General features: G+C 49.2%; 8 protein-coding genes across 45 annotated transcripts; 7 read left to right on the forward strand and 1 right to left on the reverse strand.

Moving 5' to 3' along the window:
* Nucleotides 1-5,774: 5,774 nt before the first annotated feature.
* Nucleotides 5,775-30,536, forward strand: LOC122103353 (MYCBP associated protein). The gene is made up of 19 exons (XM_042673922.1): nt 5,775-6,022; nt 15,106-15,233; nt 16,771-16,930; nt 17,057-17,160; nt 17,880-18,063; nt 18,799-18,914; nt 19,244-19,394; nt 21,099-21,214; nt 21,297-21,409; nt 21,823-21,934; nt 22,713-22,902; nt 23,361-23,548; nt 24,649-24,795; nt 25,211-25,627; nt 26,289-26,410; nt 27,095-27,210; nt 27,809-27,954; nt 28,100-28,273; nt 30,429-30,536. The coding sequence occupies exons 1-19, from the start codon at nt 5,947-5,949 to the stop codon at nt 30,510-30,512; spliced, it is 2,844 nt and encodes a 947-aa protein (XP_042529856.1). The 5' UTR covers nt 5,775-5,946; the 3' UTR covers nt 30,513-30,536.
* A 1,914-nt stretch (nt 30,537-32,450) lies between these two features.
* On the forward strand, nt 32,451-42,489 carry Epn3 (epsin 3). 3 transcript variants are annotated; one of them, XM_042673920.1, is made up of 11 exons: nt 32,451-32,715; nt 33,506-33,607; nt 35,865-36,568; nt 37,753-37,871; nt 38,500-38,580; nt 38,773-38,901; nt 40,091-40,178; nt 40,606-40,877; nt 41,050-41,167; nt 41,270-41,494; nt 41,630-42,489. In XM_042673920.1, the coding sequence occupies exons 3-11, from the start codon at nt 36,010-36,012 to the stop codon at nt 41,947-41,949; spliced, it is 1,911 nt and encodes a 636-aa protein (XP_042529854.1). In that variant the 5' UTR covers nt 32,451-32,715; nt 33,506-33,607; nt 35,865-36,009; the 3' UTR covers nt 41,950-42,489. The 3 variants fall into 3 exon arrangements, with proteins under 3 accessions (XP_042529854.1, XP_042529855.1, XP_042529853.1); XM_042673921.1 differs by lacking the exon at nt 33,506-33,607 and having other exon boundaries at nt 40,606-40,875; nt 41,051-41,167; XM_042673919.1 differs by lacking the exons at nt 32,451-32,715; nt 33,506-33,607 and adding an exon at nt 34,105-34,206.
* A 6,843-nt stretch (nt 42,490-49,332) lies between these two features.
* Nucleotides 49,333-58,356, forward strand: Spata20 (spermatogenesis associated 20). The gene is made up of 16 exons (XM_042673918.1): nt 49,333-49,392; nt 50,186-50,365; nt 50,452-50,516; nt 50,736-50,890; nt 50,971-51,114; nt 51,219-51,420; nt 52,168-52,298; nt 52,399-52,503; nt 52,714-52,788; nt 52,885-53,094; nt 53,181-53,373; nt 53,974-54,142; nt 54,720-54,931; nt 56,672-56,871; nt 57,747-57,827; nt 57,997-58,356. Exons 1-16 carry the CDS (start codon nt 49,382-49,384, stop codon nt 58,165-58,167), a joined length of 2,304 nt encoding a protein of 767 aa, XP_042529852.1. The 5' UTR covers nt 49,333-49,381; the 3' UTR covers nt 58,168-58,356.
* Nucleotides 58,357-63,630: 5,274 nt separating this feature from the next.
* Nucleotides 63,631-130,840, forward strand: Cacna1g (calcium voltage-gated channel subunit alpha1 G). 30 transcript variants are annotated; one of them, XM_042671640.1, is made up of 38 exons: nt 64,212-64,453; nt 71,357-71,468; nt 72,426-72,559; nt 72,944-73,041; nt 75,015-75,174; nt 75,600-75,900; nt 76,054-76,146; nt 78,579-79,362; nt 81,468-81,844; nt 93,743-93,894; nt 94,705-94,890; nt 95,028-95,142; nt 95,220-95,375; nt 98,214-98,282; nt 99,807-99,891; nt 99,976-100,169; nt 103,087-103,518; nt 104,411-104,511; nt 104,630-104,753; nt 106,435-106,503; nt 106,636-106,820; nt 107,687-107,813; nt 109,312-109,437; nt 111,030-111,119; nt 112,102-112,294; nt 114,090-114,143; nt 119,769-119,920; nt 120,729-120,838; nt 121,779-121,912; nt 122,143-122,213; nt 122,347-122,425; nt 122,523-122,644; nt 123,010-123,363; nt 124,056-124,199; nt 125,847-125,981; nt 127,610-127,787; nt 128,027-128,196; nt 129,382-130,423. In XM_042671640.1, the coding sequence occupies exons 1-38, from the start codon at nt 64,212-64,214 to the stop codon at nt 130,111-130,113; spliced, it is 7,140 nt and encodes a 2,379-aa protein (XP_042527574.1). In that variant the 3' UTR covers nt 130,114-130,423. The 30 variants fall into 30 exon arrangements, with proteins under 30 accessions (XP_042527633.1, XP_042527655.1, XP_042527669.1 ...); XM_042671645.1 differs by lacking the exon at nt 114,090-114,143 and having other exon boundaries at nt 112,102-112,315; XM_042671653.1 differs by lacking the exon at nt 125,847-125,981.
* An 8,850-nt stretch (nt 130,841-139,690) lies between these two features.
* Nucleotides 139,691-181,948, forward strand: Abcc3 (ATP binding cassette subfamily C member 3). 4 transcript variants are annotated; one of them, XM_042673699.1, is made up of 31 exons: nt 139,691-139,778; nt 152,890-153,066; nt 153,832-153,957; nt 154,165-154,302; nt 154,716-154,841; nt 155,022-155,083; nt 155,754-155,885; nt 156,878-157,069; nt 159,725-159,902; nt 159,993-160,154; nt 160,602-160,694; nt 162,276-162,479; nt 162,592-162,738; nt 163,037-163,124; nt 163,456-163,522; nt 163,744-163,870; nt 163,951-164,127; nt 164,616-164,783; nt 165,022-165,199; nt 166,699-166,801; nt 166,935-167,076; nt 167,175-167,382; nt 167,821-168,131; nt 169,642-169,841; nt 169,965-170,091; nt 172,023-172,124; nt 174,661-174,807; nt 174,972-175,130; nt 176,440-176,606; nt 178,234-178,428; nt 181,431-181,948. In XM_042673699.1, exons 1-31 carry the CDS (start codon nt 139,734-139,736, stop codon nt 181,537-181,539), a joined length of 4,557 nt encoding a protein of 1,518 aa, XP_042529633.1. In that variant the 5' UTR covers nt 139,691-139,733; the 3' UTR covers nt 181,540-181,948. The 4 variants fall into 4 exon arrangements, 3 of the variants coding, with proteins under 3 accessions (XP_042529633.1, XP_042529635.1, XP_042529634.1); XM_042673700.1 differs by lacking the exons at nt 139,691-139,778; nt 152,890-153,066; nt 153,832-153,957; nt 154,165-154,302 and adding an exon at nt 154,356-154,490; XM_042673701.1 differs by lacking the exons at nt 169,965-170,091; nt 172,023-172,124; nt 174,661-174,807; ... (2 more) ...; nt 178,234-178,428; nt 181,431-181,948 and having other exon boundaries at nt 169,387-169,735.
* Nucleotides 181,949-183,318: 1,370 nt separating this feature from the next.
* On the reverse strand, nt 183,319-200,283 carry Ankrd40 (ankyrin repeat domain 40). The gene is made up of 5 exons (XM_042673807.1): nt 199,984-200,283; nt 191,062-191,210; nt 190,210-190,689; nt 186,285-186,466; nt 183,319-185,686 (listed from the first exon to the last, which is right to left on the reverse strand). The coding sequence occupies exons 1-5, from the start codon at nt 200,115-200,117 to the stop codon at nt 185,540-185,542; spliced, it is 1,092 nt and encodes a 363-aa protein (XP_042529741.1). The 5' UTR covers nt 200,118-200,283; the 3' UTR covers nt 183,319-185,539.
* Nucleotides 200,284-207,586: 7,303 nt separating this feature from the next.
* Luc7l3 (LUC7 like 3 pre-mRNA splicing factor) lies at nt 207,587-237,370 on the forward strand. 4 transcript variants are annotated; one of them, XM_042671135.1, is made up of 12 exons: nt 207,587-207,846; nt 215,549-215,615; nt 218,026-218,065; nt 218,229-218,373; nt 220,544-220,618; nt 223,022-223,126; nt 226,414-226,575; nt 228,020-228,303; nt 230,144-230,304; nt 235,246-235,386; nt 235,492-235,597; nt 236,936-237,370. In XM_042671135.1, exons 1-12 carry the CDS (start codon nt 207,748-207,750, stop codon nt 236,967-236,969), a joined length of 1,419 nt encoding a protein of 472 aa, XP_042527069.1. In that variant the 5' UTR covers nt 207,587-207,747; the 3' UTR covers nt 236,970-237,370. The 4 variants fall into 4 exon arrangements, with proteins under 4 accessions (XP_042527069.1, XP_042527076.1, XP_042527059.1 ...); XM_042671142.1 differs by lacking the exon at nt 235,492-235,597 and having other exon boundaries at nt 235,246-235,439; XM_042671125.1 differs by having other exon boundaries at nt 235,492-237,370.
* A 27,683-nt stretch (nt 237,371-265,053) lies between these two features.
* Nucleotides 265,054-269,142, forward strand: Wfikkn2 (WAP, follistatin/kazal, immunoglobulin, kunitz and netrin domain containing 2). Its single transcript, XM_042674037.1, has 2 exons — nt 265,054-265,257; nt 267,622-269,142. Exons 1-2 carry the CDS (start codon nt 265,054-265,056, stop codon nt 269,140-269,142), a joined length of 1,725 nt encoding a protein of 574 aa, XP_042529971.1.
* The last annotated feature ends 11,625 nt before the right edge of the window (nt 269,143-280,767 follow it).

Raw genomic sequence — 280,767 nt, forward strand, 5'->3', positions numbered from 1 at the left:
ACACACACACACACACACACACACACACACACACACACACACACACAGGAAAGCTGTGTGATGGATTAATAGTTTCATGCCAGCCTGGGATATATTAGATAGCAGGGGGTTGGGCACCATCTGTGTGTCATTCCTCAGGCTACACTCTGTCCACCATGAGGACAGATTCCAGCTGTGGCGTGTGTTCAGTGCTGAGAGGACTGGAAGTTTCCTGTTGAGTGTCAGCCAAGCAAGATAGTAGGAAGGACAGGGAGAGATTTGTCCTTAAAGGGGGATCAGGGGTGACAACCAGATGTTCAGGATGCAAGGCCAGCTGTTGAGAGTGAGCTGCTGTGGGGATGGCCAGATGTGGGGGAGGAGAGAGACGCTAGGGGAAGGCACCAGGTGTCTGTGGTTATGAGACAGAAGAGTAAGCCAGATGCAAGAAGCTTGAGAACAGGTTACCCCCAAGTAGGCTCTGGGAGCTGACTGTGTTCAGGAAATGTTTCGCCTGTATTCAAGGAGGCTGTTGCCTCTGGAACCCAACACCTGGCTGCGTGGAAATAAACAGAGCCATGAAGCAATCATTTACGTACGCCATGCCCTCTGTCAACCCAGCCACCTCCTCCTCCCTGGGCTTGAGGAAATTGCTCAGAGTTGTCACCTGGGAGGAAATGGTTGAAGCTATTCAGGTTGAATTATAAACATAGGCTTCCTGCCTCTGGGCCTTCATCCCTGCTCTGTACTCCCCCCCCCCCCTAAACTTCATCTTAGTGGCCCAATTCAAGAGTTACCTCCTCCCCCACCCCCAAAAAGAGAGTTTCCTCTTCCTAGGTGTCATTTGTTCTTTGTTGTTGCCTTTTGTCTTTTGAGGAGGAACGGGGCGGGGGTGGGGGGAGCACAGAAATGGAGGAAAGAAGGGGAACAAATACAGTTATGGTACTCAGTAGGTAATATGTGGAAAATCAACTATGCAACTTGTGAGCAGGGATGGGAGGGGGAAACTGGGGGAAAGGAAGGAAGGGCTGACATTGTCCAAAAGAAATGTACTCATTATCTGACTTATGAAATGGTAGCCCCTCTGTATACAGCATCTTAATCATAACCAAAAAAAAAGTTACTTTCTGCTGTACTTCCTGAGCGCCACATACATTAGGGCTGGAAATCTTCTATGAGATCCAATTCTGGGTCTAAAGTACATTGACTTCATCCCTCTCCCCCCCCCCCCACACACACAACTTGTTCAGAGAATACCTGGGATTAAGTAGAAAATCATGCGCAAAATTAAATGTACAAATGAGTAGATAAACAAAATGTGATAGCCAGCAGAATATTGTTTAGCCATTGGGAAAAATAAAGGACATGTTAAACTAAAAGACCAAATATGGTATGATTTCACTTACATGAAATATTCAAAATAGGCAAATCAACAAAGACATAAAACAGTTTATTGGCTACCAGGGATTGGGAGAGGAGAAATTAAACTGTGGTATGTTTACAAGATTTCCTTTTGAGTTGATAAAAGCATTTTGGAAGTGGATGGTAGTGGTAGTTGTATAACACCTTGAGAGTACAAGATGTTACAAAATTATACAGGTTAAAATGGTGAATTCAAGCCAGGAGTAGGTACCTCATACCTGTAATCCTAGCTACGCAGGTGGTTGAAATTTGAGGATCACGCCTCGAAGCCAGCCTGGGCAGGGGACTCATCTTAATTAACCACCAAAAAACCAGAGGTGTAACTGTGGCTCAAATGGTAGAATGCTAGCCTTAGTGTAAAAGCTAAGAGACAGGGCTCAGGCCCTGAGTTCAAGCCCTAGTACTGGCAAAATAAATAAATAAATGCATGCATAAGTAAGAAAAAAATAAAACCGTGAATTCATGTTACCTGCATTTAACATGAAAGAAAATGGAAAGCACATTTCTGGCGAGAAGATGGCAAACTTTGATGAGACTCTCAAAAGGCTGAGTAGCTCTGATGTCGTCTGACACTTTCATGAGGCACAGGAGGAATGAGATCTGTACGAGGTCACTCAGGGGCTGGTAGCAGAGCCCAGTCAGGTTGCATAGCTGCCTGACCCTCCATCCCTCTCACCTGCTCTTCCCTGGTCCTTTGGTCTCCTTGAAACCTTCTAGACAGGCTACCCCCAAACTGTGACACTCTCCCAAATTAAAAGGCCTTTGGAGAAAGGCGTTTCAAGAGTGTTGGTCTTTTTGTATTTTTTCTCAGTGGACTCTGATCTCCAAGAGGGGAAGAGAAGACATTTCTCACTTTTCCCATGTTTCTCAGAGTTCCGGTGGCAGCCACAGAGGTCAACGTGCCCGTTTCCCTTCTAGAAAGAACTTGCTCCTCACCTGCAAGGAGGGCACTTTGCTGGCAGTCTCTGATGAACATTCTTTGTCCTTGGACGCTGGGTTAGCTTAGGCTGTCAGATCTGTAACAGTCATGACTCTCCTGGCCCAGGCTTGCTTTCTTCCCCTTTAACTTTTTATTTTTCTTGTGCTGGTACTGGGGATCGAACTCAGGGCCTGGGCACTGTCCCTTAGCTTTTTTTTTTTTTTTTTGGATGGTTCTGGGCCTTGAACTCTGGGCCTGCTGACGCTAACCTCCTTTTGCTCAAGGCTAGCACTCTACCATTTTGAACAATAGCACCACTTCTGGCTTATTTTGTGATTAAATGGAGATGTCTCATGGACTTTCCTGCCTGGGCTGGCTTTGAACCATGATCTTCAGCTCTCAGCTTTCTAAGTAGCTAGTATTAGGGCAGGAGCCACTAGTGCCCAGAGTCCCTTAGCTTTTTTGCTCGAGGTTGGTACTCAACACTTGAGCCACAGCTCTGCTCCCAGCTTTTTTGGTTGTTAATTGTAGATGAGTCACAGACATTCCTTCTGGGGTTGGCTTTCAATCTTGATTCTCAGATCTCAACCTCCTGAGTAGTTAGGATTACAAGCATGAGCCACCGGGGTCTGGCTATGTTTTATTTTTAACTGGCAAATAAGTGTATATATTTGTGGGGTACGGTGTGGTTTTGATGCCCACTTTCTCCATCTTCCATAGGCCTTACTGAAAGTACACATAAGCTCTCCAAATCTCAGAAGTTTCCCTTCAATCTGGCCTGCCCTATGTCTGACAGATTAACTGCACAGTAAAGTTAGCTAGGTACACACAAACCCTTTCTGCCCAAGCACTTCCTGTAACACCCAAGTTACAGGAGAAGGCTACACCTTCAAGGGTGCTGACCAGCGCCTCTGACCACAACAAACACCAGACCCGTCACTTTCATCAACACAGAAGTTGATTATTCACTGTCTTCATTTCTTTCTCCTCATCTTCCCCACCTTCTTCTTTTTAAAAAAAATTTACATATTTTAGGCAGAGTCTCTCCTTCTGTTTTGGCCTTCTGAGTGCTGGAACTACAGACATAAAAAGACTTTTTTTTTTCTTTTTTTGTCAGTTGTGAGGCCTGGGCACTGTCCCTCAGCTCTTCAGCTCAAGGTGACCACTCTACCATTTGAGCCACAGCACCACTTCTGGTTTTCTGGTGGTTAATTGGAGATAAGAGTCTCATGGACTTTCCTGCCTGGGCTGGCTTTGAACTGTGATCTTCAGATCTCACTTTCCTGAGTAGCTAGGATTATAGGCTCTTTAGAGCAAGTTGTAAGATGGCTGTGGAAGATGAGAGCCTGCCATCTTCTCACAAAGCTTGTTCTCATTCATTCTCCATTCATCGGTTCCATTGGTTGGCAGCAGACCCAAACCCGGTGCAGACATCTCATCATAGCCTGTCCCACCCTGCCATAAACCTCCGTCCCTCCCTGCCATAAACTTCATGCCCTCCCATCTCCACCTCAGCATTTTGTCTGTTCCCAGGAGAACCCAAGGGACACAGCATCACATGGTGTACCCTATAAAGGTAGCCAGTGCATGCTCATGGAATGGATGAACTGGAGACTGAGGGTATACCTCAGCTGGAGGGGAGGGGCTGCCCTTGGAGGGTATCTCAGTGTAGGGGAGCCTGGAGAGGGGCATGCCGCTGGAGAGGGGTCCAGCACTGGGGAGCACACAGGCATACGGGCAGTTAACCAGCTCCACCATCTTCCCCAGTGCCTCCTCTGGAGAAAACTGCTGCCATGCTCAGAAATAGTCCCAGGGCCTTAGATTTGAGAAAACCAGCTTCAACTTGTGGTTTTTGTTAACCAGGTAATTGTATTCCCTCTCCTGTCAAGAGCCCAATTTCTCCATCTAAAAATGGATACATAAACCACTAAAGATACTAGTTTAAACTGTATACTTGATTCTTACAGTGGGGAAGGGAAGCATTGTAACTTTTTTGTTGTTTTGTGTGCAGGTCCTAAGGCTTGAACTCAGGGCCTGGGCACTGTCTCTGAGATTTTGTGCTCTAGGCTTATGCTCTACCTCTTGAGCCACAGCAACATTTCTGGTGTGTGTGTATGTGTGTGTGTGTGTGTGTGTGTGTGTGTGTGTGTGTGTGTGTGTGTGTGTGTGTGTGTGTGTGTGTGGTGAATTGGAGATGAATCTCATGGACTTTCCTGCTCAGGCTGACTTTGAACCTTGCTCTTCAGATCTTAACTTCCAGGGTAGCTAGGATTAGTGGAAATTTTAACTTCTGTGAGAAACCTTGTGCTCAGACTGATTAAGAAACTGCAGAATGCACAGTCAGCAAGCAAGGAGAGTTTGGAAGCACAGCTAGTTCTGTCTGGCTCTGAGTCTCCATTATTGGACACACAATCACTGAACAATAGTCCTAGACTAAAAACTCTGGGATAGGGTGGAGCAAAGAGACTGGCTGTCCCTGCTCTTGTGGGGCTTACATTATGACACTGACTTGACAATGGGTGTCCTCATAAACAAGCAGAATAAATTCCAGAATGCATTAGAGAGAGCTCTAAAGAAAGAAAAGGGGAAAGTGGCATTGTGAGTCAAAGTGGTAGAGCGCTAGCACTGAGTGAAAAAAGCTCATGGACAGCGTTCAGGCTCTGAGTTCAAGCCCCACAACTGACCAGAAAGGTAGGAAGGGAGGGAGGGAAAGAGAGAAGGGAAGAGGAGGGAAAGAGAGAAGAAGGAGATTGAGGGATAAGGAAGGAAGAGAGAGAAGGAGGGGAGAGAAGGGAAAGAAAGGGAATGAAGAAAAATGGGAAAAAGTGGAAAGAACGGAAGGAAGAAGAAAAGGGGGAAAGGGAGGGAGAGAGGAAAGAGGCAGGAAAGACAGGAAAAGCAGGTGTCCTTATAAACTTGACATCACAGAGAAGAGCTATTTTATTGGGTCAGCATCTCTAAGGACTGAGAGGAGCAGAGGGAGAAGACCCCTACATCTGGACACAGCCTGGGCAGGCTGGGAAGTGATAGAAGGGCCGGTCCCGGGATGGGGGCGCTCAGCGCGGGGGTGGGGACAGGTATGGGGGTGTGTGCCTCAACTCCAGAAAGCCAGCCGCCCGGGGGTCCACATCACCTCCGGGGAGGAGCAATCCTGGGTCACTCTGTTTGCAGAAATGGCAGTCAAAAAGCCCAGGGCTGATCTGCAGGCCGTGCTGGGGGTCAGAGAAGGAGGGAGGAGGCCGGGGGTCGACAATCGCGGTCGCCTGCTGCGGGGGTGCGGAGGGGGGGCTCGTCTGGTCCCCCGCCCCGGCCGCTCCCGCTGCGCCCCCACTGCCTGCGGCCCCCCCCCCCCGGGGTCTGGGCCGGTGACCTCACGGCGCGTGCGCCACGTCGGCGGTGACGTCACGAGCCCCGCTCGGGTGTTCTGCCGGGGGCGCGCACGCTCCGTGAGAAAGATGGCAAGCAAGCCGTCGCCGTGCACGCTGCTCGGTGGGGGCGCGCCCCCGCGCGGGGCGCTGGTTGCTATGGACGCCGCGGCAGTCGCTGGGCCGGGCCTCGGGGGGTGCGGCGCAGCGCCGGCGTCTCGGGACCCAGCTGCCTAGGACAAGCTTGCAACTGGGGGCGGCACCATGAAGGCCATCAAGAAGGAATCCCGGATCAAAATGCCCACTAGCAGGCTGGTGGATTCCACAGACACCGTCAAAGGTGGGCGCTGGCTGCCCCGGGCGCTCAGGAGGCCCCATGGGGTCCTCGGGGACGGGGGTCCGCAGAGGGGGTCCGGAGGATGGGAGTGACACCAAGGATGGCAGTGAGCCCTGGGGCACGGGCTTCAGGACTTAAGGATAGTAGACCAAGGCAGAACCTCCGAAGGGCGGAGATACACCACACGGGGCCTTAAGGATGGAGTCGTAGACGGTGGTCTCTCAGAGGGCCCTCGGGGGCAGTGGCTGCGGAGAGCAGCAAGGGTAAGAGATCTCCACCTAAACCACAGCTCCAGACAGGATACTTGGGCTGGAAGCCCTGTCCAGGAACCGGGAAATGGTGCCCCCCCCCCCAAAAAAGGAGCCAGTCTCTGGTGGCTCACGCCTATCATTCTAGCTACTCAGAAGGCTGAGATCTGAGGATCACAGTTCAAGTCAGCCGGGTTAGGAAAGTCTGTGAGACTCTTATCTCCAGTTAACCCCTAGAAAACAGGAAGAAAACAGGAAGTGGCACTGTGGTTCCAAATAGTCGAATACTAGCCTTGAGCAAAAAGAGTTCAGGGCTCCCAGGCCTGGAGTTCATGCCTCACGACCAACAAGAAAAAAGGGGGGCGGGCAGTTTGAGAAGTACGTTAAGATGAAGAAACTCATCTAACAGTTCCACTGGAAAAATCTAAAATGTCAAGTTGACTAGTTCTTTCAGACCACCTTTTCCTGTCCACGCTAGTCAGCCATATGACACTGTGTTCAACCAGGGGTCACTAGACTTGACTGCTCCACAGTTCCCATTTGCAGCCCCATTCCCTGGGGATGGAACTCAGAGCCTTGAACATGTTTCACTTCTGTGCTACCTACCTCCCCTCAAGACCTGTTTTCACTGCTATGTGTGGATGCTACGTTGGGCATCAACAGTGGGCATTTGGCAGTATTGGTGTTATATATAAGAGATTCTAGCCTCAAGAAGTTCAGAATCAAGCCAATGCTGGTTCTTCACCTCGTGATCCTAGTTAGGAGGCTGAGATCTGAGGATTGTGGTTTGAAGCCAGCCAGGGTAGGCAACATCCATGAGACACTTAATCTCCAATTATTCAGCAGAAAGCTGGAAGTGGAGGTGTGACTCAAGTGGTAGAGCACCAGCCTTGAGGGGAAAAGCCAAGCACAACACCATGAATCCAAGCCCAGTCCTGGCACATGTGCACACTGGCACACAGGTACGTGTGCGTGCACGCGCGTGTGCACGCGCGCGCACACACACACACACCAATTCATTCTAGAAATGCTGGAGGGGTCCCCTCATGCTGTGATGCAGATGCCCCTGTGGGTGAAGAACTCACCCTTGGGGGTGAGGAACCTGACACAGGCCTTGCATAGTAGGTTTAGGGGAAAGAAGGTGAAGAAGAAGGGGAGATCTATGACAGATCTAAAGAATAAAAGTGTTGGGGATACGATTCATTAAAATGCTGTGGGTATAGTTCATTAAAAGAGCACTTGCCAGGTATATGCCAGGCTTGGAAACATTTTTTTAAAAATTGAAAGAAAAAGTGTGTGTGTGAGGAGTTTTCTCCAGGGTTAGGGAGCAGCTTAAGTTCATGAACCTATGAACATGAGATCCAGAGAGTGGCGTGCCAGTGAACAGGGACCAGATGATGAAAAGGCTTTGCATACAAGGTTAGAAAGACAGGTTGTGCTTTTGCAGGCCCTGGGAGGAGCAGGCCCTCAGTCAGCAGGGTCCCCTGGGAGGCCTGGAAAACTAACAGAAGCCTTGTTGCTTTTCAGCCTAGCTTTCTTTTATGCTTCTTCATAGTATAAAAAGCTGATGCTGGTTCGTGACATACTTTTTAATAGCTAAGAGAGAGACAGGAAGAACATACAGATCTGGTTCCCTTTCCCAAGGGCAAGTCAAGGACTTTCCTAGCCACTGCCTCCTGCTCACCCACCTTTCTGCCCAGTCTTAATCAAATTGACCTTTCAGCTGTCAACAAATCAAAGGAAGATTTCTTTTCACTGTATATTGATTTTTAATAAGGGGAAATTCAGTATGTTAAGTAGTCCTTGGGTTAAGAACATGCACCTGGGAAAGGAAGAAAACAAGGAAGTATTTATAACATGCAAGGTCCCTTTTTCCTGAACTTTCTCAGGGAAGCCTCTAATAGGGGAGCATTTACTCCCTGCTCCCCAATGTAAAATAGCCAACCTGCCTATGGACTGTGGTACTCTTGGGCTGCATTTCTTCACAGTCTCTGAGTTCTGGACACAAAGGCAAGCCAAAATGGTGACTGGAAACCTATTTAGGGACTCAACAGGAAAGACTTTTAGCAGCACCAGATCCCCCTGTCCCACTTGCTAAAGCTCTGCACTGGTAATCCCTACCTTAGTTTCTAGTGCAAGCCTAGGTCATTTGCTTGCAGATTTTCATTAACATTAGAAAGAATAACATTTGGATGAATGGAGAAGCAGAAAAATCAAATCCAGGTTTCTTTTCCTTCAGTAGTGTCCCCCCCTCCCACCACCTCCACTCCAGCCTGAGCACCTGGCTTCCAGCTTCTTGGTGTAGCTGTAGCGGAGCAGTCACCTGACTGCCCCATGCAAGGGAGCTGGTCTACCTGACCCTCAGCTGCTAGGATGCATGGAGAAGTGCCAACTGTGAGGCTCAAGAGCAGCTCTACTCAGCTCGAATTTTTAGAACAAAGAACAGGAAAGAAGCTGAGTACCAGCAGCTCACACCTGTAATCCTAGACTGAGATCTGAGGATCAAGGTTTGAAGCTAGCCCAGGCAGGAAAGTATGTGTGACTCACCTCAAGTTAAACCCCTGGAAAGCTGGAAGTGGATCCATGGCTCAAGTGGTGTAGAGTGCTTTCCTGGAGCAAAAAAGCTAAGGGGCAGTGCCCAGGCCCTGGGTTCAATCCCCCCTCCCCCTCCCCCCTACACAAACAAAAAGGAAAGAGCTGGCTGGACCTTTACAGGCTCAGGAGTGATATATCTCCACCCTGTGAATTCTCTGGCAAATCTAGAGGTGCTCTTGGAGAGCACATCTAAAGAGAAGGAGCCATTCTGTTCCCTTCATAGCATCTATTTGGTTTATAGCACATACAAGGCGCTTGGTGAATATTCTTTTTTTTTGAGGTGGGGGGGTCCAGTCGTGGGGCCTGAACTCTGGGCCTGGGCGCTGTCCCTCAGCTCTTCAGCTCAAGGCTAGCACTCTACCACTTGAGCCACAGCACCACTTCCAGCTTTTTTCTTTTTGCTTATGTGGTGCTGGGGAATCGAACCCAGGGCTTCATGCATGCAAGGCAAGCGCTCTACCACTGAGCCACCTTCCCAGCCCTAGGTGAATATTCTTAAGAGTGAATTTAACTTTAAAATGTGCAGATTTTTTTCCGCCGGGCCTTGAGGCGTAACCTCTGGGCTTAGGCCTTGTCTCTGAGCCCCTTTTGCTCACAGCTAACACTCTACTACTTGTGTCACCACAATGTCACTTCTGGCTTTTTCTGTGATTTAATTGTAGATGAGAGTCTTACAGACTTTCTTGTCCGAGCTGGTTTTGAACCATGATCCTCAGATCTGAGTTGCTAGGATTACAGGCATGAGCCACTGGCACCTGGCTTGCAGATCATTTGAACTAGTGTTTGTATCATACCCTGGTTGTATGCAGCATTAGAATATTTATTGTACTAATCTCATAGGCCAAGCATATACATGGTGCATGGCTATAATCCCAACTACTTGAGTCAGGCGCTGGTGGCTCTCACCTGTAATCCTAGTTACTCAGGAGTCTGAGATCTGAGGATCTCAGTTCAAAGCCAGTCTGAGTAGGAAAGTCTGTGAGATTCGTATCTCTAATTAACCACCAGAAAACCGAAGTGGTGCTGTCTCTCAAGTGGTAGAGCACTAGCCTTGAGCTGAAGAGCTGGGGGTCAGTGCCCAGGCCCAGAGTTCAAGCCCCAGCTATTTGGGAGGCTGAGATATGAGGATTAGGGTTTGAGACCAGCTTGAGCAAAAAGTAAATAATACCTATTTCAATCAACAAGCCAGGCATGGAGTTTTTTTTGTTTTTTGTTTTTTGTAACCCCATCTATGTGGGAGACATAGGTAGGACCATGCTTCAAGCTGGCCCCAGGGAAAAACAAGACCTTATTTGACAACTACAAATAGGAAAAAGGAGGAAGGGGGGATAGGTGGTATGACTCAAGTGGTAGAGCATCTGTCTAGCAAGTGCAAGGCCCTGAGTTCAAACCCCCGTACCACCAAGGGGAGGAGAAATAGCTCAGAAAAAACCCTGATCAAAGTTTCTCTGGCTGCGTCAATTCAACCAACATGATAAATCAGCTTCTGTAAACAGGGTGGAAGTTTTTTTTTTTTTTGTCGGTCGTGAGGCTTGAACTCTGGGCCTGGGCGCTGTCCCTCAGCTCTTCAGCTCAAGGTGAGCGCTCTACCACTTGAGCTACAGCGCCACTTCCGGTTTTCTGGTGGTTTATTGGAGATAGGAGTCTCACGGTCTCTCCTGCCCGGGCTGGCTTTGAACCGCGATCCTCAGATCTCAGCCTCCTGAGTAGTTAAGATTACAGGCGTGAGCCACCAGCGCCCGGCCAGGGTGGAAGTTTTAGTGTCCAATCCTCTTCAGCAGTGTTGAAGGTTTCTACTTAGAAGTGACCATTTCCCCCTTACCAGGGAAAAACCCATCTAGAGACGTTTTAGGGAGGATGTAGACCAATCAAGGTGATAGACAGAAGAAAAGTTGTCCTGGAAAATATGTCAAAGCATTTATAAAATTCCAAGTAACTGGAATTACAGGCCTGCATCACCACGATTGGCCTCTGAGATAACCATGTACAATACAGTGCAGTAAATGTCCTGTAACAGCATACAGTCAGAGGGTAGTATATTCTGGTCAATAAAATATTCATTAAAATGTGTACATTTTAAATGCCTTCAACTAGTACCAGTTTGCTTGTGTGTGCCCACCTGAAAGGTGGGCAGGAAGAGAGAAATAGAAATGAATCCAAGTGGGGCATAGTAGTGCTTGCCTGTAATTCTAGCCCTTTGGAGGCAGAGGTGGGAAGATGGAGAGCCAGCTTGGGTTACATACTGAGACTCTGTTTTACAAACAAACAAAAATTATTCATGCAAACAAACAAAAATTAAAATCCAAAGCTGCAGCTCATGCCAGGATGGGTCAGTCTACTGGGCTGGGACTTAGGGGATAGGCAACGTCTGAGCTTCTGTGGTTCCCACTTGTGGCCAAAGGCTGGGCTTGGAGTTATGTTCAGAATGACGTTTGAATGATTCTGGTTTTTTTTTCTTCCCCACTCTGTGGACCTTAAAAAGTTTAATTTTGTCCAGGTGGTGTTGGTGGCTCACGCCTGTAATCCTAGTTATTCAGGAGGCTGAGATCTGAGAATCTGCAGTTCAAAGCCAGTCTGGGCAGGAAAGTTGGTGAGAGTCTTATCTCCAATAGCCACCTGAAAACTAGAAGTGATGCTGTGGTTCAAGTGGTAGAGCGCTTGCCTTGAGCTGAAGAGCTCAGGAACAGAGCCCAGACCCAGAATTCAAGTCCCAGGACTAAAAAAAAAAAATTAATTTTGTTGACCAAAATCTCTGTCTTGATAATGTCTCTTATTAAAGATTGATGTGGTGTCTTAAAGATTAGAGTACTTTTGTATGAAAATTTCATATAAAAACTTATTTTCTGAAATTAATATTTGCTAATGAAATCTTTTTTGGGTAATACTGGTGTTTGAACTCAGTACTTCGTTCTTGCTAAAAAGGTATTGTATTGCTAAACCAGACTTCCAGCCACATTTTTCCTTTATTTTTTTTTGAATAAGATTTTATGTGCTTGGGGCTGCACTGGATGCCCTTTTGCATTGCTGGGATCACAGACCTCAGCCACTAAAAATGTTCTTAAAAAATACAAAAAGCAGAGTTCTTTGACCAGCAGTAGATAAAACACCCTAACACAGGGCTTCGGTTTTTCTTCTGATTGTTTTGCATAGAGCCTTACCTTAAAGTGTTCTGAACCAGAGGGAAAAAGACAAACAAGATGTACCTTTGAACGGGTGAAGCCACCTGTAGGAAGGAAGGGAGTGTGTGTCCTCTTCTGCCCCATGTGATGTCAGTATCCTCCATTCTGGCTGCTACTTGAGAGAAGTTTAGATCTCACTTTTCCCCAGGCCTATGAGCCACTGTCATCATCCATCAGTTCATTATCTCCTGCAGACTCTTGAGTAATCTGGTCCTCACTCTCACAGTCCCTAGGCTACCTGTTGGCCTGCCACTGCCCCCAAGTAAACACAGAAGTCCTTGGCATGGCTCACTAAGCTCTTGGTGCTTTGGCTTCTACTTCCTGCTTCCTTTCTGCTTCCTACTTTCACCTCACTACACCCCAGCTATTTTTCCATGCGTGCTTTGAGTTCCAGGATGATAACCCCCTCTCCCGTGTCTCTGGGCCTCCCTGTGCAGCTCCCATTGGAACCTTTGGGCCAAAATGCCATTTCACATCTCTGGCTTTCCATTTAAACATCTCTACCTTAGGAAAGTTCCCTGACCGTTCTATAAGGTGGGCTGGGTTCCATGGGTCTCCCCTAGTGCCCCAAGATCTGACAATCTTGTTTCCTAGGGGAAACCTAGCCACCCTAGTCTGCAAAGATGGAGAGTCTTGTCTCCTCAGAACCCAGCCCAGTGCCTGGTGTGTGGAAGCTGCTTACACCACCATTAGGAAATGGAATACTATGAAATAGATGGTCAGTGGTGAAGCATATGCATTTTCACCAGTGTCTTAAGATTCATGATTCCTTTACCCAGAATAAATGGTGCCAGAACCGGAGGAGGCTCAATACATGTCTGGTCTGGTTGTCCCAAATCACTGAATCACCAGGATTGCATTTTTAAGTCCTGGGCTCTATATAGTAATCAGGAAACTGCATTTGTAAAATTCAGAGGCTAATATTTATAAGCCATTGCTTTAGTTTACTTTCTCCTCTTTTCACAAATAGAAGATGAGGCCCAGAGAGGTTAAGGTGGTCCAACCTATAAGTAACACAGCCTGAAACAGGATCTGTCTCTGTCTGTCTGTCTATCTATCTATCTATCTATCTATCTACATTAGCATTTGTACTCAGAGCCTCATGCTTGCTAGGTAGATGCTCTTTTTACTGCTGAGCTATGCCTCCAGTCCTTTGTTGTGTGCTGGTTTTTCTTCTCTTTTTCCCTTTCCTTTCCTTCCCTTCCCTTCCCTTTCCTTTCCTTTCTTCTCTCCTCTCCTCCTTCCTTCCTTCCTTCTTTCCTTCCTTCCTTCCTTCTTTCCTTCCTTCCTTCCTTCCTGGTGCTGGTACTGGGGCTTGCACTCAGAGCCTGAGCATTGTCCTTGAACTTTTTTGCTCAATGCTAGTAATGCTCTACCACTTGAACCACAGCACTACCTGACATTTTACTGGTTAATTGGAGAAAGAGCCTCACCAGATACCAGTAGCTCACACCAATAATAGCTACTCAGGAGGCTGAGATCTGAGAATTGCAGTTTAAAGCAACCAGAAAACCAGAAGTGGCTCTGTGGCTCAAAGTGGGAGAGTGCTATCCTTGAGCAAAAGAGCTTGAGGACAGCACCCAGGCCCTGAGTTTAAGCCCCAGGATTGACAAAAAATCTCATAGACTTTCCTGCTTGAGCTAGCTTTGAACTGCTGGTCCTGGGGCTTGAACTCAGGGCCTGGGTGCTGTTCCTAAGTTTCTTTTGCTCATGGCTAGCACTCTACCACTTGAGCCACAATACCACTTCTCACTTTTTGTGAGTAGTTTAGTGGAGATAAGAGTCTCACAGGGTTAGGAAGCTCAGTGGTAGAATGCTTGCCATGCATGCATGAGGCCCTGGGTTCGATTCCTCATCACCACATAAGCAGAAAAAAAAACTCGGAAGTGGTGCTATGTCTCAAGTGGTAATGTGCTAGCCTTGAGCTGAAGAGCTGAGGGACAGCGCCCAGGCCCAGAGTTCAGGCCCCACGACGGGACCAAAAAAAAAAAAAAGAGTCTCACAGACTTTCCTGCCTGGGCTGGCTTTGAACTGTGATCCTCAAATCTCAGCCTTCTGAGTAGCTAGGATTACAGATGTAAGCCATCAGCACACGGTGTACTGCTTATTTTTTGAGACAGAGTCTGGCTTCCTGCCCAAGTGCACACCAAACACCATCTACTATGTCATATTTCCCATCAGAGCTAGGATCACAAGTGCATGCCACCATGTCCAGTCCCTTAACTTTTCTGCCCAGGCAGACCTTGAACTGTTATTCTCCCAATTGCCATTTTCCAAGTAGTTTACAGATGTAAATCACCAGGATCTAGCTGGAAACAGCATGTTTTGTGTGTACATGTATGTCATTCCTGGGGTTTGAACTCAAAACCTGTGCACTGTCCCTCAGCTTTTTCTTGCAAGGCTATCATTCTACCACTTGAGCCTCAGCTCTACTTCCAGCTTTTTTGGTGGTCAGTTGGAGATAAGAGGCTCACAGGACTTTCCTGCCCAGGCTGGCTTCGAACTGGGATCCTCAGAGTTTATCCTGAGTAACTAAGATTATAGGTAGGAGCCACTGGCATCCAGCAAGACAGCATCTTTTGATCTCAAGTTTCATGCAGAAATCTCAGACTCTGTTGAAGTCCAAGAGGGAATGGGCAGGGGGCCCTAAAGACAGATTCCCATCACCCCACTAAAGTGCCTCCCATACCATCATAGCAACCTCTGCTGTCCAGCTGGCTGGCCTGGTCACCACCCTGCAGTCTAATATGGATTTGTTTATTGTTTGAGATGAGATCTCCCTATGTAATCCAGGATGGTTGAACTTACCATCCTTTAGCCTCCTGACACCTGGGATTATATTTGCCACTACATTCTGCTATTTCTTTGCTTTTCTCATGGTAGTAGGGATTGAGTCCAGGACTTAACTGTCTCACACATTGCTAGGCAAGTGCTCTACCTCTGTGCTGCAGCTTCAGTCCTAGACTGACTATTTTGATTATATATATATATATAATATTTATATGTTATATATAATATATATATAGAAAACTCTCTGAATGTGGCTTAATTTTCTGCTCTTCAGACAGGAAGCGAGCAAAGGCCCCTGAACAGCCAACACCCCCCATTCAGGAAGAGCCGGAGCCTGTTAGCAATGTCCTACAAGGAGATGATATTCTTGCTTTAGGTATCAAGAAGGAAGACTTGGAGAAGGTAAGGGTGAATGAAATTCAGGGTTCCCTCACTGTGGACCCCTTTTCCTGCCAGCCTGTGTGGGCTGAAATATCAGCCGTGCTCACTGTGTTTCCACTGGTTCCCTGCTCAGAAGGAGTGTCTGATTCCACGGAAAAGAAGCCATTGACCACAAGTTCTTTTCACTTTAGCATCCGAAGGAATGCTTGTGCTGTTTTGTTTTTTTTTTTTTTTTCTGAGATTTTGTAGAACCACAGAGGACATGAGCAAATGAGATATCATACTTCTCAGAGGGGCATGTGCCATCAGGTTCACTTCCCAGGTAGGAGATGAGTGTATACATCCAAGGCAAAGACATGGATAAGGCTGTTTACCCCCTGCCTTTTTTTTTTAAACCTGAACTCTGTGGAAGTAATCAGCTATGATTTTTTTCTTCTCCAGGTGGTTCCAGTGTTTCATATCTGTTACATAGGCATTTCTTTATTATTATTATTTTTTTTTATTGTGAAAATACTGTACAGAGGGGTTACAATTACATGGGCAAGATAGTGAGTACATTTTTTATCCAGCATTGTAGCCTCTTCCTTTGTTTACCCTTCCCATCCCTTCCCATCCTTCCTCCCCCCCCCACCCAATCCTCTCCCCCCCCAAGTTGTAAAGTTCATTTTCGACATGACAACTTGTACTTCTCATTGTTGCAACAGGTCCACCTGTATCCTTATTTAAACGACTTGTTTTTCCCCTTCCCCTCCACAAATTATACCGACATCAAATACAGTGAAAGCAGGGGTTATACTGTGGGGGAGGGATATTATTTATTTTTTTGACATGAGTGGGGCTTGAACTCTGGGCCTGGGCGCTGTCCCTCATCTCTTCAGTTCAAGGCAAGTGCTCTACCACTTGATCCACAGTGCTACTTCCATTTTATTCTGGCAATTAATTGGAGATTAGAGTCTCATGGACTTTCCTGCCCAGGCTGGCTTTGAACTGGCATCCTCAGATCTCAGCCTCCTGAGTAGCTAGGATTACAGGCGCAAGCCACCAACACCTGGCTAGTATTATTAAAGTAGTTGCACGAAGAAGTTTCAATTCAATAAATAAATTTAGAGGTACAAAGCATCTTGATCAGTGTCACCTCTTCCATCTTTCCCCATCCCTGCCAACCCAAGCTATATTCTCAAGTTACCTGGCTGCATCTTCCAGCATATACAGTGACTGTGTTCTGCCCTTCCTCTCTCCATTCTTCTGCCTTCCTCCCTTTGACCCTCCCACCACTGACAAAACATGGCTTAGCTTCCTGACGTCCATTTTGCCAAACTAGCTAGTGTTCAGAGGAGTTACACCACTGGGATCCTACCACGAGTATGCCATACTTTAGTCCATTTACTTGTGCATATATGCATATGACCCTACGTTGATATTTCTTCTCTGGGACATCTGGATGGAGCTGGGAAGGCGTAAACCTTGGGGAAATCTCACCCTGAGAGACTGAGGCAGAAGGGCTGGGTGGTGCTCTTTCCCCTCATCTCAGATGACATGCTCTGTTGTTTCTCTTTAGCAACACATTCCTCAACTTATTAGTCCAGAAGGCAAGCCTGCTATTACCCAGAAATTTATCATCCGTAAGCTCAAACCCAAGGATTTGAGGAAGAAGGTTTCCCACTTGGTAGCACACTCTACTAATCCGGACATGACCGCCAAGCCCCTGGATTATTCTGGTATGGCTTGTTTTGGCTCTGGCACCACTAGGCTTTGAAGAAAAGTCTAATCTCTGAGCAAGTCATCCCCTGGGTAGTTTATATCTGCTATCCACAGCCCATCTTTAATCCCTCTTTTCCTTTCAGGTCTAGGTGACAAATTAGATGATGGTGACCAGATCCTACCTCATCATATCTTGGGGAGTCTCCAGGATTTCAAGAGAATTGCACTTGCTCGAGGGAACATCAAGGTAGGTTTGCTCAGAAAGGCCTGGCCTAGAGAAGTCACCATTTTAATGTGCCACCTGCAGGACCAAAGCAGGTGTGAGCTACAGAGACTCCAGTCTCTGGGCCTGAAGTCTGAGATGAAGATGACAAGTGACACCAACTCCCATGAAGCGATTTGCTTTCATTGTAAGCCACAAGATTTCCTATAGGGATGTAGAGCTAGCCTCGTGGAACCTAGAACTGAGAAGGCCAAACCCAGAAAGGTATCAGGACTCCAGGCCTAGATCCTTCCTCGGTTCTTTTGGCTGCACTGTGCTGATGTCATTGTTCCTTCTCTAGAGACGGGGCTGCTGTCCTCAGCATGGTGGAGAGTGGTGGTGTCTCACAGACCATGGGACCACCTTCCCATCATGCAGCACTTCTCTGTCTCTCAAATCCTTCACATCTGTTGGGTACCTGGAGAAAGGTGCAGTTCAGGAGTTGTGTGGGACAGAGCCATAGTCTTAAAAGAAAGTTCCCTTTCCGGTGGAGGAGCTGACAACCACTTTCAAGCCCCCCCCCCCCCCCCCGCCCCGGTTCTGCCATTAAATTTCTGTTACTTGTCTCCTTACAGTCCTGAAGAAGAGGGATTCTCGGCAGAGTAGAACAGCAGCAGAGGTCTAAGTTTCAGGAAATCTCTGCTGGGCCCCAGATCAGAGCTTCCCCCTCACCCCACTTTGCATGCCCGTGTTGTACTTTTCAGCTGGCTGAGATGATACACATAGAGCCCTATCAGAAGACTGTCATCTCAGCTAAAGAAGAGCCAGAACCAAAGGCCCCAAAGGAAGAGAAGAGACCTCCCTGGGCCCCACCTCCTCAACACAACTCTCTGAAAAACTGGCAGAGGCATGTCACCCTGTGGAAGAAGCAGCAGGAAGTCCTCAGCGGTGAGCAGCACAGACTGGGCCCCTGCCTGGCCTCCATCTGGCTTGGGGATTCTACTGTATGCTTTTTCTTTCCCCTACCTGTCCAGAGCCTGGGATCAAGCTGACCACATTTGTGCTGATCACTTCCAAGAGCTTCTTCCTCTCAAGGCTAAGTAGGTCCCAAATCAGGCCTGGGAGTAGGCTGCTAGCTGCATTTTTTTTCCTTTTTCTTCTTAATGCTGATATTAGGGCATGAAGTCATAGCATTGTACCTCATTTGGCTTGCTTTTTTTTTTTTTTTGGCCAGTCCTGGGGCTTGAACTCCAGGCCTGGATGCTGCCTCTGGCTACCTTTTGCTCAAGGCTAGCACTCAACCACTTGAGCCACAATACCACTTCCGACATTTTCTGTGATTAATTGGAGATAAGAGTCTCACAGCCTTTCTTTCCTGGGCTGGCTCTGAACTGCTATCCTCAGATCCCCAGCCTCCTGGTAGCTAGAATGAAAGGCATACACCACCAGCACCCAGCATCATTTGGCTTTTTATTGTTCAAGGCTATTGCTCTACCATTTGAGCCATAACTACACTTTGCCTTTTTGGTGGTTTACTTGGAGATAAGAGTCTCAACAGACTTTTCTGCCTAGTCTGGGTTTGAGCCTTGATCCTCAGGTCTCAGCCTCCTGAGTAGTTAGGATTATGGGAGTGAGTCACTGGTACCAGCTTTACAGCTGCATTTTTATCTCTCATTGTTCTAGAGCATCTGAACAAGCCAGTGAATGATCTGCTGATGCATAGTGGGGAGACCTACAGACGGATCCAGGAAGAGCGGGAACTCATTAGCAGAGTACTTCCAATGCAATATAATGAGAAAGTGAGGACTCGACCCCTAAGTGCCCTGGCATGGGTGCCCTGGCGCAGGGATGGCTTGCCTCAGGTTGCCTAGTTCGGGAATCTATCCATTGCAAAAAGACATTGTTAAGCCCTCCACTCAGTTCTGTTATGGACATGTTTGGGGGCTGGAAAAGCTATAGTGGGGTATCCTGAACACGGGGGTAAGTGGGTGCTTCGCTTCTACCACCAGGGTGGGAATGGCTCCTCAAAGGACGTGTCTGTGGTCAGTGGTACTCTTGTCTTCCCAGACCCCTCCCAGCCTCTAGCCAAGGTGTCAAGATGACCTAGTGCTTTGTCCTTCCTTGCCAGTGCTGCAAGACCACCGCTGGGTTCTGGAGCCCACTGGAATGCTTGGGCGATGAGATGACAGGTGTAATCATGACCAAGACAAAGACACAGTATGGCCTCGTGGAGCCCATCACTCACATCAGGAAGCCCTGCTCCATCCAGATGGAGATAGGTGAGGAACAGGGCTTTCAGCCCACTAGCTTCTTGTGCCCTGTGCAGGATGCACATCTGTGTGGCAGCATAGCTCTGCTGGGAGACAAACTTGGGACCCAAGCCAGATTTGTTGAGGCCTTGGGTGAATGACCTTCCAGAGGTCCAGTCCTGGCTTCTGTAAAGCAGCAACAGAAGTGGTAAGAAAGGCAGGGTAGGAGACTGGGCCATTGAGGAATTCTGAGCCACATTCAGGCGTTGACATCTGTAGTGTGACCAGTGGCCAGTTAGTATAAACCTGAGACTTCAAAGACTAGTTTTTTTGTTTTATAAAGAAAGTTTAGACTGGTGCTGGTGGCTCATGCCTGTAGTACAAGGTACTCAGGAAGCTAAGATTGGAGGCTCATGGTTCAAAGCCAGTCTAGGCAAGAAAGTCCATGAGACACTTCTTTTGTTGGTCATGGGGCTTGAACTCAGAGCCAGAGCTCTGTCGCTGAGCTCTTTTTGCTCAAGGCTAGTAGTGCTCTACTACTTTGAGCTACAGATCCACTTTTTTCTGGTTGTTAATTGGAGATGAACAACCTTTCCTGCCTGGGCTGGCTTTAAACCATGATCCTCAGATCTCAGCCTCCTGAGTAGCTAGGGTTACAGGCATGAGCCACCAGTGCCTAGCTTCCATGAGACTTTTATCTCCTTACCTGCATAAAGGCAGAAGTGGAGTTGGGACTGAAGTGGTAGAATATAAGCCTGTGGAAAAGCTAAGGGATAGTGTCCAGGCTCTGATTTCAAGCACCAAAAAAGTAGATATATCTATATAGAGATATCTATTTGGATATAGATAGATACATAGATATCTTTCTGGCTGCTGGTGGCTTATACCTGTAATACTAGCTACTCTGGAGGCTGAGATCTGAGGATCAAGAGGTTGAGATCTGAAGATCAAAGTTCAAAGCCAGCCTGGGCAAGAAAATATGTAAGACTATCATCAAATAAAACTATTCAAAAAAGCCAGAAATGGCACTGTGGCTCAAGTGGTAGAGCGCTAGCCTTGAGCACAAGAAGTTCAGGGACAGCACCCATGCTCTGAGTTCAAGTTAGATAGATGCAGCTATCTATATATATCACATGTATGATATAGTCTATCAATCCATTTTATACTGATTCATGTGAGATGATAATTTTGATGTACTGACTTAGACAAATATTAAAATGACTCTCACCTCTTCTGACTATTTCAACATGGCATCTAGAGAATTTGAACTGGCACTCATGGTTGGCATTGTATTTTGGCTTTGGAGTCCACCGGTCTATCTGGGTTCAGGTCCTGGCTAAGGTGACTTTCTGAATTCCAGTGAGATATTTGATCTTTCTGGTCTTTGGTTCCCCAGGTGAGGACTACTCAGGGTTATGAGTGGGGGTTAAAAGAGACACGCTATATGTTAAAATATTCTGATCTATTGTTAATCAACCACCAATAGGCAGCTGCTATTGTTATTTTGATGATACTGCAAAGATTTGGCTGTTTGGGAGGTAATTTTCCAGGAGTCCAGTGTGGAGCTGCTGAGGAGTTATGAGGAGCAGCCAGCTGCCCCAGGGAAAAGGCTAGATTCACCATCATTCTCAGAAACTCTATTAGGAAGGCTGTTCTTAGGGCTCCTGGATAGTAGGTGCGGAGGGGTGGAATAGCAGCCTGTGCTGAGGGTCTTCTGACTCCTTCCCACTTTAGGATTACTAGATAAGAAGGATGCTTGGTACCGCTACACCTGGGACCGGAGTCTGTTTCTGATCTACCGACGCAAGGAGCTGAAGGACCTCATGGCTGAGCTGGATTTTAGCCAGCAGGTTAGTAACACTCTTCTCATGCCTGGGGTGGGAAATCTTCAGCTTCCAGTCAACTAATCTTTGCTATCCCTATCCCTCCGAGGATATTGATGGCCTGGAAGTGGTAGGCCAAGGGCAGTCCTTCTCATCCCAAACAGTGGACGATTACTCAGTGTTTGAAAGGAACGCAGAAAGCTCCTCCTCGGAAGATACTATGTGAGTGGAGCCTGTGCTCCAGAGAGAGCTCCTAGAGGGTATAGCCTGGGCAGGCTTCCCTCCCTGAATGTCTGGGCTCCATCCCAGCCTTTAGTGCTAGCTCATTCCAGCACCATGCTAGCTTTCCTATCACTGTCTGCCTTTTTCCAACAACCAGTACCTAATGGGCTTCCTCCACATGTTGCTTTATGAGTTAAATGGACTCTCCCGTGACTCCTGCTGTGTTCCTAACAGCTCAGAGGTCTCATCTCAAGGAATAGATGGGGAGAAGCTGAGCGGGAGCAGGTGGGTCACACACCACTGCTGGGCAGAGCTGATGATGGCTCTAAACCATCATGACAGTTTCCATGGGTTCCATGTGGCCTTGATGATGCAGCCCATGGGGAAGTTAAGTCATTGTTTTTTTCTTACAGAGATTTACTTAGCTGTTACCCTGATTCAGGCCCCATGCCTATTCTTGGCCCTTCTCTGATGTTCTGTGGGAAGCCTGCTGTCTGGATCAGAAACAGTAACCCAAAGGGCAAGGTAAACAACCTCACTTACTTGCAGCTCCAAGCTCACGTGAGCAGCTCCAAGAGGTGTAGCAGTCATAAGGAGTCTGCATGGTCTCCTATTTGTGTTTTTATCTGGTCACACATTGAGCATGTCTGAAAATGGTAACAAGCAACACTGACTTGAGCAAGAATAAAATCATAAGACTGCAAAGAGAATGTCACAAGCTACTTCGTATCTAGGATCCCTCCTCCCCACAAGAAGGCAAATAGCAAAACTCTTGCATGCAGTTAGGGTCTTAGGATGATGCTGAAATATATTCTGCAGATGCTGAGAAGCAGAAATGTTCATTGGGTCTGGGAACTGGTGGCTCACACCTGTAATCCTAACTACTCAGGAAGCTGAACTCTGAGGATTAAGGTTCAAAGCCAGCCCAGGCAGGAAAGTCTGGAGTCTCTCATCTCCAATTAATGACCAAAAAGCCTGAAGTGAAGCTGTGACTCAAGTGGTAGAGCACCAGCCTTGAGCAATAAAGCTAAGGAACAGTGCCCAGACCCTGAGTTCAAGACCTAGGACTTGTTAAGAAAAAAGAAAAAGAAATGTTTATTGTGTATGTATAACATATATTTCTCACTATTGATGGTAACCTCAGAGGCACACACTATTGAAGTTCTAAAGCACTTGGAAGGTGGCCAGGACCTGGAGACTTCTAGTACAAAACCCAAAGAAGTTCCAGGCAAACTAAGATGAGTTGGTTTACCTTAGGGCAGGACCTCCAGCCTAGATGGTTCTCATACCTGCCCTTTCCCAGAGGAATGTTGGAATTGCTGTTCGCTTGACTTTCGAAAATCTTGAAGGGGAGAAAACATCTTCAGAACTGACCGTGGTCAACAATGGCACTGTGGCCATTTGGTATGACTGGCGACGACAGCCACAGATGGACTGTTTCCAAGACCTGAAGAGAAATAGGATGCAGAGATTTTACTTCAACAACCGGGAAGGTACTGGAAGCTGCCCTCTTCTTGATCCAGCTCCTGTTTTTTTTGTCTTTCTGTGTCTGGGAGATGAGATCTGCTAATTAACGGCAGCTCTTGCAAGTTTTAAGCCCTTTATCTCCTGGTCCTGACCCTCCCCCCACATTTCTGCTGAAATATGTGTTCTATGTATTGGGAGAATGATAAACTCTTGAGAACACAGGTGAAGAGCCTCCCCCCTTTCCCCCCTCCACTCCCTGACCAGATTGTAGAAATGTTCTATGTGCACAGACCCAGGGCCTAGACTGACCAACCACCCTTGTTGGCATTCAAAGTCACACATTCCAAACTAGGTAAACTAGGATGGCTGGTCACCAGACCTAGGCCATAATGAAACTTAGTGAACTAACTCTGGGGCTCAGTGAACTTTGCAGGGCTCAGCTAGCTCCTACCGATTGAAAACCTCTGCCTTTTGTCCCTCACAGGTGTAATTCTGCCTGGAGAAATGAAAAAGTTTACCTTCTTCTTCAAGTCAGTGAATGCTGGGGTCTTTAGGGAATCCTGGGAGTTTGGAACCCACCCCACCCTTCTGGGAGGTTCTATCCTGCAGGTCAACCTCCTCGCAGTGTCCCTGGCCCAGGACATTTTTAGGGAGGAGAGGTTGTTGCTGGAGGTAAGGGACCCAGAACCTAATTCGCTGAGGACACAAGATATGTTATCCTGGTGTTCTTTCTGGAAGTGCCTGCCGGTGGGGATCTTATTTCTTCTAGCCCAAGTGTGTACATGCGTGCGCACGCACATGCGCGCACACACACACACACACACACAGTGAATATTTCACCAACAGGTGACTACTATTACTCAACAAACACCTTTCTGGGCTTTGTGATGTAGGCAGGTGGGGCGGGGCTAGTGCAGGACAGCATGCCAGCCCACTGTGTTTAATGCCCATTAAGTTAGAAAGAAATGAGCCCCAGAGCCCCAGGGTACAGAGTCTGTGGAAGTACTTAGAGTCCAATTGGATCATGTGACTCTTTTATGGTGCCCTTGGTTTGTTCACTGTTATCTGATACTGTACAAGTGGAACAGTATTAGACTGACAAGGTTTTCAAACCAGATACGATTTCCAATAGCATATTTCCCCAGCCCACTTGGTAAGCCAATGCCCTGGAGTGAGTGTGAGGTGGGACCTGGGAATCTACTGCCCACATCCCCCAATTAGTCTTGGTATGGTCATTTCTTGCTGTGGTTCTTGAGATTCTATGGAAAGCTGTGCTTTTATGGTCCCTGTGGCCCTGCAGACCCAGCTACCTATTTCAGTGGGCAAAGTGGTGACATGTCAGGTTTGCTTTATTTACTGACTAACGGAGAGACGCATAAAAAAATGTTCTTCTACTGGGTTTCTGGGATCCCGACTGCATGGTGCCCAAGTGTGTTCCCTGGCCCCTGCCCTGTCTTCCTCATCTAGGGGAAATGCAAACCCAGTGCACAAACACTGTCCCATCAGACTGATGTCTCGATCTTCTCATTCCTCTTTTAGGGAACTAAGATATTTTGACAGACCCAGAGGTTTTTTGAGTCTTAGAATAGCTGTGTGTGGATAAGTAATATATATATATATATAGAGAGAGAGACAGACAGACAGACAGACAGACAGACAGAGAGACAGACAGAGACAGACAGACAGATGAGGACAGGAAAGCCTCATCTGGAAGGGACTACATGGGAGCTGAGAGATTGGGCTGCCATCTGGTATCACCTTCCCTTCTCCAGAGCGAGCTGAATGCCCAAGAGGCAATCACCGTTGCAAAGAGTATGCTGGAGGAGATTCTGAGGGGGGTCTTGTCCCCAGAGCGCACACCATCCCCCGTGGATGCCTGTCTCACAGAGGAGCAATTATTTCAGCACAAGCATCCCCAGGTACAGGCCAGGCACTCCATGTTGTTCTCGGTGACTGTAGTAGCAGACCATCCTATGTGCCAGGACTTTTATGAGTAACTTACTTTCTCTTCAGAGCAGTCCAGTGACACATCCTTTCTGTTTGTGTCCACATTAACAGCAGCCATTATTGTGCCCAAGTTGCTGTTTAGCAAGCTGATACTGAATGGGAATAGTCAAAATGTCATAACTCCTCCACTCCAACCCATCTTTTCTGGAGGCCCAGTTTTAAATGGGATATGCTTAGGTTGAAGGGGAAATGGGTGAGTCCCTCTGGCCATTGGCTTCCTTTCTGCCTCCTACTCAAGGCAGTGGGAGAAACCCCAGCTGACTGGCATGGGCCCAGGGTGCCTGGCCAGCCTCTCCCTTACTTGTTGCCTCTTAACCTCTGCTGCAGTTGTATTACAAGCATCAAGTGATACAAAATTTGCACCAGTTGTGGCATGAGTATATAATCCTGCCCTTCAAAGCCCAAGATCTCTGGCTAAACCAGGATGAGCGCCTGAGCCCCAAGGCCCGTGGCACCACAGCTCCAACAGCCTATAAGGGAAAGAAGAGCCCAGCTGAGCACCTGGCCCACATTAGGAGCCTTCTCATGGAGCCATCTCAGCAGGAGCGTGATGGCTACAGGGACTCCCGAGATTCTTCCCTGCCCCAGAGGCATGGAGGAGACCTCAGGTTCTCTCAACGGAGGAGCATCATGGAGGAGGTCCTGGTGGAGGAGAGCCCAGACCTGGAGGGCACCAGGAACCCTTGGGAGTCAGACAGCCTGCCCCTGCCTGAGTGGAACCTCAGTCTGGTGGACTTCAGAAAGGTACTCCCCCTCCTTTTCCTTCTCCTCCCCCTCCTCCCCCTCTTCTCCCTCCTCCTGCTGCTTTTCCTCCTCCTCTTTTTCCTTCTTCCTTCCTCTCCTCCTCCTCCCTCTTCTTCCTCTTCATTTTCTTCTTCCTCTTCCTCTTCCCCTTCTCCAACTTTTCCTTTTTTTTTTTTTTGTACCATTACTGGGGCTTGATCTCGGAGTCTCGCGCTCTTAGCTCATGGCTGGTGCTCTATCACTTGAAACACGCTTCCAGTTCCCAGAAAGATGCTTCCAAGACTCAGAAGGGGTTGGTGGAAAGTAGCACTGAACAGCAAGATGTGGTGAACTGGTCCTGAACCCACAGGGAAGGAAGGGCCCAGAAGCTCCCCTTGACCAAAGGATAAAGAGATCAAATCTTCTAAGAGAACAAAGAAAACGATCTTTGGGGCCAGTTTTTTCATAGGTTGTAGGAAGGATTCCCTCCGTGAGTCTGGAAAACCTTGCAGAAGGGGGTTGATAGGTGGGGAGCTCCCAGGCCACCACAGAGTGTACCCCAGCCTCTTGGTTTCTGCTTCATCTACCTGTCCCCTTGTCACTATGCCTGACACTGGAGGACACTCTTGGAGCCCTGGGGTAGAACAGTTAGTGATCCATGATGCCCATGACTGTTAACTAGGCAGTGATGACACTCCCTGAGGAGCACCAGAGAGAAAGTGCCCTAGCCCGGCTCAACAAGGCAGCACTGGAGCTGTGCCAGGATCAGATGCCATTGCAGTCCAACCTCCTGCACCAGCTGTGGTAGGTGCCCCCCCCCCACACCCCAGTTGAGTTGTATCTGGGCAGAGATCCTGGACTAGCAGTCCAAGACTCAAGGGGCTGAGCTCCACTTGAGCTCAATTTGCCATACTCTGGAATCTGCTTCTTCTCCTCTCCCCTCCCCCCACCATTTGGCTGTAACCTCAAGGCAACAGTCACAGCAGGGAGGTTTCCCCCTTTCTCTTCTCACTGAGATGAAGAATGAGGACCAAAAGAGAAGGTAAAGAGCACCAAGTGGCAGGTTCAGTAAATGTGTTGCGTCTCTCTTGTCAACATTGTCTGTTTAGCGCTTGCCTGGATAGGCGTGGGGACCCATCAAACATGGCCCCTCCCTGGAGCCTCATGCTGGAAAGCTCATGCAAGGCTCATGCCTTCCAGTGGCACTGGAGCCATGGCTCCAAGCTGGAGTTTAGACTGCTGAAGTAGGACTGAGTTTATGCAGGCCTCTGAACCCTCATCCTAGACCATCTTTTCTTGGTTATTGCTGCAGGGCAGCCAGACTCCCATCTGAGCACTTAACATGGTGCTGGGGAGGGTGCTGGCTGCTTGGTGACCTAACAGCAATCTGGGAGTTCTTGGCACTGGGGTCTTTGAGACACCTGAGTGTCTGCATGTTCAGGGACAAATGAAGAATGATGGCCTTTTTCAATGTGTCTTGCTCTCTAGTTTGCAACTGTGGCGTGATATGATTGACAGCATGGTGGGCCATTCTCTATGGCTAAGGGTTGTGCTGGGCCTGCCTGAGAAGGAGACCATCTATGTGGAGGTTCCAGAAGAGACAGGTCAGGCACACTTCTGTGTGATCTTCCCCAGCTCTCTGCCCTGATGCCTCTGGTACCTTTGCCATTTGTCCTCCTGTGGTGGACACTGCCAGGTTGAGTCCATGGAGTGGGTCCTTGTCACCATTCTATCAGAATTTGAGACCTAGAAGCTGCCTCAGTGACCATTGTAGAGAAGTCCCTTGTCTTGCAAAAGTAGAGTCCCAGAGACTATATGTGGAACTGGGTCAACAACCTAGGTCTCTTGATCCAGATGCTTAAATGGGGTTCTTGAGGTAAGCATGTGGTGCTGAAGACTCTCCTCTGCTGTCAACGTGTGGGAATTCTCCCAAGTCGGCTGAGAACAGGGTTCAAAACCATTGCCCTTGTGTGTGTGTGTGTGTGTGTGTGCGCGCGCGTGCACACACACATGCACCCGTGTGTGCCCATACTGGGTCTTTGAACTGCAAATCCTCAGATCTCAGCCTCCTGAGTAGGTAGATTTGCAGGTATTGAGCCAGTGCCAGGTTAAGGCCATTCCCTTTTATTATCCCATGTTGTCTCAGCCTTGTCATAAAGTCACAGGAGCCTGCTACATGTGTCTTCCACTCATCATCTTTAGGTCGAAAATTATCTCCTACTTCAGAAGCCAAAACACCAACCGTGAAAGTTGGGAAAGAAGAACGAAAAGTGGCAGCCCAAGAAAAGAAGCAATTGGGAGTCAGAGAGAAAGATGACAAAAAAGGAGTCAAGACACCAGGGAAAGAGGCATGCTGGGACATGGTTGGGTTCCTAGCCCTGGGTTGGGCTGGGAAAGGTGGGCAGCTCAAAGGCCAGCTCTCCCAGAGAGCTACTGGGGAGAGAAACTGCCCTGGAACCACTGAAGGCTATGTCTGTCCATCTCTCCAAGCAGGACCGGCTCAATAGTAAGAAGCAGAAGGCCAAAGACGAAAAGAAAGTAATCAAAACTTCAAGTCGAGACAGGCTTGCCTCAGAAGATCCTGCAGCAATGGACACAACCACATCTTCCCAGGAGCCAACGGATCCCCAGGTCATGGAGAAGTACACCCGACGGCTGTACACAGAGGTGACCCCTTGCCCCATTCATTCCACTAATCCCACCAGTGTGTGCCCTGTTTCGTCAGTGGACCATCATTCAGAAACTTGAGGAGAGATGGAGGGTGGCCAGGGAGAGAGCCTGAGGCTGGGGGAGCAATATACAGAGGAGAAAGGAAGCTCACTTAGTGGGAAGAAAGAGCAGCTGCAGACAAGGCATGTGGGTGGCCATGTGAGGTTTTCTCTGTGAGCTGAAAAATCACGCAGATTTGGCATGGAGGAGTGACATGGGTCTACTTAAGTTCTTAAGAATTACTCTGGCTGCCGTGCGGAAAACAGAATCTCAGGGAACGGAGAGGAAGAAGTCCTTTCCTTTCTGCTGTTTCCACCTCTCCTTGTGATGTTCACTCTGGGGATGTGTTTCTTGGGAGAAGAACACATAGAGTTGTCTTAGCTTTCTGTCGCTGTAACAAAATGCCACAGATGGGGTGATTTATAAAGCAAGAAGTTTATTTTGAGACTAGGAAGTCCAAAGGCCTGGCACTGGGAAAGGCTTTGTGCTGCTTCAACTCATGGTGGAAAGCAGAAGAGCAAGTAGGCATGTGCAGAAGGGGCGAAAGATAAGAGCCTTACTTCCTAACCAGTTAGAATCTCTTTGTAAGCATGGAACCAATCCTTGGAGATCCCGCCATGTCTCAACTGTGAGCATTTCAGTGGGAGCATCAGAAGGGACCAATAGCTTCAAAGGATAGCCAGTTTGCATCCACTGAAAAGACTTCTTTTTTTTTTTTGACTGGTTCTGGGGCTCAAACTCTGGACCTGGGCACTGTCCCTGAGTTCCTTTTTGCTCAAGGCTAGCGTCTTACTACTTGAGCCACAGCATCACTTCAGACTTTCTCTGTGATTAGAGATAAGAGTCTCATAGATCTTCAGATCTCAGCCTCCTGAGTAGCTAAGGTTATAGGTGCAAGCCACCGGTGCCTGGCTGGAAAGACTTTATCATGCTCTGTTCTTAAGCACCAGTCCTTAGAGATTCACACGGGGTTTTTGTTTTTATCTTCTGATACTGTGGCTTTGGGAGAGGGAGAAGGGAGGTCTACGAAGCCACACTCGATGTGTCAGAGTATCTAATGGTGAGGATTTGTCTCCCTTGGATGTGGGCAGTTGGGGAGCTGGATTATATCATGGTGCATATGGTAACACTCCGGATTTTGCTTGATCAGTAGTTCCATTTGCTGCTGGTGACATCACTAAACTTTCTGATGCTTGATGGGGTCTAGAGAGTAAATAAAGGGCTCAGAGGACTCAGAGTATAAGCTGTTCCTTGGCTGTAGGATACTCTGAATCAATTTGCTCAGGCTTGTGTGGTCTAGCCCCATTGGAGGGCTCTGTCTTGGAGACCTTCCAGTATATGGATCTATGATCTTACAGGAAGGGCAGATGGCTGGTAAGCCAAGAGTAGAATTGGGACTGAGCCCAGTCTCACCCCAGGTCTGAAAAATATAACTATTTACAAAACCACAAGTACAACTTTGGTTCCCTCATCTCCTGTTTTTTGTTTTTTTTTTTTGTTTGTTTTTTTTCTTTCTCCTTTTGTGGTGCTTGAGATTTTGAAATAAGGGCATCACACTTACAAAGGCTTTCTTTTCTTTCCTTTTTTTCTGGTCCTGGGGCTTGAACTTGGGACCTGGGCACTGTCCCTGAGTTTCTTTGTGCTCAAGGCTAGCACTCTACTTCTGGGTGAAATCAGAGACTCACGTGGGACTAGGAATGTAGCTTAGAGGTACAGTGCTTGCCTGGAATGCATGAAGCCCTGAGTTCAATTCCTTGGTCCCACATAAACAAACAAACAGAACAGAACAAAAAGAGTCTCGCAGACTTTCCTGCTCCTGGGCTAGCTTCAATCCTCAGATTTCAGCCTCTTGAGTAGCCAGGATTACAGGTGTGAGCCACCAACACCCAACCTCCATCCCTTTTTTGCTTTAGTTATTTTTCAGGAAAGTCTTGCATTTTTACCCATTGTGGTCCTTGGATAGCAATTCTCCTACTCATGGGCTCCTATGTACCTGGGATCACAGGTACTCACCACCACATCAGCCCTCTGTTTACTTTCTTGTAGCCAGACGACATGTAGGTACCTGCGGTGTAACAAATTTTTGTGTGTGGTGTCTGTTCCATTCTTCTAGGTCTATGGGCTGCTAGAGTCCCTGCTGTCCGACATGATGGTCCTGGCTGACGAGATCAGCTCTATGACTGTCTACAACTCTTGAACCCAAGCAACCTCACAGGAAACATGTTAACAAGTCAATAAAGGACCTTTTGGTTTCTACCACTTGGGTTGTGCCTCTGAGTCTTGGATGTTGGATTGCAATGAGGTCAATTTGTGACCTCCCATGTCCTTCCTGCCCTTAGATTCTCCTTCTCCTAGTTCCTGGAGCTGTTCCCATCTAGGGAAGTGATGTGGGGGTGACAAGTAGAAGAGCAAGTTGGTAGCAGGACAAGGAATAAAGTCAGGTGACAGGATGCTTAGTCCCTTCCCTTAGACCTGCCTTGGCCCACACTTTTAAGATCATGCCTCCTGGAGCTAGTCAGGTGTCCTCACTGAATATGACAACATCTGTGACTACAAGTAGAACTCATAGGACTCCCTCGGATCCTCCACTTCGCTTGGGCTCCCAAGTCTCCAACATGACACTCGCTATGACTCTTAAACCCTAAAAGTTCACCCCCATTGGCCTCAGCCAGAAATCATTATTTTGGGTTCTGTTTGTTCCTTGTGGATATCTATGAAGCCCTGAGCCATTTTTCTGCCATGATTGCACACTCCTTTAATCCTAGCACTTAAGTAGCTGAGGCAGGGAGATCTTCAGTTTGAGGCTAGCCCAGACTGAATTGCAAGGCATTACTATAAAGAAAAAAATAAAAAAGCTGGGCTCTGGTGGCTCATGCCTGTAATCCTAGCTACTCAGGAGGCTGAGATCTGAGGATCAGAGTTCAAAGCCACCCTGGGCAAGAAAGTCTATGAGACTCTTATCTCCAATTAACCACCAGAAAACCGGAATTGATGCTGTGGCTCCAGTAGTAGAGCATTCGCCTTGAGCTGAAGAGCTGAGGGACAGTGCCTAGGCCCAGAGTTCAAGCCCTATGACCAAAAAAAGAAAAAAGAAAAAGAAAAAAGAAAAAAAAAAAGAAAAGAAAAAGAAAGAGGTGGGGGGAGGGGAAAATGGGAGCAAAACAGGGAGGGGGTAAAATGTTGGACAAGAAATGTATTCATTACCTTATTTATGTAACTGTAACCCCTTTGTATATCACCTTTACAATTAAAGTAAATTTAAAAGAAAAAAGAGCTTTAAGAATTCCTACTTCCTAGCTAGGCACCAGTACTTCATGCCTATAATCCCAGTGAGATCAGAGGATCATGGTTCAAAGCCTGCCAGCCAGGAAAATCTGTGAGACTCTCATCTCCAAGCCAGAAATGGAGCTGTGGTTCAAGTGGCAGACTGCTAGCCTTGAGCATAGGGACGAGCACCCAGACACTGAGTTCAAGCCCAGGACCTGCACCAAACAGCAACAAATTCCCACTTCCTTATGGAACTGAGGAATGTGGGCTTGGAAGGGTGGCGGCTTGGGAGGAAAGGTGCCACCTGCTCAGACCAGTGCCACATAGCTTTCTGTCATAACTCTGCACAGCAAATGGCAATGGGCTGATGGAGCAGGAATGGTGCTTAGGGGATGGGGGGTGGGGGGAGGCTTGGCTTGAAGTCTCCAGGACTGATAAGGAACTCTCTGGCCTGCAGCAGCCTTCAAGAGAGACAGGAGAGGAAAAGGTTTGGAGAGAGAGGACAAGGCACTCCTTGAGTTGGAGGGGCAGAGCTCAGTGTCCCCTCAAGGAGGCTGGAGAGTCCAGCAGGGGACCCCAGCAGGCGCCAGTCACTAGGCTCCTGTCACTAAAAGAGGAAGGGGTGGGCTTGGCAGAGGCGTTGCAGCTCCCTCCCTTTTCCTGCTGAAGAGGCAGGCGAAGGGTTAATTCATTTCAGAATGGGAGTGGGTCAGGTCCAGATCTGCACCTCTGGGGCCACTCCTCCCCGCTTCCCCCAGCAGGCAGGTGGGTGGCCACCTCTGAAAGCACCGCCTGCAGGCCACAGGAAGGGGTTAATGCACCGCCCTGCCCTGCGTCCTCCTGTGTCCTGTTACTGCTGAGACAGACCTGCCCTGCCAGCTGAGCAACTTTCCTCCGGAGTGTGTGTGTGTGTGTGCCGGCTGGCTGGCCGCAAGAGTCCAGCCCTGCTGCAGGCCCCCACACTGCCATTGTGAAGGGTCCCTCCCTCCCCGTAGAGGGTGGGTTTCCAGAACTGGGGGCCACGGTTCATGGCTCTGGACCTGCTCTTGAGGCTGTGCTGTGCCCCTGCCACGCGGGTCAGAGGGTCACTGCAGAGACTGCTTGGGCCGGGGCTAAGGGAGCCCACACAGGAGGTAAGCACTCTTCCAGGGCATCTTGAGGGTGGTGGCACCTTGCATGGGAGGTCAGGAGACAAAAGAGCGGGCTGGGGGCAGATGAAATGGTGGGCTGGGCTGTGGAGAACCTAAAGGCTTCTTACTTGAGTCCTTTCCTGCCTCCCTGACATCTTCAGGAAGGGTGGCACTTAGCATCTTTTAGGACAGTCCTCACTCCGCTGCCCCCTCTTCCTCAACCCCCCTAAGTCCCCCTCCCCCCCTGCACATGAAGCTCAAATTAGCCGGCAGAAGCTTAGGGGCTAGCAAGATGATTCCCTGCCCCCGCCCCCCAGCCCATCCCCAGCAGCAGGAAGGGCACTGCCACTCCCCTCCCCCTCCCCCTGCTGTGTGCATTGGACCTGGTGGAGGGCAGAGGACAGGGTGGGGGATGCTGGGTGGTGGGGGCACACACAAGACTTTGGCAAACTCGTGCACATGACTGGACAGATCTGGGTTCTTTTCGTCTCTCTGAACCCTGACTCTGGGGATGCCATCTGCTTCCTCCAACCTGACTTTTGGGGGAACTCTCTAGCTCCTCGCCTCTTTTCTTCCTACTGTCTGTCCAATCTGTGAGCTCTGAGAAGGGAACCCCCCACCCCAAGTTCTTATTGAGACCACCTTGTGTACAGGAGACATAGTGTTTATACTCAGCTCCCCCTCCCCCTACATACGCCCCTTCGCAGCTGGGTCCTCTGCCTCCAGCCTCTCCCCATCTCTGAAGTGGCCTCTCCAAGCCTGTTTTCTCAGTGTCCTTCCCTCCACCTGACAGGGTCTGGCTCAAGGTCACTGCAGTAATTCCATACCGACTGCCCGGGGCTGCCTCTGCTGCTGCTGCCACCGCCGCCGCCACCACCGCCTTATCGGCAGCTGGGTTTGTGTTTCACTCCCTTTTATTCCTGAGCATATTGTGTTCGATAAAACCCTTTTGCTTGTAACTCGCCTGGCAGGGCTCCCGGCGCCCGCTCCCGCCTTCCTTCCTTTCCTCCCCCCCTCTTCCTTCCTACCTTGGCTCCTCAAACTCCATGGCTCCTCCCTGTTTCTGATGCTTCCCTTCTCCTAGCTTGAGCAGAGATGGGCTGAAAATGCCCACCTCCTTTTGACAAGCGAAGTCCAGGAAGAGACCCTAGCCCCACACAGAGGGCCCCCTCCCACTAAAGCCAGTGTCCCCACCCAGGAAGGCCTGCCCATGCCCAGGCAGCTAGGCCCTGCCAGGGCTCTGGTGGAGTCAGGATTACCGACTGGTTCTGCTAGTTCCAGGGGCCAGAGGGAGGGGCATAGGATGGGGCGGGCTTCCAGCACAACTATTCCCGAATTGACTGTGCCACTACTAGCCTCCCTCCCACCCAGGGGGTGAAGACAGGTCTGAGTCACATCCAGGGGGAAGGGCGGGAGTTAAACAAGTTGTGGCTGTGGCATCTTCCACAAAAGGTCTGCCACGGGCTGGACGGAAAGACAGACAGCAAACAGAAGGTAGGCAGCTCTTGGGGCCAGGTGCATTCCTAACTCCCAGGGATCCCAGGCTCCTGGGCCCTGGGATGGGGGTGGGGGGAACCTGCCAAGGCTTGTGAGTGGTGGCTTTGAACTGAGCCTGGCTGGCGATCATTTGATCCATCATTGGTTTGCTTCACTGTGCTGGGCTGGAAGGAGAGTAGTGGAGGTTGGGGGGGCGGGCAGAGGCTGTGAAGCAGGACAAGCCTTCTGGTTACTGTTCCCAGCCTCCTGGGTGCTAGCGGAGGCACAGTTTCAGCAGGGACAGGAGGGTGCTGCAGGCAAGCGAGCTCTTCACCTGTGTGGAGTTTCCTGGGGGAAAGCACCTGGACACACGCACACACACACACACACACACACACACACACACACACACACACACACACACACACACACACACACGGCTTTGCTTTCTGGTAGGGCCTTGGGAGAGCTCTTCTTTAGGGCCTAGTCCCGAGGCCAGGGGAAGGAGATGAGCAGGCCCTGATTTTCCTCTTGGACTGTCAGAGGTCTGCCATGTGCTTGAGCCTTGGAGATCTGTCCTTCCCTTTGTGAACTTCTCATTCTGCCTGAAACCCAAACTAGGTGACACTAACAAGAAGTATTTGTTAGTCTGGTGGAGCTTTAGGTGTCAGTCCCAGCCCAGCCACCTACATTCCACGTGACATGGTCAGATTGCTGGCCTTACTGCTCCTGTGTTTGCCTGTGGGTGGTTGGGTGGTAGAGTCTGGGTCTCTGCCAGGCAGGCTTCCCTACAGGTTCCTTCTTTTAGCCTTCTGGCCTTGATGGTTTTTCCACTTCCTCACCTTTCCTTAGAGTCTTTCATCTCCCCTCAGCCATCACCTCCTCCAGGAGGTCTTCCCCTGGCTTTCTTCCCTTGCGTCTTCTGTATCTCCTGACATACTCACTCTGGGCTGTGTTTATCTGTACATGGTCACTGGATGTGCGTGGGTCAAGCATGTGGGCTGAGACTGGCTTAGTGCCTGGCTCAGAAAAGGCCCCCAGGAAAGAAGAGTGAATGGAGAAGTCAGAAAGGTCAGACAGGAACAAGGTGGATGCTCCTAGCAGTCCCATGAGGGTCCTTGATGAGCCAAGAGTTCATGTGGGTGGCCTGGGGCTATCCCAATCCCCACTCAACAGCTTTGTGATCTTGAGCCCATCATGGAATCCATCCATGATTCTTATTATCCCCCCCCATCTGTGAGTGGAGGGGGATGACTACAGTATCTTGGGGCGAGCCCAGAGCATGGGACCTAGCCCTGCCTGAGTAACAGAAGAAAAATAAGAGCTAGGAACCAGGGCTCACCCCTCCAATTCTAGCTATTCAGGAGGCTGAGATCTGAGGATCATGGCTAGAAGCCAGTTGGGGCAGGAAAATCCATGAGACTCTTATGTCCAAGAAACTACCAAAAAATAAAAAAAGCTGGAAGTGGAGATGTGACTCAAGTGGTAGAGCGCTAGCCTTGAGCTGAAGAGCTGAGGGGCCCAGAGTTCAGGCCCCACAACTGACAAAATAAAAGTGTCCATGGAAAGCTGCTTCTGGCAGCAGAGACCCTTTGGGCCAGGCTTTAGTGAGTTGGTGGCTGAGTGCCTAGCAAGGTGGGCCACTGTCCCTGAGTCCCAGACTTTCTCTTCCTCAGCCCCATGTGGAAGCCAAGGACAGAGCCGCCCTGCTGAGAGCACGGCGGCCCATCCTTCGAGATCGTGACCTCAAGACGTCGGTGGCGCTCGGCCCTCCACCTCCGCCACCGGGGGCGGGGGCCACCTACCTCCAAGTCCCCAGCCATGACCACCTCCGCCCTTAGACGCCAGGTGAAGAATATTGTGCACAACTACTCCGAGGCCGAGATCAAAGTGCGGGAGGCCACCAGCAATGACCCCTGGGGACCCCCGAGCTCCCTCATGTCGGAGATCGCTGACCTGACCTTCAACACCGTGGCCTTTGCTGAGGTCATGGGCATGCTGTGGCGACGCCTCAATGACAGTGGCAAGAACTGGCGGCATGTGTACAAGGCGCTGACACTGCTGGATTATCTGCTCAAGACAGGCTCTGAGCGTGTGGCCCACCAGTGCCGGGAGAACCTCTACACCATCCAGACGCTCAAGGACTTCCAGCACATTGACCGGGACGGCAAGGACCAGGGCGTCAACGTGCGCGAGAAGGTCAAGCAGGTGATGGCCCTGCTCAAGGACGAGGAGCGCCTGCGCCAGGAGCGCACGCATGCCCTCAAGACCAAGGAGCGCATGGCCCTGGAGGGCATGGGCATTGGCAGTGGGCAGATGGGCTTCAGCCGCCGCTATGGAGATGACAGCCGTTCTCGGGGTTCCCCGTCTTCCTATACCTGTGAGTGAACCTGGGTGTGACCGGGGAAGGGAGGTCACTCTGAGATCCCACCCCCCCCAAGTCATGATCAGATACCAACCTGATAATATTCTGAGGATTCAGTGAGACAAGGAAAGTAATGGAGCCTGGTATATAGTCGGTGCTCGGCAAATCAGCTGAGACCATACTCTTAGAGTCTTGGTCATCCTTATTGCCAGTGTGCTATCGATAGGGTGGTGTGGTGGTAGGAAGCGAAGGCTCTGTACACAGAGACCATTCTTTCTGCTTCTTTTAAGCTGTATGACCTGGGCAACCAACTTCCTGGACCTCAGTTCCCTCCTCTGTAAAATGGGGTTAATTGCACCTGTTGAGACCAGGCCCAAGTCTTCAATCCTTTGTCCAGGCACAGGGCACTTAGTGTTAATATCCCCACTCCAGGGCACCATCACTGGGAAGTTCCTGATTAGGCTTTTGCCCATGATGGTGGCCTCTGGCCCCTAGTGGTAGCCTTCCACCCATAGTGGTTGCCTCCCTAGCCTAAGAACCCCAGAATGGCCCTCCTTCCTTAAAGCCCGTGAAAGCTTGCCCAGGGCTCTGAAGCAGAAAACTTGTTTAATTTCTTTTTAATTTTTATTTTTTTAGTGCCAGTCTTGGGGCTTGAACTCAGGGCCTAAGGCGGTTATCCCTGAGCTTTATGTTTAAGGCTAGAGCTCTACCACTTTGAGCCACAGCGCCACTTCCAAGTTTTTGGTAGTTGAGTGGAGATAAGAGTCTTATGGACTTTTCTACCTGGGCTGGCTTCAAACTACAATCCTCAGATCTCAGCCTCCTGAGTAGCTAGGATTACAGGCTTGAGCCACTGGCACCCAACGACCTTGTTTGGTTTAAAGATCATCCTTTAGTGTCCCCCCTGACCCCAAACGGGATGGAATTCAGCTAGAAGAGTCCAAGAGCTAGAGTCAGGAGGCCTGGATTAAATCCTGTCCAGGCATTCCCCTGAACTCTCTGCTACCTACCAAGGGAGCCATTGTCTCTGTACCACTGGGTAGAACAGGAAATCTATATGAGGTCTCTAGCACACTGCCTGGCTTGCTGGTGTCCTTGATGGCCCACAGTTTCCCTCTGTGAGCCCCGAGTTTCCTGGCAGGCTGACGGGAGGGCCAGTGGGTACTTGGTGTGGTCAGAGGGTACCATGCTTGTTGCAGCTGCTTCCTCATCCCCCCGCTACGCCTCGGACCTGGAACACGCACGACCTCAGACATCAGGAGAAGAAGAGCTGCAGCTGCAGCTGGCGCTGGCCATGAGCCGAGAAGAGGCAGAGAAGGTAAGGCCTGCGGCTGCACCTGATAGGCCGCAGAGGAAAGAGTGAGGCCAGGTTGCTCCACAGCCTTGAGTTGGGCTGCCCAGATAACAGAGGATCTGCGTCCTGTGGGCTTGACCCAGGCAGGGACTGCCTCTCACCCCCAGGGGTCTCTGGCATTGGGTGTTGGTTGGGGTACACAGTGTGTCTTTAGGATGAGTCCTGCTACCTCTTCCTGGTGGGAGGGAGGGGTGTGATGGTTACATTCTTAGGGAAATTGAGGATTAGTGCTCTTCCATCAGCTGTACTTTGGTGGTGGGGGGGTGTGGAGGGGGACAGGGATATAACCTCTGATACCCTTTCCTTTTATATTACTTCTGGGAATCTGGTCAGACTGGGTAGGAAGAAGCTCAGGCTCACCTGGCAGGCCTAGGGGAGCTCTCAGCACCTGGAAGAAAAGACCCAGCTTCCTGCTTCTTAAACTGTACCATAGACTCCATGCAGGGACCCACCCCCCTCCTCACCCCCAGTGGGGTATTTCTAGAAGTCTTTCCACCCCTGTTCCCTGCGCAGGGCTGCCCTGCCTCTCAGCTGCAGGATGCAGGGGTGGGAGCTCTGGGCCAAATTCATCCCCTCTTTTCCTCCCTCACAGCCAGTCCCCCCAGCCTCCCATAGGGACGAGGACCTACAGCTGCAGCTGGCTCTGCGTCTGAGCCAGCAGGAGCACGAGAAGGTAGTGAGTGGGTCAAGCTGTCTGGGCTGCAGATGCTGCTGCTGGTGTCCATGCTGGTGAAGGCGCTGGGGTGCACTAACCAGCTTCTCTACTGCTCTAACCTCGGTGCCTCCCACACTGCTCTCTTCTGGACCCCAGCTTGGGGATCAGGTCCCTCTCTCAAGGCCTCTTTGTCCTCTGGGTCTTCTGCAGGAGGTGAAATCCTGGAGAGGAAATGACTCCCCAGTGGCCAACGGTGCAGAGGCCGCCTTCCGCCACCATCGGGACAAAGAACCTGGGAGGGAAGAGAGGAAGGAAGAAGAGAAACTAAAAGACAGCCAGGTAGGAAACATGCCGAGATGCGTGGGCTAGACAGGTCTAGGAGGTAATTGTGTTGGCATTTGTGAAGCGTGTACAACAGTGCTTGGTGTAGAGCAAGCACTACTTAAGGGTTTATTGAAAGGAAATGGGGGTGGAGGCTGATAGCAGCCCCTGGTCCCCTGGAATAAGATGGAGTCAGGCTGAAAGCTGGGATATCAGAGACCTGATTGAGCCCTTGGCCTTGCTGCCACTTACTTTATGATTTGGGCATGTCTCTGGTTTCTGTGTTCCTCTTTTGCACAGTGTGCTTCCCTGACAATTCCAGCTCTGGCATCCTACACTCTGGTGAGAGTGTAGATCAGCACTATGGGCTGGCTGAGTGTCAGTGGCTCACATTTGTAATTCTAGCTACTCAAGTGGCTGAGATCGGGAGGATTGCAGTGTGAAACCAGCCTGTACAGGAAGGAAAAAAAAATGTTTACTAGATTCTATATCTTTCAGAATAATTAGCAAAAAGCAGGCCTGGAGGCTCAAGTGGTTGAGAGCCGGCTAAGAGAATGTAAGGCTGAGTTCAAGAGCACTTGCTTAGCAAGCTTAAGGTCCTAAGTTCAAACCCCAGTACTTGCCCCCTCCCCCAAACTCTCTAAAAATAGACTAGCGGCTGACACACACACAAGGTGCTGAAAACATCTTGGGCTCCCTGGGAGAGGGAGAAGATGGCCACTGGGAATGAGACTGTTTTCTAAAGCTGATCATGCTTCCCTGGGTGCTTTTGTACCCTTCCTGCCCATGTTCACTGTGGCCAGTTTCTCTTTAAGATTGACCTAGGGAGGTAGGCTTGTTGTACAAACTCCATCTTGGTCCATATTCCCCCTTTCTCCTGGCCTGGGGTCTATTCTAGTTCTACCTCTCCCCACTTGTGTGACTTCAGGCCAAGTCTTTCCCCATTCTGGGCCTCAACTGTCTCGCCTGTAAACTAAGTAAATCATCTGCCCTACCTGCCTCACGGGGTTGTTACAAAAAGCAGGGACTAAATGGATGAGGAAGCGTTTTATACACTGGAAGCACTGTCTGTAGGTGAGGGATCATTATGAGATGTTTGTGAAATGAATAAAGGAAGGAATGAGCTGGAGTTAGGCTGCAGGTCAGGACCTGCCCTCCCTCTGGGCCCAGCCCACTTCTGAGCCACTACTGCCTCTCCCCTCCACAGTCCTCCATCCTGGACTTGGCTGACATCTTCGTACCTGCCCCAGCCCTGCCCTCCACACACTGCTCTGCGGACCCATGGGACATCCCAGGTGGGCATGCAGGGCTGGCTGCAAGGGGCTCCCAGGCCACCCCCCAAGAGCCCCTTCCTTCCATCACTTGCCTGCAGACCATCTCCCCTAAATAAGTGAGGATCACTGGACAAGTGCTTGCCTCCAAAGCCTCAGCTGCCTCTGGGACATGGCTGTGGTACTAAGGTCTAGGATGTGGTCTCTGGTGCCTTGCTCGGCCCAGCCCTGCTGCCTGGGCCCGGGTGTGTGTGTGTGTGTGTGTGTGTGTGTGTGTCCAGGCTCCTAAGATAACTGCTGAGTTTCGGCTCCAGCTTGCTGTGTGGTCCTGAGTTTGCATCCTACCTATGAAGTATACTCCTATACCTCCTAACCTGGGCTGGGTCCCTGGGAAAGTTCTAGACAGGGATCTGGTGAGTCTGGGGTCATAGTTTTATTGTTTCCCTTCCAGGTCTCAGGCCGAACACAGAGCCCAGTGGCTCCTCCTGGGGACCCTCTGCAGACCCCTGGTCTCCAGTCCCCTCAGGAAATGCCCTTTCCCGAAGCCAGCCTTGGGACCTGCTTCCTACACTCTCTTCCTCTGAGCCCTGGGGCAGGACCCCAGTGCTGTCTGCCGGACCCCCTCCCACAGATCCCTGGGCAGCGAACTCCCCCCACCACAAACTCCCCAGCGCTGGGGCTGACCCTTGGGGGCCCTCCGTGGAGACATCCAACACACCTGGTAAGTGGAAAGCAGAGGGGGTGTGTAGGAGACTAGGGGCATCTGAGTTCTCCGCCTTTCCTCCCTGCCAAGAGTAGCAGGTGCTGCTAGGTTTAGAGGGCCTCTTCCTGGGTCAGAGGTCACCCTCAGCCGGCCATTTCTGCCAGTTCATCTCATCTCCTTCCTCCTTGGCCAGCTCTAGGTGGTACTCCAACCTTCCACCCTCTTGCCAAACCTCCGGATTCTACAGACACCAAGCAGGAGCTGGAGTGTGCCCAGGCTCTGCCCCTGGGGAAGCCCAGAAGCCCTGTGGGTGAGTGGGAGGCTGTAGGAGCGAAGGTTCCTAGAATGGGCCTCTGTCCACCTGGATGGCCTGTCCGTGCCCACCACCGATGAGCATGCCTATCTCTTCCAGAGCTGGATCTGTTTGGAGACCCCAGTCCCAAGCAAAACGGCACCAAGGAGCCAGACACTTTTGACCTAGGCACGCTGGGGGAGACGCTAACCCAGCCCAGCAAGGAGACGCGCCCTTGCCGGACCCCAGAATCCTTCCTGGGTCCCTCGGCCTCGTCCTTGGTCAACCTTGACTCGCTGATCAAGGCGCCCCAGGCTGCGAAGACCCGGAACCCCTTCCTGACAGGTAAGGTCCCCCTCTCCCCATCCCTCTGCACTGGGGGACCCTTGCTGTCACTGCCCTCCCATCAGACCCTGCCCCGTCCTACAATCTGGGCTGATTCTCAGGACCTCTCCTCCCTGTCCTCTCTCGGGTCCGCAGGTCTCAGCGCTCCATCCCCCACCAACCCGTTCGGCGCCGCCGGAGAACTGGGCAGGCCGACCCTGAACCAGATGCGAGCCGGGTCACCCGCGCTGGGCCTGGCTGCGGTCCCCGGCTCCATGACCTACAGCGCCTCTCTGCCCCTGCCGCTCAGCAGCGTGCCGGCCGGCATGGGCCTCCCCGCCTCGGTCAGCGTCTTCCCGCAGGCCGGGGCCTTCGCCCCGCCGCCCCCCAGCCTGCCGCAGCCGCTGTTGCCCACGTCCGGCTCGGCGGGGCCGCTGCTCCCCACCCCGCAGGCCGGCACCAACCCCTTTCTCTGAGCCTCTGAGCCGTCCTGTGGGCGGTCGGTGCGCCAGGCCCACACCCGCGGGTCTGCTGGCCCACGGCGCCCGCCCGTCCCGTCGGTCGTGCAGGTTGAGCACCGATCCAGGCCCCCACCAAGCTTTGACAGCTCCCGAAGCTTAGAGACTGAAAACCTCCGGGGGTCCGAGACCACACAATGAAGACTGGGACTCATGTCCTCAGATCTTACCAAGTGGACTGTTTGCGAGCTGTGGCAGCTGGGCCTGGATCGCCAGCTGCGGAGAAATGTACTATTGAACAGTCTGGGAGTGCAGAAATACCTCTATTTCCATCACAGCTTTTCAACCCCCAACCCTTACCTCCTGTTCTAGAAAGCGCCTTCCAGATGCTTCCAAGCTGTCACTCATTCCACTCATTTATCACACATAGGCCCTGGAATGATCCAACAGGCCCCAGCCTCCAACAGAACCAGTTGGCTCCTATTTATTGTACTTTTTTTTTTTGTATGTCAGTACTGGGGCTTGAACTCAGGGCCTGGGCATTGTCATTTAGCCTTCTCTCTCTCTCTCTCTCTCTCTCTCTCTCTCTCTCTCTCTCTCTCTCTCTCTCTTCTTTTTGTGCTCGAGGCTTGCATTCTGCCACTTGAGCCATAGCTCCACTTCTGGCTTTTAGGTAGTTAATTGGAGATAAGAGTCTCATGGACTTTTCTTCCTTAACTTTTCTGTAGGCCTCAGATCTCAGCCTCCTGTCTAGCTAGCATTACAGGTATGAGCCACTGGTGGCCAGGCTGTTGTGCACTTTTTAATGTGCTGGGCACTTTAGGCAGATAATTTAACTCTATCATTGCAACAACAGGCCTCTAAGGCAGACAATATTGTTAACCCCCACTCAGGACTGGCTACACATTTTGTATGGCCAAGCGGCTTTTTGTCCACTGCTGGGGGTAAGATCTCAAAACAGGGACACATAACGTCAAACCAAGCACATAGCCATCCTAGGTACAATGGCACAGATATTTCTCTCTGTCTCTGTCTCTCTCTGTCTTCTGTCTCTGTCTCTCTGTCTCTGTCTCTCTGTCTTTCTGTCTGCCTCTCTCTTTCTCTTTCTCCTCTCTTTCTGTAGCTCCAGCTTTGTAGTTGAAGTCAAGTGGCATGCTCAGAGCGTGGGTGGCTTGGGGCTGGGATTCAGATTAGACAGTCTGGCTCCATAGCCCAGAGCTCTCAGGCGAGGGCCTAGATTTAATCCAGCAAATATTGACTGACTGCTACAAAGTGCTGGGCTGGCCTGGGAGGGATCCAAACTGCTGAGCTCACAGCCTCCAGGAGTTCAGAGCACAGGGGGGTGAGGAAGTGGGCAGGCAAGGCAGGGGCATGTAGCACAGGAAGAAGTAGGAGGCAGCCTGGCTAGGTACAGGAGCCCCCATGCTTCTTCCTTCTACAGACTCACTTCCCTTCTCTGCAGGCCACATGGCCCAACTCACTTCCAGTCAATGCCCCCAATCTATTGTCCTCTGTGCTCAGGGTCTGGCCCTGTAGGGGGCCTGCTGCTGCCCCTCCCCCTTTGGGGGCATGGAGGGCAAAGGCCTTCCATAGGCCAGAAGCACTAAAGTTGTCAGTGTGGAAGGGTGGGTACGCTGTCATGTACTGGGCAGGGTCGGGGAGGAGCTGCTATTACAGACCAGATGGGCTAGATTTCCTACATAGGAGTCAGGCCAATGTGGCAAACTGTTGCTCCAAGGTTTGAACTTAATGACAATCGCTTCCTAATAGGTGGTTATGCTTTTTGACCTTGAGTAAATGACTCCACCTGGCTATGTTGTGTGCCTCTGTTTCCTTGTTAAATGGGATCAGGAATGCCTTCCTTATGGGGTGCCATACAGGTGCTCCTTGGCTAGTGTCCATTTGCCTGGCAGTCTTCTGTCAGGCTCCATCTTGCTTGTTCAGGATCCTTCTTTGTGCTTACCTCACGCTCCCCAGGGGTTCCCTAGGGGGCTGTTTCTCCTCTGTTTCAGTCTCTGAGATATTGGCAGCCTGGCTTCTAGGCTGCTTGGACCACTACCTTTCTCCTGGGAGACCTAGAGGCTGGCGCTCTGCCCGGCCTACGCTGCCACTCCTCATTCTTGGGATGCTTTCCTCCTGGCTCAGTGTTCTTCCCCACCCAGCTCCTACCTCATTCCAGTTCCACCTGACTTCCTGATCCCTGAGCTTGACTTCTCAGCTGCTTGACCTCCCAGCTGCCCTGGTGCATGGCCACCTGCAGAGTCTGTCATCACCCCAAATACTCCATGCTCAAGGCTGGCTTCCTGCTCTGGAGCTGGGAGTACCCCCGGGGGGAAGAGGGACCCAATCTTCCCACCAAGTGCCCTCACATCAAGCGCCCATCCACTCTTCCCTACCCCTAATCCTCTCTAAGCAGTATCTACTCACAGCCAGACATTGCTAGGGGCATCACTGGGCCAAGCCCATACAGGGCTTGGAGTTGCTGAAGCCAAGGGTCTATCCTGGCCATCCTATTTGGCATATATGTATGCCTTGCACTTTTGTTGTTGTTGTTGTTGTTGTTGTTTTTTGCTAGTACTGGGTCGTGAATTCAGGGCCTTCTTATTAGCCCAATAAGCTCCCTTCCCATGGCTTAGCATGTTCCTTTCCTAGATAACACTAGGCCCATTTAGTTAAGGCAGTGAACAATAAGCCTCCAACCCCTTTTTACCTTTTTTTTTGGGGGGGGGTCACTCATGGGACTTGAAGTCTGGGCCTGGGCGCTGTCCCTCAGCTCTTCAGCTCAAGGTGATCGCTCTACCACTTGAGCCACAGCACCACTTCTGGTTTTCTGGTGGTTTATTGGAGATAAGAGTCTCACAGACTTTCCTACCTGGGCTGGCTTTGAACTGTGATCCTCAGATCGCAGCCTCCTGAATAGGAGGCTAGGATTATAGGCATGAACTATGGGCTCCCAGCCTCCTTTCACCTTGAGATGGTACTCCCCTGAGGCAGCTACCACCTTGTAAGGCAGCAAGATCCCCTTACAGTTACCTTCACATCTGGACAGCCACAAGACCCCTTCCTTATCTACTACTCGGGCAGCAGCCATAAATCCTAGAGAGCCATGATAAAGCCCCTGGTCCACACATCCAGAGTCTCTGCCTCCTAGCCCATCATAAACCTTATAGGTTAGGTCAACTCAGACAATAGCCAGGACTTCTCTCCTGTGAGAAGGGGTCTTGCTGGTCCCTTTATTGGCAATAAACCTTCTCTTTGTTCTTTGTACCTGGATGTCTGTGTGGTTTTTCTGGTAAAGTCTAATATACTCTAACACTTCTGTTTTCTCAGCTTTTGAGTTCACAACTGATACTCTACCACTTGAGCCTGGCTCTATTCTTGGTTTATTGAGGATGAAGTTTTGAGGACTTTCCTGCTTAGCCTGGCTTTCAACCATGGTCCTCCAGGCCTTGGCCTCCTGAGTAGCTAGGATTACAGGCATGAGCCATTGGTACTCCTCACTTTTCGCAGGCCCAGGAACTTCTCTGGTCTTATGCTCTGTCTAGTACCTGGTTTAGTTTTTACATGTCCACAAGCCTGGATATGAGTCCTGGTCTCCATTTTAGCTTCCCTGCATTGTCTCCTTGATCGACTCCTCACACCTGAAACCCTCATTTGTCTCCCTGACAGTCTCCTCTTCATGCCCCCAAGCCTTACCATCACCATATCTCAAAAGTAATGCCCTCCCAAAATATACAAGGAACTAAAAAATTAACACCCTCCAAAACGAGTAAACCAATCAATAAATGGTCAAAGGAGCTTAAGAGAGACTTCTCAAAAGCATGAATACCAAATAGACACAGGAGGAAATGCTCAACATTGCTGGCCATAAAGGAAATGTAAATCAAAACAACTATGAGATTCCAGTTAGATTGGCTAACATTAAGAATACAAACAACAACAAATGCTAGTGAGGATGTTGCAGGAGTAGGGGAGGGTGTAGGGGGGGAAGAAACTAGAGTTCCTTTTTATTACACCACCCTGGAGGCAATTTGGAAAGTCCTAAAAAAAAACTAAACATAGAACTTCCCCATAGGGAAGTCATACCACTCTTGGGCATCTGCCAGAGCAGGGCATCTACAAGCCAGGATATGGTAAAGACACTTGAGCATCCATGTTCATTGCTGCACTATTCACAATAGCTAAATTATGGAAACAGTCCAAGTGCCCTACAACAGATGAGTAGCTTGATAAAATATGGTACTTATACACAATGGAATTTTATTCATGCATTAGAAAAAATAAGATTATGTTATTTGTAGGGAAATGGATAGCCCTAGACCAAATCATGCTAAGTGAGGTAAGCCAAGCTCAGAGAGAGAAATGGTACATGTTTTCTTTTATATATGAAAGCTAGGTCTAAAATATAATTATGATGACCTATACAGGACTTTAGGTATTTACATATGAACAGTCAGACTAAAGGAGGATACTCTAAGGGAGAAACCCAAAGGTATAACTTCTCTTAACACTTAAAATACTATTGATTAGCCCAGCACTGGTGGCTCACACCTGTAATCCTAGCTACTCAGGAGGCTGAGATCTGAGGATCACAGTTCAAAGCCAGCCTGGCCAAGAAAGTCCATGAAACTCTGATCTCCAATAAACTACCAGAAAATTGGAAGTGGCACTGTGGCTCAAGTAGTAGAACGCTCTCTTTGAGCTGAAGTGCTGAGGGACAGCGCCCAGGCGCAGAGTTCAAGCCCAAGACCACCACCAACAACAAAATACTACTGATTGAAATAAATTCCAGGAAATGGAAACATGAGTTTTTGGTCAGTGGTGATGGTGTTTGTTTTTGCTTATTATTATTATTTTTTAAGGGACAGTGCAGAAAAGGAGGGAGGAAGGATGAACAAATGCAACCATGCTATTCAATATACAGTATTGAATATTGGAGAGGGGAACAGGGAAAGCAAAAGAAGGGGTAATTTGTCCAAAGAAAGTAATGTACTCATTACCTGATTTATGAAATAATAATCCTTCTGTATATCACCTTAATAACAATAAAATTGTATATTAAAAAAACATATGTTTAAAAAGCCTCATGACCCTCCCCCCTGGCCTTTTCAAAGAATAAGCCCATCTGCCATCATCCTTGACACCTCCCTCTCCTCCCAGGAGTTTCTTTCTTTACTGTCCTCCATGCTAGCTTTTTCTATAGCTTCCCTGGTCCACATACTAGTGTGTCCTCACAACCCCTTTATCCTCTCTTTCCTCTCTCTAGTCCATTCCCCCTGGAAGTTGGCAGGCTCTTTCCAAAGTACAGACCCCTCTGCGTCTTTTACTTCACTAAAGTCAACCAATGGCTTCTTTCTATTCTCATCAAGCATCCCCTTGTCTAAGCTGGGCATAGTGATACCTGCCTGTAGTCCCAGCACTTTGGAAGCTGAGACAGGAAAATCATGAGCTTTAGGCTAGTCTGGACTCCACAGTAAGACCCTGTCTCAAAATAAACAAGAAGGGGTAATATTGATCAAGATGCTTTGCATGTATAAACTGATTTGTTGAACTCGGTAATACCTTTGCATAACTATTGAAAGATAATGAAAATATAATTAAAGGAATATATAAACAAACAAAAATGTCCCTGTTAGACTGAAAAAGGCAGAGAGAGATAGACAGGGGGCAGCTCCACATCCACACATGAAGGAAAAGAAGGAGACCGTCTCCCAATGCTATGGACTGGGGGCTTTATGATTGACCAGTGGAAAAGTACTGAGAGTGCTGTCCAGGCAGGGGACATTTTTGTGGTTTGGATACATGACAAGTTGCTAGTGGGCATTAAGGATGTATCTCTCCAACAGGCCAGGTGGCATAAGCTGATGAAGTTGTCCAAGCTAGAGGAGGAAGAGTTATGGTGGTGAAATATTCTAAGTGAGTGTCTAGACCGGCAGCCAAGCAATTCTAACAATCGCCTTCTTATCATTTGCATGTCCTCCCAGGATCTGCCCCCCCCCCCGCCCCCGCCAGGTCTTCTTGACCTTCTAGCCTCATTTATTACCTGTCTCCCTTTGTTCTCTGTCATCTAGCCATTTTGGTCTTCTGCAGTTCATTTCTAACTTGCTGATGTGTCATAGGACCCTTGCACATACAGTTCCTGCTACTTACTTATTAATTTAATGTATTTATTGGTTGACGGGTAGTATTGGAAGTTGAACTCAGAGCCTTACTTCTACAAGGCAAATATTACCACTTGAGCCATACATCCAACCCTCCTCTTGTCTATTTCTTTTTGTTGTTGTTGATTGTAGGGCTTGGAACTCAGGGCTTGGGAGCTATCCCTGAGCCTCTGTGCTCAAGGCTAGAGTTGAGCCACAGTGCCACTTCCAGCTTTTGAATGGTTAATTAGAGATAAGAGTCTCACAGGGACTTTTCTCCCTGGGCTGCCTTCAAACTGTGATCCTCAGATCTCAGCCTTCTGAGTAGCTAGGATTACAGATGCCTGACTGTGTCTACTTCCTTTTTTTTTTTTTTTTTTGCCAATCCGGGGGCTTGAACTGAGGGCCTGGGCACTGTCCTTGAGCTCCCCCCCCCACACCCTTAAGCTAGCACTTTTCTACTAGAGCCACTGCGCCATTTTCTGTTTATGTGGTACTAAGGAATCTAACCCAGAGCTCCATACATGCTAGGCAAGTACTCTGCCACTAGGCTACCTTCCCAGACTCCGTTTCATTTTATTATTTGGTGCCAGTACTGGGGCTTGAACTCAGAGCATATGCCTTGTTCTTTAGCTTTTTCATTCAAGGCTAGTGCTCTATCACTTTAAGACACTTCTGCCTTTTTTTGGTGGTTAATTGGAGATGAGTTACATGGACTTTCCTGTCGGGTCTGGCTTTGAACCACCATCCTCATATCTCTGAGTAACTAGGATTACAGGTGTGAGCCACTGGTGCCCAGTTAGTCTCTATCTTTCTCAACAGTTTGTGAACAAAATCATCTGAGGGGAGGAGCCTTGTCTCTGTGTTCTCAACATCAGTAGCCGGTAGAGCAAACTGGATAGAGCACTCTGCAGGACTGATACTGGCAATGGTAGGATTGAGCTGGGGAGGCCAGACCTGAAGTGTGGCTTGAGCCACACTTGATGAAATGAACCAAAGCTCTGAAATCCCACGACCCCATGTCCCTTTCTGTGGTGAAGGTCATTCATTCAATTACAGGGTCTCCTTAAGCCCAGCCCAATTTTAGGCATCCACCTAGCCCTCCTGAGCCATCAGCTTGAATTTCCACACTTGGCCGCCGGACGGCGCTGGGAGACCAGCCAGTAGGCTGGAGTCTCAATAAGGATTAGCCCTTCCAAGCCTTTCACCCAGCCTGCCCGCTGCACTGCCTGATCAGATCAACCATGCTGGGCACGCGGGCCTGGTGAGCATGAAGCTTCCTGCTGGCCAGAGCTGGCCTGGACATTGCCATGAGCCCCAGGTAAACCTGGCACTGGTCTACAGAGTCTGCTTGGACACCCTTGTGTGCCTGGTCCTGCCTTCACCCTGCCTGACTCCTCCACCTGGTCTCCAATTCTTCCCTCCCTTCTTGTCCCCCTTTAGAGCTAACTCCCATGACTGCTCTGACACCATCTCCAGGAAGCCTTTCTTGAAGACTGTGCTGGGCCCAGAGCCCTTTTCCAATAGTGCCCAGTGTCTAGTTACAGTTCTGTAGGGCTGTTGGGGCATGTTATTATTTTGTTTATTTTGGTTAGCTCCCAGGCTGAAGTCCTTGAGATGTGCCTGACCAGTCCCCTGGATTGTCCTGTATGTGTGACCCAACAGAGTGCCCTGTGAGTATGGGCTGACCCTAGATCCAACTCTTCCCCACTGGCAGTGGTCACACTTCAGGCATGCCAGAGACACCCACAGTGACACCACTGTGGGGGAGGGGCCTGGCCAGGGGGGCAGAATGAAGCTGGAAGGCCCATTCTGCCCATTGTGACCCGCCTTGACCTCACAGTCAATCTTCCCACCGCCAGGCCGTAGAGGTTGGGGGAGACTAACCTGGCAGGGAGCTCCCAATGAGCCACCTCGCTTCACCCCCCCCAAAACATAAGGGGGAGCACAAAGGCCACGGTCTCCCCCGTGGTTCAGAAAGGTGGGCTGGTCTGGGAGCAAGGATTTCTGGGGGAGGGAATTCCTGAAGGTGGGGGTGGGGTAGGGAGTAGGGCAGGCTCTTGAGTGGGCAGGGGGAAGAGGCCCTTACCTGTATGATCACTTCACCGAACCAGGGGAAGCTCCTCCCGGGACAAGGACCGAAGTGCTACGGTCAATAGTTCAGTGCCCATGCCTGCCGGAGGGAAAGGAAGCCGGCCTAGTGCCCCCACACCTTCACCCCAGAAGACCCCTAACCGCCTGATCAATGAGAAGTCACCATACCTCCTCCAACATGCCTATAATCCTGTGGATTGGTGAGTCCCTCTCTGGTGGCCTCCAGGTGGTGGGGGTCTCAGGATCTTCTGGGCTGCTGAGTGATGTCCCCTTGTTCTGGATCCAGGTATCCCTGGGGACAGGAGGCCTTCGACAAGGCCAGGAAAGAAAACAAGCCAATCTTCCTCTCAGGTAAGGCACCCGTTTTCCCTGGAAGGGGAGGGGGGGAACTCGGGGAAGGGAAGTGGGTGGGGAAGTCAGGGAGAGACAATGGATAGGGGGACTCTCTCTTGGCTTTCTGGGGCTCCCCTGACATTAGGAGTTAGAAGTTTAAGCTTTGTTCAGTCTGGCTATGAGGCCACTTTGGCTGTTTCCTCGGCTCACCCCCCCCCCCCCCCAACTCCATTCCAGTGGGATATTCCACCTGCCACTGGTGCCACATGATGGAGGAAGAGTCCTTCCAGAATGAGGAGATTGGTCGCCTGCTCAGTGAGGACTTTGTCAGTGTGAAGGTGGACCGGGAGGAGAGGCCTGACGTGGACAAGGTGTACATGACATTTGTGCAGGTGAGCCGGCCTCCCTGCGGGAGCTCTTCAGCCCACCTGTTGGAGCAGCTCCCCTGATCCTCATCCCCTCTCTCCACCAGGCCACCAGTAGTGGTGGGGGCTGGCCCATGAACGTGTGGCTGACTCCCAACCTCCAGCCCTTTGTGGGGGGCACCTATTTCCCCCCTGAAGATGGCTTGACCCGAGTGGGCTTCCGCACGGTGTTGCTGAGAATCCGGGATCAGGTGGGTGCCTGTCCCAAGGGAAGCACTGGAACTAGGCTGAGGAAAACAGGGCACCGCACCCCCACTCCATGCTGACCCCCAAGTATGCCCCTCTCCTCCCTCAGTGGAAACAAAACAAGAATACTTTGCTGGAAAACAGCCAACGCGTCACCACAGCGCTGCTGGCCCGGTCAGAGATCAGCATGGGTGACCGCCAACTGCCACCCTCTGCCTCCACCATGAACAGCCGTTGTTTCCAGCAGCTGGATGAGGGCTATGATGAGGAATATGGTGGCTTTGCCGAGGCCCCCAAGTTTCCAACACCAGGTCAGTGCCCACCCTCATGCCTTACCCCCAGATCCAGTCTTCTGAACCCTATCTTGGCCATTTTTTTTAATGCCAGTACTGGGCATTACTGCCATTACGTAGATTTTTCCATTCAAGTCTGGAGCCTCTACCATTTGAGCCACAGCTCCACTTCTGGCTTTTTGCTGCTTATTGGAGATGAGAATCTCTCAGATTTGTCTGCCCAGGCTGGCTTTGAACCTCAGTCATCAGATCTCAGCCTCCTGAATAGCTAGGATTACAGGAGTGAGCTACCAGCACCCATCTTTCTTTGTTTTTTTGTTTTGTTTTGTTGTTTTGAGACAAGGTCTCACTATGTAGCTTAAACTGACCTTGAACTTGAATTTACTAGTCCATTTCTCTTTCCTCAGCCTCCCTAGTGCTGAGATTACAGATGTGTTCCACTACGTCCGATGGTCTTCTGACCTCTGGTTTAGTTAACCATCCTGTCCTGCTGACAACCCCTAGCTTGTCAATAAGAATCTAGTAAAGTCATGACCTGTGCTCTTAGCAGTGATCCTTTGACTCTGACCTACATGATGACCTTCTAACCTGGTCAGTGACCTAGTAAGCCTGACCTGCTTATATTACTGATGTGGTTAGTAACTTTCTGATCTCCAGTGGACCAGTCAATCCTAGTCTGACCTCTGGTGTGTGGCCAGAGGCTTCCTGACCACCACCTCCCCATATCTGTCTTCCTCTCACCTTCATGTTCTTGGTGTCCCACAGTGATCCTGACTTTCCTGTTTTCCTACTGGCTCGGCCACCGGCTTAGCCAGGATGGCGCTCGGGCCCAGCAGATGGCCTTGCACTCTTTGAAAATGATGGCTAATGGAGGCATTCGGGACCATGTAGGGCAGGTGAGGGCAGACTGAGTATTTCTCAGAGGAGCAGTGGAGGCTTATGGGCTAGGGACAAAAGCTGGGACCAGTCACTAGACTTGCTTCCTGCCTGGCACAGGGCTTTCACCGCTACTCCACGGACCGCCAGTGGCACGTTCCACACTTTGAGAAGATGCTTTATGACCAGGGACAGCTGGCAGTGGCCTATTCACAGGCCTTCCAGGTGACCTTTGTGTGCAGCCCGAACCCTGCCATGCATGAGACCTTCACTAGACACTGTAGCTCCCTCTTAATGTCAACCCTTAATTTCCCTCCCATAATGCCTTGCCCAGGCTTCCCTAGTCCACCTTCCTGGGAAAATGTCTTCCTTATATACTGGGTCAACCCCACTTACCTCTACTTACAGCCTCCCTCCTCCCCCCATTCTTCCCAGATCTCTGGTGATGAATTCTACTCTGATGTGGCCAAAGGTATCCTACATTATGTAGCTCGGAGTCTGATCCACCGGGTATGTGTCCAGAGGGGCAGGTGGGCCTGGCTGCGTTGGGGCTGGAACCTCCACTGCTCTCTGCACAGAGACTAGCCAACTCCCCCCTCCCCATAGTCTGGAGGCTTCTACAGTGCTGAGGACGCAGATTCACCCCCAGAGCGGAACATGCGGCCCAAAGAAGGTGCCTTCTATGTGTGGACAGTCAAAGAGGTCCAGCAGCTCCTCCCAGACAGTGTGTCCGGAGCCACCGAGCCGTTGACCTCGGGCCAGCTTCTCATGAAGCACTACGGACTCACAGAGGCTGGCAATATCAGCCCCACTCAGGTGAGAATTTCTGGGGACACAGGAGGAGGTGTCCTAGACCTGCTACAGTGCTTGGGTTCCCTCAGACAGACTGTTGTTTCCCTCAGGACCCCAAGGGGGAGCTGCAGGGCCAGAATGTGCTGACTGTCCGTTACTCGCTGGAGCTGACGGCTGCCCGCTTTGGCTTGGACGTGGACGCTGTTCGAACTCTGCTCAACTCAGGGCTGGAGAAGCTCCTGCAGGCCCGGAAACATAGGCCAAGGCCACACCTGGATAGCAAGATGCTGGCTGCCTGGAATGGTGGGCCAGCCCTGTTGGAAGTCCTATCCTGTTTGTAGAGCTCCCCTCTTCCCAAGCTCCTTCTATCTCCCAAGTGTTCTCCCTTCATTAGCTTCCTTCATTGTAATTTACAAATGAACAAACTGAGCCATGCCAAGTGGCTCACACCTATAATCCTACAGCCACTCAGGAGGCTGAGATGATGAGGATCAAGGTGTAAAGCCAGCCTGGACAGAAACAGCCAAGAGACTAAAAAAAATCTCCAATTAACCAGCAAAGAGCAGGAAGTAGAAGGGTTTGTGGTTCGTGGTAGAGCACCAGCCTTGATCAAAAAAGCCAAGCAAGCAAGGCCTTGAGTTCAAGTTCTTGTACTAGCTCTCCCCCTCTACACACACACACACACACACACACACACACACACACACACACACACGGCATACATATACACCACAAACACAACAACTTCCCCAAATAAACCAACCTCAGAGGAGCCTATTCAATGGTCATGCACCCAGGCCAGGAGTGTAGCCCTGCCTAGCTCTGGAGCCCTTGGTTTGGGGTGGAGGGTCCTGGAAGGCTTTTCACCACCCTGGACCTGCCTCCCTCCTTCTCGCTCTCTAGGCTTAATGGTATCTGGCTTTGCTGTGACTGGAGCTGTACTGGGTGTAGACAAGCTGATCAACTATGCCACCAACTGTGCCAAGTTCCTCAAGCGTCACATGTTCGATGTGGCCAGTGGTCGCCTGAAGCGGATGTGCTATGCGGGCAGTGGGGGGACTTTGGAGCACAGGTGAGGGGCTGGCCGGGCATTTCCCAGCCTACCTGTGCTGCTCCAGGTGGAACTGTCAGTTCCTCACTCTGCCACATGCTTGTTGGAACTCTTAGCGCCCCTGGGCCCCACTCACTCAGCTGGGAAATGGGCAAAAGGGTAGCCACAGGAGAAGGAAATTATATTTATTTCTTTGGTAGTCGAGGTTGAACTCACGATCTCACACTTGCCTGGCAGTCTATCATTGGAGTCACTCTACCACCCCAGTTTGTGTGAGTTTATTTTGAGATAGAGTCTTTATATCCACACCAGCTTGGTTCTCAATCCTCCTATTTATGCTTCCCCGAGACACACTGGCAGGTATGTGCCACTGCACCCAGCCATTGGTTGAAAATGGAGTCTCGTGACTTTTTTTTGTTTTTCGTTTTTTAGACTTAGGCTTTCCTGGAACCATGGACCGCTAACACCCTCTCCCCAAGTGGATAGGATTTCAGGCTAGAGAGGTGCATTTTGAGGATTAACTAAGATTAACATGGAGGATTAACATGGACATTCCTAGGCATGTCCCCCAGCCTCTCTTTCTCTCCTATGTCCCCAGCACCCCCCCCTGCTGGGGCTTCCTGGAGGACTACGCCTTCGTGGTGCGAGGCCTGCTGGACCTATATGAGGCCTCACAGGAGAGTGCCTGGCTCGAATGGGCTCTGCGTCTGCAGGACACGCAGGACAGACTCTTCTGGGACGCCCGGGGCGGCGGTTATTTCTGCAGCGAGGCCGAATTGGGAGATGGCTTGCCCCTACGTTTGAAGGATGGTCAGTATGGGGTTGGGTTGGCCTTGGGGTCCTGGACCTAGCTAGTCCTTCCCATCTATTCCTTTCTCTCTCCTTTTTTTTTTTTTAAGTTAGAGTGCTGGGGAATGCAATCAAAGAACTTACAGCTAAGCAAGCATTGTACCCTGAACTAGGTCCCTAGCCCCAAGCCTCAGTTTCTTAACATTCAAAAGGAAGCCAATCCTTTATTACCACCGAGATGGTGGCAAGGTTATTCTAGCTGTTCTGTGAACATGTTTAGTACAGTCACTGGCATCCACAGGCTCAAACACTGAACAAGGCTGACTTGGTTCCTCCTGGCAGTAAGCTTAATGTGAGAAAGGGAGACAAATACCCAATAACATCACATGTCACTAGTAACCATGGAACCATCTGTCAGGACCCCTCTACCAGGGGCCTACCCCGTCTTACTCCAAGACTTTCTGTCACGGCTGCATCCTCAGTACCTGGAACATGGTAGGTTTGCAGTAACAATTCGCTGAATAAATAGAATGATCTAGAGAGAAAATCACAGAGGTTCTCTAGCTCAGCCTGAAAATGATCAGACTAAATCTGAGATGGGTGTCGCTTTACCCAGGGCTGGGAGACAAGCTATGTGGTTATGGAACAACTTGGGGGAGAGTTCAGACACAGGGGATGGTCTGTGACAGGTTGAGAAAGGGCTGATGAGTACTTCCAGACTGGGGTGGGGGCAAGGGTCAGGGTAAAAGCAGGGTGCCGAAGCCAGCAGGGTAAGGTGGAGGTGATTCAGGAAGTTTTTGGTTTTTTTGTTTTGTTTTGTCAGTCATGGGGCTTGAACTCTGGACCTGGACATTGTCCCTGAGCTCTTCAGCTCAAGGCTAGCACTTTACCACTTGAGCCACAGTGCCACTTCCTATTTTCTGGTAGTTTATTGGAGATGAGTCTTACAGACTTCCTGCCTGGTCTGTCTTTGAACCTTGATCCTCAGATCTCAGCCTCCTGAGTAGCTAGGATTATAGATAGGCATGAGCCACTGGCACCTGGCTATTTGTTTGTTTTTTGGCCAGTCCTGGTGCTGGAACTTAGGGCCTGGGCCCTGTTCCTGAGCTGCTTTTGCTCAAGGCTAGCACTCTACCACTTGAGCCACAGTGCTACTTCTGGCTTTTTCTGTGTATGTGGCACTAAGGAATTGAATCCAGGGCTTCATGCATGGTAGGCAAGCACTCTACCACTAAGCTACCTTCCCAGTCTATCAGGAAGGTTTTAAGCAGATCACGATCTGCACTGGCTCAGTGTAAGGAAGTCACTGACCAATGATGGAGACAGCATGGAAGCAGGGTACATGGACATCAACTAGGACGACATTCATGGCGTTCAGTTTGGTGTGGCCAAGGACGGATTAGGAAATGAGGAAACAGGCAAGGATTGAGACATTTAGCTGCAGCCTCTAGCAGGACTTGAAGATGGATCAGAAGTAGGGGTGAGAGTCAGCAAGGTTGAGGCTACACTGACTCATGTGGCTGGGTGGCTGGACAGAGGCATCAGAGGCCTGGGGACCCAGAGCTCAGCAGAGGACTTGAGAGCTCACATGTCAGAGAATCAATCACTGTTAGGGGCTGAACTCTCAGAGCAGGAAAGAGCAATCTCTCTGTCCTGCCCATCCTCTGGAGCTCTTGGATTCAGTCCTGGGCTAGCATCCTGAAATCTGATGACACCCCCCCCCCCGCGCCCCATTCACTTCTGCCTTCTTGTTTCCTGCAGACCAGGATGGCGCAGAGCCCAGTGCTAACTCGGTGTCAGCCCACAACCTGCTTCGGCTGCATGGCTTCACAGGCCACAAGGACTGGATGGACAAGTGTGTGTGCCTGCTGACAGCCTTCTCTGAGCGCATGCGCCGTGTTCCTGTGGCATTGCCGGAGATGGTCCGAGCTCTCTCAGCCCACCAACAGACTCTCAAGCAGGTGGGGTGAAGCTGTGACCCAGAGTAGGAGGGGACTTGGGACTATGTCCAGGGATAAGAACATGAAGTGGGATTCTGGGGTTGTACCCAGAGCTCAGGACTGTGTGTGCCCAAGGGCACAGGAGGTGGATCTTTGTAGAGGAGGTGTCTGTGGGAGGTGGTTGTCTGTGGAGACAAGCCTCAGCCCAGGCACGTGCCTGTGACTGCCTGTCAGAGAATGGAGGCAGGAGGCCAGGGACTAAATATGGGTCCTTGGTGGCTGGTGAAGTATTTCTCTGTAAGACTCTGCAAATCAATCTCATTATTTCTGTCTCTGTGTGTTACGTGTGTGTGTGCATGTGCATGCATGCACATGCATACATTGCTCAACTCTGGAAATGTGTGCCTGTCTTCCTGGGTTTGTATTGGTGTACTTGCCAGTATGTAGTTGCTTATGTCTGCCTGTGTGTGTGTGTGTGTGTGTGTGTGTGTGCGTGCATGTGTGCGCGTGTGTGCACGCGCATCTGTGAGGTTGGTATATGTGTCATCTGCTTCTCCATGGGCACTTGTTGTGTGTGCACATGACTGCTGTGTGTGTCTGTGTGTTCTATGTTTTCTAGTGTATCAAGTCTTCCACATGTGTCCCCTGTGTACCTCTACCACCGTGTATGATGTTGATACTTTGTGTATTCATTCTCTCTTACGTGTGTGTGTGTGTGTGTGTGTGTTTCTCCTTGCCAAATGTCGTCTAATGTAGCCTCCTGGCTGGCAGCTGAGAAGAATGTCCCGTAGGGTTCTGTAGGCTGGTGTGGTAGGAGGAGGATGGGGAAGGCGGAAGGTCTGGGGGCCCAGCCCCTCTCTCATTTGACCCTGAAATGACCTTCCTATTCTGGCCAGATTGTGATCTGTGGAGACCCCCAGGCAAAGGACACCAAGGCTCTGCTGCAGTGCGTCCACTCCATCTACATCCCGAACAAGGTACCTGTCCCCATGAGCCCAGCCACCCTCTGCCTTCCACTGTGCTGCCCTTTCCCCTCTTCTGCTCCCCAGTATCTGCAAGCCTGAGGAGGAGAAGGACACCTCCCAGTAGGCTTCTGCTATACCCAGCACCCTTCCCCAGGTGACTGTCTGCTCTGCCACTGTCCAGGTGCTGATTCTAGCTGATGGCGACCCCTCCAGCTTCCTGTCCCGTCAGCTGCCCTTCCTGAGCACCTTGCGACGGCTAGAAGATCGGGCCACTGCCTATGTTTGTGAGAATCAAGCATGCTCGATGCCCATCACGGAGCCCAATGAATTACGGAAAATGCTACACCAGTGACTGCTCCGAGCCCCTTGAGCTGGGCCAGAAGGTTGAGCTTCCCAGTCTATCAGATTCAGTCCCTACGGGCCTGTGTAGAACCTTCGGCCCTCTTTGGGCTCCATGCCACCTGGTAACCTTGGCCATCCCCGCTGCTTCCCTATGGGCACCCACTTTCCCTGGAATAAACCTAACAGCGTCCCGCGGTGACCTCAGGACCTCAGCCTTGTTTGTGAGGGAAGGGGCCTCTGTTCCAGCAGAGCAGTCCGAGGCTGCTGCCTCTTCTGAGAGTTCCTACCTGACTCCTCTGTGTGCTCCCATTGTCCCTGCCTTTTCTAGAGGCCACTAGACTTATGAAACCACAGCAGACCAGAGTGGGGGACTCAGTGTGTGCTAGCCCAAGAAGGAGAAAGCCTCATCTTTGTTACCAGGAGAGGTTAAGAAAGGGCCTGCCCTCTCCTTCCCATTGTTGTTTTTTGTTATTGTTGTTTGGAGCTCAGGAAGTGATAGAGGATACTTTATATGAGCTTTTATATTTCACAGAATGGTGACATTTGCATGTGTCCTGTTCACTGTGGGGGCTGTGGTTACCATCCAGCTCCGCCCCCCCCCCCCCCCCCCCCCCGCCCTTCACCCGTCATCAGGAGGGAGGCAAGCACGAGGTCGTATTTGTCACTCATTGCCTGCTTCATGCTGGTCTGGGAAAGAATTCTCTTTCGCTTGAGGCATCTGTTGTGTTGGAAATATTTCCCCAAATCTCTCAGTCCTCCCTGCGAGGAAGCTGGCACCTTCGTGTGACCTTCTGCCCCTTTGATGCTGGGAGATGTTCTTAAGTCCTGTCCTTGGCACACACATCTTTACAGGCTCCAGGAACCTACCCCCCCCTCCTTCCCCCAAGTAGGGGAGGAGGCTAAGAGGCCTGCTTTGGGATTGGCAGGTGTAGCAGGATAGCGCTGGCTGGTGGGAGGGCCTGCTGCTCTGGGGTCTGCCAAGCCTGAGCATCCTCCTAGCCTAGCAACACAGATAGACCCCCAAAAGAGTCACTAGGGACAAGGAGTCCTGAATGGAACCACTGCTAGGAATGTCAACAGTGGGGAGGAGCAAAGCAAGAAGAGGCTGGATGTGGTCACTCCCTGCACAGGGTCACACGCAGCCACACATGGTTACCAGGACCATAGTCCATATTGGGCAGCAGGCCCTCATTGCAAGCCACCAGCCCATCTGGAGGGGATTAGCACACCAGCCAACAAGGTCAGTTGGCCCTCCTTGCTGGAGCCCACTCAACTTTGCCAGGAAGTCAAAGGCTGGACACGTGGCCTGGGGGCAGCAGGGAAGGGGGGCAGTATGGTAAGGCACAGGTGGCCTTTTTGGCAGCCCATGCCCTGGCTTTGGAATAGTCTGGGCAGTTTGCACAGCCACTGTTGCCTTACTGACCTTTTTTGGATGAGATAGTGAGGTAGGTACTTTCAGCCTTCTATGGATAGGTATTGGAGGTCCAGAGAGGTTAAGCGTCTGGCCTCTGAGACTTGACCATAGAGAGTTCACCCTAGGCTCTTCAAGGGTATGAGAAAAGCCATTGAATTTTTCCCATTTCCCAGGACATTGAGACATGGCTGTAAAGAAAGGTGCATTTGGGGTCTTCTCCCTCCTGTCTTTTTTCTGTAGTGGCATCCTGAAAATGGGTTCAGAGCAGGATGTTAGGGCTTAAAAGTGTTAGTTCACCCAGAAAGGGAAGATTTCCCAAAGAGAGTAAGATTAAACATGACCATTGCTAAATGTGGGATTTGAAAATTCTGTGTTAGCCGGGTGCCGGTGGCTCACACCTATAATCCTAGCTGAACTCAAGGAGGCTGAGATCTGAGGATCGCAGTTCAAAGGCAGCCCAGGCAGGAACATTCGTGAAACTCTTATCTTCAATATACCACCAGAAGACGAAGTGGCGCTGTGGCTCAAGTGGTAGAGCACTTGCCTTGAGCTGAAGAACTGAGGGACAGGGCCCAGGCCCAGAGTTCAAGACCCACGACCGACCAAAAAAAAAGAAAGTTCCATGTCACCCCTTCTCCTTGGCCTGGTGTGTTTTCTCTTACCAGTAGGACTGTCCTAAGGCATTTGTGGGTCAGGGTCCTGGGACAATGTGACCTTTTGGTTTGGGTAGTCACTTAAGTCATTTAATCTCTCTGAACTTCAACTTCTGAGAAATGAGGAGCCACCCACTCAGCTGTGTGTGTGTGTGTGTGTGTGTGTGTGTGCGTGCGCGTGTGTATGCATGCTTATACTGGGGCTATACTAACTCAGGGCCTAAGCACTGTCCTTAGCTTTTTCACTCAAAGCTACTGCACTATCACTTGAGCCATAGCTCTACTTCTGTCTTGCTGGTTAATTGGAAAATAGCCCCAGGCTGTCTTTGAACCTCAATCCTCAGATTTCAGCCTCATGAGTAGCTAGGATTACAGGCATGAACCACCAGCAATCGGGGCTGCTGAGAAACCAAACGAGATAATGAACAAAGCACATCACAGATGGCTGTTCTTTCAGCTCTCCAGGGAGCCAGAGGGCTGCAGGAGGGTTGAAGGGGCTAGCTGAGCATGGCGCACTTGTGGAGGTTCTCCTTCAAACCCAGAAGAGACCTTAGAAAACATATCAGCTTAAGTTAGTTGGAAAACTGAGGCCCAAAGATAGGAACTTCTCGTTCCTCTCCTAGATGCCAAACACTATGGTAGGCCCTGGTCTGGGGAACACAGCCTAGAGGCTGAGGCAATGATCTCATTACTACAGACATAAGCCTAGCATCCCAGCCCAGGCTAGTACTATGAGTATGAATACTGTATTACTAGGTACTATTCATACTTTTTTGTCTGGTTCATACTATACCCTCAGCACCTCTCACCCCCTTAATAGGCACTAAAAGTCATACTGGAAAGAAAGCCAGTCTGAGGAGGTGATGTCAGTCAGAGCTAAGCTATAGAGGGCTGGAGTTAAAGATGGCTTCTGGCTTTCCTTTGCTTGCTTTCTTCCCTACCTCACTCAGGAAATGGTGGGCATCTCTGCTCAGATATCAAAGTCCTCTGGTGCCAGACTACAGTGCCAAGTTTCAAGGGGCAAGTTTTACCCTAGGCCACAAACCTAGGGAGGTATATCTTCATTTATCTAGGTGTTGCATGCCTCTTTTCTGGATATATTCTGTAACAGGGAAGCCCATGAACCGGGGGAATGGCCTGAGTAATACAGGAAGACGTGGGGCACCAGACAATCTGGCTATTAGACTAGCAAGTCTCTGGCCTCATTTCCCCCTCTGCAAAGACTAGGAGAGGAGAATCCTCACCTCTCCGTGCCAGCCCTGGGGCTTGTTGATCCTGACCAGAAGGGCAAGCCAAACCACCAGACTGCGGACATGCAGGGAGGGAAGGAGGTGTCAGACCAAGACAACCATAAATAGCCCCTCTCTCCCGGAAGGGCCCTGAGTTCAAGACAGGCGCCACACAGGCACAGTCAGAATGAGAGCACAGACTCCCGCCAGGAGAAACAGGCACTTAAGGGATGTGCTCATTAGCATGAAATGCAAATAAGTACGGCCTCATTTGCACAACTCAGTGCCCGGATTTGGCAAAAGGGCAACCAGGGAGGCTTAGGCGCTGCAGCCGCTCTGCCCTCCTCCCCCCGCTGCTCACCCTCCCCCAACCCCGCAACAGGCCCTAGAGGGAGCTAAGACGACCCCATACGCACACCCACGCTCTGGCCGGAAGCCTGCGGGGGCTGCGTGGGTGGCACAGCTTTGCGAGCACACAGAACGCCCGCCCGAGAATCAGTGGATGCTGGAGGCCATCCGGTCCACCCCTCAGCATCTCCGCAGAGGCATGAGCCGCTGCCGCCGCCCCCCCCCCCCTCCATCTCCGGGGAGAAGGACGGCCCCAGGCGGATTCGCCGTGGATGCCCACGCAGAGGCTGGGGAAGTCGAATCCCTCCCCCTCCTCCACGCGTCCAGTACTACTGGGGCTCTGCGTTCTTGAATACCCCCCCCTTCCTACCCCCCCACCCCGCCCCGCCCGGGGAGGCAGGGAGCTAAAGCTGAGACTTAGTACTGCCGCGGAGGAGAGGCGGGGCGAAGTCCGGGATCTGCGTGTGTGTGTGTGTGTGTGTGTGTGTGTGTGTGTGTTCCCGTGGAAAGCCTAGAACCGCGAGCACCCACTCTGGGCAGAGCGGAGGTGAGGAGAGCAGTCCATCGAAGCTCCTGTCTGTCAAGACAGACTTCCCCCACATCATACTGGGACTGCTGCCAGATGGAGAAACTGAGGCACGGAGTTAGGGGTTGGGGCGGGCTTTGCAGGAGACACTGGTAAAGCCTGATGTGTTCATCCTCTCCTACACATTCGAGGCCCAAAGGTCTTTTCGCTGGGGTGGGGGGGTTCTCGTTTTGAGGCTCAGCTGTTACCTGCCTGTGAGGTTCAAGCTCCAAGCCCCTGAAGGAAAGCCGCACCCTTCAAAGGATCCTTAGGGACCGAGGGTGAAGCTCTGAGCTTCCGCGTGAGGTCTGGGTCTGTGGGTTACGGTTAGGAGGTCAGGGCCAAAGTATCGGAAGGGGGCCTCAGAGCACCCCCAGCCAGCTCTGGGAGAGGGGTCCGGGCGTGAAGGCCACGTAGAGACCACACCCACCTCTGTCCCCCCCCTCCACGATCCGCCCCCTCCTGCCCGAGGCCCCACCCTCGGCACCCTCCAGCTCTGCTTCTCCGGTTTCCCCGGGACAGGTTCCCAGATTCAGGTATAAGGTTTGCGATTGACCAAATACCCAGCCGGATTTCTCTTTGGAACCCTGGTGGCACCCCTCGTTCCTGTACCTCCCGCCTTCCTTCTTCTCCAACCCCCGTCCAGAGCCGAGCTCCGCCCTCTGGCTGGAGTCCAGTTCGGGGGGTCCTGGACAAAGGATGCCCGGAGCTTGCTGCATTACCCTAGGACCTGGCGCCAAATACGCTTTGATTCCCCGAGGCTCCCTCCAGGGGAGTCCCAAAGACCCCAGTGGCCAATAGAAAAGTGGGTTCGGCCTGGGTTGATGTCTGATTGGATCCAGCCTTCAGGAGCGGACCCAGGGGCAAGAGGAGGGGGAGAGAGGCGGTCCTGAGATTTGGGGTGGGAACCGGATTCCAGCTGTGGTTCTCTCCCTCCGCGTCCCCGCCCGCACTGCCACGGCGGCCGGCCAATGGGCGTGCGGCTCGGGGCCGGCGGCGCGCGGCGATTGGCTGCCGGGTTGGCTGGGGAGAGGCGGGGCCGAGGCTTGAAGTTGGAGTGAGGGATCCAGCTGTGGTGTGCGCCGGGCTCCCAGCCGCCGCTTTCGCTCGCTCGCTCCGCGTCTCGGCCTGAGGAGGAGGCAGTGGCGCCGGCGACAGCTACGGCAACGGCAGCCACCGCGGCGGCGGCGGCGGCGGCGGCAGCGGCGGCATCTCCGCCCCCACCCCCGCCTGGGACGGCCCCCCACGGTCTCCCCGCCCCTCCCGGACCGTGAGCCCGCCGCGGGGCGGAGGAAGGAGCCGCCCCCCACCCCCTCCAAACCTGCCCCCAAAGATCCCTCCTCCCCTCCCCCCGCCGCCGCTGGCGCGGAGCCGGGACGATGCTGACCCCTTAGATCCTGCTCCAGCTGCGCCGCGGGAAGAGGGGGCGCCCCTCCCCGGACCCCTGTCCTCCACCGGGTGCCTCCCCCTTGTCTCTCCCCTTTCTGGGGGACGCTTCGCCGAAGGTAGCGCCGATTCCGGCAGCAGCCGGAGGCAGGGCGCGAAGCGAAGAAGCCGGAACAAAGTGAGGGGGAGCCAGCCGGCTGGCCCGGGGGACCCCGGGGGCCCAGGGGAAGCAGCGGGACCCGCGCCAGGCGGGGCTTCCCTACGATCCGGCGCCCCGCGGGCAGCATGCCCCTGCGGGCAGGGGGAGCTGGGCTGAACTGGCCCTCCCGGGGGCTCAGCCAGAGCCCTAGAGCCCCCCAGATGTGCCCCCGCCGGGGTCCCCCGGTTGCGTGAGGACACCTCCTCTGAGGGGGGCCGCTCGCCCCTCTCCGGAACCCCGGGGCCCCGGCTGGCCAGAGAATGGACGAGGAGGAGGATGGAGCGGGCACCGAGGAGTCGGGACAGCCCCGGAGCTTCATGCAGCTTAACGACCTGTCTGGGGCCGGGGGCCGGCCGGAGCCGGGGTCGGCGGAAAAGGACCCGGGCAGCGCGGACTCCGAGGCGGAGGGGCTGCCGTACCCGGCGCTGGCCCCGGTGGTTTTCTTCTACTTGAGCCAGGACAGCCGCCCGCGGAGCTGGTGTCTCCGCACGGTCTGTAACCCATATCCTTCGAGGGCACGACCGGCCGGCCGGGCTTTTCGGGGTCTGCAGGGGGTGGGGGGAACGCGGGGAGGGGGGGCGGGCCACGTTTCCAGAGGGGACCAAAAAGCCAGGTGAGTCGAAGTGAGCTTAGAGGGCGGACAGTTGAGACGGGGTGTGTATGGGGGGGGGTGTATGCTTAGCAGGGGAGGGGGCGTCGGAGTGGAAGCGAGAGGTGAGCAGGTCTGCTGGGTACCCCGGGAAGCTCTGTCCCCGTACACACACCTTAATCCTGGGGGTGGGATAGGGGGGGTGGGGAGGTGGGGAAACACAGATCGGATTTTTTTTTTTTTAAAGAGACGTGACCCACTGGCTGGCAGTTGGATGCTTTCCAGATGTGGCTAGAGGAGGGTCGTCATCCTCCAGATGTGGGAAGCTTCGGGAGCTTGGGCATTCTACTCTGTCCGGCAGCCCGCCCGGCCGCCCCGACGCTGGTTAGCGAGCTGGGTTTGGTTTCCGAGTTTTGGGGGCAGGGGTGGGGAGGAAGCTGCGGGGACGGAGGAGGGGAGACCGCAATCTCCTGGGTTTTCCTCCTGCCCCCGCCCCAAAGTTTGCGGCGGATTCTAGGGTCCATCCCCCTAACCTGGTCCTCAAAGCTGAGGGTTTTTTTTTTTAACTGACCCAGAGGGAGATGGGGGGGGGCATGGACCAGGTCTTATTCCCTCAAGCCGTCCCCCCCCCCCCCCCAGCCCGCGGGTTGGAGGCACAACAAGGAGATTTCTCGGCGGCGGCTGATGTCAGGGGTGCAGAATGAGAACAAGATGTGGTGGAGGGGAGCCGTCTGCCCCCAGAGCTGGACTGGAGCCCCTTTCAGTGGAACCCAATCACCAGTGTCTCCCACCACCCCCTATTCTTTATCTGATGCCTAGTGTTTAAGATTGGGCTGGGGAGTTTTGTGTTGGATTTCTTTCTTCTTTTTTCTTTTCCCCTTGTGGAGGGAAAGACTGTGGCCAGCGCTTTGGCAAGTGGGGGGATGGGATGAAGCAGGTCCAAGTTACCCCCCCCCCCTTTCACAAATGAGAGTGCTTTGGCTGATGGCACAGCAGGTATGGGAGACCGCAGCCCTGGAAAAGTATTGGGGTGGGGGAATCGTGAGACAGCCAGCATGTGTTCTGAGGAAGACTCAGATCTGACACCCCTGTGCCTACTCTGGGCACAGGTTTGGGGGACACATGCCCCACATTCCAGGTAGATAGAATTAGTCTGGTTCTTTTGCCTCTACCTAGTCTGGAGTGGTCAGGGAGACTCCAGTCCTCTTGGGAACAAAAAGCCTGCTTGACGAAGCGCTGGAACCAGCTACCGGGAAAGGTGGGGGCTGGTTGTCTTGCCATCCAGGTCATGACAGCTTCTCCCAGTTCCTTCCTGAAAGCTCAGAGATTCTCTGAGATTCACTGCAAGCGTGAGTGCGTGTGTGTGTGTGTGTGTGTGTGTGTTGGGGGGAGTGGGGGAGTCTCCCTTGCAGCCCCCCTGAAAGCCCAAACAGGACTCTGCTTTGGGGAAGGGGGGGACTTGGTGCGGCCCTCTCTGCAGCTCTGCTGCCTCTAGTGCGCAAAGCAGGATATAAGCTTGGGCCCCCCTCACCCCCTATGCTCTATTTACACTGTGGGTCTTTAGGAAACTCCCCTCATCATACCCTCTCCTGCATCACCCTCTCTTCCCCACTCCCAGCCCCTTCTTCCTTTCTGAACTGTAGAGAGGTGAGAGTCTGAGGTCTCTGGGCTTGTGGAATTGGCAAGTCTTGAACTGTGAATCTCCCCCCCCCCCCCATCCCTTTCTCTATGGGATGAGCTCTGGATAACCCTTCTCTCTGTCCCTTAAACAGCCAGGCCCCTCCCATTGCCACTGAATGGGAAAACCCACCAACCAGTTTCTATCTCCTTTCCCTCAGCCTCCTTTTTGGCTTTCATCTTGTCACCTGCCTTATCTCCAGGTGTAGTGGGGAGCCTAGAGCCAGATGTCTCTAGGAATGGGGCAAGTGGCCAGGGTTGGAATGAGAGAAGCAAGGTGGAAGCTGGTTTACTCCGGGGAGTGGTAGTCTAGGGTATGGGGCACCCATAGTACTGGGTCAGGACTAGCAGCTGGGCCTGAGTGGTCTGAGGTAAGCTGTGCACCTCATTGCTCCCATCCTACCCCAGTGACAAGGGGAACTGTTTTTACGGCCTGAGGGCTCTGAACTGCCTCTTGGCCTTTCTCTTTCTCTCTTCTTGATGTTGGTGAAGCTTCCCTTGACTCCTAGAGGTTCCTCTGCATCTTGGAGCCTAAGGGACATAAGGACACTCCCTACCAACTCAGACTGAATCTAGTTTGCCTTTTCTTGGCACCTTCTTTTTGACCCTTTCCTCATAGCCTCCTTAAAAAAAACACACCAGGTTTCCTAGAGAGGAGATATAGATGCTGGTAGAAAGAAAAGAGAGATGAGAGAGAGAGAAGGAGAGAGAGAGAGAGAGAGAGAGAGAGAGGGAGAGGAGAGTGTGTGTTGGAGAGGGTGAAGAGGCAGCTAAAGGAAGAGAGGCACAGAAGTGTGTGTTTTAGTATTAGGGGAAAGCAGGGGTACTGGCTCAGACAGCTCAGAGCTGGGTGGGTCCTCCCCTCAGGTTAGAGGGGAGTGTTGGCCTTTCCAGTGTGTGTTTCTTCAAGTGTGAGGGCGTGCGTTTCCCCTCCCGGGAAGGAGATCCTGAGCATTCCCTCTCCCGCTGTTGTGTCACATCTGGAAGTTTGTGTAGGAGTTTCTCCAAGCTCAGAGCCCAGCACAGCTTTTTCTCATTTGGAAATCACAGGCTGGCATTTGGGATGCTGAGAGAGAAGGGGGGAGTGGAAGGGGGGCCAGTGGGGGAAAGGGGAGCCTGCCAGGAGTCGGGGGAGGAGAAGGGGGAGGCCTAAACGGCAGGAACCCTAATGGCTTCCAGAAGTGAATGTGAGTGTGTGACTGTGCGTCACTGTGTGTGTCTGAGTGTGTGCCTCTAGAAGGGAGGGGGCCCCAGGAATTTCTGGAGTCTTCCTAGCCATTGTCCCAGTGTGTGCTCCAAGTCTGTCCACTCTTCTCACCTACCTAGAAGTCACCATTGGATTCTCAGAGGAAGTAGGGTGGGAGGGGGGCTTATTTGTGTCTCCTCACCAATTCTTTACTCCCATTTCCAAACCTGAGGCTTCCCAGAGAGAATTCTGGGGAGGAGGACTGGACCCCAGAGACGAGCAGGATAGGGTGGCAGAGTACCTCTTGGCACTCCCTCCATTCCAGGCCTCCTTCTCTCTGGGACACACACACACACACACACACACACACACACTTTCCCTCCCGCCTACTCTGCTTCACCGCATTACTGGGGGACTCCCCATCACCCCTAGTGCCAATTGGAGTCATTCCTGGGATTACCCCTCCACCAGCCCTCCCCCCCCTGCTTCTACCCTAGCTCTCACCCCACCCTGCCTCCCTCAGCCAGAATGGCAACACACACACTGCTCACATACGCAGACATGCATACACACGCACACACACGCATGTGCACACACACATGCAAAGTCACAGAATTTGAATCAGATTTCTGGCCTATTTTCCCTCCCAAAGATTCCAGCGGCCGTCTCTCTTGTGTCTCTGTCTCATGTCTGTCTCTGGGTGGGGCCGGCTGCCTTTCTGCTTTAGTTTTCGGTTCAGCTGGAAACCTCTCCCCACACACCCACACACTAGAGCTGGGGGTACACAGGAAAGCAGACTCTGAGGAGGGGGGGCTTGGCTAGGGGAATCCCCCTTTCCACCTCCCTGTGCAAGCCACTAGGCTGAGCCCTTGTACCCACCTCCACCCTAGGGGTGGCGGCTTTGGTAGATACCAGTCTCTCTGTGGGATGGGTGATGAAAGGACCGCCCCCCCCAATTCTTACTAGAAGGACAGGATTCCTGGGTCCCCGCCCATTTCCTCCTCAATGTTCCTTAGTCTCAGATTTCCCTGACTGCTGGAGGGAATGAGGCAGCTGAGGGCCTGCTTGCCTTCTCAGTTCATGCCCGGAGCCCCGTGGCCTTGGAGGTACCCAGCCTGCCTCCTACACTCATAGCTTCCTGGCTAGACAGGGCTCTATCTAGATAGAATCCCATGGAGGAGATTCATTTGTAAAGATAACATGCTCTACTTTTCTCTTCCAGGAGGGAGAGGAGGAGGAGGGATGGAAGTGGGGTTCCTCTCCTGCCATTCTCTTTCTCTCTGGTTTTGATGATGGGTTGTGGGGAGAAGAAAGATCCTCTCCTCTCCTGCCCCCACCCTTTGGGATCCACTCCAGACCAGGACAGTCACCATAGCAACAGTAGACATGTGACTGCACAGGTCTCTCATAGTCACTATGGCAACCAGTGTCCCCCGTTCTCTCAGTTACCATGGGGATCTGTCACATGGTTCCCCCCTCCTGATAACCTGTGGGTCTCCCTGGTTCCCCTTTCTTGCATGAGGACAAGATAGCAGCCAGGGTAAGGGGAGAGCATGTGTGTGTGTGTGTGGGGGGGGTCTCTTTAATTACCATGGCAACAAATCCACACCACCTGGTGACACATCCTCCTGTTGTTATGGCAACTGAAGAACATCACACAGTGACATACTGCCATGTTCCCAAGGAAACAAGCTCCACCCTGAGAAGGGTAAAAGACCCCCCCCCCATTAGTTATTCTATTCAGATTGTACCAAGTTTGTGCCTTGAGCTCTTCCCTGTCCATCTATGCTCACCTACAGTGAAGGAGGGAGCAGAAAGCAGGCAGGATGTACATGGGAACAGACCGTATTGCCAAGGGCTGTTGAAAAGGGGCTTCTGTGATTAAGCTGGATGTGGAATTCTTTAGAAGCTGATTTTGGCTGAAAGAGGCTCCAATCTGAGCCTGTGTAAGGCAGGGACAGAAGGAGGGCAATTCTGTGGGGTCAACTCTGCCCTTCTCCCCATAGTTATCATCAATTCATCAGTCTTAAGGGACACAGGACAGGGCTGCATGAATGGGAGACATATCTGGTTTCTAGATAGGCAAAGTCTTTGATTCATCGATTCATTCATTTATTCATTCTCCCCATGCATTGGTCTTCTATCTGTGCCATGTGCTACACTAAGCTCAGAGGTAGTAAGGGTTTGGGGAAGGCAGATATAAAGATATAGCAGAAGTCCACAAGGGAGACAAGTGCATGGATGATTTAACATGGTAGAATCATTGTCTTTAGAGGTGAACAGACAGATGTCCTGGGAGCCCCCCACATAGAAGAACTGGTGCATCTCCAAGACTTCTCCTCCTACAGAAGTGAGGAAAGGGCTATCAAACAAATTCTTGAGGGTAATTGTGTCTCTTCCTTTCCACGGTATGGCTCCCTCCCTGTCCCCCTCTTTCTGGAGTGACCCCTGGCTGACCCCCCATTCTGGAGAGAGATGCACTGGGCTCTGGCTCCACTCGGGAACAGCTCCATGGAAACAGCACTCTTTATTTTCCCTCTCATCCACTTACCCCCAACCCTAAAGTGTGTGTGTGTGTGTGTTACTCATTTTTGTAAGGGAATGGAGGTTAGGGAAATGACTGTCTTGGGTCTCCTGGGGTGGCAGAGACAGATGGTGACAGGGTTGTGTATCTGAGAGTAAAAAGCCCAGGTGACGTGTGGGGGCAGGAAAGCTTTGAGGTGGATGAGGGAGTCAGTTGCCAGCCTCTGGAGAGGAGGAATGGTCTGGGATTCAGGACAAAGATGGGGTATGTCTAGGACCAACTGGGAATCAGATCCTTTAGAGCCCTAGAATGTCTCTGCTGGTTCCTTCTTGCCTGGCAAAAGCCACCTCATTCCTGAAGAGTCCCCATGCTCTTTTACATCTACTTGGTGGTGGAGGGAGTGGGCTGCCCTGATCCTCCACTCTTCTCCTAGGCATTTTGCTCTTTCTGCCTTCCTAGTTGCCATGAGAAAACTACTCCTTGAGTCCAGGGCCTGGAACCTTCTAAGGTCCAGGACCAGCTTACACATTCTCTTGAACTCACCATGCAGAAAGTCTCAGAAGTTAGAAGGGACTCCTTCTGCCCTAGTTGCTTGAGTCTGGGCTGGAAGGCATAAGACGATGTGGTAGCCACATGGCTGTGCATCAGGCGTCCTCCACTGTGTAGCCTGGGCCTGGTACGGTGCCTGATGCGGAATTGGGGGTAGGGGTCTCCATATTGGAATGTGTCTAGAGGCTGAGAGGGCTGGGAGTTGGAGAGAAAGCCTCAGGCTCCAGTATTGTAGCAAGGGGCATGCAGCTGTGGGCCCTTCTGTGGGCCTGGTATCAGGAGAGTGATGACAGCCCCCTTCCTGCCTGTCTAAGCAGCTATGGCATGGAGAAAATGGCTGTGTAGATCAAGAGTGTGGGGACCTCAGTCTTGTTCTGTATTGGATGGCTTCAGCACATGACTTTGGCTGTCTGGTCCTCAGTTTCCAATCAAAAGAATCTACCCTGGATGTTTCGTGGAGCTGTCATGAGCGTCAGAAGTGTGTGAAAGTGCGTGGTAAACTGTAAGGCAGGCATAATCCGACTGTAGGTTTGTGTAACACATTCACATACATTGTCTCACTTGCTTCTCACATCTACCCTGCGAGCTGGAGAGAAGAGGAGGCGATTCGGCAGCAGACTCATGGTGTCTGGCATTTCCACCAGCATGATCAATTCCATTCCCCAAATGGCTTGTGTAAATAGCCACATTATTTATGGCTTTTTTCCTACCTTGGCTACAGATGACAAGGTTAGGTCCACAGAAGTGAGATGGTCAAGGTGAGCCAGGGTCCTCCCCTCAAATCTGGGAGGTTGACACATAGCAGGTATCATCGGGGCAGGGTATTGTAGGACACTTTCATTTCTAGTCCTGGCCAGCTGTTTCCTTGACGTCTTGATACTTGGTTCGAGCGCATCAGCATGTTGGTCATTCTTCTCAACTGTGTGACCCTGGGCATGTTCCGGCCATGTGAGGACATCGCCTGTGACTCCCAGAGGTGCCGAATTCTGCAGGTGAGTGGCAATATATGTATTATGGGGAAGTGGAGCTCCTGATTCTTTGTGTGTGTGTGTGTGTGTGTGTATGTGTGTGTGTGTGTTTGTGCCAGTCTTAGGGCTTGAACTCAGAGCCTGGATAATGACTTTGAACTTTTTGCTCAAGGCTGACACTCTACCATTTGAGCCACCACCCTACTCTTGGCTTTCTGGTAGTTAACTGGAGGTAAAAGTCTCAGGGATCTTCCTACCTAGGCTGGTTTCAAATTGCAGTCCTCAGATCTCAGCCTCTTGAGTAGCTAGGATTCTAGAGATAAGCCATCAGCACCCAGCTCTTTTGCAAGAGCTTTTCTATTCAAGTCATACCTCCAGCTTTTTTTTTTCTTGCTCTAGGCTATTTTTCAGATAAGAGTCTCAAGTTGGCCTTGTAATGTTCCTTCCTAACCTATGCCTCCTGCATAGCTGGGACTGCATGCCTATGCCTGTGCCACCCTGCCTAGCTTTGTTGAGATTGAGGTCTCGCTAACTTTTTCCCCAAGACTGGCCACAAGTGGAGAACTTCTCAATCCCTGCCTTCTAACTAGTTCCTGATCTTTAAAAAATATTTTTTATTTATTTTGTCAGTCATGGGGTTTGAACTCAAGACCTGGGTGCTGTCCCTGAGCTCTATTTGCTGAAGGGTAGCATTTAACCACTTTGGGCCCCAAGTCCACATCACATTTTCTGGTGGTAAATTGGAGATCAGAGTCTCATGAACTTTTCTGCCCAGGCTGGCTTTGAACCCTGATCCTCAGATCTCAGCCTCTTGAGTAGCTAGGATTACAAGTGTGAGTCACTAGCATCCAGCTATAGTTCCTGATCTTAATCCCCAACATCTGTTCTGCAAAAGGCCCTGACTCAACTGGTAGAAGTGGTTAGGAGTGTGTGTGTCCTCTTGCCCTTCTGAGTTTCTGCAGACTCTTGTCCCTCCATTAGGCCTTTGATGACTTCATCTTTGCCTTCTTCGCTGTGGAAATGGTGGTGAAGATGGTGGCCTTGGGTATCTTCGGGAAGAAATGTTACCTGGGAGACACTTGGAACCGGCTTGACTTTTTCATTGTCATTGCAGGGTGAGGGCCTGGACTGGGGGTGGGAAGCAGGGGATTGGATCACTACTTTCTCCAGGGCCCTGGCGCCACCCCAACCCAGTCATAGCTGTATTTCTTCCCTGGCTGTCCACGTGAGCCAAGCAAGTGAGGCTGCCTGCCTGCCGTGTTCTGGCCTATCTCCTGAGTCCTGTGGTCTTCCTGGTTCTGCTCTTTGAGGAGTGGGGGAGGGAGAGGGAGTTATCCTTGCTTGTTTGAGGAAAGCTGATCTCAGGGTTCCTTAGTCGGGAGAGAGGGAGGAGCACCAGATTGTCCTGCTTCTTCACAGAATTCCTCATTGGTGCGCTCTCTCTCTCTCTCTCTCTCTTTAAACATCATGGTGACTTCAAATTCAACCCCTCCTCACAGGATGCTGGAGTATTCACTGGACCTGCAGAACGTCAGCTTCTCAGCTGTCAGGACAGTCCGTGTGCTGCGACCACTCCGGGCCATTAACCGGGTGCCCAGTGAGTGACCCCTTGGCCCTCAGCCCTTAGACACAGAATCCTAAGAAGAAATGTAGCAACGTCAGCTCCCCCTGCCCCACCTACCATGTCATTATCTGACCACTCAGAGCCACTGCAGAGAATAGCCCAGAAGGGACCCAAAGGGAGTCCCTCACCTTGGCTGTGGCACCGGGGTAGTCACGATGAAGACCCTCCTCATTTCAATCTGGCTTTGGGTCAGAATCTCAGAAACATCTCAGAGATTTTACACCCAGGAGAATAGGGTGGGTGGGATGGGGGAGGGGAGGGGACCTAAAGTGTTAATGGTCTTTTCTGGGCACAACAGTCTCTTCCACAGACTGGTTCTCCTGTGTGAGACCACACTGGCCACACTAAATAGGACTTTTCTCCAGAGAAGGCCACTCCACGCCTCACTCTCCCGCTGTGGCTGCGGCCCCTTCCCCCTCCCCCACTTCCAACTTGCGTTGCAGTGACTGCCGGGACCATTATCTAAATTAAACCGCATTGGTTTCTGGAGCCAGGGAAGGTTTGGCAGCTCTAGTTTTCCCGAAGTCCTGCCCCGCCCCCCTGCTCAGGCCCCCTTTGCAACTCCCCAACCTACCTACACACACTGAAGATGGTCCCAGATGCAGTCTGGGGAGTGGGGCTTGGAGGAGCATGTGTGGGGCTCTGTGCCTGATGCAGTAGCAGCCCCCTTTGTGTGTGTGTGTGTGTGTGTGTGTGTGTGTGTGTGTGTGAGAGAGAGAGAGAGAGAGAGAGAGAGAGAGAGATGCAGCAGTGTGTTTGCTGTGGGGAGGGGGCTGAAGTGAGTTGGTATTAACCAGAGCTCCAGAACAGGGGCATGCCTGCCTCCTCTCCCTCCCAGGTGACGGGCTGGCAGATTGATAGACCTCTGTCTAACCACTGGTGTAATTCCCTTAATGCAAACCCTGAGGAATTGATCTCAGTTGGAGCCCAGAGCAGCTGAAGGGGGATGGGAGGAGCAGTGGGGGAGAAGGGCTGAGTGAAAGGAGGGGTGGAGGCAACATGGCTGCGGTCCCCACCAAGAAAGTTAATTAGCTGCTGTTGCTGCTGCTTAAAAGCTCTGTCCTGGAGAAGGCAGAGACCCTAAGGAGCACTTTGGGGTTCAAAACTAGCCACTGGAGATCTATCTGCCTTCTAAGGCATTGACAAAAGATTGGTGGCTGGTTCACACCATGTGGGCTGCTGGGTCCTAGACCTGGAGTGGGGACAGGGCTGGATCCCTAACAGGGATTTTCAGGAGAGGGGTTGCAGTAGTTGTGCCCCTGCAGAGGGCTATTAGCGCTAGGATGGACTCCTGAGAGGACAGTGTCACATGCCTCATACGTCCTGACTTCAGGGCTGAGGGGCTCAGAAAGTTGATGAAGTGGAGGGCATTTTTGGCCTCTGATGAGCAACTGACTCGCAATGTGAAATTCTGCCTTGCTGATATCCCTACTGGAGTCCTCCGCCTCAGTTTCCCCAATGACCCCAGTGGTGATGGCGTAGAAAGTTCAGGTGACTGTGTCTGGTGAGAGAAGGAAGTGGGAGGTGTGTGTGCACGCACAAGATTTGGAAGTACAAAGCCTAAATTTAAGTCCCAGCGCCTACATTTAGTATCTCTGATACTGAGCAAGCCACATCACTCCTGTGGGCCTCAGACTTCTCATCTGTAAACTGGGGGTGATATCATCACCCCACGGTGATGCCGAGAGAGTGAGGAGCATGAGAATGTGTTGGGAACCTCAGTTCTGACTCATCGGTGTTACCATGAACAGATTACTATGTGTGGGTCAAAGGTGCTGGGGCTCCTGGAGCTGTCTAAGCATGCGTGTTAGAGATCCCCATTTGTCTCCCCTCCAGCTTGGGCCTGGAGGTTCCCAGTGGGACCCCTCTGGGAATACAGCCAGATGCATGGAAGCCAGTTTAGCCTGGCCAGCCCTGTGTCCCCAGTGTGTTTTCTGCCCCAACAGGCATGCGTATCTTGGTCACCTTGCTGCTAGACACACTACCCATGCTGGGCAATGTCCTGCTACTCTGCTTCTTCGTCTTCTTCATCTTTGGCATCGTTGGTGTCCAGCTGTGGGCAGGGCTGCTACGGAACCGATGCTTCCTCCCTGAGAATTTCAGCCTGTGAGTGGAGAGTGGGTGACCTGGGGGTGGCCTGTGGGGCTGAGATCTCCCCTAGTCCCTAGCTTCCTGTAGCCACGGACATACCTGTGCTTGTATCTGAAACGTATCTGGTCCTTGAACTTGGCTACCTATTGGAATTACCTGGAGAGATTTTAAAGTTGCTGATGCTTAGAAGGTCAGTCCCTCCAGTAGTTCTGATTACATTAAGTTTTTGGGTATAGCTTGGTTACAGGGAAATAAACAACTCTAAAGGACAGCAAAGTTTGAAACCATTGCTCTAGAATGTGACTCTAACTTGGCCCTCCTGTTCTCAGTGACCCCCATTCATATCCACACCCCTTGCCCGGCCCAGGCTTCTTTCCCACCCTCAGGTCTGACCTGCCTCCCTATAGTCCTCAGTGTACCCATACCATCTCATCCTTCAGACCCCTGAGCGTGGACCTGGAGCGCTATTACCAGACAGAGAACGAGGACGAGAGCCCCTTCATCTGCTCCCAGCCACGGGAGAACGGCATGCGGTCCTGCAGGAGTGTGCCCACACTGCGAGGGGAGGGTGGCGGCGGCCCGCCCTGTGGTTTAGACTACAACGCTTACAACAGCTCCAGCAATACCACCTGTGTCAACTGGAACCAGTACTACACCAACTGCTCTGCAGGCGAGCACAACCCCTTCAAGGGCGCCATCAATTTCGACAACATTGGCTATGCCTGGATCGCTATCTTCCAGGTGGGGCAGCTTGGGCCTAGCGCGCGCCCCCCCCTCCCCCCGAGAGTGGTCATGCTCGTGTTTGGGGTAGGGTGGGAGTGGTCAGGGCCCTGGAGGAAACTGGAAGAGGCTTTGATGAGCTCAGTGTCAGCCTGTCCTTCTCCACCTCCCCAGGTCATCACGCTGGAGGGCTGGGTCGACATCATGTACTTTGTGATGGATGCTCACTCCTTCTACAACTTCATCTACTTCATCCTCCTCATCATCGTGAGTGACTCCTCCTCCTCACCCTCCATGGGGATGGAGGAAACTGGGATATGGCTAGTGACTGAGGATAGGGGAAGGCTTGCTTTATTTGAGATTCTTAGCTCTCAGGACAAATCCCTTAGAGAAAGCATCTGTCACATCGTGAGAAGGACCTTAGGTGAGGGTCAAGAGGAATCCCAAGGTCAACACATGACTCTAGTTGGACACTGATGTCTCACACCTATAATCCTAGCCACTCAGGAGGCTGAGATCTGAGGATTGTGGTTCAAAGCCAGCCTGGGCAGGAAAGTCCGTGAGACCCTTATCTCCAATTAACCCCCAGAAAACTGGAATTGGTGCTGTGGCTCAAAGTGGTAGAGCACTAGCTTTGAATGAAAAAAACAATACTCAGGGACAGTACCCAGGCTATGAGTTCAGGCCCCGCAACTGATAGAAAAACAATGAAATATCAAAAACCTTGATTACCACTTACTGCTAATAGGACCTTGGGCAAAATGTTCCCCCGAAGACTTGCCTCTCATCCTGCTCGGGGTCCCTGATTCTTCATGAGTAATGTAGATGGTTCTCAACTCAGCAGGCTCTGTTCCCCCTCACCCCCATCCCTGACGCTCCAGGGTCATTTGGAAGTTGCATGCATGATTCTGTTTTTCACAAGGACTAAGGGTACACCATTCACATTCTATTGTGAGGATGGGAAAGATGCTAAACATCCTGAAATGTTTGCAAACAACCCCTGATTTCCAGTGTTGAGAAACATTGCATGATCCCTTATTCCTTCCAGCTGGAAATTCCAAGACTTTACAAAGGCAGAAAATAGGCAAAAGAGCAAATAAGTTAAATCACCATCATCCCTAGACAATAATTTCATGGCTACCACTTATAGCTGATGTTTACTGAGCACTTACTGTGTGCCAGCCCCTCGCTCTCAGGACTTCTTACATGCTGGATATTTAATCCTCATCATGATCTTGTGATCACCTTCATTTAACTGACATTTTTCTCATTTATCTGATCTCACTATGTGCTTTGCCTAAGCTGTGGATTAGTCTTGCTGAGTAGGGAAGACGCCGTGGATGTGTGCTGAAACATCTGCTGCTCCTAGGATCCTCACAGGCACCTGTGAGGTGGCCACTGCAGAATGGTGGCCCCTAGCTCCTAAATGAGACGGCTGATCACTGAGCCAAGGTCACATTGAACAGGGCTGGAGCTGCGAAGGCAACCAAAGCTACCAAGTCTAAATCTAGCACTTTTCCCCTGTCACCACGAGGCCAATGACAGAGCCGCAGAGGGACAGATCTGAGAAAAGGAGATTAAGAAAGGGATTAAGATCTACTCAGGACCTGGGACAGATGCCAGAGAGTTGGCAGGGTGAGACAGAGGGTAGGCTCTGGGGACCGGCAGGTCCCCAAACCACTCTTTCCTGGCCCCGTAACTTTCCCTGGTGTAAGAGTGGCCAGGGCCACACGGGTACCCAGGTAAAGCCTGGGTGAAATGTGTCCCAGTCCCTTACCATCACCTTAGAGGGCAAGATGGGTGCCGCAGGGAATGCGTTCTCCAAATCGTTGCTCCTTCAGGCTTGGTTGGGGAGGGGGAACAGACAGAGAAGGAAGGGGCCTCATTTCCACCTTCCCACACACCCCCTGAAAATTCCTCCCAAACAACTCTCTGGCACCACACTAGTGAAGCTAATTATCATAATTACTAGGACACGGTCTAGAAAAAAAAAATTCTGCTTTGTCACCATAAATATTCATTTCCATCATTGGGGATTGTTATCCAACTAATTTTCTTTTTTTAGCCCCAGGTCCTGGAGAAACTGAGGCATGGAGATAGGTTCTAGGGGATTAAGGGAAAGTCAAAATGGGCCATTTGACTGGCCTGTAGGGTCTGTGCTTTCAGATGAGGATATTGAGGTCCAGTGGTTAAGGGTCTTATCATGAAGCCAATGTTGGAACTACAGACTGGAGGCTTATAAACAAGTCTCAAAAGCACAATCTGCTATTAAGGCTATATGTCCTTAATTGAGCGTTCACTTCCACAGTATTCTCTACTCCTGGTAGGAGCAGGGGAGGTGTGTTTAGGGTCTCCATGAGTGCAGGGAGTTGAAAGGCAACCTTGTAGAATACCATGATGATCAATGGCCATACCTTAAAGAGTTTTATAGGGCCTGGTTCCAGTTTTAGCCTTGCATTGCATTAGCTGAGTGATCTTGGGAAAATTCCTTGCCCTCTCCGAGCCTCAGCTTCCTTACTGTTGGGACAACAATTACAAGAGCGTTCTCTCTCAAGCCTGTCATGTGAATAAAATGAGATAGTGATGGGAAAAAACATTAGCCCAGCGCCTAGCATGCAGTAAGTTCTCTGTCTGTGGCAGCTGACATGGAGATTTGCTTTTCTTCAGGACATCTCCTCTCCCTGTCCCCACCCCTACAGGTGGGCTCTTTCTTCATGATCAACCTGTGCCTGGTGGTGATTGCCACGCAGTTCTCAGAGACCAAGCAACGGGAGAGCCAGCTAATGCGGGAGCAGCGCGTGCGATTCCTGTCCAACGCCAGCACTCTGGCTAGCTTCTCTGAGCCCGGCAGCTGCTATGAGGAGTTGCTGAAGTACCTGGTGTACATCCTTCGCAAGGCAGCTCGCAGGCTGGCCCAGGTCTCTCGGGCTGCAGGCGTGCGGGCTGGGTTACTGAGCAGCCCAGCAGCCCTCGGGGGCCAGGAGCCCCAGCCCAGTGGCACCTGCTCTCGCTCACACCGCCGCCTGTCCGTCCACCACCTGGTCCACCACCACCACCATCACCATCACCATTACCACCTGGGCAATGGAACGCTCAGGGCCCCACGGGCCAGCCCGGAGATCAAAGATAGGGATGCCAGTGGGTCCCGCCGGCTCATGCTGCCACCACCTTCGACACCCACCCTCTCTGGGGGGCCTCCAGGGGGTGCCGAGTCTGTGCACAGCTTCTATCATGCCGACTGCCACTTGGAGCCAGTCCGTTGCCAGGCGCCCCCTCCCCGGTCCCCATCTGAGGCGTCTGGCAGGACTGTGGGTAGTGGGAAAGTGTACCCTACTGTGCACACCAGCTCTCCACCAGAGATGTTGAAGGAGAAGGCGCTAGTTGAAGTGGCCCCCAGCTCTGGGCCCCCCATACTCACCAGCCTCAACATCCCACCTGGGCCCTACAGCTCCATGCATAAGCTGCTGGAGACACAGAGTACAGGTAAGAACACCAAGCAGGGATATGGGTTGGTGTCCCTCAGTTGCATGGGTGGGCGTGGGGGAGGGGTGGGCTGGGTGGTATCCCAGAGAGGACTAGAGGACTGGAGTCAGAGGGACCAGGGTTCAGATCCCCATTCTGCCTTTTGTAACTGTGGCACTTTCAACCAATCCTACTACTTCTTTGAGTTCTAATTTTCTCATCTGTTAAAACGGGAATTGTGAGTCCTACATTGTAATAATAACTGTCATGTAATGTGTATCTGCTATGCACTCTGCTCTCTGCTGTTTGTGCTAATATCTAACCACTGTTTTTCACTGGTGTGCCTAACATAGGTAAGAAAGATCCCTTTGAACCCTCTGAGAGCTCAGATGATAAGCTTGCCTAGCATCTCTGTCGTACACATGGGGAAAAAGGAGGTTTGAAGGTCTTACCTGATTTGTAAGATTGTCCTTTTTGGTGAGGGATGGCCTCAGGGCCATCCGACTCTGAAGCCTGCTTTCTATTCTTGGTTGTATAGGGGAAATGGCGTGTAATTGTGGCAACATGATGCCCCATACCAAGGAGATTATTATACATTGATTTCTTTTTTATTGGTCCTGGGGCTTGAACTCAGGGCCTGGGTACTGTTCCTGAGCCTTTTTTTGTTCAAGGCTAGTGCTCTAACACTTTGAGCCACAGCTCCACTTCTGGTTTTCTGGTGGTCAATTGGAGATAAGAGTCCCATGGACCTTCCTGCCCAGACTGGCTTTGAACCACGATCCTCAGATCTCAGCCTCCTGAGTAGCTAGGATTACAGGTGTGAGCCACTGGCACCCAGCATAAATTGATTCTTATTCCCTCCCTTGCAGAGAGGCCTGAGACTAGAGTGACAAGTGCTTGGAGCTGCTGGTCCAATGGGCAGATCGTCCATGTTACTGAAGAATGAGACACTTATTGCTTGTAGGAGGGTCCCTAGACAGGGCTGGCTTTCCTCCCAGACCCAGCCTCCCAGATCCAGCCTGTGTTTCAGGAAGGATATGTCATGTAGAGAACACTGGGATATTTGTGAGGTGGTCTCTGGAAGATGATAACACCAGAAGGTGTTATCACACAATGCAAAGTGGATCTTAGTAATTCTTCCATTATCCAGCCATGGGACATGGCCATCATATCACATTCCTCTACATCCTTCCGTGTAAGAGGTGGGGTGGGGACCATCAGTACTATGTTCAGATGTAGTCAGGAGAAGGAAATGTCACCTTGCTTACCAGGCCCTGAGCCAGGTGCCTCCCTATCCATGCTTTACCTGAGTGGCTTCTGAGGTTCCTTTCAGCTCTCATAGAGTCTGTGATCAAAGCAGGATTTAAACGGATATTGATGTCTCCAGACAGGTCACTGTGTGTGTATGTGCACAAGTAAGTCTGGTGTGCATTTATGTGTCTCCGTGCATGAAGGAAGGGGTCTAGTGTGTGTATGTGTGTGAGTGCATGTGTCCGATGCCCATGCTCATGGCTGTGGTGTTCTTCTCTGGTCTGTGTGTGCATGTACACGTGTGGGTGGGTCTGACATCAACATTGGGTAGTATTGATACATTTGGGTAAACATGTGTTTGGTGTGTGCGTATATCTTCTGATGTGCAAATAGTGTGTGTACATGAGTGTGTGTATATAGTGTACATGTGTGTATATGCATGTCTGGCATGGAGAGGAGTGGACAAATGCACATGTGGGGGAATGGGAGGGCTTAAGGATCCATTGCAAAATGCAACTCAGAGCAATATTGACACAGGCCTTCCCTCTCTAGGGAAGAGAGGTGGGCAGGCCTCTAGCCCAAGGCTAGAGGGACTCGAGAAGGACATAGGGGTTGTGCAGGACCTCAGAGAACCTGGAGGCCACCTGTCTGCCTGAACTCTTAAGATACTCAGCCATGACTATCAGTGGCTCTTGACATTTGGGGTACTTTGTCATTCAGGAGCATTCCTGGCTCACTGACTAGCAAGCCCAACCTTGTAACTACCCCACATCTCTCCTGTTATGCTGTGCATCTCCCACACACACACACAGCACTACCAAGGGCAAGGGAGCCCCAGTCAAGAGAGCCTCTGATCCCCCATTCTCCTGTTACAGGTGCCTGCCACAGCTCCTGCAAGGTCTCCAGTCCCTGTTCCAAGGCAGATAGTGGAGCCTGTGGCCCAGACAGCTGCCCCTATTGTGCCCGAGTGGGCACAGGAGAACTGGAGCCCGCCGACCACGAGCTGCCTGACTCAGACAGCGAAGCTGTTTACGAGTTTACACAGGATACACAGCACAGTGACCTCCGTGACCCTCACAGTCGACGACGGCGGAGCCTGTGTCCAGACACAGAGCCCAGCCCTGTGTTGGTCTTCTGGAGGCTGATCTGTGACACTTTCCGAAAGATTGTGGATAGCAAATACTTCGGCCGGGGAATCATGATCGCTATCCTGGTCAATACCCTCAGCATGGGCATCGAGTACCACGAGCAGGTAGGAACATGGGTCCAAGCTGGCTCTCATGGGGGGAACCTCTCCCTCCCGGCCACCTTCTGGGCTTTTCTTCTCTAGGCTGCTGGTGTGCATGTGTGGGATGAAGGACTGGGAGATGCATAGACTCTATAGAGTGACCACAATCAGCGTTGTGTAGTTTGAGTATGGAGGTTTGCCTCGGGGGGGGGGGGGGCAAGCATGTTCTATTTGGGAAGGCTTCTCAGAGGAGGCAGGCTTCATGTGGACAGGTGATAAACTCCAGCCATGGAGAGAGGTCACTGGAAAGGATTTGGATCTTTGGAGAAAGCATTATGGATAGGGGAGATGTAGTGGGTCTCTAGCATTTGCCTGGCTCTAAAAGTAGAAGTGATTGCCAACGTAGAATGGCTATGCTGGTGGGAGTGGAGGGCGGAGGAAGTCAGAGGCTGCGATGGGGAGATGCTGGGGTTTAGGACACAGGCAGTTCTTCTGCCTGGCCTCAGGTTGGAGCGTGGCTGTGAACCGGGACAGCTCTGGAAGGATGAGAGCGCCCGGCATGGTGAGATGACTTGAAACTAGCGTATTTGAGGAGTCATTCTAAGAAGCAGGGTGTTTAGTCAGGAGAAGAGGAGGCTCAGCAGGGACGGATGAGCTGTCTTCAAATATTTGAAGGGCTGTCATGTGGAAGAGGGAGCAGGCTTGCTCTGTGGGGCCGATGGCTGTAAGCTACAGGATCTGGGCTGAGGGGAGGAGACGCTTCTCCTTCTCTGATCTGTGCAGACAGAAAGTGTGGCCTGGGGGACCCCATTGGCCCTCCCTACCCCACGCTGAGCTACACAAGGAGAGAGACCAGCAGGCATGCCCTCCTGTGCCCTTCTTGCCTGTTATGATCTTCTGGTTATCTTAAATTGGGGCAGTGGGAAGAGGATTGGCCACCAGAACCCCACCTTTCCCGGTTTGGAATCCTTTGTTAAGGGATGAGGCATGGAGGCCTGGACCAAGCCACATGTGCACACATGAAGAGGATTACAGGGGAGGCTCATCTTCTTGTCCAGGTGGGGCTTGGTGATATGTGGGACTTGCACAAAGGTGTAGACATACAGGAAAGAAGGAGTGTCTGGGTTGAAGCAGAGAGGGTAGGAGGTGAGGTTTTGGTCCAAGTTAGGGCTGGAGCAGATGGTGAGATGACTGTTGTTTTCAGGGCGTTCAGAAGATCTTTACCCCCACCCTGCTGACCTTTGACCTAGAAAGGTGGTGGGCAATGGTGCTTTTCCTGAGAGACTCCCCCCCACCCATGTCTAGATAGATGTATCTCTCCCTCATCACCAGCGCATTGCCCGGCCCCTCTTCCTCTTACCTCCATAGCTGGCACCAGATAGCTAATGCCATGTTCCCTCCCTATGGCAGCGAGGTGTGGAGGCAAGGGGGGGGGGAGTACCGGCTGCAGTGCCAGCAGGTGGGCGCGCATGGCACCGAGGTGGGTGTGTTGTGTCTGGGCTGCGTGGGGTGTGGGCATATATGCACTTGCCGACTCTGCCAGCTCCCCAGGAGAGGTGCTCCACTCTGCCAGGCACCAGAGGGAGGATGAGGGCAGAATTTCTCCTCCCAGGACCCAGCTGGTAGCAGCCCTTAACTTCTAAGACCCTGGCTCCCCAAGCCTGAGCTATGACCTCCTTTGCTTCACTCAACACTGGCTGTGGTCAGATGAGCCTCCGCAAAGAGGGCGCCTTCTAAGTGCCCTTCTTCTCTCTTTTGGGGGCTCTACCCGGCAGTCCCTGCCTAGCCAGATGCTGCTGGTGAAGGCTTTGGTGGCACTGGGAAGAAGCTGAGTCACATAGACCCGGGGCAGATGAAGCCACAGCAAGAGGGCTTTCAGTGAGATGTCAAGAGGGACACCCCTTTGGAGAGGAAATAAAAGCCATTGGTCCAAGTGCTTCTAGGATTTTATCACTCAAGGTCCTGAGGCAAAGGGGGACCATAGCCCTGGCTCCCTCAGTCCCAGCGAGGATTCACTCAGGGATGGCACTGTCTGCTCTAGGAGGAGTTTGTCCCAGTGCCTCCTTGCTGAGGGCCCCATGGGGGTGAGTAGGAGTTCTGAGCTGCAGCTGACTGACTGCTGCCCAGCAGGCTCAGGGCGGGGGGGGGGGTGGCAAGAAGCCCCAGAAGCTACCATGGCCCCGTGCTTGCAGGCACTGCGGCGTGAACATCCCGCCATCTGGGTCCCTGAGCGGGTTGGAGGGGGTGCCAAGGAAGGGAGCAGGGAGACGTGCAGGGCTGAGAGACAGGGATACAGATGGGGGCGGGGGGGGGGGGGCACCGGGAAAGACAGGAAAGAAACAGATCCAGAACGTGAGATGGAGACCCGGGGGGGGGGAAGTGGCAAAGAAGAGAGACACCCAGAGACAAGAGAGCCTGAGATGTGGAGGGAGAGACAGAAACTGAGCAGGGAGGAGACAGAGACAGATGGAGGCCCTGAGACACAGGGGGAGACTGAGAGACCCAGATGCAAATGAGGACAGGGAGGGGGGAGACCTGAGCTGAGATCGAGCCAACTGCAGGAGAGGTGGAGCCTTGAGGAGAGAGAGCTAAGCCAGCCAGTAAGGGAGGAGGGGGACAGGCTAATCAAGGCCGCTGCCAGGGGCTCCTGTTTTCCCTGCTGTTCTCGTAATGAGGTATTTGAGTCCATCGATTCTGGTATTGATCAGATTGGGGGTCACTGCAGAGGGGGCTACTGGGTGTCCCTGCAGGCTGAGCCCCAGCCCTTTTATCCTTCCCCAGGTCCTGTTTTCTCCCACTGCCTGTCATTAATTTTTTCCTGCCTGGATGATATGCCACCCACTGCCCCTGGCCCTCTCTACCCACCTATGACCAAATGGTATCCCAATGGTGGTCTCATGCTCTCCGGAGACCTGGCAGGATTGATATGCCCAGAGGAGCTGGTGAGAGGGACAAGGATCCCAAAGGACATGAGGAGGGGGCAGGGAATGACTGAATTCAGGAAGTGTATGAGCTGCTGTAGGATGAGTATCAATGTATGCAACAGCTGCCAAAGCAAAGTACACGGAGCCCAGACCTTGAGTAATCTAGCCATCATCCATCCAACCATCTATCCATCCATCCATCCCACACTGGTATCCTATGCATCAGAGCTGACCTAAGCACTGGTGTGCTGATACATATTTAAGATCCAACACTCAAAATAAACCCCAAACACACCCTGATTTGTAGTATTTGCCAATTTCTGTGGTGAAAATGCGCTTGCCATAGCCAATTTCAAGCTACCAATATGTCACTAAACGTGGAGTTGAGAGAGATGCACTCTGAGCTGAGTTTGAAGGACCAGTAGAATGGAGCCAGCAAAGGGCACAGGAAGGCGTGGGGCCAGAGGCACCAGACACTGAAACTAGGCCTTCGGATGAGAGGGGCACTGTGGGGGGTGGAGGAGGGGCTGGAATGGATCAATGACAAGACAGGACATTGAAACCAAACCAAACAAAACCAGAAACCCAACAAAACCCAAGGGCAGGTCCTGAGAGGCATAGGAAGGAGTTTTGATTTTATCCTGAAGGTGATAGATTTCCCACAAAGTCAAGCAGATCAGTGATGTGATCAGATTGTGTTTTATCAGAAGTCTTTTGGAAGCCACGTAGAGTAAGAGAGGAAAGGTTGGAGGAGAGAAAGGAGGCAGGAAGCCAAGAAGAAGGCTACTGTGGTGGTCTAGGCAGGAGGGACTGAGGAGAGAGCTGAACTGCAGGACTCAGACCTTGTGTGTGGGAGTAGGGGGCAGGGGGTAGCAAGGATGGCTGTCAGGTTTCTGTTTGGTATAGGGACAGATTTGAGAGGTAGGCTGGGGGCCATCCTAGAACCTCTCTGAAAGGGAGTGGTCCTGGTCTCTGTCCTGGGCTACATTGAGCCCTCCAGGGGATGGTTCTTGGGGACAAAGGTGTTTCCTAAGCATCCCCTTCTAGGGTCTAAATGACAGGGAGGTACAGGTACTAAGCTCATGTTCTAGAAGCAAGGTGACAGCAGGTAGGGCTGAGGGAGCAGAGAGAAGAGGTCTGGGGTAGATGGCTGTATAGGTCCAGAGAAGACAGAGTGGGAAACAATTCTGCTTGCTACTCAGTCTCTGGACCTGTCCTGTCACTCCAGATACTTGTCCAGAGAGGATTTCTATTTATAAGTGAGTACAGTTGGCTATTCTCACTGAGGGAAGCTAAGGATAGGGCGAGGTGTGTGTGTGTGTGTGTGTCCAGATGTGGTATGTTTCAACATTTGAAGGGAGTCACAGATTCCTTTTACATTTTACTTGAAGTTGGGAAATTCTCTTTCCACAAAACACATACCATGCAGCATAGGCACCCCAGATAATAGCCTTTGAAGGCAAGGCTTTGTGGGACACCATTCAAGCCTGTCTTTTGACATCCAGGTAGAAGAGTTGGAGCTGGAAGGCAAGCAAGGTATTGGGGGATAATCCTGTGACACCCGATCTGGCCTCCACTTTCAGGGCTTCTTGGGTGTGGGAACAAGAACAGCACTATTTTGGCGATGTTTCATTGAGGAGTGTTCATGGCCTTCAGGCATCTCTTGGTTCTAGACTCCCTGATTCTGCATGGGAAGAGAATACTAGAATGCCAGGGGGTTGTGGGCAGAGCCAGAGCACCTATGCCATGTAGATGCTAGAGGAAAAGCCATTCGTGCCCAATGCCACAGGGGGAGGGGCGCACCCCTGGTGAGGGATTTGAGAGTGCTTGTGGGGAGCATGGCTGTAGAGAGGTCAGGAATTGCAGAGTAGCTAGGTATAGAGAGGAGGGGCCTTTTAGAGCCAGGCTGGGAAATGCATCAGTGGCATGGGATGTGAGGAGTTGGGGCAGAGGTTGACATGAGCCTAGCTCAGCAGTGTTGAAGAAATCCAGAGCTCCCTGTAGGTGCAGTCCGGGTAGGGACAATGCCTGGAGCTGTTTCCATTCTTCCAAGCAGAGGCAAAGGGGGCCCCACAGCAGGCCAGCTGGGAGAAGAAAGACATAGGCAGGACAGTGGTTCTGTTGGCAGGCCCTGTGGCCTGGGCACCTGACTGTCTGGAAGGATGAAGGACAGGCATGCATCCCAGATAACACCAGCGTTCTCAGACAGATTTACCAAGGGAGGGTGGAGCCAGGCTGTAGGAGCAGGAGCAGGTTTGCAAGAGGAGGCAGGGGGGCTTTGTTTTTGGACGTGTTGAGTTTGAGGTGGCAGCTGGCCATGCTGGGAGGGATATCAGGCAGGCTCTGGCACTCTGACTGAAGAGCCAGGGATTTGTAGAGAGATTGCTTAGTGTCCTCTACACCCTAGTGACAGCTGGAGAGTTGGGAGTGAGAGTGATGGTAGAGGGAGGGCACCAAATTGGGGAGGGGAGGGGAAAATGGGTCTAGACTGAGCACTAAGAATGTTGGCCTGAGAGGAGAGAGATGGATGAAGACAGGCAGGAGGTGGCCACAAAAGGTCAGGGACACCAAGCACAAAAGAGGCAGGGCTGGTCCCAGCTGAGTGTTACCAAGCCCTACTCACTAATGGGATGGTTGGAAGAAGGTCCCTAGAAAGAACTGACATGGGTGAGTAGGGCTCAGGGATAAATGAAGCTGGACTTGTGTAGAGGGTTTTCTACTTCGGGGCAGTGGGGAAAGGGGCAGAGGAGGGTGGAGAACTGATGGACACAGGGATTAGTGGGAAATCAGACCTGGGCACAGGTAGGGGAGAAAGGAAGGGAGATGAGGAGGAGATGGTAGCGGGGAGGGGGGCAGCAGAACTGTGACCCAGAAGGCCAGGGTGGGTTTGGGCTGGCACTGAGGGACACTGCTTCTCCATTCCTACTTCTTTGTCTTGCTAAGACTGAGTTTGTGTGTCCTGTGCCCCTGAAGAGCAGTTCTAGGAGACAGAGGCAGAGACCCACAAAGAGGAGGAGGAGGAGGATGGCATGGTGCATGAAGGATAATGCAGCCCTGGACTCAACCTGGCTTCCCCCATCAGCACAGCCTTGATTGTCACTCCGGTGTTGCACAGCAGTTCTAGAGCTGCATTGGAAAGATGCGGGTGTAAGGACTCACCTGGGCAAGGAGCCCAGCCCAGGAGGAGCTGGCTCCTCTGACATTTACACCACTAGGGCAACCTTTACATGCCCCTGTCCCCTCTAGGAGCTCTGGGCCAGAAATGGTCCAGGTGGGTGGGGGGCAGAGGAGGAGGCTCAAGGACTTTTTAAGTAGCAGAGGGCCCTGGATTGGCTGTCCAGACACCAAGTTAACAATGGCAGTGCTGTTCTATCTGGCTTGTATGTTTATGAGGAAGCCTTCTGGGAGCTGGGGAGATGACAGCAAGTGGCTAAAAAGTCAGTTCTTGCCTTGCGTGCCTGGTGAGGAGGCACTGGGGATATAGTGCTGGGGAGGGAGGTATGTTTAGAGAGGCCCAGCTCCAGCTGAGAGGGAAGGGCTAGGCCGTGAGCTGTGAGGCCTGTGGGATGCCTTAGGACTGCCCTACTGTCCCCTGACTTCCCACACCTCCTTGAAGGCTTCCCTTCTTCTGATTCGGCGACTCTTATCCATCCCTGTGGGCTGGCTGGTCCATGACGCCAGGGTGGGTGAGTGGGAACATCAGGCAGAGCCTTCAAAAGTGGAGATAAGCCAGGCATGGTACATAGTTGTAATTCCAGCACTGGAGAGATAGAGGCAGGGGGATTGTGAGTTCAAGGGCAGCCTGAGCTATAGGGAAAGACACTGTCTCAAACAAAACAAACTAACAGAGGTGAAGTGAGCCAAGGAGTCCGAATTGGGAAGCAGAGATTTGCAGGGGAAGTGGCTCAGAGCTGAGGCCTGTAGATAGGGCTGGTGGGACTTATCTCAGCCTCCCCTCAGCTCTGGCTCATCTTGTTCACCTCTTCACGCCTTCCCTGGGCAACACACATCACTTTCAGAGCTGGCTCCCAGGCCTCCTGTCTGGACCACTGCAGTATCCCTTAATTGGTCATCTCTCCCCTCCCAGCCATCCACATGCTGCCACTACTGCAGCCAGATTAATCTTCTTAATACACCATTTTGCAAATCTCTTCCCTTCCTGTACAAACCTCAATGGCAGCATTGTGGGCAGAGGCAAGTTCAGCCTGAGTCTAGGATAGAGGCCATTATGCCTGAGCTCTGTGGGGCCCTATCTACCCTCTAGATTCTTGATCCTGAGGATGCCGGGCGTGTTCCTTCCTGTGTCCCTTTGCTGGAGGTGCTCACCACAGGTGAGCTGGCTGCTCATCTCAGTTGTCTCTGAGCTCTGTGGTACTCTTGGTTTTTCCTGAGCTACAGCTCAGAGCTTCTCACAGATGTCTGGGCCCACGGGACCATCCCGGGTTGGCCCTGGGCTGCAGGTTTTCACAGGCTTTAATTCCTCTGCTCTACAGAGTAGCTTCTTCACGGGATGGTGTTAAATTTGTTTAACTGGAGCTAGCCCTGGTTACAGAGATGGGACAGAGTGGGCAGTTCCCTTGTCTTCAGGTGCAATCCCACCTTTTTTATCTCACAGGTGGCTGATGGCACAGGTTTGGGGAAGTATTGGGCCTGTGAAGCAGGGGGCAGCTCACCTGGGTCCACCCTTGCTGCTAGCCTCAGGAAGGGAGGAGTTTACAATGAGTATTACCAAAGAGCAGAGGTCCAGGGCCTTAGGCTCCCTGACATCTCCTCCCACAAGGCTCCACTGGGCCCTGACATTTGTGAACCGCAGGAAGAACTTGACTGAGACCTGAGAAAGGATTTCTGAAGCTGAGAGTCGGTGAGGCAAGGCTGGAATCTGCTTAAGTGCACTTGTGTGCATTGTGTTGGTTTTCTCTGCATGAGGAGGGAGCGTGACATTGTGGAAAGAGCCCCAAGGTCAGGGGTAAAGGGGAAGTACAAAAGCCCAGGCCATAGGCCTTTCTGAGGGAGCCATGTGACCTCCATCTAGCTTCCCTAGCCCTCTGGGAGGGTCCCATTCTTCCTTCATTTGGTCCTGAGCGCAGAGGAAATGAAATGCTGGGCTCAGCAGAATCAAGCTGCGCTTCGGCCCCTTGGAGGCAGCTGTGGCCAGAATTACGGCTGTGGTCCCTGGGGCTAGCATGTTGCTAAGATTGCGTCCCTATGTCCTGTCCTACATCTACAAAACATTCCAACCTCTGATTTAGTAACATGGACAGACCTGACTAGGACAGGAGGGCTTTTTTCCATAGATTTCCGTGGATGACTGGACCCTGGAGAGAGGCATGATGCCTATTTACAGAAGACCGGACAGGCTAAAGGAAAAATGCCTAGCCCAGCTACACTTGCAGCAGACACGCATGCATCTGCACCTGAGCAGACATGGATATTTCTGCAGAGCTGCTTGTCAGGATGGAGAAATTTTAGTCTCTGCTTCCCCACCCCACTCAATGAGGACCAATGGTGTAGGCCTCCAGGGGTCCCCTGCACAATCCTCAGTGAACTTCTTGGTGTGAAGGTGAGAGGGGTACATGTGTTATGAGTTGTCAGTCCTAACTGTGGAGAACACAGGTGACGACATTGGGGCAGAATGAGACCAGTCCTCTGTGCAGTAAACATCTTTTTAAGATTTGCTAATGGAATAAATATATACCAAATCTATCAAATCTTTCAGCTACTTACAAATCGTTTTTTTAGCCAAATTTGGTATTGTATGGCTGTAATCCCAGATACTTGCATGGCAGAGGCAGGAAGATTGAAAATTCAAAGCCAGCATGAAAGAAGTTGGTGAGACCCTTTTCAAAAACAAAAATACAAGTAATAAGTCTGGGGACACGGCTAAATGGTACTAGAGCTCTTCCTGAACCTGCTTACAACCCTGGGTTCAGATGCTAGCATCACAAAAAGAAAAAAGAAAAGGGTTTTAGCAGCTTTTTTGAAGTACAGATCAAATATGTTATATTCATTCAAAATGTAAGTATTTGAGGTTTCAGTTTGCATATACATAATGGGATATCTTGGAAATGGAACCTGTGCTTTAATATAAAATTCATTCATGTTTCATATTCCTTGTACATATTGCCTGAAGGTAATCTTATACAATATTTGTAATGCATCTAGGTTTTTTTTTTGTTATTGTTGTTTGTTTCGTTGGTTGTGGGGCTTGAACTCAGGGCCTGGGCATTGTCCCTGAGTTCTTTTGCCTCAGGGCTAGTGCTCTACCACTTTGAGCTATAGCTCCACTTCCAGTTTTTGTGGCTTTTATTTTTTTTTGAGTGGTTAATTGGAGGTAAGAGTCCTACCAGGACTTTTCTGCATGGACTGGCTTTGAACCACAATGCTCAGATCTCTACTTCCTGCGTAGCTGGTATTACAGGCATGAGCCACTGGTGCCTGGCTTGCATCTGTATTTTGATTGTGATCTGTCACATGTGGTCAGGTGGAACTTATGACATTATGTTGGTGTTGAAAGAGATTTGGAGCATTTTGTACTTTGGGCTGTCAGATTAAGGATGCTCAATTTGTATAATTTATATGATGTGTGAAATCTACACATTATAAGTATACCTCAGCTGTGTGTTCATGTCAACTTGTTCTTTATTCATGTATCTCTGTTAGTTTGAAATAAAACAATATCCATTAGAAGATGCATGAACATTTGGTGCATTCCTTTGTGTGGCTTCACCAGCCCTTCATGGGTCTGGATCTTGACTCTCCAGTGTTAGCAGGGTGATGTAGGGTAGGGCCCTAGCCCTAACTCTTCCCGACCTGTGACTTTGCACCAGGCACCTATCATCTTTTAGCCTCTTCTGCTCACCTGAAGCACCCAGCAGAGGAGGATGGTTATGCGGTAGCTCATAGAATAAAGCAATGGTGAATCTGAGACCTGGGAATCTCACACTAGGTGGTTATTACTTGTCATCTTTATCCAGTCCAAGGGTGGAAGATGGGGCAGGTAACAGTGACCAGACCTAGAGGCAGGTGCATTGTTCCTCCCTCCCTCCTGGCAGACTAGATTTGAGATGCAGATCCTGATCCAACTGGGATCAGGAGATACCTCCACCTTCTGCGCCATGCTCACACTGGAGGGACCAAGCGTCCTGCCTCAGTGCAACCCTGTTAACTAGGTCAGTTGGGAATGTCCCCTCCTGCTCCCACTCACAGAGCTCAAAACTTGCTTGCGATCTTCCAGAGCAGTGTGCTATAGGTCGTAATAGCTCTGCCCTCCCACCCCTGGTAGCTGCTCACCCTCTGCTCAGCTGGCTGTCTGCCCTGCCTGCGAACCCTTTCTGCCTTTGAGAAGAACCCCATTCATAGAATATGTCTCCCTAGTAGCTATGGACCCTAAGGTCCTAGCAACCCCCTGCTAGTGAAAAAACCCTTTCTGCCAGATCTCCTCCCTTCCTTCCAGGCTGGCTGCACAGACAGGCCCATTAGGATACATTTGGTCATGCCCAGGAGCTGGCTGTATGCTTGTGCAGCCAGACGAGGCAGCTGGGTGAGCAGGAGGTGGTGTCTGATGGAATCAAGGCCTCATTTGGCTACGTCTTTCTTTTTATGGTAGTTTGAACTCAGGGTCTCATGCTTACTAGACAGGTGATCTACCACTTGAGCCATGTCTCCAGCCCTGACATTGTGAGCAGCTTCTATAGACTTTGGGCTTTGGGTTTACCTTTCCCCTGTTAAGTGGGCAGTGGGCTTCATTGAACCAATTACATCTCTACCTGTATTCCAGCCCTCAATCTAGCCATGCCCCCTCCCTTTCTCTTCTTCCTTCAACCCCCCCCACCCCCCCCCCCCCCGCCAAACTTTAGCTCTGGTTTCCCATGTAACCCTTCCCTTCCCTCCCTGACCCCCTGGGGAGACTCATCCTTTGGAGTTCAAGTGCCAGTTCAAGACTGAGCCTTTCTCACGGTGTTCACCTCTCACCTTTTCTTCTCTGAACTACCGGATTTACTGCTCAGATTATTTATTTTGGCATTGAGGCAGGATTTGGAGCCCCTTGTGATTATTCAGCTGTTTAGTGTGTGTACAACTTGTTTCCAGCTAGACACTGTACTCTTGGGAGGCAGGCGTGAGGTTGGCATTTTTTTTCCAGCTTCTTCAATGCCTGGTACATTGCTAGGCATCCAGGCAACACTCCATACTGGAAGGGCTGTGACTAGTGAGCTGGAACAACAAATGAGACAGGGTTTGTCACTTATTCTTGTAAGAGCCTCTCTAGGATGCATTCTTGGTCCCAATCCCAGACCGTGCATAGGAACATAAAAAGAATTACCTCTGATGGTTTATGGTTGGCCAGAGAGGTTGAGAATTTTGCTAAAGATCACAGAGTGAGTGACAGGATAGGCTAAGGATTATTCCAGGTGTCTTACTTGTTCTCAGGCTGAGGCTGCAGGTGCTTCTTCATCCCGGAGGGGTCTTCCTCTTTCTCATTGACTGGGACTGGAAAGATGTGCATTCAAGGGGAGGAGGTCTGGATGGAAGCAAGCAAAGCCAGTGATTGTCCAATGGAAGGCTGCCAAGTTCATGGAGTAGTTAATGGCCACAGACTGTGTGGCTCTGTGACTGGCTGTGCATGTGAAGCTTTGGCCGTGACTCTCTGATGTGAACTGGCTTCGTTGTCTTCCTGACCTGGGCCACTGCACTGGTGTGGTAGCACAGGACAGGGTTGTCTCCAAGCTCCCAGGGAAGGTAGAACAAAACCCCTACACAAGTCTGTGGCCTCAAGATCAGGGACGGACTAACTGGGGGCTATGGGTTTCATGTGGGCCTTTCCCAAGGTTGCTGTCCTTAAATGCATTTCTCCTGGATCCTGAGGGGGTCCGGGAGAGGGTCTTCCTCACAAACCCTCCCAGAGTTGCTGTTCCTGCTTCTTATCTCCCGGGGGCCCCAGAAGGACTGAGATATAGGATTCAAGGGTGAATCTACTCTTTCATGCCTTGTTGTCTTCTAGCCTGAAGAGCTCACCAATGCCCTGGAGATTAGCAACATTGTCTTCACCAGCCTCTTTGCCCTGGAGATGCTGCTGAAGCTGCTCGTATATGGCCCCTTTGGCTACATCAAGAACCCCTACAACATCTTTGATGGTGTCATTGTTGTCATCAGGTATGACTGCCTCCCATTGCCTCTTGCTGTCAAAATGCCAGCAGGGGTGGTATAGGGAGAGGAATTGTGCAGCCCAGCCTATTCCTCTGAGGTAGAAGAGTCTGGAGCCAGCCAGATCACACTGGCTCGTAGACTGTACCGCTTTCCCCAGGTAAGGGCCTGTCTGTGGTCCCATGCTCAGCTCCATCTCCTCTCTGGGCCCTACCTGTTCTTGTGGACATGGGGCTCCTAGCTCCTTTGGGTGGTTCCTTCTCCAGTCACCTGTCCCCAGCTCTACCTCTTGTCCATAACCCTACCCAAGCCTGGAGTAGGTAGCTTTGGGGAGGAAGTGGAGGAGTCAAGTCTAGCCAGCTTCCCTGCTTTCAAAGTGCTTGGAAACAAAGTTAGCTATTAGCAACTTGCTTTAGGATTCCAAGACCTTGAGAGAGTATTCCAGTTCCCCTCATTCCCTCCATTACCGGCCTGGGGCCAGGAGAACTGCTTTATTGGTTTGGAGAATTGGCTTTAGATTTCATTAGAAGAGAACAAAGCAAATATTCCATAACTTGATGTAGTTGCATTGGCTTGATTTAGGGAAAGGGTAACCTGCTGCCAGGAGGTACTCTCCTCCTAAGGAGAGAGAGCAGTGAGGACTGGGGCTGTCACCTGAATCCTCCCCACCTTGGAGCCTCCAGCCTGGAGTCCCAGGGCCCATACAAGCTTCCTTTCTCATGCCTGGCTGGCCAGCGCAGCCCCAGGTGTGCTGAGTCCATGGAAAGGGAGGGTTGGATGCAAAGGTGTAGGGCTCAGGCTACCTGCACCCTCCTGCAGCGTGTGGGAGATCGTGGGCCAGCAGGGGGGTGGCCTGTCGGTGCTGCGGACCTTCCGCCTGATGAGGGTGCTGAAGCTGGTGCGCTTCCTGCCGGCGCTGCAGCGGCAGCTCGTGGTGCTTATGAAGACCATGGACAACGTGGCCACCTTCTGCATGCTGCTCATGCTCTTTATCTTCATCTTCAGGTGAGCACGAGCTCAAGTGAAAGGTGGAGGGAGGGGGAGAGGTGGGCCAAGCAGGGGAGCAGGGCCTTGGGGGTGGGGGAGGGATGAGGGTGGGAACCCTGGGCCCTGAGGCTGTCTGCGGCTCCCTGTGTCTTCAGCATCCTGGGCATGCATCTCTTTGGCTGCAAGTTTGCATCTGAGCGGGACGGGGACACACTGCCAGACCGGAAGAATTTTGACTCCCTGCTCTGGGCCATCGTCACTGTGTTTCAGGTGCCAGGGTCACAGGGCAGGGGTGAGAGTGGAGGCCATCTCAGATCAAGGTCTTGACCCCTGTCCTCTGCCTACAGATCCTGACCCAAGAGGACTGGAACAAAGTCCTCTACAATGGCATGGCCTCCACATCATCCTGGGCTGCACTTTACTTCATTGCCCTCATGACCTTTGGCAACTATGTGCTCTTTAATCTGCTGGTCGCCATTCTGGTGGAGGGCTTCCAGGCAGAGGTAACCCCCCCCTGCTCTACCCACCTTAACCTGCCTGAGCCAGTCCCATTTCCAGGAGTAGTGGCTGCCTGTCTTGAGCCACTTCCTCCCTGCGTTGCCAGGTGTGGGGGGTGGGCCGGGAGGTCCCTCTGGCAACACCCCAGGATGGGTGGCTCTGGATCTCATGTACCCCCTGTCTCATCACACAGGAGATGGGATGGCTGGGTGGGTGGAATCTCTGGGTTTTAGGTTAGTGGCCAGTAGGCTTCTCTGTCAGTCAGCTAGAACCTTCCCAAGCCCAGGGCCAGGTACAAATGGTACAGCTGGACCCCGCTCCCCGCCAAGCACAAGTGCACCATGGGACTTCCAGGGAAGATCCGTCTGGGCTAAGGAGTGTGGGAGGCTTGCATGCAAGTCATCTGAGCACAGGCTGAACTGATAAAGATGCCACCAAGGCCAGGACAGGGCTGAGCTGCCCAGGGTGAGAAATGAGCCCAATTAGCTGCAGGCATGGCAGAGATGAGCGTCCTATTTCCAGCCCAGACTCACATCACCTCCGTCATCAATTAATATTGATTCACATTGATCCTATCCTGGCTGTGCCGGGGCACTCAGCCTCTGTCCAAAGGGCTTTACCCTCTACCCCACTGCCTTCTCCCTCAGCTCTGCCTCTTCCCACCTGAGCCCTCAGATCCTATCTAGCATCCTGGTATCTCAAGCAGGCCAGGTTGACCCAACCTAGAAATGCTCCAGGTTGGGCCTGGAAGTAGCTCTTGGTCCACTTCTCTCTGGGTGACCCGGATGGAAACTCCCGCTGCGGCCTGGTCTATAAATACCTAGTACATGGTGGAAAAACAAAAATCTATTTTCCAACCCTTTCCCAACCTTTACAAGGGAGGGCTGTTCCCTGTGGGCCAGGCTAGACTGGGGGTGGGGGGGCGGTTTGCGGGTACCTCTATCCTACACCAACCTTTCTCCCCGCTTCGATTTTAATTCTGTAGTTATCTATTATCGAATTTCCTTCCTGCTGGGTGGCAGCGAGGGTAGCTGTGGGGGAGGCTTTGAGGATGGCTGGGCCTCTAATAGGAAAGGAGGCCATCAGCGCTCTTCCTGGAACTTCCAGGGTTTCCCTGGGGCCTGAAGAGTTGATGGGGGTCCTGTAGGGCTCCCTCAGAGCCAGTGTCTTTATGGCCTCACACCTGACTGTTGCTTGTGGCTTGTAGGAGGAAGAGTTGAGTGAGGATGGGTCCCCTTTAGCCTCTTTGAAACAGCAGCTCCTAACACTAAGTTTCCCTCACAAAAATTCCCAGGGAGCTCTGTTGGGAAATGGAAAATGCCCAAGCCCATTCCTTTCCCTCCCTGCCATCAGCCACCATGGCAGTCCTGGAGGAGAGGGGCGCGGTTCCCCAGTGCAGACAAACCCCCTCCCCACCACTCAGCATTCACCAACACCTTGTTAAATTGAGTGCAGCTGAGCTGGCCTGGTTGCTAGGCAGCAGTGATGGCTGAGTGTGGGAACAGAGCTGCCTGGCCAGCTTCAGCCCAGCCCAGTCACCCTGGCCCTGTTGGAGATCTGTGTGAATGGCTCCAGCATGGATGGGTTGACAAAGGCCCCCAAGTCTTCAGAGTATAAGTTCTCTAAGTACAGAGAGGGTGTCAGGGAGGACCTTGGGCTGGGATGAGGTGTGGTACCCCCATCATGAGGGTGATCCATAGCTGTAGCTCTGAAATACCCAGGTGAAGGGACCTTTCCCTCCATTGACCTGCATGTGGTGACCCACACAGACGGAGGGCGCTCTCTCCTTTGTGGGGTTTTAGAAGGTCCCAAGGGTCTAACAGGAGAGTCTGGCTTTGCTGTTATATTGGTCTGGAATGTTGTTTTGGTTTGGTTTCTATTTTTTTTTCTTTTTCTTTTACAAATAAAACAACCCACCTCAGAGTAGGGCCACAGATGTCCCATTTTGATAGACTTCCTCAGCAGGAGATCTCAAAGGTAACCCCCCCACTGGCCTTGTCATTGAGCCAAGAGTGGGCAGGGGGTGGCCCTGGAGACAGAACCTGCTTGGCTGTTGATTTCCTGACTCTCAGGGGGGAGCAGCGCCCTGAATTCCAGTCTATTTATCATCCACACACTTAATTAAATGAGCAGGCAGCAAAGCCCTGTGTGCGGCCATTAATTGATATTAAACAACATCAGAGCCATCATCCCAGTGTTACTTGTCACACCGTGTGACCTGTCACATGCCATACCACTCGGAGCAGCTAGATCCTTTCTGACTTGGAGGGACTGTGGTTGTGAGTCTGAGAAATCAGGAGGTTTGATTGTGCCTCCTGTTTGAAGCCCAGTCACTGGCTTCTGTCTCCTTCTCCTTTCCCTCCCTGCCTTTACCCATACCCATGCCTCAGAGTCCGGGAGCAGTGTTCTGAGCTGGAGATGCTAGATACAGGGTTTTGATCCACAACCTCTTTCTCTGCATGAACTGTGTCACTTTTCATAACTTCACAGACCTCAGGCGCCTCTCCCTAGAAGATGGCCAGTGGTGTCATTGCCCACCACCCCTCCATGCATGGTCACCGCTGTTTCTAGGGTGACTGGGGGCCTTGAGCCTTCCCTGCCTTTGTTTCCTTATCCGTGGCTTCTGCCCACACCCTTCAGATTCATTGTGGCCTGGGGGGGCCCTGTGGTTGAAATCTGCAAGGCCATCCGGTCCCATTCCCCTACCTTACCCCGTGTCTCTTGCCTCCCTTTGCTATGGGGTGTGGACCCTCCTGTGTTCATCCTCTTGGGACACTGCTGATATTTGAAGGCCCTAGCGCCTGTGACCAGCAGTCCTCCCCTGCCTCCCCCTCTCCCTGTAGGAAATCAGCAAACGGGAAGATGCGAGTGGACAGTTAAGCTGTATTCAGCTGCCTGTCGACTCCCAGGGGGTAGGTACGAGATCACAAGTCAGCATGCCCCTGCGCCCATGCCCTCCCCCTCCCCAATTCTGCCTCCGTGTCTCTGTGCTCCCATTCACGCTCAGCTGCTGTGCAACCTGTGGTAGCCGTGGTGGTCATTGGTGTTGTGAGGTTTGCTTTGATTTTAAGTCCCTTCCCCCTTGAGGACACAGAATGGAGGAGCCTCTTGACCTCTACCCTCATCAACCCACAGGCACATTCCCATCTCTCCCAGGCCGATGGATAGACTGGTGAAGGAAGGGACTTAGAATCCTCTGTGTGCACGTGTGTGTGTGTGTGTGTGTGTGTGTGTGTGTGTGTGTGTGTTGGGGGGGCATCCTGTGTGCCTGTGTCTACACTGAGGTCCCAGGGCATCCAGGACATCAGCCTCAGTGGAGTTAAGACCTCTGGCCATGGGACATACTCTCCCTACTTCTCTCCCTTTCACTCATTGCCCTGGGCCTCCATTGGAGATCCCAAACTACTTCAACTCAGGACAGATCCTTGGAGGATGTGGAAACAGGGGTATGGCTCTTACCAGGACATTACTGGAATTTTTTAATTCATCAGAGTCTCAGGCTCCCAAATCACCTGATTAGGTCCAGCCCACTACCTCAGGACATACTCGTCCTATGGCCCCCATGTTGAGCATGTGCCTTGTAGTTTCCTTACACTGGCACTGGAATTTGGGGCGAAGCCAGGTTTCCCATGGGACCCCATGGTGCTGCACATCTCAGGCAGCCCCCTGGAGATCCCACTTGATAATTAAAGGCCTCGTTAGGGATGTAAACTAAGTTAATGAAAATGATCCCCTGAGATGCCAATTACCCAATATTTATGTCCTTATCAAAAGTAGCAATCAAGTATTTTTTAATAACTTCTAAAGGAGAAGTATGTAATTACTGGGGAACCTACTGACCTGCTAAGAAAGAAGAAAAGAACTATCTCAGAGACAGAGAAGTAGAAATGGGGCCAGAGAGGGTCTGGGGTTTGGCACAGGTAGAGAGCAGGGGCAAACAGACTGAAGTGACATCTTTGGGCCACTCTGGCTGGCCAGGTTATTTTAATGTTTTAGGGGGGGGTCCTTAGGTTGGGAAAGGAGGAGTCATGGAGAGGCCTGGTGGCCTCAAGTAGACTTTTAGGATTGAGGCTTTAGTGAACATTTCACTCAGGTCTCCAGCTCCTCCAGCCTGTGTCACCTGCCTGCCTGGCCACTCATTGTAGCCCCCATCTCAGTCTTACTGCCATTCCAGCGAGGCTGGTTGTGCTATTGACTCTGGTGGCCTTTATCTGAGGTGTGGCTGGTGAGAGGCAGAGGCTCAGCCCTGGTAAACCTTGAGTCCCCAGCCTGGGTAGTCTGGCCTGCTCCTGTGCATGCCTCGTTGTGACGTAGTTGCTGGTTCCTGTGGCCCTTTATGTGGTGTGTGCGTGTGAAGAGAGGGGAGACCTTGCTCCAGCCCAATGACCCCTGCCTGCAAAGGCCCTGATGAATGGCCCACTGCTCCCTCACTCTAGGGAGATGCCACTAAGTCCGAGTCAGAGCCTGATTTCTTCTCACCCAGCGTGGATGGCGATGGGAACAGGAAGAAGCACTTGGCCTGTGAGTACCTATCCTGGGGTTGCAGCCCCTGGCCTCAGGACAGCCCTGAATGGACTCAGGCTCTCTCCCTCTGTCGTTCTGCAGTGGTGTCCCTAGGAGAGCACCCGGAGCTGCGGAAGAGCCTGCTACCACCTCTCATCATCCACACAGCTGCCACACCCATGTCGTTGCCCAAGAGCTCCAGCACCGGCCCTGGAGAGGCCCTGGGCTCTAGTTCCCGCTGTACTAGCAGCAGTGGGTCTGCTGAGCCTGGGGCAGTCCATGAGATGAAGTCACCGGTAGGAGATGCTCATGGGTATCCATGGTGGGAGAAGTAGAGAGAGGGAGGAAGAGGGATGGAGGTCCATGAGCCCAAAGACACAGCCCTAGGCAGGCCTGGCAGTGCAGACAAATGAAAGAGCTTTAGCCTTGGTAGTGAAAGAGGAGGACCCTTATGCTTTCTTCTGTCCCCTCACTGGGTGACCTTGGACAAGACTTCTCAGAGTCTCTTCTGAAAAAATGGGGTTTGGACCCCTCTCTTCTCACACATTACCACATTAGTAGAACTCTCCTCTAGTTTCTGAGTCTGTGGCAGACACTACTAGACACATATGCTATTGTGTGAGTGTGTGTGTGTATGTATGTGCTCACATTTGTGCTAGTACTGGGGCTTGAACTCAGGGTCTAGGTGCTGTCTCTTAAACTTTTTTGCTCAAGGCTGATACTCTGCCACTTGAGCCATAGCTCCATTTCCAGCTTTTTTGGTAGTTAATTGGAGATGAAAATCTTATGTATTTTTCTGCTGAAGCCGGTTTTGAACTGAGATCCTCAAATCTCAGCCTCTTGAGTAGCTAGGATTTATAGGTATGAGCCACTGGTGTAGGACCTAGGGTTTGAACTCAGGGCCTGGGCACTGTCCCTGAGGTTTTGTACTCAAGGCTAGCATTTTACTACTTGAGCCATGATTCCACTTCCAGCTTTTATAGTGGTTAAATGAAGGTTTATGAGTCTCATGGACTTTACTGCCCAGGCTGGCTTCAAGCCACAATTCTTAGATCTCAGCCTCCTGAGTATCTAGGTTTATAGGCATTAGCCACCAGCACTCATCTAATACTTTTAATTGACAAATAATTGTATGTATTTGTAGAGTAAAATGTGATGCTTTGAATTTTTATACATTATAGAATGGTTAAATCAAGCTAATTATCTTACCTCACATACATTTTTGTTGTTGGTGGTGGTGGTAGTGGGGCTTGAACTCTGGGCCTGGACGCTGTCCCTCAGCTCAAGGCTAACGCTCTACCACTTGAGCTACTTCTGGTTTTCTGGTGATTTATTGGATATAAGAGTCTCATGGACTTTCCTGCTCAGGCTGGCTTTGAACTGCAATCCTCAGATCTCAGCCTCCTGAGTAATTAGGATTACAGGCATGAGTCACCGGCACCCAGCCTCCCATACATTTTTGAGTTATAAACATTGAAAATCTACTCTTAGCAATTCTGCAAAATACACTATGACATCATTAACTGAGCTATGCAATAAATCACAAAATTTTATTCTCTCTTTTTTTTTTAAATTCTACCATACTGGGGGCTTGAACTGAGGGTCTCATGTCTTGCTTCCTTTTTTTTTTTTTTTTTGCTCAGGGCTAGCCTTCTACCATTTAAGCCATACCACTGTTTCTAGCTTCCTGCTGGTTAATTGGATATAAGAATCTAATTGACTTTTTTGCTGGGACTGGCTTCAAACTAGAATCCTTACATCTTAACCTCCTGAGTTGCCAGGATTACAGGCCTGGGCCATAATAAGTGCTGGTTATTCCTCCTTTCTTTCTTTTTTTTTTTTTTAATATTTTTATTGTAAAGATAATTTTATTGTAAAAATACTTACATGAGTAAGGTCATGGGTGCATTTCCTATCAAGCATTGTTACCCCCTCCTTTGTTTTTCCCTTACCATCCCTTCCCTCTCCACCTCCCCAATTATTCCTCCTTTCTAATGGAAACTTTGTATCTTTGACCAACATTTTCTCATTCCTATCTGTAAACCATATTTTGCTATCTATTGCTATGAGGTTAACTTTCTTAGAGTCTACAAGTGAGATCATGCACTATTAGTCTTCCTGTGCTGGCTTGTTTCGCTTAGTGTAATGTCCTCCAGAGTTATCCATGTTATTACAAATAAGAGAATTTCCTCCTTTTTAAAGGCTGAATAGTGTTCCACTAAATAAATGAGTTATATACACTTTTTTAACCCATTTATTGATTGATAGTCTTTATGTTGGCCATTACGGACAGGGTTGCAGTGACCATAGGACAGATGTACTGAGTTCAAATACTTCTGATATATATCCAGTAATGAAATTGCTAGATTATGCCGTAGTCCTATTTTTAGTTGTTTGGGAACCTTCATACTGTTTTTCATAATGACTGTACTAACTTATACTCCTACCAACAGTGTGCAAGGCTTCCCTCTCCCCATATCCATCTTGATAGCCATTCTAACATGTGGGAGGTGCTGGCTCATTATGCTTTTAATTTACATTTCACTGGTGATCAGTGATGTTGATTTTTTTTTTCATATATCCCTGTTGGCTGTGTGCCTTCTTCTAAGGAATGTCTATTCAGGTCCTCTGCTACTTTTTTGTTTTGTTTTTGTGTTGGTTCTGGGGCTTGAACTCAGGGCCTGGACACCATCCCTGAGCTCTTTTGCTCTATGCTAACCGTTCTACCTTTTTGAGTCACAGCTCTAGTTCTAGCTTTTTGCTGGCTAATTGGAGATAAGAGTCTCATAGACTTTCCTGTCTGGGCTGGCTTCAAACAGTGATCCTCAGATCTTAGCCTCCTGAGAGGCTGAAATTCCAGGCAGAAGCTACTGATACCTAGTCCTTGTGCCCACTTTTTAATGGCATTGTCTTCTTGCTTGACTTGTTTGAGTTTCTTCTCATGGTTATTTTACCTTACCTATCACCAACAATGATAAGTAAATGAAGAACAAGGGCTATTTCCATATCTCCCTTACAGATGAAGAAACAGGCACAGAGCAGTTTAATAACTTGCCTCAGGTCACACAGCTGAATGGGTGAGCCCAGATCTGAACCCTGGCTTGGAGTCCAGGTCTCTTGTTCACTCCCAGTGTCATGCCCATGAAGCTTACCAGAGAGGATAGAGCTCTGTAGCCCTGAATGAAACCACTCCTCCTTTTTTCCTCCCCTCAGCCCAGTGCCCGCAGCTCCCCACATAGCCCTTGGAGTGCAGCAAGCAGCTGGACCAGCAGGCGCTCCAGCCGGAACAGCCTGGGACGTGCCCCAAGCCTGAAGCGAAGGAGTCCTAGTGGGGAGAGAAGGTCCCTGTTGTCAGGTGAGGGCCAGGAGAGCCAGGATGAGGATGAGAGCTCAGAAGAAGAGCGGGCCAGCCCAGCAGGCAGTGACCGGCGCCATCGAGGCTCCCTGGAGCGTGAAGCCAAGAGCTCCTTCGACCTGCCCGACACACTGCAGGTGCCCGGGCTGCACCGCACAGCCAGTGGCCGCAGCTCTGCCTCTGAGCACCAGGACTGCAATGGCAAGTCAGCTTCGGGGCGCCTGGCCCAGGCCCTGCGGCCCGATGACCCACCGCTAGATGGGGACGATGCGGATGATGAGGGCAATCTGGTGAGTCCCTCGTGGACATAGTGACCCTTCACTGATGACCTCAAGACAGGGCAACTGTACCCAGTGGGCAGTGTGTCACGGCGATGTCCCGCCTGGAAGCTGACCTCCAAACGGGCCCCTTTTCCCCTCTGCTATCCTGCAGAGCCCTGGGTCTCTGTCATGCCTGGGGCTGCGGCCCTGCTGTCTTTGGTGGATATGAATGGCTTCAGGCAGATGTGTATGAATCTTTCATGGCCCTCCCCCTGTGACTCAGAAAGACCCATCACTCATCTCTCTAAACTGATGTCCTTCTCCTGTCCCCTTTTCTCATCTGGACCTCATCACAAGCCTTGACTTCTAGCCTGTCCTAACCCCTCCACCCCTCCCCCAGCTTCCTCACGCTTGCCCCCTCCCCCCTCCTGCCCTTTACTCTGGGGATGGATGCAGGGATCCAGCATGCAGGGTTAACATGTGAGGAGAAGGATCAGTCTCCTCGGTCCAGGTGTGTCTTTGAGCAGACAGCTGTGATGAGTACAATGTTTGATAATTGATGCAGCTTTCAAGCCCAGCAGGGAGGGAAGGAAGGAGGAGGGCAGGAGGGAGGATGTGGGGGTGGACTGGGATGGAGGCAGGGATGGGAAGAGCAGAAAGCTTCTGTTGAGGGAGGTAGAGGGGTAGAGGGGGAGATGAAGCAGGGAGTTAATGGTGATGTTCAAGAAGAGACAAGGGCTTAGAGGGAGATGGGAAGTGGTTTCAGGAAGAAAGAAAGGTATAGCAGAGGGCTGGGCTAGAGGTAGGAGAGGCAGAGACCAGATCAAGGGTCTGGTGCTGTCCAGGAGTCAAGATGGGTTGCGGGGGAGGGGGTGGTCTCAGCGGCTTCGGTTCTGCTCAGGTCCCAGTGTTCTTTCCACAGAGCAAAGGGGAACGGATCCGAGCCTGGATCCGAGCCAGGCTCCCTGCCTGCTGCCGTGAGCGAGACTCCTGGTCTGCCTACATCTTCCCTCCTCAGTCGAGGTAGGTTGGGGCTCTAACCTATGCAGTGCAGTGCTGTCCTTCTGTGGGGATGTAGGGTCCTTCAGGGGGTGGGATCTGCCAGCGATGCCTCTCAATCTTTGCCTCTGTCCTGGAATAGATTCCGCCTCCTTTGTCACCGGATTATTACCCACAAGATGTTTGACCATGTGGTCCTCGTCATCATCTTCCTCAACTGTATCACCATTGCCATGGAGCGCCCCAAAATTGACCCCCACAGTGCTGTGAGTCACTGGGACTGTAAACATGGCTGTTGAGTCCTCCTAGGTATCGGGCCTGTCCTGGGTCAGTGTTTAGAACAAGCAAGAGAAGCCGGAAGGCCGGAGAGTCACACATCACAGCCTGTCCAAGGTCACACATCACAGACAGGAGTCCGGATCCTCCCTTGGGTCTCTTGGACTCTGACTCTTGCTCCTGGACCCCCAAAATAACCTTCTGGATCCTCTCCTGCCTCAGTTTCCCTCTGTGGGCACACCAGCACAGCCAGGTGCTCTGCCACAGCACAGGCTCTGTTCTCTGTGCCAAAGGCTTACAAGGCACATGGGTGTGAGCCCTGTGAGAGGGTGATGTACACGAGACTGGTCCTGCATAGGTTGTACCTGGCCTAGGGTCTTGTTTTCACTGTGATTGACATATTGTGAGGGACATGTCACCCAGCCTTCTCTGTAGATGACAAGGAAGCCATTCTTTCCTCCTTATGGTCCTGTCAGGTCCCAAACAGGTCAGTTTTCTGGGCTGTAGTTGAGGGATGTTATTCATTTATGCTTGGCTAGGAACCTGTCGGTTTTCTGGAGGCCAAAAGAGGCCAGAGACATAACTACTGGCTGTCCTGACTAGGCGCCTCTTCTCTTTGGGATGAGCACATCCCATTTTGGGAGCTGTCTTTCCCAGACTGGCATCACAGCCTCTCCCTACCTTGAGCAGTTCAGATCCTAGAAGGGCATAAGACAGTCTGTTTCTCCTCTCAGCATCTTATACAAGTAAGTGGTATGGCCAGAGGTGCCCCCCCCCCTCCTGCCCCGCCGTCTTCCTCGTCCCTCCTCGCTGCCTCCCACATCATTGTTTGGATTTCAATGCTGCTGGGGCTTCTGTTTCCCATTAGGGTGGGCTCCAGCCAGGCCAGGGTGGGGGATGGAGGAGCCTGAGGAATGGAGAGGCCAGCCTAGCACTCAATGGGTGAGCAGTGCTCTGACTGGGGTGATGACATCCCCCCCTCCTGACTTGTCCCTGTGTAGGCCCTGTCACTACCTCCCCCTTGAATCTATCTCCAGTTCCCATTGTTCCTGCTTTTCCCTCCTTCCCTTTCTCTGTTCCCCACTCTCAGGCTTATGTTTCTAGCTGTGGCTCAGGCTCTCTACATCCCTCTCTTTGCCACTAGGGCTGACCTCAGCCCATAGACACCAGAATACACCAGAATGCCTGGCAGAAATGCAGTGTCTGTGGAGTCTGAACCCAGGCCCCTCGCTTGTCTGCTGCTCTATTTCTGGGGCACACAGCAGGAAAGCAAAGCTGTAAGGAGGGTAGGATGGCGGGCAGGAGTCAGAGATCAAGTTAAATCCTGCTCTAGTTTCAAGAAAGGAATCAGGGAATCGGGCCTGGAATTTAAGACTTGGATAGCAGCACTGCGGTGCAGAATATGTCCCATCTGAACACGGGTTTGGGGGTGGAGGGTTCTGTTCAGGAATCGCGACAAGACTGTTCATGGAGCTGTAAAGTGAGACTGGGAGCTGGCACTGATGAGAGAGAGAGAGCGCACTTTTTGAGGTTATGTGCATTGTTAGGGAGGGTGGGGGTCATCTTCGTGCTTTAAATGTTCAAAGCAGCTTTGGGCTTCTGTATGCAGACCTAATCTGGCTGGTGGATGGGGCCTCCTGGTGGGCAACACCTGCCTCTTCTCTCTTGCAGGAGCGCATCTTCCTGACCCTCTCCAACTACATCTTCACTGCAGTCTTTCTGGCTGAAATGACAGTAAAGGTGATGGGGGTTGGCTGCTAGTTTGGGTTCTCTGGTTTCCGATGAGCATGGGAACAGTGGTTGGAGCTGAAGGAGGAGGGATGGATTGGGGACAGCAGGAAAGATGAGCGGTGACATGGCGGTGGTCTCCAGGTGGTGGCTCTGGGCTGGTGCTTCGGGGAGCAGGCGTACCTGCGCAGCAGCTGGAATGTGCTGGACGGGCTGCTGGTGCTCATCTCAGTCATCGACATCCTGGTGTCCATGGTCTCCGACAGTGGTACCAAGATCCTGGGCATGCTGAGGGTGCTGCGGCTGCTGCGGACCCTGCGCCCGCTCAGGTGCCCCCTCCCTGGAAGTTCCACACAACCCCTTCCCTCACAATATATATCCCTTGAGGATACCTGTCAGGACCCAATCCTTCATGTGTCCGGCCTCCTGTCTGGGACCCCGCTCCAGACAACATTCCGATCATAACGCTCCAGAACATCCCCTCCCGCTTCCTTACTGGGTGTCTCTCCAGCGTGGCACGCTCATCAGGGCAATCAGTCCTGTTAAGGCAGGGCCTTCATGGCCGCCAAGGAGATCCAAAGCTCTCCCTTAGGGGGCCCTAGGGCGTGATGCTTGGCCCTTCCTGTGAGCTGACACATGCTCTTGCTGGCTGACCCACCTTCGGCATCTGTCAGAGTCCACCCCCGGAGCAGCAGTGCTCCTGACAGCTGATGTGCCCTCCAGCCGGGCAGCCGGGCAGTCATTCCTTGCCCCCCACTCAGGAGACTTTAGGGTGTCTTCCTGCATAGGGAACAATACTGACTTAACAGTGAGACTTCTCTGGCTGTGATACCCATATTCCCCCACCTTCCCTCTTCCTCCCCACACCTGCTCCCCACATCACACAGGCATCCCCAGGGAAAGCCTCCCTGAGTCACCTCCACTCAGGGAACATTTGACATCCTGGAGGTGGAGCTGGGGAAGGTGGGAGCTGAGAGTTTGTGCCACCTGTTTGGAGAGATTACAGATGGGGGTCCTCATGGAAGGGGCGGGGATTCCATGAAAAGAGGACTCTGTTCTGTACAGCGAGCTCAGAAAGTAGAGCAGATGAAGGGACCATGAGCCGAGTCAGAAGGAAGTCAGAGTCCTAACAGGGCAAAGAAGAGGGAGTCTGAGCTAGAGAGCCCCTCTCACCCTTCCTCCCTGTGCTCTCCAGGGTAATCAGCCGGGCCCAGGGGCTGAAGCTGGTGGTGGAGACACTGATGTCCTCCCTGAAGCCCATCGGCAACATTGTGGTCATCTGTTGTGCCTTTTTCATCATTTTTGGCATCCTGGGGGTTCAGGTATGCTGGGTCCAAGGGTTTGTCTATGAAAGCCTCAAGTATACACCTCCTCTTGTCCCCCAAGCCAGGCCGCTGCCTGAATCCTTCCCTCCAGGAGCTAGGCCCCAGATCCATTTATCTCTTACTGGGAAAGGAGAGGAGGATTTCCAAAGGAGGCTTGGCCTCAGAGAAACTTCAGGCCCATGGTAGCTGCAGACTCCAGTCTCCTACCCCACCCCCACCCCCGCCCCTTGCTCTCCCTCACACAGGCACACACTGGCCCCAAGTCTACTCGGGGATCTCCCTTCTTTCCCTGCTTGAGCAAGGCGGGCTGTATGCCAGGTCTGGGGATCCAAGGCCCAGACAGCTGGGCCAGGTTAGTGGAGCGCTGGCAGGCAGACGGGTGCAGACCCCAGACGAGGCAGGAAGTGGGGGCTGCTGGGGAAATCTGGCTTCTCGCCCAGAGAGGAAACTTGACTTTAGAGGAAAAAGAGCCAGAGCTGCCTGCACGATTCAGCAGATGCCTTGGGGGACTGGGAAACACCCCCACCACCAACACACACACACATACACACACACACACACACACACACACACACACACACACACACACACACACACACACACTCTCCATCTTCTAGTGTCCCTGCTCCAGCTGCAGGGTAGTCAGTTGGCTGTTGAGACAGTGTGGGAACTTCTGGGTGGCTACCTCTGGCTTCCTCTGATGCCCACTGTGCCCTGGGGAGGGGCTGTTCCTTGGTTTCCTAGAAACTCTCTAGCCCCAAGGACCGGACTGCATTTGCCAAAGCTCCACAGAGCCTTTCTGCCAGGCCTGCACCCCACACATCCCAGTGCCCGCCCTCTTTCCCACTTCCCGGCCTCCTTGGCTTAGGGGGAGTGTACCATTGTTGAGCCCAGTCCTGAGGTTCTTTTAGTGAGTTTTGATTTGTCCCTAGCAGCTCGCTCCAGGCTCCTGGTCCTTCCTTCAACATCCCTCCACACACCCCAGTAATCATGCCTGGGTGTACCCTGGTATGAGAGTGAGCTTTCCAGACCGACCCACATTCCAGCCCTTTTCTGTCAGCTACTGAGTATGCCACCTTTAAAACTCAGTTTTTCTCCTCTGTGGGGTAGGGCTGAACACTCTCTCCCTATCATACTTGTGAGAGTGAAACACCTAGCCCAGTAATCCTCTAACTTGAGCATGTGTCAGGATCACCGGGGCGGCTGGTAAAGGGTCAGGCCCACTCATTAGATCTGGGGTGAGCCTGAGAAGGAACACTTCACAAGGACCTGTACCACTAATCAGAGCACCATGAACTTAGCTCTCCCCACCCCCTTCTTCCCCATCCTCCCTCCCTCTCTAGGAAGGCCCCCATCAGAGACACTGACTTGATGGGCCAGTGCATGCCCCACAGGGCATGCTCAGAGTTCTTAGGCCCAGAGCTGGGATGGGGCTAGGCTAGAGGTCTTGTGTTCCCTGGCCATCTCTCACTCTGTCTCTGCCATGCGTGTCTAGCTCTTCAAAGGGAAGTTCTTCGTGTGCCAGGGTGAAGACACTAGGAATATTACCAACAAGTCTGACTGTACTGAGGCCAGCTACCGGTGGGTTCGACACAAGTACAACTTTGACAATCTTGGCCAGGTGAGCCCCAACCTCCAGGGATAGGGAGTGGGGAGTAGCAGGAGTCTGTGCTCCATGCTGATTCCTGTGGGAGAAGACACAGAGATTGGCCCTCCGCTACCTTAACTACCATCATGTTCCAAAGCTAGTCCATCTGCACAGCTCAGCATGTAGGCCCCTGAAAGTTTCCAGCCCTCTTAAAGATGAGGAAATAAAAGCTCAGATAGGGTAAGCAACTGGCTCAGGGCCACAGTGCTACATGGCAGAGCACAAAGCACTCAGGCCAGGGAGTCCTGTGTGTGGATCTTACCACTGTTGTTGTCAGTTCAGTGGCTCTGAACAACTGACCTGCCAGCACTTCAGTTTCATTGGCTGGTGGATGGAGACATAATAGTATCTTCTTGGGGCTCCTGGTAAAGCTTCAACATGGTAATATGAATATCTGATCAAAATGGTTAGGATGCAGCCAGGCACTGGTGGCTCCTGCTTGTAAGCATAGCTAATCAGGAGGCTAAGATCTAAGGAGCATGGTGTGAAGCCAGCCAAGGCAGAAAAGTCTGTGAGATTCTTATCTCTAATAAACTACTCAAAAAAAAGCCAGAAGTGGCACTGTAACTCTAGCAAAAGAAGCTCAAGGACAGCACCCAAGCCCTGAGTTCAAGCCCCAGGACCAGCAAAAAATAAAAAATAGCTGAGTGTCTATGGCTCACACCTATAATACTAACTACACAGGAGGCTGAGATCTGAGGATCCCAGTTTAAAGCCAGCCCAAGCAGGAAACTCCATGAGACTCTTATATCCAATAAACCACTCAGAAAACTGGCAGTGGTGCTGTGGCTCAAGTGATAGGGTGCTAGCCTTGAGATGAAGAGCTGAGGGACAACACCCAAGCCCAGAGTTCAAGCCCCACAACCAACAAAATAAATAAATAATAAAGATCAGGGTGCATTTTGTGTGTGTGTGTGTGTGTGTGTGTGTGTGTGTGTGTGTATGAGAAAGAGAAAGAGAGAATGCATGCATGCATGCATGCATACGTGTATGTGTGCTAGTACTAGGGCTTGAATTTAGGGACTTGTGCTCTTGCTCAGTTTTTTCTGCTCACAACCGATGCTCTTCCACTTGAGCCACACCTCCAGTTTTCCCTTTTTGCTGGTTAATTGCAGGTAAGAGTCTTTGATTCGTCTGCCTGGGTGGATTTAAAACCTCAAAACTCAGATCTCTGTCTCCTGAATAGTTAGGATTACAGTCATGAGGCACCAACACTAGGCTTGGGTACATTTTGTCAAAAGGATTCCTTTCTGCTCCTTGTTTGCAGAAACAGAACTGCAGAAAATGAAGTAGCTCAATCAGTTGTGCTGGTTTGCTTCCCAGACCCCACTGGTTTGGTTCCCAGACTCCACTGGTTTGGTTTCTGGATTCCCAGGGCTCTGGGCTCCCTTTCCCTAACTTGACTGAGATTGGGGGCTTCAAAGCAACATGGCACCATGGAATAGAGTGCACTCCTGGGTCCAGAATGCAGTCTCCAAGGGCTGGGAACCAAGGCTGCTGCCAGTGGTGCTTTGGTGGCACGTTCTAGACTTTAAATGGTGTGTCTCCCTTGCCCCTCTCCCCAGGCTCTAATGTCGCTGTTTGTGCTGGCCTCCAAAGATGGTTGGGTGGACATCATGTATGATGGGCTTGATGCTGTGGGCGTGGACCAGCAGGTAAGGCTGAGATGGGCAAGGCCTATCTCTGGGCTCAGATGACTCAGCCTGAGCTGGTGCCTGGCATAATGATGCTATAGGCACTAGACAGAAAGAGCAACACACTATCAAAAGGGTATCACATCTTGGCCTATGGACCTGCAGCACGTATAAAAATTGTTTGCATAAAGCCGGGCGCTGGTGGCTCACGCCTGTAATCCTAGCTACTCAGGAGGCTGAGATCTGAGGATCACGGTTCAAAGCCAGCCCGGGCAGGAGAGACCGTGAGACTCCTATCTCCAATAAAAAACCACCAGAAAACCGGAAGTGGCACTGTAGCTCAAGTGGTAGAGCACTCGCCTTGAGCTGAAGAGCTGAGGGACAGCGCCCAGGCCCAGAGTTCAAGCCCCATGACCGACAAAAAAAAAAAAAATTGTTTGCATAGTAGTCAACATTTAAAAACTGGTAAATTTGACATAAAAATCCAGATTAGGGGCTACTTACAAGGAAATCCAAAGGTCTGGAATACTGGGCTTATATTCTGTCAGGGCAGGAGAAGATGCTAGAATGTTCAGCTAGAACAAAGAAGCAGCCAGGCATTGGTGGCTCATGATGAGCTAGTCAGGACGCTGAGATCTGAGGATCGCGGTTCAAAGCTAGCTTGGATAGGAAAATCCATGAGACTCTTATCTCCAATTAACCACTAGAAAACTAGAAGTGGCACTGTGGCGCAAAGTGCTAGAGCCCTAGCCTTGAGTGAAAAAACTCTTGGACAGCACCGAGGCCCTAAGTTCAAGCCCCAGGAAAGACCCCCCCAAAAAAAGTAGTTTTTCCTTTGCTACAGTCTCCTCTCCTCCCCACTACCTACTGCCAAACCCACGCCACCCATTCACCTGTCAGGTCCTCTGGAATTTGCAGAAGCCCAGCCCACATGGACAGCACCTGAGACAGTTCCCCCCTACGGCTAATGTCTCCTTCACCTGTCCTTCCTGCTCCCTACCAGCCCATCATGAACCATAACCCCTGGATGCTTCTGTACTTCATCTCGTTCCTGCTCATCGTGGCCTTCTTTGTCCTGAACATGTTTGTGGGTGTGGTGGTGGAGAATTTCCACAAGTGCCGGCAGCACCAAGAGGAGGAGGAGGCAAGGCGGCGGGAGGAGAAGCGGCTGCGGAGACTGGAGAAAAAGAGAAGGAGTAAGGAGAAGCAGATGGCCGGTCGGTAGTCTTTCCACATCTCTCTGGGTCGTGCTTGACCTTGGCCTTGCCATTGCAGAGGGCAAGGGGCTGGGGCTGGGGTAGGGGAGTACTACTCCCACCCCCTCCCTCATCTCCTTCCCCCCAACAGCATGTCTGCCTCTAGAGCCCGCATGAAGCAGACCAGGTCAGCCCCAGGAGGGAGCAAGCTGCCCCCCCAGGGGGTTCCCTGGGTCCCAGCCTCATATTCCCCAGAAGATGCCAGGTTGGAGTAGATGCTTGGCTCTAAGCTCGACTCTCAGAGGAGCCTCAGGAATGAGAACCGAACCTGACACTCTATTGCCCTGTGCCTGTATCCAGTGACCCAAGGATTGGCCCTGGTGTCAGGCCTGCTTGTTCAGAGTTGCAGGGCATGCATCCTGACCCCCTGGGCCTGCCCTGTGTCTAGCTGCTGAGCCAGAGCTTGGCAAAACCTACAAAAAGCAGCATTGGAGAGAAACCTTCAGGCCTACCCTCCATCATTCCATTCAAATGACCTAGCCTCCTGATCGTTGGGGGGATTTGTTTTTGGCCACTTTCCCTCCTCCTCCCCCCACAAAATCTCCCCCTGGCTCAGGGAAAATCCAAGGTCACCAGGACTCTAAATGCATGGATATCTGGCCTCAGGCCCTCTAGCCCTTCCCCTGTGCTCCCAGCCTCTCTTACCTGGGGAAGGTGAGGCCCCGTACCTTTCCTCCTCCTGCTGTTATGCCATGGGCAGACTGAGACTAGGTGAAAAAGACACCCACGGAGTCTGGGAAGGATCGAGAGCAGCGGCTGCGTGAGCCGCTTTGTCTGTGGTATGTGTGCAGGTGCGCGCACACCTGGCTTTCTTCTTCAGGGTTCCCATCTGTCTGGTTCTCCATAATCTCCATGCCTCTCTCTCTCTCTCTCTCTCTCTCTTCCCGTCAGCCCACGTCCTTCCACGTGTCTTTCTGTGTGGGTTTCCAAGTCTTTGTGTGTCTCTTCCTGTTTTGGTCTGTGGGTTTCCCTCTCTCCACCCTCTCACACACCGGCTGCCTTCTGCTGATAAGATGTATGCAGTACTCTGGGTTTCCCTTTGGTGTGTGGAAATGTGAGTACCACCAAATGAGTTGCGGGGCTGTGGTACCCCTGCAGCCCTCTGCCCTCACTGCATCTCCTGCCGCCTACGGCAGGCACGTGGAAGAGGGGATGAGTATGGGAGTCAAAAGTAACGATGAGGAGGAAAGGACCGTGCTCTCTGTGAGAGGGGGGTGCTCCAGGAGGACGTGGAAGGGACACTTGCCTCTGGGTAGCCGTGGATAGTGTGCTTCCTCATGTCTCCCATCCATCCACCAGTCCCACAAGGCCCCCTGCCCAACTCCATGCTGGGGTCTGGGCTCTTCTTCCCTGTAGAGTCTGAGGCTGAGCAGGTGCATTATCCCAGCACCACGCTCCCACCCCTGCTCCATCAACCCCACACACCTTGCAGTGGGTCACTTCGGCAGGGCCATCTGCAGATGGAATATTTTTTGGCAGGAGGTACTTGTGGCCCCTGCCTGGCCAGCTGGCTCTCCTTCTGGGGTCTACAGCTGAGGCTGCCTGTCCCTCTCAAAGCCTCCATGACCCCAGTAAACTGGCTGCTTTACTTGTCTTCTTCCAGCCATCCATGTGCTCAGTACACCCCATTCGTAGTCAGAATGAGGGTCGGAGCTGAGGGGGAGCGAGCTGCTGAGGGGCCCTGCCCAGCACACCTGGTCCAGCCAATGACCGATATCATGTTTCGTTCTTTTAGATCTAATGTTGGACGATGTAATTGCTCCCGGCAGCTCAGCCAGCGCTGCTTCAGGTACTGAGTCTGGGGTGTGGGTTCATGCCTGTGGGGACCTGCTCTTTGCTCCCTCTCCATGGCTCATTGATTCTATCCTCTGGGGTGAAGGGCTGAGGGCCCCTGGGGCTCCCAAGAGAGCAGGACCTGAAGCGCTGGGTCCATGTTTTCCCATAGGCTGGATGGAGATGAGACACTCTGACACCTCTTGGATGATGCCTAACCTCAGTAGAGGTCCCAGGCCTTGCTCCCTGGCCTCCATGGCCCTCCTCCCTAGTCTCATGGTTGGATTATTAGAACTGCAACTCTCCCTGCCTCCTTTTGTCTGAAAGGGAGACTTTGATCCAACGGAGCAGGCTGACAGGAACAGAGAGGGGAAGGATTTGTTTTAAAAATGTAACGATAAATAATTGAACGGGCTCATTAATAGTCAAGTAATCAGGATAGCCACGTCATTGCTACAAACAGCAAGAATTGGGAGTCAGAGGCCTGAGTTAGCCACAAGCTTCCTTCCCCCCCCCCACCTCAACCCCCCCAAAAAATGGTTTTGAGAATGAGTTGTGTCCTTATCTCTAAAAGCTGTGTCTCTGGGAAGGCTTCCTGGTGCCTCCTGCCCCACCTCACACCCTCCATATCTCCCTCAGTCCCTTGGTCCCACCATATCGGTCCCCAGATGGAGGTTCAGAGAATCAGAGTCTGTGACAGGTCTGTAGGTCTTGTCACATTCCCTGATGTCTCTGCCTGGTGGTTCCCAAGCTGTTTATCCCCAGGATCTCCCTTATGGTCTCTTCCAACAAATCCCACATTTTGAAAGACTCTTGTCTGAAGTTTGAGCACTTTAATAATGGCTTTATTTCACCATTTTTTACTAATCCACGGCCCATGTAATTGCAAATCAGAGCTTCTGTGCCGCAGAAGGCCGCATACTGAATGATGTAAAGAAAGACCGGTTGGCTATTATTATCAGTCTGTGGGGTCTTCACATAGGCAAGTGTGTAATTTCTTTTAAACTTTTAGGAATATTACAAAGAATCAAAGGACCCCCGTATGGCCTCCTTTTTAGGCTGCTCAGGGCCTGGGACTTCAGTCTGGGGACTGCTGATTGTACCATTCTCCACTCTTTCCCACTGCCTGATACAGGCAGAGGCCACCGTGGGTGTGCTGGGCTGCCTGGTCTGTGGAGGCTCAGGGACCAGCTCAAGAGGAGATTCAGCCCTTGGCAAATCTCTATCTCCTGACTCTGTGGCATTGAGCTATGGTGTGTGGCATTGTGACCATCTGTCTGTGGGCACAGGAGTCTCTGTCTGGGCTAGACCCTGGATTACCGAGGTCCCCATATCTCTGCCAGGCTGTTTTTTTTTTTTTTTTTTTTTTTATTTTTTTATTGTAAAGCTACTATACAGAGGGTTACAGTTACATGAGTGAGGTTATGAGTACACTTCCTCTTGAACATTGTTACCCCCTCCATTGTTTTCCCCCTACCATCCCCTCCCTCCCTCCCTTCCCCGAGGTTCTTTTTTTTTTTTTTTGATTGTGATTAAATGATTACATAATTTCAAAGTCACAAGTTCATTCTAACTTCCCTGGAGCAAATTGTCTACCACAGTCTGTAATATATAACAGTGTTCACATGTTATATACCATATTTGTGATCAGCAGCATGAGGATATTTAGTAGTGGTTCAACCAGATGAGCGGGAGTTCTTTGTTTCTTAAGTCCTGTTAGTTTTGTCGTATCACTAACCTTTTGGATTTAGCATCCACTTATGAGGGAGACCATGTACCGTTTGTCTCTTCGTTCTTGGCTTACCTCGCTCAACATGATTCCTTCTAGCTCCATCCATTTCCCTGCAAATGCCATTATTTTGTCATTTCTAATTCTGCCAGGCTGTTTTGCAAATCCTAGAAGCATCAGGGGATGAAAGAAAAGCGACAGGAAATGGGCCTTCAGCTTTTCCTTTGTGGGTCCCTGTAGACTGTAGACTACAGTGTTTTACATACTTATGTGTACCCCCAGTACAGAACTGTCCCGTTGAGGCTTCTGAAGCTCAGATGAACCAACACACACAGGCTCTCCTAGTCCACAAGATGTAGCATTGTTCCATGGCAAACACTCTGGTTATTCTCACTTTGTTACCCCATTCTGAATTCTAGCCTGTTCCTATTGACACATGCATTATTTTTCCTGGCTATTAGTAAAGACTGAGACCCTGCTGGGTGCTAGTGGTTCATGCTTGTAATCCTAGCTACTCAAGAGGCTGAGATCTGAGAATCACAGCTCAAAGCCATCCCTGACAGGAAAGTTTGTGAGACTCTTATCTCTTAACCACCAGAAACCTGGAAGTGGAGCTGTAGTTCAAATTGTAGAGCATTACCCTTGAACAAAAAAAGGTCAGGAACAGAGTTCAAGCCCCATGACTGAAAAAACCAACTCTAAGAAGGTCTCAGAGTCCCCTATGTCCTTCTTCCCAGGTTCCTAGATTTCTCCAGGGTCTCCATCAGAGCTTTCCAAATTTTGGTATGTCTAAGAATCACTTGGAGAGCGTATTCAGGTTCCTAGGTCTTCTAGAGTGGTCTGGTGTCAGCAATTTTAACTAGTTCTCAGACACTGGTATGCTAATATACTGGTCTGCTTACCAAGAGGAATGGGATGAAACCAAGGGCTGGGATGGAACTGGCGCTGCTAGGAGTTAACCAGTACCAGAGAGTACCAGAAACCCTCCTGGGACCCTACCCTTCCTCCCACCCTGGTGCTGCTCCTAGCAGGAGAGGTTGCCAGACCCAGAGAAGGAGGCAGGGAAGAGTCTGGTTTTCAGGGCAATGGGCCTGACACTTGAGTCTGACCAGAGGGACCAGAGCTGCTGTATGATTAGGCCAATTCTAGGGACACTCGGCCCCCAGCACCAGCTCCTCTCTCCTTAGGCCCTCTGTAGCTTCCACCTCTACTCACCCTCACTCCTCCCACCAGACTGGGACCCATATCAGCTGAAGGTGTGGTCTCTGCCTTGGGGAGTCCACATCCCTGGAACGATTTCTGCTTTCTTGCCTACTCCCTTCCAGGATCCATTTGAAAATCATCAGCCCTGGCCCTGCCTTGGGCTCCCAGTGGCCCCTACTAACTCACCATGCCTGTTGCTGTCACATAACCTTGCACTCCTGTCCTCTGTCCCTAGAACCTGACTTGGGGCCTGGTGCCCTTCTTTCTACTGTTCTTGACTCTGGGTTTTTTGGTGGGAAGAGGGAGATAGGTGTCACAACCCAGGCTGGAAGTTGGAGTCCTGATGGCTAGCTGGTGGCTCAGTGTGGGAGACCACTCATCTGCTGGGCCTCTTTCTCTTCTCTGTATGGCAGAGCAAGCAGCTTGTTCTCAGCCTGGTGATCGTGGACTGAGACTTTATTGGGAGAGTAGGCTCTGTGTGTGTGTGTTAGGGGTGGAGGGGTTGGGGGGGGGGTGGAGGGAATCCAGGTAGTTTTAGTGCCTACTGGTCAGAAGGGAGGGATTTGTAGGGAGGGACACACACAGACACACACACACACACACACAGACACACACACACACACACAGACACACACACACACACACACAGACACACACACACACACACACAGACACACACACACACACACACACACACACACACACACACACACACACACACACACACACACCAGGGCCCGGAATCTGTGGCCATAAAGCAGATGCCCAGCCTCAGTCCTTCCATCCTCTAGGACTCTTAAAGAAATGTCACTGGTTGAGTTCAAGCCCATCCACTACTCAGACTTCTCAAGCAAGGCTGGAAAGCAGAGTTGGTGGTGGCAGCTGCTCCATCTGGCCTGGAGCTTGCCTCCATAGCCTGTCTGGGGAGACAAGGTGGGGGGAGGGTGAACTGTTCCTTTCCGTTCCCTTCCAGCCTCCCCTCTACATTGTCTCAACTAATAATGTGGCTAATAAGGAGCTGCTTTTTCTAACCTAATTGTATTCAAACATTTTAGTTAATTCTCCATTCATATTTTAGCATAATGGGATCGGGTGCTCTCGGCATTTATGGAGATTAATGCAGAGAAAGAGTTCCGGCTGCTAAGGCAACGCAGGGTGACTAGCGCCCTCTGGTTCTCGTGGTACTGAAGGAAGAAAGGAAGGAAGAGACCCGGCTGGCCTGGCCACCCTTCACCATCGGATGTGGATGATCTGTGGTCTCATATTGTCCCCTGCCCTAGGCCACTCTACCCCATGTTCCTAGGGGTTAAGAGGGCCGCCTGAACAAACAGAGCCGCACTTGGCTGGTCCAACTCTGAAAACCAAGCGATAACTTCATGTACCCCTAAGGTGCACCTGAACTTGTTGCGTCTCTTGGCCCTGGTTATCCACACCTCAAGGCCGATGGGGGAGAGGAGCCAGGTGGGCCTGGAGCAGGACAGCCCATGCTGTTCCTGGGCACTCTTCTTCCTTTGGCCTTTGGTGGGGGGCCTACACCAGGCCGCTCCCTGCCTCAGTTTACCTCTCTATTAAGAGGTCCTCTGCATGGGAAAGGGCAATTAAATTTGAGCTGGCCTGGGCCCAAAGCTTCCTGCCGCCCCTGAGCCAGCTGGCTGCTGGCATAGGCCTCAGAGGCTGCAGCCTTTGCTGGCTGGCTTCCGCCAAGACCTCCAGAGAAGGGAAGGCTGTCTGGGACCTGAGGCTGCCCCATGCCTCCCTGTGGGGAGTCTCTTCCCTCTTTGCAGCTGCATGTAAGACCAATCCATTGGCACCCTGTGGATAATACCCTCACCTTGGCCTGGCCCTTCCTCCACACCTGGAGGAGGGCCCCTACAGTCTCCTGCCCCCAGATTTCTTCTGTCTGCTTAGCAGGCTGACCTCTGGCACTGTGATTTTTCTAAGTAGTTGGCTAATTACAAGAGGAACTCTATGCCTGTGACAGATCTCAGACAGTGCTTCCAGCCCAGCTTGTGGTTTCGGGCCATTCCAAAACCCGAGGCAGGCTGGGCACAGCCTCATTAGATACTGGGTGAGTCCAGCAAGGAAGACCCTCCTGGCTTGAGTCTGGGATAGAGCAGAGCCTTGGAGCTCCCCCTCCACCCTCTCCATAGGAGAGTGTGGGAGACCCAGGCTCTGCCACTAGAGGCCCTGTGATGGGTCGGTGCAGCCAGCTGAAATGATTTCCAATTTCCAATCTCCGGTTGTATCCGCAAATCCCAGCTCTGTATAGTCTCCTTGCCACCCCCAGGGGCCGAGCTTGGAAGATACCAGAGCCTTCTTGGCCTCTCTGTCCTAGCTGCCTCTGAGCCCGATTGAATCAGTGTATTTCCTCTTATTGATCTGACCTCACTGCGGAACACTGAGTCAAGGCTGTGATAAGGGGCTGGTGGATTTTAGAGGTTGCCTTGGGGTGTGGGCTCACCTGGTGGCTAATGTAGGTAGGGATCTCTGCATGTCCTGCCCTGACTGTAGCCAGTAGAACAGATGCTTGGAGGGGGACACGGCAAGAGAGCTGTCCCCCCAACGGGCAGTGAGGGGAGCGCTGGGACGCTGATGACACGGAATGTTTCACCTGTAGTGTTAGAGGCTGGTGATGGGGAGGGACAGCGGGTGGAGGGTGCCCAGAGCAGAGGCCCAATGCCTGCTCTGCTCTCCTCCCTGCTCCACCAGAAGCCCAATGCAAGCCCTACTACTCAGACTACTCCCGCTTCCGGCTGCTCGTCCATCACCTGTGCACCAGCCACTACCTGGACCTCTTCATCACCGGTGTCATCGGGTTGAATGTGGTCACTATGGCTATGGAACATTACCAGCAGCCCCAGGTAAGAGTGAGTGAGATGTTACCTGTCTCCTACCTCCAACCATGTCTGTCCATCCCCTCCCTCGCCCTGGGGTGACCCCAACATAGCCTAACCCAGGACATCTCTGTGTCAGGCAAGAATTGCGAACGCTACATGACCCTTCTGGTACCCATGGCAGTAACCTTTGGAGGTAGATACCATCTTTGTTTTTAGAGATGAGGATACTGAGGCTCAGAGAGGTTACCTAACCAGGGAGAGAGCTAGGAAGTAGAGGACTTGCTTTCTCCACCCAGCACATTTTTATTGAGTGTCTAAATGTGCTGGGTTCTGGACTATGGAAGGTAAAGAAGGTAGAGTGGGGGTTGGAGGTGTGGCTCAGTTGGTAGAGCGCCAGCCAATGAGCAAAGCATCATACCGAGTTTGAGTCCCAGTCTCACAAGGACAACAACAAAAGAAGGTAGAGTGATTGTACAGCTCTAAAAGTCCCCTGTGATCTTGCCAGTCATCCTCTCATCTGTACAATGAGGAGGTTGGATTGGTAATGCACATGAACCCTTCCAGACCTAGCATTCCATGCCTTCCAGTACATTTCATCTGTAGTCTTCTCCTTGTTTCTCAAGGAGAAAGAGATCCTTCAGCATAAGATTTGAGTCATTCATATCAGTGAGGAGCCTGGGGTGGTAGCTCACTGTCAGCCATTGAGGGGGGAACAGGATGGAAGGTCCCTTAGCCTCCCTGTCTCCCAGGTGTGTGAGGGATGGTAGAGGAGGAAAGGCAGGCATCAGCCATGGGCTTCAATAATGCTGATGCTTGCCCCCATCCCTGCCAGATCCTGGATGAGGCCCTGAAGATCTGCAATTACATCTTCACTGTCATCTTCGTCTTGGAGTCTGTTTTCAAACTAGTGGCCTTTGGCTTCCGTCGGTTCTTCCAGGACAGGTAACAGGAGAGAGGCTGGGGGTTCTGGGAGTAATAGGGGTGTGTCTTCGGAGAAATAAATACCCTGAAGGATGCTTCTTAACTCTAGTTACGCTTCTTAACTCTAGTTAAGTCCAGCTCCTACCCCAGGGCTGATAGTGCTGGAGGAAGGGAGCTTCATGTATGGGAGAAAATGCAGGACATTTGACCAGACAGGACTTTGGAGGTCACTGGCATTTAGAAATCACTGTATCCCAGCCTGGGGTTTAAAGGCACAGAGCCTGCTTGGACTGGATTTGAATCCTAATTCTCCCACTTTACCTAAGTTACTTAATCTCTCTGTGCCTCAGTTTCCTGATCTGTAAAATGGGAGATATAATAGTATCTGTATTAAACTTGTGTGATTCTCAATTTCTGTTCATAAAACTCTTAAAACAGTGCTCGGTACACCTTAAACACCATATAAGTGCTAAATAAAAAAGCAGATGAGCCAAGTATGGTAGTGCATGTCTATAATATCATCCTTTTGGGGGAGGGAACTAAGCAGAAAGACTGAGAGTTTGACACTAGCCTGGGCTACATAACGAAAAGCAGAGGACTAGAGGTATGGCTCAAGTGGCAGAGTGCCAGCTGTGAGCCAAGTGAACGTACAAGGCTCTGAATTCAAGCCCCAATACCAGCACACACAAAAAAAGAAAAAAGGAAGGAAGGGAGGGAGGAAGGAAGGAAGGAAAGAGAGAAACAGAAAGCAAGCAAGCAAGGAAGGAAGGAAGGAAACAAGCAGAAAGTCTGTGTCCCCAGCTGTGTGGAACTTAGATAAGCCAAGCCTCTTCTATGCAGGATGGGGGCCTGGACCAGGCTGACCTCCCTCTTTCCTAGCTCCATCTTTCTGTGCCACAAAGGCGCCCTTCCCCCACAGTCCCCTTCCCCCACTCAGGGAGCTGTGTCCTGGGCTTTCCAGGTGGAACCAGCTGGACCTGGCCATTGTGCTGCTGTCCATCATGGGCATCACGTTGGAGGAAATCGAGGTCAATGCCTCGCTGCCTATCAACCCCACCATCATCCGTATCATGCGGGTGCTTCGCATTGCCCGAGGTTGGTCCTGTTGTCTGTCCGTATACCTGCCATCTCCCAGTGACCAGCTCACAGGAATATAGCAAGGGTCTGTCTGCTGTGGGCTCCCAACTTCTGCCAAAGGGGAAGTTCAAGGGAAGTTATAGATTGGCTGGCCAGGCTAGCCAGCCTACCAGCCCCAACCCCTTCACAGCCTGGCTTCAGGCCAGGGACCCAGAGGGACCAGCTCATGACGTTGTCCTGTTCCTCAGTGCTGAAGCTGTTGAAGATGGCTGTGGGCATGCGGGCGCTGCTGGATACAGTGATGCAGGCTCTGCCCCAGGTAGCTGGAAGGTGGGGGATGGGAAGGGTCCTCTTGGGAAAGAAGAGATGTCCTCCAAAGGGGGGGAGGGAGCTCAGGGAAGCAGTCTGGGAGCCTCAGTGGCACCTTTTCCATTTCTTTTTCTCTTTTCCAGGTGGGGAACCTGGGACTTCTCTTCATGTTGTTATTTTTCATCTTTGCAGCTCTGGGTGTGGAGCTCTTTGGAGACCTGGGTGAGTTGGGGTTAGGGAGGTTGGAAAGACCCAGGGCTGGGAGACTAAGGGCCTCTGGGACAAACCTGAGCCTCTCTCCCTTTTCCTCCTCCCCTAGAGTGTGACGAGACACACCCTTGTGAGGGCCTGGGCCGGCATGCCACCTTCCGGAACTTTGGCATGGCCTTCCTGACCCTCTTCCGAGTCTCCACAGGTGACAACTGGAACGGCATTATGAAGGTGAGAGGGCTTGGGTGCCAGGGAGGCAGCCCCCGCAGAGAGCCAAGATGCCTCGGGAAAATGAACCCGCCACAAATTAAAGCCTATCTCCTTCTGCCCCCCAAGCCAGAACACGCTGGAACTCCCTCTCCGCAGGGCATCATCTGACTCACACTTCCCCCAGGCAGCCTTTCATTCTTTTCTGCCCCCCAAGACACTGAGATCTCCCTCCTCTCCTTCCTCCTCCTCCTGTCCCATTCTCCTCCCCCCACGCTCTGTGACACCCACGACCTGATTTTCCACGACAGCTCCATCCGCTGTCCTCTCTGTCCAGCTTCATGACTCTGTTCTGCCTCTTCCCTCCCCCAACCGCCCCCCCCCCCCAGGACACCCTGCGGGACTGTGACCAAGAATCTACCTGCTACAACACAGTCATCTCACCCATCTACTTCGTGTCCTTCGTGCTCACGGCCCAGTTCGTGTTGGTGAATGTGGTGATTGCCGTGCTGATGAAACACCTGGAGGAAAGCAACAAAGAGGCCAAGGAGGAAGCTGAGCTGGAGGCCGAGCTGGAGCTGGAGATGAAGACACTCAGTCCACAACCCCACTCACCACTGGGCAGCCCTTTCCTTTGGCCTGGGGTTGAGGGCCCCGACAGCCCCGACAGCCCTAAATCCAGGGCCCCCCATGCAGTGACCCATGCCGGAGCAGCCTCACACTTCTCTCTGGAGCACCCCACGGTGAGCAGCAGCAACCCTGCCAAAGGGGAGAGAGGGGTCTGGGGCAGGAGCAGGGTGGGCCTGACCAGCAGCTCAGTGGGTGGTCGACCAGGAGTGGAGCAGGCCCCGGCTCCTCCTCCATCCTCAAGCCCCTCCCACTTGTATTCTGAGAGGCCCCTCCCCTAAAGATGACTGTCCACACACTCACTCACTGCCCAGGGTCACCATCAGCAAAGAGGCTGGCAGATTGCCAGCTTGTCTACCCCCTCCTCATCCGACCTGGTGTGGCCGCCCTTTTCTGGCTTTTAGGTTCATGGCTAAGTTTTCTGTTTCCTTCCTGTTTCTTTCTTACCCTTGCCTGGTTGCTAATCCTTTCCTACCCACCCTTTCACCTGCCGGATTCCCTGCCATCTTTTTGCCATCCTTTTCTCTTCCTCTCTCCCTCTTCCTCCCATGGGCCCTGCTCATCTTCCCATCTCGCCTCCCTTCTCCCACACCTCCCTCTTCCCTAACTCTCTTTTGCTCTTCTTTGTTGCCGTGTGCGTGCATGTATGTGTGTGCGCATGCCCTCTGGGTCTCACTCTCCACTTTTCTCCCTCTGTACCCCACATCAATCCCCTACCACAACTCTTCTCATCACTATCCCTGTGACCCCCGCCCCCCATCTCCCACCCCCTGGCTCTCCGGCTCCCTTTTTGGGCTGGTCCTCCCAGGACAGACAGCTGTTTGACACCATCTCCCTGCTGATCCAGGGCTCCCTGGAGGGGGAGCTGAAGCTGATGGAAGAGCTGGCATCCCCAGGGGGCCAGCCCTCTGCCTTCCCTTCCGCCCCCAGTCTGGGCGGCTCCGACCCGCAGGTTACTGTGCTCTGTGCTGTGCCCTTCAAGCTGTGCCATGCTGTGCTGTGCTTCTGGGGAGGTTGGGGGGGTTGCCTGCCCACTTAGTATCTGGAGGAAGAGGAGTCACAGGGCCCCAGTTGAACATCAGACTTGGCAGAAAACAGCCAGGGGGTACTCTAGCCCCTACACAGACCTAGATGATAGAGAGGCTGAGATTCCCCTTCCAAGAGGGAAGAACGGTGGGAGGGAAGAGGGGCATAGAGGGATGGGGCAGTGGGACCAAAGTACCAGGTCCAGGCAAAATCAGCCTCTGGGATAGTACAGGTGGCCAGGGGACCCTCAGAGGGGCATATCTTAAGCCATGATTCCCCCCAGCACCCTATCTCCCACCCTCTGTCCTTTGGTGGCTTTGTAAGCCATGGTGCCCATTAGATGTGAGAAGCACATCTGGACCCTTGAAACAAGACATGGCTCTCCACAAGCCCCTCCCCTGGGCCAGCCCCTTCTCATGGCCCTTTACATCTTGATTTCTTGCCTTGCTCTCCTCCCCTTGGGCAGGGATCCCGCCATCTCCCTCCCCATGTCAGAGGCTGCAGATCTGCAGCAAGGCAAGAAGTCAGGCGTCAACCACAGGCCCTGTTGGATAGAGGGGTAGGCAGGCAGGGTCCTAGGAAGCCTTTATAGCCAAGGAAATGGACAGTGAATTTTGCATGGTAGGGGGGCTGTGCCTCTTCTTGGGGTGACTCCAACCTGGTAGGAAGCTAGAGCGAGCAGTGGGAGGGTGAGTCTCTTCCTCAAGCTGCCCACCCTCATTCAAGGAAGCGCACGTCCCCTAGATGGTGGGATAGAACAGGTTGCAAAGGGAAGGTGACCAGTGTATCCCAGACATCCTGTAGACACTGAAGCCCCCCATCCCCCTCCCCCTGCAGATCTGAGGTATGCCCAGATGGTCTGGCAGCCTGAGTTACCCACTTCAGCCTGGCTGGGAGAGCACCTCCCAGGGCCCAAGTTGGAGAAGGGCGGGCAGGCTGCAGGCAGACGGAGGAGGAGGGCCCTCAAGGGGAGAAGCCAGAAAATGGAGGCCCGCCAAGTCCTGCCAGGCTTTTGGAAGCAAAGAGAATAGGCAGAAAACAGCCGTCAGATTGTGGCATTGTCCCCAGTGTCCCCCATCCCCACCCCCACGCTACTCTGTCTGCAGAGAGAAGAGACTGGCTTTGTTGACCTTTCTTTGTTGTTGTTGATGTTGTTCTGTTGTTGTTGTTTAGTGTCATCTTTATGAGAGTAGAAGCCCTGGCTACTCCAGCTTTCTCCCTGGGTGGTGGTAGCGTGGGAGGGGGTGGCCGAGGTACCTGGGGTATCTTTAGAACGTGTTTCTGTGTCTCTTCCCTTTGTCTGTGTTTGCTCCAGCTCTTTGGTGCCTGCCACAGCCTCTCTGATCAGAGCAGGGGGTTGAAGCCAGAGAGAGGGAGGGGGTGGCTGGTTTATTTGGGAAAGAGGTGGGGAGCAAGGGAGCAAGTGAGAAGGGGTGCCTCCCTTCTCCCTGCTTTGTGGAAAGGGGAAGTGGGGGCTGTGTGTGTGTGTGTGTGTGCGCGTGCGTGCACGCATGTGCGTGCCCGATGTACACCGTCCTGGTTTCTCATGCCTGCTCATCTCTCTCCTGTCTAGATCCCTCTAGCTGAGATGGAGGCTCTGTCTCTGACGTCAGAGATTGTGTCTGAACCGTCCTGCTCTCTAGCTCTGACGGATGACTCTTTGCCTGATGACACTCACACACTCTTACTTAGTGCCCTGGAGAGCAATGTACATGCACACACCCCTTTGCTGCTCCCCCAGCCCGGGCTGGACCGGCTGCAGGGCTCCAGGTCCTCCTCCCGCTCAGCCACTAGGCCCTGCCCTGAGGTGTCCATGCAAGAGCATATGGTGGGGCTGGGAAGGTGGCTCAGTGGTAGAGCGCTTGCCTTGCATGCATGAGGCCCTCTGTTCGATTCCTCAGCACCACATAAGCAGAAAAAGACGGAAGTGGGGCTGAGGCTCAGGTGGTAGAGCACTGGTCTACAGCTGAAAAGCTGGGGGACAGCGCCCAGGCCCAGAGTTCAGGCCCCACAACCGACCCCCCCCAAAAAAAGAGCATATGGTGCCCCAGCCTTGGCTGGCATGAAGTCTAAGTCCCTCATGGGGGACAAAGGAATTAGAAGGCTTTGCCCAGAGGGACATGAGGGCAGTGGTTGTGAAAGGGTTACTCAGGAGTGACATGGCCCACAGCACGTGGCAACAGAGCCAGTCTCCACATGTGGAGCCCTGTGCCCGCCAGCCCTCCCTCCCTGCCCCTCCTTCCCCTCCCTGCTCATGAGGTGATCACCATCCATAGTGGGTGAGAGCCACATCTCTGCTGCCACCACCATGCCCTTCTCCACCTGAAGGCTGTTCCTGTCTCCTCTGTCACTGTCCCTGTGTGTCCCTGTATCCTTGCCAGACTTCTGGGGAGGGGCTTCTTTAATTTTTTCCACCCTTCCCCAGCTCCCATCCCCTTCTGACTGTGAGCAGCCCCCTCCTGGCCTTTTATTTCTGTTGTCAGAGCTGCCAGCCTTGACCACAGGCTGAGTCCTGAGGCTGAGAGGGACCATCCTCAACATAGCTACCTGCTAGGATCAGGGTATGACTGGCTGGGTCCACAGGGTCTTGAGGGATGGAGAAACCCTTGAGAGGGAACCTTGACTCTCTCCACTGGCATCTAAGGCTGATGACTATCTTCCTTTGGAACAGATGTCCCCAATTCCACACCCTCCTCCCCCCCTCCCCCCAGTCTAAGAGAAGAGCTGAGTCTCTAGGTGGTTAAAATGGGGAGGAGGGGAGAAGACTGACCTGCCCCTAGTGTTCATCTGCATTCAACCAGCATGGGCTTAGCTCAAGTCTGGATCCTAGGGCTCCCTTTGATCCAATAGGTGGGGGCCTTTAGAAAACAGTTGGGGGACTGGAGCTGTTACTTGAGCAATAGAACACCCACCCACCATGAGCCAGAAAGCCAAGTGAGGGTACAAGGCCCTGAGTTCAAGCCCTAGCACTGGCACTGAAACAAAAAAGAAAAAGAAATCATAGTAAGAAGGTACTTGGGGACCACCGGCAAGGCGGGGGCTGCTCTCCCTCCTCAGCTCCCTCCTCACCCTCCACCATCACTTCCAAGAAGCTTGCAGGCAATACCCTGGGCACGTTCTGGGGGAGGTAAAGCTGCTCCGCTCCTTCCTCCCTGTGTGGGGGACTCATCATGTACCCTCCCCGTGCCATGCTCATGCCTACCACCACCTTGTCCTGGAAAAGAATGGGGAGGGGAACGGCCTGGCGGGGTGGTGGGAATCATTTCTTGTCCAGCTCGGCCTCAGTAACCAGACCCGGCAGCTCCCACTCCACCTCTTTCCCTGTACCTTTTGCAGATGGAGCCCCACGTCAAGGAGGTACCCCTCACACTGGGACCCGATTTGCTGACTGTGCGCAAGTCTGGGGTCAGCCGGACGCACTCTCTGCCCAATGACAGCTACATGTGCCGGGATGAGAGCACTGCGGAGGGGTCCCTGGGACACAGAGGCTGGGGGCTTCCCAAAGCCCAGTCAGGTACCAGGACTGGGACGGGCCAGCTTGGCTCCCACAAGGAGGACCCAATCTTGCCTCAGATCAGTCCTGACAAGGGGCAACAAAACAGGACTCTCTTTTCTCTGGGAGAGCTTTAGCCTGAAGGGGAATAACTTTACCTAAAGGTGGTGAGGGTAGAGGCCCTGAAAGCAGAAGGGTGGAAGCAAGGAGCTCAGGCCTCCTCTCTCTGCCTCACTCCTGTCCCTTGCCTCCCTCAACAGGCTCCATCTTGTCGGTCCACTCCCAGCCAGCAGATACCAGCTATGTCCTGCAGCTTCCCAAAGATGCACCACATTTGCTCCAGCCTCACAGTGTCCCCACCTGGGGCACCATCCCTAAAATTCCCCCACCCGGCCGCTCCCCTCTGGCTCAGAGGCCACTCAGGCGCCAGGTGAGCAGGTGTGGAGGACTGGGCCTAGGACTGAACTCTGTTAGGACTCCTAGACTGTTGCTGACGACCAAGGTGGCCATTTCCGTTCTTCCAGAGAACATGTATTGTGTGCCAGTGGCAGGTCAGACTTGGGTTTTAGTCCCAGGGACATAGTACTGGAAGAAGCAGAGGGAATCATGGTCACCAGGACCATAGATGTCCAGTGGAAATGGTACCTAAGTCTCAAGGCTCCCTTTTCTTAGCCCAGAGCTACCTCCCTGTTCTTCACACTTTGGATTTAGCTGAGGGGCACAGGCAGGCTTTAAGGGTCTTTACTTTTGGCCAAGCACAGGACCCACTTTGCAGAACCCCCATTCTAGGCCCACAGGGAGACACAAATTACAACTAGTGAGGCTTGTCAGCTTCACACTGGCCATGGCTGTGATACCTGAGAATCTGCTCGGGCCTGCATTCTTGAGGAACAGGCATAGTCCCTTCAATTCTATACATACTCACTGAGCAGCCTCTGCCTACCAGGTGCCTGGGCACAGTCCCTGCCCTCTGAGCTCATAGTCTAATAGCGGAGACAGCCATGCCATCAGATTCCTGCAGCCACAAGTCACAGCTGTGGGATGCTTTTGTATAGGGGTGAAGCAGGAAGCGAAGAAAAGGGAGTCAGCTCTCCTCGGGGTGGAGATTGTCAGGCCCTCCATCACAGAGACCTTGAGTATCCAAAGGAGTGCCTGCTAGTTGGGAAGTGTGTTCAAGGCCAAAGGGACAGACTGGGCAAAGGCTGAGTGGCATAAAGGGACCAACTGGGGACAAGAGCTGGCCTGGGTATTTTATTTCTTCCCAGAGGTCAGGGACTGTACAGCGCTAACCCTGCAGCCTTGGGGGAGACAGGGTATGGAGGAAGGAAAAGAGGTTTGTGGGGGAGTGAATAAAGGTATGGTGGGCCATTGAAGTCAAGCTGCACACAGTTATCTTCAGGGCTGGAGGCATGGCTCAGGTGGTAGAGCACCAGCCATGAGTGAAAATGTCAGAGACTCAGTTCAAGTCCTGGGGGGGGGCGGGGGGGGGGGTGCAGTTACCAGTACACCTGTTAAAGGGGGTCCTGCTGTAGCTGCAAGGAGGTAGGAGATCCTAGATGGTCAGAAGAAGGGACAAGGGACAATCCGTGGTGAGTTCTTCGCCCATTCCATACAGGCAGCAATAAGGACCGATTCCTTGGACGTGCAGGGCCTGGGCAGCCGGGAAGACCTGCTGTCGGAGGTGGGCAGGCCCTCCCCACCTCTGGCTCGTTCCTCCTCCTTCTGGGGCCGGTCCAGCATCCAGGTACAGCCACATTCCCACAGCAAGCTCCAGTCGAAGCACATGCCCCCACCAGCCCCCTGCCCAGGCCTGGATCCTAATTGGGGCAAAGACCCTCCAGAGACCAGAAGCAGCTTAGAGCTGGACACAGAGCTGAGCTGGATTTCAGGAGACCTCCTGCCTACCAGCAGCCAGGATGAGCCCCCATCCCCACGGGACCTGAAGAAGTGCTACAGTGTGGAGGCTCAGAGTGGCCGGCGCCGGCCTGCATCCTGGCTGGATGATCAGAGGAGGCACTCCATCGCGGTCAGCTGTCTGGACAGTGGCTCTCAGTCCCGCCTGGGTCCAGACCCCTCAAGCCTTGGGGGTCAGTCTCTTGGAGGCCCTGGGAGCCGGCCCAAGAAAAAACTCAGCCCACCCAGTATCTCTATAGACCCTCCGGAGAACCAGGGCCCTCGAACCCCATCCAGCCCTGGAATCTGCCTCCGGAGGAGAGCTCCGTCCAGCGACTCCAAGGATCCCTTGGCCTCTGGCCTCCCTGACAGCATGGCTGCCTCGCCCTCCCCAAAGAAAGATGTACTGAGTCTCTCTGGTTTGTCCTCTGACCCAGCAGACCTGGACCCTTGAGTCCCACCCACTCTCCCATTCACCTTTCTCCACTGGGTGCACATCTTAACTCCTCCTGGGCCATATGCCTGAGAAGTCCCATAGAGACACCTAGGAGGCTGCCCTCCCTGCCTCCATGGTTCTGGACACCTGCAAGCAGGACTTCCAGAGAGTCCGAAGCGCAGCCCTGGCAATTCCGGCTCCAGGCAGAAAGCAAGGGAGAGGCCCAGCATGGCCGAGGTTCCCACACCAGGAGCTATTGGGAGAAAGCAATACGTTTGTGCAGAATCTCTATGTATATTCTATTTTATTAAATTAATTGAATCTAGTATATGCCGGATGTACGACATTTTGTGACTGAAGAGACTTGTTTCCTTCTACTTTTATGTGTCTCAGAATATTTTTGAGGCGAAGGCGTCTGTCTCTTGGCTATTTTAACCTAAAACAACCAGTCTAGTTATTCCCTCTTCTTGTAAAGCACAAGCTGGGACCTTGCGTGCATTTCCAGCCCCGACAGGGGCCTATCTTCTGCGGAGAGTGAGAATCATTTTGGAAACTGTAATGTAACTTATTTTCTCCTTTAATCTCCTCATCATTTTCTGTAGGGGGAAAAAAAAAAACAAAAAAAAAAAAGAGAAAAAGGAAAAAAATGAGATTTTACAAATGAAATGGAACCTTTTTATATATACATACATACATATCTATATATCTATATATCTATATAAAATAAAGTAATTTTCCAAAATAATCACGGTGGAGAGTAAAAACAAAGGGGATGGAGAAGTAGCCCTATGCAGATGGCCCAGCAGAGTTCTGGAGATGGAAGTGGGTGGTGGAGAGGGGAGGTTTGGTGTGTGTGTGAATGTGTGTGGGCATATGCATTTGTGTGTATGTGTGTGTGCATAAAGGTCATGTAGGCATGTGTATTTGGGTGTGAGTTGTGTGGTATATGAGTACATTCAGGCATATGCATGTGTGTGTGTTTGTGTGTGTGTGTTTGAAAGAAAACCCAAACACTCAGCCTTGGAGAAGTTCTCCCCTGGCCTCTTGAGGAAGGGAGAGGAGGAAGCCCTCTGCCTAACAAGACTGGGGAGAAAGAAGAGGGCTCCTGTTTCTATCAAAGCTTTATGGCGCCCTCTAAGCCATGCAGCTCAGTGAATGTAATTCCAGATTAGCTCTTATTTCTGCTGACAGCTATCAGCCATGCATTGAAAGCTGGAAATTGGCATAATGAAGCTGTTTTGGTTAATGGGGCTGACTGCGGCTGGGAGGTGGCCTCAGCTGTGGCTGATCTGGATCTGGGACTTGATGGGGGAGGGGCAAGCGCTTCTGGGTTTCCTTCCTCTGGCCTCTGCAGGGATTTGCCCCAATTCTGGCTGGGTGGAGACCTGGGCAGGCAGGGCTGGGGGAGGGGGCCGGGTATCTGACTTCTGCCTGGTGCCTTGGGCTTCTCCCACCATCCTGCTGGCAATGAGTTGAAGCTGTGTAAATAAAGCTGCTCCCTCTAGAGGATATAAGGACCAGGGTGTCTAGCTCCACAGGAGTAGGGTCTGGGCAGGTGGTTTACCAGGCAGCTGTGGGGGAAGCTGGCCCCCTGAGGGGTGATGAACAACAACAGCAAGGTGCTTACATGGTCTGCTGCTGCCTGCCCTGTGGGAGACAGAGGAGGAGGGAGGGGTGATGGCAGCCACCACGGGCAGGAGGGGGAGGAGAAGGGGCGAGTCACCTGGCACAGAGCCATCTTTCTGGTGCAACCACTGGCAACAGTCTCTTATCTGAAACCGTGGTACCAAGAGGTGGTGACAAGGGGCTCAGCTGGCCTGTCACCTGCCAGCCACCCCCAAACATCTGCCTCATTCCCACTCCTTTGAGCATCATGGCCCCTTTAAGCCCCAGGACTGGATTGGTTTGGGTGGGGTTTTCTTGTGATGCAATACCACTGAGACCCCCTCCCCCTGCCCAAACCAGCCCGGGATTAGATCTTTGAAGTCCTAGTGACAGCCCACACTCAGGCTCTCCCCCAACCCCATCTGCTTGGGCAGCTGGGAGCCAAGGTTGCCAGGCTGCTAGGCGGCTGGACCCGCAGGCGTCCATCGTCCAGCTTGTGTTTCTGAAGCTGGGGAGAGCTTTTCTAATTGCTCTTTTGGACAGGAATGATACCACTTCTGGAAGCAAACACCCGGTTTGATCTTCCTAGAGTGTACAATAAAGCCAAGCTCTCTTTCCTCTGTCCTCCTCCAGTGGAAGAGGGGGTGATGGTACAAGCTGCTGCTTTTTTTTTTTTTTAGCAGAGCTGTACAAAATTCCTAGAGTTTTGTCACTTGAATCTGCAGATTAAGCTTGTATATTTTTTGTAGAATCTGTACCTGTCTATTCCCTGCAGGTGGGAGATTTGAGGAGAGGGTTTTGGGATCTTCTTTTTTTTTTCCTTTAGGGAACTGGAAGATTCTGGGTCAAAGCAAAGCAGAGAACTGGCCCTCTACCCCTTCCCTCCCCTTTGGTCCATCCTTTTCTCTGTGAACAGCTGAACAGCCCTGCAATACTGCGGTATGTAGGGCTATGCTTAGCAATGCCCAGTTCTTTCAGAGGTTCTCTTTTTCAGGTCTTTCTCTTTCTAGTAGGGACCAGGAGAGCTGGTGTGTGGTACATTGGCTACGTGTTGGGGTTCTTTTCTAGAGATCTGCTGGTGGGAAGGGAAACCCTTTCCTGCTTGCTCCCTCTTAGACGCCCATCAGTGGACCAGAGCATTTCTCTGGAAGGAGGCAGTGCGTGGAGTAGAGGCCTCTGGGCGTTTCTTTGGGAGTAGCAATAGAGGTGGAGAGGGGAATTATGGCTTCTTCTCCAACTCTGGAAAATCTTTGTCAAGGATGGGAAGTGTTGAGTCTCATTGGAAGAGTTGGGAAGTGAGTCTTTGCAAGGTGGTCATGCCGCTGCTGACCGCATGAGCCTATTTTGGTGGTTATTGGAGCCTGCTCCAGGGTCCCCAGGAGTAGGGTGGACGGTCTGAAGGAATCCAGAGTGGGAAAGGCTGATAGAGGCATCAGGTCTGTCTTGTAGAGCCTCCAGGGCCAGTTGGGAACTACCTAGGGATTTCCAGGATAGGCTAGGCTTTGGAGTAAGTACACTTCTGTTCTGCCCTTGGTCTTCTCCTTGGGGGTTCTGAGGAAATTGTGTCAACAGCTTCAGCCCCGCCCCCTCCCTCACCTCAGGCTTGGCTGCTTCTGCTTCCTCCACCCCCAAAGCTCCAGGAAAAGGTCTGTCTGGAGGAGGGACTGGGAAGAGGAGTGATCTGAGCTGGTGCTAAAAACAAACCTGAAGCTCATATGCAGTCTCTCACTCACTCCGCAAGATGCCCGCCCAAGCAAGGGAAATACCATCGCTAGCTTTTCACGCAGTAATGGATTCAGGTTAAGGGACTTGCCCAAGGTCACATAGCCACAAAATAGCAGAGTCAGAATCCTAGGGGTGGCTCAGCCTCAGTAACTCCTGCACCCCTAGTCTCTTCTCCCAGTGCAGGGATTAGGGCAACTTGGGGAAACGCAGGCTTACAAAATGAAAAGATAGTAGGGAGCCTTTCTCAGAGCAGTCACACTCGTATTTACAGAACTGTACCCGCGTGTCCCCAGAGGGGCAAACTTAGTGGGTCACCAGTCTTCTACCATAGGGCCAGTGCGGGGGAGGGGGAGCTTCACTCACAGGAGAAGGCTTCCCTCAGTCACAGGCTGGCCAAGGCCTGCTCTGCAGTCACTCCAGGTTCCCAGGCACCACCCCTTCCTGACACAGCCCTGACCCTTGGAGCCCTGACATCTGTTCTCCTCCCCCTACTTCCTGTCTTCTAACCCTACCTCACCCATACCCTGCCCACTTTCCAAATAGGCTTCATCTCCACCTTCATCCCTAGTTCCCACCCATTCAAGACTGGTGCCCTTTGGCCTCTTTTATCCTCTTCCCCAGGCCAGATGTGTGGCCCAGCTTGCCCAGGGAATGATAGCTGTGTAGTGAGGGCATCAGACACAAGGTGGTAGCACTAAGCGCTCTCTCACCTGGTGTCACCTGCTGCCCCCCCACAGAAGGACCAAGCCAGGAAAGGACACCCACATTCATAAACACCTGCAGACAGGCGCACTGTACAAACCCCACCCCTACCCCATGGAGGAAATGGGCTCAATGAAGACCCAATAAGGGGCTTGCACATGGGGAAATTCAGACAGGAATCCCACTACCTGCTTGCAGGTACCCTTAGAGCCAGTGATCCCTGCCTAAACCCAGTAAGCTTAGGACTAATCCCAGATAGTGGTGGGACTCAGAGGGGACTTCACTGTCACCACAACTTTACTTGTGAGCTAGCATCCTCCTCTAGGACAGGGCAAGTTAGGCAAAGGAGGCAAGGGTTCCAGTTAAACTCTAGGAGGAAATTCTGCTTAGAACTCTGAAACTCTGTGAGCCTTAGCCCTGGTTTAGATGTGGAAGCTACTGGCTGTGGCCCACAGAGATTATTAATTCTTTCTTTGAACATGCCAGAACCAAGCTGGACATACCTATAATCCTAGCACCCTGAAGCCTGGAGGCTGAAACAGGGGGACCTCAAGTTCAAGACCGACCTGTGGGACAATGAGACCCTGCCTTTAAGAAGAAAGGGAGGAAAGAAAGAAGAAAGGGAAGAATGAAGGAAGAGAGAGAGAGAAGGAAAGAATGAAAAAAGATATAGAGAAGGAAGAAAAGAGAAAGAAGAAGAAGGACTCCAGAACTGTGTGTAGTATTCAAACTCTTGCATGCACACCAATCAGATGGGGGCAGCCTTGCTGAGACCATGAGGAGACCAGGAAAATCTTCCAGGCTGTATCTAGAGGGAACAGATCCCTCTGCTTGGGAGGAGAGCCCAAGAGGGTCAAGATGAGGGAGGCAGTGAGATGGAGGGGCTTTGTTTTTCCCAGGCCATCCCTCCTGTCAGCTCCAGCCTGACCCACACCCCGGCAGCATTCCCTGCGCCTAGGTGTTCTTGTCCCCTGGCTCTGCTGTTCTCTCTGGCTGTCATGCCTGTCATCCCTGCCATTTTGACTCCCTGGTGCTGGTTCTCTGGCAAGATACAACACACATTGTGGATATCCAGTCTGGAGCCACACAATCAGGCAGAAAGGGAGGCCAGAGCCAGATCTCAGCATGCCACAAGCTCAGCAGAAACACCTTGGTTTTAAAACTCAAAAGCAAAGCAGGCAGATTCTGCTGCTGAGACTGCATTAATATCACAGTGACCTCATTACCTGTGATCTCTTCTTAGGAAGTAGGGTACTGAATTAATCAGTCAACAAACACATCTTGAGGACTAATTTGGCTGGACACTGACCTTGGTGCTGAGGGTACCATGAAAAACAAAGCTCTGTCCCTATTCTAAAGGTGCCAACAGTGCTTCTAGGAAAGACAACCAGAGCCAGGCACTGGTGGCTCACACCTGTAATCCTAGCTACTCAGGAGGCCTGGACAGGGACAAGAAAGTCCATAAGATTCATCTCCAATTAACCACCAGGAAACCGGAAGTAGCCCTGTGACTCATGCGGTAGAGCCCTGGCCTTGAGCTAAAGAGCTAAAGAGTTCAGGAACAGCGCCCAGGCCCAGAGTTCAAGCCCCATGACCAACAAAAAAAGAAAAGAAAGAAAGAAAAAGATAACCAGCCATGATAATACAGACAGGGGAATGAATGTGTGGAGGAAAGATAGGTAATCCAGGGTTGGGGTGAGGGAAGTCCAATGAAGACTTCCAAGGAGACAGGTCTTGAGCGAAATCCTTGTTGTTGTTGTTGTTATAAGGGGCCACAGAGGGATTACAGTTACCTAAGTCAGGTAAAGAGTACATTTCTTTTTGGACTGCCCCCCCTTCCCTCACTCTCTCCCAGTTTTTCTCTCCCATCCCACCCACAAGTTGTACAGTCCATTTTCCACATAGTGTCTAATGAGTACCACTGCTGCATTTGTTCATCCTTTGTCCCTCCATTTCTGTGCTTGAGAGAAATCTTGAAGAGTAGTTGCCAGGGGAAATAGGATACAGAAGAGTCTGCTAATCTGGCGGTGGGCTGGGGACAGTGGGTCAAGGCCAAAGTTCCAGGTAATGCATCCTATCCAAGTAGCTGCCTGAAGCAGCCAATATCCAAAGATAGAGGCTTGCTCTACCCTTTCCAGAAGAAGTTCTGTGATCTGGGCAAGCTATAAAAGATACCTCAAGGACTGGAATTTTTGCTCTGATGAAGAGAACAACAGAGACAATCATATCCAGGAGATACAGTCTTTATTCTTCAAGGTCTATATGAAAGAAGCCGTGGTCTAGGAGTGACCAGGAGAGATGAGCCTTCAAGACCTCAGGAAAGATGAAGGCTTTTCTCTGGTTCTTGCTTCCAAGATGACAAAGAAAGAGAAAAAATAATAATTGTCCCCAAAATGGCACTGACCACCTACAGTCTTTTCGCTGTACAAACTGTGTGCAGTGTGTGCCCAAGGGCTAGGCCATTAAGAAATTCGTCATTCAGCTGGGCGCTGGTGGCTCACGCCTATAATCCTACCTACTCGGGAGTCTGAGATCTGAGGATCAAGGTTCAAAGCCAGCCTGGGCAAGGAATATCCATGAGACTTTTCTCACCCGAAGTGATATGGTGATTCAAGTGGTAGAGCATTCACCTTGAGCTGAAGAGCTGAGAGACAGGGCCCAAGCCCAGAGTTCAAGCCCCATGACCAACAAAAAGAAAAAAGAAAAAGAAAAGAAACTTGTCATTCAAAACATAGTTGAGAGTGCTCAGGTCCCCAGTTCAAGCTCCATAATCAATTTAATAAAACCCAAAAAAACAAAAAACAAAACAGCCAAGTGAGAGTATGAGGTTCCCTGAGTTCTATCTAGCACAAAATAAAAACATAGTGGAGGCTGCAGCTGTCAGGGTCATTTTCAGAGCAAGTGTCTTTGATGCTTGCCAGCTTCTCAAGCTTTGAGAAGCTGCATTACTGTGCGAGCTATGCCATATACAGCAAGGAGGTCAGAAATGAATCTCACGGAGCCAGAAGGACTGGGCACCCCAAATCCTGATTCAGCCCTGCTGGTTCCCTCTGACCTCCATCAAAGCCCATGGAAGGAGCTGAGTCTCCAACGACTGAAGAAAAACTGTCCTCCGGGAAAATAAAATAAAATGGAAATTATACTTGGGAATGAAAAATGAGAAAGAGAAAAAGGGGGGGGAGACAAGGGGAACTGAAGAGGACCAAGAGCTCCCACTTCCAACTCTGAGTCTGCTATCCTGTATTATAGCCCAATGGCAAGATGTAAAGGCTCACGTCGCAATGCAGAAGCCAAACTAAAACTTGTCTCCAAATCAGAGTTCTAATTAGTGGATTGCTTGGCTGATCCTGGAACTAGAAGGTTCTGGCATCTGGGCTCCCTATCTCAGAAAAGGGGTTTTCTAGAGGAGCCTACCACTGGAAGGGCTCCCAAGAGAAAGGCCCCAGATTCAGTTTTATTTGGTGCCTTTGGCCTCCAAGCCAAAGAGAAGGAATGGGAAAGGATGGTGGACTGAATGGTGTTGATGGGTAGACCAAAGTAAAGACATAGAGCAAGAAGGGCTGAGAAATCCTGACCAGGGCCAGCACAACGCTATGAGAGCGGAATTGCAGCAACTCCAACTGAACTGAAGGAAGCTTGGATGACATCTTGTTCATGCTGCTCAAGAAACTGAGTCCCAGAGACATCAAAGAGTGTCTTGAAATCACCCAGTATACAAAGGTACTGACTGCCTGCATTAAGGCACAGAGTGGGACTGGAGGTAATTCAACTGGTCTCTGCCTCTGGGGACCTTTCCGACTGGAAAAGAAGGCAGACTTTTCACAGTTCAATATAACCCAAGGCACACGGGGATGAGATGTGAAAACTCTGAAGTCTTTTGCCCAGAAATGCAAGTGAGGACCCGACGGTGTGGGTGAATGGAGGGGAAGAGGAGAGATGGGCAGAGAGCCCCGTGTGGAGTAGAGGTCTTCAGTTCACCTGCCTGGAAGGTGAGGGGAAGTCTTGTTCACCCACTCACTCCACACATGCTCTGTTCTGTAGACCGTAGGCAGCAGACTTTCCTTCTGGTAACTTCGCCCAGAGGAAGTTGGCTGATCATTTGTGTATTATCTTACTGGCTCCTTTCCATTGTCCTTTATCCCCTGTCTCAGGACAAGGAAACTCCTTAGCCTTAGAACAATGTCAGGAGAAGGAGTACCAGCTGAACCTGGGCAGAGCTTGCAAGTGAGGTCAGAGAGAGGGGCCAGATGAAGAGCTGCTGTGGAGAATTCCTTCTCAACTATAAAAAGGGATGCTGAATTGTGTTCTGGAACCCTATTAGAAAAAAGAATGTGAGTGATGGAGGAGTGAGAGATGGAGAGATCCCAGCAAAGCCAATTCAGACCACTGATGACCCAGCCCATTTTACAGATGGAGAATGTGAGTCTCACCCTTAGGAAGAGAGTGCTAATGTAGGGCTCTTCCTGCAGTTTCCTCCTGTCTATCTGCCACCATAGCCAAGCTGAAGAGGAGGAAATGAAGACACGGTGGATGTCTACTGAGTGTGCCAGGCTATATGCCTTATCTACTTTTCTCACCAAATCCTCAGGAATCCCGAGAAGTACTAGTGAGACTTGGAAAAGACCAGGAGCCGCTGAGCCTCCGGAGATAGTAATTAAGACTACAGGAGCTACCATCTGCTGATGCTGGACTTCCCCCATGTTCTGTTGTTGTTTGGGGGTGGGGGGGGCGTTGGCTGGTCATGGGGGTTTGAATTTGGGGCCTGGGTGCTGTCCCTGAGCTCTTTTGCTCAAGGCTAGCACTCTACCACTTTAAGCCACAGCACCACTTCTCATTTTCTGTAGTTAATTAGAGATAAGAGTCTCACGGACTTGGGGGGAGGGGGGAGGCTGGATTTGCACTGCAATCCTCAGATCTCAGCCTCCTGAGTGGCTAGGATTACAGGCATGAGCCAGCAGTGCCAGGCTCCATATTCTGTTTTCTCCTCTCTCTAGTTCTCTCTGTGTGTCTCTGTGTCTCTCTGTTTCTCTCTCTTTCTTCCCATCTTTCTTTCATACACACACGTGCACGCACAATCGGTTGTCTGTGACAATGTGGGGGAGACCTAGATCGTCGTCCAGCCCACAAGCGCTTCTCATTTTACTGATGAGAACACCGAAGTTCAGAGATACCTGTGACCCTATGAGGAACTATTTTTCTAAACCAATGTAGAATTGCTCAATCCTCTCCTCCTCTCCCAGACACATAAGTCCCCATGGGAGCGTTCTGGTCCCTCCTCTGGGTCAGACTCCAAGCCTATCAGCCCCGGATCTAATAGAACATCTCTCCGGTGCAGTCCAGGAGGACACTAGAAGGGACTGACAGTGTGTCGAGGACCCTGCACCCCCAAAGTCCCTCCCAGTGCTGCAGTTTCACCGAGGGGTTGTGGCAACCCGTTGGGGGCAGGACAGCCAGATCCGAGCGCCTGGGGGTAGGGCTAAGCCGGGGCGGGCCTGGGCGGAGCTCAGAGGCGGGCCTGGGCGGAGGCGGAGGCGGCTCCCAGCTCCAGCTCAGTAGCGTGCTTGGCTTGGCCGGGCGTTAGTTTTCCTGCCCGCAGCGCCTCCCGCATGGACGCCCTGTGCAGCTCCGGCGAGATCGGCTCCAAATTCTGGGTAAGGCACAGGGGCTCCGGGACCGCTGCAGCGGTCCCCTTCGCCGGCCTGGACCACAAGTGTTCCTGGAGGAAGGGCGTGCCAGGACCCGCCAGGACTCGGCCTGGGAGCCCAGGAGGAGGCGATGGGGACACTGTGGCTTCCAGCAGAGCTTCCTGAAGCATCCCACGCTGGAGACCTGCCCCGTTGAGCCCCTCTCTGCCCCATGGAGGGGCTCTGGCTAGCAGGCGTGAGGCTCCAGGAGGGTACTCAGTGTGGTACTTGGGGAATCAGGAAGTGTCCTCACTTTACCTACTCTCTCACCCCCTTCCCTGTGGGGTTGGCTCCCCAGGGGTAAAAGAAGCATTTGTCTGGGTCCACTGACTGTGGCTTGGTTATCTAAATGCCTTGCACCCTTGTCCTTAGACACTCCTACAGAGTATCCAGAGCCCAGAGACTTTGGAGGCTGCCCCCATTGGGCCTCAGGACATTTCTGGCACCTTTTCTTCGGGCAAGAGACAGCTGGATGCCAGTCTCCAAGACACCTTGGACTTAGGAGAGAGAGGCAGACCCGGCCTGGAAACAGGCCCATACAGATACAGCCTGTCAGGATTCCCATAACACACAGATAGAAAACAAGAAGGAGCCAGAGAGGAAGGGACTTGCTTAAAAGTATCCAGCTCCAAGAAGTTAGAGCTGGGATTTATTTTTTTAATGAAAATACAAAAGTCACACACACACACACACACACACACACACACACACATTTTACTACATACATACAGAATAGGCCTCTTGAAATGCTCATCAGATTGGGTACACTAAGTGTACCTAGCCTAAATGAGATGTGGTCTCCATTTCACAGATAGAGCTGAAATTAAAAGGACCCATCTGTAGTCAGGCTAGGGCTGCCCAGCATAGGCTGGTCTCAAATCCAGACTCAGAATCCCAGTCTAAATTCTTCCTTTGCATTTTGAATATCTGTATGTTATATGCACCTGCAAGTGGGGAGAATCGATGCTAGCCACCGACCTGTGTGGGCATATATGCCTGTGTGGCTGCTCTCGGTTTAAGTTATACTGGTCTGGCATTTAAGGTTTGGGCTGGACTAAAAGTGCTATGTAGATTTTTTTTTAAAGTCCTGAGGCAATAGAGTACCTCTAAAATAGTGTTTGGGATCTTCTTTCCTTTGGGTCACTAGGAGGATGCTGTTTCTCAACAGTTGCCCTCTTCCTCTTGCTCCTCTTCCTCCCCCCACCCCCCACAAAAGTCAAAGTCAAATCTGTCTTCCAGTCTGGACTGATCACCAGGGTCTAGGAGTTGTGCCTTTGACTATAAGTGTATGTCTCTTCACTGTAACTTGGGCCTGGCTGTTCTGGGTGTGGTGCAGTTACGGTGACAGAGGTGACCAGACTGGAAAATCAAGAGCTGATTATACTCAAGTTTCAGATGCAGGGCCCTTTCACTTGCTGGTGTAAGGAATTTTATTTCTGCCAAGAGCTATTTAGATATTTACAACATCACTCGAGGCCATACAAAATTATCAGTACCAGCCGAAGCACGCAATGGGAGCATACAAGAAGCTTGCCTTATCATGTACTAAATAATTTTGTTTTGGTACTGTTACTGGGACTGTTACTTTGGTACTGTTACTTAGACCTAGGCACTGTCCCTTAGCTTTTTCCTCTACTACTTGAGCCACACCTCCACTTCTAGCTTTGTGTGTTTGTGTGTGTGATTAATTGAAGATAAGAGTCTCACAGGTATGCTTGCTTTGGCTGGCTTTGAACTGCTATCCTCAGATCTCGGCTTCCTGAGTAGCTAGGATTACAGGCATGAGCCACTAGCTCTTAGTGCCAAATGAGCTCTTTAGCTCTGCGTCTAGAATTACAGTGAAACTGGGTTCTTAGAACTGTACATAAATGGTCTTCATGAAACCTAAAGCTTAGGAACTCAGGACTACTATCCCAAAGTCAGGGACCCATTAGCTCTATCCTTCCATGTGATTGTGGGATCTAAGAGTGCCAGAGTCTGGAGGCTTAGAACAGCTAGCCCAATCTCCTATTTTACAATCCCAAGGAGAAAAGATCACCTGGCTGGTGTGGAGGTGGCATGCTCATGGTCACATGTTACAGAGTACTGGACTGGGGAAGGGGAGCTCTGGGACATGGTGCTGACCTTGCCATTGCCTGGCTGTACCTTTGAGTCTCGGGCCCCTTGGCCCCAGAACTTCTCTTTGCTGTGCATGAGCTATAGGTGGATTGTTTGAGGACCTCAGGCCCAGTGAGAATGAAGTCAGCTAGATTATGACTCCCATTGCCCAGTGGGGGGAGGGGGTATTTCTCTGCTAAGATATCTTCAAGTACAGGGAACTGACTATTCTCCTGATCATCCCAATTTTAAGACATCCTCCAACTTCCATGTGATCTCCTTGGGTCCTGATGGCTGCTCTGGCAGGACTGGGGGTTTCTGGGAAAGGCTTCTGGGGAAGGTTCTCCTGACTCAGTCTCATCTAATCTATAATTCAATTTCCAAAAGGGGAGTTGAGGGCCATTCATTTCTGGCATGCTTTTGATAATTTTTATTTGTTTTTTTAGCAAAATTTGAATTTGAATTCAGGTCCTCAAGATTGCCTGGCAGGCATTCTACCATTTGAGTCACAATCTGCCTCCCAAATAGCTGAGATTATAGGCATGACCATACCTGCCCTATGACATGCTGTGTTATATTTCATCTGCATTGCATATCATGCAGGTAACCTGCTCTTGAGCCAAAGGGGATTTAGTGATCCATCTTGCAGGAAGTGGCTGGGCAGCCAGGAACTACTTGATCCAAGAGAGAAAGGTAGCTGGGCACTGGTGGCTCATGCCCGTAATCCTAGCTACTCAGGAGGCTGAGGTCTGAGGATCATGGTTCAAAGCCAGCCCAGGCAGGAATGTCAGTGAAACTCTTATCACCAATAATCCACTCAGAAAACCAGAAGAGGCACTCTGGCTCAATTGGTAGAGTGCTAGCCTTGAGGTGAAGAGCTCTGAGACAGAGTCCAGGCCCAGAGTTCAAGACCCACCTTGAACTCAATAGAGTCTTTCTCTAGACTTCTCATAGTTTTGCTTTCTTCCCCTGTGATAATTTTGGTTTCTTTACCTGTGAACTGGATAATTAACTACCTTCTATTCACTTTGAAAGATTTTTTAGAGATCAAATAAGGAATGCTATTTTTTTAGTTTTGTTATTTGTTTATTTATTCATTATTAAGTAGTTGTATAAAGGGGTTACAGTTCCTTAAGTCAGGTTATAAATACAATGCTTTATTCTTCCCATATTGCCTCTCCTGTCCCTACCCTCAAGTTACATAGTTCATTTTTTTTTATATAATGTTCATTGAATATAATGACTACATTTATGTCTCCATTCATGTGTCTCCACTTTGCCCACCCCCAAAACATGTTTCCACTTCCTGGTATTCATTTTGATAAACAGTACATCAGTTATTCAGAGAAGTTCCACCTTTGGATCCCTCCCCTAAGAATACCCTCCTTTAGGGAACATTAGATATTTTTGAGAACAGAGAATCTAGAAATGGAGCTATGGCTCAAGTGGTAGAATATCAACACCTTGAGTGAAAAAACTAATGTTAGCACCAGGCTCTAAGTTGAAATCCCAGTACTGATACACACACACACACACACACACACACACACACACACACGAAGGAATGAAAACTGAGAACCTTTGTTGGCAACGTCCTAAAAGTCCCAGGAGGAGGAGGAACGATAAAGGGAAATGTGGTTGGAAGGAGTGTTAGATATGGGAAGTCTCGTAAGAAAAGGCTTGGCAGGGCTATTGGGTGAAGTCTTCCATTTCTGCTGTTTCCTGAGGGTTAAGGGGCTGATCATATCTAAAAACCTCAGCCTTAGCCCAGCCCACTGAGAATAGAAGATGAGGGTGGGGCGGTGGTGCACCTATGACCTATGTAGGCACACACATATGTCCTCACTTGCACTATGTGCTGGATACACTATTTACTCTTGATTTCCCACTTTCTGTCTCCCTCTCTCTCTCTCTCTCTCTCACTGAGCAATGTACCAATACTTGTGAGCATGCTTTGATGTGGGAGTGGGGGAGAATAAAGTTCCCAAAGAATGAGTTGTATGACCTAACTCATTATTCTTTTTTTTTTAAATTGTGAAAATACTGTACAGAGGGGTTACAATTACATGGGAAAGACAATGAGCACATTTCTTATCAAGCATTGTAGCCTCCTCCTTTGTTTCCCCTTCCCATCCCTTCCCATCCTCCCCTGCCCCCCCACCAAATCCTCCCCCCCCCAAAAAAAAATTCTTGAGGCTAGAAATGCCTCTAGAGCAAAGGAGATTGTAATTAACCTTTGCTCTGATCTGCTGCCCTTGCCTAAGGGGTTACTCTCTGTTCTGAGCGATACAGTTTGGACAGCACCCTGTGAGGTGAAAGAAGTACAAAGCAGGTGAGAACTGGCCTGTTTGTAGAGTTAATCTTCACCTGACTGTTACTGGGAACTCAAAAATCCAAATATCCTGACTTTGAACCTGTCCATAACTGATTGTGACTTCCTGATAAGTAGTAAGTTCTCTGCCACTGGAGATGAGTAAGCAACCTTAATTACAAACCACTTAGTGGAGATATTAGAAACAGAATCCCAGCCAGGGAATAGATGGAGTGCTACCTTGATGTTGTGTGACCCATTAGACATAGCCAATTGGGGATTCTTTAGGTCCACCTTAGAGATTTCAAGACCCCTCCCTCTCCTGCATGCTTACTGATCGGGCGTGAACAACAGCTCTTGGCCCATGCCCATGGGTCCACCACTGGTCAGGTCATATAAGAACATTATTCTCACTGCTTCTTTGATTGTTACCTACCCCAGGGAGGGGCAAAGCTCTGGTCCCTTGGAGGCCCAGCTCCCTGGATCTTCTTCCCTATTTCAGCAAGTCTCAACTCTGTCATCAATTACTGCTTGAGGCTGACCATTCATTTACCTCCCCTGGGCTCTAGTTGGGATTAGGTGGATTCTGGGGTACCCCTCAGGTCTGGAGCAATTCCCAGAGGATGAGTCTCTAGTTTGGGAATGACCACATGCATGAGACACTCTGAATTTTCTGTTTCAGCTATCAGCGTCTTCCCTTCTCATTACCTAGTATGAAGGAGTGGCCATCAGATCTATTATGAACAAATTTTAATATATTTTGGCTCTCAAATAAAGATGATAACATGCAAAGCTGGGGCTGGGGAAGCTGAAAGTTGCAGGGCCCCAAGGTGGACAGGTGGGTGGGAAATAGACACTCCTTAGCTTATTTGATCACCAGAGTTCTCCTTGTCCTTCTAGGTTTTTAACTTTCCTTACTAGATCAGAGCCTCAGCAGTCGCTCTCCCTTGCAGCTGAGGTTATGAAATCCGTTCTTGTGGACAGCTTTGACATCTGAGCTATTCATTTCTAGATGGAAGATTAGATCCCTTGTGACCCCAGACTGGACACATTGTCCCCTCAGCCTGGGTCAAAGCAGAAACTTAGGAAAGGAAGTAAATCAGGAACATGGCCTTGGGAAGGGAGCTTTATCAACACCACACACACACACACACACACACACACACACACACACACACACACACACACACACACACACACACACTACTTTGGGGCTGTCCCAAGGACAGGTTCCTTACTGGGCAGGAGACCTATGTGTACCCTTGCTAGGATGACTAGGCCATGATTCTGCCACTTGTAACTGTTCTCATTTCTGAAGCTGGTCCAGTAAGCAGAGCTTCAAGGACTGGGTATGAGAATGGCAGCTTCACCCTGGATTATATTTCTCTATTTCCAACTGGATATTCAGGTTTTTAGTTCACTTCCCTCTGGGAACCACAGCGGTTCTATTACTCAGCCCTTGACCCTCAGCTCTGTGGGAAGAACTGAAAAATGGAGGTGATTCCAGGGTGGGCTACTCAGCTAAAGGAACCCTGTCATGCCACACCAGAGCTGTACAGGCCCAGAAGGAGTTGCCCATAAACCTATCAACAGAGTTGGGGCTCACTGATTGCCCAAGCTCAAATCTTCCATCAGCCATGCTTCTCCGTGTCATGAACATTACACAATAATTCTGGTACACTGTGATGCTCCATTAACTGAAGCTGTTGTGAGCTGGCAACACACACACACACACACACACACACACACACACACACACACACACACACACACACGGAGTAAGATCATTGGGTCTGCAAGCCACAGACTGATTCAGTACTACTCAAGAGCTCAGTGAGGGCTAATGGGATCAGTGCGTGCTCTTTTTCTTTCCACACCATAATTTCTGCTGAGATGCATGATCTTCTCAGCCAGTCCCTTCTCAGTGACCATAGGAGCTGCTCAGCACTGGTGCCCACCCTTCCCCCCACTTCTGTCACCACCTAGGATTAAGGAAGTAATGACTGTCTTCTCACGCTTGTGACTGTCAGCAGGCTGGGCCCTGGGGCTGGGAAGTCCCTGGCAGAGCTAGGGTGGAAGACTCAGGGGCCTCTTACCCATCAGTTTGAGTATCTGTAGGGATTTCAGCCTCAGTGCCCACAGAGGGGCATCTGCCATGTGGTCTATTCTGGATGTTGGACTTTCTGCCTTATCAGCCCCATCCAGCTGTTTAATCAAAGCATTAAGGAAGCTGCTGTTGCTGTGGAAACTGTATGGGTGATGGGGGGCAGGGCTGTGGGTTCTGAGCTGTCTCCCAGCTGGGGCTCCTCAAACTGGTACTAAGGCAGGGAGCTGTGAGGATCTACCCTCCATCCTGTCCCCCAGGGCTTTAGGAAGTATGGTGGGATCCAGAAAATGATCTCTGTTGACCCTGTCCTTACCTTCATTTACCCTGAACTTGCTTTGGTGAGCATTTTTGGGTTACCAAGACCCTGGTCTTAGTACCAGGGAGAGAACACGTGTATTTTAGAGCCAGCAGCTGCTGAAGCTGAAACTTGAGAGGGCATTGTGTGTGTGTGGCGGGGGGGGGGGGGGGGGGGGGGTCCTAGGGCCAGTACTGGGGCTTGAACTCAGGGTCTGGGTGCTGTCCCTTAGTTTTTTCTACCCAAAGCTGTTACTCTACCACTTGAGCCACAGCTCCATTTCTGGCTTTTTGGTGGTTAATTAGAGAGAATGGTCTCACAGACTCTCCTACACCTTCCTGGGCTGCCTTCAAACCTTGATCCTCAGATCTCAGCCTCCTGAATAGCTAAGATTACAGGCATGAGCCATCAGTACCCAGTGCTTTCTGTACTTTTTGAATGGGGTCTTGCTGCCTATTCAGGCTGGCCATGACTTTGTTTCTCCTATTTATACTTTCTGTGTAGCTGGAATGGCAGGTCCTCATCCCCACACACATTTGAGATGGAGTCTCATGAGCGTTTTGCCTAGGCTAGCCTTGAACCATGATCAGGAGGATCATGGTTGGATTACAGATACAAGCCACAGGTACTCACTCATTTTTTTTTTGTTTACTCAGGTTCTGTTTTTCATTTTGCAAATACCTTCTCTAGGTCAGGCCCTGCTCTGGGCAGTGAGAACCACCATGCCAGGGCAGTTGTTTGAAACAGACTGATCCTACAAAAGTCCATCATGCAGTGAGAGGAGGCAGAGAAATCAATAACCATGATAAATAAAGTACAGTGATCCCTCACCTGTCATGAGAGTTACGTTCCAGAGAATCCCATGCTAGGTGAAAATCCACCAAGTAGCATATAGTGAGGGATGGCTGTATACTGAATGACAGGAGTGATAAGAGCTGTGGGAGATGTAGAATGGGCTAACAGTGGGATGCTGGGGAGTGAGTTACCGTTTTAATTGGGAAGGTCAAAGTGAACGTTCAGGAGGAGGAGCCCCTGAGCAAAACTTTCCAAGTTCTGAGGGCATGCCCTGAGGCAGAGACAGCTATGACAAACATATTTGAAGATAGGTACAAAAACTCCAGGGATCTAGGAGAGAATGGAGTCCAGAAGTTGGAGGTCAGGGAAGTGAGGGAAGCTGTTCGGTCTTGGTGCTGTTCCTCAGAGAGCTGGGGAGCCCTGGTTTAGTCTGAAGCTGGGAAAATGACAGAAGGCTGTGTGGTCTGACTTAGGTTTCAAACAGGTCTGTCTTTAGCTGGATCCCCCAAATCTGGCTCTTCCTAAGATCAAGGCATCCATCCAAAATAATCCTTTGTGTGTGTTCCTTGGTGAATGGCCCTTCTGGGTCCATCCTCACACCCCCACGTCACTTGGCTATGGACACAGTGTAGATGTCTGTGAAATAAAACAGTGGTCAGCCAGCTTGATGCCTTGTCACCAGCTTCCCCAGGTGCTGCCTGGCAGAGGCCATGTCTTTGCTATCTATTCTGTTCCCTGTGGAAGGTGGCTGAAGGGCTGTTCTTCCTCATACATGGAGACTGAAGTTCAGAGGGTTAAAAGTATTAGCCCACAGTTACATCACTCAAAGGCAACCAAGCCAGCTGTGGGGGCTGGTGGCTCCTGCCTGTAATCTTAGCTAGATGCTCAGGAGGTACAGCTTAAGTAGTTGAATGTCAACCTTGAACAACAACAACAACAACAAAAGCCAAGCAAGAACAAGAGGCTGGCACAAAAACAAAACAAAAAAGTGTCAGGCTATATGTGTCCTCTCTATCAGGTTGGGTTGGCCTGTAGCCACTCCCTGCCAGCCTTAAAAAATCAGGTAATCAATCAGGCTGCCCAGTCATGCAGACACTCTGTCAATGACACTTCCTTGTCGTTTAGCTAGAGGGTGTGAAACAGGGTAGAAAATGGAGCAGGAGCAGGGCTTGTGTCCAATGGCTCCCGCAATTGTGGGAGAGAGAGGAGGTGTTCACACACACGCACACACAGGTCCAGGCAGCACAGGTTGGGAGAGACCCTAGCACTACAAAGCGTGGGTGCTTGTCCCAGTTCCCTGTTGCCAAGTGTCCTTGAACTGCTGACCAAAGCCCACTTTCTCCTCTATAAACTGGACCTAACAGTACTTCTTTACCTAACAGTACTTCTTTAATACCTCTGCAAGTTGTTTCTGAGACAATAACCAGATATAAGCAGATAGTGATCTATGTAAGTGGGACAATAAAATGCCACCTAAGCTTTAGGCGACTTTGTCATCCTGGCTTAATTGGCTGCTTTTATCCATGCAGGACAAAGCAAAGTCATTGCTGGAATGTCCCAGAGAGACTTCCTGGAGGAGGGTGAGGCCCAGAAACCTGCCAAGATATTAGGTGTGCCTACGGGAGTGGGGTAGGCTATCTGGGGCTGCCGGTTTAAAAGCAGGGTGTGGCCTCCCTCTCCCAGGAGAGTGGATGGGTACAGCAGGACCTTTCACACAGTAGAACACGCAAAGGATTACTGTAAATACTCTCCAGGATGCCATCTCCCATGCCCAGTATTGAGGGAAAGAAGTCAGACCAGAAAGATACACACTGCACAATTTTGCAGAATGCAAAATGGGCAAAATTAATTTACATGATTAGAAATCAGAACTGGGGATCCCCTCGGGGTTGGGAGCAAGGGACCACTTGATGACACAAATGTCCTGTCTCTTGATGTGATTACATAGCTGACCATTCCCAAGTATCAGAATTCATGGAGGTGAATTTGGATGTGCAGGCTTTCCTATAAATGTTTATCCCTATAAAAAGTTTTTAGCTTGGGCTAGGAAGGTGGCTCAGTGGTAGAGTGCTTGTCTTGCATGCATGAGGCCCTGGGTTCGATTCCTCAGCACCACACAAGCAAAAAGAAAAAAGCCAGAAGTGGCGCTGTGGCTCAAGTGGTAGAGCGCTAGCCTTGAGCTGAAGAGCTGAGGGACAGCGCCCAGGCCCAGAGTTCAGGCCCCACGACCAGATCCAAAAAAAAAAAAAAAGTTTTTAGCTTGGTGCTAAAACTCAAGAGGCTGAGATCCGAGGATCGCAGTTTAAAGCCAGCCTGGGTAGAAAAGTCCATGAGATTCTTATCTCCAAGTAACCAGCTAAAAGCTGGAAGTGGAGCTGTGGCTCAAGTAATAGAGTACCACCCTTGAGCAGAAAGGCTAAGCAAGAGTACAAGGCCCCAAGCTCAAACCCTGATAAAAGCACACACACACACACACACACACACACACACACACAGAGTAAAACCTGGATGTAGACACCTGTCTCAACTAAGAGTCCACAGGACCTTAGTGCCCTTTGACATTCCGGCAGGGAGTGGACAAGTTTGGTATGAGAAGTATTGAACACGAGGTGACTTTAGAACAGATGGGAAGGCCATCTGAGAGGCAGCAGGAAGTGGGGGCCAAGGCTCAGGAGGAGATTGGAGCTATTGGTGTGGATTGGCAAAGGATGCCAGGGTCAGAGTCCAGTAAGAGAAAGTGAAGAATGCTTGCCTAGGAATGGGGCCAACCAGGAAAAAACCGTTTCTAAGGGCTGGGGGAAGCCTACATTGTTCAGGTAGGCCCTGCATGAGGGCTGAAAGGGCCTGTTTTATGTGCAGTTGCTCTGTGTGTTTGTGTGTGTGTATGTGCGCGTGTGCGCGCATGCTTCATTAAAGATAACAGTTTCATGAATGCTGACTGCAGTGGCTCACGCCTATAATCCTAGCTACTCGGGCAGCTGAGACCTGAGGGTTGCAGTTTGAAGCCCACTAGATCAGGAAAGTCCATGAGACTCTTATCACCAATAAACTACTCATAAAAAGCTGGAAGTGGGGCTGTGGCTCAAGTGATAGAGAGCTAGCCTTGAGCAAAAGAAGCTTAGGGACAATACCCACGCTGAGAGTTCAAGCCACAGGACTGGCCAAAAAATAATAATAATAATAATAATGTCTCATGACTTGAAAACAATTGCTTCTAGAGCATTATTCTCAGGCCTTCTTGATTTCCCACTGAAATAACAGAAAGGTATAAAAGATGCAATCCTGTAAGAACAAACGGGAGAAGCTGAATGAACAGACCAGACACTAGTGCCTTCTTGAGAACTGGAGAGCAGGTGTGGGGATGGACAGAGGGGTGAATTACCAACACAGCAAGGAGGCCCAGGACTGAACATAGGGCGCTGTGTAAGGGGAAGATAAGCACCCAGCTTGCTTCCTCACCCCCTCTCAAAGCTGGGCCAACCCCAGCCACCTTACGCAGAAGAACACATTTATTTTTTCTAAGGTTAAATAAAAAGTTTGTACACAAGCCATGCACCGGTGGCTCATGCCTGTGATCCTAGCTACTCAGAAGGCTGAGATCTGAGGATCGCAGTTCAAAGCCAGCCTGGGCAGGAAAGTCCGTGAGACTCTTATCTCCAATAAACCACTCAGAAAACCAGAAGTGGTGCTGTGACTCAAGTGGTAGAGCTCTAGCCTTGAGCTGAAGAGCTGAGGGACAGTACCCAGGCCCAGAGTTCAAGTCCCATGACTGACAAAAAAAAAAGTTTGTACGTACACAGAAGGATTTAGCCACTAACCTTATCGCTAAATCAGACCACGAGAAAAGGCCTCCAGATTCTGCCATTTGGGGGTGAGGTCTTCCCTAAATGATCAGGTTCCTATTTGGCCTAACAATTGTTGAGCCCTGTTTGGCCCCACTGGATTAGAAACCACTGTTAGCTAACCCTCTAGAACTACCCTGTTTTGGGGAGAAAACTCCAATTCAAATAGTAGAAACCAAAGCACACTTTCAGAGAAACAGAAATAAGAAAAAGCCATATTTATGTGTGACTTGGATAAAAACTTTACATGATAATCGTTGAAATTGGCAGTTAAAAGGTAGGTGTTGTATCCTCAGGCAGTGTTTGTCTCTCTGTAGATAGGGTTGTGAGTCATTTTTTTTCTTGTTATTTGTTTATATTTTCTGAGCTTCTTGTAAAGAATATCTAAAAAAATTAGTACATTGTTGGTCTCAGAGGAAACAATCTCAGTAAAACATGAATAACTGTATTACCACATTTCTTTCCAAAAGGACCTTTAGCTTGCCTAACTATTGTTCTACCACCTGAGCCACATCTCCAGCCTGTGTTTTTACTGGTTAATTGGACATGGAATCTCACATATTGTTGTGATGACTTTTCTTTCTTTCTTTTTTTTTTGTCTGTTGTGGGGCTTGAATTCTGGGCTTAGGCTCTGTCCCTAAGTTCTTCAGCTCAAGGTGAGCACTCTACCTCTTGAGCCATAATACCACTTCCAGTTTTCTGGTCATTAATTGGAGATACCAGTCTCATGGACTTTCCTGCCTGGGCTGTCTTTGAACCTTGATCCTCAGATCCCAAGCCTCTTGAGTAGCTAGGATTACAGACATGAGCCACCAGTGTCCAGCCTGGGCTGGCTTTGAACTTTGATCCCCAGATCTCAGCCTCTAAGTAGCTAAGGATTACAGGTGTAAGCCACCCTTGGTTCCTGGTCCCAAAGAACTTTTTCTAGGTGTAGTCATAGTAACCAAGGCAAGTAATATAGCTGATACAGAGCAATTTTCTCAGGACAGATTTTCAGAGCTCGAAGCAGAATAGTCTTGCCTGGACAGAGAGGCTTAGACTTTGCAATTTGCAAAAAATCTGTCCTTGTCTCCTTGTTTGAAACTAACACCCATCTTAAAGATAATGAAGGCCCAGGGAAACTTTCTTTCCCATCCCCCTAGAGAGGCCTAGAGAGGAAGAAGGCTCTGGAACTAGGTACATGGTACTTTAATAGAATTTTTGTAATTTTTTTCCATAAAAAAAAGAGATAGGAATCTTGAATGACTGAAAGCAATCAGGCTGGGGGGGGAGGGGAGAGAGCCAAGGTACACCAGGAAATTTTTAGCAGGATGGAAATCTGTATCGTTATTGGGGCAGTGGTTGTATGGGTTGTGCAACTGCCAAACCCATTGAATTGTATGCTGCAAATGAGTACAGTTCATAATGCTCAAATTATACCTCAATTAAAGAGAGAAAGTATGCAGAGATGAAAGCCACAGCTTGCCCAAGAAGGGCAGCTTCTGCTTGTCAGCCTTCTCATCCTTGTCTACCCACCACCCTCACTCCCATCCATGATGGATGGATCAGCTCTCCAGTCCAGCTACCTCCCTGGGGAATAGTCCAGGCCCTCAGGAAACTGTCACTGACCAAATTGTCCTCTCTGTCCCCAGGATTCCAACCTATCTGTGTATACGGACAACCCAGACCTCACTCCCTGCTTCCAGAACTCCTTGCTAGCCTGGACCCCCTGCATCTACCTATGGGTGGCCCTGCCCTGCTACCTGTTCTACTTGAAACACCACAGTCTAGGCTACATCATCCTCTCCCACCTCTCCAGGCTTAAGACGGTCAGAAGCTCAGGGCTTTCCTTTGGGTAGGGCTGGATTCTGGGTGTGTGTGTGTGTGTGTGTGTGTGTGTGTGTGTGTGTGTGTGTGTGTGTGTGTGTGTGTGTGTGTGTGTGTGTGTGTGTGTGTGTGTGTGTGTGTGTGTGTGTGTGTGTGTGTGTGTGTGTGTGTGTCTGTGTCTGTGTGTGTCTGTGTCTGTGTGTGTGTGTGTGTGTGTATTTAACAATCCTCAGGCTTGAACTCAGGTCCTGGTGCTGTCCCTGAGCTTCTTTTTTTCAAGGCCCCACTTCCAGCTTTTTCTGAATAGTATATTAGAGATAGGAATCTCACAGACGTTCCTTGCCTGGGCTGGCTTTGAACTGTGATCCTCAGAGCTCAGCCTCCTGAGTAGCTAGGATTACAGATGTGAGCCACCAGAGCCTTACTGGGATTCTATTTTTAATGAGGCCCTGCCTGCCTGCCAGGACCCCTCACCCCATTGGTTGAACTAGATCCCCAGACTTACCTACCCTGCAGCTTTGGCCAGGTGTCTGTCTAACAGGGCCTGCAGCCAGCTGAGCTACTCCTGGGGAGATTCTAACAAGTTCAGCAACAGTGGAAATCCCACCCCTATACCCATGCCCAAAAAGCTTATGGCCGGTACTGCTCCCAGCACCCAGACCTAGGCCCAAGTCTAGTTGGCTTTTGTGACTTCAGCAAACTTCTTTCCCTAGCAGGGACTGTGTCTGCCTCAGGGATGGAGACGTCACTGTTTGCTCTGTTCCTAGGCCTTGGGTGTCCTGCTGTGGTGTGTCTCGTGGGCAGACCTCTTCTACTCCTTCCACGGCCTGATCCATGGCAGGGCCCCTGCTCCTGTCTTCTTTGTCACACCCCTAGTGGTGGGGATCACCATGGTCAGTGTGGAGCCCAAGAGGCTGCGTAAGGAAGCCTCCCTGGGGTGTGGACTGTGTTGGGTGGCTCTGAGGAGGAAGGCTAGATACCTGGGAGTTGGAAGAGGATGGGGTGCCCTCAGGAACATCTGGCCATGTAGGGTGGGAGGGATGGAGGCAGGTCCAGCTATGTGTGAGCTCTCCTAGTGCCCCCTTGCCCTCCCTGCACAGCTGCTGGCCACCTTGTTGATCCAGTATGAGAGGCTGCGCGGGGTGCAGTCCTCTGGGGTCCTCATCATCTTCTGGTTCCTGTGTGTCATCTGTGCCATCATCCCCTTCCGCTCCAAGATCCTTTCAGCCATAGCAGAGGTAAGGGATGTGGGGTATGGGGATTTGGCATGCACCCCCCCTCCATTTTTTTCCTTCTCAGGGGAAAACCTAGGAACACAGGCTCTACACTGCACAGTGGCCCTCTGTGGAATCTTAGGCAAGATGCCCTTCGCAAGTGGCAGAAGCTGTCCTGGCTGTGGGTTGTTCTGTTAGGCAAGATGGCCTAGGTAAACCGCTAGCATAATGTCTGGCCCAGGGCAAGTCCTCCACTAGATTCCCAACCCCATCATGGTTCTCTGCCTCTCAGAATCCTTTGAGTTAGGGACAGGTACCCTGAGGCTGCATTCTACGCCAAAGAGCCTGGTACAACCCCATTCCTCCACCTCCCCAAGGCCAGGGCTACAGTGGCCAGGCTTCCTGGGGAGTTCTGACACCCTCTCCACTCCCTCCAGGGCAAGATCTCAGACCCCTTCCGCTTCGCCACCTTCTACATCTACTTTGCCCTGGTGCTCTGCGCCCTCATCATGTCCTGCTTCAGGGAGAAGTCACCACTCTTCTCCCAAGGGAATGATGACCCTGTGAGTTTGCCATGGAGTGGAGGGAGGCCCCCCAGCTCCCCAGCCCAACTGGTATACAGCAGCCCTATCCCTGCTCATCTCTTCCAAAAAGGGAGATGCCACTTTCCCTTCCTGTGGTGAATGAGCTTTGAGAGGTGGGTAACCATCCTGATTCCTCTTTCTTGTCCTCTTACCTCCTAGAACCCCTGTCCAGAGGCCAGTGCTGGTTTCCTCTCCCGCCTGTTTTTCTGGTGGTTTACAAAGTGAGTTGGCGTTTCCTCCAGGCTGGGGAAAGAGAAGAGAAGAAAGGAGAGGGAAGGAGGAAGGAAGGGAGGCAAGCCAGGAGGTAACTTGGCTGGCTGCTCCCTGGTACCCCTGTCCCAGTGGGCAAGCAACAGGGCAGGGTAGGTACACATGGCTGTTTGGGCTGGGGCAATAGAGGCAAGGGGTCTGGCCCAGCCCAGCTTCCAGGCTTCAGGCCAACCTTGCATCTGTCAGGCCGTGGGGACAGGCCCAAAGGGCTGGATGGAGACCATAATTAGTTCTGAGTTCTTCCGTCTGGGATAAGCCTGCAGCTTGTCATCTCCTTGGCTGCTCCTCAGAATGGCTTGAGCAGGGATAATTGTATCTGTGACCTGAGTGACAACTCATTAAACACGTGTCTTCGGGGCAGCACCTGAGGCTGCACTGAATGTGCCCCTGCCTCTTCCCTGGTGGATTTCAGCACCTGAGCCTTGTTTATCTGCACCTGCTATGGGGCATCTGAGGAGGGGGGTGGGGAGAGGAGAGGTAGGACTTGTAATGGCCTGCTGCTTGTTCACGGTGAGAATGACTGTGACTGAGAGAAACCCCACCCCTACCCCCTGTTTCTGGAGACACTGGTTCCAGCTCCAGGCTGCTAAACTCTGACCTTGCGTGTGGCCACCTACCCAGGCTAGCCATCCTGGGCTACCGACAGCCCCTGGAGGAGCAGGACCTCTGGTCCCTGAACAGTGATGACACCTCCCAGATAGTGGTACAGCGGCTGCTAGAAGCATGGCAGAAACAAAAGAAGCAAGTAACTGGGTGAGTTCCCCCCACCCACCCCTTGCTCCTGCTCTCTAGCAGTCCTGCTCCTTCTCATGCCCCAGGGCTTCTTTGGTGTCTCTGGTAAAGCTGGGATTATTGTATGTGGGGGTGGGGAGAAGAGCAAGACTGGGGCTGTTCTGGAAGCCTGGAGTAGAAGGGTGGGGCTGGGTAGGGCCTGTCCACTCAGCTCCACAGAGAGAGGAGGATGGCTAGTATGTCTTCTCTCCTAGGTAATGCCCTTAGCATGTAGAACATCTCCTTCCATCTCTCAACAGTTCTATAGTGTCTGTTCTAGTATCCCATTATGGAGGTGGGGGAGGGGACATTGAGGCTTAGGGTCTTCCCGTTGGTGTGGCAGAGTCAGAACCCAACTGCCTGGCCTAGAAGTCCTGCTCTTACCTTCACTCCACCCTGCTTGACTTTAAAGGGTAGATTCCAAGGGCCAGGCCCTCTAAGTTCTGTCTCACGTCTGGATGCAGGGCCTGGGGGAGAGGACCATTCAGCAGAGGGGCCTCGTCACTGGCAGCCTCTCATCAAGGATCCATGCCCAGCCAACTTCCCAGCAAAGAGATCTGGAGCCTAGAGTCCTCCATCCTCTTCCATTTCTGCCTCCAGGACTGATTCTTTTTCTCTCCTACCCATAACCTGGGGTTGGGGAAGTCCGTGTTCAGCCACTAGCCATTAGAGGAAGCATGACTTGGCTTGGTTAGCAGTATCTGGGCTTACACAACTTGGAGCTCTGGGAGGCTTTCGGGACCCTCCCCCCAGCTGCCTGATGTACTCCCTCTCGGTCCCCCTAATGCTACCTCTACTCACTCAACATTCAGCTGCCCAGATACTAGACAGAATCTCCCTTTCCATCTCAGCATCTTGCTGGGGGCTGGCCAAGGAAACATCTCCTCTCCTCCTCCTGTCCAGCTTGGCCTGCTCCATAGCCTTCTGTGGCCCAGATACCATTCCCACCCACTGTCTCTTTCTCCCCCAACCAGACTCAAAGCCTCCGCGACATTTGGGAAGAAAGGCCCCCTTGAGGATGAAGCACTGCTAGGGAGCCCCCCCAAATCACAAGAACCCTCCTTCCTGCGAGCCCTGCTGACTGCCTTCACCTCTAGCCTCATCATCAGCGGCTGCTTCAAGCTGATCCAGGACCTGCTCAACTTTGTCAATCCACAGCTGCTCAGGTCTCACCACATTCCCTCTAACTGCAGCCCCTCCTTGGGCAGAGGGTTAAGTCCGGGAAAGGATCAATATCAAGTGAAAAGAATCCCAGGCCCTGAACTGAAGAGGCCATCTCTACTTTCTGTGTGGCCCTTGGCAAGTGGGCATTGCCTCTGTACCTCAGTTTTCCCATTCATTATTGGGTGCATTCTGTGCCTCAGGCACTATGGTGGATGGATTTGTTACCCATCAACTTCTCTTCAAACTTTTTCAGGCATTTTCCTAAAGTGTTTTTTAGGGAGATGCCCTGACCCACACTTTATAGCTAAGAAAGCAGATATACAGAGGGGTAAAGCAAGTCAGTCAAAGGCACAAATGACAAAACAAATTACATCTGAGTCCAGGGCTCTGAATTCCAGCTATGGTATGTCCTCCCACCATCAGTCTCTGTCATCTGTCACACCAGAGGTTTGGGTGGACTGAAGGTGCTCTCAAATGATAGGGGGCATGGAGAGCTGCCCAGCAGTCGAGCCTCCGAGCGCTTGCTGGTCCTTGTGTACTTCATTAGTTCAGCAAACACACCTGGAGCCCCCCTAGGGATCCAGAATAGTGATAGAGGAAAAGGATGCTGAGATCATAAGATATGGCCTTGAGATCCTGGGGGAGAAACCACCAGGAATTCAATTCAAATTGAAGGTGTACCAGGTGCGTGGAAAACTCTGTTGGAAGGGCCAGGAAGCTGGCCTGGGAAATAGAGACACTTGCCAGCTCAGAGAGACAAATGACGTGAGGGAGGAGAGGAAGGTGAGGTCCGAGCATGACTCAGGACCTGAAGGGGGAAAGGGCACCAAAGGGAGGCAGTAGGAGATAAGGGGAGGGACAGCTAAGGCTGGCTTTTGAAGGACTGGAAGCCAGGGAGGGGCATCTGGTTTGCATTTCAGAACGGTAGCACTGCCAGCAGGGTAGAAGATGTAGGGCAGGGTGACCACGTGGAAGTGAGCCAGCCAGGTTAGATGTGAACGCAGGCCAGGAATGGAGAGAACAATTCAGCAGTTCATCTGGAGATGGGTGTGTCCCAGATAAAAAAAAGGAGTCAGGGCAGCATGGTTCTGGCCTAGGTAACTGAAGGACAATGGACTTTTCCTTGAATGATGAGTTCAAAGGGAAGAGCAGCTGAGCAAAATGGTGAGCCAAAATGCTGGCCATGTTGTCCAGAGGCACTCATGGACCCTCAGATTTCTATCAAGTGGAAGCCCAGGGTCCCAGATTTGGGATTCAGCTATCCTGAACAATGAGGGATTGGTCAGAGGACCCTAGCAGAGCTCTAGGAGTTCTGGTAGGTAAGGGGTGGGCACTGGATGCACTCTCCCTTACTTGCCAGAGCTGAAGACAAAACCTTGAACACAAGGCAGAGTATAGAGAAGGTGTCCTGAGGAAGGACCAGTCTCCAGTTGCTGAAGGCCTGGGATAAGGCTCAGTAGTAGAGTACTTGCCTAGCAAGTGGGTAAGGCTCTGGGTCTGATCCTCAGCACTGTGAAAAGGAAACAAGGAAGGAAGAGAGGAGGGGAGGGAAGAGAGGGAAAGGAAAGAAGAAAAAAGGAGAGGAGGGAAAAGGAGAGGGGAGAAGAGGTAGGGAAAACAGAGAGGAGAGGAGAGGATTAAGCTAGACATAGTGGTACATACTTAGAAATCCCAGAGGCAGCATCCTCCTGATTACCTCCATGAGTGTGAGGGTAGCCTAGGTTACAGAGTAAGATCCTGGCAATGGCTCAGTTCAAGTGCCTATCTAGCAAGCAGTAAAGATCTGGGTACAAACCCCAATGCTACTAAAACAGAGCGAATGAAGCAAAGGAAGAAAATAAGAAGTCAGCCAACTAAACCCAACAGAAGCAATGTAAAGTTGCAGAATAAGCTTGGCAAGAATGGAGGCTGGGACAGAAAGGAAGGGTCTAGGAGCAGTGAGGACTGCAAGGCAGACAGGGACATGAAAGTCTAGATAAAGAGAGAGAGATTATTTGCAGAGTTCCCTAACAAATTACAATGTGAGTAACTTGAAATGCCAGAATTTTATTCCCTTAGTTATGGAAATCAGAGCCCAAAGACCAAGATGCTGACAGGATTGGTTTTTCCCAGAGGCTCTGTCTCTGGCACCTGCCTTGTGCCTCTCTTAACTTCTGGTAGATGCTAGCAGCCGTTGGTGTTGCTTACCTGTAAATGCAGCACTTAGATCTCTGCCTCCTCTGTGTGTGTGTGTGTGTGTGTATGTGTGTGTGTACATGCACATGCACACATGCAAGTCTAGGACTTGAACTCAGGGTCTTGGGGGCTGTCCCTAAGCTTCTGTGCAACAGTTCTACTTATGCCTTTTTTTTTTTTTGTAGTTAATTGGAGATAAGAGATATAAGAGTCTCACAGCTTTACCACCCTCCCTGACTTCAAACTGTGATCTTCAGATCTCAGCCTCCTGTGTGAGGATTACAGGGGTGAGCCACTGGCTCCCAGCGAGATGGTGATCAGCACTGAGTTGACAGCCTGGCCCAAGTGTGGCTGTGTAGCAGCACCATCCACCTGAGAGATTTCAGAGGCAGGGGCCCGGGTGGGGTAAGCAGAGCATACCTGCAAAAGGAGCAGCCTGGGAAAGCGAGCACCTTCCCTCATGCTTTGTTTCTCCCCGTCAGCATTTTGATCAGGTTCATCTCTAATACTGAGGCCCCCACCTGGTGGGGCTTCCTGCTGGCCGGGCTGATGTTCATGAGTTCCATGATGCAGACGCTGATCCTACACCAGTATTACCACTGCATCTTTGTGACTGCCTTGAGATTACGCACAGCGATCATAGGCATCATCTACCGGAAGGTCAGCTGGAGCCGAATATAGGGAGAAGCTGAGTCTGGGAAGCTTAGGAGAGGGTCAGGGAGCAGTCCATCCCCTTCTGTCTTCCCACAGGCACTGGTCATCACCAGTTCAGTCAGACGGAAGTCTACCGTGGGAGAAATGGTCAACCTCATGTCAGTGGACGCCCAGCGTTTCATGGACCTATTCCCCTTCCTCCACCTGATATGGTCAGCACCCCTGCAAATCATCCTAGCCATCTACTTCCTCTGGCAGGTGACTCCTGAATCCTGACCCCTGCCTCTGGTCTGAGCTGGCAAAGAGACTGTGCAATGCACAGGAGAGCTTTTCTAGGCACCGTGGGGCTTTGGGGCTGCTGGTGTTCATGGCTGAGATTTCCCAACTCTGTGCTGAGATCTATCCCCTAGGAACCAGGGTGAGGGAGACTTGGAGGCAGGGTGGCCATGGCTCTGTCTGTCACTGTCTGTTTGCATTGTCCTTCCTGGGCGTCTAGACAGCCCTCTATGTCTGACATTTGCCCATCTGTTGCAACTATGATAGCTGGCTGCTTCTGCCCATATCGTGGCCATTCTGGCTTGTCTGTCTGTGTGGCTCACTGTCTTTTGCCACCGGTCCATCACATCTCAAGTCAGCAAGACTCTGTAGACCTTGGTGATCTGTCTATCTATCTTATGGCTTCTCTCTCACCCCATGCCTCCTCAGATCCTGGGTCCCTCTGTCCTGGCAGGAGTGGCTCTCATGGTCTTGCTGATTCCATTCAATTCAGCTGTGGCGGTGAAGATGCGGGCCTTGCAGGTGGGTGCACACTCCTTCCTAGAGCACCTGGGCAGGGGGCCAGGAATGGGTGCTCACAACCCCAGGACGTCTTGACTCCCTTTTACTGAGTGTGGATAGCCATAGATCACTCGCACAAACCTTAGCTCTTTCTGCCCTTACCACCTTGAGGGGGGTTTAGTGACATTCACATTCTGTACCTGAGACACCAAAGCCTAGAGAGATTACGGCAGTCCAGAGTCAGGCAGTTAGACCTGAACTTGAACTAACAAGAACTTTTTCAATCAGGCATGGTGATGTATACCTGCACACCTGTAATCCGAGGCTGCGGCAGGACATCAGGTTCAAGGCCAATCTGGACTACATCACCAGATCTTGTCTCAGAAAGAAAAGACAAAAGAACTTTCCTCCTGTGCTGAGCTAAGCTTAGCTAGCCTAATGGACTAAATGACCATTTTTTTTTACATTTGCTGAAGTCCTCAAAAGCTTCCTATTGCACGTAAAAGAAAAGATCCCTGAAGACACCTCACTAGGTTCTCTCTTGTTTCTGTGGTATGGCTGAATCTCAGCCAGGCTAATCTTCCTGTTTATCTTCTAAGTACTAACTCTGGGCTGGGACACTTTTCACATAGTTCCTCTGCCTGAGACACTTCACTCCCTGCCCTGCTCAGCATAAACATCACTTCCTCCAGAAACCCACCCTGGTTACACAGGCTAAATTAGTTCCCCTGCCCCTATCCTCCCACAGAAACCTGTTAGTTCCCTTTAGAATGTACACACTGGTTTATAGTTAAGCATTTACTTGGATAATTGCTTCTTCTTATCTGCTTTTTGCCATCACATTGCTGATTGAATAATAGATAGATAGGGCCTTGTCTGCATTGCTTACCAGTATTCTCCATCTGCTACATAGCCTGGCACATAGTAAGGGTTGAAGGGATAAATTAATTTGGTATGCCAGACCTTGGATTAGGGTTGGAACAGCTAAATAAACAATTCGCACCCTTAGGAAATTCGTGGTCTAATGGGGGATGGGGGCATTACAGAAGGATGGTGATAGGGATGAAAGGAGAGAGTAATTTGCTTTAGTTTTTATTTATTCGTTTTTATGGCCAAACTAGAGTTTGAACTCAGGGTCTCATGCTCTTAGTTGGCTTTTTCATTCAAGGCTGAGGCTCTACTACTTGAGCCAGGCCTCTACTTCTGGCTTTTTGCTGGTTAGTTGGAGACCAGAGTCTCATAGACTTTTCTGCCCTGGCCTTGAACAGGGATCTTCAGATCTGTGTCCTGAGTAGTTAGGATTATAGGCGAGAGCCACTGGTGCCAGGCAGCAACTTACAGGACGCAGGCAATTGGAAGACCAAAGACTGTAGTGCAGAAGATGGAGCTGGATTTCTCAGGCTGAGGACATGAGTAGGGGGCTGGCATTCCAGACCAGATAGAGAGGCAGGAAAACACAGAATGGTGTGGACTGTCTATAGTGGATGAGGTTGTATGGAGGGGTGAGCCTCCTAGGTTGGGAGTCTGAAGAGGGGAGCAGGTCTCCTCTTCTCTCTCTCTCTCTCTCTCTCCCCTTCTCTCCCTTGATTTCCCATGGCACAGGTGGAGCAAATGAAGCTCAAGGACTCTCGAATCAAGGTGATGAGCGAGATCCTGGGTGGCATCAAGGTGCTGAAGCTGTATGCCTGGGAACCCAGCTTCTTGGAGCTGGTGGAAGGCATCAGGCAAAGCGAACTCCAGGTGCTGGGCAAGACTGCCTACCTGCAGGCCATAAATACTTTCATCTTTGTCTGCACCCCCTTCCTGGTGAGGCTTTCCACTGGTACTAGGTTCTGGCCTCCTGATTCATCAGCCCAGGGTCCCTGTGTGGCTTGGGCCCAGCAGACTCCACATTGATATCTACCTCCATGCTGCGCAGGTGACCCTGATCACCCTCGGGGTGTACGTGTGTGTGGACCCAGACAACGTGCTGGATGCTGAGAAGGCCTTTGTGTCTGTGTCCTTGTTCAACATCTTAAAGAACCCCCTCAATTATTTTCCCCTGTTAATCAGCAACCTGACTCAGGTAATTATGCCCAGGCAGAGCTAGACTCCTCTGGAGTCAGGTTGAGGTCAATTAAGGATCAATAATCAGAGAAGAGCCTGAAGTCAGGGAGGGCCACTGATCAAATGGTATCTGGGTGTGGCCACAGCTTCCTCTGACCAACCTAGATGTGATCTTTGGGCAGTGGGAGCCATGAAAGACATGGTTGCGAGGGAACTTAGCACTAGCAAATGGGCCCTGGCTAGTCCAGGAAGTTGGGTATGAAGGATAGGAGGGGCAAGAGCTGAGAAACGGCCTCTTGGATGCATGTCCTTTGCAGACCAGCGTGTCTCTGAAACGGATCCAGAATTTCCTGAACCAAGATGAACTTGACCCACAGTGTGTGGAGAGAAAGAACATCTCCCCAGGTCCAGACCGCCTCTACCAGCTCTGACCTGGCCCTGCCCTTACTCTAGAATATTCCTTTTCCACACTTTCTAGGTTTTGGGGGGGAAACTCCTTTTCTTCTTTGGTGTCATTTTCAGTTCCATGACCCTTCCTTTCTCCCTCTTCTGCATCCTCTTCTCTCTTCCCCTCCCCTTTGCCCCCCGGCCAGGGCTCCTCATAACTTTCCCTCCTGGCCTTCCTCCAGGGGACCCCCTTCCCTCACCCTCCTCCTCTGCCCTTTTTCCCTCAGACCCCCATGCTTGTTTCTCCACCCTTTGGGCTCCCTGACCCTCAACACCTTTGTCCTCCTAGGCTACGCCATTACCATACACAGGGGCACCTTCACCTGGGCACAGGACCTGCCCCCGACCCTGCACAGGTACCAGCTTCCCCTATTCCCTACTCAGCTGCCCAGAGTGGAAGGAAGATCAGTTCAAGGGCAGCAGCCTCCTTTCTCTTCCCTTTCTTTGATGGGAAGCACAAGAAGAGCCTCCATTTGCCTGGGTGGTTTCTGGATGGGAGAAGGGCTAAGCTCTGGATGGGAGGAGGGCTGGGGACCAAACATGATCCCTGACTCTGACTGGGGCTTCTTGCTTTCAGTCTAGACATGCAGGTCCTGAAAGGGGCACTAGTGGCAGTGGTGGGGCCTGTGGGCTGTGGGAAATCCTCCTTGGTGTCTGCCCTGCTGGGAGAGATGGAAAAGCTGGAAGGCATGGTGTGTGTGAAGGTGAGAGACATAAGGGCTTCTGAGAAGGGCATAAGGCTTGACAGCCTGGGGCAAAGTCTGAGGCAAACTTCTGTGTCCAGGGCTCCGTAGCCTACGTGCCCCAGCAGGCATGGATCCAGAATTGTACACTTCAGGAAAATGTGCTGTTTGGCCGAGCCCTGGATCCTAAACGCTACCAACGGGCATTGGAGACATGTGCCCTGCTAGCTGATCTGGAGATGCTACCTGGTGGGGACCAGACAGAGATTGGAGAGAAGGTACATGTCTCTTTCCATGTCTCGGACCAGTATGTGTAAGCTGCGCAACTCAGCCCAGCCCAGATCCATACACTCCTTCACTCATCCCTTCTCTCAACACACACATGTAGTATCATGCCCAGCTCTGTACCAGGGGAAATAGATCATTTCTGAGGGAAGCCAGCTCATAAAGAGTAGGAGCCATAAAATGTTCTGAAGCCTCCAGGCTTCATACCTACAATCCTAGCTACTTTGAAAGCTGGGATTGTTTGGGATCAAGGTTCAAGACTAGCCAGGGCGAGAAAGTTCAGAAAACGCTCAGGAAAGTTCAGCTCAAAGGTCGAAGAACTGGATATGGTAGTTCATGCCTGTTATTGAGCCACTAGGAAGCCTAACATAGGCAGATGTTTCCAGGCCCATGCCCAGGCAGGGAGTGAGAACGTGTCTCCAAAACAGGAATCTGATCCCTTCCACCCAGTACCCACTTCGCTAATGCTTCCTCCTTCCAGGGTATTAACTTGTCTGGAGGCCAGCGGCAGAGGATCAGTCTGGCCCGAGCTGTTTATAGTGACGCTGATGTTTTTCTCCTGGATGACCCACTGTCAGCTGTGGACTCCCATGTGGCCAAACATATCTTTGATCAAGTGATTGGGCCACAGGGTGTGCTGGCAGGCAAGGTGAGGCCATGAGAGGCTGAGGAGGTTGGGTGAGCCCAGGAGGTGTAGAGGCCTGAGAAGCATGAGTAGGGGTTAGGTCCAGGGGACACCCACGGGGAGCACCGTACCCCCGAGGTCTTGAGCAGGATGTGCATGGCATAAGTGTTTCTGGCACAGTGTCTCATGCTCACTCCTCACGGTGTCTATTTGGGTGTGTACCAGGGTTGGTGGGTCTGAGAACGCGGTGCCTTCTCTGCAGACTCGGGTGCTGGTAACGCATGGCATCAGCTTTCTGCCCCAGACAGACGCCATCATAGTACTAGCTGACGGAAAGGTGTCTGAGATGGGACACTACTCAGCCCTACTACAGCATGATGGCTCCTTTGCCAACTTCCTCCACAACTATGTGCCAGACGAGGATCAGAAGTCCCTGGAAGGTAGCAACATGGGGACCCACCACCCCTGGTCCTCCCAATTCCCATACCCTCCCAACGTCAGCCCCCAGAGTATCAGTCATAGTCTTCCCATCTGTGCACCTTTGCACAGATACTCTGGACTCAGGCCCAGAGTATGCGGCAAAGGTGTTTTCTAGGGGAATTCTTTAGCAAGTGTACAAGTGCTTGGCCAAATCATTTACCTACCAACCAAGACTTATTGAACAATGACTATATCCGGGCACAGTGTCAGATACTGAGAGGTACCAGCAAGCCAACCAAAGTCTCGGGCATACCAGACTGTCCTGCTTCCCAACTTGTTGCACAGTCTGACCTCCAAAACTCCACAATCTGGTTTGACTCCCAGGACTTTCCTGCCTCTTCTTTCTTCTTTTTCCTCCTCCTCCTCCTCCTCCTCCTCCTCCTCCTCCTCTTTGTTGTGCTGGTACTGGAGCTTGAACTCAGGATCTTGAGCTCTTGCTTAGCTTTTTTTGTTCAAGGCAACACTCCACCACTTGAGCCACAGCTCCACTTCTGGCTTTTTGCTGGTTAGTTGGAGATAAGAGTCTTGAGGCTTTTGCTGCCCAGAGTGGCTTCAAAGAGCAATCCTCAGATTTCAATCTCTTGAGTAGCTAGGATTACAGGCTTGATCCAATAACAGACAGATGACCCAGCACCCCTATTTCTGTATGTGTAGCCATCTGCCTTAAACATCGGTCAAGTGCAGTCTATGCTCCTTGCTAAACTGACACATTTTTCCCTCTATCCTCAGAGCGATGCCATGAGTGACCCATTTTTCATGCCTATCTAAAGTCTTTATAAGGTTTTCTTTTCTCTTTCTCTCTCTCTCCACTCTCTTTCTCTCTTTCTTTTGTGCCAGTCATGGGGCTTGAACTCAGAGACCAGGTGCTGTCCCTGAGCTTTATTGCTCAAGGCTAGTGCTGTACCACTTGAGCCACAGTTCTACTGCTGGATTTTTTGCAGAAGTGGTGCTTAATTGGAGATGAGAGTCTCATGAGCTTCTCTACCCAGGCTGGCTCCAAACCTTAATCCTCAGATCTCAGCCTCCTGGGTAGTTAGGATTACAGGTGTGAGCCACCGGCACTTAGCTTCCTTCCTTGATATTTTCCAGAGGTTTTGTTTTGTATTGTTTGGATTGATTTTTTTTTTTTTGTAGTGCTAGGATTGATCTCAGGGGCCTTGAGTTTGATCAAGGCCACCCCTCTACAATTTGAGCTGCACTTCTAGCCCTTCCAACATACCTGAGCTCATGCATCCAGAAAACAGGATCTAGGCTCAGTCAGAGCCCAAGTTCCCAGATTATCTTAGTCTTGGAAGGAAGTTCTTCATGTCATCTAACCCATATCTTGGCAGTTGTCCTTTGAAATCCTGTCATTCTGTCTAATGCTTCCTCACTGAAGTGGAGGTTGGGGGACACGAGGGCTGAAGAGGAAGCAGCCAACCTCTGTGCCTTTCCTCACCCCATGCCATCCCTGTTGCAGCCTTGGAAGGAGCAGATGGGATGCTGCTGATGGACGACACATTCAGCACCAGCACAGTCATGACCGATAACAGCGTATATGATATCCAGAGGCAACTAATGAGGTGAGCTCCCAAGGGCTCCCAAGGCCCAGCAGGTAGGGTGCAGGTGGACATGCTCCCTGACACTCCTATCCTGGGCCTCTGACCTGGAGCTGTCAGAGGCCTCCTGCCTGGCTCTGATCAGCTGCTTCCACAGACAGACGAGTGCCTTGTCTTCAGAAGGGGAAGGTCAGGGCCGGCCTGCACTCAGGAGACACTTGAGTCAATCAGAGGAGGTGGCAAAAGTGACAAAAGAAACTGGGGTGCTAATCCAGGAGGAGAAGGCAGAGACTGGCACTGTGAGTAGGGTGGACAGGGCTGGAGCTGATGGTAGGATCCCAGCAGCATAGGGCTCCTGATGTCCTCTGTCTCCAACTGTCGTGGTTTTTCATTACAGGTGAAGCTGAATGTATTCTTGGATTATGCCAAGGCTGTGGGGCTCTGGACCACTGTGGCTATCTGTCTCCTGTACGCAGGCCAAAGTGCAGCTTCCATTGGAGCCAACATATGGCTTAGCAACTGGGCCAATGAGGCTACAATGGATGAGAAACAGAATAATACCTCCCAGCGGCTTGGAGTCTATGCTGCCTTGGGAATTCTGCAAGGTGAACCCATGGAGGTGCCTGGAAAGGGATCTTCTATCCCTTTTCCTCTGTTTCTCAGGTTCCCTTAAACCCTACCTCTACATCAGAGCCTCCTTAACCCACGGGGCCATTCCGTGTCTCAGAATCTGCTCTCAGCCAGGCGCTAGTGGCTCACAATGGTAATCCTAGCTGCTCAGGAGGCTGAGATCTAAGCATTGCAGTTTGAAGTCAGCTGGGGCAGGAAAGACTCCTATCTCCAACCAAAAAGCTGGAAGTGGAGGTGTGGCTCAAGTGGTAAAGCAGCAGGGCTGAGTGAAAAAACAAAAGGACAGTGTCCAAGCCCTGAGTTTAAGCCCTAGTACTGTGCGCCCACACACATCCACACACATACACTCACGACTCTTCTCCTTAACCCCGCCTCCCACCAGGTAACAAGCTGCCTTGTGTCTCCCCCAACAGGAATCCTGGTGATGCTGTCTGCCTTCACGATGGTGGTGGGTAGCATCCAGGCTGCACGTCTGCTGCACGAGACGTTGCTGCACAACAAGATGCGCTCACCACAGTCCTTCTTTGATACAACACCATCAGGCCGGATCCTCAATCGCTTCTCTAAGGACATCCATGTCATTGATGAGGCTCTGGCCCCCACCATCCTCATGCTTCTCAATTCCTTCTACAGTTCCATCTCCACCCTTGTGGTCATCATAGCCAGCACACCATTGTTCTCTGTGGTCATCCTGCCTCTAGTTGTATTTTATATCTTTGTGCAGGTACTCTGGTGGGTGGGCATGCACCTGGATGGGTGGGGCCGAGGTGTGGGCAAGGTTGTGTGGGCGTGGCTATGTGTCGTGGGTGGGGCTGAGGTGGGTGTGGTTATGAGTGGGTGGGGCTGAAGAGGACAGGGCTCTAACATGGAGGGTGTACCATCCAGCCAGACTTTCATGTGGACCCAGCACTCCTGGGAGCTATGTTACAGCTCAGCTGCCTTGGGAATAGTACAGCCCTTCCTGGAAACAAATTTAACTTACCTGTAAATTAGATTCTTAGAATCTGCCTCATAGTGTTGATATGAGAATGAAATGTGTAACTCATAGCTCTGGTGGCTCACACCTGTAATCCTAGCCTCTCAGGAGACTGAGATCTGGAAATCATGGTATAAAGCCATCCCAGACAGAAAAGTCCATGAGTCGTAGCCAGTAGTGGGCTATGACTCAAGTAATAGAGCACCAGCCTTGAGCAAAAACGCTTAGGGACAACATCCAGGCTCTGAATTCAAACCCCAGTACCAACACACACACACATATACACAACTCATAATCTATGACTGGCTCTGAGGTCTTTTCCTGATGTCTAGTTTTTAGTGAAACATTGACAATTTGTACCCTTTGTCCTTTTCTTCTTCTATACCTGTGTAAGCATATGTGTTGTATGTTTGAGCACACAGGCGTTGCTAACCAGATAGAGCTCACTGTATGGCTTTGCAGTCACAGACTTGCTTCTCAGGGAAGAAGTCAGTTGATGATAGAGGCCTACCATGTGACTAGAAGCCCAACCACTGGGTGTGGACACTGTGACTGGGGTTATGCTCCATGCTGGCCAGGGGACCCTCCTGTCTGTGCCTCCTATGCAGCCCTGCCCATGTTGAGGCTGGAAAATTCGGCAGAGCAGCACTTTTTTTTTTTGGGGGGGGGGGGGGGGAGTCTGGTTGTGGGGCCTGAACTCTGGGCCTGGGCGCTGTCCCTCAGCTCTTCAGCTCAAGGCTAGCACTCTACCACTTGAGCCACACTGCCACTTCTGGCTTTTTTTATTTTTGTTTATGTGGTGCTGGGGAATCGAACCCAGTGCCTCATACATGCAAGGCAAACACTCTACCACTGAGCCACCTTCCCAGCCCCAGAGCCACACTTTTGAGGGAGCTAAGAGGGAGCAGCTTCAAATCATTTGGAGTATGAGCACCTTGCTAGGACTACTAGGTAGACCCAGACATCTCACTGGAGACCAAACAAGAGCAATGTTATGATCCAGGCCTAAATGGGAGTGGAACAGGAGCGAAGAGGGAATCATGGAAGGCTTCGTGGAAGAAGTAGCCTGGCCGAGTGAGCAAAGGGAAAGGATACAATGTACATCAAGATCTTAAGTCTCTAAAGGGAGGTAGGGGAAGGTAGCAAGGTGCCATGGGGACAGTGGAAGACCCATGGGAACAAAGGCGGGCAGGACAGGTATGACTGGGCTGGGGGTTCCAGGGCCCTGACGCTGAGGCCCTTCCCCATCCCCTGTCAGCGTTTCTATGTGGCCACATCCCGGCAACTGAAGCGGCTGGAATCAGTCAGCCGCTCACCCATCTACTCCCACTTTTCGGAGACGGTGACTGGGTCCAGTGTCATCAGAGCTTACCGTCGCAGCCAGGACTTCAAGGCCCTCAGTGATAGCAAGGTGGACAGCAACCAGAAGAGCTGCTACCCCTACATCGCCTCCAACAGGTGAGACGTCTTCTTCCACTTTTCCCCCCAGGAGCAGAGAGCCTTTTAATTTTCTGAGTCCTGGCCCTTCCAACTCCTGCCCCCCTCCTCCTCTGTGTTTGGTGTCTCCCCTTCCCCTTGCAGGTGGCTGGGCATCCATGTGGAGTTTGTGGGGAACTGTGTGGTGCTCTTTGCTGCGCTGTTTGCAGTGATTGGGAGAAGCAGCCTGAACCCAGGGCTGGTGGGCCTGTCTGTGTCCTATGCCCTAGAGGTATGGAGGACCTTCCCACCCTCTCTTCTTCCCAGGCTTTCTGGGATTGAAACCACAAGCAGGTGTCATATGGATCTCCTAAATGCCCTTTCTACCCAATATGGAGATGAACCACCAGTTTTGCTCTCTGTCAGGCATAGAGAGACTCATCAGCTGGGAAATGACAAGCATGCTGTGGTGGGTGGTACAGAATGTGATTAGAGCCCAGAGAAAGCCAGGCCTGTAATTCTAGTTACTCAGTAGACTAAGATCTAAAGATTGAGATTTGAAACTAGCCCCTGCAGGGAAGTCTGTGAGATTCTGATCTCCAATTAATTACCAAAAAGCCAAAAATGGAGCTGCGGCTAAAGTGGTTAAGTGCCAACCTTGAGCAAAAAATGCTAATGCCTGTAATCCTGGCTACACAAGAGACTGAGATCTGAGGATCATGGTTCAAAGCCAGCCCAGACAGGAAAACCTGTGAGATTGTTTTCTCTATTTAACCACCAGAAAACTGGAAGTGACACTGTGGCTCCAAGTGGTAGAGTGCCAGCCTTGAGCAGAAGAGCACAGGGACAGTGCCTAGGCCCCTAGCTCAAGCCCCAGTACCAGCACACATACACACAAAATCTCACAGTTTCCCTGCTCTGTGGGGTGGGTGGGGGTGAGATGATCTTTTTTTTTCCTTTTTTGGTACTGCGTCTTGAACTTAGGGCCTGGGCACTGTCCCTGAGTTTTTTCTTGCTCAAGATTATTGCTCTACCACTTGAGGCATAGCTCTACCACTTGGGCAGTTAATTGGAGATAAGAGTCTCATAGACTTTCCTGCCTGGCTGGCTTTGAACTGCAATTCTCAGATGCCTCCTGAGTAGCTAGGATTACAGGTGTGAGCCTGGAGAAAGGATCTTGATGCTGAGCCCCAAAGGCCAAACAGAACTTGGTCATGTTTGGTTGGACCTAATGTAGGTGAACCTGACAGAGATCTGAGCTAAGGCAAGTTTGGGCTAGACTGCATTTCAGGTTCACATGCCTGCAGAGAAAGCTAAATGAGTTCTGTATCCTTGAGATTTAACCACATACCTGGGGGTGGGGGGAATATGGAAATGGAGGGAAATTTTCCAGAAACTTCCATAAAAGCAAGACTTGAATTCTTCATGCCTTGTGTAGTATGCTAAATCCATGCAAATGAAGTGTGGGCATTGTATATAGTATTATAAGTAACTTAGAGATGATTTAAAGTGTTCAGGAGAATGTGAGCAGGTTTTATGCAAATACTATATAATTTCAACTACATTCTGTAGATTGGAGTATCTGTGAGGGTGGGGCATGTTTACACAGATCAGGTGACTGGAAGCTGGACTAGAGGTCAGGCAGTTCACCTTGATTCCAGCCTGAATTGACACAGAGTGATAGAACTATAGAATTATAAAGCAGATGATCAGCGTTGGTACCTTAGATGGTTCAGATCTTGAATGCATAGGTACACAAAAGGCCAGTCCACCGGGACAGGTCAGCCTTTCTTCTCAAATATTAACAGGGCTTGTGCATCACCTGGGGAGCTTATTAAAATATACGTTCACATTCACTGGGTGCAGGAAAGAGCTCCCGGTTCTATCAGGACTTCTTAGTAGGCAAAGTGTGGCCCCTGGCCTGGCCGCAGTGCCATCTTCTGGGAGCTTGTTAGGAATGAAAACTCTCTGGTCCCACTTCAGACTCACGAGCTGCATTTTAACAAGATGGCTCTGGGTAAGTCTTATACATATTAAAGTGGAGAAACACTAAGTGAGACAGTCCTTGGTTAAGTCACATTGCTATTGCCTGAGACACAGCCCTGCTTAGAGCTCCAAGTAGTATATACCTGTAAAAAGGATTCCAGGATCAAGGATAGGACTCTTCCCAAAGCCACTGCAGGTGGGATGAGTGCCCTCTCATAATCCAGTCCTTTGGGCCAGGTAACAACCGTGCTGAACTGGATGATCCGAACGATATCAGACCTGGAGTCAAATATTGTGGCGGTGGAGAGAGTCAAGGACTATTCTAGGACAGAGACTGAGGTGAGTCCAGAGATGACCCTGGGTGAGGACAAAAGGAATCTGGACTGACTGAGAAAGGATGGTTGGTGGTCTGTTTTCCCTGCACATCAAGCCAGCTGTTTAGGTGTCTCTCCATCCATCTATCCACCGGTCTGTTCATCCATCCAACCTTAGGGTATCAGCAAGAGGTCAGTGCCAGAAGGGCTCAGAGTTGACCAAGACAGGGGATCCATTAGTGTCCCATCCAGTGGAAAGGTAAGACACATGATTCTTCAGGAGATGACAAACACTCTGGACTGGAATACCCAGTGAAGGCAGATTTTGGATTGCTGAGGCAATCAGAGGGTGAGCTGAGGCATGAAGCATATGTAGGTTTTGACAGACTAGGTCAGATGAGCAGAGCTGTTGAGATGGCAGACATTCTAGCCAGGAACCAGGGATCAAAGGAGCAGAAGTTGGGCATCAGACCCTTTATTAGGGGGAAAGGAATTGTCTCTACTGGGATATTCAAGCTTTTCTTGCCATCCCCTGCCATGCACACACCTTAGACCTCTTCACACTTGACAACCACACCATCTCTGCAATTAGTGTCAATCATTCATAGCACTCACTTTTAAAAAATGCCAGGGCTGGGAATGTGGCTTCCTGGTAAAGCTCTTGCCTAGCATGCATGAAGCCCTGGGTTTGATTCCTCAGTACCACATAAACAGAAAAGGCAGGAAATGGTTCTGTGGCTTAAGCAGTAGAGTGATACCCTTGAGCAAAAAAAAGCTCAGGGACAGTGCCCAGACCCAGAGTTCAGGCCCCATGACTGACAAAAAAAAAAAAGAAGAAAAAGAAGAATCTAGTGGAGCCGGGTGCCTGTGGCTTACGCCTGTAATCCTAGCTACTCAGGAGACCTGAGGATCTCAGTTCAAAGCCAGCCTGGGCAGAAAGTCTATGAGACACTTATCTCCAATTAACCCGCCAGAAAACCGGAAGTGGCACTGTGGCTCAAGCAGTAGCATGCTTGCCTTGAGCTGAAGAGCTGAGGGACAGCGCCCAGGCCCAGAGTTCAAGCCCAACAACTGACAAAACACACACACACACACACACACACATGAATACTTTCAACTCTCACCTCTCCTCTCTCTCTCCCTCTGCTTCTCCCTTCCTCCTTTGACCTTCTTCTTCCCCCTTCTCTTTCTCATAATCGCCTATAAAAAACCCTCCCTGCCTGTACCCATCTGTCCACCTTCTTCATCCTGGTACTGAGCAGCTAAACATTGCTGGAGGAAAAAAAAAAATCACTGATTGGATTTCAAGTTTATTCCCACATCATTGCCGAGTATTCTTGCTCTGCTTCCCAAGAAGCACATGTTCCCGTGTTCAGAAAGACCTCTTTGGAACATTGTCCTCAAATCACATTTCCCTGTGCTCAGCTGTTGACCTGCCTGCCACTTCCTTCCATGAGAAACGAGGTTAGAAGAATTGAACTGCCTTCATCACCCCCTTCCTCTCCCTGAGCAGGTGGTTTCCCTCCTCGCTTCAAAACCCAGGCCCTCTGGCTCCTCTCAAGGCCTCAGAGATATGACTTCCTCCATCCCATCTCTGTCTCTTCTGGTGTCTGTCTTGGAGGAGGATTCCCATCCGTGTGCAAAAATGTTCTGTCTGATCTTCCATTCTTGACACACAAGCAAACCCTCCTTGTTCCCTGCATCCTGATGTCCCAGTTCTGAGCGATCCTTTGTCATTATGCTCCTTTTAAACTGGCCTACTCAGGCCATCTCCATTTCCTGGTTACCTGCTTTTGGCTCCTCCCACAACCTGCTTTCGACTAACCCCAATCACTTGTGACATGCTGGGATCCAATCTAGACAATGTTTTTTTCTGGGTAGACCCTAGTGGCTCATGCCTGTAATCCTAGCTACTCAGGAGGCTAAGATCTGAGGCTTATGCCTGGAAACCAGCCTGGGCAGAAAAGTCTGTAAGACTCTTATTTCCAATTAACCAGCAAAAAGCCAAAAGTGGATCTGTGGCTCAAGTAGCAGAGTTTCCAGCCTTGAGGGGAAAAGCCAAGCAAGAGCACAAGACCTTGAGTTTAAGCCCCAGTACCAACACGCGCGCGCACGTGCCTACACACACACACACACACACACACACACACACGTAAGCTCAGTGTGGTGGCACTTAGCTACAATCCCAGCTACTTGAGAGGCAGAAGTAGGAAGACTGCTGTGTAAGGCCAGCTGGAGAAAAGCTGGCACAACATTCTAATTAGAGGGAGGGAAAAAACAAAAAACAAAAGCAACTAAAAGCAAAAGGACTGTATAGTAGGGTGTATGTAGTTCAGTGGCAAAGCACTTGCTTAGCATGTTAGACCCTCTGTGTTCCATCCAAGAAAAAAAAAAAAAGATCAGAGGGATAAAGGATTTGTTGAGCCATGAGTGCCAGGACTTTCCCCCAGGGACCACAGTGGGTGAGGATTGAGGGAAGGAGGCTTGGGAGAGAAGGTGCTGGAAAGTAAGAGAGGGTCCTGGCTGGTAGCCACCTTGCTTAGAATCTGTCTTCCCACCAGGCCCCATGGGTGATAGAGGGCAGTCGCCCTCCCAAAGACTGGCCCTTGAAAGGAGAAGTGAAGTTCCAGAACTATTCCGTGAGGTACCGACCGGGCCTGGATTTGGTGCTGAGGAATTTGACATTGCATGTGCGAGGTGGCGAGAAGGTACTCGTGCCTGGGGACACAGTCATGATGCTCATGGGCAAGGCAGGTCTCTGCATACTGAGCAAGTGTTCTGTCCAGACCTCTGCTTGGCTGCTAGGGGAAACCTGGAAATGCTCCTGTATACACCTAGCTTCTCCTCATAACCCTTGCCCCAATCCTGGCAGGTGGGCATCGTGGGTCGCACCGGGGCTGGCAAATCTTCCATGACCCTCAGCCTCTTCCGAATCCTGGAGGCAGCTGAGGGTGAAATCCTCATCGATGGCCTCAATGTGGCCAATATTGGCCTCCATGACCTGCGTTCACAGCTCACCATCATCCCCCAGGTAGGAGCCTGCCACGACCTGACTGCACTGGCCAGTAATCTTAGGGCACGAGCCCCTCCCCTATTCTGTTAGCTTGAGAACTGAGAGTGGCCTTGGATATCGGTGGGGAGGCAGAAACATTATAGAAGGACCAGAACCATCCAGTCAGGGATCTGGAAGGGCCAGACATGCCCTGGTCCAGCTGGGACCTTTGGATGTCCTGGGATAGCAAAAGGGAAAGACCCCTGCAGGCATCCTATCCTTGAAACGCCCTATTCTGGTCTGTTTGCTCAGCCTGGAATTGTAATTCCATGGCACTTTTGCTGGTTCCTCCAGGTATTTTTTTTTTTTTCTGTCAACTGGACGCTTCCAAGCAGATTAGTGGCTCTGGTTGCTGCATAAGCAGAGGGCTTTCGTGACTGTCCAGGCTGAGGTTTATCACTCCCCCGCAGGCAATTTTCTATCTCTTCTTGGAGGGCTGGGGACAGAGTGTGAATATTACCACCTGAATCGTTCTCTCTTTCTCTGCACCTGTGTCCCACGGCTGTTAATGGAGCCTGAGCTGCTTCCCTCTAAGGCCTTCTTTGTGTGTGTGTGTGTGTGTGTGTGTGTGTGTGTGTGCCAGTCCTGGGTCTTGAACTCAGGGTATGGGTGCTGTCCCTGAGCTTCTTTTGCTCAAGGCTAGTCCTCTACCCCTTGAGCCACAGCACCACTTCTGGCTTTTTTTTTTTTTTGTCATGGGGCCTGAACTCTGGGCCTGGGCGCTGTCCCTCTGCTCTTTAGCTCAAGGCTAGCACTCTACCACTTGAGCCACGGTGCCACTTCCAGCTTTTTTCTGCTTATGTGTTGCTGAGGAATTGAACCCAGAGCTTCATGCATGCAAGGCAAGCACTCTACCACTGAGCCACCTTCCCAGCCCCACTTCTGGCTTTTTCCAAGTAATTTATTGTAAATAAGAGTCTCATGAGTCAGCCGCCTGTTGCTCATGCCTGTAATCCTAGTTACTCAGGGCTGAGATCTGAGGATCACAGTTCAAAGCCAGCCTAGGCAGGAAAGTCCATAAGACTCTTATCTCCAATAAACGACTTAGAAAACCGGAAGTGGCACTGAGGCTCCAGTGGTAGAGAGCTAGCCTTGAGCTGAAGAGCCCATGGACAACACCCAGGCCCAGAGTTCAAGCCCTATGACTGGGGGGGAAAAAAAAGTCTGACAGACTTTCCTGGCCCTGCTGGCTTTGAACCTCGATCCTCAGATGTCAGCCTCCTAAGTAGGTAGGATTACAGGTGTGAGCCACCAGTGCCCCGCTCCTGAGGACTTCTTTTATCATCAGGACCCCATTCTGTTCTCGGGGACCCTGCGCATGAATCTGGACCCCTTCAACCATTACTCAGAGGAGGACATTTGGAAGGCCTTGGAGCTGTCTCACCTACATACATTCGTGAGAGCCCAGCCAGCAGGCCTGGACTTCCAGTGCTCCGAGGGTGGAGAGAATCTCAGGTAGGAGGGAAGTGGAAAGGTGAGAAGCACAGGCCCACCCTGGGGAAATCTGGGGGTGCTGAAGTCTGGCATCAAAGGACAGCCGTTTTTCTGTTTTCTTTCTTTGGCATGCTAAGCAAATGAGCTACCAACCAGCCCTTGACAATTTTTACATTCAGTTCATTCAGTTCATATTCTCTGTCCTTAGACCTCAACATTTGACATAGCAAGCTTTACATTTGCAGTGTTGACACTATTAGAAGGACTTCTGCCACTACTATCTTGTTTAATCTTGTCGATACTGGGACTTGAACTCAAGACTACACACTCCCCATCGGCTTATTTGTTCAGGGCTGGTGCTCTACCCATTGAACCACACTTCCACTTCTGGGTTTTTTTTTGCTGGTTGGAGATCAGAGTTTCTCTGATTTGTCTATGTGTACTAGCTTTGAACATTGATCCTCAGATCTCAGCGTCCAGAATAGCTAGCACCTGGTTTGTTTAATCTCTACTGGAGTCCAGTGGGTTGAAATAAGTCTCCATGGTATGAAATCATTTGTCCATGTAGCTGCTCAGCTAATCAGGGGGGAAGTAGGGAGTTTGGAAGCGAGAGGCCTTGTCCCGAACCTTCCCTCTTCTCCCTCAAATGGATGGGGATGGAACTGCCTTCTACCCCAGGCAGTCCTTTAAGTCTGAATATGCACTTTTGCCTTTCACTTGCATAATCATGTTGGGGGTGGCTGACAGACAGTATGAGCTTTCTACCTCTGACCTCCTGTCCTGCTTGTCCAACACTCCCCCACCCTAGCAATCTCCCCCCCCCCCCCCCCCAGCACAGGAGAACAGAAATCAACTCTCTTCCCTCCTCTCTTACTAAGCCTGTGGCCACTTTATTCATAACCTTTATTCTGTGCCAGTCCACCATAAATCAACCCTAAGTTCTATCTGGACACTCATTCTCCTGCCAAAACCTTCATTAGTTGCGGGAATGGGCCAGGGAAGGAGGCTGGCCTTCACTTCTGGCTGTGACTCACCCGCTGGGAAGGGGTGAAGTATTTGTCCTTGGGTGTGGGGGTGCTGTGGCCTCTGTGGTTGGAAACACAGCCTTGCTTTGTCTACTGGAATTTGGCTTCTAAGGCAGGAGGTTGAAAGTTTGCATCTGCCCCTTCTGGTCCCCAGTGAGCAAACATGGGGAGTCCCCCGGTCTTCCACTGCCCCTCTCTTTCTCCCACAAATAGAGCCCTAGTCTGTAATGCCCACAGAGTAGGCACTGACTGTCTGAATGGTATCATCATAAGCTGCACATGTTCTTACTAAGGTGTTAATGACTAAAGTGAAGCAGACATACCATGACAATAGTACAGTAGTGAGGATGTGGAAGAATGCACAGAAAGAGGAGGCCTAGACGGCCAAATAGATTAGAATGTTCACAGTGATGTTTACCAGTGACCCTACCTGCTCTCAACGCCCTCATTAGCAGTGGGGTATCCTGTTGCAAGAGGGCTGGGCTGTGGCAGACATGGGAGAGGCAGATAGTACACCATTCCTAGGCTGTTGAGGAGCAGGGACAGAAGCAAGTCTGGGAGCAAGGCCTGGAAAGTAGGGGGGGGAGGGTCCCCGCTGGAATGCTTACCTTCCTGCTCCCTAGTGTTGGCCAGAGGCAACTTGTGTGCTTGGCCCGAGCCTTGCTCCGAAAGAGCCGAATCCTGGTTTTGGATGAGGCCACTGCTGCCATTGATCTGGAGACCGATGACCTCATCCAGGCAACCATCCGCACCCAGTTTGAAAACTGCACTGTGCTGACCATCGCCCACCGGCTTAACACGATCATGGACTACACCAGGTGGGACGAGGGGACCTGATTTTGTGGGGGAGAGGGTTGCAGGGCAGATTAGGGTATCTGGGGATGGGAGAAGTCCTGGGATTGCCTAGCAGGGCCAGGGAACCATTTTGTTTGTCATTCTACATGCTGAATAAGGCCTTCAAAATCATTTGGTACAGGATAAAACAGACTCATTCTCATTGGCTGCCTGAAGCCCGTCTGCCTATATTGATATTTTTGTATGACCCTTGAATTATGTTATAAATATCCAAATGGCACATGGCAAAAAAAAAAAAAACAAATAACAATAAGTTCCCTCTTAGGAGAAGGATTTCCCAAGATGTGGACAAGAAGCCAGGTACTGGTGGTTCACTCCTGTAATCCTAGTTACTGAGAAAGCTGAGATCTGGAGAATTGCAATTCAAAGCTAGCCCATACAGAAGAGTCCATGAGATCTTCATGAGACTCTTACTTCCAATTAACTGCCAAGAAAGGCTGGAAGTGCAGCTGTGGCTCAAGTGGTAGATGTACTAGCCTTGAACAAAAAGCAAAACAAAAAAACCCAGGGACAGCACCCAGACCCTGAGTTCAAGTCCTGGCACCCAAAAAAGAAAGAAGAAAGAAAAAAAGAAGAAGAGGGGGAAGGGAAGGAGGGAGGGAAGAAGAAAAAAAGAGAAGGAAAGGGGGAGGGAGGAAGAAGGAAGGAAAGAAAGAGAAGAAAAGGAAGGAAGAAAGAAAGAAAGGAAGGAAGGAAAGAAGGAAGAAAGGAAGGCAGGCAGGCAAGCAAAATAGAGCAGCATTACCTGGGCTAGGTACAGAGGTAAGGGCACAGTGACATAGTCTAAGACCCAGAGGACACTTTAAAGTTACCAACATGTAGGAACAGGGTATCTGGGGGGTCTCCAAGCATAGGGAATTGTGCATAGACTACTTCTATCCTGCCTCCTGCTATTGGCGGGGAGAGGGGAGAAAGTCCCTCATGCCCACCCCTCTTAACCCATTGAGGGAGTGCCTGTCACTTTGTTCCCGCCTCACTAACACAGTGTGATGGGTAATCACACTGGGTCACTGGTGAGCTAGCAGCTCTGGAGGTGCATGAGCCCCTGATAGCATCGTAAGAATCCCCCTTCCTGTGGTGGTGGGAGCCCTGTTTTTCAGCCAGAGGACCCAGTCTCTGGTTGCTGTAAAACCTTGGGTGGTTTGCAAAGGCTGTGCTGAGCCTATTTCAAATGAAAATGATGTCTCTCGGGACTACTGCACGGTGTCGATGAAATATGATGTTTAAACTCCATATGAAATACCATGTGGGGAAAGGTTGGTTTGCTTCCCAGCCCCTGCAGGTCCACTGATTGTAACCTCATCACTAGTTCCTGGTAAGGTTGAGAAAAGGGCCCTCCATGGGAAAGCCGTTCGCGAACGGAAACTTTATGATCTCGACATATTTGTGCCAGATGCCAAAGGGCAGAGGGCAAGGGGAGGAGCTAGGTGACTCGGAAGCTTCCTGTAAGACTGGTGTTGGCCTGGCAGGCTGGGCTCCCTAGAGACTTGAGGTGTGGGCGCTCTGAGGGGAGGAGGAGGCTGGAGGTGGGAACAAGGCCACATGGATGTGGAAGGAGTATAGCGCAAATGTATCATCAGGCTTGCAGGTGCTCAGTAAACACAGGAAGGGCAGCGTGGAAGTGGAGAGGGACCATGATTAGGGGGTAAGGCAGACTTTCTCTTGGAAGTGTTCCCATGTAGCCAGCAGGGTCTGGGGTGCCCAGGTGGAATGTCTGATGTTATCCTCTTTCTGAACTGTCTCTACCAAAGCCCTGCAGGAAGAGAAAGGAGGGTGGACAGGGTTTGGGAGAGGAATAGGACTGGACTGAAAGGATCCATCCTAGCCCTAAGCAAAAGAAAAAAAAAAAAAGGGTTGTTAGCAGCCCTAGCCTCACCTTGGGGATTAGGAGGTCATTCATTCTAGTATGCCGGCAGAAATCAATTGGTCAGGCTACAGAACCTGTAATCAGCCCGCAGGGAGGAAGCAGGGAGGAAGTCTATCCACCACGGGGCTGCTCAGGCCCTAAGGGAGAAGCAGTACCAGCCAGGTGGCAGAGGATGAACAAGGGGTGGGAATGGAAAAATGAGGATTTGGGGGTAGAGAGGCTGAGACACATGGAGCTAGGCTGGGTGGGGGGCAGAGGTGGAGAGAAGCAAAGGCTGCACTTTGAGGATCATGGGAACTCACTTGGTTCTTAACTGAAGAACCTGTCTCATCTTCAGTACTAAAGACTGTGATTTTTGGAGGGGGGCGGGGGTAGTCTCCTGGCCCCAATTTGAGCAGCGGCTATGACAGCCACAGAAACACTCCTTTTCTCTGTGTGGCTCTGAGAGCCTGGCAGGCAGGAAGTCATAAAGCAGCCCAGCCTTCCCACAGAGGATCACCTCTCCATACTTGGGGAGGTGGAGGGTTGTCCCTTCTAACCTCACCCAGGGTAAACTGCCTGTTGGCCTTGCACCAGGTGCAGGCCTGCTTAACTGTGGGGCGTGGGTGGGTGAGGGGAATCCACCCAACAGCAGCAGCAGCCAGAGCTGTAGCCAGAGCCCTAGATTCCAGTGGCAGGCATCACTGCAGCTGTTTCCCGCCGGGTGCCTTTGTGAGCTGGCACAAAGCAGATGGATGTACACAGGGCCCAGCGCAGGCCCTGGCTCCCTGCGCTCAGCCTGCTGAAGCTCTGCGACCCCAGCAAGGGGAAGGGCTCATTAGGGAAGGTTTTCAGGGCCCACACTAGCAGAGATGAATAGGACCTTGTGTTTGATCCCTGAACCAGCTTCATTTGCCAGGAGTTAACAGAAAGGCAAAAATAACCAGCTTTGCAAGCTTGCACATATGGAGCGCCTGTGCTGGGTGGGTAGACTGAGGTGGGTGGGCTGGCATGGGACTATGGGGCCTGAGCAGCACCCAGAAGGGCAGGAGAATTGGACTCTGGAGCTGTGCAGATGAAGACTTGATCACTTCTTTTTCTTTTCTTTTTTGGGTCCAGGATCCTCGTCCTAGACAAAGGTATAATCGCTGAGTTCGATTCTCCAACCAACCTCATTGCAGCTGGAGGCATCTTCTACGGGATGGCCAAAGATGCTGGACTTGCCTAAAATCTATTCCTGGGATTTCTTCCTGCTCTTTGCTGGAAAATGACATCACATGTCTATTGAATGGACTTGATAGCCATTGGGGGGCATTTGTGAGAGGGTTGTTCTGTTAAGTGCCTTATAGAACAGCCATGTGCTCGCGTGAATGAGGCTGAAGCAAGGCCTGAGAGGACACCGTTAGTTTGAAGGAGAGCCCCGTCTAGCCCTGGGTCTCTTGATTCCCAATCTGGCATTAGTTTCACACTGCACTACACTTTTCATATTTTCTAACCTATTTTTAAATTTTTTTTTCACTTCAAACAGAAGACTGCCAGGTCAGATTGTCCTAGGAACCAACTGTTATACTCTGGGTGCTGCCTGAATGCATTATAATAGAGTACAGACTGAATAAAACTGTGTGGTCAAGACTGTATACACTCGCTATTGCCTTTTCCTACCTTTTCTCAAAGTTTGGGGGTAGGACCTTTGGATGAATGGGGAAAGGCAAAGGAGGAACTCATCCGTATCTACACAGCTTAGCTATCTGATAACTTCAGACTCAAAACTTTGGGCTGGAAAACCTGTCTTCACAGCCAAAATTCACTGGGCCATTGCCAGTAGTTTCTGCTCTGCTGTGCAGATGCATGAAAAGGTCCTTAAATTTGACCCTTGGACTTGTGGGAAAGCTACTGAGAATAGCTCCATGTCATCCTCCAGCCTCTGAGTGGATTCTTCAGGGGCTAAGGGCACATGGAGCTTTACTTCCTCACTCCTTTAGAAGTTGGCTGCAGGCAGGCTCCATACAAGTCCGGAGGCCCAGGGTTCTTTGCTCTCAATCCAGCAGAGGCCCATCCTTGCTCCCTAACCCCAGCAGGCCAACAACATAGGGGCTATCAATGAACTGTCTGAGCAAGCCAACAGGTTTATTTGATGTAGGTCAAAGTCCTCTTGGTACCAGGCTGATAGTCAGATTGGATCTCTGCTACCATCCTGGGTTTCCTGGCCTCCTGTCTCACCTTCATCTTAGAGTGATATGACTGTTTGCAGTGGTACTTCTGTTCTTTCCCACCAAAGTGGTTTGTTTGCAGATGTGGAAATGGCCACTTTGATCTAGTTTTCTTCAGTATGCTTTGGGTCCATCTGTGCCGCAGGACCGTTTGTTAAAGGTTAATTACGTTTTTTTTTGGCAGGCTGTTTCTGCCCAGGATGTTTATGAGTATATGGAAGGCAACTTTCATCCTTGTGATAAAGCAAGTATGAAAGCACAAATGCCCAAATTATTCTGCCTCTCCTTGGTGCTAAGAAAAAGGTCTCTGCTATGCTCTCTGATTTATTAGGCCAATTTGGTATGACGTCTGCTTTGTGAGGCACTAGCTGCCCTAAACCAACTGAGAAGCAGGTTCATTCAGCAGCCTTGTCAGCTGAAGATCTGAAGGTGTAAGGCTGTTTTCCTCTCCTGTCTTGGGGGAGTTTGCTTCTGAGCTCATTGAGAAGCTGACAGGTGCTGACAGCCCAAAGGAGAGGCTCAGTTGTGTCAAGTAAATAGGATAACCAAAAAATGTGGTTAATGGGGGATGACCTCCATCTAGCTTGCTCAGAGACTCCAGGGAAATGAAGCAACTGCTGTGAACTGGGAGAGAAGATGCCACACAAAATCTATGTCCAGGTCCACTGAGTGCTGCACTGTGTAGAGAGGCAGCTTAGGTAGGGTATACTAGCTCCCTCAGACTGCCTGGTAAGTTGGGTTTGCCTGTGATTTGGAGGACAGTGATATTTAGGAAGCCAAAATGAAAGAAAATGGGATTGGTTAGTGAATATTTAATTTTAATAACACCTGTTAGATAAAGAATCTGTGATGCCCAAAGAAAAGAATCTTCCAAGAAATGTTTACACATAGTGTGAACACATGCTTTAAATATGCTGTGGAGGAGGGGTGAATTCACAGTTAACAAAGCTAAAAAAAAAATCCTCATTATAAATGACACAGTGCATATAAAAATACTTCTCTGAATGCATAGATTAAGACGTTAAACTCTTCTACCGGCAACTGTGCAGTCTCAACCTGCTGTCATAGGCATGCACCACAGAGGGTTTTATGAAGGGGAGGAGGAACTAGTCCAGAACAGAGGCACATGGACACCTCTGCCTGGGCCGCTAACACCTGGATCCCTTCTGAGCTTGGGCCGTGCGCTGGCACACCCTGTGCAGGCTCCCTCCCAGCCAACGCCTCCACTGCTTCTCAGAAACTCTAGTTAATCTGGTGACTTGAAAACTTTAACCCCAGTAATTTAGACATGGGTTAATACAGAATTTATTTCTTTCAGGAAAGACCCACATTTAATTTTGTCTGTAAATTGTTAACTTGTTTCAAAGAAAAAATTTTTTTAAAAAGTTTAATACAGCTAGACAAAGTAGTTTCTAATTAGTTGAATCACAAGAGTGGTTTCTTCTTCAAAGCACTTGAGAGAAAGGTGATAAGCAACCTTCACTCAGCTATGGGCTATGCAAACACTCGATGACAAGAGTGAGGAAGCCACCAGCTGCACCTGGGGGATAGAATTAAGTCAGAAGAACACCTCAACCTCGTTCTGGCGCTCAGGCAACAGCAGGAGGCCATTACCTTAAGCACGACATCCTCTTCCACTGACATCTGCACATTCACGCGCAATGTAGCGTTCTAATAAAAATAAGTTAACACAGTCAGGAAGTTAAGTTTCTTTAGAAACTCTAGGCACTATGGGAGAAAGCATCTTAAGACAGCAGGGATGCTCTTTAACAGCTGGCTTCAACCCCAGCTCTCCTGTTGGTCTACGTGGGCTGAGTTCCTATGTCTAAAGTTAAGCTGTTTGTCTCAACAAGACAGTGACTTTAAAAAACAAAAACAAAAACATTAATGATGCTGAAGAAAAAGAAGAATCCTTTAATGTATTCCTGAAAAAAAATTCTTATGCTGTGCTCAAGAGAGTTTAACCAGTGGTATTGTTTAGTCTGATTGACTCACAACCTTTGAGTGGATTGGTGGTGGCAGTAGGGATCCTTATGATCAAACAATTTGTTTACAAAAGCAAACAGATTTTAGAGCTGTGTAAAAATCCTAATAATTTCAAAATAACCTTTATCTTTGATACAAAAATAAAGATGCTTACTCCTTTAATTCAGTTTCCCCCAATAACCTTTAAAATAGCAACAGATTCAGACTTAAAAACTGCTTTTCATTTCCAGTGGTAAATGAGAGTGGAGAACATGGATTGGCAATGTTTGTGCTCTTCAGTGGTGCACTGAGACACGTGGATGACAGGTTGCTGGGTCCAAGTAAAAACGCAGTGGCTCTTTTAGAAAGCATCAGGAGAGCCCTCTAGTGGCGGAGAAGGGGAGGAAATGAGAGATGACCGCCGGGGAAGCAGTCCTGTGAGTGTTCATAAAGACGTGGGAGGTCGGGAAGGAAAGCTCTTTTGGTTAACAGCCTATTTACAATTAGGTATCTGTAATCTTAAATACTTTGAACCTGAGTAACATTTATAAATACGTTATTTGAACCCTCATAGCCACATAACATACTAACATCCCTTTGTCCAGAACCTGCGCTTTCCCCAGCCTTCCTCTCTAGTCAGCTGGCAATTTCAGGAGTCATGGGCTCACAGCAGCAAGATTAGTGCAGCAGCTCTTCAGGCACACTGACTACAAGGGTTGCTAGAGCAGGCTCCACTTCTCTCAACCACTTCTTCATCTCTTCTATTCTGCACTGCACAGAACCTCAGCATCTGCTTCTTCAGACCATTTCTTAGCTGTTCAAAGCTTTAGTGATAGGTTTATTGTGCACCAAGAGGCTTGGAAGAGTGGCACCGCTGCTGGGGGGGAGGGGGAGGAGCAGGGGCTTCCTGTCTTGGCAGGACGACATCAATGTACACTATGCAGTGGCACCAGGGGCCCTTGTGGGTATCCAAGGCTTTGGGATCAATGGCTTGTCCTTGGCCCAGAGGTTATACACATTGTCACAGTATTCAGTGACAAAGTCCCTGCTGCATTAGTATGTCAGTTTTGAAGCTCTCCTGTTATAGCAAGGCCTTTCAGCCAGTGTGGATGCAGCATTTCTGAAGAGAAAATTATTTTCACTTATCATTAGAACCAGTTCCAGTTCCTGGAAATCTTGGAGTCGAGCAACATCTTTGTCCTAAAACAAAATAGATCACAGGTTAAGCGTTTCTTGTCTAAGAGGAGCTGTTTGGAAGACTATGATTATACCAGTGTCCTGGCTCATTTCAGATTTGGAAGGAAAATGAAATCCCAGACAGGAAAGTGGTGACTCACTCCAGGGCATGAGCTGGGTTAGGATGGCAGAAGCCCTAACAGCCACTGTGGCAGGATGAGCATCTAAAAGAAGGGACCAGACAAGCCAGAGCTTGATGTTCAAGAACCTGGAGCCAGCAGCAGGACCACACAGGTATTCATCCTATGACTTAATGTGGGTCTTGTCTTACAAGGCACAAAGCACACCTAAGAGTGCCATAAGGTAATACCACAAGGCCCTACAGAAACAACTGGAAACAAATATATGTGAATGATGATTCAGAACATTCTCTTGAATCTTCCAACTTTCCAAAATTTCAGGGTCTCTATCGACTTAGCAGAGGGAAATAAAACTTACTGCTGACATTTGGAAAACCACTATTTGCTTTTCATTCTTCCACTATGACTCATATAACCAAGGAGGAAGTAGGTATTTTCCAAATGCAGAAAACAATCACTTAGGCATAGCAGGCTTCTCTTACCTTTCTTAACAGAGTATTGGGTAACTTTCTGATCTTCTCTACTTGATCTGGATTAACACCCAGCTCACAGCAGCTCACTCTGAGCAGTTCTTGGTAGGTGAGCTCCTGCCGGTCCAGTTCAATTTCAATGAAATCATTTTCTCGAAGAGATGGATTCTGAATCCTTACCTTGAGTACCAGCTCTATATAAAAATGAGAGAGAAATGGTCATGAATGGTCTAACATAATATAGCCCATGTAGTGAAAGATTGACCTTAGAAGATGGTCACACTAATTCTATGAAGAAGACTGGTAAGCAAATAATAAACAAGACAACACGAAATTAAAAGAGAAATCCACACCAGGTCAGCACGACTTGCTCAGATCAATCCTGGCTCTGTCAGAGCTGTTCTCCTCAACTGTCTCCCCTGCATCTAAGACTGTGGTTTGCAAGTACAGGGGCAACAGGGGCAGCCATCCCAGCTGTGGAAGGATCACTTCCTTCTGCCATAGCTAAGGAGGTAGGGACGTTAGAATGGGTTTGAGTAACAACTACACAAGATCAGGGAAAGGAGAGAGCTGAAATGAAGGCTAGGACAAGTTATGATCTATGATGTACTCTCAGAATACTGAATAAGTAGGAATTCAAAGGTATTTATGAAATATGAAACTTACAAGGAAAAGTATAAATGAACAAATAGATAATTTACTAAATAAGGTTAATATTTATGACTTGAAAATCCTACCCCTTGCCGGGCGCTGGTGGCTCACGCCTGTAATCCTAGCTACTCAGGAGGCTGAGATCTGAGGATCGCGGTTCAAAGCCAGCCCGGGCAGGAAAGACCGTGAGACTCCTATCTCCAATAAACCACCAGAAAATCGGAAGTGGCGCTGTAGCTCAAGTGGTAGAGCGCTCGCCTTGAGCTGAAGAGCTGAGGGACAGCGCCCAGGCCCAGAGTTCAAGCCCCACGACTGACAAAAAAAAAAAAGAAAATCCTACCCCTTGATAAGGGAGAGCCTTGCTGGGTGTCAGTGGCTCATGCCTATAATCCTAGCTACTCAGGAACTTGAGATCTAAGAATCATGGTTAGAAACCAGCCTAAGCAGGCAAGCCCATGAGCCTCTTATCTCCAATTAAACACTAAAAAACAGAAATGGAGCTGTGGCTCAAGTAGTAGAGCCTCAGGTTCAAGCCCCAACACTAAATAGACAGACGGATGGATCTATCTAAAGGAGGGTCTCAGTGCTATTACTTGTGGGTCAGAAATGGAAGCAGTCTTCCTCCACATTCTGAGCCTAAGTACCAAGATGGAATGGGCAAGGCATTTACAGACCTGCTACAGACCTACAGGCAGATCTGCTTCACTCCCAAGTATAGGTCCTCACAGCACTTGGTCCTAGAAAATGGGTACTGAGAGTGACTCCAAGGGGAAAGGCAAGGCAAGGCAAGGCTGGATGTGCCCTGTGGCACTTGGCAGAATTGGAACTATTAGGATGAATTTAAGGTTTCTAATGTTCATAAGAAAATACATACAAATCAATACAGAAATATTGATATACCCGGGCATGTGAATACATGGCTAATAAATTTGACTGTTTCTTTCTTTTCCTTTCTTTCATATTTCCTCCATTCTTAGCTCTTTAATCTGATTAAGCCTCAAAGAAATTATATACCTGTAGCAATGAGGACACCTAGTGCCCACATTTGGTTTCTAAATATCATTTTCTACCAAAAGAAACCAGAAGAATCTATCCAACTCCTTGGAGAATCCACCCAACCAATGGTTGCCAAATGCAGTGATACATGCTATACTCCCAGCTATTCAGGAGGTAGAAATAGGAGGATTACAGTTTGAGGTCAACCCAAGCAAAAAAGTTAGCAAGACTATATCTCAAATAATAAGCCACGCATAGTGATTCACTGCTGTAATCCCAGCTAAGTGGGAGCCATAGGCAGGAGTACTGAGGTAAGAGGGCAGCCTTGGCAAAAAGCTGAAAAATAACTAAAATATCTGAAAAAATAACTAAAAGCAAAAAAAGGCTGGTAATGTGTTTAAAGTGGTAACAAGCATGAGACTCTGAGATCAAATCCCAGTACTGCAAGAGGGGGGTGGGAAATCAAACCTAACAAACAACAAAACAGAAACAAAAAACAGCTGATTTCTGGGTTGGGGCATGAGCCTGCAGCATCTCGCTGTACAGAAAATAAGGAAACATTCCAAGGGATTACAAACTAGCTTCAAGAGGCCCCCATGTATATGTGGAGGGGAAGGGAAAAAACAAATTGTAAAAACAGGGATACAGGAGGATCCATTGCAACAATGAGATGTACAAGTCGTTATGTCGAAAAACGAACTTTACAGCTTTGGTGGGGGAGGACTGGGGGGGGGGGAGGATACGAATAATAAAAATATATTAAAAATAAAAAAGAGGCCCCCATGGCCTCATTAGGAATAATTTGAAAATCAAAATAATGATAGGAACAGATTCTCACCCACTAAATCTAATAAGAACCAAGGAATTCCATACTGATAAAATGGAGAAGGGCTGGGCACCTGTGGCTCACACCTGTAATCCTAGCTACTCAGGAGGCTGAGATCTGAGGATCACAGTTCAAAGCCAGCCTAGGAAGCAAAGTCCATGAGATTCTCTCTTATCTCCAATTAACCAGCAAAAAGCTGAAAGTTGAGCTGTGGCTCAAGTGATTCAGTTCCAGCCTTGAATGTAAAAGCCAAGCAAGAATCTAAGACCCGGGAAGGTGGCCCAGTGGTAGAGCGCTTGCCTTGCATGCCTGAGGCCCTGGGTTCGATTCCTCAGCACCACATAAGCAAAAAGAAAAAAGCCGGAAGTGGCACTGTGGCTCAAGTGGTAGAGCGCTAGCCTTGAGCTGAAGAGCTGAGGGACAGCGTCCAGGCCCAGAGTTCAGGCCCTACGACCGGACCCCCCCCCAAAAAAAAAAGGGAAGGCAAAGGGCTGGGAAGGAGGCTCAGTGGTAGAGCGCTTGCATTGCATGCATGAGGCCCTGGGTTTGATTCCCCAGCACCACATAAGCAAAAAGTCGGAAGTGGCGCTGTGGCTCAAGTGGTAGAGCTCTAGCCTTGGGCTGAATAGCTGAGGGACAGCACCCAGGCTCAGAGTTCAGGCCCACGACCGGACCCCCCCCCCAAAAAAAAGGGAAGGAAAAGCCTTGCTTTTCAGTGGAATATCAACTAGTAAACTAAGAATGATAGAAAAATCACATTCAACCAAATAAACGGCCTGGACCCTTCGGAATATTGAGATACGAATGACAGAGAAAGGATAGAGAATGTTCCAGATCAAAAACTAAAATGACAGCATAAGCGGATGCAATGGGTGATCCTGGGCAGGAACAGGGTAGGGAGTGTAAAAATACCCACAGGGGCTTTGTTGGGATTACTAATAATATTTAAATAAGGACTGCCAATTATATACGTATTAAACCACTGTTCTATTTCCTAAATGTAATACTTGTAAATATCATACAAGAATATCCTTATTGCTAGGAAATATACAATAGGACCAATGCGCAAATATTGCAGGGTAATAGAGTAAAAGGTAAACAATTTGTGAATCCAAGAAAAGGGAGCTCCATATACAGGTGTTCTCAAAGTTTGTAATTTTTTATTTTTTTTTTTATTTTTTTGTGGTCGTGGGGCTTTAACTCTGGGCCTGGGCACTGTCCCTCAGCTATTCAGCTCAAGACTAGCAGTATACTACTTGAGCCACTTCCAGCTTTTTCTGTTTATGTGGTGTTAAGGAATCAAACCCAGGGCCTCGCATGCAAGGCCAGCACTCTACCACTGAGCCACCTTCCCAGCCTGCAAAGTTTGTAATTATATACTGAATATATAAAACAACAAACAAACAAATAAATAAATAAGTCTCACTCCTTCACTGCAGAAGCTGCTTGCCAGGGAAAAGTTACCTTGCATATTAAATGGAAATGCTCCAGTAAAGAAAAATGGCTGGAAGGCTGGTGCCGGTCCTGCATATGTCCCATTTGGAGGCTCCAGTGACACTGGTGGCTTAGACTGGACAGAAGAGAACAGGGAGCGGTTCTGACTCACAGGCGGCTGACAAACAGGACCTGGCTTTGTGCTTTCTTGTGTTCTCAGTATGGCAGAGGGGGCAGACACATCACCGTTCTGAACCAATGCCAAAGAGGTGTGGTCCCGGGGGAAAGCTCCCCGCAAGGGGGGATCCCCAGAGGGGAGCAATGGAGGTGAACTGTCTGCAGGTGGTGATTCTGGAGGAGTGGAGGGGCCCCCATTCTGCAGCTGGGGTGAATCCTCCACTGAAGTATTGTAGATAAAAGGGAAAGCTGGGTTGGCCAAATAGTTGGGAACAAAGGGCAGTTCTGACTCCTTCTTCAACTGGGGGAGGCTGTCATCATCATCTTCTTCCACTTTAAAAGAAAACAGAAGATTCACATAGTTCTTCAAAAATAACTAAGAAAGAGTATCTTTTGGAAGCCAATATCCTTTGGTATGTGACAAATATTTTGTCAGCACTTACTCCCTCTTCAGGTCAGAAAAGAATGTTTTGCTCAGTTTATGATTACTATTTTTATTATTGTATTCAATTTCACAAATAAAAAGAAACTTTATAATGCTGACCTTATAACTCATGACCAGAAATAACATGGAAATAATATCTTGGCATAGTAAGTAGCTTTGAGAAATAGGCCAGTTGTTTGGCCAGCATCAAGAATGTAGATGTAATACCACATCTTAAACTAGTTTGATAAAATTCAAAGTTCTTCCAAACACACACTCACCTCCCATTATCTTCCTGATTTCTCTCCTTGATGTTAACTGCACTGGCATTTCTCCTTTTGTAGTAAGAATCTCTTTGTCAGCTCCTGATTTTAATAGGTAAGAGACCACTTGGCCATGGTTGCGTTTACATGCCCAGTGTAAACATGTCCTATCCCCAAGAAAACAAAGAGACTGATTTAAACTGAGGATAGGTGACTTCAGATTTCAAATTCTAAACATGCCTCTTAATAATAATACAAAATAATATACAGGGCTGCGAATGTGGCTTAGTGGTAGAGTGCTTGCCTTGCATGCATGAAGCCCTGGGTTCAATTCCTCAGTACCACATAGAACAGAAAAACCTGGAAGTGGTATAGTGGTTCAAGTGGTAGAGTACTAGCCTTGAGCAAAAGCAGGGACAGTGCCCAGGCCCCTGAGTTCAAGCCCCAGGATTGGCAAAAAAAAAAAAAAAAAAAATATATATATATATATATATATATATATATACATATACATATACATACATACTGAAATGAACTACAAGATAAGGAAATAAGAGACCTCTTTTTTTTTCTTTTTTTTGTGTGTGTGTGTTTAGGGTTTTTTGTTTTTGGTCATAAGGCTTGAACTCTGGGCTTGGGCGCTATCCCTCAGCTCTTCAGCTCAAGGCTAGCACTCTAGCACTTGAGCCACAGTGCCACTTCTGGTTTTCTGAGTGGGTTTATTGGAGATAATAGTCTTACGGACTTTCCTGCCCAGGCTGGCTTTGAACCTCAATCCTCAGAATTCAGCCTCCTGGGTAGCTATGATTACAGGCATGAGCCACCTGCACCCAGCTAGTGTTTAGTTTTTAATGTTTTTTGTCTCTTTACCTACTATGTATGGTGTATTCAAGTGTACATCTTGGAAAGTTTGAGGAGGGTACAGAACTCAAGGGAAAAAGGTTAGAGCTCACTGGACACTGATGAAAGTGAACTATACAATTCATGGGTGGAGATGGGAGGGAGGGACTGGGAAAGAATAAGGGAACAGAAAACACTATATGAAAGGAAATGTACTCATTACCTAACTCATGTAATTGTAATCTCTCTGTACATCACCTCTATAATAACAATAAAGTAAATTAATTTAAAGATAAATAAATAATGTAAGACTGAGTCTAACATGAATCCAGAAACTAAGCTAGTAATTTCTACTTTTCACTTCACAAAGTATCATCAAAAAGTCTGTTTCATTTTTGGGGCTGGGGATGTTACTCAATAGATCAGACCTGACTTTATATAACTGTAACCCCTTTGTATATCACCTTTATAATAATAAAAAAGTTAAATTTAAAAAAAAGTAGTAGATCGGGCTGGGAAGGTGGCTCAGTGGTAGAGTGCTTGCCTTGTATTCATGAGGCCCTGGGTTCAATTCCTCAGCACCACATAAGCAGAAAAAGCCACAAGTGGCACTGTGGCTCAAGTGGTAGAGCGCTTGCCTTGAGCTGAAGAGCTGAGGGACAGCGCCCAGGCCTAGAGTTCAGGCCCCACAACCAGCAAAAAAAAAAAAGTAGTAGATCAGTAATAGACTGTTTGCCTAGCATGTGCACAGCCATGGGGGGGGGGGGGGTCAGTTCATTCTAGGAACTGGGTCTTTTTTTTTTTTTTTTTAACTCAGCACCTTCTACTTACTAGGTACACAGCCAGCCCTCATCTTTGGAGTTCAATTTCAATGGCTTCCAGAAAACTCCAATGACACTTCAGAGTGTTTGTTACTGTTAGTAGCACTCATTAGACCCTCTCACTCTCTTCAAAACCTGTTTCTATATTACCACATTCCTCTCTAGGGACTATGAAAACTCACTTCGTATGTATCAAAATGCCCCTTAATGATAATCTCAGGCTAATTACCTTCCTCATCTGCAGCTTCTCTGTTACTTTAGTTATTGCTATTGTAACAGATACCCTAGTGTAAATTTCAGTTGTTCATTCCCTTTCCCTCTTTTTTTTTTCACCTGCACACATACAAAGGATTTCCAAATTTCCATTTTTAAAGAGTTAGCTTTGCTAATTCTTTCCAGAAAGCTATAAACATGTCCTCATTTGCTTAAATGAAATATACTAACTACACGAATACTTCCATTCCCAAGGTGCTTAAAACATTTTATTTTGCCAGGTAACAGTGGCTCACACTGCTCACACACTTGGGAGACTGAGATCTGAGGATCACAGTCTGAAGTCAACCCAGGCAGAAAAGTCCATGATTCTCTTATCTCCAATTAACCAGCAAAAAGTTGAAAGTGGAGCTGTGGTTCAAGTGATAGAGCGCTAGCCTTGAGCAAAAAAGCTCAAGTACAACACACAGGTCCTCAGTTCAAGCCCCAGGACTGGCACAAGAAAAAAGAACATGTTTCTAATAACCAAAAATGTCTAGAATCATGCCCTTCTATTATATCAGACTCATTTAAGTAAAACGAATTATTTAACAATATATACACTGTGGGGAGGGGTGATTCTGCACACTGAATGACATATTTTATACTAGATAGAAATGTAATTCACATGTTGGCAAACACTTTTTTTTTTTTTTTTTGGTGACCTTCCTCGATCTTGATTGAACTCAGGGCTTGGACTCTGTCCCTGAGCTTCTTCTGCTAAAGGCTACCATATGAACCACAGCTCCATTTCTGGCTTTTTTTTTTTTTTTAAAGTTTAGTGGAGATAAAAGAGTCTCACACACTTTCCTGTCCAGGATACCTTCAAACCTCCATCCTCAGATCTCAGTCTGAGTAGCTAGGATTACAGGTGTGAGCCACCATCACCCAGCAAGAAACCATCTTAACAGAGTTTAGGCACCCTCAAGTGGCAAAGTATATTATGGAAGGAAAAAATTTTTTCCCTTCTGTTCTGAAATGTCCTCAGTTACTCTCTAATTGAACTTAGGTAAATAGTTTTGGAGCTTATTGCCAAATACAGATAAGATAAAAAACAGAAGACATGTTCAAGTGAGGGTATCACTGGGTACCTGATAGTACAATTATCTAGAAAGTTCATTTGGTACCAGGAAAAAAGCTGAGCAACCCTTTGCACTTACCTTGTCCTGCTGGTATCTTGAGTGACATTCTATATATACACTGTGCGGGTGACATTGTATACATTCATTCTCTATGAGGTAAATGCTCATGTGTGGGATTTTTTTTTTTTTTAGCATACATTAGCTATACAAAGGGGGAATTTTTTTCTTTTGTCAGTTGTGGGGCTTGAACTCAGGGCCTGGGCACTGTCCCTGATCTCTTTTCCTCAAGGCTAGTGCTCTATCACTTGGAGCCACAGCCCATTTCATTTTCGTGTAGCTAATTGGAGATAAGAGTCCCACTGGGACTTTTCTGCCCAGGTTGACTTTGAACCGCAATCCTTGGATCTTAGCCTTGTGTGTAGCTAGGATTACAGGCTTGAGTAGGCTACAAGGGGATATTTCCTTATGGCATTTCCACACTTGTATACAATGTATTCCACTCAATCCCCCATCAGTCTCCCATCTGATTCCTGCTTCCTAACACAACTGCCACAGGTTTCACTGTCCTGTTTTCATTCATGCCAACAACTTAGTTCCCTCTTATTCATCCTTTCACCCAAATTAGCTGAAACCCTTCTTAGTCCCAGCCCCTGAAGAGCCTATTTCTCCTTCCATTTCCCACAACCACCTGTTCATAAACAGCTTTCACCGAAATTATTTTTAATTTTTTGGGGGGAGGGGAGTAATACTGGGGATTGAACTTGTCAAGCGCTGTATCACTAAGCCACACCCACAGTACGAGAAACTTGACCTAGACTTCTAGACTGTAAGCTCCATGAGCACATACAAGGGTTTAATTCTTACTATTCTATGGTGCTCACGAATGCTAGACAAGTGTTCTACTACTGAGCAACACCTCCAGCCCAAGTGTTTGATTTTTATTACTTAGTGAGTGAATCTAAGATAAAGTAAACATTGCTTAGAGTAGGAGGAGCTAAAAGATCCTTGATTCTGGGCAAATTGCATCAGAGTGTGTTTGTGTGTGGATGTCCATGGCATATGTTTGAAAAGGAAATGATTATAATAAGTGAGCACTCAAAAAATGAATGGAGCATGATGAGAAAAATATGCTCCCGTTTGGAAATAAAGTGCTTGCTTGCTAGTAGTATATCACTTGCTCATGGCAAGCTGGAGAGTGAAGGAGGTAATTTACTGTAAGTCTGAGAGACTCAGGGACAAACCAACTAGCCAGAACATCACCACATAAAGTGGGGTTACAGCAACACAGCAGTCCCCCCACAGCCCTGAGCCCTCAGTGATCATCAATTACAATCTAGAGCTGTGTGACTCTAGAAGTCATAACTCATAACCACTGCAGCCAGAGAATTTTTTCAACCGCTTCATCAGCTACTATATTTGCTTCTGCAACTCAAGGGGTACATATGACATTTGTGTTATAATTGATGTGGGAACTCTTCGAACTTCAACTCTAAACTTTATAACTGTAGCTAGAATATCCTAATTGTGCTGGAAAATATTTCAGACCAGAGCCTTGGCATTATTATGGTTACAGAGCAACTAAAAACTGGGAACAGTCACTCTTCTACTTTTTTGGGGGGCTTGTACTCAGGGCCTGGGCACTGTCCATGAGCTTTTTTGCTCAGAGCTAGCACTCTACCACTTTGAGCCACAGCTCCACTTCTGGTTTTCTGGTGGTTAATTGGAGATAGAGTCTCACAGACTTTCTTGCCCAGGCCAGCTTTGAACCCACAATCCTCAGGTCTCAGCTTCCTGAGTAGCTAGGATTCTAGGTTTGAGTAACCAGTGCCTGGCTATGGTTTGACTTCTCTAAGCTAAAAAGACTGTCTAGAGTTTTTGTTCTTGTTGAGTCTTTTATTTTGGTAGAACTAAGATTTAAACTCAAAGCCTCATGATTGGTAGGCAAGCATTCAACCACTAAGACATACCTCCAGCCCAAATGCTGGATTTTTGAAGTTAACTTTAAGCATGTTCCTTAAAGAGAAGAAAATAGACAATCGCCAGCGGCTTACGCCTATAATCCTAGTTACTAAGGAGGCTGAGATCTGAGGATCATGGTTCAAAGCCAGTCCAGGCAGGATAGTCCATAAGACTCTTAACTCCAATAAACCACCAGAAAACTGGAAGTGGTGCTGTGGTTTAAGTGGTAGAGCACTAGCCTGAGCTGAAGAGCTAAGGGACAGTGCCTAGGCCCAGAGTTGAAGGCCCATGACCGACAAAAAGAAGAAGAAAATAATGTTTAACACTTTATATGTTGAGTATTATTCAAAATGCGCTATATATAATAACTCTACATATAATAATCTTCAAAATATCACACACATAGTTAAGTGCAATGGTGAACACCCATGGTACTAGCTACTAGGGAAGTTCACTTGAGCCTACTTTGAGGCCAGCCTGGTCAATTTTGCTTAGAGTTTTGGCTCAGGACTGGTACTCTACCACTTAAGCCACACCTCCACTATTTTTGCTGGTTAATTAGAAATAAAAGTCTCTCAGATGTGCCTGCTCAGGCTGCCTTCAAAACACAATCCTTAGATCTCGGCCTCCTAAGTATCAAGGATGACAAGTGTGAGTGACTGATGTCCATCATGAAACTTGATCTTTGAAAACAAACAAGCTAAACCTCTTTTAAAAAAAAAAATCCCATGAAGTTGAGGTAAGTACTCATCCCATGAGGATGAGGTAAGTACTATTATTAACATCTCTTGATTTTACAGATGAGGAAACTGAGGTATCAGCAAGTAAATTAGTACATGCTATATAATAGGTGATAATTAAGTATTAAGGGTTAATAATGTGGAATAAGGTATTAGGAAATGGCAGAGGTTGGAGAGGGACATAAACAGGCTTTATAGCCAGGTATAGTGGCTCATGCTTGTATTTCTAGACACTAAGGAGGCTAAGAACTAAGGCTCACAGTTCAAAGCTAGTTTAGGCAGGAAAGTTCATGAAACTCTTACTTACAATTTAAACAACAAAAAGCTGGAAGTGGAGCTATGGCTCAAGTAGTAGAATGCTAGCCTTGAGCAAAAACAACTAAGTGACACAGCCAGGTCCTTTGTTCAACTCCAAAACTGGCACACAAGGCACAAAAGAAAGGAAAGAAGGAGAGAAGAGAAGAGAGAAGGGGGGGGGGGGAGAAAGACAGAAGGGCGGGGGGCTGGGAAGGTGGCTCAATAGTAGAGTGCTTGCCTTGCATGCATGAGGCCCTGGATTCAATTCCTCAGCACCACATAAGCAGTAAAAGCTGGGAGTGGTGCTGTGGCTCAAGTGGTAGAATGCTATCCTTGAGCTGAAGAGCTAAGGGACAGGGCCCAGGCCCAGAGTTCATGCCCCACACCAACAAAAAAAGAGAGAGACGGAGGGAGGGAGAGAGGGAGGGAGGGAGGGAGGCTTCACCATGAAGTGACGTTTAAGCTATGATCTGAAAGAGAACAGAGAGCAAACCATGGTGTACTGGGAGAAAAACAAAAGGCAAAGGTCTTGCATCAGACTCTGCCTGGTATTCCAGCAAATAAGAATATCATGGGAAGAAAGTAAGGAGTCAAAGGCTTAGATGGAAGGAGAAGGACAGGGAGTAGGATTTATAGGATCTGTTGGTTTCTCTTCAGAGTGAGATGAAGCTGGTTTGAATTAAGCAGAGTGAAACAATGGGACTTGCTAAGAATGCCTCTGGCCACTGTGTTGAGAAGATGGGGGGGGAGGGGCGGTAATAAGCAAAGAAGTTAGGAGGCTACACAACAATCCAGTGAGGTAAGTAATATAGTGGGAAGAGCTTGTACAATTTGGGAAGTGGTTAGATTCTAACTGTATCTGAAGCGGTAGCGGATAGAATCAGAATTTGCTGGTTGACTGGATGTAGGGTAAGGAAGATGAGGAGGCTGCCAAACATTCTAGGCTGACACATGAGAGGCTGAGATGAAAACGCTTCAGGAGGCCAGGGACAGAAAGTGAATAAGGGGAGTCTGGGAATTCAATCTTGGCCATGTTGAGTTAGAATCAGATCCATGAGAAGTCTCTTCTGACTACTACACTCTCATCTCACACCAACTGAACACCCACCACGTGGCAGGAATTGTGCTAGGATGTAAAGATCTAGAGTCAGATGATGAGTCCATTTGCCAGTTCTACCACTTACTTAAACTCTTGCTCTATGGAGAATTTTTTTTTCCAGTCCTGGGGCTTGAACACAAGGCCTGGGCTCTGTCCCTGAGCTTCTTTTGCTCAAGGCTAGCACTCTACCACTTCAGCCACAGCATCACTTCTGGCTTTTTCTGTTTATGGGGTACTAAGGAATTGAACCAAGGGCTCCATGCATGCTAGGCAAGCACTTCTACCACTAAGCCACATTCCCAGCCCCTATTGCTAGCAATTTAGGGCTGTTTTGTAACTTGGAATTTACTTCATGTTTCTGGGCCTCAGTTTCTTAATCTGTAAAAGGGAGAAAACAGCAATGTCTCTTAAGTAGTTGAAATGAGGCAATATATAGAAAGTGCTCCAGAGCAACTGCAATAAGTGTTAGCTATCTGTATTATCCTTCATCCCATTAAATGCTCACAAATGTGAAATAATTGAAAATGAAGTGGCTCAGGCCAGGTTGTATAGCTTAGGCAGGCATGAAGAACCTGAAGCCAACCCATTACCCTGTACAACACTGCCTCCCAGTGCCAAGTCAGGAATCCACAGCTTTCACAGAGCAATTCCCAGAAAAGATAGACCAAAACAGCAAAATGTTACCAAACACTTTTAGAAAAACAAGAAGAAAGTATATCCACTGTTTCCTGGCTTTGCACACAGCTTTCTAGATTGTTTTCTTGAGGAAAAGGAGGCAGACAGATTTGTTGAGAATCAAGGGAACCTCAGTACTGACCCTGAGTATCAGACTGACAAATGGTGGTGAGCTATTCTCTGGAGTTGCAATCATCTCCATCGTCCCTTGTTCCAAAATATAGGGTTCTATTTAAAATAAGTAAATAAAACATTTAAAAAACTTGTATTTTAACTCTAAGCTAGAAAAATAGGCAGGTTAAACATTGTTGGATCAAATTTTAAATGTAAATCCAAAGAGGGCAGAATAATAGTCACATAAAGTAACTGGAAACTAAAGCTTTGACCACCAGCATCATCTTAAAATGACACTCCTTATTTGGTTGGGAAAGAACTAGTTTCCAGACAGACATCTAAAGGCACTGAGTGAGCTTCTCCATCGCAAATTGTAGTGGGAAAACAAAGCAAAACACTATAAACAAATGAGTCTTCTTTCACCAGGCAGCTGTAGGCAGCAGCAGATCACTGTTGCAGACAACAATGATACACAATCGTGATGCAAGTGGTGGCAATTTTGTTGTTGTTGTTTTCCATCTGGTATTGGCTAGAAGAAATCACGCTAGTTTACAAGATTCGTATTTGCTGGGTTGCTTACGTGCTTTTCGCTATGCATAACGTAGCAGTGCGTTTCAGAACCACCTACAGCCAAATAATTCAACTGGGATGGGCTCCAGTGTAGAGTCGCTGAGAATTATAGCCTTGGGCACTGCTTGATCAAAGTTAACGGGGGGGGGGGGGGGGGGGGGGGAGGGAGGGAGCGCGTCGGGAACAGCAGGGCGAGGGGCGGGGGAAGGGTGCGGAGGGGGAGGACAGGGTTCGCAGGGCACTGCCCAGGATATGGGCAGGATGTGGGCAGGACGCGCTTTTGATTGCACGAGGCAAGGGTGATCCAGACTTGGCCTCAAGAGGGAACGACCTGGGAGGACTGAGACACCAGGCCTCACCTCTGTGCCCGGCATTCAAGTATAGTGCCAGGCCCAGGTGGCAGCTGATGGTGCCATGCCCCCCCCTCCGCCCCCTCCCCACACACAAGGCCAACAGCCCTGACCCTAAGGCCTCCCCGACTCCCCACTTACCAGCCGTTGACCTCATTTTGGGAGTTCACATCTACCCCGCTCTCCACCAGTTTCTGCACCTCCCGAATGTCCCCCAAAGCCGCGGCCTCCCGCAGCCTCTCCTGCTGCTCCTTCTGCTCTAGGAGGGCACTCATCTTTCCCCCGGGTCCCAGGCCCCAGGCCGCCCCGCCCCACTCCGGGCCGGTCAGCGCCGCCGCCGCCTCCGCGGCCCGCTCCGGGCCATCGGGGAAGGGAGCGCAGGGCTCACTGGCCCTGCTCGTGCGGCCGCCCGCGCTCGGCCCGGGTCCGGTGCCCTGCCCCCCACCCTCCCGCCCCGTCCCGCCCGGTGCCCGCCGCTCCGCAGCTCTCCCCGCCCGCAGGCCCAGGCCTCCTCCCCCGCCGCGCCGCGGCAGGCCGGCTCCGGGGGACCCTATTCAGTGTGACAACGCTGACCCAGATCCCTTCCGTTCCGACCCACCGCCCCGCCCACCGCCCCGGCCCGCTGTTTATGTAACTACTGCACAGTATTATCTGCTGTGATTCATTGGCTATTTTTAGACCTCCCCAACCCCGCAGCTTCTAGGGAGGAGAAGACACATGAATAGAGAGAGAGGGAAAAAAACATATTTGAGAGCCAGAAAAAGCCTTATCCTCTGGGTGCAGACTGTTTACCAGGCATAGAATATAAATTGGTGGTCGGTGCACCGCTCCTCCTCTCCCCCCCCCCACCGCCCAACCCCCTCCATTCGCATTTGGCTCTTTTTCCTTATCCGAGCCAATTCTTGCCCAGCAGGATGGGGAAATGGGCTGACAATGATCTCACTATATAATACACCCATTATTACAGAGATAGATCACACTGTGCTTTCTTAGTTGTGAGAGTGCTTGGGACCACACTCAGAAAATTTATTTCTATTGTTATTGTTTTACCTCTCCTTTTAGACTGAGATTTCTTCTAAGTCGGCATTGAGGAAAAATACTAGCATTGTGTTTATAGTATCTAAGCTGTGATTTTGTACAGATTATAAATCATAATTAATTACCCTTTTATGAAAGCTATGAAAGGGCTGGGGGGGGGGGGGAGGGGGAGATAAAGAACACCAAAGAAGCTTTGGAGTCATCCTGGGTCTGATCCCAGGCACTGGGAGTAGAGCCATAGTGTGTTTATAAACAGCAGTTTGCTGGATTGCTTGCCTAATCTCTCTAATGAGGTTCAGAATCTCGGTTGGCACTGCTTTATTACCCAGTGGGAGAAAAAGGAAAATATTGTTTTGCTGAGTCCAGGTGCCTTGGAGAGCTCTAAGATGTGGGCACAGGATGGAATTTTGCAGATTGGGCGAGAGGATTAAGGCAATCTCCCTGGGAAGGCTGAGGGGAAGGCTCAAACAAAGATGAAATAGGAAGAGACCTATGTAGGCATGAAATCTTCCCTTCTCATAGGGGGAGAAGGGGGCTAGGCAGCACTGCAAGTATTTTTCTTGTTACTATTTAAGAGAAACTAATGTCTGTTTATTATGATACAATAATTCACACAGTACCCACTGCACCCCAGGTAGTGCTGAATATAAACTGACTAAAACACTTAAATTGACATCTGTGGCAAATTAGAACTCTGCTTGAGCTTACATTTTTGTTTTCTCAGTATCAACTTTAATTCTCAGATCCAGCATGATATTCCATCTGAAACTGACATGTATGACATTGGCGTTAGATCTTTTAACACAATTTGAGTGACATAGAAGGAAGCAGTAGTTTGAAAAGAAAATAATTGGGCAAGGCACCAATGGTTCACACCTGTAATCCTAGCTACTCAGGAGGCTGAAACATAGAGGATTTCTGCTGAAAGTCAGACTAGAGACTTGACTAGTGGTAGAGTACCAGCTATGAGCAAGAAAGCTAAGTAAGAACAGAAGGCTCTGAGTTCCAGTCCCAATACTGATAAAAAAAATAAATAAAAATAAAAAATAAGAGGAAACAGAAATTGGTAAAGTCTATGGTATATTTGTTTTTAACATGAGTTTGTTATAACATGTTTTTACTTTAAAAGGATACTAGCAAGCTGGGAACTAGTGGCTCACACCTAGAATCCTAGCTGCTCAGGAGGTAGAGATCTGAGAATCAATCTTTGAAGACACATAAATCTGAGAGACTCATCTCTAATTAACCAGCAAAAAGCTAGAACTGGAGGTGTGGCTTAAATGGTAGAGTGCCAGCCTTGAGTGAAAAAGCTGAGAGACAGTATCCACTTCCTCCTGACTTCAAGCCTCAGTACTGACACACACACACACACACACACACACAAATGAAGATTCTAGATTTGTCCTCAATGCCCTCAGTGAATTAATTCTTTTAAATTTTGACGATGTTGAGAGTTGAACTCAGAACCTCATGCAGGCTATGCAAGCATTCTACCACTGAGCAGCAGCAGCTCATCAATATCTTCTTATTTTTATTTATTTTTCATCAATATTATCTTAAACCCATCCTCTACTTATCTTGGATTCACATCTTCTTAGTCCTCAGATAAAACCCAAAACTGTGGGCTGAGGATATAGCTCAGTAGTATAATTATGCTCCTGGATTCAATATCTAGCACAAAAACAAACAAGCAAGAAAACACCAAAAAACCCAATTCCAAAACAAGCCCCTAATCCTAGCTATAGCTAAATGTAACCTGATATCCACTCCATTACTTCTATTTGTCTTCTCTCTAGGGAATTGCATAACTCACTGGGTAGATGACTTGTAGTTTTTATGGAGCACTGTCCTAGTCACTAAGGATGCTACTATGACTACAAAGGCTAACGGGGAAGAGGTGGGGGGAACAAGGTAAACAAAAATACAATGTGCATTAGTGTTGAAATAGCATAACATGCAGCATAGTGGTGATGAGCCTGGAGACAAATGTCAGGCTGCCTGGGTTCATTTGCCAGCTTTGCCACTCATTTTGTGTGAGTTACTCAACCTTCCTGTGTCTCAAATCCTGCATCTGTGAAGTAGGGATGACAATGACTCCTACTTTGCAGGGTTGTTCTGGATATTCTGGATGGCTCTGTGTGAAGTGCTGATATTGTAAACACTCAGTGGATCGCAGGGGGAAGTTATAACAAGCAGAAGTCAGGGAAGAGCCCTTGAGGGAATGAGACGGCAGGGGCTGTCAGGAAACCAGGATACTTGGATTTGGGGCTGGTTAGAGGGTGATGCTGTTTACTGAGATTTGGAGCAGAAGATGAAGAGATCTGAAATTTCATAATGAACTGACTTTTAAATCTACTGAATTGATCGTCTGAAGATCTTCATTGTTTTTTAAAAATTCGTTTGGTGCTGAGGATTGAACCCAGGGCCTTGTTCATACTAAGCAATTGTTCTACCACAGCCCAGAGCTGTTTTCTTTTGTAAGTTTTTATTTAGAGATGTCCAGTGAATGGTGTGTGCATAGGTATTGACTTCAGCAAGGAGATGTGGGCTGGTGATCAAGACTTAGCAGTCATCAGCAAAAAGTGCTAGCTGAAGTCACAGGCACGGAAGAGATAACCCCCAAGAGAGACTGTAAGTGCTGACAGAAGACATCCAGACAGAACTCTGGAGAACAACTCAACATTCCAATGATGGACAGAAGAAAAAGCCTGGGAGGAGCCTGAAGAGGAATAACTAGAATTGTAGGAGGAAAAGCAAAGGAGTGGGAGAGATTGGTGAGAAAGGAATGACTCACAGATTCATGAAGCAGAAGGGGCAAAGAAGAAAGGACTAAAAAGTAGAAAATGAGTTTAACCTGGAGGAGATTGCTGGTGACTTTGGAGACAAAAGTTCTGGTACAGTGGTGGGAAAGAGCAGACTGCCTTAGTCATTTGAGCTGCTACAACAAAAGACCTTAACTTGACACCAGGCGCCAGTGGCTCATGCCTGTAATCCTTGCTAGTCAGGAGGCTGAGATCTGAGGATCACCGTTCAAAGCCAGTCCTGGCAGGAAAGTCTGTGAGACTCTTATCTCCAGTAAACCACCAGAAAAGCAGAAGTGGTGCTGAGGCTCAAGTGGTAGAGCACTAGCCTTGAGCTGAAAAGCTGAAGGACAGCGCCTAGGCCCAGAGTTCAAGCCCCACAACCAGCAGACCCTAACTTAGCTGGTTTATAAGCAAGAGAAATTTCTCCGTTCTAGAAGCAGCAAGTGCAAGATCAGGCTGGCAGCCTGGTCAGGTTCTGGGGAGGATTCTCTTCTGGTTTGCAGACAGCTAACTTCTCACTGTGTCCTCACAGGACATGGCTGAAGGGACAAAGCAGTTCTTAAGGTGTGTGTACTAGGGATTGAACACTGGGCCTCCTGAATGCTAGACAAGCACTATACTATTGAGCTATAAAACTAGTTTGTTTTTTTTTAAACTCAATCTATCTCTCTATTGGGCCCCACCTAAGTTACCAAGACTGACCTTAACATGTTATCCCCAGTCTCAGTCTCCCTAGTAGCTGAGATTACAGTTGAGCACCACCACATTGGACTTTATTTATTTATTTATTATTTATTTTGTCAGTCGTGGGGCCTGAACTCTGGGCCTGGGCGCTGTCCCTCAGCTCTTCAGCTCAAGGTTAGCACCCTACCACTTGAGCCACAGCACCACTTCTGGCTTTTTTCTGCTTATGTGGTGCTGAGGAATCCAACCCAGGGCCTCATGCATGCAAGGCAAGCGCTCTACCACTGAGCCAAATTCCCAGCCCTGGACTTCATTTATATGGGCTACTCCCATTCCTGAAGGTTCTGCCCTAAAATCCTAGACTTGTCCCCAAAGCATCCACCTTCTAGGGGGTTAGAATTTCAAACTATAAGTTTTAAGAATACAAACATGCGGGCTGGGAAGGTAGCTCAGCGGTAGAGTTGCATGCCTTGCAAGCATGAGGCCCTGGGTTCGATTCCTCAGCACCACATAAACAGAAAAAAAGCCGGAAGTGGCGCTGTGGTTCCAGTGGTAGAGTGCTAGCCTTGAGCTGAAGAGCTGAGGGACAGCACCCAGGCCCAGAGTTCAGGCCCCATGACCGGACCCCAAAAAAAAAAAAAAAAAAGAAAACAAACATGCTAGCATGAACTATAATGAGGTTAGGAGTGAGGTGGAGCTATATTCTAAACACACACATGTACACAGTACAGACATCTACACATATTGCATACACACCTATGTATACAAACACACACACACATACACAGAGGACAGAGGTCTGTAGAATCTGGTTGCTGGCATCTGGGAACAGGAAGATAAGTAAGAAATCGCGTCTGACCTTAAATAACTTCCATTTTGTTGTTTTTTTTTTTTCTTGGGTCCGGTCGTGGGGCTTGAACTCTGGGCCTGGGCACTATCCCTCAGCTCTTCAGCTCAAGGCTAGCACTCTACCACCTGAGCCACAGCGCCACTTCCAGCTTTTTTTCTTTTTGCTTATGTGGTGCTGAGGAATCGAACCCAGGGCCTCTGGCATGCAAGGCAAGCGCTCTACCACTGAGCCACCTTCCCAGCCCATAACTTCCATTTTTAAAGGAAGAGACTGATTGCACTAACATGTGACAAAATGTAAAATAATCAAGGATGTTTAAGGTGGGAGCTGGTGGCTAACACCTGTAAATCCTAACTACTCAGGAGGCTGAGATCTGAGGATTGAGGTTCAAAGCCAGCCTGGGCAGTAAAGTCTGTGATATTCTTATCTCCAATTAATCACCAGAAAACTGGAAGTGGTGCTATGGCTCAAGTGGTAGAGTGCTCATTTTGAACTGTAGAGCTCAGGGATATGGTCCAGGCCCAGAGTTCAAGCCCCACAACCAACCCCTCCAAAAAAATGGTAACACAAGAAGAGGTTTATCCATGGTATGCAGCAGGTAGAAGATAAGGGTCCAGGTTGAATTCTGGGAGTTAGCCAAACTTGAGCTGTGAGTCAAAGGCGGGTAGGAGTTGGTTGGTGGGAGAAGCTTGCTCCATGTCAAGTATGTGGGAAGCAGGAGTGTTTTTTTCTCATGATTGAATGAACTTAGTGTGTTGGGTTTACTGTAACAATGTTTTACATTGAATCAATTTATTCAGTCTTCACAGAAACAAGCATAAGCCCCATATTGCAGAAGAGGAACACTCCCTTCCCCCTCCTCCCCTCCCCCCAGAGTGATGGAGCTGGGAATCACAAACCCAGGAGACCATATCCTCAAGCCCCACTCCAACTTTTTTTTTTTTTGGGGGGGGGGGGAGTCGGTCGTGGGGCTTGAACTCTTGGCCTAGGCCCTGTTCCTGCGCTCTTCAGCTCAAGGTGAGAGCTCTACCACTTGAGCCATACCACCACTTCTGGTTTTCTAGTGGTGGTTTTTTTTTTTTTTTTTTTGAGATAATAGTCTCACAGACTTTCCTGCCCTGGCTGGCTTTGAACCTCGATCTTCAGATCTCAGCCTCCTGAGTAGCTAGGGTTACAGGCGTGAGCCACCGGTGCCCAGCTCCAACTTTTCTTTCCTATGCATTAGGCATGCCTTCTGAGATACAGCGACACCCTCAATATCTGTGGGTGATCACTATGTCCTCTAGCGATTAGTTCTTTCACTAATGCAGTCTCAACTGCTTCTCAAGGGTTTTGAATTTAGCTTCCAGCACAGTATCTAGCCTTTGTACACCCAGCTGTTTTATTTATATTTTCTATAATCCCGGTCCTGAGATTGAAAACTCAGGGCCTGGGTGTTGTCCCTTGGCTTTTTCTTTCTTTTTTTTTGTCGGTCGTGGGACTTGAACTCTGGGCCTGGGCGCTGTCCCTCAGCTCTTCAGCTCAAGGCTAGTGCTCTACCACTTGAATCATAGCTCCACTTCTGGTTTTCTGGTGGTTTATTGGAGATAGGAGTCTCACGGTCTCTCCTGCCCGGGCTGGCTTTGAACCGCGATCCTCAGATCTCAGCCTCCTGAGTAGCTAGGATTACAGGCGTGAGCCACCAGCGCCCGGCGGCGTTGGCTTTTTCTTTCAAGGTTGGGGTGCTTCCTCACTTGAGCCACAGCTCCACTTCTGGCTGTTTTGGGGGGGGTAGTTTATGGAAGATAAAAAGAGTCCCACAGACTTTCCTGCCCAGGGCTGGCTTCGAACTGCGATCCTCAGATGTCTGCCCCCTGAGTAGGTGCGGTGACTGGCATGAGCCTCGCAATGAGTCAGTAAAACCCAGACCGGGAGGCTGAAGGGCCAACTCTCCAAACTTCACGTGGCCTGGTCCCAGCCGACCAGGGAATCCGGACAAAGCCCCGTTGGAGCAGCACAGCGAGGAAAATGGAGGCGGAACCCTGCCTGCGACCATCTCGTTTCCCCCGCCGGAAGACAGCAGCGCGGGCACCACGTGCCTTTTGTCTATGCCAGGGCGGTGTCCGACACGTCCAGTGTTAAAAAGCCCGGGAAGACCGGGCGCTGGAGTGCTGCGGCCGGCGGCGGCACGGGCGGGCGGCGTGTCCCGGGCTGGGGGCGGAGCCCACGCCGATTCCTCCCCCCCCCCCGGCGATTCCCCTCCCCGCAGATTTCCACCCCCACCCCACCCCCGCGCCGGTCGCCCCCCCCCCACGCCGGCCCCGCCCCCGCGCCGCCCGAGCCGCCGGAGCCACCCGGGCCTGGGCGTGTCCCCGCGGGCGCACGGCACGCTGGGAAGGCGCCCGCGCGGCGGCCATTTTGTCTTCTCGGCTCCTCAGCGGAGGAGGTGTTTCGGCCTGAGAGTGAGGCGAGGGGGTTGGCGACCGTGTCGCCAGCGTTTACTGGACGGGGTGCTAGGGCTGGTGGGGACAGCCGCCCGAGAGCAGCACCATGATTTCGGCCGCGCAGTTGTTGGATGAGTTAATGGGCCGGGACCGAAACCTTGCCCCGGACGAGAAGCGCAGCAACGTGCGGTGGGACCACGAGAGCGTAAGTCCCGCGGTCCTGGGGCCTGCGCCCGGGCGCCGTGGGGGCGGGGCGGGGAGCGGCGCGGGCCGCGGCGGGGCCCGGGACAGGGGCGGGGGCCCGGGCCTGGCCGCGCCGCGCCACGCCGCGGCTCTGGGCCGGGGGGCCGGGGCGGGCCCGGGCTGGGGCGCCGGGGTTGCCCGGTCGAGGAAGTCCAGCCCGGCCCGTGGCGGGGTGGAAAAGCACCTGGCTGGCTGAGGCGGGGCGACGCGGGAAAGGAAGGCTGGGCGCGTTTGGCGATCGCTGCTGTCGCCTGACGGAATGGAGAGAAGGGCACCGTCTTCCGTTATGTGGGTTCAGCGGCGTGATCTAGACAGACACCCGACCAGCTTAATGGGGGGGGGGGGGAATAAGAGTGGCCGTCTCTGATTCCAGAGCGGTTCAGTTTTGGAGCTTCGCGGGGGGGGGGGTAATTCGGTTTACAGACGTTTGACAGAGAGGCGGTTGTCAAAGGCTTTCTCTTCTATCTCAGTTCAGTCGACCCTCTTTGCCCCCGAGGTGGAAGAGCAAGAGGCCCCCCCCCCAAGATTTGGGGAGCCTGGGGAGCATCTAACCCAAGTCCCTTGGAAAGAAATTAGCGAAACCAAACTTAATCTTGTGAAGTCCTGTTCATTTTCCACAACGCCCTGATGCTGGCTCTTTGCAAATACAGTTAGTGTGTTTCTGATATTTCTTTATCCAGTGTTAAATATCCAGTATGACCGTTTAGAGTTTGAGAACTTCAGTTTTACCTTTCACATAAAATCAAACATAATTTTAAAGCAGTTGCTGGCTAGACTATGAGGAAAAAGTGCAACAGGCCGTTTTTTAAACTTTCAGCCCTGGGGTTTGAACTCAAAGATCTTCATCTCGTAAGGCAGGCGCTCAAGCACTTTGAGCCGCTCCCACAGTTTTGTTTGTTTTTTTGGCACGTGTCAGTCACTCTGTGAGCCTAGGATAGCCTGAAACTACTGTGAAGTCTATGCAGGCCTGGAAACTCGAGATCTTCCTACCTCAATCGACTCCTTAGAGCTAGACTTCTAGGTGTGTGCCCCCATGTCCAGCTAACATGCAGGCATTATTAAATTAGGTGCTTGCATTTTTAAAACACAGTATTTGGTTAGAATAAAGTTTGACTTTTGCGATGCAGGAAAATGGTGCTATTTTACATTTAAAAAGTGTGTTTGGCTAAAGTTGTTTTGAGGTGTTTTAAAGAGTAATATAAGGTATTCTATAGTAGAACTTGTTTTGCAAGGTATTTGTCACATTCATTCACACTATTTGTTACAGATTTCAAGATGGGAATCTTGTGCCTGTACTGGGGACTTGAACTCAGAATGGGCAATGTTCCTGAGCTTTTTTGTTTTTGTTTTTTTGCTTATGTGGTGCTGGGGAATCGAACCCAGGGCCTCATGCATGCAAAGCAAGCGCTCTACCACTGAGCCACCTTCCCAGCCCTGTTCCTGAGCTTTTTATGTTTAAGGCTAGCACTACAACTTTAGCCACAAGTCTACTTTAGGCTTTTTTTTTTTTTTTTTTTAATGGTTAGAGATGACAGTCTCACCAACTCTTCTCCCAGGCAAGCTTTGAACCACAATCTTCAGGTCTCAGCCTTCTGTGTGACTACAATTACAGCTGTGAGCCACCACTCCCAACAAGATGTGAATCTTTTAAAAAAAGAGTTATGTGGATTTTTTTTTTTAAACATTGGCCTCCATTTGTCACATTAAGAGTAAGATTTGCTGTGTTTGTGTTTGTTTTGGTCTTGGGGCTTGAACTCAGGGCTGGGCACTGTCTTTAAGCTTTTTTTGCTCAAGACTAGCCACTTCCCTTTTCTAGGAGATTAATTGGCCATAAGAAGCTCATGGAATGAGTTGACTGTGAACAATCATCCTCAGAACTCAGCCTTCTGGGTAGTTAGGATTACAGGCATGAGCCACCAGTGGCCCTGCTGCTATGCTAGTAATTGATCCTTTTTTCCTTTCTAGACATATGTTATAATTAAGTAACTAAAAGTTTTTTTTTTACCACATAACTTAGTAACTTGTTTCTTTTCATCATTTAGTAACTTTCCAGCCTAAGCTTTACAAAAGTAGAAAACTACAGTTCAGCTGATACAAAATAGAGTGTTTGAGTATTTTGCATTAAAGAGAAAAATGATTGCCTTTCTCTGCCTCCTTGCCTTGCCTTTTGTTTTAGTGCTTTTTATTGATTTTTAACTTGGTGTTCGTAGTTGAAATGTTAATGCCTTTAATGATAGATTGCACTTTATTCTAGATTCAAAGTTTCAAGTGATTTAACTGGCATTTCAAATTCATGTCTACAGGGGAAAGGGTGGTGATAATGACCCAGAACAAAACATACAGCCCATTCTAAATAGTGAGATTACTGTAGATAGTAAAAAATAGAGAAGAGCTTGACACCGCTTCCAACTCATTTGCATATTATACTTTTGGTTTTTAATCTATCTGGGAATTTTTCTTTGCCATAGATGGGAAAGATTTGGCACTAGATGGGAAAAGCTCCTAAGTTGAGCCAGGGTCATATTGTTTTGATTCCTTTCAAATAGGGATAAGAACATGCCAAAGAAAAGAAGCAATAGTATATTAAACCAGTGATGGTGATATCTCCCTGTAATCTAAGTAGTTAGGAAACTGAGGGAGTTGATGTACAGTTACAGGCCAGCCTGAGCTACTTAGTGACCTTTCCTCAAAAAGAAAAAAATTCCAGTTGTAGCCTAAAAAATAGACAGATTGCACCTAAGTGAGAAGTGAGACCCTATCTGAAAATAACTAGCAAAAAAAAAAAAAAACCCCAAAAAACAAAAAAAAAATCTGGAGGTATAGCTCAGCAGTAGAGTGAGTACCTACTCAGCAAGTGTGAAGAAGCCCTGAGTTCAAATCTCAGTGCTGCCAAAAAGGTTCAGATTTTTAACTGTATGTAATCTTACCCAAATCAATGTTAACACATAGCCAAAGCATTTCCTTTATATCCCCTATCCCCTCCCATTATGTTGAACCATTTATTTTAACCCCAAGTGTCATTAGGTATCTTTAAAATAAAATAAAATGGCTTAAAAAAAATAACTAGAGCCGGGCACTAGTGGCTCACACCTATAATCCTAGCTACTCAGGAGACTGAGGATCGAGGTTCAAAGCCAGCCCTGTCAGGAAAGTCTGAGAGACTCTTACCTCCAATTAATCACCAGAAAACCGGAAGTTGTACTGTGGTTCAAGTGATAGAGCACTCCCCTTGAGCTGAAGAGCTCAGGGACAGCTCCCAGGCCCAGAGTTCAAGTCCCATGACCAACCACAAACAAAACATAACTAGAATACCATTGTCACATTTCCTGAGTGGTTGCACTAGGAAAAATGTATGTGACTATATACCTCCTATATGGTACGTGATTAGACTTTAGACTTTCTGACTCCCACCCCCCACCCCAGGTGAGAAGGTAACTTAGGTGGGGAAACTCCAATGTTCATTTAGTCAGTTTATTGCTCTTAGGAAACAATAGTGTAGATACAGCACTTGGCCCTGGAAAGCCATCAATATGGTTAAGAGTTATGAAGGAGGAAGTGGCACTGTGGCTCAAAGTGGTAGAGCACTAGCCTGGAACAGAAGGAGCTCAGGGACAGCACTACAGCTCCAAGTTCAAACCCAAAGACCGACCCCTAACCAAAAAGAAAAAAGTTATGAAGGAACTGGGTGCTGGTGGCTCACACCTGGAATCCTACCTAATCAGGATGCTGAGATTTAAGGACTACAGTTCAGAGCCATCTTGGGCAGAAGAGTCCATGAGACTCTTATCTCCCAATTAACTACCCCAAAACTGGAAGTGGAGCTGTGGCTCAAAAGTGGTAGAGTGCTGGCCAAGTTATGAAGGAGTAAGTACATTTAACACAATCATGCTCTTGGGTGCTGAGGACCCACAGGAGGGGCACCTAACTCAGATTGGAATACCCAGTAAGGGCTTTTCACACAGAGACCCTTAAATATTTAGGACCTAAAGAATTAAAAAAAAAAAATCATTTAAGATGTTCTTGGTATGCTTTACTGATTGGAAGAAATAGATGACCTGGACTAGTGATTATGTTTAAAGTAGGTGTGTGTAGAGTGGAGAGGACAACTATTTTTGTTACAAGTGTCAATCCACATTTCCCCAAATATTTGTATTTAACACAGCCCAACCTATGTCTTTCTTACAATAAATAATATTGTCTAGTTTAACAATTGACTCCATGGAAGTATTTGGCAATTAGTATTTATTTTGTGTCTTCTGCATTTTGAATTGTTAAGGTTTTATTATTGTTGTTGGTCATGGGGCTTCAACTCAGGGCCTGGACACTGTCCCTGAGCTTTTTTGCTCTTTGAGCCACAGTTCCACTTCCAGTTTTTAGGTAATTAATTGGAGATACCCAGCCTTTCCTGCCCAGTCTGGCTTCAAACTTCAATCCTCATTTCAGCCTCCTGAGTAGCTAGAGGGGCCTAGCAAGTTTTATTTTTTTTAACAAAAGTAAACTTGCTTACTACAACAATACTTAAATTTAGTACAGAAGTAAACTGTAAGGTTGCTTTCTTCCCCTCTCTTATTGCCAAGTCTTCCCCCCAAATAATTTAAAATACTGCTATTTCTGGACTTTTAATTTGGACAGTCTTGTTGATACATACGGATCTACCTTGTTTGTTTCCTGTTAGATATGTAGATTATATCTAATTCTTTTGCATTACCAACTAAATGACTAGTGTGCATGAGCTCACACGCATACATGTGCATATTTGAGCCACTTGTAAGATAATGGCTAAGTTAAAGAAATGCTAACTTTACATTTGGGTGTATGCTACTAGATTTTCCCTCAGTCTTGTAGTATTGTTTGCAATATCATTTTCTCATCACTATAATGCTAGATGTTTCAATTTCTTGCCAATTTCTTTTCCTTTTTTTTTTGGCAGTTGTGGGGCTTGAACTCAGGGCCTGGGTGTTGTCCCTGAGCTTCTTTGTACTCAAGTCTAGTGCTCTAGCACTTGAGACATAATGCAACTTGGTTTTTGAGTGGTTAATTGGAGATAAGAGTCTCACAGGGACTTTTCTGTCTGGGCTTCGAACAATGGTCATCTTTAGATTTCAGCCACCTGATTAGCTAGGATTATAGGCATAGGCATGAGCCACCTGCGCCCCACTAACAATTTCATTTTAGGATGACAGAAACTTGCTAATAAAAATTTCAAGTCATCTCCTCCCTTTTGTTGCTCAGGGCTAGTGCTCTGCCACTTGAGCCACAGCTTCACTTCTGGCTTTTTTTCACTTTTGGAGACTGAGAGTTAAACTGACCACATTCCTGCCCAGGCTGGCTTTGAACCTCAATCCTCAGATCTCAGCCTCCTGAGCAGCATTACAGGTGTGGGCCACCACAGCTGGGCCACCAAGCATCCCTTTCTATAACTACTTAAAGATAATTTTTTTTGTGGGTTGGGCTTGGACTCTGGGCCTGGGTGCTGTCTCTCGGTTCTTCAGCTTAAAGGCGAAAGCTGTACCACTTGAGCCATAGCACCACTTCTGTTTTTTTGATGGTTAATTGCAGATAAGAGTCTGACTTTCCATCTGGCTTTGAACTGTGACTCTCAGATCTCAGCCTCCTGAGTAGCTAAGATTACAGGTGTAAGCCACTGGCACCCAGCTAAAGGTAATATTTTAAAAAATTATAAGGGCTGGGAAGGTGGCTTAGTGGTAGAGTGCTTGCCTTGCATGTATGAAGCTCTGGCTTGGTTCCTTCATACCACATAACACAGAAAAAGCCAGAAGCTGTGGCTCAAGTGGTAGAGTGCTAGCCTTGAGCACAGAGAGGCTCAGGGTCAGTGCCCAGCCCCTGAGTTCAAGCCCTAAAACTGGCCAAAAAAATTATTTATTTATATATATATGTATATGAAAATTTTAAGTAAAATCTTTTCCTTCCTCCTTTACCCTTCCCCTTAAAGATAACATAAAAAACAGAATAAAATGAAGTTTTCAAGTCAAACCTCCCCTTCCCATCTTGAAAGCAAGGTTGGCTTTTCATCACCTAAGCTATACCTCCAGTTTCAGCTTATTTTTTTTTTTGCTGGTTAATTGGAGATATGAGTCTCAAGGATTTATCTGCCTTGGACTGGATTTGAACCTCAATCCTCATACCTTAGCCACTTGAGTAGCCATGAGCCACCAGTGTCTCGCTGATAAATGAATCTTTAGATAAGCATTGTAATATTCTTCTAGAGATAGCTTAAGGTACTACACTGCTTTGAGTAATAAAGCCTTTGAGACATTCATATTTAGCATTCAATTCTAAGTGTCTAGGGGAAAAAAAACCACTCGTTTTAATATTTTTGTGGTGTTGAACATTGAGCCCAGAACTTTGTATATGCTGTGCAAATATTATACTTACCTGAGCCACATCCACAGCCTTTTCATTATTTCATATGTCATAGGTTTTTTTTGTTTTGTTTTTATCAGTATTGGGGATTTGAACTGAGGGCCTTGTGTTTGCTTAATTTGCTCACCTGATTGGCCTCCAGCTTGGCTCTTTGCTTGGATGAGAGTCTCTGGGACTTTTTTCCCTAGAGAAAAGTGATCCTCAGATATCACCCTCCTCAGTAGCATTATCACTAGCATCTGACATCAGATGATAGTTTTGCATTGGTAATCCATATAGTGACAGTGAACTTTTTTGTGACAGAAAGGCAGTATCTTAGAATTTTATTAATAGGACTTGGTTTGTAATATTACAGAATTAGATATGAGGTACAGTGGTACTAAAAAAACTAGGACGAAGGCTGGGAAGGTGGCTCAGTGGTAGAGTGCTTGCCTTGCATGCATGAGGTCCTGGGTTCAATTCCTCAGCACCACCTAAGCAGAAAAGGCTGGAAGTGGCGCTGTGGTTCAAGTGGTAGAGTGCTGGCCTTGAGCTAAAAAGCTGAGGGACAGCGCCCAGGCCCAGAGTTCAGGCCCCACGACTGATCAAAAAAAAAATGAGGATGAAGAGAAAATACATTGTGTACCTTTATTGAAATAAATACATAAATAACAGTAAAAGAGCTGTTTTTTTTTTTTTTTTTAAGAAATTACATTTACATATATTTTTTTGCTGTATTAGGGTTGATGCTCTGCCACTTTAGTTATGCCCCAGCTCTAGTGTAAAGTTTGTTTTGTGTGTGTGCACGTGCTGGTACTGGTACTCAAATTTGGGGCCTGGGTGCTGTCCCTGAACTTTTGTGCTCAAGGCTATTTTCCCTTCTAGCTTTTTGTAGTTAATTGGAGATAAGAGTCTCATGGACATTTCCACCTATGCATTGAACTATGGCTCAGATCTTTTGAGTAACTAGGATTATGGACATGAGCTGCCAGTGCCCACAGTAGTATAGATTTTTTTTAATATAAAAATCGCTGTTTATTCTGAGAAGTCTTCCTAAATTTGCTTGTTATTATGGAGCTAGGAAACAGTTAAAAAGTAGACAGTAATTCTGTCAGTCTTGAGTATCTTTTCTTTCTTGAAATTTAGAAATGAGGAAGACTAATAAGGTTCAAGAAGTGAGATTGTTATATTTGATTGAATTATGAGTATGTCAAGAAATACAATAGTTTCTGGACCCTTTTCTAATAAAATTTTGAAGTAGCAATTTTTAAAAGTTAAGTACTTTCTTTTCCATCCACTAGGTTTGTAAATATTATCTCTGTGGTTTTTGTCCTGCGGAATTGTTCACAAATACTCGCTCTGATCTTGGTAAGTGAATTTTCTTTGCAACTTTTATGAAATTGGTGATTTAATGTTTCTTGGTTGGGCTGAGTGGTACATACCTGTAATCCCAGCACTGGGTAAGCTGAGACAGGATGAGCCTAGGATGTGGATTACTAATTTCTTACTTGAAGTTCTTGAATGTGTTCATTGTATCAGTCATTAATGTTAGCCTAATTAAACACATGTCTTATTTCTACTTCTTCCTAAAAGCCCACTAACGTTGTTTGTTGTCCATCATGGGGCTTGAACTCAGGGCCTGGGTGCTGTCCCTGAGTTTTTGTGCTCAAGGCAAGTGTTCTATCACTTTGAGCCACCACAGCTTCACTTGTATTTTCTGGTGGTTAATTGGAGATAAGAGTCTCAAAAGACTTTCTTGCCCAGGCCAACTTTGAACTGTGATCCTCAGATCTCAGGCTCCTGAGAAGCTAGGATTGATTACAGGTGTAAACCACCAGCACTAGATTAGTTCAGGAATTTTTCTTTGTTGTTGTTACAAAGGTGATGTACAAAAGGGTTACAGTTACATAAGCCAGGTAAAGAACACATTTCTTTTTGACCTATGTCACCCCTTCTCTCCCTCAGTTCAGAGATTTTCAACTTTGACAATGCTGACATTTTGAAGTAGTTTTCACTGACTTTCTCGTGCATTGTAGGAGTTTAGCAGAATCCCTAGCTTGTACCTAGGATAACCAAATTTGTCTTCAGACAATTCTAAATGTCCTCTGGGGACAAAATTGCTCCCCAGTAGAGAGCTACTAGTGGTAAGTAGTCCCTTGCACCTGTTGATCCTACCTCTCCTACCCCAACACCCCAGGAAGAAAGAGGGTTATTTTCTGCAAGAATGGAACTAAACTCTAGTCATGTAAAACAAAAAATACAGCACACAGTTGACTTGTTCTCTCAAGTGTGGTACATAACTTGTATTCTAGATACATCACAGTGTTTGCCTTAGAGTATCGAGGAGCACATTAGGGCTGGAAGAGTCAAGATCTTCTTGAAATTCCATATAGCACAGGTCAGTAGTGAGTAAAATGAGGTTGTAAGAGATTAAATGAGTCCTTTATAAGTGGGATTCTCCTGCCCTATAGAAGGATATAGCTAGATACTTTTCCTCAGAAGAGAAAGGATTTCTTTCTTGGGAAAGTTAACGCTTTTAGAGAAGGTAGTCTCTTTGAGTATGGACTCTGGGAATCTCTTAAAAGAAAGTCTGAGTGTTTGATATTCATTTGGAAATGCCCTTTAAGGACAAACCTTGCCTAGCCAAACCAACTTCCAGCCATATTTTTTAATGAACAAAATCAGTCACTTGCCAGGGAGTACTATTCAGACATTTCAAGAAAGCATTCAACATAATAGATTAATTAACAAAACCAAGAGACAGGGGTGTGTAGTAGAATAAGTGATAATGGTGCCATGCATGTTCTCTAATTTTTATTCTTTATTTTTTGGTTGAAGTGGAGGTCTTGCTAACTTTTTGTCCATGCTGGTTTTGAACCACTATCTTCCTTATCTCCATGTCCCTAGTTAAGTAGCAGAGGTTTCAAGCTTCAGATTCTGTTCTGGCCTTAACATCCTAGATTCAAATAAGACAAATGGCTAATCTAATAGAACTAATAACTCTACTGTGGGTTTTTTTTTTTAATTTTAGTAGTTTTATTGGAGATAAAAGTCTTACAGACTTTCCTGCCTTGGGTAGCTTTTGAGCCATAATCCTCGGATCTCAGCCTCCTGAGTAGCTAGGATTACAGATGTGAGCCACCTGGTCCCGGCCTCTGCTGTATTTTAATACTCAAGGTAAATTAGTATTGAGTGAGTTTTCATTGGCTGAGTTCAAATGTTTGAGAAACAAGTAGAAATACAGAAAACAAAATAAAAATCCAAGAGAACTCTTACCAAGCATATTTCTTAGGCACATTTTGTTTGATTCTACAGAGAATACTATTTGTGTGGCCAAAAAATAAATACTAAGGGTTGTTTAGCTTAAATATATAAGATTGGTAAATTAAGTTGGGCACCAGAGGCTAAGATCTGAGCATTGCAGTTCAAAGCCAGTTCAGGCAGGAAAGTCCATGAGACTCTTATCTCCAATTAGCCACCCCTCTTCCTGAAAGAGGAGTGTAGTTCAAGTGGTAGAGTGCTAGCCTTGAGCACAAAAGTGTAGGGACAGTGCCCAGACCCTGAGGTCAAGCCCCAGGACCAGCACCCAAAAAAAAAAGATTGGTAAGTTAAAAAAGCAAAGTAGTCATAACATTTATAAATTTAGAGGTAAGATCCATAAGACAGCTAAAAGTTGGAATTGGCTGTTTTGGAGATAGGAAACAATTAGGTGTATGACAAGTAAAGTTTGTTAAATGTCACATAAACACTTTTTTTCCCTTTTCTCTCCCTTTCTTAGGTCCATGTGAAAAAATTCATGATGAAAATCTACGAAAACAGTAAGTTGTACTTTTTTGGTTTTCTCTTTGGCAGCATATGAGAGACAACCAGAAATTCACTTCATATATTCCTGGTTACTCTTTGTCTTAAATACAAAGTCCTTGAAACAAGTTAATATACAATATATGACATAGTGAATAAATGTTTATTTTGTTTTATCAGGTATGAGAAGAGTTCTCGTTTTATGAAAGTTGGCTACGAGAGAGATTTTTTGCGATACTTACAGAGCTTACTTGCAGAGGTAGAACGTAGAATCAGACGAGGCCATGCTCGTTTGGCATTATCTCAAAACCAGCAATCCTCCGGAGTAAGTATGAAATGAGTACAATCTTTGTAAAGGATCCTTGTTCTCTGAAGATCTAGAGACCTAATGTTTGAAACTTGTCTTTTGAAGCTACACCCCTCACCCCCTTTAGTCCTAATCTGGTCCCTCCCTTCTTCCCCTACCCCCTACCTCCCTTCCCTTGTGCTCTGGGGATCAAACTTAAGGCCTTGTGCATGCTGGGTATCATTCTGTCATTCAACTACATTCCCAACAATCTGGGCACTCTTAGCAAAGAAGCCAGTACAGGTGGGTTATCCTTGTTGCCTTCTACAGAATAATTATTCAGCTCTATGAGGAAGGGAGTAGGATGTGGAAAGAGGCCAGGGGTATCTAAAGAAAATTCCTCTCCATGGAGAGCACAATTGGAAAAGACAGTTCCCTTGACAAATGACCTTTGTACTGGAAACCAAGCCAAAGAAGCTAAGTCTGGCAAAAACCAGGGGAACCATTCCAGAAAGGGGACATCAAACACAGACTGTTGAAAAAGGAAAAAAGGGTTACATCTTACACAGAACCACAGCAAAACTGAGGTACTCTATCAGGAAGTAGGGCCCTCTGAATTTTGTTTTTTTAAGACAGGATCTTGCCATTTAGACCCACCTGCCCTTGAACTGGTGATCCTCCTGTCTCATTCTCCTGAGTGTTGAGATTATAGGTGTGCCACCACCAAGGCCACTTTGAATTACATTTCTTGAAAGCTGGCTCTAGCTGCAGAATGGTTAGTGGTTTTGAAGGATTCACTGAAAGAAGCAAGTCCAGATATTTGGAAGCTTTTGCAGTGATTCAGACAAGAAATGTCAGTTTGGATGAAGACTGTAGAAAAAACAGGACTTTGGGGATTGAAGTTGGGTGACTAGGGAATGGAGAAATTCATGTGCTTGCGTAGATCTTAGCTTAATAACATCTGTTGGGCTGGGAAGGTGGCTCAGTGGTAGAGCGCTTGCCTTGCATGCCTGAGGCCCTGGGTTTGATTCCTCGGCACCACATAAGCAAAAAAGAAAAAAAATGGAAGTGGCACTGAAGAGCTCAGGGGCAGTGCCCAGGCCCAGAGTTTAGGCCCCACGACCGGACCAAAAACAAAAACCATCTGTTAACTGCAGAATTAATGGAGATGAGCGAGCTAGAGAAATTTTTGTGCTAACAGTTTCTATCCTGGGTGACACTAGGTCTCAGATACATTTATGTATTTAATTTATGGAGGTAGTAGGGTTTAAATTTAAGGCTTAGGTAGTCTACCTTAGATTCCTAGCCCTTTTTGTGTCTGGAGTTCGTTTTCAGCTTTCATTAGTAAAATGTTTATTTTACTAACCATGAGCTTTTCCTGAAATATAAGTAACGGACAAAATATGTAACTGATGGACAGACTTTTTTTTTCCCTTTCTTACTACCTAGTGAGACCATGTTAGACCACGTTTCACTAGGTAGTAAGAACTGGCCTAGAACTCAAGATCCTCTTGCCTCCTTATCCTGAGTGCTGCAATTACTGGCATGAGCTACATTCTGGGTGTGGCAAAGTATGCTAATAATCCCAGCAGGCTGAGGCAGGGAAATCTTGAGTTTGACTACTCTGGGCTACATAGCCAGTCCTATCTCAGAAGCCTCCTTCCTTCCTTCCTTCCTTCCTTCCTTCCTTCCTTCCTTCCTTCCTTCCTTCCTTCCTTCCTCCCTCCCTCCCTCCCTCCCTCCCTCCCTCCCTCCCTCCCTCCCTTCCTTCCTTCCTTCCTCCCTTCCTTCCTTCCTTCCTTCCTTCCGTTTCCCCCTGGTCCTGGTGTTTGAACTCAGGGCCTGGTCTGGCCTCTGTCCCTGAGCCTCTCTATGCTCAAGGCTAGCCCTCTACTACTTGAGTCACATTGCCACTTGCGGCTTTTCTGAGTAGTTTATTGGAGATAAGAGTCTCATGGATTTTACTGCCCGGGCTGGCTTTGAACCATGATCCTCAGATCTCAGCCTTCTCCTGAGTAGCTAGGATTACAGGCATGAGCCACTGGCACCCTGCTTCAAAAGCTTTCCTTGTCAGTACTTGGGATTGAACCCAAAGCCTTGTATGTGCTAAGCAAGTGCTTTACCACTTAGCTATACCTTTATCACTGAGCTTGAATGTTACCTTTGCTTTACTTATTGATAATATAATACATTTTATTTTCTTTAACAGGCTGCTGGCCCAACAGGCAAAAATGAAGAGAAAATTCAGGTTCTAACAGACAAAATTGATGTGCTTCTACAGCAGGTGAGGATTATATGCATTAATGTCAAAAAATAATTGAGAAAAACACTTTCTCAATAATTAAATTGAAAAGATTTAACATTAGTAGTCAGGGAAATACAAATTAAAGCACAATGCCAGCAGGGCAAGATAGTACATGATTTTAATCTCAGCACTGAGAAGGTTGAAATCAGTTGGAGTTCAAAACCAGTTGGAGCTAAGTAGCAAGACTATAATAACATCTGTTTGAATGGCCCAAATGAAAAAGACTGGCCATACCAAGTGTTGACAAGGATTCATCAACTGGAAACCTCAAACACTGCTGGTGGAGTTGTAAAAACAGTTCAGCACTTTGGGAAAGATTTTATCTGTTTTTGTTGTTGTTTGTTTGTTTGGTTTTTGTTTTGCCAGTCCTGGAACTTGAACTCAGGGGCTGGGCACTGTTCCTGAGCTTCTTTTGCTTAAGGCTAGCACTTTATCACTTGAGCCACAGTGCCACTTCTGGCTTTTTCTGTGCATGTAGTACTAAGGAATCAAACCCAGGGCCTCATGCATGCTTGGCAAGCACTCTACCACTAAGTCACATTCCCAGCTCTTAGTCTGTTTCTTAAAAAGTAGAAATGCCAGGTGTCAATGGCTCAGGCTTGTAATCCTGGCTACTCAGAAGGCTGAGATTGGAGGATGATGGTTCAGAACCAACCTGGGCAGGAACCTGAAACTCATATCTATAACTACCAAAATAGCTGAAAGTAGAACTATGGTTCAAGTGGTAGAGTGCTACCCTTGAGCAAAAAAAAGCTCAGGTACAACACTCAGGCCCTATACTTAAGCCCTAGGATACCCCTCCCCCCCCCCCCAAAAAAAGCTGCCAGCAAATAAATAATAATAAATAAAAAGCTAGTCAGTGCTGGTGACTCATGCCTGTAATCCTAGCTACTCAGAAGACTTAGCTCTGAGGTTCCCAGTTCGAAGCCAGCCTGGGCAGGCAAGCAGCTCATCTCCAAATAACCAGCTAAAAACCAGAAGTAGAAGTGTTACTCAAGTGGTAGAGAGCCCAACTGAAGTGAAAAGCCCAGTGAGAGTGTGAGGTTCTGAGTTCACTCTTGGATACCAGCAACAACAAAAAGGTTAGAAGTTGGGGCTGGGAAGGTAGCTCAGTGGTAGGGCACTTGCCTTGCATGCATGAGGCCCTGGGTTTGATTCCTCAGCACCACATAAGCAAGAAGAAAAAAGCCAGAAGTGGCGCTGTGGCTCAGGTGGTAGAGTGCTAGCCTTGAGCTGAAGAGCTGAGGGACAGCGTCCAGGCCCAGAGTTCAGGCCCCACGACGGGACCCCAAAAAAAAAAAGGTTAGAAGTACACTATGAGCCATTCCTCTCTTATGTACCCAAGAAAAGTGAAAATATATCCACTTAGTGACATTTACAGATTATTTGTAATGTCCTCCCCTAAAATAGTAATAATTCAGATGCCCAGTAACAGGTAAATGAATAATTGATTTGTGGTGTAGCTATATAGAATGGAATACTAGCTGGGTACTGGTGGCTCATACCTGTAATCCTCTCTGCTGAGGGTTAGATCTGAGGATCTCCGTTCAAAGCCAGCCCGGACAGAAAATTCCATGAGACTATTCAGAAAAAGCTGGAAGTGATGCTGTAGTTCAAGTGGTAGAGCACTAGCTTTGAGCACAAAGAGGCTTAGAGACAGCACCCAGGCCCTGAGTTCAAGCTGGCATCGGGGGGAAAGGGGAGGGCGGCAATGGAATACTAGTTCATAATAAAGAGGAATTATCTACATTAACTGTGGAAGGAATCTTAGTTTGATTGAAAGAAGCCAGACCAAAAAGAACATAATGTATTTAGCTAAATCCAAACTAAATTCTATAGTGATAGAGCCAGATCAGTGGTTTCTTGGGCATATATATGGGATTGAGTTTGCAGGAAGAACAAAGTAGTACATAAGGAAAGCTTTTTTGGGGGGATGAGAGGGATGGAGTCTGTCATGGGGCTTTTGAATTCAGGGCTTGGGCACTATCTCTGAGCTTTTTTTGCTCAAGGCTGTCACTACCACTTTGAGCCACAGCACCACTTTAGTTTTCTGGTGGTTAATGGACTTTCCTGCCTGGGTGGCTTTGAACCTCGATTCTTAGATCTCAGTCTCCTGAGTAGTTAGTGCTCTGGCTGAGGATAGCTTTTGTCGGGTGGATGTGTTCATTATCTAGATGGTGCTGATGATTTCGTGTACGTATTGCATATGTCCACACTAATCAAATTGCACATAATTTTGTTGCATGTTATGAAAGCTGTAAAAAAGTCACAAGGAATAAATCCAAACAAGTTTCAGAAAACAAAATCACTAAATGCTAATGAGATGTAGAGGAAAACAGTTTGATTAGGAAAGAATTTTAACTATTTTTTGTTCTTTCATAGATTGAGGAATTAGGATCTGAAGGAAAGGTAGAAGAAGCCCAGGGAATGATGAAATTAGTTGAACAGTTAAAAGAAGAGAGAGAATTACTTAGATCCACAACCTCGGTAAGTAATAAACTTTTACAATTATTTAACTTGTTTATTGTGAATTAGTTGAGATTTAATGTTCTGAATTACAAATCATCAAAACATTTATTTTTGGTCCAAGACTGGGGTTCAAACTTGCTACCCAATGCTTTTCCTCATTGGCTTGCAGTCTACCACTTGAGCCATGCCTCTATTTTTTTTTTTTTTTTTCTGTTGGTCGTAGGGCTTGAACTCTGGGGCCTGGGTGCTGTCCCTGAGCTCTTCAGCTCAGGGTGAATGCTCTACCACTTGAGCCACAGCGCCACTTCTGGTTTTGGCTAATTGAAGATAAGAGTGTCACGGACTTTCCTGCCTGGGCTGGCTTTGAACTGTGATCCTCAGGCCTCCTGAGTAGCTAGGATTATAGGTATGAGCCACCCGGCTTATGCCTCCATTTTTTTAAGGGCCAAATAATGTTTTTGGTTGGCAGACAACCAACTGAAAACATTTTGTTTTAGATAAAGATACAATGTTTTAGATATGAAAAGGTCTTTGATGGCTGCTGAGCTCTGTTTTGCATCACCAAAGCAGCCTTACCTAACCTGAAGATAAAGAATGAAAAGGAAAACAACCTCAGACTGTTTCTCCCTCCTTCCCTCCCCCCTCTTTCTCTTTCTCTCTCTATAATATATATATCAATACATATTTCCTTTTTTGTGTTGGATATTAAACTCAGGGCTTAATGCTTGCAGGACAAGTTTTATGCTACTGAGCTATATCTGCAGCCTGAATATTTCTGTGATTCCAGAATGTGTAGTGTTTTCACCCTATCAGCAAACTAGCCATCAGTTCTGCAGCAGCAGACAACAGCCTGTGGTGTCTCTTACTTACTTCAGTTCATATGCTTAAACTACCTGAAGTAATGTCAGACCATACTTAATCCTTAAGATTTCGTGCATGTGTTTGTTCCCTCAATATACACGCATGTCCATATCAGATCATTAAATGCCATTTATATATTCCAGCTTCTTTTTTTGGGGGGGTGGGGGGTCCAGTCATGGGGCCTGAACTCTGGGCCTGGGCGCTGTCCTTCAGCTCTTCAGATCAAGGCTAGCGCTCTACCACTTGAGCCATAGCACCACTTCAGGCTTTCTTCTTTTTGCTTCTGTGGTGCTGAGGAATCGAACCCAGGGCCTCAGGCATGCAAGGCAAGTGCTCTACCACTGAGCCACCTTCCCAGCCCCTCCAGGTTCTTTTTACCTGTGCTTCTTACTGGTTATCAGTTTGCAAGCCCTCACCTGGGGTTCAGCTACTCTGAAACAAGTATACCAGTACTACAAAGTTCCTTCTAGGAACCCCCAGGTGTTCAGTTATCGGGAAGCTCTTTGTGCTTTTTTGTTTTTTAATCTTACTTGCATATACATTATGAAACATAGACACAATGTGATTTGACTAAAAGAACATGATGTTTGCAAATAGACTGAGTAGGGAAAACCAATAAGATTTACTGTGGAGATTTTTCTTGGCCCCTATGTGCAGCATTCCTTTCTTTTATGGGATAAGAACACTTCTGAAATAAGGGTTTTCTGATCTGTCAGACAAGATAGGTCAGAGTATTACTTTATGTCTGGCTCCAAGATCCAGGGAGGTAAGAGAATATTCGAAGTTTCTGTGACCTGCCTTAAGGAAGACAAGTTAGAACTTTTCCTTAAAGAGAAAGTTATGAGCCAGGGCCACAGATGAAAAGTAGCAAAAAATATCTTACCACTGACAGTACAGAAGAAATGGTTATGATTACGTTCCCAGTAATTTTTTTTTTTGCGGGGGGGGGGGGGGGGGGAGGAGGGTCGTGGGGCCTGAACTCTGGGCCTGGGCGCTGTCCTTCAGCTCAAAGCTAGCGCTCTACCACTTGAGCCACAGCGCCACTTCCGGCTTTTTCTTTTTTCTTATGTGTACTGAGGAATCAAACCCAGGGCCTCAGGCATGCAAGGCAAGCACTCTACCACTAAGCCACCTTCCCAGCCCCTCCCAGTAATTTTTTTTGGGGAGGAGGCAGGCGGGGAGTTGTAGTCCTGGGACTTCAACTCAGATCCTAGGCATTATCTGTGAGCTTTTGTGCTCAAGGCTAGTGCTCTACCACTTGAGCCACAGCTCCAATTCTGGATTTATTTTGGTTCAGATGCTCATGACTTTCCCTGCCTGGACTGGCATTGAAAAGCAATATGCAGATCTCAGCCCCCTGAGGGAAACTAGGGTTACAGGTATGAGGTACCAACACCCAGCTCAATAAAATACTTATTTACAAAAGCTGTTTGAGAGGCTGGGAAGGTGGCTCAGTGGTAGAGCACTTGCCTTGCATGCATGAGGCCCTGGGTTTGATTCGTCAGCACCACATAAGCAGAAAAAGCTGGAAGTGGTACTGTGGCTCAAGTGGTAGAGCGCTAGCCTTGAGCTGAAGAGCTGAGGGACAGCATTCGGGCCCATGACCGACCAAAAAAACAAAAGCTGTTTTGACTGCTGACTTGCTAACTCACATTAAATCATAAATATTTAAGTTCGGGTTTTACTTTTTTTTTTTTTTTTTTTGGCCAGTCCTGGGTCTTTGGGCGTGGGTACTGTCCCTGAGCTTCTTTTGCTCAAGCACTCTTACCACTTGAGCCTTAGTGCCACTTCCAGCTTTTTCTGTGTATGTGGTATGGAGGAATCGAACCCAGCGTTTCATGCATTCTACAGGCAAGCACTCTACCACTAAGCCACATTCCCAGTTCTTATTAATGATATGTTAGTATTTATACAGCACACATATTAAGCTCATGTAAGAAATTAATTTAGACTAAAACGATAACTTTCTAGAAGTTGAAAATTTCCAAGGCAGCATGAGTATTCAACAGTTGAAGTTGACCGATGGTTTTAGCGCTTTCCCTGGAGGATGTTCAGGTTGGTTGCTTTTGCCATGCTTCCCGCTATAAAAGTCCAGTTAATATCCAAAATTACAACTTTGGTGGATATTTACAGCTTTTAGATTCATTAGAAATAGGCTGGGGGTGGGGTGGGGGGTGTAGTTGAGGAGGTGGGAGTGAAGGGATGGTAGGGGAAAACAAAGGAGGAGGCAACAATGCTGGATAAGAAATGTACTCATTACCTTGCTTATGTAACTGTAACCCCTTTGTACAGTACTTTTACAATAAAAAAATTTAAAAAATAGACTCTAAATACTACTTTTACCAAATCTGTTCTAAATGTGTGGGTTTTTGTTTTTTTTTTTTTTTTGATTTGCTATTCTTTCTTTCATAGGTATTCTTATAACAACTGACTTGTCATTTCAGACAATCGAAAGTTTTGCTGCCCAAGAAAAACAAATGGAAGTCTGTGAAGTGTGTGGAGCCTTTTTGATAGTAGGAGATGCCCAGTCACGGGTAGATGATCATTTGATGGGAAAACAACACATGGGCTATGCCAAAATTAAAGCTACTGTAGAAGAATTAAAAGTAAGTTTTGGGATGTGAACTAGCTCAAATGATGACATTCTTGCCTAGCAAGTACATTGGTTGTCTTAGGTCTAATCCTTAGTACCATCAAAAAAAGTTTATAAGAAACCTGTATTTTAGCTGTAGCTAAAACTAACTACTCTAGCCAGGCACTGGTGGCTCATGCCTATAATCTTAGCTACTCAGGAAGCGAAGATCTGAGGATCACAGGTTGAAGCCAGCCCAGGCAGGAAAGTCCATATGACTCTTCTCTCCAGTTAGCCACTAGAAACCCAGAAGTGGCACTGTGGTTCTTAAGGCACTAGCCTTAAGAGAGAAAAGCTCAGAGACAGTGCCTAGACCCTGAGTTCCAGCACCGTGACAAATAAATAAAAATACTAACTCTTTAACTATAACTAGACATCACTAAAAATAGCTGTATGTCAGCATAGCTAAAATTTGAACACAGGAAAATAAAAATACTGTGTTGATATTCTGGTGATTTTTATTATTTAAGCAGTGGTAAGTTAGGGATGTAGTTCAGTGTTGAGGGCTTGTTTAGCATGGCCAAGGCACTGGATTTAGTCCCTAGCACTAAGAAAACCATAGTGATCTTGGATGAAATTTTGCTGCTCATCAAACTATCAAAACACTCTACTTTCTTTACTTTCACTAGAATTTTTTTAAGACTTTTCCCATAAATTAGTCAAGTAATGATTTCTTTTTTTTTTTTGGGTCCAGTTGTGGGGCCTGAACTCTGGGCCTGGGCGCTGTCCCTCAGCTCTTCAGCTCAAGGCTAGCGCTCTACCACTTGAGCCACAGCGCCACTTCCGGCTTTTTTCTTTTTGCTTATGTGGTGCTGAGGAATCGAACCCAGGGCCTCATGCATGCAAGGCAAGTGCTCTACCACTGAGCCACCTTCCTAGCCCCAAGTAATGATTTCTTGTGTAGTGTATATACACAGTGTTTGAGTTTCTCCATTCCCTTGCAGTACACCAGATTCCTAAAATTGGGACTACATACATCTTTACATTATAATTTTTTTTGCGGGGGGGGGGGGGGGGGTCGGTCATGGGGCTTGAACTCTGGACCTGAACACTGTCCCTCAGCTCTCCAGCTCAAGGCTAGCATAGCGCTCTACCACTTGAGCTATTGCACTACTTCTAGTTTTCTGAGTGGTTTATTGGAGATAAGAATCTCAGGCACTTTCCTGCCTGAGTTGGCTTTGAATTGTGATCCTTATATCTCAGCCTCCTGAGTAGTTAGGCGTGAGCCACCAGCACCTGACTACATCTTTACATTAAACGATTGTTGTTGAACAATGTCTTTTAAGATTAGAGTTACCTAAAATCCCAATTTGAGGGGTGTGAAGGTAGCTCACTGGTAGACTTTGCCTAATATCCTGAGGCTGTCAAGTCTGTCCCTAGCACCACAACAAAGGAAAATCTAATTTGATTTTTTTCAGGAAAAATTAAGGAAAAGAACTGAAGAACCTGATCGAGATGAGCGTCTAAAAAAGGAGAAACAAGAAAGAGAAGAAAGAGAAAAAGAACGAGAGAGAGAACGAGAAGAAAGGGAAAGGAAAAGACGAAGAGAAGAGGAAGAGAGAGAGAAAGAAAGAGCTCGTGATAGAGAAAGAAGAAAGAGAAGTCGTTCACGAAGTAGACACTCAAGCCGCACTTCTGACCGCAGATGCAGCAGATCTCGGGACCACAAAAGATCACGAAGTAGGGAAAGAAGGAGAAGCAGGTACACAAAAGCTAAAAAGCAATGTGTAGCTCATGAGGGCACAGTAAACAAGTACTATTGCTGGTGCTGTCCTTTAATGGTATGAAGAAGCTCTTTAAGTATCAGTGTTCCACTTATGGTGCTATTATACTAGGTAACCTTGTTATAAATAAAAAATATTGGAAGTTGAAATAGACCAATAGTGTTAACAACACAGTATGTTGTAAGATGTTTACTTTGTGATTGCATGGCTACCCAGCACTAGGATAGCATTATTGCTAGCCTTGGAAAAGAAAAATTCTGAATTGGATTTTTCTCACTATACATACACTTGTATGCCATCATAAAATCAAAATGTTGTAAGTTAAAACATAAGTCATATACTCCATCATTAAGTGCTAGATGATAAGATTTGAATCAGTGAGTGGTTTTAGGGCAGCTTCTTTGCTAGGTCCTGTCTATTGAAGTTGGAGAGGTTTTTTTTTAAAATCTGTCATATGGCTTGAACTCGTGGCCATGGCGTTGTCTCTGAACTCTCTTGCTCAAGACTAGCACTCTACCAGTTTGAGCCACACTGCCACTTCTGGTTTTCTGGTTAATTGGAGAGTTGCACACTTTCCTGCCCAGGCTGGCTTTGAATCACTAATCTCAGACAGATCTCAGCCTCCTGAATAGTAAGGATTATAGGCATGGCCCACTGGCGCCCAGCTGAGACAGGCTTTTAAGGCAGCAAGGATACCAGATGGTCACCTATACATCTCTTTGCACTGGGTTCAGGAAGACATAATACAGGAAATCAATTTTACTATTTTAATTAGCATTAAAATCAAGGAGTCTTGAACACAGTGATGACACAACGTTATTTGAGGTGAGTCGAGTTTAGAGTTTCAGTAATTCTCAATTCTTAAGATTTATAATGTAAAATTTATTAGGAAAAAACCTAGGCACTGGTGGCTTACCTCTGTAATCCTAGCTACTCAAGAGACTGAAATCTGAGGATCAAAGCCAGTCCTTTAACCACCAGAAAACCTGAGGATCAAAGCCAGCCCATTAACCATCAGAAAACCAGAAGTAGAACTGTAGCTCAAAAGTGGTAGAGCAAGCCGGGTGCCAGTGGCTCATGCCTGTAATACTAGCTATTCAGGAGGCTGAGATCTGAGGATCGTGGTTCAAAGCCAGCCCAGGCAGGAAAGTCTGTGAGGCTCTTATCTCCAATAAACCACATGAAAACCCGAAGTGATGCTGTGGCTCAAGCAGTAGAGGGTTTGCCTTGAGCTGAAGAGCAGGGACAGCGCCCAAGCCCAGAGTTCAAGCCCCAAGACCAACAGAAAAAAAAAAAAAAAAAACAAAAAGTGGTAGAGCACTAACCTTGAGCACAAAAGCTCAAGGATAACACCCAGCCCTAAGTTACAGTCCCACTAATGACCACTGCATTCCTCCAAGAAAAGAAAACTGTTAGAAAATTTTATATACTTGTTTAAGGGAAAGTGGGTGTGGAGTGTGTGGTGCACGTTTGTATGCCTATGTGCCTCTCCTGGGGATTGAACTCAGGGCCTGGGTGCTGCCCCAAAACTTATGCTTAAGACTTTTTTTCTACCACTTGAGCTCCAGCTCTATTTCCGGCTTTTTTTGCTGGTTAATTGTAATATCTCGCAGACTTTTCTGCCAGGCTGGCTTCACACTGTGATCCTCTGATATCACCCTCTTGTGCAGCTAGGGTTGTAAGTGGGAGCTACTAGTGCCTGGCTTAAGTGATGAATTTTGTTTAATTTTGATAATTATTCAATAATGCATACTTCCTAAAGTCTTTTTCATTGTAACACCAGCTGACAGTTGTCCTCCTTTCTCTTAAATTATTAAGAAGTAGAGATCGACGAAGAAGCAGAAGTCATGACAGATCAGAAAGAAAACATAGATCTCGAAGTCGGGATCGAAGAAGGTCAAAAAGCCGGGATCGAAAGTCATATAAGCACAGGAGCAAAAGTCGGGACAGAGAACAAGATAGAAAATCCAAGGAGAAAGGTTAGTTTACATGAGTTTGGTTCATCAAGAAGCTTATTTTCACAACTTTTCTTCTGTGTACTTTTCTTCAGAGGCAGCCAGATTCTATTTCAAGCTACGTTCCTTTACACTTTTAAGAAGCACCATTCAGTAAAAGACATTCTTCTTACCTCTACTGCTTCTAATTTGTGAGAATGATATTTGACGTTTCTTTTTCTTTTTTCTTTTTTTTTGCCAGTCATAGGGCCTGAACTCTGGGCCTGGACACTGTCCCTCAGCCTCCAGCTCCAGTCTAGCACTCTACCACTTAAGCCACAGTGCCACTTCTGGCTTTTTCTGCTTATGTGGTGCTGAGGAATCGAACCCAGGGTCTCATGCATGCAAGGCAAGCACTCTACCACTGAGCCACCTTCCCAGCCCCATTTGACATGTTTTCTTGACATGTTAAAGTTACAGCCTTGAACCAGTAACCTGAAAGTTTTTTATGTAGTTTCTTTTAAGTGTTGTATCACTTTTCAGGATAATGAGACTGTAGAATTTATTACATTATTTGGCTCGTTTTTTTAAAAAATAAGCATTCAGCCAGGTGCTGGTGTCTCATGCCTATAAATCTATATACTCAGTCTGGGCAGGAAAGTCTTGTCAGACTCTGATCTCCAATTAAACATCAAAAAAGCTCTGAGTTCAAATCCCAGGACTGGCACCAAAAAAAAACATACTCATGATATTTTATAAAGTAAATGTACATTGTTGTGTTGATTCTGGTATGCAGCATTTACTTGCCTCTAATTGTTAACTATATAAGTTTCTAGAAGTTGAATACCTTCCAAGTGCTTTACCCAAGTTTTACACTGAGTAAACATTCACTTTCCTTTCTACCTTTTCCTTGATGTTCTGTGGCTTTCCAGCAGCTTGTGCTGTTAGCACTATTAATGGACTTGTAAATGGACCTTTGGTGTGTCTTAACAAAAATGTACTCCTCTTTTAGTTCTTCATGAAAAAGTATTCTTTTCAGTCAGTTTTGTTTTCAGATTATTTTTATCATCTTCCATTTTATATGAGCTGAACTGTTCTGCTTTTGCATGATTTTAGAAATGAGAAAGAGCTGGTTTCTAACTCAGCTCTGTTTGCTCCATCCAGTTTTGCCTGTCTGTGTCCACATCTGATTACAATATAGTATATGTGCTATTTGAGTTGTATGTTGGCCTTTTTTATGTGATGTTTCTTTTATATTATATCTATTCAGTTTGGTTAGACTTAATGTGTTTTGCTTGAGACAGAACTAGTACCACAAGCAGTGGACTTCTTTCCTTATAAACTATTTAAAAAATATGTGCATACATAGACACACACACACACACACACACACTTTTTTTTTAATAGATATTAGCCTATTCTGTAATGTGGAACGAATTAATCTATTCTTAGAAGCTTTAGTGTTTGATTTTTAAATTTGGGAATGGCCCTATGATTCAAAAGACAGTTGCTAGGTTGGAAATGTAGATCAGTGATGTAGAGAGCTTGCTTAACATGCTTGAGACCCTGGGTCTAGTCCCTAGCACTGCCAATCAGAAAAAGAAAGCTGGCAGGGCTCACGCCTGTAATCCTAGCTACTCAGAAGGCTGAGATATGAGGATCGCGGTTCAAAGCCAGCCTGGGCAGGAAAGACCATGAGACTCCTATCTCTAATAAACCACCCGAAAACTGGAAGTGGGGCTGTAGCTCAAGTGGTAGAGCGCTTGCCTTGAGCTGAAGAGCTAAGGGACCCAGGCCCAGAGTTCAAACCCCATGACGAACAAAAAAAAGAAAAAGAATAGCTGTTTTGGTTTTTTGGTGGGGGCCTGGTCATGGTACCTGAACTCTGGGCCTGGGCGCTGTCCCTCAGCTCTTCAGCTCAATGCAAGCACTCTACCACTTGAGCTACAGCGCCACTTCCGGCTTTTTTTTGGGGGGGGGGGGTTATGTGGTGCTGAGGAATCGAACCCAGGGCCTCATGCATGCAGGGCATGCTCTGTACCACTGAGCCATCTTTCCAGCCCCAAAGAATAGCTGTTTCTATAAAGGGATGCCAATGTACATTAGTAAACTCTGACTTGAATTCTTTATGTAACCTGAGCTGGCCTCAAATTCATAATCCTGCATTGGCCTCAGAACTGCTGAGATTACGCATGCACCCCACTATACCTGGCCATTTGCATTAGTGTTTTGCTTTTTTTTTTTGGTTGGTCATAAGGATTGAACTCTGGGCCTGAACACTCTCCCTTGGTTCTACACCTCAAGGCTAGCGCTCTACCACTGGAGTCACTACGCCACTTCTGGTTTTCTGAGTGGTTTATTGGAGATAAGAGTCAGGGACTTTCCTGCCGTGATCCTCAGATCTCAGGCTCCTGAGTAGTTAGGATTACAGGCATGAGCCACCTGCGCCAGGCTCTATGAGAAATTTTTAATCCTGTTTCCTTGTTAGATTATGTGCTCTGTTCCATTTGTGCCACCTAAATTGGGTCAATTCTTTTTAACAAAAGCTAGCTAGCTTTCATAACTATGTGAACTTAGAATTGAGTTGTGAATTGCACTGGCTGTCTGCCTAAAAGCAAGAACATTTGTGTAATTTCTGGATAAAGTCTTGAATTGCTTACTTGTAATTCCAGTAATGATGGCACTGTAGAATGTAGTACAATTATTCTGTTTAAGCCAAATTTTAAGCCAAATAAACTGAGTTAGATTATGGACAGATGCTGGATGCTCTGGTGAGTCTTAAAGAAGAGAAGACTATATGCTTTTCTGTCAGATGTATCTAGAATGATTAGAAATGCAATTATAGTGTTGTCTTAAGCTTTAGGGGAGGGGAGGTCACTTTTAGAAATAAAACAGGTTAGTTGACTTTTGGAAATTCCTTGTAGCCATCTAGGTATTCCTGAGTATATAAGTGATGACTGAAGTCTGGGCTTTGTGGCCAAATATGAGCAGTAGGAGGCATTTGATAATGCAGATGAGTAAGACTATGGTTACTATTCTAGGTGCTGTAATGGAAGCAGTTTAACTCCACAAATGAGAAGTGATTTTCCACACAAAGGTATCTTAATCATAAGCCAGCTTAAGGTTCTCTCTTTGTAAAGAGAGTTTTCATTTAATTCATAGCTCTAAAATCCACCACACATTAGAGATGTCCTTAGGACTATTAAGATTTACCATATTTACATAGGACAGAAGATAAGATTATTGGACTGACTACTAGTCCTCTACGGGGCAACAAGACGACTCTTCCTCATTGAAGCTACCTGTGCATCGGAGAAGCCCATAAGGCACAAAGGGAGGACTTGTCCACAAGGTCAGTTAGAGCACAGTTCCCACAAGTGGTCAGACAGATATGAAGCAAGTTTCATATTTACCTACACATTGCTTTGAATAGTTAGCAAGTGTTGGGCTGAATATGCTCTATCACATTGAGACCTTCAGTTCTTACACTTTAATTAAAAAGAGGCCCCTCCCGTACCATACTGTTTGGTTTCCATCCCTCTCTCCCAAGTTATTTAGTGTTATGTGATAATGGCTTTGTCCAGTATTTGAACATCTTTCAATCTTAACAATCTACTGGGTATACTAGTTTTTCTTAGTTTTTAAGGAAAAATAACTTACGCAAAAAATTTCTGGTTTGCTTTATCATTTTTCTGAAGAAATCTTCTGCCAGGGGGATACTTAAGACCAAAAAGGCTAGAGTACACATGTTCTTTGTACCACTTTGCCTCTTGCCTAAAGTAGGGGAAATAGGGGGGGGAAATTGAAATGTCTCTTTTTGGGCAAATAACTCTTAGATAAAGTTGTTGATGTTCTTAGTAAAGCACACAAAGATTTAATTGCTTTAAATTGATTTAAATACTTTTTCTTTTTAAAATCAGTTATAGGGGCTTTTCATTGTTAGACCTGCACACTTTGGTTAAAGTTAATGAAGCAAGGAGGTTAATAGGAAGTACACTGTTTATGGAAAAGGTAGGCTCAAATTAGGTGGCTCAAAAGAAAGATCTATTTTCTTAATGTTAGCCATAGGATATTTAAACAAATATAAGCTTTTGTATTTAAAAATATGTGATTGGAGTTAGGCACCAGTTGCTCACACCTTTAGAATCTTAGTTACTTGGGAGGCTAAGATCAGGAGGATTGTAGTTTGAGGCTAGCTTAGCAGAAAAGTCTGTCAGACCTTCTGAATTCATAATCAGGAGAGCAGTGGTGTGTACCTATCATTCCAAGCTACAGGAGAGGCTGAAATTAGGAGGATTGTAGTGTCAGGCCAGTCTGAGATACCATCCCCAAAGAGGGAAGTTGGATGCTATTGTATGTGTCTGGGATCCCAGAGAGAGTGGGAAGCCTAAAGTAAGGCAGATCACAGATGAAGGGTTTACTTGGATGTGAGACCCTATCCTGAAAAGTAACCATGAAATGTCTGGAGGTATGGCTTAGTGGTATCACTCCTGCTGAGCCATTTATTAGCTCTTGAGTTTAAAATCCCAGTACCTTAAAAAGGGGAAGGAAAAAAAATATCTGATTGGGTGACCATGTCTACTAAACATTCCAGCTCCCCCTCCCCCAGGTTACTATTTTTACCCTTCTAACGTAATTTAACCTTGTACAGTTTTGTGTTCTATCTTCTTATAGCCTTCCCTTTCGTGTTCTTTTCTAAAATGAAATTTGTGTTCTTTATCTGAAATGAAATTTGTTTAGATTTTAGATTTTACAACATACATATTAGCTTTTCCAGTTTGAGAGAATTCACTATTTTACTTACTGCTTTTAATTTTCTTCTTGCTCTCTCTTTTATAATTTATAAGTTGCGTCTCTTGGTAAATTCAGTAAACTCAGTATTTGTAGTCTGAAAAACAATTGTCTTTCGTCTCTCAGTTGTTTCACTTTCAAAATAATATAATTATTGTACTTTAAGTCTATGGTCAATGTCTTCTTTCATGGCAGAAAAGAGGGGATCTGATGATAAAAAAAGTAGTGTGAAGTCCAGTAGTCGAGAAAAACAGAGTGAAGACACAAACACTGAATCGAAGGAAAGTGCTTCTAAGAATGAGGTCAATGGGACCAGTGAAGACATTAAATCTGAAGGTGACACTCAGTCCAATTAAAACTGATCTGATAAGACCTCAGATCAGACAGAGGTAAGTGTATTGTTTCTCACTTTGATTAGGGCTTTTTGTTACTGTTTGACAGTGCAGCGTAAGTATGCACAGATGAAGATGGAACTAAGCCGAGTAAGAAGACAAACAAAAGCATCTTCTGAAGGAAAAGACAGTGTAGTCCTGCAAAACATTTTGAGGTACATTGTTTTGTCTCAGCTATTTTGTAGCAGACTCGTGCCCCCATTAGTGTGCCTCTTTGGAAAATATTGCCCACATTTGTAATATAGTCGCCATTAAAAAGTTAATTATCCTTTTTTTTAGGGATTTTGCTGTCATTTCTTTTTTTTTTTAATAAAAAGGTTGAACTGTTTTTTATTTTTTTATTTTTGGTATTAAGTCCATCTTGTGTTGGTACATTGGCAGAGACATATGCTTTAAAACCTTAACTATTTCTGAGGCACATGTTGGACTATTTTGCTTTAATTAAAACTGCTAGTATTTCTTTGTCAAGGATGTTTCTAGTTTTTTGCTTTATTGCCTTGCATTCTAATGCAGTTTGTTCTGTAACTCGAGAGCCAGTAGCATTGGATTGATGGAAGTGTAGGGTTTATGAATTATTGCAGCTGACTACCATACCTCACACAGCGTTGGTGTTGTGAGCGGCCCATGAAAAGCCAAATTAAAAATCAAGGATTCAGTCAAACTAAGCAGGTACTCATGCCAGGTACTCCTTTCTCTACCCACATCCATGTTTGAATGCTATTGCCTGTGATCTTTTACGCTTAACTGTTGTGTATCTTTTTTGTTCTTTACAAGAAGCACAGAGGGGTTTTTTGTGTATTGCGTGAAAACTTACAAATCAAATGTTAACAGAATGGAATTTTTTTTCAACTGTGTGTAGGGATGCAGTGGTGCCCAGAATTAGATATCTTTAAAGAATTTTAAATACAGTAAATACTTCATATTATTCGACTTGTTACATTCAATGCAATTCTCAAGTCTTTAAGAGGTATGTGTTTAATATTTCCTACTGTGTAGGAGAATTTGCAGTCAGCCATAGGAATAGAGGAATAGTCACTGGCTGATATATTACAAGCAGCAGTGAAAGGCAGGAAAGACATTTCCAATCTGTGACATGCAAAGCACTGATAAACTGTCTAGAATTAATTTGGGTTTTTTAAAGAGCTGTTAAAAAGCCAGGTGTTGTAAGTGTTCTTAAAACCTCTACACTATTCATTCTTTGGGCTAGTGGTGTGGGACAAAATATTCCTAATGAAAGGAATTGGTAGTGTTCCTTTTCTAGTAAAACAACATAGGGTTCTATTCTGTATGAGCCATTCTCATGTAGGAAAGTTTACACAGGCACATAGCAATAAGGATCACACTGATGTCTTGATTATTTAAAAACAAATACAGACATTTCATATACACAGGTTACTTATTAGCAGTTAGTGACTGGGCCAACACTTAGTCATAAAAACATTGCCTTTTATATGCTGTCTAATTATCATTTTTCCCCAACTTTTGCGTTGTAGGACTACTGTTCGAAGATTTTTTGAAGAATACTGAAAACAGCATAAAGTGAAGATCGACATTAAAATGAGGTGAAAGAAAGCTATAGTTGCATAGAAAAGTATAAAAAGCTCAGTTAGTTTGGTTTTGTTTTTTGTTTTTAATTAAAAATTAATTCAGGACTGATATGACCTACCAGATTTCAGAACATGTGTTAATAGCATATATACCACTTAGGTCCTGTATCATATTTTCTCTTTAAGACTTTTTAAGAAATATTACCTAAACATATGGCTCGCTCAGTGTTTAATTGCAAGTTTTCATTCTTGGACTTTGAAAACAGGATTAAACATTAGTATTCATGTGAATCAGACTAAGTGGGATTCCATTTTTTACAACTCTGCTATACTTAGCCTTTGGATTTAGAAGTAAAATAAAGTATCTCTGACTTTCTGTTACAGAGTTGATTTGTCTGTGTCATTGAAAAGTTTTAGTATTACTCTTTTTCTAATAAAGTTATTGACTCTGAACTAGTCCCTTGTTTTAAATATAAGAGGTACACTATTACTAGCGGTATTAGTGTACTTTTTTTTCTATCTACTTAAAAGTAATTTTTATAGAATTTCTAGTTGGATGTTTTAAATAATGGTGCTTCAATTTTTGGGTGTGGGTTATGAATAAATTTGCATTTTGCTTTTAATAGCGAAGATGTGCAGTGAATTAGAATATATTTTTACATCCCTGAGAGATTCCTTTAGTAGTAGTTGATTCCGAATAGCTCTGACAAACACTATCTTCCACTAGGTATGAAACAATGTAGAAGAACATTCAAGAACTTTTGCTGTTCTTGTTTCGGGTCTTGTTTTAATCCTGTACCTCTCTTTGTAGAAACGTCAACTGTATAAAAGTGTTAATCTCTAGCTACATGTATGTGTATATAATTCATGGTAATTTCTTGTGATTTATAGTTGAATTTTACCACCAGCTTATAGATAAACCAAGTAAGTAGATGAAATGGCTTATTCAAGTTGTATGTTTCATATTGAATGTTAAGACATGGAGTCTGGCATCTGCTTGTTGGTTCAGTACCTCATTATAGGTACCAGTTGTTCATTCTGATAGGCAGTATGGTCAGTAACGATTTACTGAATGATACATTATCTACCAAACTTAAAAATAATGAAGCCAGCTGGTGCCGGTGGCTCACACCTCTAATCAGTCCTAGCTACTAAGGAGGTTGAGATCTGAGAATCACGGTTCACAGCCAGCCCGGGCAGGAAAGTCCATGAGACTCTAATCTCCAGTTAACTACCAGAAAACCAGAAGTGGCGCTGTGGCTCAAGTGGTAGAGCACTAGCCTTGAGCTGAAGAGCTCAGGGGCAGCGCCCAGGCCCAGAGTTCAAGCCCTACAACTGACCAAAAAAATAATAATGAAACTATCATTTTTAAAGGCCCTCTAGAATAAAATGCTGTGAGGATGGCCCTCTTCACTTCCCTAGCTGATCCTAGACATGCAGCAATAGATGAGGAAACCTCCTGAATTTGCAGAAGGTGATTCCCGCAAGGATTATGGTCATCAGTGAAACAGAATCTTAACAGCCCAACAGCTTAACAGTCAAGCAGCCCAACCTCTAAGCTCTGCTTTGTAGTTTGACAAGGTTGTAATTCAAGAAACAGAAGAAATCTACTAAGTACAAAAATGCCAATTTGTTCTTTTCTGCCTCATCTAGACTCAATAGCTAACGTAAATGAAGTACAGTGATGGGCTCCTGTGAAATAACTTCTATGAACACTTAAGTGTTTTAGTAACTATTGATAGTATTTGGGATTTGAACTACCTGGTTTCTTAGGGTGTCCATGGCTAAAGACTTGTCTTAACTTTGGAATGCGTTTAGATTTTACATCATTTATACCCTAAGTTGATCTGGTTCAAAAGACACTGATTCTTACTAACCAAAGTCCCAAGAATCAGGTGTAGACATGAGGATTGATAATTTACTACATTAGAAATGCATTTTGCTGTGTGCACAAAAAAATAGTTGGTTAATATGTTTGTGTCCTTTCTCTTCGGAGAACCAACTCTAATTAACCAGAAAAATTACTAGGGAAGATTGAAATCAGTTTCTTTTTAATTTTGGAAATTTTAAGACAAATAGTGGCATAATTAGCCTCTAAAACTCATCACCATTGAGATTCATGGCCTCTGTGTGTATGTGTATGCATGTGTGTGTGCATGTTCATGTGTCTATCAAATGTCTTTTATTTGTACCATGGATTTAATCTGTAAATAATTTCACATGTATGATAAAAAAAACAAAGATTCCTTTAACAGTTCATTCTTACAAAGTATGGGATTTTACTCACCATAGCTAAACTATAGTACTGGTCCAGTAATGCATTTCTTTTGTGGAGGCCTAGGTAATAGAGTACGTCTGTCTCCTGTGGAAGCAGATAGACTAGACATAATGCACCTTTTTGTTTTTTCTTCAAACAGATTAAAGTCACATTTTTCAGTTAAATTGAAAACCTTATTCTTGAGCTCATAATAACTTAATAGGGTTGCTCAGCCTAGACATCACCTTCTCTCCTTAAAATATTATTCACCTGTAGGCAATCTTAAAATACAGTTGATGTCACATAGTAGGACACCAGCCTTATTTGCAAGGTCTGAGAACACTTGTATCACAGGTGCATTGAGCTGAGCTATGTCTGGTCCAAGACTAAAGATGGAGAAACTTATGGTAGAATGTTTAGTTCATCTTTCTGTTTTTAAAAAATAAATTCTAGATAAGGTATATGTGAGTATATTTTAGATACCTATTACACGCATGAAACAAACACTTGAAAATACTTGTGTATTCTGTCAGTTGGAACTTCATTTAAGGTTGGTTTTTAGGTTTTGAGTTTTGCTTGCAAAAGGACCCAGGGTGACTATATATTTTTAATTTTGTATTACAATTGTAATGCTTGCTCTTGGTTTAAATACAGCAGTATGAATGCACATGGTTTTCAAACGGGAGTGTTTAGTGACCTGTGTCTTCCTTCTGTCCTGTCCCTCTGTTCCTTCTCTCCAGGAACTCCTTCTGTTAACTATTCTTCCAAGTGGTTCTTTTTTGGGGGGGTGGGGTGGGGGTGGGATAGGTTGTGGGGGATATAAGAATATATGTGTAGATGTCTTTTTATATATGATACCCCCATATGTTCCAAAGCTTGCCTTTTCATTATATTTTAGAAACATTTATTTTGAGATATAGGAGACAGTGCTTTTAAGTTGAACATGTGACATTTTAAAGTACATTTCAAGTAAGTCAAAGCAGAGAAATAAATGTATTTTTCATTGATGTGTCAGAATTTTGATTTTTCTTTCTTAAAAATGCCTTTTAAGAGTCATAGTTGATTTATTTTTCCCTTCAGCCATCCCAAGTAGTTAAATTGTCAACAGATTAATTTAGGAACAATAGCTTTGGACATAGTTTGGCATATCTGGATGTGTGCCATAACTTGCCCTTAGGTTCATATCCTGGACAAACTCTTACATGTGTGCTAGGAAATGAAAATAAAGTCATAATGGCATCATTTGTAATAGGAAGAAAAAAATTAAAAAGGGGGAAAATACAAACAGGGGGGAAAAAAGCCTGTGAAGACCCCAGTTAACATTATGTTGGGTAAATAGTACACTACATTTCTACCACAGAATTCACAGAAAGAAACTGAACTACAGCTCGTGATGGGGATGGTTCAACAGTGTTACATTAGCTGCAAGTCACGGTATATTCACTGTGGTTATTTTGTGAAGGTAAACATTAAATATATGATAAAGCAAAACAAAGGACCGGTGGTGACACAGTTTTGATGTTAGCTGGTACTGACATTGGGAGCTTGGAGGGAGATGTGGTCTGGGCAAAAACATGCGACTTCAGAGGAGTGGGTGGTGCTCTGCTTCCGAAGCTGGATGGGCATTTTCTTTAAGCTGTATGTTTTTGTGCTTTTGTATGTATATAATTCCTAATAAAATTTTAAAAGTTGGGAAGAGAGCTTGATGTAGGGGAGTGACTACATCATGGACTTCATGAATAGCCGTTGATAATGTGTAGCAAATTTCTAAAGTACTTGTTCTTTTACTTAGAGAGGGTCTGGCTGTGTAGCCCAGGTTAGCCTCACACAAAATTTTTCTGCCAGTCTCAAGTGCTGGGATTATAAGGGCGCATCACCGTGCCCAGCCACACTTAGGATTTTTAATCATGGTTTTATTTTTTGTTTTTTATTTTACTTTTTTGCCAGTCCTGGGGCTTGAACTCAAGGCCTAGGTACTGTCCCTGAAGTTCTGCTCAAGGCCAGTGCTCTACCACTTGAGCCATAGTGCCACTTTGAGCCTTTTCTGAGTAGTTTATTGGAGGTAAGGGTCTCAGCCTCCTGAGTAGCTAGGATTACAGGTGTGAGCCATTGTTGCCCAGCTTAATCGTAGTTTTAAAAGCTACAAAACAAGACTTGAAATACTTGTTTTCTTTGAGATACCTTGTTTTATTTTGACATGGTTTTCATTTAGGTGCCAGCAAAGGATAGATACCTTTCTAGGCAGCTTCCAAGAAGTTTTTCTTTCCCCCTCAAGATCATGCCATTTTACAAAGAAGCTGCCGAACTCTTCTGCTTCCTCTTGCTCAAGCTTGTTCCTGTTGGTCCTGTTCTAATGCTCATAGGGTACTATGAAGTGTTAAACAATGACAACACTAAAGGGATTGAAACTTGGGAAGCATTCACAGGCACATAAGGGTCACAGATTAAGGTCTTCATCATTGTTCCAGAAGCCTTGTAACATCCCAGTTCCCTAGATGAGGCTCCAGTCCTCAGGATGAGCTGAGCGTTTGCTTGGCTGTGAGTGCAGTCAGCACACACATGAGCACTGCACACGAGAGCTGTTATGTCTCTGGTAACCTTGGGCACGTCTGAACTGGTGGTCTATTTGCACTGAGTTAGTGTGCCCTTGAGTTTGAGCTCTTGAGACTTACTCCAATGATTGACAGGTGGGAAGGGGAAGTGCTGAGTTAAATAACCCCAGTCCATTCCATATTTCATTGTAATCTGCATAGGTTGTGCAGTGTAATCACATTCTATCTGGTTCATTTCACTTAAAGCACCTTTAAAACATTTCAATGGCATTATACCTTATGCAGGAATTAGATTTTTCAGTCAATATATATGAGGGGGAAAATGAGTCACATTTTTGAAACTTTTTATGTATGCCAGTACTGGGGCTTGAACTCAGGGCCTTGAGCTCCCAGCTGTTTTGTTCAAGGCAAAATGAAGAGCTGGTGCTTGCCACTTGAACTACTCCATTTCTGACATTTTGGTGGTTATTTGGAGGTAAGAGTTTCACAAGCTTTCCTGCGAAGTTGGCTTAGAACTATAGGCATGAGCCACCAGCTACCCAGTTCAAATTTGACTTGATCTGCAATATGCAGCCACTTTGTTTTCCTGCTGTGGAGATGTGGGCTATGTTAGGACAGCTGTGGGTTAGCTCATCTAACTTAAGGCAGACCCATTGTGCCCTCAGTGGTCTTGCTCTAACTGCTAGATGGCACCGTTATGGCTTCTGCCGTTTTCACTCAAAGCAATTCCATGTTTATCCAACTAAACATATTTAAACCACATAAATTTGGCTGGGAAGGTGGCTCAATGGTAGTGCGCTTGCCTTGCATGCATGAGGCCCCGGGTTCAATTCCTCAGCACCACATAAACAGAAAAAAGCCGGAAGTAGCACTGTGGCTCAAGCGATTGAGTGCTATAAAGTGCTAGCCTTGAGCTGAAAAGCTGAGGGGCAGTGTCTAGGCCTAGAGTTAAGGTCCCACAGCTGGAAAAACAAGCAAAAACAGACACACACACCTAAGTTTGGCCAGATGCCAATCAACTCCTTTAATCCTAGCTACTCAGGAGGTGGAGACCTGAGGATTGCAGTTCAGAGATAGTCAGTCAGGGCAGGAAGTCCTTGAGTGTGATCACCGAAAAGTGAGAGTAGAGCTTTGGCTCAAGTGGTAGAACACTGAACAAAAAGGCTCAGGCACAGTACCCAGGCCCTGAGTTCAGGCCCCCAGTTATGGTGCACACAAACATCTAAATTCTTGTTTTTCCACATCATAGAGTTTCTAGCATCTGAGTCCTTGCCTAAAGTTTCCTCATATTGAAAGTGGGAAAGCCAGGCCCAGTGGCTCATACCTGCAATCAATCCTAGCTACTCAGGAGGCTGAGATCTGAGGATCATGGTTCAAAGCCTGCCAAGACAGGAAGGTCTGTGAAACTCTTGTCTCCAGTTAACCATCAGAAAACCGAGAGTGGCGCTGTTCTTAAAGTGGTAAAAGCACCCACCTTGAGCTGAGAAGCTCAGGGACAGTGCCCAGGCCCAGAGTTCAAGCCCCACGACTGACCAAAAAATAAAAAAGTGTGGCCTAACAGCTGACCCCACTAGTCATCACAATCTCCTCTTTGGCTCCTAGCACTCAGTGGAGTTGTCTTTTGTTGCCTTTTTTTTTTTTGTTTATTCTTTTTTTTTTTTTTTATTGTTGCCTTTTTTTTTTTGTCTGTACTGGGATTTGAACTGGGGGCCCTATACCTGGCTGTACTACTCGAACAACACCTCTAACCCGTTTTTGCTTTAGTTGTTTTTCCAAATAGAATCTTATTTTTTGCCTGGTTGGGCTACCCTCAGACCTTGGTTCTCCTATTTATGCCTCCCGTGTAGCATGCTATCTTGAAAGCCTTGTGATGCAGATACTAAGCCACATTGCTGCCATGCTGTGTGCTTAAGAGGTGATGAGTACCAAGCAAATTATATTCAGATAATAGAGTATGTTCCTGAAGTGCAGTGGGACACATTTTTGCTCTGCTCCTTTTGAAACTTTACGTTTTCTCTTTGGGTAAGAAAGGTTCACATGCCTATGTTTCCCTTCCCTCGCTTTAATCCTCAGCTGTAAATCAGGGTGAGGGCACAGTAGCCTTTTTTGTCCGCTGGGAGATATATTATCCATAACACTTAGAGATGCTTGTAAGGTTTAGGAGCTATGTGTGTGAAAAGAAGTGGCAGTACATTGAGTAACTAGGTAAGCAAGCAGCTAATGAGTGCTCACACGTCTAACTAGACAGCTCCCCTAGACTAGTGTAGAGGAATCTTGAGTGGATGTGTTGGCAGGCAACCTTGAGTTTACAGCCTTGGTAACTAAGTATCAGTCCTTTGTCCTGTCTCCCATCGCACACTTACCTAATAGTTCAGTGGTATTTGCTATGCCTGACCATTCTACAGTCAGTCTGTGTAGCATTGAACATAGTTATTACTCAGGTAATAAATACCGCATACTATCTGTAAGTATCCAGAGATAGCCATGGATATAGCTCTGGTAGAGTGCCGGTACTTGAGTACAACACTACAAAGTGAGTTTATCTTATCAGGCACCAGTGGCTCATACTTGTAATCCTAGCTACTCAAGAGGTTGAGATTTGAGGATTGTGGTTCCCTGCCTGAGCAGGGAAGTTTATGAAACTTCAATTAACCACCCACTCCCCAAAACAAAGCCAGAAGTGAGCTATAGCTCGAGGAGTAGAGTGCTAGGTAGCTTTGAGCAAAAAAATTGAGGGATACTGCTCAGGCCCTGAGTTCAGACAATGGCACCAACACACACACACACACACACAGTGTTGGTGTGGATATTGTAGCTATGTTAAATCCTGAACTCTGGCACCAACACACACACACACACACAGTGTTGATGTGGATATTGTAGCTATGTTAAATCCTGAACTTTTTTTTTCTCAGCTCAGAGAAGTTGGAAATGAGGAAAGAAGTTATTTCCTAAAGTCTCCACTTGTTTCAACTTAATCCCCAGTTCACAATTACTACTTAGTGGATTTTGTTAACTCAGCTCTTGTCATTGCAGTTTAATTTCAAAGAAGTTATTTTCTTTGAAGTTCTGAATTCTTTAATCACCAGCAGGCTCAAGTGTTTGTTAAAAAATGCTCATTTTACAGATTGTTAACAGTATTCTCAAAATGAAGATGATTTTAAAAACTTTAAAAAAAATCATTAATGAGTAAAACATGGAGCTTTTGTAGGCATGCAGATTTCATTAGCTGAGATACAGAACTAGGATCCTCCATCATGACCTACTGCAAATAGTTTGCTGATGATTTGTTTTTCCCCCATTCAAGTCTGAGGATCAGTTCCACAGTCTCATCTTCATGAATGCTAGGACAAGTGCCCTCAGCCAAGGATTTAAATGTGCAGTAAATACATGCATTATCTGTGGGCACTGTGTAGCAATTTTTATACCTTGTTAACCATTTGGGTAACTGATGTGCCAGTGGCGGGGGGAGGGGGAGATGGGGAAGAGGGTGAAGGTCCTTGTGATTTCTACCACATCCCTGGAGAGAAGAGGATTGTATTCTTGGAGGGTCAGTGGCACTGACCATGTCTCCCAAGAAGGAGCAGCAATGGACTAAGCCATTGTAAACTCTTTGAGTTTTGCTTTGCAACATGGTCCAGGACTTAGACCTCACCTAGATAAGTGTTGTCAGATTTGACATTATCACTTGAATGTGTTGACAAGCATAGATCTGTGCCTGGAGGAGAATTTGGGTAGTGCTGTAGTTGAGGAGCAGCATTGGCTGGCTACCCCATCTCGAGGTCTGACAAGGAGCCATGATGACCACCTCTGCTTCCTGCTCATAGTCTTGCCTCTAGTAGAAAGACCTGGGACTTTGGCCAGTCTGACTTTGCAGGGTGTGGTAAGTCATGAAAATGAAAAGGGAGTCCTGAACTACCTCACTCAGACTGGTGAGGCCAGAGGAGTGGAGAAACTGGGTAGAAAGGCCTGGTACTTGGGGGCACACAGGCCCTTTGCTCTTCCCTCACTATCAGGTCTGTTCATCCTGCTCCTCATTTAATTTTTTTTTCACATGGTCACTAGACGTGTTTCTCTTATATGGAGGACATTATTTTTAAATCTTAAAGTCAAATAGCATAAATTCTAGTTGTAAATATGTTAATGATTCTAAAAATGGGCCTATGGGCATAGAAGGTGAAGTTCTTGTTGAAGTAACTGCCATTTGGGCTTGGTGTGGGTCTTTTTTCATTCATTTTGCTGAGCACTTAGTGGGCCCTTTTATCTTTGTATTGGCCACTAAGTATACTGGTGGAATGTAGCATTTTATTTTTTTAAATGGTTGGTATTGGGACTTGAACTCTGGGCTTTGTGATTTTTATTCTTTTTCACTCAGCACTCTACCACTTGACCCATGTCTCCAGTTTTGGATTTTTTTGAGGATTTCTCTGCCTGGGCTAGCTTCAAACCTTGATTCTCAGATCTCAGCCTCCTGAGTAGCTAGAATTAAAAGCATGAGCCACTGGCACCCCGCTTCACTTTAACCCACCCCCACCCCCTGCCAGCCGTGCACTGGTGGCTCACGCCTGTAATCCTAGCTACTCAGGAGGCTGAGATCTGAGGATCGAGGCTCAAAGACAGCCCAGGCAGGAAAGTCTGTGATACTCATCTCCAGTTAACTACCAGAAAACTAGAAGTGGCACCATGGCTCAAGAGGTAAAGCGATTGCCTTGAGCTGAAGAGCTCAGGGACAGTAGTGCCCAGGCCCAGAGTTCAAGCCCCAAGAACGGCAAATAAAAATAATAATCCCTACCCATACTCTTTTTTTCTTATCAGATATATGATTTAAATCTTATTCCAGTCTTGTGAATCATATTTTGGTCTTGATGTACATGTATTTATATGTTGTGTCATTTATTATTAAGTAGTTGTACAAAGAGGTTACAATTTCATAAATTAGGTTTATGAGTTCAATGCAGCTTTATCAGTGTCACTTTTTCTGCACACTATCTTCTGGGCTTTTGTCCCCTCTTGAACTGATGAACAAGAGGTCAGTATTGTCTCAACACTTTTTTTCCGACTTGAATTCAGCTTTGTCTTTGTCATGGACTCCTTTGTATGTACCTGTGTGTACTTTGCTTATTTTAAACTTTTTTTTTTGTCGGTCATGGGGCTTGAACTCTGGGCCTGGGCGCTGTCCCTCAGCTCTTCAGCTCAAGGCGAGCGCTCTACCACTTGAGCTACAGCGCCACTTCTGGTTTTCTAGTGGTTTATTGGAGATAGGAGTCTCACGGTCTTTCCTGACCGGGCTGGCTTTGAACCTCGATTCTCAGATCTCAGCCTCCTGAGTAGCTAGGATTACAGGCATGAGCCACCGGCGCCCGGCTTATTTTAAACTTTTATACTTATTTCTTCCATATGTTTCTACTAAGCATAGTTACCACTTAACAAAGTTCTGTTTCCCAATTCCTCTCTGCCCTTCCTCAGACTCGGTCTCCCACATGAGTGGTAATTACAGTCACAGGGTTGAGCTCCCATTTCAACTCCACACAACCCATGCCTGTCTCTGAGTGCCCCCTTTGCGCCCCCGTTTGCCCACGCAAGGCCATTGGCAGAGCAGACAAGTGCCACCAAGGTGCCGTTCTCCTGATGTCCACCAGAGGTCGCCCTATGTCCTCAATTCCCTCTGGACCTGCTGTTTAATCAAGCTGTCCCTCTGGGGCCTCCCACCTCTCCCAACACCACCTTCGGGTTTAAAGCCCCAGAGCAGCATTCCTGGTTATCCGAGAAGCTTATCTTTGCAGCTGCCATTAGTGACAGGAGCTGCCTTGTGAGAAGCAGCCTTGTGTGATATGTCCTGGCTACTTGATTGGATACAACCACACTGCAGTTTTCTCATTTGCAAAATGGGAATAATTTTCCCCATGATGAGCAAGTGTCAAGAGATATTTCATTTTGGTGTATGACATGCAGCAGGTGCCTAATGAAAGCAAATCATCTTACCAAGGCTTCAAAGTCCACAACTGCATCAATCCAGGCCATCTCTGCCCCTTGTTTTCTTGGGCCTTAGTGCTGGCAGGGTTTCTTGGGGATGGAATCCCTTTAGTGGACATCAGCTTCATAAGCCATGAAGTCAAATATATGAGTGCTTAATTTTTCCATAACGGATTTCATCTGCACCTTAGTTCTCCATGCCACGTAGCATAAAAACACTTTCTTGGGGGTTTTGCTCTCCCTTCTCCCTGGAGTCCCAGCTGGAAGGGTAAGGGCTTCTGCTATTGGGCACTCTTCATTGCCTCTGTCAACACCCATACAAATGGTCTCCCACCCCACAAGGCAACACTGGCTGGTGTAGTGCCACATCAGATTGATTGCTGCCAGTGTCTGCTGGTGCCCACACTTGCCAACACTCCCCAAGGGAGTCCACAGTCCATGTGGCCTCTCTGCCACTGTCTCATCCTGACCTTCACCCTCTTCTAGCCACATACCTTCTTTCATCCCCTTCCCTGAGACCCTTAGGAGCAGGGGCGTCATGGGTCCTCTGTCCAGGCAAGCCACACCACCTCATCTATTTCACATGTAGATACTTGTAGAGTATTCTGAAAGGTTAGTATCATCTTGCCCCTCTCCCCTCTGAGTTCTGTAGTACCCTCCAGAGAATGGGGCTGGGGAGGGGGGGGCAGGAGGATGACTGGGACTGGTCAGGATTTTTACTGAAGAAATGGCTTCAACTTTGATGCTCAATATCTAGGACCTAGCGCCTTTTGTTTCTTTGTTTCTTCTAGAACACCCCTGCCCTGGGGACACCCTTGTTGCCATCTGTACCAGGGCAGGATAGTATGACACACCAGGGAAAGAAGCTACTAGTTTCGAACATTAGCCTGCCACACCTTTTGCCCTGTTTTCTGAGTATAGACTGACTCACCTTGTAGCACCCCAGGGACATTTTGTGTTCCTGGCTAAGTGTAGGGTGGAGTCAAGGCTGCCAGAAGAACCAACCTACCTTCGTTCCTACCTTCGTTCCTTCCTGCCTGCCTTCCTTCCTTCCTTCCTTCCTTCCTTCCTTCCTTCCTTCCTTCCTTCCTTCCTTCCTTCCTTCCTTTTTTTTTTTTTTTGTCAATTGTAGGCCTTGAACTGGGCCTGGGACTGGGCCTGGGTGCTATCCTTGAGCTCTTTTACTGAAAGTAATAGTGCTCTATTACTTCGAACCACAGCACCACTTCTGATGTTCTGGTGGTGAATTGGAGATAAGAGGCTTACGGACTTTCCCGCTGAGGCTAGCTTTGAACCACGATCCTCAGATCTTAGTTTCCTGAGTAGGATTACAGGCCTGAGCCACCAGCACCCAGCATGGAAGAAGTTTCTGAGGGTTCGTGTTCAGCCCTTCTGGGAGGGTAGACAGTCAGAGCTCCTGGTTGCACACAACAGAAAACAATTCTGATGAACTGCCACCTGAAGAGACTTCTCTGGAAGAATAATTGGGTGGTCCATTGGGCAGGAACTCAGAAGGCTGAGAGGCAGAGCCGTAGGGAGTGACTGGTAAGAACGGTCGTGCGGTGCTCAGGGCAGCCTACCCCCACCTCTGCTCATCTCAGCTGCTAGGCTCGTGCCAGAGTGGTCCCTCTAGCAGTGTCAGAGTCCTAGGTTCTCACCTAGGACTAGCCCAGGATGAGTGACCACATAATCTCTTCAGGGACTGGAGGGAAATGTATGTTGGCCTTTCCTGGGCTCCCATAGGGGACCCTGCCTGCAGCCTATATTGGATCCACCCCACCCCCTGCCATGGGTGTTTGGCTGCTAAGCAACCCCAAAGAACAAACACCATCCATCTCTCTTACTTTCCCATGAATTCACAGTTGCCAAGAGGCGGTTTCTAACCTGCTCTGCGTACGCAGCCTGATACCTAGAGTGCTGCTTGTTGATGCTGCTCCATAAGCTGGCCAAGTACAATGACATCATCCAAACAGACCAAACGCTTCTAGATAGTTCCACCACCATGGCTAGCGTCATAGCTAACATATTTATGGGAGCAGTGTGTCAGGCACTGGGCTGAGTGCTTTAAGTGGATGATTGTGTTGGTTCTAATACTTAGTTTTCCATGGAGGGATGAGAGGAGTGCTTTCCCACATTTACACAGGTCTAAAAGAGCAGAATGGACCATGGGCCTGTCGGGCCTTGCTCTCCCTTGATCCAGCAGAGACAGACCTGAAAACAATGAACAGGACCACATACGTTATTTCAATGGGAAAGAACAGGGTATGGAGAGAAACAAAAGACAGTCCAATAAGGGGACGGGGTGGGGGTGGGTTGAATGTCTCAGAAAGAACTTCAGTGTTTTATTTTTGTGTGCCAGGACTGGGGCTTGAACTCAGGGCCTTGTGCTCTTGCTTGCCTTTTTCCACTCAAAGATGATGCTCTACTACTTGAGCCACACCTCTACTTCTGGCTTTTGGCTGGCTATGGAGATAAGAGTCTCAGAATTTTTTCTGCCCTGAGCTGGCTTTGAACTATGATCCTCAGATCTCAGCCTCTTGAGTAGCTAAGATTACAAGCATGAGCCACTGGCTCCTGGCTTTCAGAACTTTTAAAAGGTGATGGAATGACGGAGATTTAACCAGGCAAAGAGCAAGGGACAAAAGGTGACAGCAAGTGGCAGGGAAGAGTGGATTGTTTGAAAAACAAAGAAAGGCCAGAGCAAAGAAACAGAGAGCTGGGGACATCTGGAGTCAGCTCAAAAGTCTTGGCCTGTTCTTGCTGGCCATCCTCTGAGCTCTAACCTTACAGCACCATTCCAATCCACTTGCTTCCTCTGGCCTGGTGTCACCCTCTATCAGTGCTGGAGCCCTTCCACCAGGCAAGTCAGACCCTACCATGCCCCGGCTTTCTTTAGGTCAAAAGCTGACATCTCCCAGGGCTCTATGAGGTCCCTTCCTGAGCTGGCCCTGGATCTCCCAGATTTGGCTCCTGCGCGTGGACCTCAGTTCCCTCTCACTTAACTGCAGCTACCCATGGCTGTCATCTTTCTGTTGCCCAGGGCCCTGTGCTGTAGCTGTTCCCTAGGCAGCGATGCTCTTCCCCTCATTTCTGCAGGTCTCTACTCATCCGGCCGGCTTGTCCAGGCATATTCTCCCTTGAAGACAGAAAGGCAGAAGCCCTCTACTTGTTTCTGTCTGTGAACATCCTCCCAGCCAAAGCAAGCGCATGGCTGAGGCCAGATCCTCCCACATGGGGAGGATGATATTGGGGGTAGGGGGCACCCACGGAGACCGCTACATCCTTGTGCACTTGACCCATGACCTGGGTACCAAGTCCTGCTCTCCCTCCTGCGTCCAACCAAGTGTCAGTCCTGCCATTACCATTCTGTTTTCATCAGTGCAATATTAATGGAGTGTTTGCACTGTGCCCAGGGTGGTCAGTCTCGGCCTTTCCAGAGGTGGGGGAGGTTTAGAAGATTTTTCTCTAAAAAGAATCAGTAGCCAGCGTAGGCTATGGGAGCCCTGCCATCACTTCTTTTTTTTGGTGGAGGAGGGTCGGTCGTGGGGCTTGAACTCTGGGTTTGGGCTCTGTCCCTGCGCTCTTCAGCTCAAGGTGAGCACTCTACCACTTGAGCCACAGCGCCACTTCTGCTTTTCTAGTGGTTTATTGGAGTTAAGAGTCTCATGGACTTTCCTGCCCGAGCTGACTTTGAACCGTGATCCTCAGATCTCAGCCCCCTGAGTAGCCAGGATTACAGGCGTGAGCGACCGGTGCCTGGCTCCTGCCATCACTTCTGCAGCTAGTCAACTCTGTAAGGTAGTGCAAGGAAGCTGTCAGCAATGTAGACGGAAAGGCTGTGACTCTCTTCACACCAAACTGCCTCTACCGGGGACAATTCTGCCCTCAGCCTGGTGTCTTCCATTGGCTGCCTGGTGGATGTAGACATCTAAATCTCCTCTAGAAGCCATGTGTTGACCATGGTACAGGCCTGGCCTCTCTGGTCACAGAGCAGCAGAGAGAGGTCTCCATCTTTCATCCTCCACATTTTCCTTTTACAGAGCAAGAAATATACTGTGTGGAGAAATTGAGCTGTATGGGTTGATCTCCTACCTATGTTCATGTTACCTTGTTGGCACATGGAAGGCAGAAGTAAGTTGTGGCTGTTAATGTCAGCATTTAGCAAAGTCTTATAAGAAAAAGACAGGCACAGACAAGAATGGATAGATCTGCAAGCAAAGCTAACATGAAATAAAGACTCCAAAAACTTTGCAGTCATTATTGGAAAAGTCAAGTGTTTCTAGAAGCCAAATGGAAACTGTATCTTAAAGACCTTTAGGTTCAGGGAGTTGTGGGTCTGGCTCAGCAGTACTAAACATGTGCATAGCAGGTGTCAATCATCAGCAATGAAAGTTAAAAAGCAAAACAATAAAGTCACCAGGCATTGGTGGCTCATGCCTGTAATAATAGCTACTCAGGAGGCTAAGATCTGAAGATAATGGTTTAAACCAGCTCAGGCAGAAAAGTCCGTAAGGACTCTTATCTCCAATTGACCAGCCAAAAGCCATAAGTAGAGATGTGGTTCAAGGGGTAGAGCACCAGCCTTGAGCGAAGAATGCTAAGCAAGAGCTTGAGGCCCTGAGTTTCAAGCCCTAGTACTAGCACAAAAAGAAATTTTTTTTTTTTTTTTAAAAGCCGGGTGCCAACAGCTCACGTCTGTAATCCTAGCTACTCAGGAGGCTGAGATCTGAGGATTCAGGTTCAAAGCCAGCCTGGGCAGGAAAAGTCTGTGAAACTCTTATCTCCAATAAACCACCAGAAAACCGGAAGTGGTGCTGTGGCTCAAGTGGTAGAGCACTTGCCTTGAGCTGAAGAGCTGAGGGACAGCACCCAGGCCCTGAGTTCAAGTCCCATGACTGACAAAAAAAAAAAAAGTTGTGGCCGGGCGCCGTTGGCTCACGCTTGTAATCCTAGCTACTTAGGAGGCTGAGATCTGAGCATCACGGGGCAGAAAAGTCTGTGAGCACCCAGGCCCAGAGTTCAAGCCCCACAACCCACAAAACAAACAAAAAGTTGTGAACCACAAAGGGACATGATATCTCAGTCTTGTGCAAGTCAGAGTTGGGGAGTGTCCCTCCTCTGAGCCTGGGAATCTTGGTCTTCCCACCTTTACATTGAGAGGGAATAGCTTGAGGGCAGGCTGAGAACTGAATCTGAAAAGGACCTCTGTGTGTGGTTGCTGGCATCTGGGATGGACCAGAAGTAAGTAGCTAAGGTGATTTCTCAGGTTTTGAGGGAATTGTGGTGTCAATCATAAGAACTAAAAGAAGAAAAAAACCTTTGGAGTTTCAAACCATCTTCAGACCTCAAAACAGCTCCCTACAGGAGCTGTGGGCATCCCAGGTGGGTAGCAACCAGGAAGACATAGTTGTATACACCCACTTCCAGCGTGGCCTTGACAAGACGGACACTGAAGGGTGAGACCTCTGGAGTGGGGTGGAAGCAGGGCACAGAGAGCAGGGCAGGGCGATTCCCCAGCCGGCGCGAACCCAGGCGTGAACCCAGGCCTCCCAGCCTCCCCTCAGCCTGCCAGGTACACGGGGCCACTAGCATGAGCAGAACTGTGTGCATTTTACACTTTCTTTTCCAAAGATGATGACAGGACTGCTTTTCCTGTCTGAGCCCTGCCACCACTGGATATTGGATATGTGTGTGTGTGTGTGTGTGTGTGTTAGGATAGGGAAGAGAGGACACAGATAATTGTTCTTTTTCTTCTTTCTTTAAATGTTGGTAGCAAGCCTCAAGCTGTCACTGAGCTTTTTCATTCATGACTGGCATTCAAGCCAGGTCTTCAGTTCCAGCTTTTTGCTGGTTAATTGGAGATAAGAGTTTTGCAGATTTGGCTTTCCCCCTTTAAAAAAAAAAAAAAAATATATATATATATATATATATATATATATATATATATATATATATATATGCCAGGCACTCATGCCAACAAACCACCAGAAAACTAGAAGTGGCGCTGTGGCTCAAGTGGTAGAGTGTTCACCTTGAGCTGAAGAGCTGAGGGACAGCACCCAGGCCCAGAGTTCAAGTCCCACGACCGACAAAAATAAATAAATAAAAAATATATAATTTTATTATAATTATTAAAGTTTTGTATAGAGAGGTTACCATTTCATAAGTCAGGTAACGAGTACATTTCTTTTTGGACAATGTCACCCCTTTCTTTGCTGTTCCCAGGTTTTCCCTCCCCATCCCTGCACATAAGTTGCATAGTTCATTTTCCACATAGTGTATACTGAATACCTTAGGAACCTTTGGGTTCTTCCTCAAAGAGTATTCTCTTTTATTTTTTTATTTTTTTTGGTCGGTCGTGGGGCTTGAACTCTGGGCCTGGGCGCTGTCCCTCAGCTCTTCAGCTCAAGGCGAGCGCTCTACCACTTGAGCTACAGCGCCACTTCCGGTTTTCTGGTGGTTTATTGGAGATAGGAGTCTCACGGTCTCTCCTGCCCGGGCTGGCTTTGAACCGCGATCCTCAGATCTCAGCCTCCTGAGTAGCTAGGATTACAGGCGTGAGCCACCAGCGCCTGGCTAGAGTATTCTCTTTTAGTCTGATAGTTTGTGTCTGAATGCCTGCAGCTGTGTATAAACACTCATGTCCAGTTGTATTTTAGCTTCCACATATGAGAGAAAACATGAGCTTGGCTAATCTCACTTAATATGATTTGTTCTACGTCTAGCCATTTCCCTGCAAATGCAAATGGCACAATATTATTCTTTTATTTTCCAGTCCTAGGGCTTGAACTTTGCACCTGATTGCTGTCCCTGGGCTTTTTGCTCAAGGCTAGTGCTCTACCACTTCCGTTTTTTTTGGTTAATTGGAGGTAAGGGTCTCACAGACATGTCTGCCAGGCCTAGCTTCAAACTATAATCCTTACTAGGATTACAGGTATGAGCAACAGCCATCTGGCATATTATTATTACTGTTATTATTAATGTTATTAATATTATTATATTTTTTGTTGGTCGTGGGGCTTGAACTCAAGGCCTGGGCACTGTCCTTGAGCTCTTTTGCTCCAAGCTAGTGCTCTACCACTTTGAGTCACAGTGCCAGTTCTGATTTTCTGGTGATTAATTGGACATAATAGCATGGACTTTCCTGCCCAGGCTACCTTTGAACTGTAATTCTCAGCTCTCAGCCTCCTAAGTAACTAGGAGTTCAGGTATAAGCCACCAGCACCCAGCAATATCCTTCTTTCTAATGGATGAGTACCGTTTTGGGTGTGTGTGTGTGTGTGTATATATGTGTGTATGTATATGTATATGTATATATATATATATATATATATATATATATATATACCTTTTTTTTTCCTGGTCATGGGGCTTGCCAGAAGGCAAGTAATCCCGTATATACACTTGAGAGGCAGGGCTCAGGACTGGCTAGCTCAAGGCTGCTGCTGCTCAAGTCAGTAGCTCTTTCAGGGCCTCACTGGGTATACCCAAGGATATTATCCAGGTGGATGGTGACTTCCAGAAGGTTCCATTCGTTAACTATTAAATGGATGGTGGGGGGAGCAAGTAGGGGAGAGGAATTCTATAAGCTGAGGGTCATAGAACCAGGTGCCAAAAATGTCCAAAGAACAGCTGGGAAAGTGCTGTCATTCTTTGACCTCTGGGTCTTGACAAGCCTGACTGTGCCCCAGATGTCCAGTTTTATGAAGAATGGAACTCCCTGAAGTCCATCCAGGAAGCTCAATGTTAAATGAAACACCTAGGCCCCCCCACAGAGTCATTACATGGCAGAGGGCATTGTGGGTAGGAGTGGGGTGCCCAATCTCTCCATGTCCCATGGCAACAGGAGACTGATGAGGCCACTTCCAGGGTTTGGATTGAATGTGGCAGAAATCCCAGATAAGCCAGAGTACGCAGAAAAGGCGATAGATTTACTGGAAGCAGCAAGCAAACTGTAGCAAAGCTTTGCTGTCAGGACCAGTTGGATCCAGGACACAAAGCTCCCTCAGCCTCCACCCCCACCCCTACACACACACACACACACACACACACACACACACACACACACACACACACACACACACACACACGGATCCTCCATATTCAGAAAATCCCAGGAAGATGGAGGGGGTGAGGCAGGAGGTACTGGGTTTGACTGGGGTTTTCCATGGAGGGTTCACCAAGTCTTCAGAGGCACATGGCCATCTCCCTTCCTCTTCCTCTCCCTTCTGCCCTCCCACACAGCAGCCAGTTCTGGAGCTGTGACCCGAAGATGGGTGCACTGGTAGAAGACTTGGCCACCCTCTCTGCTTGCTGGTCCATCTTCCCCAGCAGTGGCTGGGTGTCGGGTCAGTTGGCCATGGTTGGTCCCATCTGATGAGAGTGCTCTGCACTGTGGAGGACCTGGGTCTCGAAAACTGAGGTGGGGTTTGTTTTCATTTTGTTGTTGTTGTTTGGCCAGTCCTGGGGCTTGAACTCAGGGCCTAGACATTGTCCCTGAGCCTCTTTGTGCCCAAGGCTAGCATTCTCCCACTTGAGCCACAGTGTTACTTCTGGGCTTTTCTGTTTATGTGGTACTGAGGAATCGAACTCAGGGCTTCATGCATACTAGGCAAGCACTCTACCACTAAGCCACATTCCCAGTCTTGAAGACTGGGGTTTGATGAACGTGGCCCCATCTGATGTCTCTGGTCCCTGGCCCTCTGAATGTGCCCCTTCCTTGGGGATACCCAAATGGGTGGGGTTCATCATTCTCTCACTTTGACCCTCTGCACTTAGCCTTGAAGTTAATTAGCCTTTCCTTTATTGCTGAGTAGTGGTAAGATGAATAGACACATTGCAATTTATTGAAACTACTGAGGGATTTTGAAGTTGTTTCTGGCTTCTGTCTATCTCAAAGAAAGTGGTTATGGACATTCATGGACTAGTTTTGAATGGATATGACCCTCCGATTCTCTTGAGTAAATACCCACAGGTGGAAAGGTAAATATTAGAGTTGAGGTCGTCAGCTGATGGTATATGAATATGGTGAACTCTTTAGTAGGTGGGATCTAGAGGGAGGAGGTTAGGTCTTTGGGGTGTGCCCTTGAAGGGATTCTGGGACCCTTCCTCTTTCTCCTTGCTTCCTAGCTATCCTGAGGTGATGTCCGAACTCCCTCAAAGGTTCAAAAACAAAAACCCAGGGCTGGGAAGGTGGCTCAGTGGTAGAGTGCTTGCCTCGCATGCATGAGACCCTGGGTTCGATTCCTCAGCACCACATAAGCAGAAAAAGCCAGAAGTGGCGCTGTGGCTCCAGTGGTAGAGCGCTAGCCTTGAGCTGAAGAGCTGAGGGACAGCACCCAGGCCCAGAGTTCAGGCCCCATGACTGGCAAAAAAAAAAAAAAAAACCAGACAATGTAGCCAACTGACAAGACTGAATGCTCTGAAATCAGGAGCCAACATAAACCTTTCCTCCTTGTATTTTGTCTCAGGTAGTCTGTTACAGTAACAAGCCGACTAACAGCAAATTTTAAAAAAGCCAACAAATAATCACACATTTTGTAGTGGTACAGAAGATACTAATGTTCTCCTGAAGCAGCATCTGATAGTCAATATTTTGTATGGGTAGGTTTTTTAATTTTAACCACTATAATTTGTGTGCAATGGGATCTCATTGACTTTTCAATTTGCATCTCCCTAATGACTAATGATCTTGAACATTTTTAACATGTAATTGCCATTGATCTTCTTTGATGAAGTGTGTATTCAAAGCTTTTGCTCATTTTCCACTGGGACAATTCCTTCCTTCCTTTCTTCCTTCCTTCCTTCCTTCCTTCCTTCCTTCCTTCCTTCCTTCCTTCCTTCCTTCCTTTTTTCCTTCCTTCCTTGGCCTGGGCACTGTCCTTGAGCCTCTTTATGCTCAAGGCTAGAGATCTATCACTGGAGACACAGCACCACTTCTGGTTTTTGAGTGGTTAATTGGCGATAAGAGGCACACAGGGACTTTTCTGCCAGGCTGGCTTCAAACCTCAATCCTCAGATCTCAGCTTCCTGAGTAGCTAGGCTTGAGCCACTGGCACCCAGCTTGGCTTAAATTTTGTACTGCTTCTATGATTAGTAAACTTCTGGCTTCTGCTTCTTCTTGTTCCTCCTCCTCCTCCTCCTCCTTCCCCTCCTCCTCCTTCCCCTCCTCCTCCTCCTCCCCATCCTCCTCCTCTCCTTCCTCCCCCTCCTCCTCCTCCTCCTCCTCTTCTCCCTCCTCCTCTCCCCCCCCTCCTCCTCTTCCTCTTCTGCTGGTCCTGTGGCTTGAACTCAGGGCCTAGGTGCTATCCCTGAGCCTCTTTGTGTTCAAGACTAGCACTCTATCACTTGAGCCACATCACCATTTCCACCTTTTTCTCAGTACAATCTCAGCCTTCTGAGTAGCTATGAGCCACTGGTGCCCAGCTAACTTATGCTTTCTTGTTGGATAAAAAAGAAAAGAATGGCTGACTCTAAACTTATTAGAAGAGAGAACTGGCTAGGGTGAAGCTAAAGGCCTGTGGTGGCATTGAATCATGTCTAGGAAGGGCCATGATAGAGCTTTGGGCTGGTACATGCATTCTGTATAGCTGCTATAACAAAGGACCACAAATTTGCTGTAACCTTAGCTACTCAGGAAGCTGAGATCTGATGATTGTGGTTCAAAGCCAGCTCAGGCAGGAAAGTCTGTGAGACTCTTATCAGAAAACCGAAAGTGGCGCTGTGGTTAAAGTGATAGAGCGCTAGCCTTGAGCTGAAGAGCTGAGGGACAGCGCCCAGGCCCAGAGTTCAAGCCCCACGATGGACACACACACACACACACACAAAAGACCTGAATCGGTGTGGGAGGGAGGCGGGGCGATAATACTAGAAGAGTAAACAGGCAAACGTGATCCAGGTTGAATTCTTTGGCCTTATTCTGGAAGACAGGAAAGCATTGTGAATCCATGATGAATCCATGAATCATACAGCCATGGTGCCTGAGGCAAAAGCCCGTGTCTCATCCTTGTCCCATTCCCCCACGCACACGCACACACAGGCATACACACACACGGACATGCGGGCACCTGCACGCATGCCCATGCGCACCATAGCACATTTTGAGTGCTGAGCAGTTAAGGCTCATCTTTAGAGAGCTTTAGAGACCAGGGCCGCTTTGCCCAGCACCATGAGGTCCCGGGCTGCCCTGCCATTGCCCCTCACCCAGAGAGGAGGATACAGGACCAGGAGGCAAAGCTCAGCAGCCAGCAGCAGCAGTGAGGGGAGGCAGGGGCAGAGCTGAGCCTCTCTGGTGGTGCTCTCGCTGAAACCCCAGGGCCTGGGAAGAGTGGAAACCGCCCTCACCCCGTCCCCCCTCGGGGAGCCCCGGGGCCCTGCGGCTCCTGCGCTGCAGTGTTTGTCTTGGCTGAAGGCGACTCTGAGCTTTTTGAAGCTGATCCCATCAGGACGGGGCTGGGGAGCCAGGCCGTGGGGTCACAGAGGAGGGAGAAGCTGGGGAAACAGAGGTAGTCCTGTCCAGGATGCTGGAAGACTGCGATGAGAGTCCATCATTCCGGACTCTGTGCCCAGCACTCAGCCCAAGAACCGCGGAGGGGCTGGAACCTGGGCCCAAACTCCCTCCAGGAGGACGCAGGAGACCCCAGAGGTGCCCAGCTCTGTGCTGCACGGGCAGCTGGAGGTTCCTCCACGCTCCGGCCGTGCCAGCACCCCTGCCCCGGGCCTAGGCTGGGGCTTCCAGGGAGCCTCCGCTGGCCTAACTCATGCGCTCTGGACGACGCTCCATCCTTCCAACCCCACAGGCCCCAGCTCTGGATGCGGGGCCCCGCCCCGCCCCGCCCCCAGCCCAGCACACGCCCTCCCACCGTCCCGCGGAGGGTCACGTGGCCCGCAGCTGACGGCCTCCCCCTGTCCGTCCGCCTCCACCATCTGCTGAGGCCCCGTCATGATTGCAGGGCCCGGCGCAGCCTCGCTCTGGCGGGGAGAGTTCACGCCGCCCTGTAATGCAACCCAGGCCCCAGGGCATTCTGGCAGGAGGTCCCCAGCTGGGGAATGAGCCTCGGGCTTTATTGAATTCAGCTTACGAGCTGACTTGGAGCTACCCTGCCTAGCTGAGGAAGACATTGAGGACAGCTGCTTTTCTGCCTCTCCGGAACCCTGTTCCTGCTCCCCACAAAATGACCAAGGATGGAAGAGGAGGACCCCGGGGGAGGGGTGTGGGCCTTCCCCCTACCTACAGGGCAGAGAGTGTAGCTGTGTCAGTCGGGGGCCCAGAAAGGGTGCACCAGAGCCGGCTGCTGCGGCAGGGAGACCTACAGCTCCCACCCCCACTCCTCCGAAACCTGCTGACCTGCCCCGGGCCTCTCGGAGGGAGGGCCTTGGCTGCAGAGGCTGGCTTGCAGGCCAGGCCTTTTTCAGGGAATTGGAGGGAGCTGCCTCTTCGCATTTGCTTGCTCAAGTCTCTGGCCTCAGCCATTGTCATACACGTGCAGCAGCAAACCCAGCCCAGCCCCCCACCTCCTGTCCCCCACCCCCACCCCAGCATTGCACAGACCCCTCAGCCAGCCTTCCCTCAGCATTGATTCATCTTATCATCATGATCCTATTTGTCGATTTGCAGCGCTGGGGATCAAACCTAGGGCCTTTGTGCACACTAAGCAAGTGTTAGACTACTGGGTCACACCCCCAGCCCTTAGTTCCACTGGCCTTCAACTCACTCTTTTGCTCAGGCTGGTCTCAAACCCAAGAATCTAATGTCTCAGCCTCCAAGAGCTGGGATTACAGGTGTGAGCCACTGTGCTGGGTTCAGGAGGGCCTTACTGTTTTTGTATGCTGGCTTTCTTACCCAACCTGGGCCTCTCTATGGACAGACTTATGGATTTCTATGTGCTTATAGAAAACTTAGTAGATACTTTCGTGTGTGTGGAAAGAAATAAGATAGAAAAAGAGAATAGATACAGTGAGAGGTAAGAAGTTTGGTTTGTTGCAGTCCTGTGGTTACTTGCGAAGTGTGATGGGTCTCTGGGTCTCCCCACAGCTCCTGCGGCTGAAGCCTGGGGGGAGGGCTGGCTAATTTGGGAAATGGGATCAGCTGTATTGTCCTGTCAAGACCCTAGGGATCCAGGTGTGGGGATATGAAGGGTGACCCTGTGGTCAAGGATGACCCAGAGTTCACTGTCTAGGAGTGACTTCCCCCCAGCCCACCCTGGAGGGTATGATGGGTGTGGTCAGTGGGAATAGATCAGAAGTAGGCCAGTCCAGCTCTCTCCCTCACCTCTCAGGCTGCTCTTCACATCCTTAGGGAAAAGGTGATGGGCAGGGAATACTGGAAGATTGGCTACTCAAGCCAATCAGAGCAGCCTGAGGCCAGACCTCTGCCCAGCTCAGGCTCCATCCCTGGTGGCCTGCAGAGGGGGCCTTGTGGACTGGAAGACTGGTCACTAATCCTAGCTACTCAGGAGGTTGAGATCTGAGGATCACAATTCAAAGCTAGCTGGGGCAGGAAAGTCTATGAGACTCTTTTTTTTTTTGGGGGGGGTCCGGTCGTGGGGCCTGAACTCTGGGCCTGGGTGCTGTCCCTCAGCTCTTTAGCTCAAGGCTAGCGCTCTACCACTTGAGCCACAGCGCTACTTCCGGCTTTTTTCTTATGTGGTGCTGAGGAATTGAACCCAGGGCCTCATGCATGCAAGGCAAGCACTCTACCACCAAGCCACCTTCCCAGCCCCTCTATGAGACTCTTATCTCCAATTAACCACCAAAAAGCAGGAAAAAGCCAGAAGTAGAACTGTGGCTCAAGTGGTAGAGCACCAGCCTTAAATGAAAAAGTCAAAGGACAGTGCCTAGGCCCTGAGTTCAGGCCCCGATACTGGCACACACACACACACACACACACACACACACAAGACTGGGTGGTCATGGTCATGATCCCCCTTCAATATACGGGGATCATGAGAGAGGCAGTCCAAGGCCCTCTAGAAGGGAGGGGCCTACCAAGGAACTTTCAGGCTCTCAAACAGCTTAGGAACAAGCTGGCCTGGGCCTAGGCCTGGTCTCAGGCAGGCTGAGAGGCCTTGTCAGGGGCTAGAAGACCCCAAAAGGGTATGTGGTTCTCTTGGTCATGAGATGCTCAGGCAGCCCAGCCTAACCTCCCCATGACTCAGTTTCCTTTCTGTCACTCAGAGCTCCTTCCTAGGCTTCAGTGGTGATGGAGGAATGGGCTCCAAGCCCTGCCTGGTTAGATGTGATTTGTTATTCTGAGGTGTGTTTGGGTGGGAGAACTCAAAAGGGCTGAAGAGAAGACAGGACAATCTGGAACCTCAGTATTCCCCAGCACGGTTCGGAGAGTTCTCAGCTCCATGGCGAGGAGTGAGGCCCTGGGAAGGAGGCTGTGGAAGGGATGAAGCCTAGTGAGGCCTTTCTCCAGCATCCCTGAAAGAGGAGGGGGTAGCATGGTCAGGCTTTCCCCTTCTCTGCCCCCTCTCCCTCACCCCTCCTCATGGGCTCAGCGGCCTCCCCCAGGAACCAGCCTCCCCTGGCTGCTTGTTTGTCTATGTGTAATGAGGCTGTGACAATTTCTCTAAGTGCCGCTTAGAAATGTGTCACTGCCCATTTCCCTTTGTGGTATCGCAGGAGGCTGCACAGCCGCTTCTGAGCTAGGGTGGCTCTGAGCAGCTGGAACATGGTTTATGAAATTACAGGGAATTCAAAGCAGCCGGCGACGCCCGCTGTCTGGCTTCATTTCTGGGACTGGCCTCCGAGGGAGGTTTATTCCAATCATTTAGAGGATTAGGATCTGACACCCTTCATTAGCAACTTGACATAAACAGAAAAGACAGAGCTTGCTGAATGAGCCACACGACAGGAAGGGGCCTGGCTCAGAGGGGAAGCAGCGGACACCCACCCAGCTAGGAAGAGTCTATGCAGGAAGATTGTGCAGCCTTTTACAGTCCAATTAGATGAGGAACTGGGCCTCAGCCTCAGTTTCCCCATCCATGAATGGACAAAGCCGTTGAGGAGCTTAAAGGACCCTACCACCCTGGGGCCTACCTGTCGTTCGGCCTGCTTCTTACATCCTGGGTGACCTGTCCTTGCATAGACTCCCCCTCTCTCTTGTGGGGCCCTGACCCCCCTCTCCCCCTGACCACTCCAGCATCAAAGGACCAACACACACGTCCAGCTTGCTGACTCTTTTGTGACATTTTAGATACAGGCCATTTCCTGTCAAATGGGGGAGAAAGTACCCTTGGTCTCTGACAGTTTCTACCTCCCTTCTTCCCAGAGCCTCCACAAATACAACCCCTGACTTTCAAAATTTTCTTGTTCAAAGTCAGGTGCTGGTGGCTCATGCCTGTCATCCTAGCTACTCGGGAGGCTGAGATCTGAGGATCGCCGTTCAAAGCCAGCCCGGGCAGGAAAGACCGTGAGACACATATCTCCAATTCATCACCAGGAAACTGGAAGTGGTGCTGTGGTTCAAGTGGTAGAGCGCTCACCTTGAGCTGAAGAGCTGAGGGACAGCAGCCAGGCCCAGAGTTCAAGCCCCACGACCGACAAAATAAGTAAATAAATTAAGAAAATAAAAAATTATTGCCCATTCTGTACAAACCAGACCTGAGTCTATGCCTTGACAATATTTCTGTTCTTGTTTCTGTTTGTGTGCTGGTCCTGGGGCTTGAACTCAGGGCCTGGTTGCTGTCTCTGTGCTTTTGTGCTCAAGGCTCTACCACTTGACTCCACTTCTATTTCTTTTTTGGTGGTTGAGTCTCAGGGACTTTCCTGCCTGGGCTTGCAGATCTCAGCCTCCTGAGTAGCTAGAATTAGAGATGTGCTTGGCCCTTGACAACATTTCTATTAGATAGATGGAGGAGCAATGGTTTCCAAAGGCTGCTGCCCACACCCAGCAAGCTTGTATCCTTGCCTCCTAGAGCTGTGTGACTTAGGCAAGCTGTGTAACCTCTCTGTGCATCCTTCTCTTAAAGCTAAAATGTGCTGTGAGGATTAAGGGAGATGAGGTGTTGTGAACGCCTTGCCACTGATATGATTACTTTTGTGTACTGGGAGCCTGTCAGTGGCTTGTGTTCACCCATCAGAGCATTTTCTCTATGGTGGGGCGGGGGTGGGGACACAGGAGACAGCAACTATCCAACGCCGGGTCCTCAGAAAGCGCTCACAGAGCAGGCCCACCGTGGCCATGGGCAAAGGCAGCTTGGCTGTGTGGCGCAGCCGGGGACACAGCTGCCGAGGAGGTTTTCTTGGAGCCAACAAGTGTGTTGGGGTGGGGGGGGGCCGAGGAATGTGACAGGTCCCACAGGCGGGAGCCGGAGCCGAGCCGATCTGGTATGTGTCTGGAATGATTGGGGGGTGGAGGGAAGATCACCAACATCGGAACTGAAGACATAAATGGCCCGGGGACCCAGATCTGGAGGAGGAGTTGTGGGTGTGCACACCCCCTCCTTCCAGGGGGACCGGGTGCTGGAGTGGGAGTTGGCTTCCACAGCAGAGCCACGCGCTGCTGGGCCCGCCCTGGAATGGCCGTGAACTTGTTGTTTTTCCACGTCATTTGCTCTGCAGTGTACGATGGCGCTGGGCGACGCTAACCCGGAGGCTCAGGTCCCTCCTTGTAACAAGCGATTGTGTGTTCTTCAGGGGTGGCTGAAGGGGAGGAGGGGGCCCAGCCCGGGGAGGAGGGGGAAAAGGAAACAAACCCTGCTTTGCAGTGAAAGTGAGCGTGCGTGTCTTGAAGCCAGCTCTCCTCCAAAGTCCAGGCCATTTCTGGGCCCTCGAAGGGGTTAAAGGCCTCCTGGAGTCAAAAACAAGCAGGTGTCCCACCGTGCCAGATACGCTGCCTAAACTACTTCCAGCTCTTTTTTTTTTCCTCCCCCCCACCCCCGGCCTTCCCCCCCCCCACTTCTGCAATAAGTCTGTGATCGGCCACGGGACAGAGGCGCCGGCCGCCTGCCTGTCACAGGCGGCAGGTTGGCTCTCTCCCACTCGGGTGGCGCGCCCAGGATATCAATCCAGGTTCGGTGGGGGTCCTGCTGCGGCTCCTTCTCCCTGCACACCCAGGAGCGGAGTTGCCTTCCAAAGACCTTTCTTTTATCTGGAGCCGCGCAGCCCAGCAGGCTGGTGGAGGCTCAGACAGCCGCTGCTGCTGCTGCTGCTGCTGCTGCTGCTGCCGCCCAAGCGAGGAAACCTGCTGGGGTGCAGAAGGCAGGGGTCTCTAGCCCTCGGAGAAGAAGCCCCTGGTGTCATCCAAGGGGACGTCTCTGGCCGTTGTAGCCCACACCATGTGGGCCTTGGGGTGTCGTTGGTTCTGGTCCCACTGGGGGCTGCTGCTGCTGCTGCTGCTGCCCTTGCTTGGGGTGTCTCCGCGAGGCCTGGCACTGCCGCCCATCCGCTACTCCCATGCAGGCATCTGTCCCAACGACATGAACCCTAACCTCTGGGTGGATGCTCAGAGCACCTGCAAGCGAGAGTGTGAGGCAGACCAGGTGAGTGGGAAGCGGGGAGTCCGAGATGGACCACGTGAGTTGTGCGAATAAGTGGAGGGCAGTGGGGGGGGAGATAAGGGGGTGTGGGGATGCCTGGAGATGAGCTGCAGGAACGCAGATGAAGGTTCCTGAGCCCTGTCTGCCTGGAGGTAACTGTCTTGAAGCCTGTTCATTACTGCAGAGGGCCTGGATGAGGAGGGACCATGACTCCATCCTTAGGCTCCTCCGTGCTGCTATGAGCCAGCCCTGTGCTGGCCCAATGGTGCAAATTGGTCCAACATACCAGTACAGGGGCATCAGCCACCTGCTCACAGGGGATACCCAGAGCTGTACTGTGGCCAATGAGGGACCCCTATCTGACTGGCACCATCCAGCCTCCAGCCACCTCCCCAGGGTTTGGATTTTGACCCAGAGATTAACCGGGCTGACAGGTAGGCTGAGAAGGAGCAACTGTGGTCCAGGTGTGCTGGGTGTCCTCAGAGGGAAGCGAGCGGGGCCCAGCCCTGTAGACTCTGAGATGCTCCTTTCTCCCCACTGACTGGTGCTGGCTGAGGACAGGGCTACTTCTAGGGCTGTTGTCCTCCGGCTGCTGAGGGGAGGCAATCTCTGCAGGCTCCTGCAGGGCAAAGGACAAGTACTTCCACCTGCTCTGGCCACAGTCCCTTTCTGCTTCACCTGGCCTCCCAGGGCTCCTGATATGATAAGAGCTAGGCCTTGCCGAGGACCCCTGGCATCTCCACAGAAGAGCACAGGACTTCCATGGAGAGAGCATCTTCTGTCTCATGGGGCTGGGGACAGGTCTCTGGCCACTCAGGACACATCAGGCAGTGCTGTAGACAAGAGGATAAGGAGCAGGGAGGGGTGGCGGCTCTCCCCATTGGTTGAGCTCATGTCGCTAGTAGGAAGTCTTTCCTCACTAGCCCAGACTGGCTTGAGAAATCAGGCAGCACTATGTTGGAAATGAACTTTACAACTTTGGGAAGGGTGGGGAGGGAAGGGATGGTAGGAGAAAAACAAAGAAGGGGGTAACAATGCTTGATAAGAAATGTACTCATTACCTACTGACATAACTGTAACCCCTCCGTATAGCATCTTTACAAGAAGTCAGGCAGGATAATGACACCTGCTGCTGATGTGTCTTGGGGAGCAGGTACCCATGCGGGGCTGAGGATTCATAGTCTGCAAAGTCCCAGTTCTAAGCTGAATGGGGGTAAGGGGGCAAAGCACAGTAAACAAGTGAGGGGAGTCAGGCTCCCCACAGCCCAGTGGAGATATTTCCTCTTCTGAGCCGGTATGGAATGCCAAGGAGACTGAAATGAAAGGCCGAAGGACGAGAGGCTGGTCCTGGTAGGGAGTCATTCATGGAGTTATTACCTGGTGCCGGATTAGGAGGGCTGCCCGGCTGCCCCAGGGTACGACGTGTGATTGTGGAAAACACCACGTGAAATCGTGTGTATGCCGGCTCCCGGTGCGCATTGCTCATTTGGAGGAATTAAACTAATGTCTTATGTGGCTCCATAGAAAACCAGCAGGGGTTATAGACGGAAAAAGCCTCAATGACTGTTGATTTTTGCCACACAAGGGGACTTTTGTCTTGTTACTTTCTTTGTGAAATGTCCCTCACGGAGCTGGTCTAGTACAGGCCACAAGACCTGGTTTTCTTGGGTCTAAGACACCCTGCTGTCCTTCAGAGGAGAGGTGTGGAGAGACTTGAACTTGAATGTCTGCCCCAGAAGCAACTCCTTCACATTGGCCAGATAATCTTTACCTCAGTGTGAGATGTGGGAGGAGGTGGCAGATTAAATCTGCAACCCTAGGCCTCTTTTAGGTAACCAGATGATGGATGATGTTAGGATCCACCTCCCACACAGGCAGAGAACGTGAACCTCTTTTCTACCACCTTCGTTCTCTGCAACATGGGTGTTACTTCTCTGTATTTTTGTGAAGTGGTAGTAAGAAAACATCCTATTGAGTGATAGTGCATGCCTGTAATCCTAGCTACACAGGAGGTAGAAGTTGGAAGATCAAGGTCCAAGCCTGCCCTGGGCAAAAGCATGAGACCTGATCTGAAACATAAACTAAAGCAAAAAAAAAACAAGGTCTGGAGGAATGGTTCAGATGGCACAGCACTTGTCTAGCAAATGTAAGGCCCTGAGTTCAAACCCCAGTACCACCACCAAAAGAAGGAGGAGGAGGAGGGAGAGGAGGGGGCGGCCCATAATCCTAGCCTTAGGACCTTGGTCCTCTTACAGGACCTTCCTGTAAGAGGAAGGTAAAGGCTGCACTCTTTCGCTCGATAGGAGGTAGGAGTCGATCCTTTCTTCCTTGTTCTGTCTCTGTTGAGAGTTTTCTTGGTTCTCTCAGGAGTGTGAGACCTATGAGAAGTGTTGCCCCAATGTCTGTGGAACCACAAGCTGTGTGGCAGCCCGTTACATGGACGTGAAAGGGAAGAAAGGCCCAGTGGGCATGCCCAAGGAAGCCACGTGCGACCACTTCATGTGCGTGCAGCAGGGCTCCGAGTGTGACATCTGGGATGGCCAGCCCGTGTGCAAGTGCAAAGATCGCTGTGAGAAGGAGCCCAGCTTCACCTGCGCCTCGGACGGCCTCACCTACTACAACCGCTGCTACATGGACGCCGAGGCCTGCTCCAAGGGCATCACGCTGGCCGTGGTCACCTGCCGCTACCACTTCACCTGGCCCAACACCAGCCCTCCGCCGCCCGAGACCACCATGCACCCCACCACGGCCTCCCCAGAGACCCCGGGGCTGGACATGGCAGCCCCGGCCCTGCTCAACCACCCTGTGCACCAGTCAGTCACCGTGGGAGAGACGGTGAGCTTCCTCTGCGATGTGGTGGGCCGGCCCCGGCCGGAAGTCACTTGGGAGAAGCAGCTGGAGGATCGGGAGAATGTGGTCATGAGGCCTAACCACGTACGTGGCAATGTGGTAGTCACCAACATTGCCCAGCTGGTCATCTACAATGCCCAGCTCCAGGATGCTGGCATCTATACCTGCACGGCCCAGAATCCTGCTGGGGTGCTGAGGGTTGACTTCCCCCTGTCCGTGGTCAGGGGGGCTCAGGCTTTGGCCACCTCAGAGAGCAGCCTCAATGGCACGGCCTTCCCCACGGCGGAGTGCCTCAAACCCCCCGACAGCGAGGACTGTGGCGAGGAGCAGACCCGCTGGCACTTCGATGCCCAAGCCAACAACTGCCTGACCTTCACCTTCGGCCACTGCCACCGCAACCTCAACCACTTTGAGACCTACGAGGCCTGCATGCTGGCGTGCATGAGCGGCCCGCTGGCCGTGTGCAGCCTGCCCGCCCTGCAGGGGCCGTGCAAGGCCTACGCGCCACGCTGGGCCTACAACAGCCAGATGGCCCAGTGCCAGTCTTTTGTCTACGGTGGCTGTGAGGGCAACGGCAACAACTTTGAGAGCCGTGAGGCCTGTGAGGAGTCATGTCCCTTCCCCCGGGGCAATCAGCGCTGCCGGGCCTGTAAGCCACGGCAGAAGCTGGTCACCAGCTTCTGTCGGAGTGACTTTGTCATCCTAGGCCGGGTCTCTGAGCTGACGGAGGAGCCCGACTCAGGCCGTGCCCTGGTGACTGTGGACGAGGTCCTCAAGGATGAGAAGATGGGCCTCAAGTTCCTGGGCCGGGAGCCACTGGAGGTCACGCTGCTCCACGTGGACTGGGCCTGCCCCTGCCCCAACGTGACGGTGGGGGAGACGCCGCTCATCATCATGGGGGAGGTGGATGGTGGCATGGCCATGTTAAGACCTGACAGCTTTGTGGGCGCCTCCAGCACCCGGAGGGTCAGGAAGCTCCGTGAGGTCATGTACAAGAACACCTGTGACGTCCTTAAGGACTTCCCGGGCTTGCACTAGGCTGGCCTACCCTCCCTGGCCCTCTCCCACCTACCCAAACCCCAGGGCCCCTGTCCACAAACCAGGCAAGATCAGCTTAGTCTTGGGCCAGCAGGGAAGCACCAGGCTACGTGTTGGAAGAAAGCTACCCAGTGGGTCTTAGAGTAACTTCTAGTGTTTTGGTTTAATGAGGGAGGTGTGTGTGTCTCCATCTCCTTTTTGTTTTAGCTGAGGGGGCCAAAAGGAGATGTCAATAGACACAGGTAAGTTGCTCCTGAGGCCCACTCTGCTCAGGCCTTCTCCTCCCCCCTTGCTGCCCCTCCCTCCATCCCCCAGCCATGGCTCCCCAGCCAGGGGTCAGCAGACGGCTGGGAGATAAACAGTTGGATGTGTTGACTTGTAAAGCAGGTGCAGGTGGAGAGACCAAGAGCCCAGAGACCCATCAGGATAACTTTCCTCCAGACTCCCAGACCATTGTGAGCAGAGGCTGCTTCCTGTCAAGGGCTGTGAGCAGTGGAAAGCCAGAGGCATAGTCCAGTCAGCGAACGGCACGTCTTGAGCGGAGGCTGCCAAGGACAGGTGCCTTTGGCTGTGTCAGCCTGTGTCTCTGAGGCTACATGGCACACACAGTAGAATCCATGCTGCTTCTCAGCTGCACGGGCTTGTGGGTTTGGTTCTGTTGGATTCCATCCAGTGGACTCTTTCTGAATACTTCTATGTATCAGATGTTGGGACCTGGTTCGAAGAGCCCAAACACAGAGCCCTGATCCCAGAACCCCCTCTCTCCCGCCTGCCCCCACCCCCCCAAAAAAACCCCAAGAGTCCTGGCTGGCTATCCAGCTGTCAGTTTCCATCTGATGGCTGATTCAGTGACTGCTTTAGACAGACATTAAATAGATGTCCCAAGATGTGTTTTGGTAGTAAGAGAAATAAAGAGAAGAGGCAGGCAGGGGCGGGGTTAGTGGAGGACTGGAATAAGGGGAAAGGAAGATAAGGGGAAAGGAAGAGGCATCTAGGGAACGTGGGTTGCTCGATGCTGCCATCTGGTGGTGGTCTACAGAACCGGCAGTGACCTGGAGGGAGGCTGCAGGTGGGGCCCGGGAGGGAAGGTGGGAGATGTTGCAGCTGGTTGATTTTTGTTTCTAGACTCCTGTGTGGGCCCAGGCACCCCACCACTAGGAAGAGGATTTGGGAGCCCCACTGCCGATTCTGCATCTGTCCCCATTCTCTCAGCCCTCTGTTCTGACCTTGCCTCTCCAAAGCCAAGGATGGCCGTGTGGGGATGGGGGAGGGGTGTTCTTTCTTCCTTGAATATAGGGAGGAAAATGCTAATTAAAAACTCATATATCAACCGCTTTTGTGTGGTTCTTTTGGGCTGCTGTGGGGAGCTGAGGGAGGAACAGTGGTTGTGACACTTGCTCTTGTGACCTCGTGTCCAGTGGGGCCACATTTGGATGCTGGAGGGACACTGTGAGTTCTATAGGCGTTCGGCACAGCTCAGAGCAAAACTGGAGAAATCAGAACCAGCCAGGCAAGGAGAATGGGAGGTAGAGGGGTGGAACTCTGGCCCGGATTTGCAACCTCAGTGCTCTCCCTCTTCGAACAATGGGGATGGAGGTGTCGGGTACAAAACCCAGATCCCAACACTGATGTTTCAAGAGGTGAGAATGTGAAACCGACCGGGCAGGAGGGAGTCCTGCCTGGCTATGATTCCCCAAGGGGGCCTCAGGGTGAGGCCTGGTCCCTGGAATGCTCAGGGGCCTGAAACGGTTCTGCGAATGGAAGCAGCAGAGCTTTCAACCTTAGGGAATGTCATGACAGCTCCACACCCCTGGACAAGAATCCAGGGCCCTGAAAGCCATGGTCCTACCCCCCCCAACTTGTCTGTCCCCTCCGTTTCGCAGGGGATACCGCACCCTGCAGTTTTGCTGTGGCCACGACCCAAAGGAGGAATCCAGGCAGCCGCACTCACCCACGAAGAGGGAACAAAAGGTGGGGAATGAGAGCATCAGGACAAGCTATTCCACAAGACAGAAGTGAGGCCCAGGGAGTGGGAGCTCCTCATAGCATTACAGGAAGACACACAGCACAAAACTGAGCCACCAAACTGGCTCATGGGCCCGTCCCCTCCTGGGCCAGGTGACCTGGCGACCTGGAAGGTTGAGGACTGTCACCTCCCCCTGCCTCGTTTGTGTGTATATGGGACCAGGATAATAGCAGGGCTGGTACAGCAGGGCTCCAGCTCCCTGTTCTGCTTCCCTGGGGAAGGGGAAGGTTCTGGATGCCACCCCTACTGCATCAGACTGGCAGAGCCAGAAACCATCCAGCCCACAGAGCTGGAGACTGGCTCTGCCACTTACCTGTTCTCCAAGCCACTGTCTTCACATGTAACACAGATGGCAAGAGGGTAATTTATGGAGGCCTGCGGCTCCAATCATTCCACAGGTAAAACTGGAAAGCCTAAACAAATTGGAGCCTTGTGCAGAGACAGTGGTTTTCTGGGGGCCCTTCTCGACCAGCCCCAGGGCCCCAGTCTCTCCTCCCCTTGCGCTTCGAGACTCTGACCACAGCTTTCAAGGCTCTATTCTGTGGTTCCCAGAAATCTGAACCGAGTACCTCCCCCAGCCTGATTCAGAGCTCAGATAACTTGGATGCTGAAAGAATGATTACAATTTCTGACCTACTTTGTGACATCAGTTGTGTGTGTGTGTGTGTGTGTGTGTGTGTGTGTGTGTGTGTGTGAATGGTGGGGTTTGAACTCAGGGCCTGGGCACTGTCCCTTGACTTTTTCACTGACTTCACTGACGGTTGGCACTCTACCACTTGAACCACAGCTCCATGTCGTGATTTTTAAAAGGAAAAAAAAACTGCTGGGTTGGCTTGGACACATGATCCTCAGATTGCAGCTTCCTGAGTAGCTAGGATTACAGGTATAAACCACTAGCATCTGGCAATACCAATTTTTATATCTTCAAAACTGCACATCATGCTGGGTGCTGGTAGCTCATGTCTATAATCCTAGTTCCTCAGGAGGCTGAGATCAGAGGATTCTGGTTCAAAGCCAGTTTGGGTAGGAACCTCTGTGAGACTCTTATCTCCAATAAACTACTCAAAAAAAAAAAAAAAAAAGCCAAAAGTTGTGCTGTGGCTCAAGTGGTAGAGTGCTCGCCTTGAGCAAAAGCAGCTCAGGGACAGTGCCCAGGCCCTGAGTTCAAGCCCCAAGACTGGCAAACAAAACAAAGCAAAATAAAACAACTCATCATCTTTCATCTCTATTTCCTGAGTCTGTGACAATGTCTGGCATCTATCAGGTGCTATCGGGGCTGAGAGGAGGCTCCAAGTCTGGGTGGCCAGACGGCCTGTAGAAGTTACCCACCTCTGTCTGGGAGCTTTGGCCCCAGCTGGGTCCCAGCACATGGATCCTAAGGTCTCTGCACCAAGGTTAGGGTCACCCACCTCCCTGTCCATGCTGCCTGCTCATCCCTGGCCTTTCTCAGGTCCATTTGGCTCTGTTTCCCCTCCAGTCCCTCTCTCTAATCCCTCTCTTTTCCTGCTACCCATTCCATCTCGCCTGTCGCTGGACCAGCCTGCGTTCCCCAGGCAGAGCAGCTTGGCCGCTTCCCCTCTTTCTTCCACTCCCAGTCCCCAGCCATGGCCTCCCAGGACACTGCTCCATTGTCCCCCTACCAGCCTCCTAGGACTCTGCTCCATTGTCTGGCCAGCTGCTCTCTGGTCTGTCGTCACCCCCTGGACAGTAGGCTGAAGAACAAGCAATCAGGATGGAACCTGACTAGGGAAGAAGAATGACAGTGAAACACAGCCTCATGGTGGTACATTTCCTTTGTCTGGGAACTTCCTCTGTCCATCTGCCCTGTTCTAATAAAATCCGCCTGAGCAAGGGCTTAAGATATGACAGGCCCCAGGCCCCATCTTTTGTCAGTGAGCTGTGACTGTGTGAGGCAGAATGCCATTTTGTAGGTGGGAGACATAAAGCTAGAAGAGATAAGAAATGTGCCCAGGATGTCATGGCTGCAAAGTGGCAGAGCCGAGGTCTGCATCCTGCCAGTCTGACATCAGATCTCTAAATGTTTGTGCTATTCTCCTAATGCGTGGAACACACACACACACACACACACACACACACACACACACACACACACACACACACACACACACCTGCTGTGGACTGGGCAGTGTGAAGCCACATCTGGACATCAGGAACCCACATATCTCGGAAGGACCTGTGTCCAGTCAACCAGCACACATTCAGGGCTGTGTACATGTCACGTGACATCACACACATGCAATCTTGGCCTAGATTCCTGAGCGAGCCCTCAGCCTTGTGCCTACTCATCCTTCAAGACTCAGCTCCTCGGGGCGCTTCCTCCATCCCCAGGCTGCCTCAGCCTCATCTCTAAGTCCCCATCTCCCTGTGTGTGTCAACCGATCCACATCAGAAGAGCAGCCCGGGGACGCCAGAGGCCAAGCCCACAGAGGTCATGGACAGTTTGCCAGATGGAGCCAGGAGGTGTTACTGTACCAGAGGATCCACAAGAAGGGGCTGCTTCTAGTGTCTTCTCTCCTGTCCCCAGATCTACCTTCAACCTCTCCCTCCTCCTCTTCCCTCACAAAGAGTCTGAAGCCTCCCTCCTCCTCTAGGGAATGTGTGATTAATGCAGGCAGGATAGGTGGCAGGGTTCCTGGGTCCTATTCTTGGCTGTGCCCTCATTCTGGAATGTGCCCTGAGGTCAAGTGACACTGCTCTCTTGGGCTGTGTCAGGAGGAAGATAGAAACAAGCCTCCAGCTGGCATCTCTCGCAAGAGGGTGGGCAGACAAGTGAGCAAACTTACCCAACTACCCCCAGAAGCCCTCTGAGCCCCAGCCCCCAGCACTGCTACTTTAAGGTCAAGTTGATGGCTCTGTATTCAGGCGCCAATTAACCTGGGACATGCAACCTTGGCATCCAAGTCTTCGGCAGCATTGGCCACCCTTGGAGTCCACTCAGAAGGAGGGACAGACAGCAAACTCAATTCTAGCACTTGCCCAGGCCAGGCCTCTTCCCAGCAGGGTGCCCTGCTGGGTGTTGAGAATACCAACAGAATGCCAACAGAAAGGAGATGTCTTTGACCTAGGGACATACCTCTGATTTTGCCTATAATCCAGGAGAGGTGTGATTCATGTCCTTTCTGTGTGCACCCAGGAAGCCGCGGGGGCCTGGGGCACTGTGGAGCCCTTGGGTCACAGGAAGAACAGTGACAGAAGGAAGGAGCTTATATTTGAGTTCTAGCAACTCTACCTCAACCTCTTTACCTAGGTTGTCCAAGTTAACCCTCTCTAATCTCGTTAAGCAAGATACTATTTTTACTATTCTCTCATATGATAGATGTGCCTTAGACCGTAGTTGTCCAAAGGGCAAAAGTAATGTGTTCTCATTCAGTGTATTTACCCCGAGCAAGACCTGGCCATGTGGGGTGTTCAACACATCCGAATGGAATGGACGATGGAGCCCTGCACCTCTTGTGGAGGAAGAGAAGCCCACACAGGTCTCCTGTTTTACAGATGCCCAGAGGCTCTAAAATATTTGCTGGAAGCTTCCCCGAGGTCATAGGGTTAATAAATGGGAGTGCCAAGAATCAAACCCCGGGGGTCTGAGTGCCAAGTCTTTTCCAAGTATATATATATTCCAGGATGGGACATATATTTTAATCATTACAGCTATAGGCTGAGGCCTCAAATGATGTCTTCCAGCCTCACTGTCCCTAGCCACCACTTGTGTGTGTGTGTGTGTGTGTGTGTGTGTGTGTGTGTGTGTGTGTGTGTGGTCCTGGAGCCATGATCCTCATTTCTCAACCTCCTGAGTAGCTCAGATTACAGGTATGAGCCACCAGGCACCTGGCCTTATCTGCCACTTCTAACTGGTCCCCAGCCTCTGGGAGAAGAAGGTCTTACACAATGAATAGAAAGCCACACTCTCAAGGCAGACAGGATTGAGTACATGTAAATGAATTCAAATTAAATAAAGTTGAACTTCATCTGCATAGGCCGCAGTTGAGTGCCACGTTTCACATGGCTGGTAGCTATGACTGGAGACAACACAGACACAGGATTTTCCATCGTCACAGACAAGTCTGTTGTTACAAAGGAGCCACACAGAGTTCTTACTTATTTTGTCAGAAGGTTGTGTAGGGGCAGAAGCATCTTTAATGATCTTTAAGCTCTTGCTCTGCTAAGGACTTCAGATGGGTCATGGCCACTCACGGGCCTGGGGTCTCACAGTCCTATTGTCCAGAGTCCCTAAGAAGGTATGAAAATTGACACATGGGTAAAGAGGAGATTACCAAAGCTTTAGCTAAATGTGGCGGCCAGGTTGCTGGGAGGAAGGAGGGAGGTATAGGAACTACACCTGTGCTGGGCCTCCTTCGGCACATCGCAGTGGCCTGTGGCAGCCACTGCCTCCAGAAATTGGGCTGGGCTGACTATGGGCCCTTTTGCACAGCTGTGTAGACGCCTCTGCTGGTAATCTTGTATCCTGCCTGCACCTGCTGGCTAAAGGCCTAAGAAGTGCTTTGTTGCTGGCCATCCCTGCTGTAATCTTACTGCCTAAGGCTTTTGTTTTGCTTGGTTGGTCATAGGACTTGAACTCAGGGCCTGGGCACTGTCCCTGAGCTCTTTTGCTCAAGGCTAGTGCTCTACTACTTTGAGGCACAGCTCTGCTTCCAGTTTTCTGGGGTTTAATTGGACTATCCTTCCCAGGTTGACTTTGAACCATGATCCTTAGGTAACAGCCTCCTGAGCAGCTAGGATTACAGGCGTGCCACCAGCACCCAGCACCTAAGTCTTTAAAAAGAGGAACTGACCAGACACTGGTGGCTCACATCTGTTATTCTAGCTACTCAGGAGGCTGAGATTTGAGGATCTCAGTTTGAAGCCAGACAGAGCAGTATAGTACATGAGTCTTCTCACCAATTAACCACAAAAGTCAGAAGTGGAGCTGTGGTTAGGTGCTGAAATTCTGGCCTTAAGAGAAAAAGCTGGGGCTGGGAAGTTGACTCAGTGGTAGAGCGCTTGCCTCGCATGCATGAGGCCCTGGGTTCAATTCCTCAGTACCACATAAGCAGAAAAAGGCCCGATGTGGTGCTGTGGCTCAAGTGGTAGGGTGCTAGCCTTGAGCTGAAGAGCTGAGGGACAGAACCCAGGCCCAGAGTTCAGCCCCCATGACTGACGAGAGAGAGAGAGAGAGAGAGAGAGAGAGAGAAAGAGAGAGAGAGCGCTAAGGGGCAGTATCCGGGCCCTGAGTTCAAGCGCTAGTACTGGCATTAAAACAAACAAACAAACAAAAACCCAAAGACCAGATACTCTAGGCTTTAGGCTCCCCAGATCTCCTTACTTCCCTTTGTAGGCAGGGAAGAATCCAGGAGGAGGGTGGTGGAGAAGAGAAGGGAGATTCATGAAGAGGCAAGAAGAAAGGAGAGAAAAAGAGCCACACACACTCCATACATTCCCCAACTCTCAGATTTGCCGGGTTGGACAGTTGGTGGGCAAGCAAGCAGAGAAGGTATAGAAATGAGAGTAAAGTTGGGAACCCCTGAGTCCTGCAAGGAGACCCTAAGATCGTTTCTCCACCCTTCATTCCCAGCTCCAATGCCCCTACCATGGAGCTCAGCTCTCCCCATCAAAACGCACCACACAACAGGAGCCGCTGCCCAGGGCTCTAGTGGGGTCAGTAGAAGACGTCATCTCTCCAACCAGCACAACTAATAAGAGGAGAAGCTTGTGTGAGCAGATGAGCAGAATTCAGATCTTATGATGTGATTTACACAGGGGGTGACTCATCCCTGTCCCCAGCCTCCCAAAAGGTGGGTCTTGCCAGGGGCCGGTGGCTCACGCCTGTTATCCTAGCTACTCAGAAAGCTGAGCCCCGAAGATTGCAGTCAAAGCCAACCCAGGCAGAAAAGTTCCCATGAAACTCTTATCTCCAATTAACCACCAGAAAACCAGAAGTAGCTCAAAGTGGTAGAGAGCTAACCTTGAGCAAAAGAGCTCAGGGACGGCACCCAGGCCCTAAGTTCAAGCCCACAACTGAACCAAAAAAAAATGGGTCCCCTTTTCCCATGGGATACCATAATGGCAGGGTTGATCATCTCCATTCTAAGGGCTAACACCCCTTAATATGTGCCCATGTGCATTATTTCATTAAATACTTACAGGCCTTGGAGGCAAGAGTTATTCACCGCCCTATGATAGTCTCATTTCAGAATTGTGAAACAGACGCAGGGAGGTGGAAGAATTTGCCAAGGTCCTTTACCTAGCAGGGAGTCAAAGCCAGGTGGTTCCCTGTGCGTCAAGAGCTCGTGTATCAAGTCACATGACTAATTTCTTCCAGCATAGATTCAACAATAAACGACTATGGTCAGCTAACTGGTGGCTCACGTGGAATCCTAGCTACTCAGGAGGCTGTGATATGAGGATCACAGTTCAAAGCCAGCTCTGACAGGAAAATCTGTGGGACTCTTATGTCCAATCAACCAGCAAAAAGCTGTAAGTAGAGGTGTGGATGAAGTAGTAGACCTTCAGCCTTGAGTGAAAGAGATAGCCCTGACTTCAAACTCCAGTACCAGCCAAAAAAAGATTAAAAAAAAATAAGGGTCAAGTATGTCTTTCTCTCTTTTGCTTTCTTCTTGATTATCCATCTGAAGTCTTGTCTCCCAGGATTCTCATGAAATAGCATGTACAAGGTCAGCTGACCTCCCCTATGGGTTATGGGGAGAGGGATCATGCCTAATGCCTTATATAGTTTTACACTCATCACCCCAGTGCTAACCGATAGAATTTTCAGCCCTCCTTTACAGAGCTGAGTAGGTTTAACTGACAGGGCACAGCAATGAAAGGGTGAGGTTGGGGATTTGGTTCAAAGCTCCTATTCTGTTTACCCAGGAGCACTAGGAGTTAGTAATGGAGGCCTACCATAGCCCTTTGCTCTACCGCAGAGCCTTCTTCTTTGGTTGTTAGTAGTTATTGGGGAGTCTGCTGGAGTGAGACCTGTGATAGATGCTGTTAACTTGGGACCCAAGGCAAGACCCATGATGTTTCTGAACGCCCCAGATCACGTGGAAGAACTGGCCACTTTGTGGCTGTATTTTCAGTGGATGACAGCATTAGCCACAGAGGATGTCAGACCCCGGGGAAGAGCAGCTTTGTCCAGAGGGAATAAATAAAGACAAAAGTGATTTGGAACTAATTTCTGGATGTGCTTTATACAAAGCTTTCCTTCTATAGTCTCTGATTCCCCCCCCTTTTTTTGAGAGAGAGAGAGAGAGAGACAGAGAGAGACAGAGAGAGAGAGAGACAGAGAGAGAGGGAGAGAGAGAGAGAGAGGGAGGGAGAGAGAGAGAGAGAATCAGTCTAGACTAGCCGGAACTCTCTCTCCTCCCTACATCATGAATGATGAAATTACAGGTGTGAACTACCATGCTCTGCCAGAGTCTTGTTCTTTGATTTATGCTCAAACTGGCAAGTCTTTCAGGCATCCAAATAGCCTAAGTGGCAGAGGGAGCAATTGAACTCCACAAAGTCTGGCTGTCTTTGCCAGGGCAGGGTGTGGTGATATGGGTGGCACACCGGAGTAGCCTGAGGTGTCCGAGTTTGTGCAATGAACACATACTTTCCACCAACAGCAGCTTCTGGAAGGGTGGTACCTACTGTCAACTCTGACATCACAAACCCAAACAGTCTTTGTCACTGAAAGGTAGGAAAACAAATGAGAAACGAGATGACCCCTAGAGGGAGCTTCTAGCCTGAGGAGGTTCCTAAGGCATTGAACTGAAAACCTGTGTTGAAAGACAGGTCTTAGAGTCACTCCTGGCTTGATCCCTCTTTCGCTGCAGCTGCTTCTGCTCTTGGGCTTCTAAACCATCTCTTGCATAATTTTTATACAAAGCTTGGAGTTGAGGGGGAAAAATAAGTTAAAATGTCCAAGTTGCTGGGCATGGTGGCTCTCACCTGTAATCCTAGCTACTCAAGAGGTTGAGATCTGAGGATCACGGTTCAAAGCCAGTCCAGTCAGAAAAGTACATGAGACTCTTTTCTCCAATTAACCACTAGAGAGCCAGAAGTGGAGCTGTGGATCAAAGTGGCTCAGAGACTGTGGTCTAGGCCTGAGTTCGAGCCCTACAACTGACATAAAAAGAAAAAGTTGAAAATGAGCAAAGACACACAAAAAACAAAGTCACGATGAAGACTGAAGTTGAATTTAAGTCAGAAAAAAAAATGACATGGGACAAAAGTGATCTCTTGTTCAATATTTCGAAAGGGAACAAAAGCCCAGAAGATAAAGTGTGCAGAAAAATGACACAATTATCTAACTTGAGGGTAGGGATGGGGGAGGGGGAATGGGGAGAATGATAGACGAGGTGACATTAACCAAGATGCACTGTACCCAAGATCCAACCAAAAAAAAGGTCCAAGTTCACCCTCCAGCAATCATGGACTGGCAGCAGTTTCTCCGGATCTGCTTCCCTTTGCCTTTCTCTCATGGAATAGCAGCTCACATCCTCCTACCACCCATACATGAGATGGAAGAGCATCTCTCAGTTGGCTGATCCTCCCCAGAGCTGGGCATTCAGGGCTCCAGGCTTCCCCATGAACTTCCGTGAACTGATGAACTGTTTTAGTGATGAACTGTTTTCTCTGCTCAGTCTACGTTATCTAGACAAGCCCAGTATCTCTTTTGGTCTTAGTATGCCCTGGGTACGGTGGCTACTTGGGCTTGTGTGTTATCCTCTGCTAGAGGATGTCATCATCAGCTCCTAACCAACAAGGGCTTGATGAAGCATTGAGGGTATGAACAGAGTGGCTGCTTAATCACATCTCACCTGAGCAAGAAGATAGGAACAACAATGGAATCCTAGCCCAAAGGAGCCTCTTGAGTCAACCATAACCCTAGTAAATTAAGCCAGGAGCAAACATCTCAGTAGCGAAATGCCTATAGTTCCTTCTCAAAGACTGATCATCTAAGGTGGGCCCTAGTAGCTCATGTCTATAGTCCTAGCTACTCAAGAAGGTGAGATCTGAGGATCACAGTTCAAAGCCAGTCTAAGCAGGAAAGTCTGTGACACTCATATCTCCAATTAAACACTTTTGCTGGGCTCAAGCGGTAAAGTGCTGACCTTGAGCACAAGAGTTCAAGGACAAGCTGGGAAGGTGGCCCAGTGGTAGAGTGCTTGCCTAGCATGCATAAAGCCCTGGGTTCGATTCCTCAGTACCACATAAAGTGGAAAAGTTGGAAGTGGCATTGTGGCTTAAAGAAGTAGAGTGCTAGCTTTGTATAAAATAAGCTCAGGAACAGTGCCTAGGCCTTGAGTTCGAGCCCCAGGATGGGGGGGGGGGGGAGGAGTTCAGGGACAGCGCCCTGGCCCTGAGTTCAAGCCCCAGTCTGGCCACAGGCATAAGCCACTGGCTCCAGACCTTTTTCACCTTGACACCCAGGACAAAGGTCAGATCTTTCATCTCTCTACTCCTTAGGAACCTGAAAACTTCTTTGGACTTTTATATTCAGATGACAAGAGCCTCTTCTCCTGAGTCACAAAAATAAACAAATGAAACACTTCTTTCACGTCTTCCAATCTTTCCTAATAGAAAGATGCAAT

Source organism: Dipodomys spectabilis, unplaced genomic scaffold, assembly GCF_019054845.1.
Source record: "Dipodomys spectabilis isolate Male_0828 unplaced genomic scaffold, ASM1905484v1 ptg000018l, whole genome shotgun sequence".
Lineage (NCBI taxonomy): Eukaryota > Metazoa > Chordata > Mammalia > Rodentia > Heteromyidae > Dipodomys > Dipodomys spectabilis.

Excerpts from the sequence above, each read along its gene's own strand:
- Wfikkn2 (XM_042674037.1), top strand. The coding sequence starts at position 265,054 with ATGTGGGCCTTGGGGTGTCGTTGGTTCTGGTCCCACTGGGGGCTGCTG. Across the intron at positions 265,258-267,621 it reads GAGAGTGTGAGGCAGACCAG|GAGTGTGAGACCTATGAGAA; the intron begins GTGAGTGGGAAG and ends TGGTTCTCTCAG.
- Epn3 (XM_042673920.1), top strand. The coding sequence starts at position 36,010 with ATGACCACCTCCGCCCTTAGACGCCAGGTGAAGAATATTGTGCACAAC. Across the intron at positions 36,569-37,752 it reads TTCCCCGTCTTCCTATACCT|CTGCTTCCTCATCCCCCCGC; the intron begins GTGAGTGAACCT and ends TGCTTGTTGCAG. Across the intron at positions 40,179-40,605 it reads GGACCCATGGGACATCCCAG|GTCTCAGGCCGAACACAGAG; the intron begins GTGGGCATGCAG and ends TTTCCCTTCCAG.
- LOC122103353 (XM_042673922.1), top strand. The coding sequence starts at position 5,947 with ATGAAGGCCATCAAGAAGGAATCCCGGATCAAAATGCCCACTAGCAGG. Across the intron at positions 23,549-24,648 it reads AGGAGAGGTTGTTGCTGGAG|AGCGAGCTGAATGCCCAAGA; the intron begins GTAAGGGACCCA and ends TCCCTTCTCCAG. Across the intron at positions 27,955-28,099 it reads TCAAGACACCAGGGAAAGAG|GACCGGCTCAATAGTAAGAA; the intron begins GCATGCTGGGAC and ends CTCTCCAAGCAG.
- Luc7l3 (XM_042671125.1), top strand. The coding sequence starts at position 207,748 with ATGATTTCGGCCGCGCAGTTGTTGGATGAGTTAATGGGCCGGGACCGA. Across the intron at positions 207,847-215,548 it reads TGCGGTGGGACCACGAGAGC|GTTTGTAAATATTATCTCTG; the intron begins GTAAGTCCCGCG and ends TCCATCCACTAG. Across the intron at positions 223,127-226,413 it reads TACTTAGATCCACAACCTCG|ACAATCGAAAGTTTTGCTGC; the intron begins GTAAGTAATAAA and ends TTGTCATTTCAG.
- Spata20 (XM_042673918.1), top strand. Across the intron at positions 50,366-50,451 it reads GCCTATAATCCTGTGGATTG|GTATCCCTGGGGACAGGAGG; the intron begins GTGAGTCCCTCT and ends TTCTGGATCCAG. Across the intron at positions 54,143-54,719 it reads GGGGGGACTTTGGAGCACAG|CACCCCCCCCTGCTGGGGCT; the intron begins GTGAGGGGCTGG and ends CTATGTCCCCAG.
- Abcc3 (XM_042673699.1), top strand. The coding sequence starts at position 139,734 with ATGGACGCCCTGTGCAGCTCCGGCGAGATCGGCTCCAAATTCTGG. Across the intron at positions 159,903-159,992 it reads TAGGCATCATCTACCGGAAG|GCACTGGTCATCACCAGTTC; the intron begins GTCAGCTGGAGC and ends GTCTTCCCACAG. Across the intron at positions 172,125-174,660 it reads ATTCTAGGACAGAGACTGAG|GCCCCATGGGTGATAGAGGG; the intron begins GTGAGTCCAGAG and ends TCTTCCCACCAG.
- Ankrd40 (XM_042673807.1), bottom strand. The coding sequence starts at position 200,117 with ATGAGTGCCCTCCTAGAGCAGAAGGAGCAGCAGGAGAGGCTGCGGGAG. Across the intron at positions 191,211-199,983 it reads CAAAATGAGGTCAACGGCTG|GACATGTTTACACTGGGCAT; the intron begins GTAAGTGGGGAG and ends TCTTGGGGATAG. Across the intron at positions 190,690-191,061 it reads AATCAGGAAGATAATGGGAG|TGGAAGAAGATGATGATGAC; the intron begins GTGAGTGTGTGT and ends TTTCTTTTAAAG.
- Cacna1g (XM_042671640.1), top strand. The coding sequence starts at position 64,212 with ATGGACGAGGAGGAGGATGGAGCGGGCACCGAGGAGTCGGGACAGCCC. Across the intron at positions 75,175-75,599 it reads CTCCCTGAGAATTTCAGCCT|ACCCCTGAGCGTGGACCTGG; the intron begins GTGAGTGGAGAG and ends CTCATCCTTCAG. Across the intron at positions 76,147-78,578 it reads ACTTCATCCTCCTCATCATC|GTGGGCTCTTTCTTCATGAT; the intron begins GTGAGTGACTCC and ends CCACCCCTACAG.